Below are 276,682 nucleotides of genomic sequence, written 5' to 3' on the forward strand. Positions count from 1 at the left end.
GCAAGAGTTTCAGGATAGGCACAATAAGGAGAGCATTGAACCAAGTGTGGAACCTCAGTGACTGCCAACACTGTATGCCCAAGGAGCCATCCTTGTCCATCCCACTCCATGAATCCAACTCCCCTCATACAGAGTCCACTATGTAGCCCAGGCTGGCTTCAAGCTTGTGGCATGCAATCTTCCTGTGCGCACAACCAGTCCACTACGTAGCCCAGGCTGGCTTCAAGCTTGTGGCATGCAATCTTCCTGTGCGCACAACCAGTCCTAGGATTCCATGTGTACACTGCCCCACGGATTCTTGTTACCCTGGCCCTTGTCCGAAGTCTTCTTTTGACTTGGAACAATCTTTTGTTTTCTTCTCATGCTCCAGATTGCAAAGGTTAGCTCCCCGGAGAAGCCTTACCTGACTTCTCCAGCCTGAGAAGAGTGGCGTTTTTTGCTCACCTGGTCATCCTTCCTCCAGTACAACTGTCTCCTCTCAGTCTTCCACACAAATTCATAAGGTCCCATTGGATTCAGGACCTGTCCCCCTCCCCAGACTGTGGGGAGCAGGAGGACAGAAATCACATTTATTTACTGTCTTCCCCGACCCCATCTAGCACACAGTCAGCACTCAGGAAACATTTGTCAAATGTGACCTTTAAAATGTTTTTAATTATGTGTATCTGTGTACGGGTATGTGCACTTGCAGCGTTGAGTGTAAGCACACGCAACAGCCAGACCGGGCTTCAGGTCATGTGGAGCTGGACATACAGATGCTCGTGAGCCACCCAGGCCATAACGATTCTTGCTTAACCTCAGAGCCATCTCTCCAGCCCTTGAATGTGAGCTTTTTGAGACGGATACCATCATCCTTTACAAATAAGGAAGCTCAGAGAGAGGAAATGACTTGTCTGAGGTCACAGTGAGAAAGAGGATGGCCAGCACTCCAACCTGGGTTAGAATGGTGCTGACTCACCTCTGCCAGAACATTTACCCACTTCTTTTGGGTTAATTTTTTTATTGTGTTTTATTTATTTTTGCATGTGCATGTGTCATGCAGAAGGGTGTAGGGGTCAGAGGACACCTTGTGAGAGTCAGTTATCTCCTTCTGCCATGGGGTCCCAGGGAAGTGCCTTTTATCCACTGAGCTATCTTGAGGGCCCCACCTCTTTTTCAAGTAAATATCTATCAACACATCAAAGATACTGGACAGTACACCAAAATTCACCTCAAAGAGATTTCACAACAGAACATACCCAGGTCATCAGCACCAAAACTCAAAACCAAAGCATGTGAAATTTATATTGTATGAATTTCACTCGCATTTAAAAATAAATCTGGGATGGGGGCTGGAGACATTGCTCAGCAGTTAAGAGAACATACTCCTAAACCCACGTTTAGTTCTCAGCACTCATCCGGCAGCTAACAAAGAGCTGTGACTGCAGGAGAATCCAGTGCTTCTGGCCTCTGTGGATACCCTCTCACACAGACATATTCTACTCCCTACACACACACACACACACACACACACACACACACACACACACAGGGTGGGGGTGCCTTTTAATACTGATCACAGTGATTAATCCCAGCATTCAAGACACTGAAGCAGGAAGATCAAAGGTTCAAGGCCAACCTGGGCTACATAGGAGAACTTGTGTGGGAAAAAAAAGACATATAGGCTAAAAATATAGTCAGTTAATAGAGTGTTTGTCTAACAAATGAAACTCTGCGCTCGAGTGGGAGAATAAACCAAAGGAAACCAAACCAACAAATAAGAAGGCTGGATATCTAGTGCACACCTCTAATCCCAGCACCTGGGAGGCAGTGGCAGGAGGATCAGAAATTTAAGAACAGCCTTGTCTAATCAAGCTCAAGGCCAGCCTAGCATGACTGTCTAGGTCTCCTTTGACCCAGCATTTCTCCTGCTAGGAAAACATGCAATAGACATGTCCACCAAGACTGCAGCTGATAACTCCAAATAACCCGGGTGTTCACTGATGTCAGAACGAACACTTGGCGGCGTCTCCGGCTGAAGAGTATCACACAGCAAGGAAAATGAGGAAGTCCTTGAACTAACGCTGTCAGGAGGATCACAGTGCTGAACTAAAGCAAAAGCTAAAGAGTAGACATTGAGTGAGTCCATTCATTTAGAGTTCTAAACCTTGCTGGGAGTGGTGGCACACACTTAAAAACCTAGCACTTATGAATCCGAGGAGGAGATTTTCCATGAGTTCAAGGGCAGCCAGGGCTGTATTGCAAGACCCTGTTTCAAATAATAAAAAGGAAAGACAAGGAAAAGAAAAGTAAACAGTTCAGAACCAAGCAAATGAAGATACTACAAGTCGGGGAATTGGGGCTGGAGGGACGGCCCAGTAGTGAAGTGCGCACTGCTTTGGCAGAGGACCAGAACCTGTTCAGTTCCCAGAACCTGTGACAGCCACCTGTAACTCCTGATCCAAGGGATCACACGCTTCCTTGGGCATCTGTACCCACTTGCATGAGCACAAGTACCACACACACACACACACACACACACACACACACACGCACACACACACACACACACACACACACACACACACACACACACTTGCACAATTAAAACTTATAAAAATAAATCTTTTTATTCAGAGGGGCTAGTGACTGAGTAAAGACATAAAGGAGACTTTTGGAAGATGGCTTCCTTTGTTTTGTTTGAGATGGGTGTCTACTATGTCCTAGGCTGGCCTTGAACTTGGTGTGTAGACAAGGCTGGTCTTAAATTTCTGATCCTCCTGCCACTGCCTTTCAGGTGCTGGGATTAGAGGTGTGCACTAGATATCCAGCCTTTTTTATTTGTTTGTTTGGTTTCATTTGGTTTATTTCCCCACTTGAGCCCAGAGTTTCGTTATGTTAGACAAACACTGTGTAAGGACTGGAGGTATGACTCAGTGAGTGCTACAGCTGTGCTGAACATGCTTAGTCTTTGGTTCTACGGTAACACCGGAGTGGGAAGTGTCCAGCCAAGTCTTCAGACTCAAGAACCAAGAGTCTAAGTCTAGCCTGGGCTACACACGCAGTGAGCTCAAGGCCCAGTCTGTGCAAAAAATAAAAAATAAAAATAAAAAGGTTAGATGTGTGGCTCACTAGTAGAGCATAGGCCTTGCATCCTCAGGCCCTAGGGTCCACTCCCAGGGTGGAGGAGGATGGCAAATGGCTCAGGGGGCAGTGACACTTGCCATATAAGCCTGGGAACTTGAGTTCCATCCTGGGATCTCATTTAAACGTAGGACAGAACTAACTCCACACGGTTGTCCTCTGACCACCTCATGAGCACTGTGGCATCCACACACAATAATAATCAATGTTGATTCTTTTTTTTTTTTTTTTTTAAATCCATTCCAAGCTGGGCGGTGGTGGCGCACGCCTTTAATCCCAGCACTCAGGAGGCAGAGGCAGGCAGATCTCTGCGAGTTCGAGGCCAGCCTGGTCACACAGAGTGTTCCAGAACAGCGGAGCTGTTACACCGAGAAACACTGTTTCAGCAAACCCATCCACCCCCGAAATTAAATAAATAAATAAATAAATAATTCACTCATTCATTCCAATAAAATCGTGGCAGCTTCCTTACACAGGTGAATCCTTCCACAGGCTGGCCAGCAGATTTCCTGTATCCTTGCCAGGCAGCATTTATCTAGTGTGCTCCCATTTCGCAGAAGGCAATTGAAGCTCAAAGAGAGAAGCGCGCACTATCTCAAGCCCTTCTCGCCAGAAGCCAGTACTGCCACCTCTGTTCCACGCCCCACCTCCGCATCCTGCCCCCATCATGCCCTCCCAGCCTGACTGTAAAGGGGCGGCGGGGGGGGGGGGTGGAGGGGGCGGGGGGGGGAGAGGGGAAGAGACAGGCAGGGTCACGTGGAGCTAGGTTACGAAGAAGGAAGCTAGGCACAGTGCAGACGGCTTGCTGATTCTGGGACTGGGCAGGAAATCAAGGTAAGGGAGGGTGTGCGGCTGGCACCCTCAAAAGTACTCCTTGGAGGCAAAGCTGAGAAGAGACCGGGGAAGATGAAGACAGAATGTGGGCAGACAGTGCGCAGAACTGTCACCTTCTGGTCTCACAGCAGAGACTCCGCCATGGACCCACCGTTGCCGAGTGAAGCCACCCAAACGCTGCCCGCGCCGCCCTCTGCGCTGGCGTCCTACCGTTGGCACACTGCAGGCGGAGGGGAGAAGGCTGCTGGAGGGTTCCGCTGGGGCCGCTTCACCGGCTGGGGAAGGACCCTGAGCCATCAGGAGCCCATGGTGAGCAGCCAGCCAGCCCCTCGATCTCTATTTCGTCGGGTCCTCTCTGCACCCCCCAAGGAGTCAAGGCCCAGTCGCCTCCGGCTTTCCAAGACCCTGTGGGGGAGGCACAAGAACGTGGCACCGCTGGAGCCCAAGCCAAATCCCACGGCCCCAGGTATGTTCTCCCCCACCCGAGCTGGGACCAGGCTGGGTGGCCGGATGCCTGGGTGTTTGTCTGTCAACCTAACATCAGCCCTCTAGACACAGGAAGTTGTGGGGAGTATGAAAGCCCAGCAGGAAGTGGCTGGGGCCCCCAGCAGCCCTCATCTGTCTTTCCCCCTAAACTGGAGTAAGGGAGACTCACAGGACCTGTAGGCAGCGGGGCTTCAGCCGGAGAAAGGGGCATTGAACCGACGCACCTTAGTGCTATCTGGATGTTCAAAGGCTCTTGGCCCTGATGGTTGTCTCCTGTATCTAACCGACTGGCTCTGAATCTCAGCTGCCTTACAGCCTCTGCCTTACTTTGTTTGCTTGAGTCTGAAATTCCCCATCTCTGCCTTGAAGAGCACACTCCTTCAAACAGATGTTTACTCGTTCATCTGTATGTGTGTGCCTGAATGTGGGCATATCTCATCTCCCTTATCACAGCGCATGTGTTGAGGTCAGAGGACAACCTGCGTGTATCAGTTTACGTCGGGGGGTGGGGGGGGCAAGCCGCAGTTCCAGTGAGGAAGTCAAAAGACACCTTTCAGGAGTCAGTTCTCTCCTTCCATCATGCGGGTCCTGGGGTTCAAACTCAGACGCTTAGCCTTGGTGGCAAGCTTTCATGCTGGCCCAAGCAGACGGTTTTTGAGCATTGAATTGGTTCTAGTCCCTAACTGAGGCACCGAGGACAGCTGTGGGCAAAGCAGAAGACACCCCCTGCCCTGAAGAGTTCACAGAGTTGGGGTGGGTGGGGGGTTAGTTACACACACACACACACACACACACACACACACACGTCAATGTGAAGATGACAGATGCTGCCGAAGGAGAACTAGGAGACGAGCGGAGACTATGAAGCTCAGAGGCCAGGCGTAGTACGAGCCCAGGGCCTAGCATATACTAAGACATCCGTGAGTAAGGAAGAGTTGGGGCTGTGGATGTGGTTCAGTGGTAGAGCACTTGTTTAACGTGGGAGAAGCTATGGGATGGGGGTTTTATACCCATCACCAAGAAAGAAAGGAAGAAAGAAAGAAAGAAAGAAAGAAAGAAAGAAAGAAAGAAAGAAAGAAAGAAAGAAAGAAAGGTCATACGTATTGCCCCTAGTGGGGAAGAGCAGAGTAGAAAACAAACTGAGAAGATTCAGCCCTTATTTCCTGGAAGCCCAAGGTTAATTCAGCTCTTTCCTAGAAGTTCTCGAAACACCTTCCATTCCTTTCGGAGCTAGGAATATTAATGCACACCGATAATCCCAGCACTTGGAAGGCAGGAGCAGGGGGAGGATTGATCTGAACTGTGTAACAAGACTATCTCAAAACAAATGGGGCTCTGACAGGCAAAGGCGCCTGGTGGACAGCCTGAAGACCCACGGGGTGGAAGAGAGAATTGACTCCTGAAAGTTGTCCTTTGCCCTCCACATGAAGCATGGTGTACATTCCACTCCCCAAATAAACAAATTCGGGCTGTCCTCTGGCCTGCCCTTGTGCGAGAGACAAGAGAGTGTGTACACACACACTAAACAAACGTCATAAAAGGCAACTCAGTATATAGTATTATTTTAGAAAAAATGGTTTCATATTGTAGGGATTTTTTTTCTCCCCAAGATGGGGTCTTGCTCTGTAGATCTGGCTGGCCTCTGACTCACAGAGATCTGCCTGTCTCTGCCTCCCATTTGCTGGGATTAAAGGTGTACACCACCATGCCCAATTATTTCTTTTTGCTTTTAACAATTTAAGGGCTCACACAGGAAAGGCAAGTGCTCTGGTACTAAGCCCCCAGCCCTGCAGAATCATTCTTTGAGGCCCTCAGTGTCCACCATGTAGTTGTCCGCTACACAGGATCCAGACAGAGCTTTCTACCAAGCAGCCCTGCTCCTTCTTAGCTCTCCATGCCCCACGGCTCGCTACTGCTGCTCCCACGATTGGGGGTTGGGTGTAGCCAAGCCCAGGGCTCAATCCCCAGCACCACAAACCAACCAACCCTAGTTCCTAACTGGCTGCCAGTGCCTTCTCTCCAGCCTTGCTCGCCCTTCCCTTTATTTCCCTGGGCCTTCCCCCTCTGCCGGCCTTTGGTCAGACACTCCTGCTTCCGTCCCTTTCAGCTCGGCTGGGTGAAATTCAAACTTCAGTTCAAACCCTAGTGCAAATGCACTCTTTCTGGGTGGGGAGGGGAGTCTTCCCTGGCCCACTCTACACTAGCGCCACCTCCCCAAGAAAGAACACTCCCATATACTTCCCGTTTCTTGTCTACAGCTTTCTCAGATGGAATGCCCTCCACCTTAGAGAAGTTATTTTATCAGTGGGCATGTGCACAGCATGTGGAAGTCAGAGGATAACTGGAGAATTGTTTTTTTTTTCTCCTTCCACCTTTATGTGAGTTCTAGGGATTGAATTCACATCAGGCCCCCATGGCTGGCACCTTTACCTGTTCTGCCTCCTTGCTGGCCCCAGATTAGTTATTTACGTAAGAAGCCGAGGCTTCTGCCCCTTCATTCTCATATTCTCCCTCTCCCTCCCTCGTCCCCTTTTGGGATAAGGTCTCAATCGGTAGCCCAAACTGGCCTGGAACTCATCATCCTCCTAGCTCAATGTCCTACGGGGCTCAGCCTTGCCCACTCTCTTGGTTAAGAGAGGAATGGTCGTGTTAGAAGCCTGGCTTAACCACTCAAAAGCTGGTGATTCTGGGTAGGCCACTCAGCCTATCTGGGCCTCGGTTCTAATGCCCTTTAAATGGCTTTTGAAGGACTGAGTGAGGGAAGGCATGTAAAGTGGTCAACACAGTCCTGGGAGAGATTCGTCCGACGACACCCAGCCTGGCATGGTTCTGAACATGCAGGAGGGCATCAGAGGGAGAAAGGGGAGGCTCTGAATCAGCATCCCCTCCTCTTCCCAGAGCCAGAGCCGGAGTTGGAAGTACCCCCAGATCCACCTGCTGTTGCACAGATCCCTGAGCCTCCCACTCCTGACATGCCTGTTTGGGACATCGGGGGCTTCACCCTGCTTGAAGGAAGGCTGGTGCTGCTTGGTGAGGAGGAGGTAAGAAAGAGCGAGGCGAGGAAAGGGAACTGGACAGACGCAGTGGCAGAGGGGTAAACACCAGAAACATATGCGCCGCCCTCCTGTCTGTCTCCCCTTTCTGACTGCCAACTTCTATGGGAGGACAGGGTCCTCGCCAAATCCGGATGGGAAGCGCCAGCTCAGAAAGCAACATGCAGGCATCCATGGGGAACCTCCGGGATCCAGGTAAATTTGGGAGACTGGGGAGGCTGTAGAACTGGGGTGCTTTTCAAAGCGATCCGTAATCTACCATGGTCCTGCCCTTAACCTCCTACCTCTAACCACCCACAGATCGCACTCCTGGAAAAACTGAGCTGGAAGCCACTGGTTCCAACCAGGTCCACAATGTTCGGGTATGGCAGCCAGTGTGACAGGGTGGGGGTGAACAAGGTCTCCCAGACCTGGGCCTCACACATGCTGTACCATCTAATTAAATCTGGAGACCTGATATATATATATATTAGGGCCAGGTGTGGTAGTGCATGCCCATAATCCCAGTACACAGAGACAGGATTGCTCAGGCTCCATAGTGAGTTCCAGGCAAGCCAGGGATATATATTAGACGGCCTGAAAAATAAACACACACATACACACAAAACGACAACTATTTTACAATGTGTGATCTTCCTACCTCTGCCTCCTGCATAGCAGGAATTACAGTCCTGGGCCTGGAGGGCCAGGGCAAAAAAGGGATCATGGGTAAGGTCATGGCCAGCTCTGAGCCTCTTCATCTGTTGTTGGTTGAATAGAGCTAAGGAGAAAATTCCTCTGTTTTTATTTGGATATATATTGGGGGGGACGGGGGGGGTTGTGAGGTTTTTGTTGGTTTGCTTTTCAGACAGGGTCTCTCTATGTAGCCACTATGTAGTCCAGGCTGGCCTTGAATTCAGAGATCCAACTGCCTCTGCCTCCTAAGTTCTGAGATCAAAGGTGTGCACCGCTATGCCAAGCCCAATCCTAGCTGTCCTAGAACTCACTCTGTAGCCCAGGCTGGCCTCAAACTCTCAGAGATCCATCTGCCTCTTCTTCCTGAGTGCTGGAATCAAAGGGGTGTGCCACCACCACCGAGCTAGGTTTTATTTATTTATTTGTTTATTTATCTAGTTAGTAAGTTAGTTAGTTGTTGTTTTTCAAGACAGGGTTTCTCTGTGTAGTTTTGGTGCCTGTCCTGGATCTCACTCTGTAGACTAGGCCGGCCTCAAACTCACAAAGATCTACCTGGTTCTGCCTCCCGAGTGCTGGGATTAAAGTCGTGCACCACCACCGCCCTGCTCTAGGTTTTATGTTTTTAAAACAGTTTCATACTATAGTCCAGAATTTCCTGTAAATTGGTATGTAGTTCATGCTGGCCTCTAATTTTCAGCAGTCTCCTGCATCAGCATCCTAAATTCTGGGATTATAGATGTGAGGCACCACACCCTGTTCCCTCTTTATGAAGAGTCTCTAGAGAATTCTGGCTGCTGGGGCTGGGGAGATGACTCAGTGGCCAAGTAAACATGAGGATCAGAGTTTGGATCCTCTGCACCCATGCAAATACTAGGTAAGCATGGCAGCCGGCCTGTAAGTCTAGTACTTGGAAGGTGGAAAGGAAATCCCCAGAACAAACAAACCGGCATCTATCATATCAGTGCATTCTGGGTTCAGTGAGAGACCCTGCCTCCTGGTGGAGAGCCTGAGGAAGAATCTTTGTTTGTTTGTTTCAAGACAGGGTTTCTCTGCATAACAGCCCTGGCTGTCCTGTAACTTGCTTTGTAGACCAGGATGGTGTTCTTGTTTTTGTGTTTGTTTGTTTGTTTGTTTTTACTCTTTAATCTTTTTTGGGGGGGGGCTGCTACCCAGCTCCCAAATAAATCACACACAGAGGCTTATTCTTAATTGTGAATGCCTGGCCTTAGCTTGACTTGTTTCTTGCCAGTTTTCCTTAACTTATCCTGTCTACCTTTTGCCTCTGGGCTTTTCCCGTCTCTTACTTCTGTAAACTTATTGTCACTCTGTGGCTGGCTGTGTAGCTGGGTGGCTGGCCCCTGGAGTTCTCCTCCTTCTCTGGCTACTTCCTCTTTTTTTTTCTCTCTCCTCCCAGATTTCTCCTTCTATATATTCTCTCTGCCTGCCACCCCTGCCTGTCCTTTCTCCTGTCTTGCTATTGGCTGTTCAGTTCTTTATTAGACCATCGGGTGTTTTAGACAGGCACAGTAACACAGCTTCACAGATTTAAACAAATGCAACATAAACCAAAGTAACACACCTCAAAATAATATTCTACAACGGGCTGGCCTGAAACTCATAGGGATCCTCCTGCCTCTGCCTCCAGAGTGCTGGGAATAAAGGCATGCGCCACCATGCCTGGCTCTGAGGAAGACTCTTGATGTCAGCCTCAGGACCACACATACACATGTGCATACACACTCACTTACATATGCACACATACACATCACACACAAGGACACATGGGAAAATGTTGTAAGCATTAGAAATGGAAGCCTGCCTGCTTTACTGAGTTCTAACTCAAAAAGCATAACTTTGCCTTCTCCTTCTTTCTGTCACTGTTTTGAATATTGAACGAAAGCCTGCACATGCTTTCCCTGACACTGGGCTTTTTCAGCAGCCCCTGTCTCCCTGCACCATGCAGGTGCTTGCTAACCTCTATTATTGCACATGCTGACTTTCTTGGACACTAACTCAAAAGGCGTGGCTAAGGAAGGAAGAAAGGGAGGGGAGGTGGGAGACGGAAGAGAAAGAAATGCAAGTCATTGGGGAGGGGGAGAGAGCATCAAGATAGCTCTTGATTTAAGAGCGTTTGCCCCTCACGAGGTCCTGAGTCCGATCCCCAGTATTGCAAAACATAAATATAAGCATCATCTGCTGGTTATCGATATTAGTGCAGCCTGGACATGGGCTGGGTCCCTCAAGACTAGTAGATCCTGAAGGACACTCTGGGAGGACAGAGCTGAGGAGAGAGCACAGAGTTCTACCTGACTCACATACCTCTCTGCCCTCTTAGGGGTTACTCAAGAGGCTGAAGGAGAAGAAAAAGGCCAGGTCAGAGCTGGGAGCCCACGGCCCTCGAGATGGGTAAGAGTCTCCGGGAAGCTGGAAGCCTTGTAGCTCAACACTGCGCCAGTCTGCACCTCTGGGTTCCTTATCCTCACTTCCACCTGACCCCTCCCATGTTCTCTCTAGTCTGCCCCACACTGGGTGAACTTGGAGCTACACAGACTCCAGCCATTTTCTCATCTCTTGGTTGAAGGGTGGGAGTGGTCTCTGGAATAGAAGCTAACCGAACACCCTGGATCTGGGAGCTCCAAAGAATGCATGGAAATTAAGCCATAAAGGGCTGAGGGGGAGGAAACAGCAGGTCCAGCGCTAAGAGACCGAAAGGGACAGCAGCTAGGATGGCTAGAGATTAGAAAGCTAAGGTCTGAGTGAGCAAGGAATGACCACTTGTTCCCCTTCCCTGGCTCCAGACCCCCCAGTGCTCTGGGTTCTAGGGAATCACTGGCCACACTCTCTGAGCTGGACCTGGGTGCTGAGAGGGATGTGCGAGTCTGGCCATTGCATCCTAGCCTCCTGGGGGAGCCACACTGCTTCCAGGTAAATGAGGAACCTACCTTCGCCTCTACTAAACCTTGGCTCCATGTTAGCCTCTATTAAATCCTTGATTCCTGTACCCAATAGGTAACCTGGGCGGGCGGGAGTCGCTGTTTCTCTTGTCGCTCCAGCGCTGAGAGAGACCGTTGGATTGAAGACCTTCGTCGTCAGTTCCAGCCCAGCCAGGTCATGAGAGGGAAGGGACGGACACAGAAAGCCCTTCCACAAGCCAGGCCCTGGCCCTTACACGCCACCCAAACAGTTTGCCCCAAACCCTCCCGTGCAACACACCCACCTAGTCCACACCTGTGCAACCACCAGCCCCATGAATGTCAGACTTGCCCCCGCATCCAGTTCTGGATCTATTTGCTCCCCAAGTCCTGCCTACCAAGTAGTCGCCAAGTCCTCAGTCCGGGGCTACTCCTTTTATATCCTAAACCCCTATGTGTGCGACACTTCCCAAAGCTAGATGTGTTCTGCTTACGGCTCCCAGACATTCGTGGCCCCAGCCTCTTCCCCAAGGGGTCCTGCGACATGGGAGTCACAGTGCGCGTCTTGGAGGGCAGACACATCCGAAACACTCCTTCTATCCCATTCCTGCACGCAGGATAACGTGGAGAGGCAAGAGACTTGGCTGACCGTTTGGGTGCACGAGGCCAAGGGGCTGCCCCGAGCAGCGGCACCCGGAGTGCGCGCGGAGCTGTGGCTGGACGGGGCGCTACTGGCACGCACTGCTCCGCGGGCCGGCCCAGGTCAGCTCTTCTGGGCAGAGCGCTTCCACTTCGAAGCGCTGCCACCAGCCCGTCGCCTGTCACTGCGGCTGCGCGGAGCCCGCCCGGCAGGTGCAACCGTGGGCAGGGTGACGCTGGAACTGGACGAGGCGAGCATCCCCCGCGCGCCCGCCGCAGGCCTGGAACGCTGGTTCCCGGTGCTAGGGGCGCCGGCCGGCGCGGCGCTACGGGCGAGGATAAGGGTGCGACGTCTGCGCGTGCTGCCGTCGGAGCGCTACAAAGAACTGGCCGAGTTCCTCACCTTCCACTACGCGCGCCTGTGCGAGGCGCTGGAGTCAGCGCTGTCGGCTCAGGCCAAGGAGGAGCTGGCAGCAGCCATGGTGCGCGTGCTACGGGCCACTGGCCGGGCGCAGGTGAGCAGCCGTGGCTACGCAGAGAGAGAGGTGGCCCGGAGCGGACAGATAGCGCTTTCTGAATTATGCTGGGGAGGAAGGGCCTGGACAGTGTCCACCAGGGCAAGGCGCCGTGAGGGCCGGGGCCACACTTAACCAATGAGGGACGACTCCTGAAGTTCAACTCCTTGAGGCTAGTCTGGAATTTCAGCTGCTAGGGATGCGGCCTGAACTTGTACTGTGAGAGGCAGACCCTGAACTTCATCTGAGAGGGTTGAGGTCTGAACTTCAGCGAGAGGGGAGGAGCTAATCGGTTCCATTTCTGCTGTGAAAGGTGGAGATTGTGATCTCATCTAAAAGCTGAGCTCTGTGCCTGAATATCATCAGCAAGAAGGGACAAGGCCTGTGCCTAGGTATGAAAGCTGGGCCAATGGTTGGGATCCCCAAGTTCATTCCATGTGATCCCTGTCCTCCACAGGCATTAGTGACAGACCTTGGCACCTCAGAGCTGGCGCGCTGTGGAGGCCGTGAAGCGCTGCTATTTCGCGAAAATACCTTAGCTACCAAGGCCATTGATGAGTACATGAAACTGGTGGCACAGGAGTACCTCCAGGAGACCCTGGGTAAGCTGAGAGAGGGAGGGATTGGTGCCAGAGGTCCAGGAAGCCCCGAGTGACCTGTCTTCTTGGAATGAATGGTGCCTTCGGGTGGGAGTGGAGTGTTGCTATTTCCCCAAGATGTTAGGTGCTTCCAGAGTAAGTTGGAGATAGGGTTGGCGGCTGGCTGTGATGTGTCTGGGTTCATGACCTTAGACTGTCTGTTCCGGACCTCAGGGGAAGTTTTGCGGTGTCTCTGTGCCTCCACTGAGGACTGTGAAGTGGACCCTAGCAAATGCCCTACACCAGAGCTCTCCAAACACCAAGCCAGACTCCGAAACAGCTGTGAGGAGGTTTTTGAAGCTATCATCCACTCTTACAAGTGAGAACCAGGGACCCAGCACCCGAGTCCAGCCCTGCCTCTCAGCCACCGCGCTGCCCTGACCAACCAACAAAATGCAGGGCACTCAATTAAATTTGATTCAATATTGGAGATATGCTTATATCAAAGTCAAATTTAACCACCCGGGTTTTATTTGTTGAATCTGGAAAACCCTACATTCATGCCATACCACCTAACCCCAAGTAACCTAAAGACTCACTTCCTTTGCCTTTAACCACAAGTGATTCCGACCACTTAACCTTGGTCAACATACGATTTTAATTCCAAATGTTGCATATTCCTAATCCCATGACCCCTGTATCCCAAATCTCATGAAACTGGTTATAGGAAACATGAGCATCCAGTCCCTTAGCTTCTGACCCTAGGATAACTTGCATGCTTAATCCTGTGATTTATGATCCCAGGTAACATTGTAACCCTCACCTCATCTTAAGTCATATTATACTCAGGCACCTCACTCTCATGTGGAATTATAACTATACCCCAAACTCATGGCCTTTGTTCCCATGTGATCTTGTCTGCAAATCTAAGAGTAGACTCTAGAGGTTGCTACACTTGTGCTGTAAGTTCTTATAAGCCTCTGGGACCCAAGTCCCAAACACTGTTATCCAGATAATCCCAACCGTGCAACCCAAACAACAGGTTCAATGAAAAGAAAGCACACACAGGCTTCATGAATCACAGCTAAGCCGTGTAGTGCTTCCCATACACCTGACCTCTGGATTTATGACCTTGATCATCCACGATCTTTATGTCCCTATCCCCTGCCTCTAACCATTGCTTCTTCTGCCCCAGCTGGTTCCCAGCGGAGCTGGGCACTGTCTTCTCAAGCTGGCGAGAAGCATGCAAAGCCCGTGGCTCTGAGGCACTGGGACCCCGGCTGGTGTGTGCCTCCCTCTTCCTGAGGCTCCTATGCCCTGCCATCTTGGCACCCAGCCTCTTCGGCCTGGCACCAGAGCACCCGGCCCCAGGCCCAGCCAGAACCCTTACACTGATCGCCAAGGTTATCCAGAATCTTGCCAACCGTGCTCCGTAGGTGCTGGGAGAATGTGGGGCAATAATGGGATCGGGGAGTAGGGGGTTGGCAGGTGCCTGTCATGACTCAACCAGTTTGGCTCCAACTCAGGTTTGGTGAGAAGGAAGCCTACATGGCCTTTATGAATAGCTTCCTGGAAGATCACGGACCAGCCATGCAACACTTCTTGGACCAGGTGGCCGTGGTGGATGCAAATGCCACACCCAGGGGCTACCAGGGCAGTGGAGACCTGGCCCTCCAGTTGGCAGTTCTTCATGTCCAACTCTGCACAATCTTTGCTGAACTTGACCAGGTGTGGCCTGAACCCAGAACCCTGGATGCCGGGTAAAAAGGCAAGAAGGCTGGGAGGCATTGGTGCCAGAGAGTTCACAGGACATCTTCCTTGCCTGCCTTGACAGACAACCCAAGATAGCTTGGAACCACTGCCCACCATACTTCGAGCCATCGAAGAGGGCCGGCCTGTTCCAGTGTCTGTGCCAATGCGTCTTCCCCGCATCCCCACCCAGGTCCATTCCAGGTAACCTCAAGTCTGGCCTAGGTTCTCATGGGTGGCAGGAGGGGTCCCTATGTTAAGATGAATAATGCCAGGAGCAGGATCATGTTGGGGTCAGCGGTCAGAAGCTGGGGATGGCATCATTTAAAAAGGCAGGCAGAGGAATGGCCCACTGTGTGGTCAAAGGGTAAATATTCACAGAATCAGAGTCCAAGATTGGGACAGAGTCATGTCAGAGGTCAAGAAAGGGTCACCTCCAGGGTCAGGGAAGGTAGCTTTGTGGGGTTGTGGATGGGGTCAAATCAGGGGTCAGGTGGAGACAAGATGTTGCAAAGGTCAGAGGAGCAAAGGTCAAGCTTCGGGCTTAGGACAAATAGGACTAGTTATGGGGTTACAGGTTAGACACCATTTTCTATCAAAAAGCAAGAGCAGGGTCAGTTCAAGCCCAGAGGTTGGGAAGAAGATAGGGTCAACTGGGAAGAAAGTGGATACCCTTGTGAGCAGAGGTCGATGCCAGGGTCAGACTGGGATCAAAGTTATGGAAAGTCAGGTCAAGGTCAGAAGTTAGAGCCAAAACTGGAGAGGGAGAAAAGATTAGAGTGGGATGGTAGTCAGAAGTTAAAGACGGCGTATCATCAAAGTCACGGGTCAAAGTGTGGTCCTAAGAGATAGAGTTATACTGGTGTAAAAAGTGGGGTCATTTAGAGTTATCTCCGGGGCCAACTGAGGGTCTGAACTTCCGCATCCCACCTCCAGCTTCTCTTCAGGGGAGAAACCCGGTTTCCTGGCACCCCGAGACCTCCCCAAGCACACCCCTCTCATTTCCAAGAGCCAATCTCTGCGCAGCTTTCAAGGGGCAGGGAGCTGGGCCCGTCGGCGTCCAGATGAGGAACGGTCCCAGAGGCGGCCGCGGCCAGTGCAGCGCACACAGAGCGTCCCTGCCAGGCGGCCTGCCCGCCGCCGCCCTTCTGCAGGTCCCAGGCCGAGACTCAAAGACTCACTCCGCACTGGCCCAGCGCCATGCCGACGGGCCTGGACTGGAGCTTCTGCATCGCTGCCTCGGAAGCCATCGGTGCCATGGCAGCGCCAGCTGGACCAGCCCGGGGACCGATACCAAGCTTTGGGAACTCACCGACCAGTGGGCAAGGTGACATCCGGCCCAAATCTTAGCCTGGGAGTGGGGCGGGCCGCGGGTAGAAACGGAACTAAAAAAGGACCTTAGGACTCATCTAACCGACTCTGAGACTGTTTTCCCCGCCCAACAAACTCGCTAACAGAGTAGAAAGATGATAAAATGAGGATGGGACCCGAGGATGGGTCGGATTACAGCTGCTATCTTTCCGTAGCTAGCAGAGATACAGTGCGAGGTAGCTGCACTCCGCGAGGAACAGAAAGCTCTGTCCCGTCTGGTGGAGTCGCTGAGTACCCACATCCAGGCCTTGACGGGACAGCAGGAGCAGCTGAGCGGTCAGCTGCAGGACCTGGACTCCAGACTGGGAGCTGGGTGAGTCCCGCCCTTCCCCGTAGCTCAGATCCCTGCCTCTTTGACAGGGCCGCCCAGATCTCACCCAGAAAGTCCCTCCCCGCTTAAGCCGGCCCCCAGGTCCTAACAGCTCCATTCCGTGGATGAGCAACCTCCAAGTTACCACCCCAGGCCCCTGCAGCCCTCTCTCACATACTGCGGGACCTATCTCACACCTGTCTTTGGCTGGTCATTTTACTCACACCCCTTCAACCAGCCCCTCCTAACCAGATTGGACCATGTTGTCCAATTGGTCAGTCTCTGCCTTCAAATGGTGATTGATTAATCCTTCTATCTTTTTTTCCTCCTTCCTTTTTTTTCCTTCTGTGAAGCAGGATTTAGCTATGTAGCCCAAGCTAACCACGAACCCTCCATCCTCTTGCCTCAGCCCCCGAGTGCTGAAGTTACAGGGTTACACCACTACACTTGGCTAGTCTTTGCCAAGACCCTCCTTCAGATACCCCCTGTTCTCTAATCTGAACAAGCCCCAACCACTGGATCCCTGGCTGTCCACCCTGGATAGAAGGGAGTTTCTCAGCTTTTGACCTGCCCCCTCTCTTGCCTCTGACCTCCACAGGATCTTAAAGTTGGATTCTGAGGGTGGTCTTCCAAGCAACGGAAGCCACAGGCTAAAAAGTCTGGTGAGACTCTTGCCTGAGACTGGAGGGGAGTGGGGAGTCCATTTGGTGAACACCCCCACCTTGACTCCAAGCCCATTTCCACTGCCTTCCCAGGAGCACCGTCTGACTGAGATGGAATGTACTCAGGACCAGCTGAAGGATACCCTCCACAGTCTGCAGCTTCTTTCAAGGACACCAGGGTCCTGGAGCCAGCCCCTGCCTCTCAAAACGCCATGTGTCAATGGAGCCGAGCTGTCAATGGGCACTTGAGCTCTCATTCCACGCCACATGGTCTGGAAGCTAAGAGCCACTACAGAGGGTTGTATGCCTTTGCCTCAGCCTTCATGGCTGTTAGTGGGGGACAGGGGGAGGTGCCAATCACTCTGATACTGTGAGGTTGCCCAGTAAATCTCTATTTCAGTAAAATCACTGGCTTTTCTGCCCCTACAAATGATTAATCAGAGAGCACACCTAGTTCTCCATTTGGCTCTCCCAAATTCTTACCTAATTTAAAGTTCCCCAAAGATGGACGTAATAAACAGACTCTTTCCATTGCTGTGATCTAGGCTATCACTCCAGGAGATTCCATTCTCTCGTCTGTAAAATGTATCTAAAATTCTCTACGTAGTAGACAACTCTTTGTTAAAGGTGTTCAATAAAAGGTATTAATCGTTGTTATGGGAAATGCCTGCTTTTCAGTGAAGCACAGATCTCCTACCCTCCTATCCCACCTCATCCTCTATCAGTATCTCAGGCCCCAAGTGACAGAATCTTTCTAGATTTCAAATCACAGTCCAGGCAGGGAGGGCATGTGTCTGAGAGGCAAATGAAGTAAGAGAATGTAAGGGGAGAATACAGTTGCATTCTGTGGCTGGTTGAGTGAATGTACAGGTATTTGACTCATGGATAAAAGGGGAAGGTAGATGAAACAATAGGCAGATGACTAGGTTAGCATTCACTGAATGTTTGACTTGGTAGATGTTTAAGGCAGGTCACTAATCATAATGGATAGGTCTACTTAGAGAAGAATGATTCACAATAGGAAATTAATACTTGAACTAAGGAGTAATCAAATGTACATACACATACATATCTCACATTTATTGAGGTCTTTTGGGACTCCCAAATGAGCCATGGGAAGATAATAAAGTAAATAAACATGAACTCCTGTCTTCGTCACTTGGAGAAGATGAATATACAATTGATGGGTGAATATGGGTGGATTGTTGAATCCTTTTATTATATGGATAAATAGATACTTGGTTGCTGAAGCAATGACCCTGTACATGGGATATGGGTGGATAGGTTAAGTGAATTTTTGGATAGGTGATTTGTTCATTGGGCTGTTGAGTGGTTGATGGATTGAGCATGTGGATAAACGGGTGGACAAATGGTGATGGATGGGAGAAAGCTTGTGATGTGTATACAAGAGCTAGTCTGGAGGTTGAGATCTTAAGACTAGGTGAAGGAGAGCTTAGCATTCGTGACAGACATCAAGTAGTTCTAGGGTCTTGGAGATGTTGAAGTCCAATGTAAACAATGAAGAAAGACCAGTGACCATGTGATTGGAAGAGACTTGAAGCTAAGGACTGACTGGGTCGAGTCCTCAATGATCTAAGAATGACCCAAAGGAAAACTTGTCTGCTTCCTTCCCACTCATCTGGTGTTACTAACAAACCTAGTATAGGAAGAACCAGTGGGGTGCAGGAGGATGTTGTTATGGTAACAGAGCCCCTCCCTAGACGCTCAGGTCCTGCGGACCCTTTAAGGGTGGCCTGCTTGGCCACTCCCAATATGGCGGCGCGCCCGTTGGACCCCCCCCCCGGAGTGGCACAAGGGGGGGCAGACCTCCTCATCATGGCGGCGCGGCGGGGCTGTCGCGCTGAGGTCACGGCGGCGCGCCGGGGGGGCGGGGCGGCGGGGGGAGCGATTTAAAGGGACAATGTCCCCCGAGCAGTGGAGGCAGCGGCAGCTGCGGAGGCCGTGGCACCGGCACCAAGAGCGGCAGCAGCTGTAGCGGCAGCGACGGCCGCGCGAAGGAGGGGAGTTCCCAGCCGGCGGCGACGCCTCCCGGGTGAGGCCAGACCCAGCCTGGGAAGCCCGCGGGCGGGGCGGAGCTGGAGCGGGGAAGGGGTGGCCTGGGCCCGGCCGGGCCGGGCGGGACCCCCGGGGCGGGGGGCGGGGCGGGGCCTACAGGGGCGGGGCCTGGTCGGGGGCGGGGCCGTACAGGTGGGGGGAGGGGCGGGGGGTCTCAAGGCAGGTGTCTTCCCCCCCACACCTCGGCTCGTCCCGCGGGGTCTCCCGCCCCGAGGTGCACGGGCGAAGGGCGCATTCTCGGGACCCTAGCTCCCCCGCAGGGTGCGTCCGCGCAGCGCCACCCCTACCTCTGAGACCCCTGCGGCGGGTAGGGTGGGGAACGACCATCTGGACCGGAGCCCCCTCCCCAAGCTGCCAAAGTGCTCCGAAGTTGCGGTCCTGCCCGATCCCCGCCGGCAGTGCCCACCCCAGTGGGCACCCGCAGGTGCTTTCTCCAGGCCTGGGCAGGGACCCCTCCTGCCAGGACTGTCAACCCACCCCGTATAGGCCCCCCCGGGAGCACCCAGGCCCCCGAGGGCAACGCCTGCTACCAGGCCTGGAGACCCGGCCCCGCCCCGGTTGCCTGGGCCCGGCCTCACCACCGTCTCCCTGGGGAGAGCGCCTCATTCCTGCCCTTCACTTTCTGCTCTACCTTGAAGGTATTTATAGGTGGAGAGGACAGCCAGCCCCCCTCCCCCCAGGGTCCTTATTTCTGAAACAGGAGCCCCATCGGTCCCTTTCATTCTCCGGCCAGAGCAACCAATATCGGTGGAGGATGCAACCAATATTATTGGAAGGTGGCAGGGTGGAGGAGCCCAAGCTTGGTATGCATGAGAGATCATGCTGAGGAGAAGGGAAAGGGTTAATAGTGGGGCCACTTGAGACTGTGGAGAGGTTAAGGGGTGAACTCTGGATTACCCTGCTAGGGAGAAGGGTCCGAGTGTGGGAAAAGTGGAGGGGTAATTGGTATGGGGCAACAGAAGTGAGGAAAGTGTGAGGGCAAAGATGGGTTACTTGAGACAGTGCGTTCATGAGCTGGGAGCGTGGAAGTGGCTGGGATCCTGTAAACTGGAGGCATGGTTCTGTAGGTTGTGCGGCTCCAGGAAAGCCCGGAAGCGGCTGGAAAAGGTGAAGCTGTGAGTGAGCAGTGGGAGGAAGAGGGGAAGGTAGAAGGATTAATGAGGGAAGACCGAGGTGACTTGAGTGTGCATGTGCAAGTGAGATAAATGGAGGCTGTGAAGAAGCTGGGGAAAGAGAAAGGTTTGGTGTGCTGAAGCTTGCTGATAGTGGAGGTGATTGGGTTATGATAGATGTGAATGGGCCTCAACACCTCCCTCACTTCAACTGAGAGGTAAACTGAGGCAATAAGCCTCGAAGGTGAGGACTGTGGTGTTGAGAGAGGGGGAACCTGAGACACAATTCCTTTCTTACCTCTCCTAAGGTCTTCCCTTTCTTTGTCCCCAGGCCCACAATGTCCTGCTGAATCTGCCAGGTACTCAGTGAAGATCCGCAGCTAGCACCCATGGAGGGGTTACTGGCAGGTGGCCTTGCTGCCCCAGATCATCCTCGAGGCCCAGAGAGACTGCCTGGCCCAGCTCCAAGAGAGGACATCGAGGGTGGGGCTGAAGCTGCTGAGGGGGAAGGTGATATTTTTCGATCTACTCATTACCTACCAATCACGAAGGAAGGACCACGAGACATTCTGGATGGCCGAAGTGGCATTTCTGGTAAGAGGGCTCTGTGGCCCTAAGGAAGCATCCCACTTAGTCCCCAAGGCTCAGAGAAAGCCAGGTAACCTAGTTCAGAAAGGGCTGAGTTGGGATTCGAATTCTGCTTCATGTCCAGAGCCTTCTCTTGGTGCTCTGCTTAGATTTTTATTTTGCCCTTATGGAAACAGATGCCTCCGTGAGCCCTCACAATTGCCCTGAGGAACTGGGATCCATACTTGGAGTGGCCTGGCTCCCTCCTTCGGAGCTAGATAGACAACAGCTGTACCCAAATACCCATACCAGCGTCCCGAGCTCTTTGCACAAAGCCCACTTGTTCCTCGGTGGCAACCCATTCCCATCAGTGTAGCTCACTCAGCTCCTTCTTGCAATCTTGATGGGGTGTAGCTCCTGAGCCATGGGCCAAAACAGCTTGTGCCCTCTAGTGGTAAGGTAGAGACTAGGGAGTTAGAGATGCATGTCACCCCTTTCTGCCTTGGTCTACCAGTACAAGGGTAGCTCACACTGTCCCTACCTCATACATTGTTATTCATTCATTAAATACTGAGCACCGGCTGTGTGCCAGTTTCTGTTCTGGGTGCTGGGGAAAATAATCATGTCCTCTAGGGGTTGGTATTCTAGAAGGGAAGATGGACAGCAAACCATTGAACAAAGGTCATACGGGGAGGTGATGACTGAGGCTATGCAGATATTAAACAGAGTGTCAGGATCATGCCTGGGGGACCTGGGAAAAGACTCCTGAGGAAGTGCTATTTGAGGTAGAGCAGGAAATGAATGGTGGGAAATGCCCACCGGGTGGTGGGAGCAGTTGGTGCAAAGGCCTGTGGAGGGAAGGAGCCTGGCATGCTTAAGGACCTAACGGGAATCTGATGTGACTGGGGAATACTTCTCCCTTCATCTCCTTGGTTGTCCCCAAAAAACTCTGGCTCCCAAGAACTTCCAAGCACCTCTTTGGTGGTTCCTATATGCCGAATTCTTTGTGTGACCTTTGTAGAGATAGCCTCAGTTATTATCTCACACTAAAAATGGGGAATCCAAGACCCGAAGGCGTGAAGTCAGCATCCCAAAGTCACAGAGTCACAGGGTCAGGCAGTAATGTGGCCTCGCAACCCTCCTCCTTCTTTCTTTTTATTTTTGTTTTTTTTGTAGAACTGGGGGTTGCACCTAGGCCCTTGCACACTCTGCAAACGCTGTTCCACCCAGCTCCATCCCAGCCCTTCTTTAATTTTTAAATAACTTCTCTTTCATCCAGTTGTTCTTTCTTTCTCCTTGTGTTTTGTTTTGTGCAGTCTCCTTGTTAAGCAAGCACTCTACCATCAATCAACATTTTCAAGCCTCATCTTATTTTTTTATATTTTTTTAATGGTATGAAAGTATGCATGTGGATATGTGGTTCAGGATTGCTGGTGCCTGCAGAGGCCAGGGGCATTAGCTACCTGGAGCTGGAGTTACAGACACTTCTGAGCCAGTGGGCCTCTTCTTTTTAAGTTTTTGGTTTTTTCCATTATTGTTCTTTTATATGTATGTATGCTTTGTGTCTACGTGTATGTCTGTGCATCTCCTGCATGCAGTGCCTTCAGAGGCCAGAAGAGGGAGTCAGATCCCTTGGGATTGGAGTTAGAGGCAGTTGTGAATTGCCATGTGGATGCTGAGTCCTCTGGAAAAGCAAGCAGTGCTCTTAAATGTTGAGGCGTCTCTCCAGTCCCTCTTTTTTTTTTTTTTTTTTTTAGATTTGTTATTATTTTTGTTTTTGTTTCTTGAGACAGGCTTTCTCTGTACCCCTGGCTGTCCTGAACTCACTCTGTAGACCAGGCTGGCCTTGAACTGAGAAATCTGCCTGCTTCTGCCTCCCGAGTGCTGGCATTTTAGAGTTGTGTACCACCATGCCTGGCTTCTTTTTTAGTTTTTGAGTAATTTTTCTTCTTTTTTCTCCTTTCTGTTTTCTTTCTTGTGTTTTTTGTCCCAACAAGTTAGGGAACACTCTTCCACTCAGCCACATTCCCAGATCCCTTTATCCATAGCCCCCGTCTGTACTTTTGAAGCTCCTTGATCTGCCCAACAGTACTTCTTACGATGCTCAGGGATTTATGAACCTACCTTCATAGAGTCAAGTAGAGAGGGGTCTAGGCACATGCCATCCCTGCTGCCATGGACCCCTTTATCTGGGGCAGGGAAGATAAGCACAAACCAAGAAGCAGAATGAGGAGGAAGCAACCTGAGGAAGAGGCAGAAGTTATCTAGACAGAGAGCCCTGACTTGTAAAGGTTTGGAGGGGACTGCTGGCGCCTGCCAGTGGGAGGCAACAGGGGGATGGTGGGTAACAAATCCTGAGGGCAGAGGGTTATCCCTAAGCCGTCTCCTCCTCGGGACCCAGAGAGTAGCAGGACTTTATCCCAGGTCACACAGCTAGCCCAGGCGGGGCTGGGGTCTTGACTCTGTGGGAATTTAAGAAATCTATAGCTTCCAAGGGACTGGGCATTTATTCTCCATGTGGCATATGACCCAGGCTGCAGAGATGGGGAAGGTAGGTAGGTAGGTAGGTAGGTAAGTGTGTATCTTTACCACCCCATACTCCGACTGGAGAGCAACCAGGGATGCGTGTGTGTACCTATTTCACAGCCTAGGTAGGAGGAGAAAGAGGCCACCAAGGAGAACCAAACCCATCCTTAATGGGTTCCCTGAGCAAATGGGAGCATAGGTGGGGGTGGCCGCATTGAAGCAGGATCGTACATGTTAGATGAAGGCCTGGAGGTCTCTCCCACTGCCCTCTCAGCCTGCTTGACCCCTGCCCCCCACCTTCGTAGACTAGACGCTTGTCCTCTGGGAGTCTTGTGATGTCTATAAATAGGAGGAGCAGGCTGCTATTCCATCCTGAACCCTGGGCACTCCCTCATCCCCATGAAGCCCTCAGAGCCCCTCAAGGACTCCCAAGAATGGCACCCCAAACTTCTCTGCCTGGACAAGGATATGCCCACTTCCTGCTCTGTCATCCATTATGGCAATCAGTTGGGACCCTGCCCAAAGCCCCATTGCAGTCCCATGTACCTCTGAGGTGGGCTTCGCAGGTGCAGCAAAGTCTTGTGGGACTTACATGTTCCACTCAGATCAGTGAAGAGTCTGGTGCATGCCTGCCATTTGTTTGGGGGACAGGAGTCCTGGGAACCAAGAATGTGTCATTTCTGGATTCATGGAGGGAATGAATCAGAGCACGGAGAAAGCAAGCCTGAGGCTACAAGTCTAGCCTCCAGCTTCCACCCCAGGACATCATCAAGGCAACCTTGACACCACAGAACACACACCTCCTCCTTCCCCCATCGCTGTTTCTCTGGATGGAATTCTTCCTGTGATCTCATTGGCCCTCACCAGTGGCCCCTTGAAGCTGGGTTCGTGGCCGTTTGCATGGTACTGAGGAGGAAACCGAGGCTTGGAGCCTGGAAGGCAACTTCTGGTCGCGCGGCTGGGCCTTGCACTTGGAGCTGTCCGACGTCAAAGCATAGATTCTTGGCTACTCTGCCAAGCTGCAGGATGCCTGACCTAGAGTTTAAGTGGCTCATGGACACCTTTCCTCTGATTTGTAAGCTGTCTCGGGGACCCCACGTGGCAGGAGCCAGTAAGAGATTCTGGCACTGCCACTGACTCAGAGTTGCACCCCAGGTGGCCTCATATGACCCACAGGGACTTCTGGATCCCCTTCATTGTGGAGGTTCCTGGGCAAAGGCCTCACCTCCAAGGTGTCTCAGATATAGGTCCTACTTGGTCTCCTTCCTCCACAGTTGCTGCCACTAAAAATAGGAGCCTCGTTGGAGCTGCTCACACAAAGAGGCCACTGTGCCCCCCTGGCTCATGGAATTCTTAGACAACAGCCATTGCGCATAGCCATCAAATCTGGGACACTCAGAATTTCAGAAACAGGACACTTGGGACCCTCAGACCCACATCTCTAGACTGTGCTGGGGCTGGTTAACCACTAATTGGTCACCCTCTCCTGATTAGCTCTCATCTGTGACATGTCCAGGAAAGACCCTGTTTCTTATGGTTGTTTTCCTAGCCCCCACTCTCCTCTCTAGCACCCCATCATAACTTCAGCCCTTAAATCCAAGAATATCCTGCTCCCTGTGCGTCTACCTCCATGGTTCTCAAATGGGGACACTCAGGCCCCACAGGGGACACTTTAGGAATATGTGGAGACATTTTCAGATGACATGATTGCAGAATAGGTGGGTATTAGTGTATTGTGGGCAGGTAGAGGCCAAGGACATTGTTGATCATCCCACAGTGGTGCAGGACTGCCTCAGCCCAGAGAAGGACCCTGTCCAAGTGTCAAGACTAAAGCGTCTCTGCTCTTGATATGTAAATTTTTGTGCCCCTGCCCCACATTTGAGAGGCCATGCCATTGTTATGGCCCCTTTTGTCAGGCTCAGCAGACAGACCACACCTTCCTGACCACCCCCCTCATTTTCATTCTTTTATCCCCAGTAGTCAGCTTTCAATTCCCAGGGAAAATTGGATGGTGGGGGATTGGAAGAATCTGTGCCAGCCTCGCCCTTTCTGGACCATCCTCAAATTGAGGTGGATCCAGCAATTGCATCTGTCAGGCCCTGGCCAGGGCACAAGTTCCCCCAGCGTGTTAACCTTGGCCCAGGCAATTGGCTTCCTCCCTGCTTGGCATGCTTGCCATGTCAGGCAAGCGTGGCGGGTAGAAGCGCAGGCCAGGATTCCTGTGGTGGTTCCAGGCATTGGCTCTACAGGCGGATAATGGAGAGTTGGCTCTATCTGTGTTGTTGTGGGGTGGTGGGCATTCCCAAGGAGGGATTCCATTCTAGGATTTAGGCCTGGAAAAGGGTCCAGAAGGCAGGCATGGGCCACACGTGGCTCAGGGTGGCCAGGCTCCCCACTCAACTGGCATGTGTTTGTTTAGTACTTGCATGCCAGGTGCTGGAATGCTGCCATGAACAAGGCTGCAAATGTCCCAGTTTTCAGGGGGCTTAAATGCTTACAGGGGACCCAGAAATGCAGCTACCCACAGAGGGAACCTGGCAATACCTGGGAGAGCTGAAAAATAAATGAAGCAGATGCCAGGCATGGTGGCACAGGCCCGTAATCACAGTACACAGAAGGCAGAGACAGGAGGATGGACGGACATGAGGCTAGCTTGGGCTATAATCATGAGTTCTAGACTAACTGGAGCTTCATAGCAAGATTTGTCTCAAAAACAAAACAAAGCCACGTGTGGTGACTCATGCCTGTTATCCCAGCACTCAGAAGGCAGAGACAAGAGGATTGTAAGTTTTGAGGTTAACTGGTCCCAAGAAAGACCTTGTCTCAAAAGCAAAACTAAGACTAAGCATAGTGATACGCACCTCTAGTTCCAGCACTTAGAATGTAGAGGCAGATCGGGAGTTCAAGGTCATCCTCAGCTACATATTGAATTTAAGGCCAGCCTGAACTACATGAGACCATGTACACACACAAAAATAAACTAACTTAGCACAAAAATGAATGTTAGGTTAAAAGAGAGATAACCATAACATCTCATTTGAGTAAGTAGTCCAAGAAGGACCAAGTGCAGAAGTCCTGAGGCTGCTGGACATAGTGGTGCATGCCTTTAATCCCAGCACTCAAGAGACAGAGGCAGGAGGATCTCAGTGAGTTAGCGGGCAGCCTGGTCTATAGAGCGAGTTCCAGGACACCCAGGGCTACATAGAGAGACCCTGTCTTACACACTTACACACACACACACACACACACATACACACACACACACACACACACACACACACACACACACACACACACGGGAGGGAGGGTGGCTGAAGCCAGAGAGAGTTAGGACTCAAACCTTCATAGGGGTGGGAGTTGGGGGAGAATGCAATCAGGGCACAGCAGCAAGGGTCCAGGAAAGGCAAATGAAGTTGGAGAAACCAATAAAGATTCAGCCCTCATGTGTATGCCATTGTGGCAGGTAGGACTCTAGCGTCTTCCTGTAGCTAAAATGAGAAGCATATGAGTTTTCCCAGGGTATGACTTAAAAACAAACAAACACTACCCTGGTTGCTGAATGTGGGCAAGACTGGAAGGCAGCAAGTCCCTGGGGTCCTCCAGAAGACCTAAGGGGATTCCTTCAGAGAACCTCCTTTCAGGGAATGGTGATACAGAGGTCAAAAGCCTCTGAGGGATATGCTTGGGGGCCTATAGGGCCCTTCTGAGATATCCCACAAGGCTCTTGGAGCTGAAGTGTGGAGGGCCCTGGCCAGGGGAACCCCGGCCCTGGCCAGGGGGACCCCAGACCCTCAGGGTCTCCCCTCTCTGTTGCAGATGGGCAGCCCCATCCTGGCCTCAGCGAAGCCCTCCCCCGTGCCACCTCCGCCACCCATCGGATCAGCAGCTGGTGAGTGCCACGCTGGCCCTGACCTCAGGTAGGGTAGGGGGACAAGCAGGTGTGTCTAGGCTCCATTGAAGCCCTCTGGGGAATGAAAAGGGGACAAGAGGGAATCAAGAGGCCAGGCAGGAGGAGGTGGCTCCCCATAGACCAGCCCCTGGGTGTGTACTGGGGCAAGGGGGGAGGTCTGATAGCAACACAGAAGGTCAACTCTCATTACCCCTGCCAGGAGCCAGGTCAGAGAAGGACAAGTCTGTAGGTTGGACCCTTGGAGTCCAGTCTCTCTGTTAAGTGATGCTTAGATTGATGCTGTGCCTCTCTGAGCCTCAGTTTCCTCATCTGCAAAATGGAAAGTAAGCTGCCACAAGATATGTTTCACAAATTTGCCTTGGGAACTCAAGGAACTTCGGTAGAGAACAGGGATCAACCCAACGGCCACTACTCTGATTCTTTGTTTGTTTGTGGTGCTGGTGACAAACTCAAAGGAGGGAGGTCGCACAAGGTCAATGCAAGTGCTCTGCCATCTGTCCCCGAGTTACAGCCCCAGCCTCGCCACTCTTTATCAGTCTGCTGGGTCTAACGTATAACTACGATAACCTCAAGATCAGCAACAGGTCTAGAACTGAGTAATAACTGTTTCGTTCTGGCTCTCAGTTCAGCCCACTGACTCTTTGCTACTGCGCTGAGAGGATGGTCCTTTTAATATTGCATGACACCAATGGGGCTTAGAGAAGTGGCCCTATGGCCTCCACTTGGCCTGTCTGTACTACCTGCTTCCTCACCTGATCCACGGATGGGATCAGTCTCCCTCCACCCCACCTTGTGAAGGCAGGCTCTTAAAATGAAGGAAGCCATACATCAGTAATCCCAGCATCAGGAGGCAGATGCAAGAGAATCAGTTCAGGATCCTCCTCTGCTACAGAGTAAATTCAAGGCCAGAGTGGACCACTGAGACCCTGTCTCAAAGAAGAAAACATATATCTATATATATGTATGTGTGTGTATGTATGTATATTGTATATGTATATGTGGGCACAATGGCACATACTACTCTCCCAGAACCTGGGAGTTTAAAACAGGACAGTGTTGAGTCCAATACCAGCCTGGGGTACATAATGGGACCCTGTCTGAAATAAATAAATAAGCTAGCCCATCCTGGTAGTACAGACCTATAATCTGCAGCTACTCCAGAGGTTGAGAGAAGAGGATCTTGAGTTCAAAACCTGACTGAACTACAGAGTGAGTTCTAGCATAATTTAACAAGCTCCTGTCTCAAAATTGTAAAAAAGGGAGAGGGCCTAGGAATGTAGTTCTACAGTAGAGTGTTTGTCTGACATGAACTAGGCCCTAGGTTTAATTCCCAGCACTGGGGGGACAAGAAGAGAGAACCAATCAGGAATGCTTATATTAAAAAGTCCCAGGGTTGGGGATTTAGCTCAGTGGTAGAGCACTTGCCTAGCAAGCACAAGAACCTGGTATGGTGACTACACCTTTAATCCCAGCACTTGGGAGGCAGAGGCAGGCGAATCTCTGTGAGTTTGAGGCCAGCCTAGTCTACATAATGAGTTCTAGACTACATATAAGTTCCAGGGCTACATAGTGAGACATTGTGTCCCCCTGAAAAGAGTTCTATCAGTCCCAAGGCTTACCAGGCATCAGGTGAGGTAAAGTGTTCCCTGATTCCTAAGCACTTGAGTTATACCTATCTTTACACTATATCTTGTTGTACGGTCATTATCCCCATGGGAAAGGTTGGCAGGCTTTTAAATGAGCACCTGCCTTGTGTGGTCATTTTCATTTGGTGATAACTGTCGAAAAGTTCCTTAGATATTGTATAAGGAAGACCAGATTCCTGACTCTTGGAAATCATCTCCATTTTTAGGATTGGAAAACTGAGGCCCAGAGAACACTTTCCTCATCTACTCTGACCTCCCAGCCCTACATATCTCCCACCCAGGAAGGTCAGGGTCACTGGAACCATTAGTCACTCCTGACTCTGCCCCTCCAAGAGGGGAGGAGGTTCATCCTTTGAGCTGTCCTGCCACAAAGTTGACCTTCACCAAATTTGGGGGAGCGATGTGACTAAATCGCCACTGTTTGGGGAGGACCAAGACAGAAGCAGCCTGGAGCCCAGGTCAGAGCCTTGGACCCTCTCTGGGGAAAGGTGAGAGTTGACTGTACCACCAGATTTGGGGATGCTGTCTTGAGACTCTATCCCCCAACCTGTGGTCTCTGCACATTTCCCCAATGATGCAACAGGGCTGGGCTGTACGGACAGGTGCACCCTAAGAGTTGAATCTGGCTTTGATGCAGTACCTCTGGAAAGGTCCACGTGGACTTCCTCACCTTTACCCTATTACTCCCAGCCTCTCCACAGTCACCCTTAAGCTGGATTTCAAGGAACTGCTCCAGCCAGCCTAGGACGACTCCCTATCACTACTGCCCTAGGGAGGGAGGCTGAGGCTCGCGCTAACCTATCCCCATTGGCACTTCCTTGCAGCTACTGGGATGGAGACAGCCTGGAATTTCAGCCGGGCTCCCCACCACCCCATCTTCTGGGCCCCTTCCCTGCATCCCATGATGTTCAGGGGTCTTGGGAGCACCTCATGGTCCAGGAGGCCGGGGAGGGCATCCTGTCTGAGCAGAGGTTCGAGGACTCAGTTATTGTGAGAACTATGAAACCCCATGCCAAGCTCAAGGGCTCTAGAAAGTTCTTGCACCACCAGGGTGAACTGAAGTTCTTAGAGAAATACCCTCCAAGCCACCACAAGTTTGACTGGCTCCAGGATGCAGATGAGCAGGGGCCTTTGAAGGATGCAGGGTTACACCTGGACCTCCCTGCCCAGCCACCAACTGTCACTTCCTTCAGGAGGGTAATTGTGCCAGTGGATGACACTCCCAAGACACTGGACATGGAGGTTATGGGTACCAGAGAGGACCTAGAGGACTTTGGGGGACTGGCCCAGCCTTCTGAGTGGGGCCTCCACACATCAGCCTCAGAAGTGGCCACACAGACCTGGACAGTGAACTCTGAAGCATCTGTGGAGCGACTGCAACCCCTACTGTCCCCAGTCCAGACAGAGCCATACCTGTGTGAACTGTTGCAGGAAGTAGCTGATGGGGTGGACAGCCATGAGGAGGAGGAGGAGGAGGAAGAGCCAGCTGTGTTTCCATGCATTGAGTGCAGCATCTACTTCAAGCACAAGGAGCACCTCCTGGAACACATGAGCCAGCACCGCCGAGCACCAGGCCAGGAGCCCCCAGCTGACCTCGCTCCACTGGCCTGTAGCGAATGTGGCTGGGCCTTCACAGAGCCTACTGCCCTGGAGCAGCACTGGCAACTACACCAGGCTTCCCGGGAGAAGATTATTGAAGAAATCCAAAAACTGAAGCAATTTCCAGGTGATGAGGGCCGTGAGGCACGGCTGCAGTGCCCCAAGTGTGTCTTTGGCACCAATTCCTCTAAAGCCTTCATGCAACATGCCAAGCTGCATGTGCGTGAGATACTGCCGAGCCAGCAGGCCAAGGAACCTTTCAGGGGTGGCAGCCCAATCATAGATGTTAGCACCCTCGTCTGTCCCTCCTATGGAGACTCCTCAGGCCTCAGTACCTGCATCTACTGTGACTTCACAGCACCTAGCAAGAGTCTGCTCAGGGAGCACACAAGGCTCGTACATGCCCATGCCCACTGGGAGGAGGATGGCGAGACCTTTGAGTCAAACCTCACTAGCCAGCCAGGGACTAGCCAGGATACATACATCCACTTCCCTGATACTGCTACCATGGACTATTTTGGCAAATCTGAGCCTCTCTTGGCCTCTTTGTGGCAGGAGAACCCTGCTGGATATGACCAGGGCCTAGCCTTTGGCCTAGACCATCAGCAGCGAGGCGTGAGAGATTTCCCACTGTTAAACTCAGGCGAGCGGCCTCTTGGAAAGCTGGCCTTTCCTTCCCCTGTGGCATCTGCTTCCTACTCCATACAGCTCAATAGAAACAAAAGCACTGTCCACCTGCAGAGACTGGAAGATAAGAGTCGCCCTTGGAGTGAAGAGGAGGAGGAGGAGGAAGAGGAGGAGGAGGAGGAGGAAGATGAAGATGTAGTGCTAACTTCTGAAATGGATTTCACTTCTGATAATAGGGCTTTTCCACCCCCAGCCATCCCTAGCCTCATCCCTCAACCAGCCCTAGAGATGAAGCAGACTTTCCAAGATGCCCTGCAGGCAGTCGAGGCCTCACAGGATCAGCAGCAGCAGCTCCAAGGAATGGTGCCCATTGTTCTGGTGGCGAAGCTCAGGCCACAAGTCATGGCTGCAGCCAGCCGGGCATCCCCAAAGCTGCCCCCTGAGGAACTGGGGCTGGGAAGCACCCACCCTCTGGACTTCCTGCTCCTAGATACACCTTTGGGTGGATCACTGGGTCTGGACACACTCCTAGAAGGGGATACGGCCATGGCTCTAAAGCATGAGGAACGGAAATGCCCCTACTGTCCTGATCGTTTCCACAATGGCATCGGGCTGGCCAATCATGTCCGAGGCCACCTGAACCGTGTGGGTGTCAGCTACAATGTTCGGCATTTCATCTCTGCAGAGGAGGTGAAGGCCATTGAACGCAGGTTTTCCTTCCAGAAGAAAAAGAAAAAAGGTAGGGCACCGGCCTTGCTTTGGGAAAACCCATCTCCCTCTCTCCATGCCTGGGAGGCACAGAGCTGGACAGCAGAGTTCTAAACTTACTCACCCCCACTCTGAATCCTGCTTTAGCATCCTGAAGGGTGAAATTGGGGGCCTCCCCTCTTGAGAGACATGGGAGCCACGGGCAATGTCATCACCAAGTGTTGGTGGATGTTCAGGGATGCCCTGGTCACAGTGGCAGCTGGAGGAAGGAGTTTGGGCCCAGCAGTCAGCCCCAGGCAGATAACTCCATTGATCCTTTCATGCAGTAAATGAACTGGGTCATCTCTGTTCTGGAACGTGAGAGGCCCAGCAGTGAGCTAGACAACAGTTCTGCTCTCTTAGAACTCATGGCCCAAGCCAAGTAAAAGGACTCTTGTCGGGTTTCAGAACATAAGGGTCCTTGTGCATCGTGAAGATTTCCAGGAAAGGGTTCTGATTCCAGAGGGCTGCCTCTAGGGAGAACACCTGGGTAGTTCTGATACGGGGTAGTTCACAGCCCACTTGGGGAAGGTGCTAGAGTGGTGTTTGAGTGAATGAGAGTACACACACACACACACACACACACACACACACACACACACACAGGAGAGAGAGACGTGCTAGAGTGTTGGGTAGGTGGTAGACAGCTAAGAAACTAGGAGGTTATGACATCAAGTGACCAGGGCTTAGAATCAGAGAAGAAACCCTAACTCTACCTTAAGGGCTCAGAGAGGCTCCCATACACGGACATCCCATCCTCTACTTGTCTATTTCTTTGTACAACCTACATTTAAGGTATAATACTGGAGCAATGCCAAGCAAAAGTAGACATGGAAAAGGTATCTATCCAGTACTCTCATATTGCAAACCCAGAGAAGCCTCTTCTAGGAAGATGTCCCTAATGCTGCCTGATGTGCAAGCAGGGGGTCTGAGAAATCAGGCTTCCTGGAGGGTCTGGTTTGGGGAGGATCCATAAGCTGAAAGTTTCAGGTCAGGCAGAAGCATCAACAACAGAAGGGAAGGCAGGCATTCCAGGGTGATCTGTAGAGGGGAGAGAAGTCCTGGGAAAGAGGTTGAGGTTGGGATAGAGAGTGGCTCCCCTCACCACTACCCCAGCCCAGGAAATCTGTGTCTTTTTTCTGCAGTGGCTAACTTCGACCCGGGCACCTTTAGCCTGATGCGATGTGACTTCTGTGGGGCTGGTTTTGATACTCGGGCTGGCCTTTCCAGTCATGCCCGGGCCCACCTTCGTGACTTTGGCATCACCAACTGGGAGCTTACCATCTCACCCATCAACATCCTGCAGGAGCTGCTGGCCACCTCAGCAGCTGAGTTGCCCCCGAGTCCCCTGGGCCGTGAGCCTGGTGGGCCACCTGGAAGCTTCCTGACTTCACGACGGCCACGCTTCCCTCTCACCGTGCCCTTCCCATCCACCTGGGCTGAGGACCCTGGGCCAATCTACGGAGATGGTAAGGGGAGGGAACAGACCAGACTGGGGCCCCTACCCTTCCCCAGAGGTACAGAGGGATGGATGGGTGAGTTGAAGGGTATCCACTCTGCTTTCCTGGAAGCATTTCATCTGCCTGTAATTTTAGCCCTCAGGCTTAGGCAAGAGGATCGGGGCCAGCCTGAGCTGCATGGCAAATTCCAGGACTGAGCTAGGATACACAGACTTTTTTAAAAAGCATATTAACAAATTATTTCATTAGTATCTTGCCATATAGGGGTAATTTCGGTTTTATTCAAGGGCTGGTTCATGGCCCTTTCTGAATCAAATTTCTCAGTAAGTTCTTTCTAGAAGCAATGGCACTTTACAAGCACAAAGCCATTGAACTCCTTACAACAATCCTATTAAGGTGGGTGTTTTCATCATATCCATTTTACAGAGGAGGCATCTGAGGCACAGAGAACTTAATTTACCGTCCCTAAATTACATAGCAAGAGAGAACTAAGCTTTACAATCCAGGTAGTTGGAGAGCAAATTCTTTGTTCTGGAAAAAAAAAATCTCCTATGTTGAACACTATATCCAATAGAACTTTGTGAGATGTCAGAAATAGTCTTTAACAATTTGTGCTGGCCTGGAAAATCACTACTGGCTACATGTGGCTATTGAGCACTTAAAATATGGCTAGTACTGAGCCACTGGTGATCTTACTGTAGTGGGTGGTACAGATCTAGAATCTGGATTCTAGCTGGAGATGTGGCTTAGCATGGGCAAAACCCTAAGTTTGGTTCCAGGTACTCACTACAAACAAAGAGTAGAATCCGGTCTCTAGATTCAACTAGATTCAACCAGTTCTTTCCAGCAACTCTGACAAACCCCTCTCATACTCAAGCAATTGTGTGTACTAAGATTTCAACCCCTGTGATCTCAGATTTGTCAAAAAAACAAACTCGTAGGGCAAAGGATTATCTTATTTTGCTTTGATGTGCTGGACATAGAACCCTGGGCCTCATGCATGTTAGACAAATGTTCTCACCACTAAGCTATGCTCCTAGCCTTAGGATTGTTTGGTAGTCATCTTAGAAAGAAACTGTGGATTATTTGCTTTGTTCCAGGCATACATAGGCAGATCTGGACTCTGAATATCTTGTTTGGTAGTGTCTTGAAATCTAGAATCAATATTTGGTGTTAGATTGCTGAATGGACACAGAAGAACTAGAGGAAAAGTGAAGGACCTGATCTTGTAAAAAGTTGACTTTCTGGGAGCTTTTAAAAGGCAGAGAACTCAGCTGGCCATGGTGGTGCATACCTTTAATTCCAGCACTCCAGAGACAGAGGCAGATGGATCTCTATGAGTTCAAGGCCAGCCTGGTCTACATAGTGAGTTCTAGGTCAGCCAAGGCTACATGAAGAGCTCCTGTCTCAAGAAACAAAAATGAGGGTCAGAGAACTCAGCTGTAAGATGTAGTTGAATGAAATTCAAAGTCCTTGCCTTTGAGGAATGAAACACCTCTAAACTGGCAGAATTAATGCAGTTACTGGGACTGGGCTTTCTTCTATGGTTCCTCTACCAACAGCTTCCAGGCTCCTGCCTAAATGTGTATTTTGGGCTTGGCTGGACCCATCCCATCTGTAAGCCAAGTAAGGGCACTTGAGAATTGTGAAGGATGGGGTGGGAATGTCAAAAGTTCATCTCTTCCTTGAACAGGAAAGGAATTGAGGCACAGACGTACCTCAGAAAGAAAAGAGGAGTGGCACATGGGCCTTCTTGCCTTTGCAAAAGATTGCTCGCCAGGGATTCAGCTTTTCCACCTGATTTGGTTCATAATGTCTCTGGAGTGGCTGGAAGGTAGAGCCAGCTTTAAGGATGTCTGGATCTGTAGAAAGCAATCTATGAGAACTCTAGCTCTGACCCCTTTTTCTGTGTTATTCCAAAACAGGCCTGTATATCATGCTCACATTTATCTGGCATCTGGGCCAGACACTGCCAAGGATCAGACCAAGTACTTAACAGTCAAATTCACTTATGACCAAAATATTTCCACCAAAAAATCAGTGTGTCACTCCCCAAAGGAAGCTGGCCCAAACCCTGGGGTGTGAGGAAGTTGAGTCAGCTTTGCTTTGGCTGTCTAGAGGGAGGAGAGAGTTATGGCCTGTTCAGGGAACACATGGAGATGGGGGATGTTAAGAAGTGGCTGAAACGATCCTAAAAACTTTGCAAAGTAATGGTGTCCCAAATCAGAGCCAGGTTGGGGCAGTGGCCCTGCGTGGCAGTTCTTTTAGTAGGCTCTTCCCCTTTTGCCAAGTGAGCCAGAAGGGGAGGCTATCAGGCTGGGGGCGGGGCAGCAGTCAGATTCTGGCCCCGCCCATCTGTCAAGGAACAGATGGACGCTCCTGTTTGAAGTTGGGGCGGGAGGAGTGTGGGGTGCTAGAATCGTTGGTGAGGAGGGACCGAGTTTCTTGGATTGCAGGACAGCACTATCCGAGATCAGCTAGATAGATACCAGGGTGACGTGGGGATGGGAGGATCATCGTGGTCAAGGATCTAGTGTCTTTCAGGATTGTTCTGGAAGGTTAGCCTTGAATAAGACAAAAGAATGGGACAGGGTCTCAAGGCATGTGTTAGCACTGCTGTCAGGGTTCTAATTCTGCATGCTAATATTGGCTGAAGGGTTCCCCTTCTAGCCGTAGGGATGTGCGGATCCCGGTCTAGAGCAGCTGCTGGAGGCGGCTGGAAGCTTGGCCTGCGTACATGAGCCCTAGCGCTCCAGGCAGCTCCCAAGAGCTTGCAAGCCGGTTCCTCGGCGCCTAGAGCATTTCGCTCGAGGCGCTCGACGCTCATCAGGTTGCCCTGGGTGCGCCCGGAGGGGCGGAGCAGAGCACGCTCGGCGGTCGCGGCGCACGGCGCTCCGCTGCTTTCGCCTGGGGCGGCCGCCCCGCGTGCGCCGGAGCCAAGATGGCCGCCTCCACCGCCCAGTGCCGAGTGACAAAAGCGGAGAGCAAGGCGGCGGCGGGGCCGCGCGCGGGGGGCGCCCGGGAGCGCGCGACCACGGGGGCGCCCTCGCCAGGTCCCCCGAGTCCAGGCCCGGTGGTTCTCCCGGCGCCGCCGCCTCCGCCGCCGCCACCGCCGCCGTCGCGGGACGGGCCCAAGGCCGAGCCGGAGCCGGGACCCGGGCCCGTGCCCGCGCCCGCGCCGGGTAAGAGTTGGCGGAGGGGAGGGTTCCGGGAGGGGAAAGTCGGCGTCCCTCCCGCGTGTGCCGCCGCCTCCCGCAACATCCGCCGTCCGGTCTCTGTGGCCCCCCCACCTCAGGCGCTCGGGCCCTGGGCCTCCCTCAGGCTCCCGGAGGGTCCCAGGCTTCGGAAGCACTCTGCCGCCGCTCCTCAGGACTCTCGCCGGCTCTGACAGAAGTCCCCTGCCTCTCTTGGAGACTCAGAAGCTCCAGTTGTCACGGTTCCGATCCCCTCAGTGTGGAAAGCCACTTTTGGCCCTGCCCCATCTGACAGACGCGCCCACTTCTACCTGGAGACTTTGACAAAGTACTCGGTGTCATGATCTCCGTAGCCTCCTGACCTATCTTCTTGCCTCTGTGGGACTCAGGTTGAGCAGGGAGCGACCTTCCTAACCCCTGCCCTGTTGCATTCTACGGTCGTCTCCGCAGCCAATCTGACACACAGTCTTCATCCTCAGCTCTTGTTCAGAACTCGACTGCATCGCCTCCCAGTTTCCCCCATCCCTACCCTTTTTAATGAAAACTTAGATTAAGAAAACTACCCTTGATTCCTTCTCCCTACATACCTCTTACCCAAGGAGGCGCCTCGCTGGATGGAAGCTTAAGAAACTTCGTGCAAACTTGTGTCATTCCCATTCTTGCTGTCCCGGAGTTGGTCCAGGGTCCAGGTTCTTACCTTGTGCCCTTTGCAGTTCAGCTGATGATGAATAGATTACTGCTGGGACTTGCTATTGTGTTTGAAGCTCTAGCTCCCTTGTCTGGTGGAGATTTCCTCCTCCCTGTCCTCAGCTTCCTGCTTTTTCTGCCTTGCCTCTCTGGTCTCCGACTCTGATCTTTGTCTCTTTTGACTGTTCCCACCTTCACCCCCTTGTAAGTTCTACCCAGAGAGGCATTTTCTCTTAAGATGTCCTCAGGAGTCTCAGCTCAAAATATGTTCTCAGACCAGTGAACCTTCTGCTGGACTGAAACTGCTATTTGTCTTTCTTGTCATTGGACAGTCTCAGTGTCTCTGCATTGTGCTGCTGTGGGGATTTATGGGTACAGCCTCAGCTCTCATGGAATGAGTGGCTTCCAGAAGTGAGAGCAGATGCCGAGGATGAGGAAGAAGTACAGTTCTTTCGGTTCTCTGCTTGGGGTGGACAGCCCATTGAGTGGGCTGAGCCTGTCTCCTCCACCCCACAGGCCTTTGTTCTGAGGAGAACACAATGGTGGCCATGGACTTGGGGTCTCCCTTACTCCCAAAGAAGACCCTGCCTGTCTCTGGGACCCTGGAACAGGTGGCCAGTCGGCTGAGCAGCAAAGTGGCTGCAGAGGTTCCTCATGGCAGCAAACAGGAGCTGCCAGACCTCAAGGGTGAGTGGCCCAAGTGACAAGGCATGTGTGCTGGCCGGGATAGTCATGCTCACAGAAGCAGTCTCTGGCCTGGTCGCTTAATATGGGTTCCCAGATTGGCGCCCATCTTCCTTCCAGCACTAGAAGGCACCAAGGAGATAGAGACCCAGCTGTCTTCTACATTGACTTTCTATAGCTTTGGCCATATGTGTGGTCCTCGGCTACTACCTTACTGGGTGAAGAAGGAAGCAGTGGGCAAGGTGGGCAAGAGATCACACTCAAACCCAGGTCACTAACCAACCTTGTTAGTTCTGAACTTTCATATGATACATATTTGTTTTTCCTGTAGACTACAAGGTTGTTGAGAGTGATGATAAGCATCTTACTAGTTCCTAGGTATGTTAAGAGGAGCAAAACCAACCTCACCTTTGTATCATTGAAGTTGGGCAGGGAGGTCAAGAAGCAGATGGGGAGTGGGCAGGGGCCGAGGCTAGGACCTCTGACTTAGCATTTGAAGTATGTGTCCAGTTACAGAGAGTAGGTTAGGTCTTAGCTCCATATGTGATGTAAGGGTATGTGTACACGCATTTGTGTAAGTGTGCTGCCAGGGCATCCTGGTATGTTGCAGGTCTGAAAGACATCCCATCCCCACTGGCTGGACCACAGAGGATGCGGCCTTCTGCCATATGCCCTTGAACACAACTCTTGCCTTCTCTGAGCCTCAGTTTCCTTACTTCCAAACCAGAAATACCAACCCCCACCAAATTAGAACTGTTGTCAGGATTAAAGGGATTTAGCGGGAGCAGAACACTTACTTTGAACCTGGATGAGGAGAAGAGAATGGGTTGGTATACCTACAAGGCCTCATAGCCTTTCATCCTGGCCTCCATCTCACCCTCCAGCCCAGAGCCTGACCACCTGTGAGGTCTGCGGTGCCTGCTTTGAAACACGAAAGGGCCTGTCCAGCCACGCACGTTCACATCTGCGGCAGCTGGGGGTTGCAGAGTCAGAAAGCAGTGGTGCTCCCATCGACCTTCTCTATGAGCTGGTGAAGCAGAAGGGCCTGCCTGACGCTCCCCTTGGGCTGCCCCCTAACCTGACCAAGAAGTCCAACTCACCAAAGGAGTTGATTGCTGGGGCCTCCAGGCCTGGCCTGCTCGCCCTGGCCAAACCTATGGATGCCCCTGCTGTTAACAAAGCCATCAAGTCACCTCCAAGCTTCTCAGCCAAGGGCCTGGCCCACCCATCCAGCTCTCCACTCCTCAAGAAGGCCCCACTCACTCTGGCAGGATCTCCTACACCCAAGAATCCTGAAGACAAGAGCCCCCAGCTATCCCTGAGTCCCCGGCCGACCTCCCCAAAGGCACAATGGCCCCAGTCTGAGGATGAGGGGCCTCTGAATCTCAGTGAGTGTGGGTACTGGGAGCTGAGGGGGGTGCTGGGGTGTTACATGGTCCTCAGATGAGGAGGACCCAGGGTAGGAACTGAGGCCTGCAGCTCCCAGTTTCTGGGTCATCCAGGTCAGTACTGATTGAGGCACTCATTTTGTCTCCTGTTGGGCTGTCCTGAGATGATCGTTTTTCCCCCATTCTGCTGATCTTCCCCTAGAGGCCTGCTACAGGTCTGAGCCTGCTAGGGTCCTACTTGCCACTTGCCCTTCTCTGGACTGATGGTGGGGTGGTGAAGGTAACCAGGGTGCCTGTGGACCTGGACTAGTGGGAGTCTGCGATATTTTGAATCATACAAGTAGATGAGTAGTCTACCAGACGGGAAGTCCTTACACTGCCCCTTTTTTTCATGTCTCTTGGCCATCTGTGACAAGGCTTCTCCCTGTTTGTGCACAAAGGTAGAGACCCTCCACTATGGCTGTCTTAACACTTGGCAAGTTGTGTTTGGGAAGAAACCCTTCCAAGTTCAGCAGTCAGGTTTTGAGGTGTCCATCTTGTTTTCCCGTATGTTGGCAGGTTTTAGAGCCTGATGATACCTATGTTTTCTGGCAGCCACTTGCACTGAATCTGCTGTGGTTTTAGGGGTAGGGGTGCTTGGTAGTCTGGTGGTGCCCCCTGCTCTTCACCTTCTGACTTCTCCCATAGTTCCCCTAGCAGAAGACTCAAGGGAGAGGCCCTGGGGCATCAGGATTTGTCACAGAACTACATCCTTAAGCTCCCTACCTTCGCTTGATGCCAATGAGCTGGGCAGAGAACAGGCTGCCCTGCTACCTGAAACCTCTAAGAAACAAACAAAAACCTGTCTGCAGCATGAAACTTGGACCCCTAACCACCTGGGGCAGCCGAAAATCACACCAGACCCTCCTGCCTTCATCCCCTAGGGCCGACCAAGGTGGCGGCCGTGAACCCCCCCTGTGTTTTGTCTCCGCAGCTTTAGATAGTGACGGGGGCAGAGAGCTGGACTGCCAGCTGTGCGGTGCCTGGTTTGAGACCCGCAAGGGCCTGTCCAGCCACGCCCGTGCCCACCTGCGCCACCTGGGCGTCAGCGACCCGGATGCCAAGGGATCCCCCATAGACGTGCTCCACGGGCTCATCAGGAGGGACGGCATCCAGATCCGCCTCCCACCCGGGCGGGGAGCCCTGGCCCAGCTGGGGCGGCCTCCTTCTGCCTCCACGGCCCTCTCCTTGCTCCCTCCCCCACCGCCGGCCAAGAAGGCCAAGCTGAAGGCCTCGGGTATGGCCATCCCCTGGGGGAAGCAGGACCTCTCGGCCGCCGGCATTTTCTGGGCCTCTGATGTGGAGCCATCTCCTCTCAACCTCTGTAGGTTCTCGCTTCAGCTGCCCTTCCTCCCTGTGGGCCCTGGAGCCCCTCCCTGGGGGGTCATGGCCCCCTCCCTACTCCCTCCCTGTTGTCGTAGGGAGTAGACAGGGGCCCTTGGCAGTGGGCCTGCTCAACCCAGAGATTTTGTTGGCGGTGGGCTGCTGGTACTTCTCTCTTGGTCTTGACCTCTTATCACCATGACCCTGCCTGAGAATGAAGGCCAAGGGGAAGGTGCCCTGGGTCTGGACAGAGTGTGGCACCTAGGCTGGCTGTGTCCTGTCTCCTGCCCTGTCCTTGTTGGGACCCACAAAGCTGTGGAGTATTGGTACTGCCCTCTGCTAGGACAGAGGTCCTGTTAGTTCTCTAAAGCCGCCCCTCCCCTCCCTTGCCTCTGCCCCCACCCATCTGTCTGACCCCACCCATCAGCTCCCTCACTTGCACCTGCCTCCCACTACTACCCTAGCTTATGGACACATGGCTGCCCATGCCTAGCTGGACAGGATACTCCTGCAGGTAACTATCCTGACGATGCTCACAATTCTAACTGCCCCTTTTTCTTCCTGCTGCAGCTTCAGGCCCAGAGCCAACAAGAGACATCCGCTGTGAGTTCTGTGGTGAGTTCTTTGAGAACCGAAAGGGCCTGTCCAGCCATGCGCGCTCCCACCTGCGGCAGATGGGTGTGACTGAGTGGTATGTGAATGGCTCACCCATCGACACACTGCGGGAGATCTTGAAGAGACGGACCCAATCCAGGCCAGGTGGACACCTCCACCCACCAGGGCCTAGCCCAAAAGCCCTAGCCAAGGTGGTGGGTAGCGGAGGTCCTGGCAGCTCGCTAGAAGCCCGCAGTCCCTCGGATCTTCACATCTCACCCCTGGCCAAGAAGTTGCCACCGCCACCAGGCAGTCCTCTGGGCCACTCACCAACTGCTTCTCCTCCTCCCACGGCCCGGAAGATGTTCTCAGGCCTTGCTACTCCCTCCCTGCCCAAGAAACTGAAGCCTGAACAAATGAGAGTGGAAATCAAGCGGGAGATGCTGCCAGGGACCCTTCATGGGGAGCCACACCCATCTGAGGGTCCCTGGGGCACGCCTCGAGAAGATATGGCACCCTTGAACCTGTGTAAGTGTGACCCTATATCAGGGCAGGTAGACCAATTGGCTGGATCTCCTCCCTATACCTACCCCCTTAGGAGTATCCATAGATCACAGGACTGAAATGGAAGATACATAAGTCCAGAGAACACAGGACTTGCTGTTTAGACTCCTGTACCCAAGCTGACACTTGTTTCTGTTATTCGTGCAGAAGAGGCAGAATCATGTAATTATATCTAATGTCCTATATAGCCAATTGGTAGTGGCCTCCAACCAAATTCCCAGGGAGAATAGCTGCAAGGACCCATTAGTAATGTCTGCCGCTGGCAGGAGTAGAGGGATGGCCTAACATTCCTGGTAATCCAGTACTTGACATTTGGAGTCAAATTTGAGTCAAGATGTCTGTTTCATCATAATGTAGTAGTAAGTGAGTTGGGCAAGTTTCCTCATTTGGAAGATGGAAATCCGTATAATCCCCTGCCTTATGTCTATACAGTTTTCTTGAGAATTAAGTGTGATAAAGCACTTAGTGTGGTGCCTGGTTGCAAAAATCTCCCTGTATGTTGTAATTGCTGTCATGTTACTGTTACTTGCTTCCCTGGCACTCCGTCACACTATTTCATTCTTTGGTTGATTGTCTGCTATATAAGCAGGCAAGTGTGGCTGAGGCTCCATCTTAGAGTTCATATGCCAGCTCCCTCTGGAGCATATGCCACATGCTCTGAACCCTTCTGATTTTAGACCCTCCCAGCAACATTGGGAGATGAGGTTTTCATCTCCATCTTGCAGAGAAGGAAACAGGCTCAGAGAGAGGAAGTAGCTTGCCCAGCCTCACTCAGGGAGACCTGTGAAGCCAGCTAGAATTTGAGGTAATAAGACAAATAGAAGGGCTGGATGTATGAAGTGCCTCTGAAGGCCCAGATGAAATAGCAGTTCAATGGACTCTGAAGGCCTAGCTGAAGTAGCACTTCATTGGAGTCTGGAGGGAGGGGGCACATGGATAGGGACATCCAGAAGGCTGGCATTGCCTTGGGCTTTGAGCTTGGAGGCTTCCTGCCCATAGCCACTCCTTCCTTCTCTTCCCCCTACCCTGGACCCCTTGCAGCATCCAGGGCAGAGCCAGTACGTGACATCCGTTGCGAGTTCTGTGGTGAGTTCTTCGAGAACCGCAAAGGCCTGTCCAGCCACGCGCGCTCCCACCTGCGCCAGATGGGTGTGACTGAGTGGTCTGTCAATGGCTCGCCCATCGACACACTGCGGGAGATCCTGAAGAAGAAGTCCAAGCTGTGCCTCATCAAGAAAGAGCCTCCAGCTGGAGACCTGGCTCCTGCCCTGGCTGAGGAGGGCTCCCCTACAGCAGCTCCCGGGGCTATGCATTCCCCACTGCCTCTGTCACCCCTGGCTAGCCGGCCTGGAAAACCAGGAGCTGGGCCAACCCAGCTTCCCCGGGAGCTCAGCCTGTCACCCATCACAGGGGCCAAGCCCTCAGCTACCAGCTACCTGGGCCCAGTGGCAACTAAACGGCCCCTACAGGAGGACCGCTTCCTCCCAGCAGAGGTCAAGGCCAAGACCTACATCCAGACTGAACTGCCCTTCAAGGCAAAGACTCTGCATGAGAAGACCTCCCACTCCTGTAAGCAGTGGGTGGTAGGGTCTTGGGATGGTATTTGTCAGGGCAAGCAGGGCCCCTGAGGCAAGGTCCCTGTGGGAGGTGGGATTAGCTCCTGACCTTGCTTAGGCTACCTGGGTATGCCTGCACTCTTAGAACAGCAACCTCCTCTGTCTGTAGCCACCGAGGCCTGCTGTGAGCTCTGTGGCCTTTACTTTGAAAACCGCAAAGCCCTAGCCAGCCATGCGAGGGCGCACCTTCGTCAGTTCGGTGTGACAGAGTGGTGTGTCAACGGCTCTCCCATCGAGACGCTGAGTGAGTGGATCAAACACCGGCCCCAGAAAGTGGGCGCCTACCGAAGCTACATCCAGGGTGGCCGCCCCTTTACCAAGAAGTTCCGCAGCGCCGGCCACGGTCGTGACAGTGACAAGCGGCCACCCCTGGGGCTGGCACCTGGGGGCCTGTCCCTGGTTGGCCGAAGTGCTGGGGGGGAGCCGGGGCCTGAGGCTGGCAGGGCAGCCGACAGTGGTGAACGGCCTCTGGCAGCCAGCCCCCCTGGGACCGTGAAGTCAGAGGAGCACCAACGGCAGAATATCAATAGTGAGTGCTGCTGGAGGAGGGCGGGAGGGCAGTGGGCCGGCCCTTCTAGGGCTCACTCAGCCACTGTATCTCAGCTGCTTAATCCCCCCTTATCAGTATACCATTCTGCCTGTGCGTATGGTGGCCAGTCTTGAGTCCCAACAACCTCCACCCCCTTGTGCTCACAGAAAGCAGGGGTGTCTGCAGGGCCCTAGCCCTCCTGTTCATCACCTATCCCTCTCTGATTTAGAATTTGAACGCAGACAAGCCCGCCCCCCAGATGCCTCCGCAGCTAGGGGTGGTGAGGAGGCCAATGACCTGCAACAGAAGCTGGAAGAAGTGCGGCAGCCCCCACCCCGGGTCCGGCCAGTCCCCTCCCTGGTGCCTCGCCCCCCCCAAACATCACTGGTCAAGTTTGTGGGCAACATCTATACCCTCAAGTGCAGGTATGCTAAGACCTAGCTGGGCCTTGGCTATTTGAAGCCTGGAAATGTTGCAGTCTCTGTGCAGGTTGGGAGGTGGGGTCCTATGGGCTGTTTTGTGGTATGGCAGGGCACAGGTTAAGGGCTTCTTCTCACTGACAGTGGGACTTCAGAATATCACCCTGATACCCTGAGCTTTGTAGCCAGCCAGACTTGGGGTTCAGTCCTAACGCCCTCCACGGCTTGGTGACCTCAGACAAGAGCTTATTTGCTCCCTGCCTCCATTTTTCCACCTTTAAAAAGAGTCTAACCTGGTGTGGTGGTGCACACCTTTAATTCTAGCACTCAGGAAGCAGAGGCAGGCATATCTGTGAGTTCAAGGCCAGCCTGGTCTATGTAAGGAGTCCTGGCCAGCTAGGGCTACAAGATAAAACCCTTTCTTTAAATAAAACAGTTCATACAGACCTACTTAATAGAGTTGTAAGGACTGAATTTAATAGCAAAGCACTGAGAACCTTGCTGACACTTAGTTATGAACACACATACACACACACACACACACACACACACACACACACACACACACCAGACACCAGCAAATAGGGACTTTTGAGACCTGAGGTAATTCAACTCAGGCTATATAATATAGGCCAAGTCAAAAGTAGCATCCAAACTGAGCATGATGATTCAGGCCTATCAACCTAGCACTTGGGAAGCTGAGACAAGAAGATTGTCACCAGTATAAGTCCAGCTGGATTACATAATTTCTGGGCCAGCATGAGCTATAAACTTAGAGACCATGTCTCCCAAAGAAACAAAAGGGGGGAAAAAAAGGTAGAATTTCAACCCAACTCTCTGGAGCCACAGAGCTCAAGTTCATTGGAGGCCTAGCTGAAGGCTACCATAAGGAAGAGAAAGAACAGATCTCGTGAGAGCTAGACAGGTTTTGCTTCTCTCTACCCACCACCATCTCAGAGCATACACACACATCAGGTGCAGAAGCACTTGGAGAATCCCCTGCTTACCTGGCACTAAAGACTTCATGCCCAGCAGACCCTGCCATTATTCCACAGTAGAAGAGGTGACTGTCCATTGGGAGACACTTCTTCCCTTGAGTCCTGGTCTTGACATTCCTACACTGAGTAGTGGTAGATATGCCTAAGCACTTGCACTGAATTATACTTTCTGCCTTTCTTTGAAGCATTGGCCATTTGCTTTCTCTGTTTTCCTATGCAGGTTCTGTGAAGTGGAATTCCAGGGCCCACTTTCCATCCAGGAAGAGTGGGTGCGGCATTTACAGCGGCACATTCTGGAGATGAACTTCTCCAAAGCAGACCCTCCGCCTGAGGAGCCCCAGGCCCCGCAGGCACAGACAGCAGCTGTAGAGGCGCCCTAACATACAAGCATTCCAGATCCCCTCTTGTGCCACCTGTCCCCTCCTGTTTCTCCTCTGTGTCCTCTTCCCGTTTCCCTCTTTCTTTTCCGTTTCCAAAGGAGCAAGCCAAAACCTCAAACCGGCGCCCCTTGGGGGCCGGGCACACTACAACCTGGGCGCCGGGAGCCAGCTAGCCACCTTCCCCCAACCTGAGGACTCTGGGGCCACAAGGGTACCTCCTTGAGCCCACCTGGTTGGTCCAGCAGGGGCAGTAGCCAGGCCTTTGGTGGTGGCCAATCTGGTTACAGGGGAGAACAGCACTTTCCTGTGTCTAGCAACCAGACAGGGCTATGTCTGCCATCCGTGGCCATTTGCAAAGACCCCAAAGACCCCTGTTCCCTCTCGCCCCCATGAATATCTATTCTCACTCATGCACAGGCAAACATACACGCACGCGCACCTCGTGAGACCTGGGATCTGCCCTAGCCCCCACAGTTCCTACGTCAAACGACCACATCTCGCCACGGTGCTTGCTCAGGGGAATCCACGCTCCCTCTGCTAACCCACTAGGGCCTGGGAGCCCCCACTGAGCCCACAATGCCACGGAAATTCTTGTTGGCTGCCCCCCCAAAAGGGGCCTTCCTATTTTGGAAGAGCTCAGAGCTGACAGCTGCCTCCTGCCATGTCAGAGCCTGAGGGGCTCCAGGGCTGGGAGGGTAGAGTGAGGGGTGGGACTCCCCACCCCCACCACCCTCCCCTCTTCACTGTTGCTTTCTATGTATAGCTCCCTAGATCTTTCACTTTTTTAAAAAACGCGTTTTGTGTAGAGAATAAGGAACGTGGATTTTTTTTATTTTGCAATCCTGGGCCAGCTAGATACCGGGAGCTAATTGACCTTTTAACCTTTTTCAGTGGCCATCTTTTGGTTATCAATGTACCTAGAAATATGTAAATTAGATTAAATTTCTCTTCTGGAAACACCCCAGGGCAGGCAGCCAGTGTGTGTTTTTCTGTCGAGTGGACAGGCTGGCACTGGCTGACAGCAAGGGCTGGGGATCAGGTTTGTGCCTGGCCAGAGTCCCTGGGTTTCCCTGCTGGCCACCAAATTGACCAGACACAAGTGGGGATAAGTCCAAGTTCTCAGCTTTTGGCCCTTGGTACCGTGGGTGGTGGTGGAGCTCTGGTTGTCTGGGGAAGCGGCTCCCCTGAGCTGAGGAACCAGGGCTCTGGTTGGCTGGTCTGGGAAGGGAGCCAAGACAGAAGCATTGGTTGGGTTTAACCAGCAGCAATAACACGCCTGCAGGAGTGGTTCTGGCCTTTGTGCTATAACCAAGGGAAGGAGCTCCTTGTGGGTGTTGGGTAGAAGGGCATATCTGCTGGAAGCTTTGGGTGGGAATGAGGTTGCAGAGTTGGGACTCCGCTATCTTTAAGCTAGGACTTTAAATGCAATGCTGGGGACTTTATCCCAGGCCTTGAACATACCACACAAATGTACTGCCACTGAGCTATACCTCGCTAGATCCAAGGGAAATGTCAAGAAGAGACATAAGAACCCAGATAACAAGGGGGAAAGGAGTTTTGTTGTAATCATTTATTTGTTTTTTTCAAGGCAGGGTTTGTGTGGCCCTGGCTGTCCTGGAACTAGCTCTGTAGATAAGGCCAGCTTTGAACTCAGATTGGAATGCTGGGATTAAAGGCATACGCCACCACCACCTGCCTTGTTTTAACTTTTTATAATTTTTCTTTTTTTGTTTGTTTGTTTTTGGGTTTTTTTGGGGTTTTTTTTGTTTTGTTTTTGTTTTTTGTTTTTTGTTTTTTGAGACAGGGTTTCTCTGTGTAACAGCCCTGGCTGTCCTGGAACTCACTTTGTAATCCAGAATAGCCTTGAACTCAGTGATCTGCCTGCCTCTGCCTCCTGAGTGCTGGGGTTAAAGGCGTATGCCACCACCACCTGGCCAAAATCAATTTTTTAAAATATAAAAGCACTAGAGTGGATCTTTTTGTTTTGTTTTTCTAAACAGGGTTTCTCTGTGTAACCTTGCCTGTCCTAGAACTAGCCCTGTAGACTAGGCTGGCCTCAAACTCAGAGATCCACCTGCCTCTACCTCCCTAGGGCTGGGATTAAAGGCGTGGGCCACCACAGCCTAGCATTAGAGTGGATTTTGAAAGATCCAATGACAGTAACATGGGAAGGCCTTGCTACTCACTGATGGCTATGTCTTTGCTCACAGTTAACAGGAAAAGATTTTTTTTTAATATTTTAAAATTTATTTTTATTTCACGTACATTGATGTTTTGCCATGGGTGTTGGGTCTCAGGAACTGGAGTTACAGACAGTTGTAAGCTGCCATGTGGGTGCTGGGAATTGAACCAGGGTCCTCTGGAAGAGCAGTCAGTGCTCTTAACCAGTAAGCCATCTCTCCAGCCCCAGGAAGCCTCTACAAGGGTCACCTACCATTCTTACAACAGGGATCTTTTCCTAAAACTCCTGAGCATAACAAATCTCTGCGTAAACAACTCTATGGTCTCAAATGAAGTAGCCTTAACCTTTGACTGACTTGAGCTCAACCCCTGAGGACATCAGAAATTAAACAAAACTTTGGATGAAATGACTGCTGTGGCAAATGCCACAAATGGAACTACAGTATCTAGAGGAGATAATCATGGGGCCCTCCTTTATCTGGATGTCAGACAGCGGCACCCCAAAGCAGTAATGCACATAAAGCAGACCTCTGTTGCGTGTTCTGAATCAGATGCACAGAGTGCACTGCAAGTGGCTCTTGCATGGGGCAACAAGGTCTGCACAAGTGTGTTTGGGGAGGGAGTGTTATCCCGACATTTTTACCTGGATCAGTGGTAAAAATAAGCCCTTGTTAATCACAGCAACTATACTTCTCTACCTCTCTTTCCCCGTCTAAATTATGGAGAAGCCCATTTTGGGGGGGCTATCATATTAACTATTTCAGTACCTTTCTTTAAAGGATGTAGACTTTTAAAGAATGTCATTATTATTACCCCTAAAGAAACTGGTAACAAGGACTGAGAGATGGCTCAGTGGCAAAGAGCACATAGTGCTCTTGCAGAGGACCTGGGTTTGGTTCCCAGCACTCACACAGCAGCTCACAGCCAGTAACTCCAACCCAGGGTATCCAACACCCTCTTCTGACCACCTCGGGCGTTAAGGATGTGTGTGGCTGCACAGATATACATTCAAGCAAAACACATAAACCTAAAAAAATGGCCGGGCGGTGGCACGCCTTTAATCCCAGCACTTGGGAGGCAAAGGCAGGTGGATTTCTGTGAGTTCAAGGCCAGCCTGGGCTACAGAGTGAGTTCCAGGAAAGGCGCAAAGCTACACAGAGAAACCCTGTCTCGAAAAACCAAAAAAAAAAATCCTAAAAAAATGAACGGATAACCATTACTTAGTACTAATACAACACCCTACTTTAAAATGTCCCCAAACCACAAAAAGGTGCATAAATGATAGAAGCACAGCTTGATGTAGTTTCCCAAATGCTAAGTTTTATTTACAGTGTCCCTCCCGGGAATTATGAGATCTGTCTCATGATGAGTTTCCACACAGCCAGGCATGGTGCTTAGAGCAAGGCTGGTACTGAGCTGCGCTTTTTATTTTGTAGAACTGAGCATTGAGCACAGGTTCTCATGTGTGAAGATTTGCAATAATGCGTGATACAATCAGATATATTGCTTGCATAACAAATTCCATACACAAACATTTATCTAAAAAATAATTTTTTTATACATAGGTGACCCTGGCTAGCCATAAATTTGCTATGTAAACTAAGCTGTGCTTGAACTCAGAGATCTGCTTTCCACTGGGTGCTGGGATTAAAGCAGGTGCCACCAAGTCCAACTATTAATTTTTAAAACAAAGTCATATACTCACAGTGTCCTTCCAGGCTCAGTCTCCCAAGTGCTGAGATGACAGGTGTGAGCCACCATGACCAGGTTTTTTCTATTTTAAAATGCTTTTTTTTCCTGTTTTGCAGTGTTGGGATCTCACACATGCCTTCCATATATGCTAGGATAACGTTCTCTACCATCAAGCTACATCCTCAACCCTTACAAATACTATTGATTGTTATGTAATGGTTAATGAGAAAATAATATTTACTTCGTGAAACTGGCCCCAGCTGTTTTTCACCTCTTGAGACAGGGTCTCAGTGTAACCTGGAGTGCCTAAGAACTCATACAGCATAATCTGACCTCAAACTCAAGGCCATTCTTATGCCTCAGGCTCCTGTGTCTTAGAATTACAGGAGCCACCTACCACACGTGTCCAGGCTCATTTATTTAAACATTATCTCACGTAATGTTTGTCAGGACCTTGTTTGGCAGTTAGATCTTCATTTTCTCATTTCAGCGTAGCTTTACCATTCTAGTTTTGGAACTGAAAAGCCAGAGGAATACACGAACGAGTTTGGCTACCATTTCAAATGCCAAAGGAATACATGAATGGCTTTGGCTAGCATTTCAGTGGCGGAGCTTAGGACAATTGCCTGCGCTACCACCGGCAGGTGTCCAGCAAACAGACAACCGGCACCCGCCACGCGTGGGCTCCGGCCTCTGGGTTGCACGTAGCCCCGCCCCTTCGAACTCTACCTCCCCGTCGTCTCCATTTGGCCTATCAGCGCAGGCTTTGGTTAACAGGAGGCGGTGGTAGGGCGGGGCCATTAGGGGTTGGCAGTATCTCCAACCACTGTTGCGGAGAAGTATAGAAATAGACAGCTAACTGGTCCAATGGACGTGAAGTCCGAGGCTGGCCCGAGCCAATGAGATCAGGAGGTGGGGCTGGGCGTGTGTGGAAGGGCCCCCAAAGATTGTTGTGGCGTCAGACGCGCCTCAGAGTAGCGGTCGGTGTCCACGGCTCGGGTGTTCGCTGCCGTCATGAGCTACACAGGTAGGCCCAGCAGGGTGAAGGACGCGCTCCGGGCCGGGGAGGGACAAGACGGGCTGAGGCATGCCAGGCTCGCCCACGCCTCCCTTGGCGTCGCGGTCACTGCCCTCTGCGGTCACAAAATGGCGCCTCAGGCCCTTCGCTCCGGGGTCGCATCCCTCAAGTCTCGGCTCCCAGTGACCCCAGCCGGGCAGCCCGGACTCCTGGCTGCTCGAAGCCTGGCTTGTGTCTTCTGTGACCCTAGGCTCCGAGCCTCGGCGTTAGGTCCCAGCTTCCACGGCCCACGGCCCTGGCTAGTGCCCCACGGACCTCCACGTCCTAAGACGTCGGTTCTCAGGCCTGAGCATTTGAGATCAGTCCGTTGTCTCGGCTGCTGTCGCCATTGCCTCCCCCGCACAGTTTCAGTGCAAAACGTCGTGGATCCTTACTCTCGCCGCTCCCCTCTTCATCTGGTCCAAAGCTGGGAGGAGCGCCAGGCCCCAGGGGGGGAGATCGGTAAATATATGAAGGGTCTGAGCTATGCAGGGAGCTTTAGGGACCGAGCTTGAACCTTGGCAAGGAATGACTATTTTCCACATTAATTCATTCAACTCACCGAAAAGGTGATGAGTAGGCGCTGGGAATACTGACAAAAATTTCTTAAGCAGCTTATAGGCGAGGGCACTTATGAATAGGACAATAAATAAGTGCACACTGTATTCCTGGGCCCTGGGTAACCTGCAGGGATTCAGCCATTACACAGAGAGCTTCGAGGCCTCAGGGAAGAGGTGAGATTTAAGAAGAGATGTAAGCGGAATAAAAGAGAGTAAAGATAGCTGGCCCAATCACGTCCTGGACTGGAACTGCCTACCTCCTTAGATCTTGCTAGGGAGATCAGTGGTATTTGAGCAAAGAGGAAGGTGGGTGATGAGCAGGATGAGGGGGTGTGGAATATGTTTGAGTGACTGTAAATCATTCCTGGGTGAGTTGCCAAGGCTGCCTGGGTTTGCCTTGCCAGTGACCAATGAAACTTACCAGTTAGCGCCGTAGAGCCATAGACAGTGCCTCCTACTTCGCTGGAGGTATTTCAGGCTTGAACTTAATGTGGTTGCTGGGTAACCCACATTCTGCTAGGAATGTTCAAGGCTTTGAATGGAACCTAAGCTGCTGGCTTCTGTATAGGCCCTTTCTGCTAGTCCTTGGTTAAAAGCTTGCCAAGAACCTTGGGTTTTCTAACAACCATCCCCTAGGCCATTGGTTCTCAGTCAGGGTGATTCTGCCTGCCTCTCACCTCGGGGGTGGGGGTGGGCGGTGGGGGGAGGCAGTTGACAGTATCTCGAGTCCTGTTTTGTTGTCTCATCTTGGAGCGTGGAAGGGGCTGGTATGCAGTGCTACTGACATCTAGTGGATAAAGGGTAGGACTGCTGCTCTGCAGCCTGGAGTGCCTAGTATGGCTTCCACCGCAATTTTTTTTTTTTTTTAAATGCTAAACATCTGAGGTTAGGTAAGAGTGTTGGGAGGTTTTGCAGCAATATTAGTTGGAAAGGAAAATCGTTAAGTAGAACTAATGCTTAATGTCTCTAGAATTAAGATATAATTCTCTTCACCAGGTCTGACCAAGAATTGAAAACTGTTCTGCATTTAGAAACAGGGCTACTGAAGAAGAGGATGAATTTTATCTTATGAGATAGCTTGAGAATGGGGCATTTATATTTTCAGATGAGGAAACTGAATTAGTTTACTAATGGCCAAGTTTGAATTTCAGCTTCAGGTCTTATTAGGCTGTAATCCTGGGTTTTATGGGCACTGAAGTAGCCAAGCTAATGAGCTGATTAGTTTCCCTTTCCTCTTGTTAGACTAAAAGCCAGCAGTAACTTTTTTTTTTTTCTCGAGACAGGGTTTCTCTGTGTAGTTTTGGAGCCTGTCCTGGATCTGTAGACCAGGCTGGCCTTGAACTCACAGAGGTCCGCCTGCCTCTGCCTCCCAAGTGCTGGAACTAAAGGCGTGTGCCACCACCGCCCGGCCAGCATTAACTTTGTAGTATGGTTCTTTCCCTTTAAAGAAACTAACCAGAAAGCTGGGCTTTGTGGTACATTCCCCTCCCCACCCCACCCCCCACCCCAGACAGGGTTTCTCCATGTAGTTTTAGTGCCTGTCTTGGATCTCAGCTCTGTAGACCAGGCTGGCCTCAAACTCACAGAGATTTGCCTGGCTCTGCCTCCCGAGTGCTGGGATTAAAGGTGTGCGCCACTGCCACCCGGCCTTGTGGTACCTTCTTATAATCCCGGCACTTAAGAGACAGGAATGTAAGTTGAAGACCAGCCTAGGCTACATTAACTCTGTCTCAGAAAACAAAAACCCGTAAAAGATTACTTAAATTCAAAGACATTTTAAGACACTTTTGTTTGTTAAGAGTCTCACACTAGCTGGACGGTGGTGGCGCACACCTTTAATTCCAGCACATGGGAGGCAGAGTCATACATGCCTATATGTGGGTGTTTGCACATGTGTGTGGATGTCCATAGAAGCCAGAAGAGGATGTCGGTCCCCTGGAGTTGGAGTTACAGGTGGTAATGAGCCAACATGCTGGTGCTGGGAACCAAACTCAGTTCTGCAAGAGCAGCACATTCAGCTTTGGAACCCATCTCTAGTATGAAGTGGGGAGGGTGGGAACAGGAGAAAACAGCAGAAAAAAAATCTAGACTTAGGCCTTGGAACAAAGGTCTGACATGTACTGGTTTTTATAGAACACTTATCTCACAGCTTCGTTGTGTTCAAAATGCCACAAGTGCTAATAGCTGGTGGTTCTGGCCTAGATTACATTTAGGGTGACAGTTGTTATCTGAAAGCTTGTCTGGTTCTGGAGTCCCTACCTCCAACATGACTCAAGCTCCTGTATCTGGCAAATTAATTCTAGCTGTGGTTATGTGCCATATGGGTTGCTCTGTAGGGCCACCAGAAGAACTCTAACAATGTGGCAGCTGTTTTTCCTCAGACTAGAAAGATCCAAGAAAGAACAGTTTAGAAGGCTCAAAAGTCAGTCATTTCTACATGACTTAGTGATCACACCAGCTACCTCTGTTACTCTAGAGTGGGGTGGGGGAGACTGTCATCTCAGGAAGGCAGAATCTTGCAGTTCATATCAGAGGTTGGTTATCAGCATCTTTCTCCATCTCTGTATTTGCAGCACTGGGGATGGAACCTCAAGGTCTCCTGCATGCCCGACAAATACTCACTTGGTGTGTGTGTGTGTGTCTGTGTGTGTCTGTCTGTCTGTCTGTGTATCTGTGTCTGTGTCTGTCTGGGAGATACAGATTTGCCCCACCTGTCAGTCCCTATCTTTAGGTTTTTTTTGTTCACGGAGGAGCTAAGACTCTCTTATGAGTAAACATAAACCCTTTGCTCTGCAGTTTTCTTACTGAACTCAGAATGTGTGTCCGTCAAGATGTAGTGTTTCATTACAGTTGCAGTATACTCAGCCTTCTACATCTTCTAGTTCTGTTTTTGTGGGTTCAGCCAATAGAGGATTGAAAATATTTGTGGGGGGAAGTGTATCTCTACTAACCATGTACAGAGTTTTTGCCATTATACGATAAATAATACAGTATGACTTTATATGTAATTTACATCATGTTAAGTCTTATAAGTAATTAAAGATGATTTAAAATATACAGCGGGCATTTTATAAAAGGGACTTCAGCATTTGTGACTCTACCTTTCTTTGAATGGGAGAGCCTGTTCTGGAATAAGTCCCTAGCAGATAACTGACAGCTATCCGTAAATTGGACAGTATGTGCCAGGCCTGGTAGCACAGGCCTGTAATTCTAACATCCAAGGAGAGTCACAAGTTCAACACCGGCCAGGGTTACAGAGTGAAGTCGAGGCCTGTCTGGGCACCTAAGTGAATACATCTCAAAATGCAAAGTCAATAAAAAAGGAGGACTGGAGATACAGTGCAGTGATGGAGTGGTTTGCCTAATAAACTACCCACCACACCAGGGTGCATACTGTAACCCCAGCATTTGGGAGATGGAGACAGGAGAATTACAGATTTGAGGTTCTGTATCTAGACCCTGCTGAACAAACCAAATCAGGGCTAGAGATAGGGCTCAGTAGTGGAGTCCAGGTCCCTGAATTAGATCCTCACTTCTGGGGGGAAAGCAAAACCTGAAGAGAAGCCACATTACATAGCTGACTGTGATAATCCATGCCTTAGTTCCAGCTATTACAGCTTAAGCAGTGCAGTGAGACCTCAAGTTACCGTATTACATAAAGTCTGGGGGCGTTTTGGTGGCAGGGCTGTTAATGGATTTACTAAAAAAAAAAAAAAAAAAAAAAAGCAGTGGAAAAGGTTGGATTGGATACAATATCCTGATTATTCTCTACAGTTGAACTCCCCAGTGAATGTTTTTCATGTTTAGTGTTGTGTGTGCACATAATATGTGTACAGGTTTATGTATAAACCAGAGGTCAACTTTGGTGTCATTTTTCTGGTGCCAACTACCTTGGTTTTTTTTTAGCAGGGTCCCATTAGCCCAGAACTTGATTGCACTAAGTTGGCTGGTTAGCAAGCCCAAGGATCACGTGTGTCGTCTCCCCAGTTCTGGGAACTGTACACCACCCTTTATATGGGTCTAGGGATGAGACTCCCGTCTCGACGCTTGTGCAACAAGCACTTTACTTGCTGAGCTCTTTGCTCAGCCTTGCTTTCAGAGGCTTGCGGTTTTGTGTATTTAAGTTTGTATTTTGTTTATATGTGTCTCTGTGCATTTACATGTATGTGTTTGTGTGAGTGTATCAGACATGTGTATGAAGGTGCCCCTGGAGACCAGAAGAGGACACTAGACCCCTTGGAGCTGGAGTTAACAGGTGGCTGTGAGCTGCCTGATGTGGGTTTTGGGATCTGACTCTAGTTCGCACGATTGAGCAGTTTCTCTTTAACTCCAGAACCATCTGTCCAGCCCCTCTGTGGGTTGGTTTGTTTGTTTTTTAAATAAATTAGTTTATTTAATTTCATGCATATGAGTATTTTGCCTGAGTGCATATCTGTGCACCACTATGTTTTAGAGGTTTCTCAGCTGAAGGGAGCCCTGCCTGCTAGTTTCTATTGAAATGTCGTCTTAGTCACTTTCCTATGGCTGGTTTGGGGGAAATTAACCACCTTGTGCATATGTTTAGGTTTTGTCCAAGGATCCGAAACCACTTTGCAGTCGACATACTCTGACACTAGCGCCCAGCCCACCTGTGATTATGGTAAGTGTGGCCTGGTGGGAACCAGAGTGCTCTGCCTTCTGCTAGGTTGCTTCTAAGGCTTTGCTCTCACCGTGTCTTGCTTTATTAAACCCAAACTGAGGAATGGTACTGTGGCCCATTTGAATAGCTTGTGCTTCTTTGGGGCAGTCTGTAAGTGATAGCTGTGCTACTGAGTGAGCTGGCCTGTAAACCATTGATTCTTTTGACTTTTTCACATTTTGTGGAAGTAATATGGTTCTTGACCAAAGATAGAGCTTCAGTAAATCTCCCTTGAGGATTGGGAAGAAGCCTGTTAGAGTGTAGCAGATTTTGACTTTGGAACATATGACATTGTTATCTACAAAGTTTTTACTAGAGCTCATTACAATTGCGTTACAAAATAAAATTTGCAAAAAAAAATTAATAGTGTTTAGAGAAAGTTTATGATTTTGTATTGAGTACATTCAGAGCCATCTTCTGCTGAATGCAACTGGAAAAGGTTGATGGAGGAGAGACCAAGCTGTTCTTTCAACCCTCCCGCCCCCGAGTATCTAGCTGCATTTCAGGATTGCAGCTAGGCTGTCTAAGCCAGTGGACACACATTGAAGGGACTTTCAGGTGATAAATGGGAATAAACGGAAGTAGTCACCCAGTGAGCGCCACAGGTGCTGCTCTGCTGCCAGTGCAGCCCAGACCTGAGGAGAGCTGGTCCCGGGAGTTTGTTCTCTTCTTTCACCGTTTGGGTCCCATTGAGACATCTAGCTGGCCTGTTTGCGTCCTTCCCTTCCCTTTTCTTTCCATTTATTTATGTGTATGTGCCACCGCATGCATGTGAAGGTCAGAGGAGACAACTTAGGAATAGGTTCCCTCCTTCTACCCTTATGTGGCTTCCAGAATGAAACTCAGGTAGTTCTGTTGAGTTGCCTTTGTATCCATTGAAAATCAACTATCCATTACTATTTCTGAAGTCTCTGTTCTCTTTCCTTGGCCTAGCGTATGTTAATTATTGGATAATATAAGTCTTGAAATCTCTTAAGTCTTGAGTCCCATGGATTTGTCCTTTTATTTTAACTTTTTGCCAGTTTTCTTTTTTAGATTTATTTGTGTTTATTTTATGTGTGTGGGTGTATTGCCTACATGTATGTCTGTGCACCATATGTGTGCAGTGCCCTGCTGATCCTGTAGAAATGGACAGATAGTTACTAGTTACCATGTGGGTGCTGAAAGGATCCCATGCAAGAGCAGCAAGTGTTCTTATATGCTGAGCTATCACTTCAGCCCCTGGATTTATTCTTTCTTTTCTTTTCTCTGGTTTTGTTTGTTTGTTTTTTGAGGTAGGGGTTCAGGGGGGGTCTCACTGTGTAGCCTTGGCTGGCATGGAACTCACAGGATCTGACTGCCTCTGCCTCCTGAGTGCTTTCTTGTCTTTTTAATTATTCGTTTCTTTTGTTTTGTTTGGGGTTTTTCATGACAGGGTTTCTCTGTGTACCCCTGGCTGTCCTGGAACTCACTATGTAGACCAGGCTGGCTTCAAACTCACAGAGAACCACCTGCCTCTGTCTCCCAAGTGCTGAAATTAAAGGTATGTGCCACCACATCTGGCTTTTTTTACTCTTTGTAAAAAACTGTCTTACTTATAATTTGTTTGCTTTTGCACATAAAATTTTAAGGCCTTGCATCATATTTTATCAAAATAAATCCTGAAGAGATTTTTGTTTTGTTTTGAGACAAGTTCTCACTGTGTAACCCTATCTGGATTGGAACTTGCTACGTAGACCAGGCTTAAACTCACAGATTTGCCTGCTTCTGCTTAGTAAGACTAAAGGCATTTTGTACCACCATGTTTAGCCATACATTGACTTTTTAATTAATTTATTTTCATTTTTAAAATTTAATTTATACGAATGTTTTGCCTGCATGTGTATCTGTGCATTGTTTATGTGCATGGTGCCCTCAGCAGCCAGGAGAGGACATTGGCTCCCCTATACTGAAGTTACATCATAAATTCTGTGTTGAAGGTAAAGCCATGGAACACGTGGTGACATACAGATTAATAGAAATGGGCCAAGTTTAGTTATAAGAGCTAGCTAGCAAGAAAACTGAGCCATAGGCCATGGCCATGTTATTTGTAATTGGAAAAAAAAAAAAAACTAAACTGGTTCCCAACTCATAGAGATCTACCTGCCTCTACCGCCCAAGTGCATTATGAGTTTTTCCTCTAACTTTTCCACTAATTTTAGCTGGGCCTGGTTGTGCATGCCTTTAATCTCAGCACTGAGGAGGCAGAGGCAGGTAGATCTCTGAGTTTGAGGCCAACCTGGTCTACAGAGCAAGTTCCAGGACAGCCAGGGCTCCACAGAGAAACCCTGTCTCGAAAAAGCAATACATACATACATACATAAATTTCTTTTGTCAACCATGAATTCATTCCCTCTAGACAGAGTCAGTAGAGATGCCTTTTCTGAAGACGCAGGTCTCATGGACGCACATTCTAGATGTAGCTTCTTTCCGAAGGAACAGCTCCCTACCTCCACCTCCTGAGAGTTTCTCAGAGAGTTGCAGTCATTCCAGGTATAGCAAGTAGCATATAGTGAATGTTTGCCCAAAGGGACTCCTGTAGCTCATGTAGGCATTAAACTTGGGATCCTCCCAAGTAAGTGCGATTACAGGCCTGTGCTTAACATCTGGTGTCAATCCTGTCATAGGAGGCCATTTGTCTATCCTTGAAATGTATAGTCGTCCACTGGCTCACTCCCACTGCCTTCCCTTGTACTACCTTATTTGGTTCTAGGAGCTCCTTGGTAGCGAAAGCCTGGATGACACTTAGAGCCTGCCCCACAGAGTCCTAGTGTGTTTGTGCTTGACTCCCAGTCCTGTCTCCTGAAAGCTGGTGTCCACTGTTTGTGATACTGTCAACCTTGTGGCCAGGCTCTGAGCTCTGATTCTCCTTGTGACTCTGCTGACCTTCTTTCTTGCCTGTGGAAATGGCTCCTAGATCACTCTTCTCTTCTAAGGTCTTTCTCTTCCGTATGTTCTCTAAACAGCAAGCAGCATTCCAGTATGAACAGCATCTATGTGCTCGGTTGCTCTGAGATACTTGTTGCACAGACACATGGTTTGGATTTTCTCATCCTGAAAGGATGTTTGCTTTGTGAGTTCTCATGCCACAGTTTATTAAATGAAGTAGTCTTCTAGAATTTCTAACTGGTTTCCATCTTCCTCCCATTTTGTTGTGTGTAGCCCAAATGCAGATGGTCGCCACTTAGTTTCCCTGTTTCTGTCATTGACTGTGCTGTCTTCTCACTGCTGTTTGGTTTCCTGTCCAAGCATAAGTATGGTTTGTCTGTCAGTGGAGCAGAGATAGCATGCACTAGGAGGTGACTGGGTTCTCACCAGAGATACGAGCAAAGTGGGCATCTGTACTGTGTGTCCCTCTGGGGAATCCCATTGACTCAATTCTCAAGTGGCTTTTGCACCTTTGGACTTTATTCTCCTTTATGGTTATGCTTCCCCCAAACCAAAGTGTTTTGTTGTTGTTTGTTTTGTGTTTTGTTTGGGGGGGTTGTTTTGTTTTTTGGGTTTGTTGTTGTTGTTTTTGAGACAGTCTTAAAACATCCAAAACAGAATCTCATAACCTGGAACTTCCTGTGTAGACCACGATGGCCTTGAACTCACAGAGTTCTGCTTGCCTCTGCCCCCTGGGATTTTTTTAAGTAGGGTCTCTCTCTGTAGCCTAGGATGGCCTGGGACTTACTATGTAGCCTAAACTTGTTTGGAACTTGCACAGGTCCTTTTGCCTCTGAAGTGCTAGAGTTACAGATGTACATCACCATGCTTGGTTCTGAGAGCTCCTTATTGTCCTTCCCCTGATGAACTGTGCACCTAGATATAATGGCGTCATTCAAGGACTTCTTGGCCCTCCCTGTTAAGGTAGATGTTTAGGGTTCCTGGACCATTTGTGTCTCTGCTCCAGTTGGGTGATAGGGTGTGTTGCATGGCTTTCCTGGGGCACTGGGAACAAATGTCTGTACCTTAGGTATGACACCAATAGTTGACCAAAGGAAGAAAATCCAGTCCAGGTTAGCTTGGTAAACTTGATTTTAACTGAGGTTACTTACAGAAGATGGCTGAGGGGTTATTTCTAGGAACACGTACAACTTGCAGGCATCTACATCACAGAAGCGTTTTCCTCAAAGCAATCATTAACTGTTCATATGTCCTTAGGCAGGGAAGGAGCCTTGTGTGCTGTTCACCACTTTCATAAGTGAATTAAAGTAGACTCAATCTTGCAGGATAGCATGAGGGCAGTGACACCTGATCTGACTTTAAGACAGCAATGGCCATGTAATACTCAGAGGACAGAGTTCCACAGCAGGGTGATGATTTCATTGTGAATATGTACTTTTTGTACAGAGGTTTTTAATGTTTATTCAGTCAGTAAGTCAGTCACCAGTCAGTCATTCAGTCATTTGTTATTTTGTCATACAGGATAAAACTCTGAGTTTTATTCCTAGACCTCATAATTAGCTGTGTCCAGTATGTTTATATACAAGGCTTCTCAGGGTCTTGCACATGCTAGGCAGACACTGTAACCTGCAGTCTCTGAAGCACTGTGAGCTCTTTGCTTCCTCCAGATAGTGCTTATCCACAAGTGGGAAGGTCTTCTTCTAAGTCTGTAGGGAAGGAGTGTAGAAGCCAAGTTTATTACCTGAGAGTGTTAGAAACAGGAGGCTCCTTAACTACCACATTCCCAGAGCTGAGTATCAGGGCAGGGAGTGGCCAGGTATGTCTGTATGGTATTGTTCAGCCCCTTGGAAAGTTGAGTCAGGTACTGAGAGCAACTACTTTGGAATTAAATTGTATTAAGCTTAAGTTCATATTGTACTAGAAGCTATTGTAGGAATAATTGCCCTTTTTGCTTTCTGTAGGATATGGAACTTGGAACTCTGGGACAAATAGAGGCAAGTATCTGGCCATACTCCTCTCCTTTGGACAGTACCATTTGTATTTCTCTAACTGCCCATGTGGTCAAGCAGGGTTTAGGTGGGTGTCTCCGGGCTAGCACAATGAGAAGGCCTACCCAGCCTCGAGTGGCTAAGAGTTCCCCTAGCTTGTTTTTGACCAAAACCACTTTTTTTTCTGTTTGTGTCTGCTTCCTCCTCCCTTCTCCCCACCCCGGCTATCTCTACCCCCCGTCTCCCTATCTGCAGGCTACGAGAACTATGGCTATGGCTATGGCTATGGCCAGGAGAACACCACCAACTATGGGTATGGTATGGCCGCTTCACACTCGTGGGAAATGGCCAGCTCTGACACAAACGCAAACCCGAGTGCCTCGGGTAGCGCCAGTGCCGATTCCGTTCTATCCAGAGTTAACCAGCGCTTAGACATGATGCCGCACTTGGAGACAGACATGATACAAGGAGGTGTGTACGGCTCAGGTGGAGAAAGGTGAGTTGGGGTGCTGCTAGGGGCTAAGGTTCTTCAGGGTTAACACTCCTATCTGCTGGAATCTTTCCGGAACACTCCTTGGTGTCTGCTTTTCCTCTCCTTGCTCTGTGCTTCCCAGATGCTGAGCTCCTAATGAGGTCCACTGTGCTTCCCTTCTCTGACCTGTCTTCTTCCCTGCTAACTCCCCATGGCCAACTCCCCTGTGTGCAGGGGAACAAGCAGGCCCCAGTTGTCTTTACCAAACCCACAGAATGGCTCCTCAGGAGTAGAGTATCATGACAGTTAGTTATTCAGTCTAAATTTTAAATCTTGCATAGTGCCAGGGCAGGGCAAATTGGGTTTGCTGAGAAGGATGAGATAAGCCTTTGGGGCTAACCTCTGGGAGCCTAGTCATCTCCACCCAAGAGGTTAGGCAGATAAGAGTACTTAATGGCCACTTGCTGGTGTCTTATAAGTGTGTACTTGTTGAAAGCATCCCTGGGGCAAACTTTTGTCCTGGTTTTTGTAGATAGGGCTACTGAAGTGCAAGCAGGTCACAGCCTTTGCCTGAGTGTAAATAAATGGTAGGACTGCGCCTCACCCTCATCTGTCCCACTGCAGAGGATCCCCCATGTGTGTGGTCATTGGCTGAATTGGTTTCAGTTTGGTTCAGGAGTGCTTGTGCCATAGTAAGAAGGGCACATATATTTCTAGCATAGGATGAAGGGACACTGGATAGCTTCGAGTGATAGATGAGGGAGACCAGACAGTGAGGAGGGAGGTGCTGGGCTGGTCCCTGGGAGGACCAAATAAAGCCCCAGGGCTCCTGAGGAAGAGCAAGAGACTTGGCTTACATGGTCCACACTGCTGCAGGGCAGCTTGCTATACCGTGATGCCTTGGAAGTGGTGCCTGGGATAAATGTCAGATGCCTTATCTTTTACAAGTGTTGATGCTTCCCAGTGAGGCTTGGAGAAGAAAGTACAGAGAGGGCCCTGTACCTGTGAGGTGTGTGGGAAGTGAGCCTAAGCCTGGGCTATAGCTGAGGGTAAACCATCTCTATCCTAGGCAAGTGGTCCAGCCTCCTTCTTAGGTGCTGTGTTGAGTTTTTTGTTTGCCTGTTTTCAGTGCTAGAGCTAGAACCCCAGCCTTGAAGCTGGGCAAGTGCTCTACAGCTGAACTACAAACCCAGCCCTTTCTGACCCCTTGGTAAGCTCATTATATCTCCTGAGAAATGTTCCACATTTCGTATCACTTGTTCTGGGTAGTAAGAGCTTTACAGGATTTAAGGGTACCCCCAACCATCGAAGATGAAACTAGCCCAGTGTTCTCATAGGTATTGAAAAAGCATTCATTGTGCTTGGCTCTGCTCATAAGGAATAGCTTTGGCCATTGTAATAACCATAGATTAAATACTCTTGAAAGGCTGTGGAAGCAGCCTTGCCCCTCAGTTGGATAAGAGCTATCCTTCCATCTGTCACTCTTTAGGGTCCCCAAACAGGTGCATGGCTATGTTCAAGGTCCCCATGAGGAGCTCTTGCTGCCTCTGATCTACTTACTCAGTGGCTTTTCTGAACATCAGCAAGCCTATCTTACAGAATTTTCTTTCTGTTGGGCTAAGACTGGGAGTGACTGAGCAGGACAGGGCAAGAGCAATAGGCTAGGCCATTTGGAGTTGAGGAACTCCAAGGGCCTCTCCCTGATGCTTGCCATGTGTCTCCACAGATATGACTCCTATGAGGCCTGTGACTCAAGGGCCATCCTGAGTGAACGAGACCTCTACAGGTCTGGCTATGACTATGGCGAGCTTGACCCTGAGATGGAAATGGCCTATGAGGGCCAATATGATGCCTACCGTGACCAGTTTCGAATGCGTGGAGGAGATACATTTGGTCCAAGGGCTCAGGGCTGGGCCCGGGATGCCCGGAGTGGACGGCCAATGGCCTCGGGCTATGGGCGCATGTGGGAAGACCCCATGGGGGCCCGGGGCCAGTGCATGCCTGGTGCCTCCCGGCTGCCTTCCCTCTTCTCCCAGAACATCATCCCCGAGTATGGCATGTTCCAGGGCATGCGTGGTGGGGGTGCCTTCTCTGGTGGCTCCCGATTTGGCTTTGGATTTGGCAATGGCATGAAGCAGATGAGGCGGACCTGGAAGACCTGGACCACAGCTGACTTCCGGGTGAGTAAGCTGGCATACCTCTCCTGACCTTTGCTGGGGTATGGCTACCACTATGGCTACCACCTCTAACTTGGCTCATTCTTTCTGACCCAGACGAAAAAGAAGAAGAGAAAGCTGGGTGGCAGTCCTGATGAGCCAGACAGCAAAGCTACGAGAACAGACTGCTCAGACAACAGTGACTCCGACAATGGTAAGTGGGGCAGCCTGGGGTCCTGCTCCCTGCCCCCGGGGGGCTCCTGGACTGAGCTCGCCTATTCTCCCTTTGCAGATGAAGGCACTGAGGGGGAAGCTGCAGAGGGTACTGAAAGTGCTGAGGCTGTGGAGAAAGGCTCCCGAGCAGTAAGTAACCCTGGGCCCCAGGTTCCTGCTTTCTGCAGGGGGCCTAGGAGGCTTTGCTACGGGGTCACAGGCCATGCGATGTCACCCGTATGCATGGGTGGTGAGTGGCTAGCACACTAGCAATGTGTTTCCTTGGGAGAGATGGGGATGTGCAGGCCTCTGTGCAGCAGATGATGGGAAGGGGATGATGCTCCCGGTCCTGACCCTTAATCCTTTAGAGCCAGTATAAGTAACTGCCCTTTAAAAAGTGGAATTTTAAAATTGTGTGTTAGGAAGGAGAGGACGAGGAGGGAAAAGAGGATGGGAGAGAAGAAGGCAAAGAAGATTCAGAAAAAGGTGAGTTTTCCAGGGGTGCCTAGGTACTGGGGAGGCTCTTCCAGGTGCTTGTAGTGGGAGGGATCCAGCTGAGGGCAGGGTTGTGGCAGAAATATGGCTGGCTGGGGACCTCCTTACGGGACTGGGTATATGTAGGAACGGCCTCGTCTTATTTGTGCCCTGCCAGTCTGCCTGTTCTTCCTAAGAGGAGGTTATGGATGGTGTGGCCCCCAGCCTAGCACTTTGGTTTTGCCTTCAGGTGGGGGCAGCAAGCAAAAATGTGGGGAGCCCCAGGCACACCCCCTCCCCTTGGTCCCTCAGTAACACACAGTTCCGAGTCCTCAGTGGCTGGTGTCCGAGCTGGGACCCTTGGTGCAGTTTTTACGGCTCTGGTTTGCGTGTCCTCTCCCTTAGCGCCTCTCCAGCCCTTGTTGGGAGTCCGTGTCCCCCCACCCGAGTGATGAGCGCCAGCAGGTACCTAACAGTAAATCCAGCCTCAGCCCACTGTTACCGCGGTGCCCGGTGGGGGGTGGGCAGGGCCATGTGACCGGCCTCCCTGCATCCCGCCACCCAGTCCCTCTGAACACGCCTGTGTTCCCACCAAGACAGCCTGTCTTTGCCTTCTAGCTTCTCTGCACCCACTCTGCAGAGAGTGAGCGTGTTCCGGAAAATAGAGGGGTCAGCACGTGTACCCCCTCTCCTGGTGCCTAAGCCAAATCTACTTCATGCTCAGCCCAGGGCACCGAGCCCTGCTCATGGCCTGAGGCCTTATGTGTACAGCTGCTCTCAGATGGACCGTCTGGAGTGGACAGCGGGTGATTCAGCCACAGGCCACAGGGTCTAATCTAGTAGAGTCCTGCTCTAACTCTGCCTTTCTGTCACCACAGGGGCCCTGACCGCCCAGGATGAGAGCAGCCAGGCCAAGCGCAAGTTGCAGGCAAGCAAGAAAAGCCAAGACAAGCAGAAAAAACGACAGCGAGACCGTATGGTGGAAAGGTAACTGTCTTCCCTCCGTCCCCCTGACTCTGCCTCGCTCTGGGGCTGCTACCAGGAGAGCAGGGCCATAGCTCTGCCATCTCGCCGCCCTCTGGCCTCCCTTGGGAGCCGCCACCTGCTCTGCTGTGCATGGACCCTGCTTCCCGCCAGGCCCAGCTCCCAAGTCCAGACTCGTCCCCTGCCCCTCTGTGGCCACCTGGCGACCGCTGCCATCTGTGGCCTGAGACCTGGCACTGCTCAGCACGATTACCCAGAAGTTCCAGCGCTAGGTCACTCAGCGCACAAGCCCTGAGGTGCGCAGGGGGCCCGATGCCCCTGAGGGAGGGGGCCAGCTCATCAGAGACTCAAGGTCCAAGGCGCCTGTGCCACCCCAGCTAGCTGCCAAGAGGCCGCCGCCGTGCCCAGGAGAGATAACAGCACCAGTGGGCTATGGCAGCCTCTGGGTCTGCTGTTGGCCCTGCCCACCGGCCCCCTCTGGCCGGGCCTGTCTGTGGCTGAGCCCTTCACGCCCCTTGGTCGGGTCTGTCTGCCCTCAGGGCTCCCGCACTGGCGCTTGCCTCCTCCGCCTCAGACTCTTGCTCTTGCTGGACCTTCCACTCAGCCTCGCCGGCGCCCGGCCCCTGGGCTCTTCAGACAAAGCTGACCCCGTGGCCCAGATAAGGACGTCCGGCAGAGGTAGGGACCCGCCCCGAGGCCTCGGTGGCGGCTGGCCTCCTCCGCCCCTTGCCACGGCGGCCTGTTCCAGCCCAGGCCCTAGACCCCAGGCTTCTGCTGTGGACACGAGGCCCAGACAGAGCACCTCGCCCAGTGATTCCAGGCTGCCCTCTGGCAGGCCAGGCGGGCACCCTCCTTCCAGCTCAGACTGGTCTCTTCTTGGAAGAGGAAGATGAGGCAGCAGGTGCCCAGGCCTGCTGCCTCCCGTCCCTCCTGACACCACCCCCAGGCATTCTGAGCAGAGGATGGGCTGGGCCTTTGAGTCCCCCCGACCCCAGAAGGAAGATGCAGCACCTTTTCAGGCACTGCCTCGGGACTGCGTACTCCACTCTGCACCTCAGAGCCTCCTGGCTCTCGCCAGGGCATCCTTCCTTCTGGTCCCCATCTGGGCCAAATGTACAAGCTCCTGCCCAGCCTTGGTAGAGAGGCCCTCCGACAACCTTCCAGCGACTCTTGGCCTGTTGCAGCAGTAGCTGCCTCGGGTCCCAGCCTCCTGCCTGTGGGAAGGAAGAGTTCTTCCCCTAACCCCCACGTTGCTGTAACTGCAGCCTGCTCCTGACCCTGTCAGTCCCAGCCTACCCCTCTGCTGGGACTGCACTTCAGATGGAGGCCTGTTTCAAGGCCTGCAGCTGGGTTGGGTGAAGTAGCAGTGACATTTCCTGGGACCCTTGCAGCCTCATGTGCTTCTTTCCCTCCTGTGGCAGGATCCAGTTTGTGTGTTCTCTCTGCAAGTACCGGACCTTCTACGAGGATGAGATGGGTAGCCACCTTGATAGCAAGTTCCACAAGGAACACTTCAAATATGTAGGCACCAAGCTTCCCAAGCAGACTGCTGACTTCCTGCAGGTAAGCTTCTGAGTAGTGCATCTGCTGCTGATGTCTCCAGTCTCTGGCACCCCTGGGCAGCCGACACAAACATCTGTGTCTCTGATAGGAATATGTCACCAACAAGACCAAGAAGACAGAGGAGCTCCGAAAAACTGTGGAGGACCTCGATGGTCTGATCCAACAAATCTACAGAGACCAAGATCTGACCCAAGGTGAGGAGGTTCCATCCACCAGGATGGCTGCCACCAGGTAACCTGCCCTTCTCTGCTTCTCAGTGCAGTGATGTGATGTGCCTCTGGTCACTGAGTCTCAGGCTCCTGGAGAAGTGGCAGGGAAAGGAAAGTTAAGCGAGTCTGATGTCTTTGGCACTTGAGACCAAGATGGCTGCTTTCTTCTGCCCCTACAGAAATTGCTATGGAGCATTTTGTAAAGAAGGTGGAGGCAGCCCATTGTGCAGCCTGTGACCTCTTCATCCCGATGCAGTTTGGAATCATCCAAAAGCATCTCAAGACTATGGATCACAACCGGAACCGCAGGGTGAGTTGGGGCCCAGGTGTCCCCTTCTGGGGTTGTAGCCTCTGCTTACCCATGAAGGACTGTGAGGGAGGCAGGGGCAAGAAGGAAGGCCAAGGGGATACATGTAAACTGTTTGACAGATGTGACATTAAACTGAACTTTTGTCCTTTTTTGTTTGTTTGATTGTTTTGGGTTTGGTTTTTTTGTTTTGTTTTGGTTTGGTTTGGTTTTTTTTGAGACAGGGTTTCTCTGTGTAGCTTTGGAGCCTGTCCTAGAACTCAATCTGTAGACCAGGCTGGCCTCGAACTCACAGAAATCTGCCTGTCTCTGCCTCCCAAGTGCTGGGATTAAAGGTGTGCACCACCACCACCCGGCTGAACTGAACTTTTAAGGAGCACCTTGGGATATGGGTCCTTCATATACACAGGATCAACAGCTAAATTAGTTTCAGAAAACACAGGCCAACGAACAGTACTAATGTGGCTAAAGGAGAGAAGAAGGGAAGTAACTTCAGAGGCTTGCTTCTGTCATTGGCAGTGTTCAAGCAGTCGAGTAAAAGTACCAGTTAGTGGTGAACTAGAGACATCTGCCATAAAGGATATAGGGAGCTGGTCTGGGGCCATGTGGATAAGAATGACTTTGGGAATGAAGAGGAGAAATGCTGGCAAAATACAGGAACAAGACATTGGCCTGTGGGAGGGAACCAGGAGCCTTGGATGATTCCCACTCCCAGGAACTGAGTAGACGGTGATGCTCTTAGGGTTGTGGACAGAAGTATATGGTATGTGGTGCAGGGAAAGAAGCACACTTAGTAGGAAAATGGGTACATTGTACCTCCTTTTCCAGTGTGTTCCCAGGCCTGTCTGTCTGTCTTTGTTTTTAATTATGCCCCCCACCCGCTGCTAGGTTGGCCCACTAGAGGCCGGTGCCAAGTCCACTCCGCCCATGCCAGCTTGCCGCATCTACCACGCGGGTTTATATGTTCCTAGGCCTTTCTGAGGCCAAAGTAATGATGTTTGTTTGTTTTGGTGGTGTTTTGTTTTGTTTTGAGCTTATAATAGAATTACATCATTTTCTCCCTTTTTTCCTCCCTACAAATCTTCCATATGCCTCCTTTACTTTGTTCTCTTTCAAATTTATGGCCTCTTTTTCTTTAATTGTTGTTACATATGAGAACGTGTGTGTGTGTGTGTGTGTGTGTGTGTGTGTGTGTGTGTGTGTGTGTATTCCTAAGTAGATAAATGCAACCTTCTCAGTATGCATAATATTATTTGTATGTTTATGTCTTCAGAGCTGATCTAAAATTGGATAACCAAGTACTGCACTCTTCCCTGGGGAAGACTATTTCTCCCACTCTCAGCATGTTTTAGTTGCCTGTAGTTCTTGGTCTAGGTTGAGGCCTCTTGAGTTTTCCATTTCACATAAGCATTATCTATTGGTTTCATCCTGTCCTTTTCAAATAACGTTTAGGCAGCCATGTTATGAGACTTCATGGATGTAGCTTCTGATATTTCTAGAAGATACAATCTCAGCAAACTGCCTGTTCCTTTGGCTCTTACAGTCTTTTCACTCCTTCTTCCTCAATGATTCCTGAGCCTTAGACACAGAAGTTATGTAAATGTATACGCTGGGACTGGGCTCCACAATCTGCATTTTGATTGGTTGTAGTTTTCTGTAATAGTCCCTGACTTTTACAAAGAGAAGTTTCCTTGATGGGGAGTGGAGACTGCACTTAAGCAGTGGGGACAAGGACAAGGATTTAGAATGTAGTTCAGGATTATGCTGTAAGAGTCAAGTGGTGGATGTAGGTTCTCCTCCAAGATCCATGACCTCACCAGCCTTGGTAGTTGGCTGGGTTTCTAGTACCAGCATAATTTCCCTCCTGTTGAACAGACCTTAAGTCCCATTAGGGAGGGGAGGTTATTGAAGATGGAGAATACATGACATTAATAAAATGTAGGAAAAATTAGCAATAGCTAAGAAAATATAAAGTCAGAATTGACATAGAGATTTTGCCTTTGATGAAATTACAGGTGAGGCAATTTTAATGCAGTTTAAATGCTACATGTTTGAAAGTTTCAGACTAGCCAGATATGATGGTGGGTTCACACCTGTAATCCCAGCATGTGGGAAGAAGCTCAGACAGAAGGGTGTTAGCTCCAGGCCAGCCTGGGCTACAGAGTAAAGCTCTATTTAGGAAAGAAAAGTATGCTTCAGACTAGAGAAGGACTAGAAAAACTTCTATATACTAATATTTTGGTAACTGATTACTAAGTTGTAATTGAGGTACATCTATAATAATAATAATAACAACAACAACAACAGCATCACAATCTGTCCATTTTACAGTATACAGATTGTGGCAAGCTGGTGGCGCACGCCTTTAATCCCAGCACTTGGGAGGCAGAGGCAGGCAGATCTGAGTGAGTTTCAGGACAGCTAGGGCTATTACACAGAGAAACCCTGTCTCAGAAAAAAAACAAAAAACAAAAGTACAGTTTAATCTGGGTTGGTGGTACACACCTGTAATCCTAGCACTGGAGAAACTGAGAAGGATTGCAAGCTTAATTCAGCCTGAACTACATTAGACAATGTCAGGAAGAAAAAGAAGAAGAAAGGGAGGGAGGGAGACTGGGAAGGCAAGGGTAGAAGGGTAGCTCAGTTGATAAAGAGCCTGGTGTGCAAGGGTGCAGACCTGTGTTCTGATCACTGACTGTAGATGTTCCTTGGCTTACTTGGCTGGTGGCCATGTCTTCTGGGCATTTACAAAGCTTTCTTTTCTGTATGATTCTCCTGTGTGGCTTTGTTTGTTTGTTTGTTTGTTTGTTTGTTTGTTTTAGACAGGGTTTCTCTGTGTAGCCTTGGCTGTCCTGGAACTCACTCTGTAGACTAGGCTGGCCTTGCACTCACAGAGATCCTTCTGCATCTGCCTCCCGAGTGCTGGGATTAAAGGCTTATAGCACCACTACCTGGCTATTCTATGTAGCTTTTATAAGGACACTTGTCACTGGATTTAAGAACTACCTAGGTAATTAAATTAGTTACTTTTCTCATTGCTGTGACCACTTAAAGAAGGTAGAGTTTATTTTGGTTCACAGTCAAAGGGACAGTCCATCATGGTGGGGAAGCCATGGTTAGCAGGAGTTTGAGACAGCTAGTCACATTACATAAGACCGTGGAAACAGCCAGTCTTGGCTTCTTATAATCATCTCAGGTCCCAGGGACACAGAGACAGGTAGATTCCTAAAGCTCTTTGATCAGCCAGTCTAGATAAATTGATGAGCCTCAGGTTCAGTGAGGGATCCTGAATAAAAAAAACGGTGAAGAGTGATAAAGACAGATACACACACTACATACACATCCTATATAGACACAACTTTTTTTTTTTTTGAAATTAGAATTCAGTGGTTTTGAGTTGATCCCACAGACCACAGAGTTCTGCAACCACACCACAGCTGACTATAGAATATGTTAGCTGTCACCCCCCCCCCCCAAAGTTTCATCCAGCTCTGGTCCTAGGGAATTTCCAGTTTCCTGTGTATTTGCCTATTTCTAACATTGTCTGTAGATACTTATATAATGCATGGTCTGTAATTGCTTCTTTCTCTGTGAGCATGGCATTTTCAGGGATCTCTACATTGTAGCATGTACCAACTTCATTCTTTGTATGAATTAATGTATTCATTGTTTAAATATACTGGGTTTTTTGTTTTGTTTTGTTTTGTTTTTCTAAATCCACTCATCTTAGGCAGTGGTTCTCAACCTTCCTAATGCTGTAACCCTTTAATACAGTTTCTCTTGTTGTGGTGACCCCCAACCATAAAATTATTTTAGTTGCTACGTCATAATAATTTTGGTATTGTTATGAATTATAATGTAATTTTGCTATTGTTAAGACTTATAATGTAAATATTTGATATGTGACCTCTGCGAAAGGGTCATTCAGTATTCCCCAAGGGGTCATGACCCACAGGTTGAGAACCATTGTTCTTAGGCATTTGGGTTTCCACCTTTTAGCTATAATGAATAATGCTCTTGGGAACATTTGTTTACAGGTTAATGTGTGGACATGTTTTTTATTTTTCTTGGCTATATACCTAGGAATAGAATGCATTAAAGTGTAATTCTTAATTGCTTTAAGCAGCTATGAAATTGTTTTCCAAAGTTGCTGCACCATTTTATATACTCACAGGCATCATGGGAGTGTTCAAGCTTCTCTATAGTCTCACGAGTGTTATTAGTTTGAGACAGATCTCAATAGCCCAGACTCACCTCTCTAGGTAGCTGAACTCCTACTCCTCCTGTCTGGAATTATAGCCATGTGTCCCCATGCCAAGTTTACATAGTGTTGGAAATGGAACTATGGCTTTATGCACGCTAGGCAAGCAGTCTGCCAGCTGAGCTACATCCCCAGCCTTTTCAACCATGTTTACTACCTAACACTTGGTCTAGCCATCCTAGTGAGTAAAAAGTGCTATTCTTAGGTAAAAGTCTATTCAGACTCCTGGATCATTTAAAAATTGTGTTCTTTTCAGTTATTCGGGTTTTGTGTTGCTTTTAGATGTTTTTTTTATTTGCATTGCTGAGGATTGAATTTAGGACCTTGTTCATGCTAAGCTAGCACTCTACTAACTAAGCTATATCCCCAGTCCTATAATTCTTGGTATATTTGAGACACATATCTCTTATATGATAGGATTTGCAAATACTTTTCCCATTTTGTGGGTTTTTCCACTTTATTTTTTCCAGATAGGGTATCACTATATAGCTCTGGCTGTCCTGGAATTCACCATGTAGACTAGGCTGGCCTCAGAGAGATCCATCTGCCTCTTTCTCCCAAGTGCCTGGATTAAAGGCATGTACCACCATGCCCGGCTATTTTTTTCACCTTCTTAATATGTCTTTTACTTGACAAAAGGATTTGTTAATGTTTATTGTTGTTTTAAATTATTTAAATGTTATTTTTAAATGTGTGTGTGTGTGTGTGTGTGTGTGCGCGCGCGCATGCATATGCACATGTGAGTGCAGGTGTCTGTGGAAGCCAGAAGAGAGCATCAGATTTCCTGGAGCTAGAACTACAGGTGGTTGTAAACTACCTAAATGTGAATACTAGGAACACACTCGGGTCCTCTGAAAAACCAATTAACCCTTAACACTCGAGTCATCTCTCTAGCCCCTCACAAATGGTTTTTGTTTGTTGGTTTGCTTGCTTACTTGTCTGTTTTGCCATGCTGGAATTGAGCAAACCTACAACTTTGTACATATAGACAAGTATTTTACCACTGAGTGACATCCTCAGCTGTTTTATTTTGAGGCATGATCTTACAGTGTAGGTCAGGCTGGCCTGGAATTTGCTTGGCTGCCCCTAAATGGCCTAGAACTGAAAACCTTCCTGCTCCAGCCACCTGATTACTTGGATTACAGGCATGCACTGTCACGGCCAGCCAAAAGTCTAATTTTGATAAAATCCACTGTCTCTGTTTCTCCTTTTATTGTTTATGCTTAGGGTGTTATTGTCTAAAAATGCACTAAACTAAGGTCATGTAGGACCTCAAGTTGATTTATATCACTCTGTCTTCTAGACTTCTTTCTCCACATTCTCCATTGGCTTGAGAGAGCCCTTCATCTTGAACTTCATTCTTGGTGATGAAGTCCATTCCCTTTGGGAGATACTGAGAGTTCACTGCTCTAAGTGGGGGGGCTCTCCCACAGCAGAATTCGAGCCAAGGCTTGAAGGATGAAGACAGAGAAGCACTTCTCTCTGTGCTACTCCTTAACTTTTAGAGAGAGATGAAGGACATAAACTGGCTGATCCTCTCTCTTAGCTTCTTTCTCAGCCTGGGCCTTTCCCTTATGAACAAGCCAAGGATATATGGCCCTTAGATTCTTATCGTGCTGTGCCCTAAGCAAGCCTTGGCTGTTGTATGGCAACTACCCTATTATCTCTGCATCTAGAACTGAGCCTCAGTAACAGGTAGCAGAGGCAGAAAGAGAAATGTAATTATTGCTGTCACTGGTCAAAGTATTTTCTTTATTAAGCATTTCTTCATCTACTGTTTGTCCTTTAGAACATTTCCAGAGACTTCAAATGGTAGGTTTTGTTTTTAAGTTTTCATCACTTTCATTAGAGCTTGGAATCCACAGAGCCCTCAGGCTTCTGTGCTAGAAGTCTGTCAGCTTTAAGTAAAATTTTAGGCTTTCTGTTTGTTACTCTGTGTGTGTGTGTGTGTGTGTGTGTGTGTGTGTGTGTGTTAGGGAGGGTTGTGTAGGCATGAACAATACATGCTGGCACATATATTCCATGTGCTTTGGAGGCTACAAGATAACTGCAGGATGTCATTCCTTAGTCACCATGAACCCCTTCCTGCTGCCTGCCTTCTTTCCTTTCTTTTTGCTTTTGTCAGTCTCCTAACTGGCCTGGAACCCACCAAGTAGTCTTAAGTGAGATGGCTAGCAAGCTCCAGGGACCAGCTTGTCTGCACTTCCCTATGCTAGGAGTACAAACACATGCCACCACATCCCCTTTCTTAGATAGTGTCTTAGGATTGAACTCAGGTCCTCATGCGAGCCATCTCCCCAGCCACTGCTTACTTGTTTGTGTGTGTGTGTGTGTGTGTGTGTGTGTGTGTGTTTTGTTGTGTTTGAGATTGGCTCTCACTGTGTAGCCTAGGCTGGCCTTCAAGTCTCAGTGTCCTTGCCTCTACTTCCAAGTGCTGGGATTACAAGCACTTGCCTACTACACCCACCTATGAAGGCTTTTTAACTTTAATTCCAAAAATCATATCAAATAATACCAAGATGAAACTATAATTAGTTTGCTATTAAAGATGGGAAGGTATAAAGTTAAACACATAGTAAATTACAATTAGCCACTGGGCAGTGGTGGCGCACGCCTTTAATCCCAGCACTCAGGAGGCAGAGGCAAGTGGATCTCTGAGTTCCAGGCCAGCCTGGTTTATAAACAAAAGAAGTACCAGGACAGCCAGGTACACAGAGAAATCCTGTCTTGATGGTCTGGAGGGGTGGGGGTGCCGCATGCACATCTCTTACCTGGACTGCAAGGGTGACTCAGTAAGAATCTAGCAACATTCTTGAAATAAAATACTGGAAGGGAAAGTGTACACAATGTAACAGTAATCTCTTTTAAAAGTACAGTTATTCTTTTGTTTATTTGTGTATGGTGGCATGCATGTGTACTAATTCTACACACATGTGGAAATCTGAGGACAACTTTCTTGGGAGTTAGGTTTTCTCCCTCTATCCTGTTCATCCCAGAGATAGAACTCAAGTCCCTAGACTTGGCAGGCTGTACCTTCACTCACTGAAGCCATCTTACCAGCCCTGTGGTAACATTCTTAGAGAAGCCAAATGATTATAGCAAAGTGATCTTAAAGTTAGTAGAACATGGTAAGGGGTAAGAAGATGGGATTTTAAAAAAAAATGGCATGATTAACAGTGGCCAAAATACTGGACAAAGGACAGTTGTGAGTTCAGGAACTTGCTAAGCAGACTAAAACTTACTGCAAAGCCAATACAATTTAATATTTAAAAAGCTGACGTTGGCCGGCGGCAGTGGTGGTGCACGCCTTTAATCCCAGCACTCCGGAGGCAGAGCCAGGCGGATCTCTGTGAGTTCGAGCTAGCCTGGTCTACAAATCGAGTTTCAGGAAAGGCGCAAAGCTACACAGAGAAACCCTGTCTCGGAAAAAAAAAAAAAGCTGATGTTGGCCAGTGGTAAAAACTAGACAGAGTCTGACAAGAGCCCTGTGTGTCTCAGAACTCAGCATTTGCTTAACTCAATGTTATTTACATGCAAGTAGGACCAGAGGGGTCTGATGAATTTCTCTGAGTTTCAGAAAGCCAATCTGGTGTTATTCTAACCTCTCTCTGGATCTGGGAAAGAACCTTATAGTTGAATAACGAATAATTTGTCAAGGATAAGTAAAGGTGGAATAAAAACCTAAGGTTGGCTTATGTCTAGCCGCCAAATGACTAAGAAGAAAACTTGTTCTCTAGAGCCCTTATGGAGGTATGAGGGTATGTCTGTGTGTGTGTGAGATTGTGTGCTGAGATCAAGTCCAGGGTCTTACACATTCTATGCCATTGCTTCACCAAATTACATCCTTAGCTCTGGATTTTAAATTTATATTAAAGAAAAAAAAAGGATTTCTGGGCCATGGTTGTACGTACCTTTAATCCCAGCACTCGGAGGTAAAGGCAGGTGGATCTCTGAGTTCGAGATCAGCCTGGTCTACAGAGCAAGTTCCAGAACAGCCAGGGCTACACAGAGAAACAAAAAAACAAACCAAAAAAAGCCAAAACAAACAAACAAAAGTAGGATTATAGACCTGTATTTCAGTTTAGTAGGAAAATACTAATGTATTTTATAAACTTGTGGAAAAGAAAGCTGCACCCCTGCTTTGTACCATGTACTGAATTCTAGAGATTTTAAATGTGAAAAATAAAAAATCAGGAGATCAGAGAGAAAATCAGATCATGTGTTTACTTGGACTGTTCAAATAAATCTTCCCGAGCAGGCCAAGCAATCTAGAAGCTAAGGGGAGTTGACCTTATAGAAACTCTGGACGGTTATTTCAGTGTGCACATCAGAGCACTCAGGGTTGCTGGTACCAAGGTACCAGAAGAGGGAACATTCTTTTTATCTGACAGCAAAAATTTAACAACCAATGCTGAGAAGAGGCAGGTAAAAGGGGTCTGTGTAGCCTGATCTTTCTGCCTCTGCTTCTGCAGTAGCTGGTACACATGCATTCAGGCTGTTTTCTTCCTGAGTGCTGTACAGTGGGTTGTTTTAAGGCTACTGCAGTTAAGTGTGAGTCACTATTGGACTAGAGGCTGGAGGAGGCACTAGATAATCAATCAGGCACTATCACTTGGGATTTTTTTTTTGGGGGGGGGTTGGTTTTGGTTTTTTTCAAGACAGGGTTTCTCTGTGTTGTTTTGGTGCCTGTCCTGGATCTCACTCTGTAGACCAGGCTGGCCTCGAACTCACAGAGATCCACCTGGCTCTGCCTCCTGAAGGCATGTGCCACCACCACCCAGCCCTTGGGATACTTATTTGGTTAGAATTAAAAGCACCAACCTGAAAGTATATAAGTTGTACAGTACTTTTTAAGTATTTCTCATGTTTGGTCATTATGAACAAAACCTGGAAACAGCTGTGTTTCAGCTTCTAGACATAGAGGGGGGCAGGACAGGACAATGTATTGGCTAGTGAGAATTATTGTGGAACTACAGTAGTATTCTGATTGTATGACCTTAACCTGTTACTCAGTCTGTTAATAGATAAAATGTATAAAAAAAAAAAAAAAAAAAAAAAAACCTCAGAACACAGATGAGATGGCTAGTAGGTAAAGGCACTTGTTGCCAAGCCTGGCAGCCTGCATTTAAGCCCTGGTACTTACATGATGGAAAGAGAAAACCAACTCCCCTTCATTCTTTCTTTTGTTTAATAATTTAAATTTAAAAATTTAATGTTTGGGGCTGGAGAAATGGCTCAGAGGTTAAGAGCACTGACTGTTCTTCTAGAGGTCCTGAGGTCCTGAGTTCAATTCCCAGCAACCACATGGTGGCTCACAACCATCTGTAATGAGATCTGGTGCCCTCTTCTGGCCTGCAGACATATGTGCAGGCAGAATACTGTATACATAATAAATAAATAAATCTTTAAAAAAAAAAAAAAAAAAAAAATTTAATGTTTGTACTCCTACCTCTGAAGAAATGACCCAGCATGTTGATGTAAAGTCTTCCAGATACAGTGACTCAGATGTGATAGTGCAAATCTGCAATTCCAGCACTCAGGAGCCAATTTATAAACCAGGCATATTCAATTGTTCCTATAATCCCAACACTTGGGAGGTTGAGGCAGAAGAATTGCCACAAGTTTGAGAGACCAGCATGGACTACATAGTGAGCTCAGATGAGCTTGGCCTACAAAATGCCTCAAACAAAAAATAATCCCAAAGCAACCAAACAAGCCCCCCAAAACATGCTAAACTGCCACAAAAAGACCTTGTCTCAACAAAACAAAAGGTCCAGACTTCACACTGTGCCAGCAGGGCCTGATAGGAGGAGATGCAGGGTATTCTTTTAGATTGAATGGTTTGCCTACTTCTCCACTAAAGAACATAAATGCTTTCCAGTTCTCCTACAACTAGTAAATATACATATTTCTAGTTTTTTGTTTGTTTGTTTGTTTTTGAGACAGGGTTTCTCTGTGTAGCTTTGCAGCCTTTCCTGGAACTCACTCTGTAGCCCCAGGCTGGCCTCAAACTCACAGAGATCCGCCTGGTTTTGCCTCCCAAGTGCTGAGATTAAAGGCGTGTGCCACCGCCGCCCAGCTCATATTTCTAGTTCTTAAACTCAAGGATAGGAATTACTCAGGCAAATTTGTGCTTCTGGTGTATTCTCTCAAACAGCTTTCCAAAGTCTGTAACTAGCTGATACATCAGTAGAGAAGTGTCTCTCTTCAACCTTACCGTTATATGTTTCTTTATGTCCAGATCCTACAAGTTAAAAGGATGCACTTTTTTTTTTTTGGGGGGGGGGGGTTCGAGACAGGGCTTCACTGTGTAACAATCTTGGCTGTCCTGGAACTCAATTTGTAGACCAGGCTATCCTCAAACTCACTGAGATCCACCTGCCTCTGCCTCCTAAATGCTGGGATTAAAGGCGGGCACCACCACTGTCCAGTGATGCACAACATTTAAATAAAGTTTCATCTGTATTCCAGTTTTGTTTTAGTATTTTTGAGGCAGTCTTATGTAGCCCAAGGTGAACTGACCTGTAGGTCAGCCTGGCCTTGAACTGGCAGTGGTTCTCCTCGATGCCTCCTGAGTGTTGGGCTTATAGGTGTGCTTATAGACTCTAAACAACCTCCTTGGGCGTGGTGGTGCATGCCTTTTTAGTCCCAGCACTCAAGAGGCAGAAGAAGGTAGATCTCTGAATTTGAGGCCAGCCTGGTCTACAGAGCAAGTTCTGGGATGGCCAGGGCTACACAGAGAAACTCTGTCTCAAAATAACAAACAAAAAACAACAAAAAATAAATAAAACCACAGACAAAAAACCAACCTCCTTGTGTGCTAGGGCAATTTGCTCTTTGCAGGGGGTGTGTGTATTTTAAGTCAAAGGACAACTTTTGGGAGTTGGTTCTCCTTTACCCCTTTATGGTTTTTACATTTTACTTTTAATAGGTTTTATTACACCTGTTTGTGTGTGTGTGTGTGCATGTGTGTGTGCGTATCTGGGAATTGAACCTGAAGCTGCAGGAATACTAAGTAAGCAGTCTATCACTGACTATTACCTCCAGCTCCCCCCCCCCTTTTTTTTTAATTATTTTTTTGTTTTGTCTGCATATATGTATGCTCACCATGCAAGTGCCTGGTTGCCTGTGGTGGCCAGAAGGGGGTATCAGATCCCCTGGAACTGGAGTTAGAGATAGTTGTTACCCACGGTATGGGTGCTGGAAATCGAACCTGAGTCTTTGAAAGAGTAGCAAGTGCTTTTACCACGGAGCCATCTCTCCAGCCTCCAGCCATCTTTTTGTTTTCTGAGACATAGTCTAAGTTGCCCAGGTAGCCTTTGAACTCTGAAGTCCAGGTAGGCCTTGCATTTGGCTTTGGGTAGCTGGAGTTACAGCTTGTACTATAGTTTCTTTGTAAGCAAATCAGATTTCACATACAGTAAATGTGGTGTGGATAAATGGAGCATTTCAGCAAGATCGGACATTCCTAGTTACTTCCATGCTTGTAGAGTGACTGGACATTAGGTATAGTTATTGGTGAAATCTGAGCCTCAGCTGGGTTTGCTGGACTCCCAGAGCAGCCTCACCAGCCCTGTTTGCCCTACCCATAGCTCATGATGGAGCAGTCCAAGAAGTCCTCTCTCATGGTGGCCCGCAGTATTCTCAACAACAAGCTCATTAGCAAGAAGCTGGAGCGCTATCTAAAGGTGAGACAAAAAGGCCAAGGCGCTGTCCTAGCCCTTGATCTCTTCGTGGGCATGGTCCCAGTACTGCCCCGTCAATCCTTCCTCCTTTTAAGGTCTCCATCAATTTCTACAGGGTGAGAATCCTTTCACCGACAGCCCGGAGGAGGAGAAGGAGCAAGACGAGGTGGAGGGTGGCGCTCTGGATGAGGGAGCACCAGGCGAAGCTTCAGGGCTCGCAGAGGGCGTGCCGGCACAGCCCCCGGTTCCCCTGGAGCCCGCCCCGGAGACTGCAACACCGCCACCTCCACCGCCTCCAGAGGAGGAGGAGGGCGCAGTACCCCTGCTGGGCGGGGCGCTGCAGTGCCAGATCCGAGGGATCCCGGGTCTCGACGTGGAAGACGACGAGGAGGGCGGTGGGGGTGCTCCATAACCCGTTCCGAGAGCGGGCAGGGCTCGCGTGGCCGAGGCTGGAAGCCCAGCTTAATAAAGTGCTTTCCTACCCCAGGTCTTTATTTGTGTTGTTCCTGACTAGTGAGGGCGGGGCTCTGCAAAGTGTCCGGAGACTAAGTGCGCTTGCGCGCGGATGGACGCGCTAGAGCAGCTCACGCGTGCGCGAACCTGGAGGCTCTTGCGCACTAGCTTACCCTTGAAACCCAACTCCATAGCCTAGCAACCCGGAAGGCTAGGCGGGACGGCGGGGGCGGGCTCAGTTGGAGGCCAACCAATGGTAGTGCCCAGGAGGAGAGACGTACGTCCTTCGTTTTCAGTAGCAGACGGCACGTTGAACGCATGCGTTCTGAGGAAAGCTAAGAACAGGGTCTGCTGGCGGGTCGCGTCGAAGACATGGAGCAAGGCTACGGAGGTTAGTACGGGCTATTATGCACGCACGGAGGACTGCCGCGCGGTGGTACGCGGGCCTAGCCGGCGGGCGGGACGCACTTGCCGCAGCCCGGTCCTGCGGAGTGTCGGCAGGGACGCGCGCGCGCCGCGCTTATTGGGCCTCCACGCAATCGTTCCCGGGGCGCTGCGTGTGGATTGGCCGGTAGGACTCTGGGGGGCGGATGAGGCGCGGAGGCCGGTGCCGCGGCGGGTTTCTGGAGACGCCTTGGGCCGTTTTCGCCACGCAAACTTAGAGGAGCTAGTCGCGGCCCAGACGCGTTGACCCGGCGGCCTCAGTCCCGCCTTCTCTCCCGAAGACGCCACAAAATGGCGGCTCCGGGGCGGGGCTAAAGCGCGCCGGGGTCGAGGTCTGGCTGGGGTCGCTGGGGCCGCGGCAGCGGCGGCGGCGGCAGCCGGCGGGGTCTCGGGAATTCATCTACGGCAGGCCGTCGTTGAGAGCACGTCCGGCGATTGTTTTCCCGAAACCTTCCGGGCTGCGCGCGGTCAGCCCAGCGGTGCGACCCCTCGGGACAGCCTGGCTGGGTCTCTGCAGTGTGCGCGGTGTGCTGCCCTCGGGAGGTGGAGTCCTCCGAGAACCGGACACTGAGGGACAGATGCTGCGTGGTTTTGTGCAAAACCTGATGTTCTCCAGCCAGGACCACAGATTAATTGTCCTTCTCCAAGTGTCAGTTTACGGAGGGACTAGAACTCTGGACTGTAACGTTACGGTGGCCTGGAGGGACCAAGGGGACGGCGGGAACGTTGCCCTTCCTAATTTAAATTTCAGCATCTTTTTGCATCTAGACTTCATTTCTCGAGCTGTCTGCTTTTAACCTCTAGGATTCTAGAGAACCTCCTGGGAGGCCTTTACTCTGGGCCGAAATTTACCTGTAGGAGACAGTTGGAACACATGGAGTGGGGCTGGAAGTGGGCTTACGGAGTTGTTTGCGGCTTACAGCCGCTAGAGGAAGGTTCTTGAGATCCCTGGAAACTGGCCTTGGCAGAGGCCTGAGGTGTGATGAGCCCATGTGCTTGGGTATCTTCAGGGACAATCTAGCACTCTTGACCTTGCAGATCCTAGCTAGGTCTTCCATTCTTGGCTCTTCCCACCAGGTATCTGTCACAACCCTGCTTTATGTTCCTTAGATTAGAGAACTTCATGGTGACCCCCACTTTCTACCTGCCAAAAACTTTACAGCCTCACTTAAAGTACTTGCAGCCTCCCTGGTTTCTTTCTCTCAAGGACTGTTCGATGGCAGTTAGACTAGTGTCGAGCCCGGCGGCAGTGGTGGCGCACGCCTTCAAACCCAGCACTCGGGAGGCAGAGGCAGGCAGATCTCTGTGAGTTCGAGGCCTGCCTGGGCTACCAAGTGAGTCCCAGGAAAGGCGCAAAGCTACACAGAGAAACCCTGTCTCGAAAAACAAAACAAACCAAAAAAAAAAGAATAACTAATGACTAGTGTCTCAGAGGGACATGGTTTGTGCCCAGAGGTGGATCACTTACTGTTAAAAGGGCTGCTTGGTTAACAGGGTAGGGCAGGGACAGGAAGCCATAGCCTGCGGAGGTGAGAAGACAAACAGCTTCAGGACAGTTGATGAGTTCCCTAACTTTTGCTCTTGAAGTAGCAGTTGGGTTTGGCAGTACTTGCTGAGTGCCTGTTCAGTCAACCTATTGAAGGGACTTCGTTAATGGTGGGTGAGGGGTAGTCTGGATATCACTTCACTTTACCAAAGTTAGGTTGTTGACAGCTAGGGGCTGCGGAAAGCTGTATTCGAGGCTCCAGGAGCACAGATAAAGAGAATGTAATCCCCCTTCTGTTCAGACAGGTGTTGAGTGACTTGGTAGGCGAGGAACACTGGGGGTCAGGCTGAGGCTTGAAAGCCTGGGACATGGAGTAAGAAAACCCTTCGGTTTGTTTCTCAGTTAATGGGACATTTCTGGCAGCAATCTGAGCCGTTTTCCCACTTATGTGGTGGCTGGACCAGTAGGGTGGACACTATGGCTTAATGCTGCGTAGCTGGTCCTGTGTCCTCCCTGTTGTGGTTCCCTCATTTTCCCGCTTTACCTCAGCTCAGCCAGCTAAAGTGTGATGGTCCGCAGTTGCAGGGGTGGGTGAGGGCGATGCATTACGTTCCCTCGTTCTAAGTTGACAGTTTCTTAGGGCTTCTCTGTGTAGCTTTGGTGCCTGTCCTGGATCTCGCTCTGTAGACCAGGCTGGCCTCGAACTCACAGAGATCCGAACTCACAGAGATCCGCCTGCCTCTACCTCCCAGTGCTGGGATTAAAGGCGTGCGCCACCACCGCCCAGGCGACACTTACTTCTAAAAGGGGAAACATTTTCTTGGTGGTGGATAGAATCTTGACACATAATCTTTTCACAGGCTATGGAACATGGAGTGCTGGACCTGCCAACACTCAGGGTAAGTGGTCCTGCTTGGTGGGTTGACTCATAGGTCCCCCACACTGGATGCCCCTTTGTAGTAGAATCCAACATCTGCCTTCACCGGGTACAGTTGCCCACCTGACCTTCCTTCCTTTCTTTTTTTTTTTTTTTTTCTTCTTTCTAAAAAAGGAAGCTGGGCGGTGGTGGTGCACGCCTTTAATCCCAGCACTCAGGAGCCAGAGCCAGGCGGGTCTCTGTGAGTTCGAGGCCAGCCTGGGCTACAGAGTGAGATCCAGGACAGGTACCAAAACTACACAGAGAAACCCTGTCTCAGGGAAAAAAAAAAAAAAAACCTAAAAAAGGAAGAATGGTTTACTGCAAACGGGCAGAGGCTGGTTGGTAATAGAATACTGCTTGTATTGCTCCACCACCCTCCCACTACTCAGTTTTCTTTTAAAATCTGAAGGGACTCAGTAGATACTTAACATTGCAGTGGCCCCGGGTTTGGGCCCCAGTAGCACTCAATCACCCCTATTAGTCTGTGTGCACAAATTGTGCAGTTCCTTTTGTATTTGGTATGTCGTGGAGAGTTTTTTGTTTTGGTGGTACCTTTCCTGTGACCAGTTTGAGAAATAACCTATTATTTTTGTTTTGTTTTTCGAGACAAGGTTTCTCTGTGTAGTTTTGGTGCCGGTCCTGGATCTCACTCTCTAGCCCAGGCTGGCCTCGAACTCACAGAGACCCGCCTGGCTCTGCCTCCCAGTGCTGGAATTAAAGGCGTGTGCCACTGCCGCCCCGGCAATAAAACCTATTTTTAACTCAAGAACTCTGCAAAAACAGTGAGCGGATATGGCCTTGGCGTTTGTTCACCCCTGTTTTCCCAGTGCTGGGACATGACATGTCCCTAGCACCATTGGAGACAAGCCACTTTTCTTTTTTCTTTTTTTTTTTTTTCTTTTTTCTTTCTCGAGACAGGGTTTCTCTGTGTAGCTTTGCACTTTTCCTGGACCTCACTTGGTAGCCCAGGCTGGCCTTGAACTCACGGAGATCCACCTGGCTCTGCCTCCCGAGTGCTGGGATTAAAGACGTGTGCCACCACCGCCCGGCTGCCACTTTTCTTTATATCAACTTGTGTCCCAGGAGGTGATCTCTGAGGACACCCATGCCACATAATATGGTCTTGTTCAGTTGAGAGTGTGATTTTCCACTGATGCCCTGTTGGTATGATTGGCAGTCGCTATGTTTGGGCTCCTGGTGAGAACTGAGCCTATGTAGGGGAATCCCTCTAAGGTCCAGGCCAGACTGTCCTCTCAGTTGACATTGTAGTGTAGGTCAGCATCCTGGGGACTACTGTTTACTTTCTTTCCCTAGCTTTCAGGGGAGGAGTCAGGCTTGCCTGGGAGAGAAATCATTGATAATGCTTTGTGCTCATTCTGTAAAACATGAGCATGCCAAGGACCACTGCCGCCACTGTCACATCCTGTCGTCTTCTGGTGCCCTGAAGTGCAGCTGTCCTTAGAGGAGTTGTAGTTCTGACATTGAAGCTCCTCTGTGTTGTTTCTCCTAAGGTACATATGGAAGCGGTGTGGCCAGCTGGCAAGGTAAGAGGTGCTGAAGGGAAACTGAGCAGCCACCCAGAGGGGCTCAGCTACAGGTTCCCATTCCCCGTCCTGGCTGTGTACACAGCTCTGTTGATGGCTAAGAGTTGCTAGGACACTGGGTGCTGAGGAGTACTAGGGCTAGGCTGTGCTGAGGCGGAGTCTGAACCTGTTGGAGAGGGATCGTGGATGCAGTGCAAAAACAGCAGCATGCAAATGTCTTTGTCAGTACCCTGAATTGCATTCCAAGGCTCTTAGCCACCTCTGGCTTTGATAAGGGAACAAATCCTACTGTCTTTAAAGAAAGCCTGCTATCACAACCTGTGGCCACCTGTCTAGTCTTGACCGTTTGTATGTTGTGGTATGATGTTGGTGAACTTTTCCCCTCCTGGCAGGCAGAGTGCTCCTGCACACAGTGATGTCATGGGCGGCCTCGTGTACTAAGGTCTGACGTTGTTCCTCTTTCTTCTGATAGGTTATGAGAGCTACAACTACTACAGTGCCCAGAACACCAGTGTCCCTGCAGGAGCACCTTATAGTTATGGCCCAGCCTCATGGGAGGCCGCCAAGGCCAGTGACAGTGGCCTGGCAGCTGGGAGCCCTGCCATGCATATGGCCTCTTTTGCCCCAGAGCCGTGTACTGACAATTCTGACTCGCTCATTGCCAAGATCAACCAACGTTTGGACATGTTGTCCAAGGAAGGAGGCAGGGGTGGGACCAGCAGCACTGGGGAGGGCGTGCAGGACCGAGACAGGTGATTATCGCCTTGCACCTCCCTGGTGGAATCGCTTTCTGGCATCATGAGGTGGGAGTGGGTACCGATGCTTAGAAAGACCTCTTCCCTGCTCCTGTGTGTTAGACAGTTGTTGGACCCTGACGGGAGAGGGGTGCTGCAATAGGACTCAATCCCATACTCCATCTTCATCTGGCAAGGGCTTCATGCTCCTTCTTGTTAGCAGTGTTTGAAGGTCTTGGGCTGTTTTGCCTTCTGGGTTGGTTTGGTTTCTTGTTCTGAATGGAAGGGGATCAGCTTAATGTAAACTTAAGCTGAGGGCTGATGATTGGGTAGCCTGGGTAAATTAGCAAATCTTCCTGCTGCTCCTAATGGGTTGTATACTTTCTTTGCAGCTCCTTCCGCTTCCAGCCGTATGAGCCCTATGACTCCAGGCCCTGTTTGCCGGAGCATAATCCCTATCGCCCTAGCTACAGCTATGATTATGACTTTGACTTGGGGGCTGACCGAAATGGTAGCTTTGGTGGGACATTCAATGACTGTCGGGACCCAACACCAGAACGGTGCTCCCTTGATGGCTTCATGAGGGGCCGGGGCCAGGGCCAGGGCCAGGGCCGCTTCCAGGACCGGAGCAACTCCAGCACCTTCATACGTAGTGACCCCTTCATGCCACCCTCAGCCTCCTCAGAGCCCCTACCCACTACCTGGAATGAGCTGAACTACATGGGTGGACGTGGTCTAGGTGGGCCCTCCACCAATAGGCCACCTCCTTCCCTCTTCTCCCAGTCCATGGCCCCTGACTACAGCATGATGGGCATGCAGGGGGTGGGCGCTTTTGGTAGCACCATGCCTTATGGATGTGGCCGGTCCCAGACCCGGATACGAGATTGGGTAAGTTTGCCAAGTTCTGTCAGGCCTTCTTGCTTTTTCTTCCCAGCAGCTTTATTGAGGTAAAAGCTGTGTGCTTTCCTGTACTTGTAAGATGCTACTACTCCCCAGTGTGCCTTTCCACTCGTTTTTAGATCACCCCATCGGCCCATCTGTTCTCTGTCCCTGGGTTGGCCTGGTGTGGATATTTCATAGCCGTAGAATCACACATGTGGCTTCATGTGTCTGGCTTCTTTAGGCATGACACTGGCATTGAACTCCAAATGTCGTATTTCTTGCTTTTTGAGGACTTTTCCCTGCCTTTGTTCTCTGTTCTTACAAACCCTGATCTTCATCTGTGGGGCATCTTACTGGCCCAGGTTAGCGGTAAATGGCATGTGCTTATATCTGTAGCCCAGAAGGAGGGGGTTTGATCGCTTTGGACCAGACAACATGGGCAGGAAGCGGAAGCAGTTTCCATTGTATGAAGAACCTGACGCCAAACTGGCCCGTGCTGACAGTGAAGGAGATTTATCTGAAAACGGTATGCTCTGGGGACCACTACACCAGGTGGGTGTAAGATGAGTCAGTTGCCTGCTCAGGACTTGAGGACATTGTTTGACTGATGCAGCTTCAGACCCTGTTGTCAGTGGACAGTGAGCTTGGGAGCACGAACATGCTCTGGGGCCCACCCATCTAGGAGCTAACACTTGTGTTTCCTGTGTCTGGCAGATGATGGAGCTGGTGACCTACGGTCAGGAGATGAAGAATTCAAGGGGGTAAGTTCACCTGCACAGATTCTTTGTCTCTGGGGTTTCTTCTGTTCTTTATCTTCTTCCTCACAGAGGTGAAAATAGCTGTCTTGGTGGATTCAACCACACAAGTACAGGAAGCATCCTGTCTATAAAAACTGTGTCTGTCTGTGTCTCTCTCCCTCCCTCCCCCTCTCTCTCTCTCTCTCTCTCTCTCTCTCTCTCTCTCTCTCTCTCTCATTTATTCTTCTCTCGTATGTTACATCCCGACCACAGTTTCTCCTCCCTCCACTCATCCCAGTCGTTGTGTCCCGTCCCCCATCCCCCATCTCCCCCCCACACACACACACAAAAGCTCCCAAACCCTTTCCCTTGCCTTACAGGGTTGAGTCTAGCCATCAGCCTCCTAATTGTGGGACTCTGTAGGGTGCTGCTGACCCTGTCTGTGGCCTGTTGTCCTGGGGTGGCAGCAAAGGCCAGTTCTCGGCCACACTGCATTTCTGAAGAGGGCACTTTTCTTATTCCCTGTGTGTGGTGTTAGAACATTCCTTGTAGGTACTTATGGTGATCAGGTGGAGAGAAGGGGTGAGGGTGGGCTAACGGGGTCTCCAATAGCTTTTCTCTTTTGGGTGGTAGGAGGTAGAATCCAGGGTGTAAACAGGGCCCTTCAAGTGCTCTGCCAGTCCCCACCTGGTACTACCAACAACTTTGAAGCTTTTCTAAGAATCTTGCTTGTTCCCCATTCAGTTGACTTAGCTCTTGATGCAGGAAGTCTCTGCAGCTGTTTTGGTTTTTTGAGACAAGGTTTCTCTGTGTAGTTTTGGTGCCTGTCCTGGCTATCACTCTGTAGAGCAGGCTGGCCTCGAACTCACAGAGATCCGCCTAGCTCTGCCTCTGCGTGCTGGGATTAAGGGCGTGCGCCACTGCCGCTGGCCTCTGCAGCTCTCTTAGACCTGGCTCTCCTTAGAGAACCCTAGGATCCGTGTTTATCCTAAGTTGTTAGAACACACACTTGGAAGTTTGGGAAAGCCTGTTTCCAATCAGTGCTGGAATTTGAATACTATAGACTGGAGCTGCTTCTCTTACCAATGGATGAACTCTTGTTCTGTGGTACAGAACAGTATGGGATTTGCCGCTGCCACCACCCTACCCCACCCCCACTCCCCAAGGTAGGTTCTGTCACTTTGGAGAAAACCAAGTTGGTGACTGTAGACAGAAGTTACCTTTGTAGCCTTTTAATGGTAGTGAATCATGACAGGACACTTGGGCTCTGTGCTATGGCTCTGAGGTTTCCCTTACACTGCCTCATTTCCCAGCACCATAGTAGGCCAAGGTCTATGGTGAAACCACACACTAGGTATGAGGAACCTGGGCTGGTTGTAGAGAATTCTGGAACTTCCACCTCACTGCCTGACATTGCATGTATCTTTTTTCAGGAGGATGAATTCTCTGACTCCAGGAAGCAGAGAGGTAGGCATCACCCAGTAGCCATTGCAGCCTTCCTCTGTCTGACCCACACTCCTTGCCAAGCTGGATGGCTCATGGCCAAGGAGCCGCAGGTGTGCAGTGGGCCTACACTGTGGGAACCACCCCCAAAACTTGGCTCCAATGTTTGGGGCAAGATTTGCTTGAAAGGAGTTCATTTGCCTCAGTGGATACAGATACAGGTAGTAGGAGTTGGGGAGCCCATCTCTGGGTATCTGTGATACCCGTGGTAGGAAAGTGTGTTTCCAAAATCTGAAGAGAAAGAGGCTCCTTTTTTATTCCCGTCTTCTTCTCATATTCTAGCCCATCTTCAGTATTGCCACCATCTAGGTTTTTGGGTTTTTGTTTGTTTTATTTTGTTTTTTTTGTTCTTCTCAGTTGTGAGCCTCAGACTGTGCCCTGGCCTCTGTCAGAAATACTGGCAACTTCAGTACGTGTGGACAGAGAGCATATACCTGCTGTGATTGGCCTATAAGGTGCTCTTAGGCCCAGATTTCAAAAGCAGTTACCACTGAACAGGTCTTGTCAGTGCTAGGCCAGGGGACCAAGAGCCCAACAAGGTTGTTCACTAGGGTGAGTTGGAGGAGCAGCCAGTGCTGCGAGTTCTTAGGTTCACCCTGCAGCCGCTTGGTCTTCCTCCCTGTTTGGTGGGCCTGTCCTAGTCTGTTCCCCTCAAGGACCACAGGCTAACCCTCACCCCCCAGGATGTGAAGACCCTTGGCTCCTTTAAGGTTCTCAGGTTAGCTAACCCTCAGATGTCCCCCCCTCCCCCCAGCATTCAGCAGCTCGTGCGGCCGGGTAAATGCTAAAGCAAAGGTGACATGTTTGTTGCGCACAGGTCCTGCTACCCAACCGGGATGACTTTGCTATTAAACAGCAGTCATAGTTTCAGGCAGTGACCTCTTGCCAAAAGTCCCACACGTCCTTTTGAGAGGCTTCTGAGCAGCGCACGCCGGTCGCCATCTTCGTGGGACAGTCTCGGGACTGGCATCAGGGGTAGGGGTTACAGTTCAGATGCTTATCCAACCTTTTTTCAGCATCCAGCCCTGGCCCTGAGCCTGGGGATCTGACGTGGTCTCATGCTGAGATGCTGGCCACAGGGAATGGATGGGAGGACCAATTGGTCTCTTCCCATTTTTGTTTCTAGGATTGTTTCCCACTCAGCCTTGGGAAAGTCCAAGGTTCTTTGTTTTGTGAGTGGAAGATAGATTTCGGGCCAGCGAGGACTGTCAGACCTGCTGAGTCCTTAGTTCAGGTGAGGCCAACTGGACGGTCACCACAGCCCACCTAAAGGTGGGATGGAGGGCGGCAGTGCAGCTTGCTTTATTTCCTGAGGCCTTCCAACGGCTGCCTCTGTGGGGATATTTGCTGCTCTTTGAGTGACGTGGGAGAAGACCCAACAACAGAGTGCTATATTGGACCAGTAGGCTGGGACAGAACAGAGTAGGTGGCCATGAGTGGGATGGGCCTCTGCCCATCAGGCCATGGGAGGAGTGAGGCAACTCCTCTGGGTTCTCATCAAAGGTCCTGGTACATCAGGAGCCTCTAATAGCTCCTCAGTGCCTTGGGGTATCCTGGCTCTGCCACAAAAGAAATGGAAGATGGGGGGCACAAGGTGTGGCTGCCAAGCTGCAGCATCCAACTTGGCCCTGGAGCTGACCTTGCCTGCAGGCTCCTCAGTGTCTCGAGGGGACTTTTCCGTTACAGGAGAAAAGGAGGATGAGGACGAGGATGTGAAGAAGAGACGGGAGAAGCAAAGGAGGAGAGACAGGATGCGGGACCGAGCAGCTGACAGGTAAGGGACCACTGAGGCAGGTTGACAGGCTAGGTAAAGATCCCCCACTGAAGGTAGTCGAATCTGGGCACTGGCGACCCCTCCAAGCTCACCTGTCCTTCTGTTATGCACAGGAGTTTAGTTTGATGTAACTCCAACTATCAAGAAATCTTAGCCAGTTACCAAGAGGTACAGCTTAGAGAAGTGTGTGAAAGATGGGTGTAGTTAACTTTGCTTGGAGAATCCACCTCTGAGACCACTGTCTTTCCTCACCTTTGGAATTAGGGCCCTGATGCTAGAACTGTGGAGGTCAAACATGCCCATCAGGGGATCTCTTGCCTCCTCAGCAGGCTAAAGGGGTGCCCAATCCTGTCTGCTTACTTGTGTGTGTGATTCTGCTGGTCAAATTTTTTCTCAAAATAGAAGAAAGGTAAAAATGCCAGGCCCACAGGGTGCTGCTCTAATACACCATAGGTCTGTCCCTCCTGATTCACTGGTTAAGCAGCTGCTGGCTAGACGTCAGTCACTGGTGGCTGTATCGGTGTCTTTACATAACAGATGCTCTTACCTGCAAAGCCATCTCTCCAGACCAAATAAACTTCTTAGTTTTTTTATTTATTGTGGAATAGGGCATGTTTATGCTGAGGTGGTTTTGTGTGTGTGTGTGTGTGTGTGTGTGTGTGTGTGTGTGTGTGTTTGCCACAGCATGCTTACGAAGATCAAAGGACACTTTGTAGGAGTTGGTTCTTTTTCCATCATGTGCTTTCCTACAGATCCACGCAAGTTTTTAAACTTGGTGTCAAGTGCCTTTACTCATTGAGCAATTTCTCCAGATTATAACCCCTGGTCTTAAAGCTCAGGTACTACCATAATTTTCCTCTGCAGAGAAATCCTTAGCAAAAGACTTAACAGTAGAAGCTAGGAATCCAAGAACAAAACACAAAGTTACCTTTTCCTAGAAGCTCATCGACTCTTGATTTGGGCTGGTGCGAGGACTCAGTGGGTAAAGACAGTTGTTGCACACCTGTTGGCCTGAGTTTGATTGCTGGGATCCACATGGTAGGAGAGAACCAGCTCTCACAGATTGTCCTCTGACCTCTGCACAAACACTTGCCCCACTCCCCAACAAATGAAGATTTTAAAGAAGCCATTTTGGTCTGGGGTGAGCATTGGTTCTGTAGATGAGCGTGTAAGCGTGAGGACCTAAATTCAGATCCCCAGCACCTACACAGGAAAAACCCAACATAGCCGTATATATCTGTAACCTCAGCACCGGGGGATGAGACAGAAGGATCACAGGGGTTTGCTGGCTGATAGCCTAGCTCCAGGTTCAGTGAGAGACCCTGTCTCAAAGGAATAAGGTGGAGAAGGATAGAACAGGACATCTGACCTCTAGCCTCCTGATAGGTGTGTATACCCACACACATAAGCAGGCAGACGTACACACCCCTTATTTCAAAATGATGAAAGGGTTTGGGTCTGTTGTCATGCCAGTGAGAGGTGAGGTGACACTTATTTTTGTGATGTTGGGGATGTAACCCAATGTATGCCAAGTAAATGCTATAATAACTGAATTCCATCTGTGGCCCTGTGCCTTTTTTGGTTAGTCGGTTGTTTTTTTTGTTTCCTTTTGTTCTATTTTTAATCTTCAGTCTCAGCACTAATGACCTAGGATTTCAAAGGAATTTAAGATTGTCAGAGAGATCTGGGCATGGTGGTGCAGGCCTTTAATCCCAGCATTTGGGAAGCAGAGGCAGGGAAGGCCAGCCAAGGCTACACAGAGGGAAACCTTATCTTTTTTTAAAGATTTATTTATTTATTCTGTATACAGCATTCTATCTGCATGTATGCCTGCAGGCCAGAAGAGAGCACCAGATCTCATTACAGATAGTTGTGAGCCACCGTGTGGTTGCTGGGAATTGAACTCAGGTCCTCTGGAAGAGCAACCAGTGCTCTTAACCGCTGAGCCATCGCTCCAGCCCCAGGAAACCTTGTCTTGGGGAAAGGAGAGGAAAAAAAAAATTGTCAGAGAGGAGAATAGAATTGCAACAGAAAATGTCAGCCCGTACAATTCTTTAATCATCAGCTCTGCTCAAAGAGCCTATGAATGTCTCCTTTTCATTCATCACTTTAGAGAATTCTTTTTGGCCCAGAACAGTTGGTATGCTACTAATAGAATAGTTTTCAGGAAATGTTTATGAGTCTCTATCTCACTCTTCAGACAAGGACGTTTAGTAAATTCTGTTTCCTAGCTGGGCTTAGTGGCTCAACACCTGAGAGGCTGAGACTGGGAGACGCTCTCCTTGACTCCGTTAAGGACAAAAAGAACCCTGTTTCCTTTTGCATTTCTGTACCCAGAGATGAGCTGGTGATCCCTTGTTCCCTCTCTAGGATTCAGTTTGCCTGTTCTGTATGCAAGTTTCGTAGCTTTGAAGATGAAGAAATTCAAAAGCATCTACAAAGCAAATTTCACAAAGAGACTTTGCGGTTTATAAGTACCAAACTGCCCGACAAGACAGTGGAGTTCCTCCAGGTAAAGGATGCTGCAGTGTGTTTGTGGAAAGCCCTGCAAGTGTTAGGAGCCTTCAGAGGGTTAAGGGGAATGAGAGACCCAAACATGATTCAATTTCTTTTCCCAAATTGAAATTATTGTGTCTGTACCTGTGTCACAGAGTGATAATAAGTTCTAACCACAACAGATTTTGCCCATGAAGCTGCCACATTAGCATCTTCTCGGCCTTTGTGTAGTTGAGAAATGCCCAGCATAGTGTGTTCTCATTTCGTTTGGTGGCATCTCTCCATCCTTCCAGGAGTACATCATAAACAGGAATAAGAAAATTGAGAAGCGGCGTCAGGAATTGTTGGAAAAGGAAAGCCCTAAACCTAAACCAGATCCATTCAAAGGTCAGTTGTGATCCAGTGTCCAGGTTATTCTGGACTCAGTGTGGGCTGGCTGCTCTTTTTGGAGGACTCAGGTTTGATTCCAGTTACCACAGCTCACAACCATGTGTGGCTCCAGTCCCCGGATCTAATGCCCTCTTTTGGCTTCTGTGCACATAGGCATAGGTATAGATAGAATACCTGTACACATAAAATAAATAGATTGAAGAAGAAGGAAAAAAGATGGTACAGAATCCCTACCATATTAAATAAATAAATAAATAATCCCAAAGGTCCTGGATTTGATGCCCAGCACCAGCATGGCAGTTTACAACTATCTGTAACTCCAGTTCTAAGAGATCCAATGTCCTCTTCTGGCCTCCTTGGGTACCAGGCACACATGTGGTGAAAAGACATATGTGCAAGTGAAATGCAAGTCTTTTTTTTTTTTTTTTTGTTTTTTTTTTTTTTGGTTTTTTTTTGGTTTTTTTTTGGTTTTTGGTTTTTCGAGACAGGGTTTCCCTGTGTAGCTTTGCGCCTTTCCTGGAACTCACTTGGTAGCCCAGGCTGGCCTCGAACTCACAGAGATCCGCCTGGCTCTGCCTCCCAAGTGCTGGGATTAAAGGCGTGCGCCACCACCGCCCGGCCAAGTCTTTTTTAAAAATTAAAAAACAAAAAACAATGCAGTGCTACCCCAGGACTGCCAAGAATGTGAAGCCGAGTCCTGTGAGGAAAGCACTTAGTGGAGAGAAGCCCTAGGTGCAGTGAAACACACATAACAGCTCATCAGAGTGATGTGAAACAACCTGATGGTCCTCTTCTTGGTATAGACACAGCTGGAAAGATGAGATGTAGACACAGCACCGCACAATGGGGACAGGTCTCCTACAGGAGCATATAGTAGAATGAGCTCTACCCTCTTACCCTGTCCTAATGATGTCCTTAGAGGGTGGCCCAGGGAGATACTGTGTGCTGGAAAGGAGGAAGAGAACTGCTTGTTTGGGTTCCATTCCAGGAATTGGCCAGGAGCATTTCTTTAAGAAGATTGAAGCCGCACACTGCCTGGCCTGTGACATGCTAATTCCTGCACAGCACCAGCTCCTCCAGCGGCATCTGCACTCTGTGGACCATAACCATAACCGAAGGGTAAGCCTTCCTTTGATGCGGGCTGGCTCCTGGAGTGACCATTCCTCTGCTGCCAGTTGGGTGAGATTAGACCCTTGATGTTGTACCAGGAATGCTCATATCACTAGCAGGTTTTGCAGTGAGCCTGATAACCATCACCCCGATTCTATTAAAATGCAGGTTGGATTTGGTGGAATGAACCTGTTATTCCCACCTACTTGGAGACTAATTTGAGAGGCAAGCTTTCATTCTCTTGTGTTCGTTCTCTCTCTCTCTCTCTCTCTCTCTCTCTCTCTCTCTCTCTCTCTCTCTCTCTCTCATTGCAGACAGGTTCACTGTGTAGCCCCAGCTGACCTGGAGCTTAAAGATCCACCTGCCTCTGCCTCCCAGGGATTAATGGTATATGCCTCCACACATACCTGGCTCTGTCTCTTGGTGGGGTGGGCACAGAAATTTGGTGCATGGATTGGTTGTATATAGTAGCTGACATTCTGAATTGAAACTGGGTTTCTGTAAGGTGAGGCCAAGGGCGATTCAGAGCTCAGTGGCCTGGGGGACCAACCTGGGTTTTAGTGCTGCTGGTTTGGTTTTTCCTTGATGATGAAGCTGATGCTATGGGCTTAACCAAGGGGTTAGCAAGGTTTTGTTGTTGCTGTTGTTTCTTTCATAAAATGTTTTATCATAAATACAGTTTGCCTTCATCGATCATAGATTGACCCAACAGAGGATTGAAAACATTTGGTAGAGGAATTGCAGCTGTACTGGACACACTGCAATACTTCAGTGTTCCCCAGCCAATACCTTAGAGCTGTTTGCACAGCCTTAGTTATGTTAGGCTTATAAGTCATCAAAAATACAGGGAGGAGCCGGGCGGTGGTGGTGCACACCTTTAATCCCAGCACTCGGGAGGCAGAGCCAGGCGGATCTCTGTGAGTTCGAGGCCAGCCTGGGCTACCAAGTGAGTTCCAGGAAAGGCGCAAAGCTACACAGAGAAACCCTGTCTCGAAAAACCAAAAAAAAAAATACAGGGAGGATATGCATAGATTCTATGCAAACATCTGGGCCATTGTATAGGACATTTGGATATCCTTGAAGTTTGTTATCTGAAGGGACCACAAAGTCAGTTCCCTGCAGTTAGGATGGCTCTTCCAGTACAGAGCATCTGATCTGTGCTGTGTGGTAACTGCTGTAGATATGTGGGAGCAACTACAGTTGACAGTGGATATGGCTACATTGCTGGCCACTGGGTTAGCATCTCAATCAAGATAGAGTACCAGTGACCGACTACCCATCTCTTAGTGCTTGGGGGTGGTTTTGGTTTGCTTTGGTTTGGTTTTTCAAGACAGGGTTTCTCGGTGTAACAGCTCTTACTATCGTAGAACTCTCTTTGTCGATCAGGCTTGCCTCTGTCTCTCAAATGCTAAGATTAAAGGCATGCACCACTACTGCCCGATGATTTATTTTTTTATTTTCTGTGTACACTTGTTTTACCTGTTTGTGTACCTGATGCATCATATGAATATCTGGTCTTGTGGATGTCCAAAAAGATCCAGATCCCCTGGAACTGTAGAGGCTCCACTTGTAAGCTGCGTGTGGTGCTAGGAACCAACTCTGGGTCCCCTACAAGTGCAACAAGTGTTCTTAACCACTGAGACATCTCTCCAGTTCCTCTTAGGACTTTTAGAGATCAGCAGAAGAGCAGTCTACATGAAGTGATAAGCCAAAGCAGTCAAGTAGCCGGGCGGCAGTGGTGGTGCACACTTTTAATCCCAGCACTCAGGAGGCAGAGCCAGGTGGATCTCTGTAAGTTCGAAGCCAGCCTGGTCTACAGAACAACATCCAGGACAGGCACCAGAATTACACAGAGAAACCCTGTCTGGGGGTGGGGAGGACACACAAAAACAAAAAAACAAAGCAGTCAAGTGGTCCATGAACTGTTTTTTGAGATCTCACTTTGTGGAGGCTGGGCTCAAAGGTGTACATCACCATGCTTGGCACAGTCAAGTTTTGACTAGTGCTGCTGGGATTTACTATGAGGACAATATAACATTCCCCCTACCTCACCCCACCCACCCCCCAAAAAAAAGAAAGAAAAAAGATTTGCCCTTTTCTTCTATTTAGTCCACACAACTTACCTTTTCGTGGTTTTTTGAGACAGGGTCTCACTAAGTAGCCTTGGCTGTCCTGGAACTTGGTATGTGTCCAGACTGTCCTTGAACTCAGGAAAGTTAAAGGTGAGCACCACCATGCCTAAGTGCTCACTCTTTAGCCTTACCTCTGCATGGTCTTCAGGGTCACACCGGTTTTTGTCTTACAACTTTTCCACTTAGTTGCTCTGCTTTTATTTCAGGGGCTCTCTGGTACTTTCTTTCAAAAACATGTTGAGATTTTTCTCCAAAATGAAGAAAGATGGCAGTTACATGTCATGACAGCTTGGCAGAGTCCTAGTTTCATTTCTCACTGATAAAATACCCTAACCATGGGCACCATGAGAATCACCACTGCCCACAGAATCAGTTGACCAGGACTCATGGGAGCTCACAGAGATCAGGGAGCCTTGTATCTGAACCTAGGTCCTCTGCATGTATGTTACGGCTAAGTACCTTGGCGTTCTTGTGGTATTCCTGACAATGGGAGGAGGGGCAGCTGACGTTTTTTTCCTACTTCCTTCTACTGAGTTACCTTGGCCAGCCATGATGTGATGGTATGTGCTTGGTCTTAATGGAACATATTATGCCCTGTTTGATTGATAATCCCTGGGAGGCCTGCTCTTCTCTGAGGGAAAACAGAAGGGGTGTGGATCTAGGGGAGGGGATACAATGTTAAAATGAAAACCTTCATTTTTGACTAGACAGAAAGGGGTAAATGCTGTGGGGCGAGCTTTCTGTATGCTGTGAATATATGTTGCTCCCATTGGTTAATAAATCTGCTTTGGCCTATGGTAAGGCATGATAAGAGCCAAGTGGTAAATTCAGGGAGGATACAGGGAGAAGAAGGGCAGAGTCAGGGAGACGCCATACAGCTGCCCAAGGAACAAGATGCCAGCAGACCAGTAACACCATGGCTACGTGACAAAATATAGATTAATAGAAATGGGTTAATTTAAGGTATCAGAGCTAAATAGCAATAAGCCTGAGCCTTAGACCAAACAGTTTATAATTAATAATAAGCCTCTGTATTTATTTGGGACCGAGCTGTGGAACACAGGAAAACTTCAGCTACACTGACCAAAAGCAACTTGGTGTAAACCCTTTGATTTATAATTCCAGGTTATATCATTTCAAGGAAGTCAAGGTGGAACCTGCATCAACTGTGGCATTATAGTCCAGATCAGAGAGAATGCATGCATGCATGCTTAGTGCTTAGCATACTTCTCTCTCCTCTTACATAGTCCAGAGGCTGGTGCCACTCCCTGACTTCAGCCAGCCTGATCTAGACAGTAGAGCATTGAGACTCTTCCAGGCGATTGGGTTGTGTCAAGTTGACAGTTAAACTAACCATCACACACCCTGCCTAGTTGTCTGGCTGGCTATTTTAAAAAGCCTACTTTTGGTTGCCTTTTTTCTTTTTAAGAAGTTTTTTATTCACTTTACATTTTTGGTTGCCTTTTACAGTTGGCTGCTGAGCAGTTCAAGAAAACAAGTCTCCATGTGGCTAAGAGTGTTTTAAACAACAAACATATAGTGAAGATGCTGGAAAAATACCTCAAGGTTTGTATTTGTGAATCTAGTGAGCCAGAAAAGCCTTGGGGAATGGAAGATTTGTATGGAATGTAGACAGAATACTAAAGTGTTGAGCATTTCTGAATTTTTGTTTATTTGTTTAATTTTACTTGTTAAAGACAGGGTTTCTTTGTGTAACAGCCCTGGCTGTTCTGGAACTAGCTCTGTAGACCAGGCTGGCCTTGAATTCACAGAGATCCACCTGCCTCTGCTCCCCAAGTGCTGGGATTAAAGGCATGTGTCACCATACCCAGCTAGCATTTCTGGATTTTGGAATAACTGAAGGCATTGAAACACATGAGGGCTGGATCTATGGCAATGGGAGTTTCTAGAGACTTGGTTCTTGCCAGTCTGTGACTTTGGGTTATGGTGCTGTTTAGTAGATCACTGTACCATGCTACTCAGACGCACCACAAAAAGCCCTGTTTGTCTAGCTGTAAAGTACTGAGCAAATGTTGGTGCTGTGCTTTGTAGAAAGCATCCAAGCTGAGTGCAGTGGCATGTGCCTGTTAGTCCCAGCTACCCTGGAGCCGCGGGAGAATCTGTTCAGCCCAGAAAACATCACCATGGGAAAATAGGAAGACCTGGTCTCACAACAAAACAATGAAATAAACTATCAATGAAATGAAAAGTATTAAAGAAGGTTGTATGGTGGCACACACCTGTAACGCTAGCACTTGGGAGCCAGATGCCCAAGGATTACTGCCAGCGAGGGCCATAGTAACAACCAGGCTGAAAACAGTGCAAATAGAGTCTCTGGGTGGCGCTAGTGGTGGAGTGTTTATTTAGCATGTGTGATAACTTGGATTTAATTTCCGACATTCCCCTCCCAAAATGTGCATGGTAATTAACAAATAAGGGGCCATGAATTTGAGGAAAGGTGGATGGAAGGTGGGAAGAGTTGGAGCAAGGAGAGGGAAAATGGCGTACTTCTATACGTGTGAAATTCTCATAAATAACGATAATCAAACTGAATTTGTAAGCTTTGAGAACTGAAAGCTGCAGTCTACTACTGTCCTATGCTGCTTTGCAGACTCCATTCCTAAAAACAGGAGCTCCTCAGAAACTGGGCCTCTGTCTGGCTCTGGCACTGACTTGTGTTTCCTCTTTGTCCAGGGTGAGGATCCTTTTGCCAATGAAACAGTTGATCTTGAGACAGAAGGAGATGAGAATGTAGGAGGAGAGGAGAAGGAGGAGACACCAGAGGAGGTCGCTGCAGAAGTCTTAGCAGAGGTGATTACAGCAGCGGTGAGGGCTGTGGAGGGGGAAGGCGAGCCAGCTGCAGAGCGTGATGAAGTCCCGGCTGAAGTAGAGGGCTCTGTGGACACAGCGGAGAGCGGCAGTGACCCGCCGCACACTGAAAAGCTGCTGCAAGAGCAGACCTGCGAAACTTCTGGAAACGGGAACAGCGAAGACAAGGCCCGAAGTGAGGCCGCTCAGGCCGGAAATGAAGCGGTCATGGCAGCAGCAGAGAGCGCCATACCTGTTACAGCTATCCCAGGAATCCTGGACGATGAAGTGGGACAAATTGATGCGGATTCTAAAGATACTCCCACAGAATGACCTTTTCTTCCCTGTTTCAAGGGATGTGTTATCTCTTTGTTTTATAAGCAGTACTATAACAGGTGTGTGTTATTTGGTGGAAAGACTCAGCCATTTCCTTCCCAATGTACCTCAAGGGCTGATGCTATACAGTGGATGGCTTCCCACCTCTGTTAGAATACAACGAGGTAAACCATTTTCCCAAGTGGCCTTTGATGGCTCTCTGTGCGCTGCAGTTAGAATAATAAAAGTAGATCTTCCTAACACTTGGTAAATATGGCAACTGACAGAATGTGGGGTTTTGTTTTCTATTGCTTGGTTGGTTGGTTTTTGCTTGGGAAGCAGCTTGATAGGACTATAACTTGCTCAAGTTTTTTAATTATTTAAGAGGATTCCCTTATTCACCCTCATGGCATGCAGTGTGGGACATACAGTTCAACCATCCATGTGGGTGAGAGTAAGATTGTACCCCCATCCCCATCTGTCGTCCTCCTAAGATGTCCTGCCTAAGATCAGACAAAAAAAATTTTATTTGGGTCTTTTTTTAGCTTTGGCATTGAGATAGCATATTGCTTGGCCCACACTGGCCTTCAAACTCAATCCTCCTGTCTCAGACTCTGGAGAACTGGGACCATGTGTATACAGCCGTGCTCAGCTGGGCTTTGGGTGTTTTTTTATAATCCACTGTAATTCTGTGTTCCTCACCAGAGACAGCAGCATCCTGTTAGCATTGGTATCTGCCATGTCACAGCGATAACCTTGGCCTGTGCGTGCGGTCTGAGTAAGTCCCTCGAGCTGTTCCCTAGGAAGCTTCCACACCTGAGCCTCTAGGAGGACACTGCCAAGGGTATTGGTTCTCGCTGTTCAGTGCTTGCTAGTCAGTTTCATGTCTTGCCTCTTTGTGTTCCACCTCTCCATTGCAGCATTTTTGTGTTTCTTAACTCCGTTATTCCCACCAAAAAGTAAACACATGAAATTATTTCATTGATGGAAAACAAATATTAATTTCCATAGATGGGATCTATCTGTAAAAAGCTAATACAATTAGTGAATATATTTTCAATTTAAGCAAATAGTATTTCTTTGGCAGTTCTGAATCTGAGAAAGGAAGCATTAGCATGTCTTTAAGGTAGCATGTACCAGGTTTTATAGAATCAGAATGATGATTTTTGTTTTCCCTTTTGAAATAACAATACTGTGTTCATCCTTGACTATACACAGCTCACATCTTGGAAACAGCCAGGGGGGAATTATTAATTACAAAAGAGGCAATAAAATACTGCAGCAATTCCATCAGCACTTCTGTCAAGGAGCATTACTGGGATATGAGATGAACTTTAATGGGAATATCAATGTCAAAACTTAATAAGCAATAAAGTGATACCACTGAAACATTGCTGTTCATCATTGCTGCTGGGTAGATGTGGTCTGAAGAGTGTGTGTGTGTTCTGTGAATGGAACCTAGGGCCTCCTGGCAAGCATCATTTTTTTTTTTTCTTTTTACGTTTACTTATTTAGTATGTGCACATGAGTGTGCCATGGTGTGTATATGGAGTTCAGAGGACAACTTGTGGGAGACCTCCCTTCCACTGTGTGGTGGATCCCAGGGATCCAGTTCAGGTCATCGGGTTTGTTTGGCAGCCGCACCCTCACCTGATGAGCCATCTCTCCAGCTTTGTTTTGATAGTCTCCCTATGCAGCTCTCCTGCCTCAGCCTCTAGAGTATTGGGATTACCAAAAAAAAAAAAAAAAAAAGTTGACAATTGAGCTCTGTAAACCAGGCTGGCCTCAAATCAAGAGGTCCACCTGCCTCTGCCTCCATCACCTCCTGGCTTGAGACTTAAGAATTTTTTTTTATATGTAGAAAAGTTGTTCTTATTTACTTTTATTTTCTGTTTACACGAGTTTTGTCTGCATTTATGTCCATGGACCACTTGCAAGCCTGATGCCTGAGGAGGCCAGAAGAGAGTACTGGGTCCCCTGAAACTGGAACCACAGATGGTTGTGAGCTTTCATGTTAGAGCATTTCTAAAGGTGAACTTTCTGACTGTGAGACTAAGAATTTAAGTAAGCGTGCCATTGAGAAACATCTAATTTTCTGTGTGTGTATATTCCCAAACTCGGTGTTAGACTACATGGATTGTTTTATTCTTGTGCATGGAGATAAGTAAACTCATTCTCCAAGATGAGGAATAATTATTTGGGTTGAAAAATGGGGGGTGAGGGGCACAGCACACCTTTAATCCCAGCACTTGGGAGGCAGAGGCAAACAGATAATCTATGAGTTGGAGGTCAGCCTGGTCTACAAAGTGATTTCCAGGATGGCCAAGTCTACACAGATAACTGCCCCCCATCTCAAAAAACTAAAATTAGGGGGCTAGAGAGGTGGCTCAGCAGTTAAGAATATTGGCCATTAGGGCTGGAGCAATGGCTTAGCAATACTGGCTGTTTTTCCAGAGGACCTGGGTTCAATTCCCAGCACCCACATGGCAGCTCACAACTGTCTAACTCCAGTTCTAGGGAATCCAACATCCTCGCATAGGCATACATGCAGGTAAACAATAACCTCTCTACTCATAAAAATAAATTATTAAAAGTATATTGGGTATCTTCTCATGGGGTTGACAGGATAAACTAGGCTGTCTCATTAAGGGTGATGAGTTAGTATTACTCCTATCGGCAACAAAAGTTGAGAAACGTAGTGATTTGTTGTATGTGAACTCATGAGTCTTAAGGACATCAATAACCATAAACGTGTACACAGGGCTTTGTTACTTAAAAATGAGTTTTATTTTGTTTTGGGTCTCACTGTAACTCCAGCTGGCCTTGAATTCAAAGAGATCTGCCTGCCTCTGCCTCTGCCTCCCCAGCACGGGATTAAAGACGTGGGCTACCTTACCCAATTATAAATACAAGTTTTAAAGTTTGACCTGTAATCCTAGCTACTTCAGAGAGAGGGTGATGTCTGGTCAATTTAGCAATATCCTATCTTAAATTTTAAAAGGACTGTGCCCAGACGATGGCACAGGCCTTTAATCCCAACACTATGGAGGCAGAGGCAGGCGGTTCTCTGTGAGTTCAAGTCCAATCTGGTCTACAAAGTGAGTAAGACGGCCAGAGTACAGAGAAACCCTGTTTGAAAATAGACGGGTGGGTAGGTAGGTAGGAAAGTAGGAAGACAGACAGACAGGACAGACAGATTGTTCAGCACTTCACCTACAAGGGTTATTGGTTTTTCAGCCACTCAGACTTTTTTTTTTTTTTTTTTTTCCAGAGCTGAGGACCGAACCCAGGGCCTTGCGCTTGCTAGGCAAGTGCTCTACCACTGAGCTTTTTGTTGTTGTTGTTTTTGGTTTTTTTTTTATGTTTTATAAAATCTTTATTGACAAGTAATTCACATAGTATACAATTTGCCTGTTTGCACGATTTGATAGTCCAGCATCCTTATAGGCCCAGGACACCATCACCACTTTCTATTTTAGAACATTGCTGTCTTCAGTTTCATACACATATATAATGTATGGTGATTACATTCCACCTTATTTTTTTAATGAACATAATATTTGCAATTGTAACCATTTTTAAGTTTACAATTCAGTGGCATGAATTACATTCAAGATATTAATTACACTCATGATATTAATTACATTTGTGGTATTCATTGATTATATTCGCAGTATTCATTCAATCAATAACTATGGTATTCATTAATTACATTCATGATATGTCCTGATACTACTGTCCGTTTGTGGGGCTTTACCATCACACAAAACAGAAACTCTGTACTTAGGAAATCATTGCTCTATATTCCTTTCTTCTCCAGCTTGAGATAACGTCTAATCTTTCTGTCTCTATGAATTTGTATATTCTATATATTTCTTGTAATACAATTCTATACTATTTGTCCTTTTTTTAATGTAAAAACATTTTATGTACAACTGCAGGTGAAATAATACACAGATAACTTAAACATAAAAACAGGTTATAGGGGCTGGAGAGATGGCTCAAAGGTTAAGGGCACTGGCTGCTCTTCCAGAGGTCCTGAGTTCAATTCCCAGCAACCACATGGTGCCCTCTTCTGTCCTGCTCGCACCCAGGCGGACAGAACACTGTAGCTGTATATATGATAAATAAATAAATCTTTTTTTAAAAAAAGGTTATAATTCAAAAGTCCAGTGTTATTTGAAACTGGAAAATATTTTCTCTGTAGAAAATAGTAAAAATGATAACATTTCCCAATAAGCCCTTTTAAGCCAAATAATAGCTGAATTATTGATCAGATTCTGGGATACAGAGGAGACCTATCTTCATCTGTTCAGAGAGCTATGGTTTACTTACGTTGTGTAAGTGAGATTCCTATTCATCTTCCCCTTCACTGTTTGATTTACGGCAGACATTTTTCTATAGGCTAATCCATAATCTAAAAAGATTTTAGCCTCCCCTCCTGAAAGTACAGCCAGTATATCTTTTCATCAGCTTGATACAGTACAAATTCTTATTCTAATAGCAAAATGTTTCACTACAGCATGCCCAGTGATTGGGCAAAACCGAAATTTATTATAAGCCACAGTCATCCTAGGGTCCTCCCTGCTAGGTAGCCTCCCTGGATCTGTGGGTTGCGGTCTGATTGTCCTTTTCAGCACTCAGACTTACAAATACTTCCTATCACAACACTGCTTGTTAGCCAAGTTTGAGCATGCCTAATGCCAGCACTTGGGGGAAAAAAATTCAATACCACATTGAGTACATACAGTAAAGAAAATTCACCCTCAGCTGGGCAGTGGTGGCGCACGCCTTTAATCCCAGCACTAGGGAGGCAGAGCCAGGCATATCTCTGTGAGTTCGAGGCCAGCCTGGTCTACAGAGTGAGATCCAGGACAGGCACCAAAACTACACAGAAAAACCCGTCTCAAAAAAACAAAAAAAAGAAAGAAAGAAAATCCACCAAATCAGTTTCTTATTAAGCCATTTGGCACCACTGAAAGGTGGCTCACAGATTTGGGATTGCAGCTGGAGGACAGAGTGTGTATTTAGTACAGTTCCTTACTCCCTGCACTCTGAGTTAAAACCTCACAGTACCACTTTTTGGCCTATTAACTGTTTTAAACTGGGCAGTGGCATTGGGCATGATCACAGTGTTGCACATCCATCAGCTTTATCCAGTTCCAAGACATTCTCATCCTTAAACCCTTCATTCTCATTAAGGTGACTCCCACTTAGGTGCAGTGGCCCACCCTTGAATTCTCAAGCTGACCCAGAAGGGTTTCAGCCTGAATTACAGAGGGAAACCCTATCCAAAGCCTGATGCCAGACATGATTATGCACGCCTTTAATCCCAGCACTCATCAAGCAGAGTCAGGCAGACCTGTAAATTCAAGGCCAGCCCAGTTGATCTACATAGCCAATTCCAAATAGGGCTACGTACTAAGAACCTGTCCCAAAAAACAACAAATCCAAGCCTGGCGTGGTAGTTCCAGCTCTCAGGAGGCTGAGGCAAGCAGATTTCCATGAGTTTGAGGCTACTTTTGGTTACAGAGTGAGAACCTGTCTCAAAAAAAAACAAAAACAAACTATGACCAGAGAGATGCAGAGGGCCCGAGTTCAGGTGGCAGCATCCATGTCAAGTGGCAGGATCTGAAACTGTCTTGTAGTCTCCATGGGAACCTGCAATGTCCACAACCCATACACACATAGACACAATTTCTTTTTTTTTTAAAGATTGGATTTCTCTGTGTAGCCCTGGCTTTCCAGGAACTTCCTTTGTAGATCAGGCTGGCCTTGAATGCTGGAATCTGCCTGGAATCTGCCTGCCCCTGCTTCCTGAGTGCTGAGATTAAAGGAATGTTCCACCACATCTAGCTTTTTTTTTTTTTTTTCTTTTTCTTTCTTTTCTTTTTTTTTTTTTTTTTATTAAAACAAACCTAAACAAGATAAGCCCAAATCAACAAAATAAAGCTGAACATACCCATTGTGCCTTGCCCTCAGCCTCTGATAACCAATAATTTGCTACCTTTGGATCATCAGTCTTGTTTATCTCATATGAAGAGAATCATGGATATATGATGTTATAGGCTCAGCTATTAAGAGTATTGGTACAGGGGCTGGAGAGGGCTCAACAGTTAAGAGCACAGACTACTCTTCCAGAGGATCCGGGTTCAGTTCCCAGCACTCACCTGTCTGTAACTCCAGTTCCAGAAAATTCAACACCCTTACACAGACATATATTCAGACAAAACACCAATGCTCATAAAATAAAAAAATTAATTAATTAAAAACAAAAGAGTACTGGTACAATCAGGTAGTGGTCATGCAAACAACTTTAATCCCCGCACTTGGGAGGCAGAGGTAGATAGATCTCTGAGTTCAAGGCCAGCCTGCACTACAGAGCAAGTTCCAGGACAGCCAGGGCTACACAGCTACACAGCTACACAGAGAAACCCTGTGTGTGTGTGTGTGTGTGTGTGTGTGTGTGTGTGTGTGTGTGTGTGTTTGGGGGGGAGGGGTTCTGGCACACACAGGTCTTGAACTGCTCTGTCATGTTCAAGTGATTCTCACCCTACTCCACTCTCTGGAGTAGTGGCCCCACCTTTCCTGACTTCCGCTTCCACTTTGATTCTATCATTTCTGTTCCTTTAGAGAACCCTAATACATGAGCTATGACACACAAATACTGTTAGTTTTCCTTTACTGTTTGACAAACTGTGCTTTTCTTCCTTCCTTTCTTCCTTCCTTCCTTCCTTCCTTCCTTCCTTTTCTTTCTTTCTTTCTCTCTTTCTGTCTCTCTCTCTCTCTGTCTTTCTTCCCTCCCTCCTTCCCTCCCTCCCCCCCTCTTTCTTTCTTTCTTTCTTCTTTTTTCTTTCTGTGTGTCTTTCCCTGGCTGTTCTGGAACTCCATCTGTAGACCAGGCTGACCTCGAACTCAGAGATCCACCTGCCTCTGCATCCTGAGTGCTGTAATTAAAAACATAGGTAGGCCGGGCGGTGGTGGCGCACGCCTTTAATCCCAGCACTAGGGAGGCAGAGCTAGGCAGGTCTCTGTGAGTTCGAGGCCAGCCTGGTTTACAGAGTGAGATCTAGGACAGGCTCCAAAACTACACAGAGAAACCCTGTGGGGGGGGGGGGGGAGCATAGGCAAAAAGTCGAGAGCTTAACATACAATATTCCACTCTTTCTGTGGGTAAAGAATCTGGGTTCAGCTTAGCTAGGTCCTTAGCTTTAATTCAAGGCTGCAACCAAAGTGTTGATCAAGGTCGTAGAAAAATTTTTTCTTTTCTTTTTGCTTTTTTTTTTTTTCTGGACAGGGTTTCTCTGGATAGTCTGAGCTGTCCTGGAGCTCACTCTGTAGACCAGGCTGGCCTTGAACTCAGAAATCCTCTTGCCTTTGCCTCCCAGTGCTGGGATTAAAGGTGTGTGCCACCACTGCCCCTAAGGGTTGTAGAGGACTTTTAAATTTTTAAAAATCAGCCAAGCAGCTGATAATAGAAAAAAATTAATTAATTAATTAATTAATTTTTAAAAAAGTCAGCCAGTCTACAAAGTGAGTTCCTGGAAAGGCTCCAAAGCTATACAGAGAAACCCTGACTTGAAAAAAAAATTTTTTTTTTAAATCAGCCTGGTATGCTTGTCATACCTTTAATTCCAGCACTTGGAAGGCAAGTTAGACACTTCTGAGTTTAAGGACAGCCTTGTCTATGAGTTCCAAGCCAGTCAGAGTTACCTAGTGAGACCCTATCTCAACAAAACAAATTTAAATTTTGTATGTGTGTCTGTGTGCTTGACTGCTATGCACAAGCTTGTCCGCTTCATCCTTAGCTTTGTGTGCTTCTCTTGCTCTGTGACCCCATTCTTATTATTCATTTGTTTTGTTTTCTGGGCCCTGAACCAAAGTCCCAAAGCACTGGGATTGCAGCTTGTCATGCTTATCTTGGTAATATCCTGTGAGTTGGTGAGGTGGTTTCAGGAGTGAAGACATTTACCACCCATGCCTGGTGGCCTCAGCTCCATCCCTAGGACACCTGTGGTGGAAGCAGAGAACTGACTCCTAAAGCTGTCCTTTTGACTGCCACACATGTGCCTCAGCATGTGTGTCCCTCACCCTGCGACACATAAACAAAATGTAATTTTTTCTTTTTCCTGTCTTTTTTTTTTTTTAGTTTCTCTGTGTAACCGCCATGGCTGTCCTGGAACTCACTTTGTAGACCAGGCTGCCCTCAATTCACAGAGATCTGCCTGCTTCTGTCTCCCAAGCACTAGGATTAAAGGCGTGCGCCACCACCGCCCAGTACAAAATGTAATTTTTTTCTTTTATTCATTTATTTATTTATTTAAATTTCTCACGGACTCAGAAGTCTGTCTTTATTCTTCTCCCTCCATCCTTTCCTGTCCTTTTTTTTTTTTTTTTGAGAGGAGGGGGGGAATGTTTATTTGGCTTACACTTCCAATGACAGTCCATCATTGAGGGAAGTCAGGGAAGGAACTCAAGCAGGACAGGAACCTGGAGACAGGAGCTGATGCAGAGGCCATGGAGGGGTGCTGCTTGCTGGCTTGCTCCTCATGCCTTGTTCAGCCTGCTTTCCTTCTTTCTTTCTTTTTTTTTTTTAATTTTTAAATTTTTAAACAATAAAAGAAATGTGGTTGGCATGGTAGTACATGCCTAGAAGAACACCATATTCAAAGCTAACCTGGGCAACGTGGGGAGACCTTGTTCCAACAAACTAGAAGGTTGAAGTATGACACAGAAAACAGGCCTGCAGAACAAGTGTAGAAAGGATCCCTACAAAGTAAAGAGATGATCTTACAAAGTTCAATTCCCAACATCCATACAGCAGCTCACAAACACCTGCAATTCCAGGGGATCTGACACTCTCATCTGGCCTTTGTGGGCACTGCACACATGTGATGAGCAAACACACATTCAGGCAAAACACTCATAACACATAAAATAAAAGAATAAAATCAGCAACACCTTGCTGGGGCTGTGGGCCTACAGGTCTGTAATCTTAGTTACTCAAGAGTCCTGATTGAGGGGCTGGAGAAACGGCTCAGTGGTTAAGAGTACTGGCTGCTCTTCCAGAGGTCTTGAGTTCAATTCCCAGTAACCACATGGTGGCTCACAACTATCTATAATGGGACTTGATACCCTCTTCTGGTATGCAAGTGTACATGCAGATATAGCACTTATACATAAAATAAATTTTTTTGTTTGTTTGTTTTTTTGTTTTTCGAGACAGGGTTTCTCTGTGTAGTTTTGGTTCCTGTCCTAGATCTTGCTTTGTAGACCAGGCTAGCCTCAAACTAACAGAGATCCGCCTGGCTCTGGCTCAGAGTGCTGAGATTAAAGGTGTGCACCACCGCCCGGTTATAAATAAAAAAAGAGTCCTAATATCTCACTAATTAAGAACACTGGCTGCTCTATCTGCTCTACCATGAGGACCAGAGTTGGGTTCCCAGCAACCACATCAAATGGCTCACAAAAGCCTGTAACTCCAGCCAACTGATTTCAAGTCTTCTGGTCTCACTGGGCACTCACACACAAACATGCACACACACTCGTACACACACATAAAATTAAAATGAATCCTTAAAAAGAAAAAAAAAAACAGCCATGGTGGCACACACCTTTATTTTTATTTTTATTTATTTATTTATTTTTGGTTTTTCGAGACAGGGTTTCTCTGTGTAGCTTTGTGCCTTTCCTGGAACTCACTTGGTAGCCCAGGCTGGCTTCGAACTCACAGAGATCCGCCTGGCTCTGCCTCCCGAGTGCTGGGATTAAAGGCGTGCGCCGCCGCCGCCGCCGCCGCCGCCGCCGCCGCCGCCGCCGCCGCCGCCGCCGCCGCCGCCGCCGCCGCCGCCGCCGCCGCCGCCGCCGCCACCACCACCTGGCGGCACACACCTTTAATTCCAGCACTCAGAAGGCAGAGACAGGTGGATCTCTGTGAGTTCCAGGCCAGCCTAGTACACAGCAAGCTCTAGGCTAGACAAGGATACATAGTGAGAACTGTTGTCTCAAAATCAATCAATCAATCAATCAATCAATCTATAGGAAGGGAGGAAGGAAGGAAAAAAATTTTAAAAAGAAAACAATAAAAACACTAAGTAGCTGGGCGGTGGTGGCACACGCCTGTAATCCCAGCACCCGGGAGGCAGAGCCAAGCAGATCTCTGTGAGTTCGAGGCCAGCCTGGTCTACAGAGTGAGATCCAGGAAAGGCACAAGCTACAGAGAAACCCTGTCTCGGAAAAAAAAAAAAAAAAAAAACCACTAAGTAATTACCACAGATGACCAAGATGATCAGAAAAGGTGTGGATGGTGTGTTTCTGAGGTACACCAATGTTTAGTTTCTTCTCCTTTTCTTTAAGTCAACAACTCAGCATAAGCCAAATGTGGTGGCACATGCTTGTATTCACAGCATTTGACGTATTGGGGTAACAGGGTGAGATCAAGGCCATTCTGAGCTATATAGTAAGATTCTATATCCACCCCCAAAGAAAACACTCCAGTAATAGCCCCACTGATTTACTTTTGTTGTTTGGGTTTGGTTTGGTTGTTTTTGGTTTTTGGTTTTGGCTTTTTTGAGACAGAATTTCCCTATGTAGCCATTTGAGCTCAGAGATTGCCAGCCTGCTGGGATTAACCAGCTTGTTTCTTTTTCTTTAATTAAAATTTGCCAGGCTTTCTCAGCCTCTTTTGTTGCTGTTGTTGTTGTTTAAATTTATTTTATGTATATAGTGTTTGCACGTGTGTCTGTGCACCACATGTGTGCCTGGTGCCCACAGAAGCCAGAAGAAGGCATCAAGTCCCCTTGAACTGCAGTTACAGACGGTTGTGAACTGCCATGTGGGTGCTGGGAACAAAATTTGGGTCCTGTGAAAGAGCAGCAAGTGTTCAACTGTTGAGTCACATCTGTAGCCCACTTGGTGTTTTGAGACGGGGGGGGGGGGGGGGGGGGGGCGGGGGGGGGCGGTGTCTCAATCTAGTCCAGGTATTATGATTTATTACTAAGGGTCCCCCAAGGGTATCCCATGCATGCAAGGAAACATGTTGGGCAGATGCAGAGGTGGGCTGGGTGGATGCACACCATGTGGGCATGGAAGCAGTGGAGGTTGTCAGTAATACACAACGCCGCCAAGCTGCATCCACATGGAGAGTTTATTATAACAGAGAGATAAAGAGGCAGAGAGACAGAAAGAGGGAGACAGAGAGACAGAGAAGGGAGACAGAGAGGGGCGCACATCTCATGGGAGGAAAAGCAAAAGGAGAGAGAGAGAGGAAGGGGCAGAGTTTTTCCTTAAAGAGAGACTTTTATGTCAGGTGGTGATAGTGCACACCTTTAATCCCAGCACTAGGGACGCGCAGTCAGGCGGATCTCTATGAGTTCGAGGCCAGGCTGGTCTACAGAGCAAGATCCAGGACAGGCACCAAAATTACACAGAGAAACCTTGTCTTAAAAATCCAAGAGAGAGAGAGACAGAGAGACAGAGAGAGAGATATTTTTATATCAGGACACAGTGGCAAGGGGCAGGTCAGAATATTAACATTCTTCTGTTTTGATTATTATAAAAAGTGAGTTATGGGAGCAAGTGGGGGAACAAGGGTGAAGACACATTGTTAGCTGTCATTGTGGAAATCTCTGGTGTGGAGATCTTAGGCATTGTAACAGTAACGCCCGCGTTACTGTCACCCGTTCACCATGTCCGAGCGAGGGGCTGTGGATTAAAAAATAAGGGACAAGAGACAGCGGGTTATTTGCCTCAGCAGAATGCCAAATGCCAAATGCCGTTTATTGAAAGAGGGAGGAAACCTTAAATACAGGCTTACAGCACAATGGTGGATCCCCGGAGGGCAGAAGTTTGCTACTGAATGTTCTACATTCTTGCATCTAAGCTGTTAACGCCCAATATGCAGGATACACAAACAAGGAACTTCCCTAAAGCCTTCAGGAGGGTGGATACCAGCAGGGAATTAGCATAGGAAGGACATATGGTCAAGGTCGGCAAGCAAGGCAACGGCTTTACTCAATATGGGAGGAGACCAGGGCCCTACAGGTCCCCCCTTTTTACTAAAAAATGAGCTTCTGACTTAGGTTGCGTGGGACGTCAGCAGGTCACCTTACCCGTCATGGAGACACCTGCCCAGGCCCCACAAGTGCTCTGTCTTAGGTTGGTGAGCGCCCCCCAAGCATTACCCGTCTCTGAATACTCATTATCTATCATACAGGCTCAACCACGTGAGCTATAGAGTAAACTGTTGCCATAGATCTCAAAGTGGCACTGGGCTTGCAATCTGTGCGACCCAGAAAAGACCAACAGTAGTCCTAACCCACCCATAGCCAGGAGGCTAAAGGCGATTGAGCCATTCCCTTCTTAAACGAGCCTTACTGTAAATTGGAGTCCTTGTAAGGTGGTATCCCATACACAAATGGGATCGGGTGTAAATCTCTAACTTTCCTGTTCTTGGTGTAACTAGGAGGGCACAATGGAATTCCTTGTTCCATGGTGGTGGCGATGTTTTTCAAAGAATTATTTTGTTTAGAGAGGCTACCATCGTACACATTTTTATTCTTTTACCAAAGCCCACACAAAATTTCTCAATATTGAGAATCATTAAACATGAAAGTAAAAGGCCGGCGGCGGCGGCGGCGGCGGCGGCGGCGGCGGCGGCGGCGGCGGTGGCGCACGCCTCTAATCCCAGTACTTGGAGGCAGAGGCAGGTGGATCTCTGTGAGTTCAAGTTCAGCCTGGGAGCTAGTTCCAGGACAGCTAGTTACTCAGCAAAACCTGGGGAGGGGGGAGAGGGGTGCTGGAGAAGTGTGGTCTTCAATATGGAAATGCTGGAATTTTGTCAAATAGCAATGGTCACCATTAGGTCCATGCCACACCACCATTTAAGTAACCATTGGGAACATCTGGGCTGATTCCAGGGTAGGTTTTCATGACCACCACTAGTGTGACCCTTCCTCGAACCTTAAGTGCGTGTGCAGCTGTGCAATCGATTGGAATTCCAGGGTCACAGAACCTCAATATTGTTCTGGTGGAAGCCCCACCTCTCTCCAGACACCTCCCTCCCCTAGCCAGGAAGCCCACCAAAATCCAGCCCCTCCTTGGGGCTGCTCAAGACCATGCCTACAGGTTACTTAAGGCCTGGTAGCCATATTTGCCATGTGACTCTTCCCCTGCTTTTCCAAGGCTCACCCAGGATTGCTTTGCTCTGTTCATTAAACCTGGATTTATTAATTTGGCTTGATTGGCTGATTATGAGGAAGCCAGCAACTGGAGATTTAAAACGTATCAAATATCCTCAGGATAAAGCTAACCTTTATTGTAACAAATAAATAGCAGTGTATGATAATGTCCTGTGACCCTTCCTCCGTTGACCCTCAGGCTTCTTCCAAAGTGATTCATTTTAGTTTTTAAACTTGAAAACCACTTTCTTCATTTTACTTTATTTAGGGATGCTGAGACTGAAATCCAGAGGGGAACTTTTTCTTTCTTTTTTGAGACAGGTTCTTTTTTTTTTTTAAGATTTATTTATTATGTATACAGAAAAGGTGCCAAATCTCATTACAGATGGTTGTAAGCCACCATGTGGGTGCTGGGAACTGAACTCAGGACCTCTGGAAGAGCAGTCGGTGCTCTTAACCTCTGAGCCATCTCTCCAGCCCTTGAGACAGGTTCTTATTATGTAGTCGTGACTGTCCTGGAACTCTTGGCTGGCTTCCAGTTCATAGAGATCTACCTGCTTCTGCCTCCTGAGTGCTGAAATTAAAGGTGTGTGCCATTAAGACCAACTAAAACTTTTTTTTTTTTTTTTTTTTTTTTGGTTTTTCGAGACAGGGTTTCTCTGTGTAGCTTTGAGCCTTTCCTGGAACTCACTTGGTAGCCCAGGCTGGCCTCGAACTCACAGAGATCCGCCTGGCTCTGCCTCCCGAGTGCTGGGATTAAAGGCGTGCGCCACCACCGCCTGGCGTAACTAAAACTTTTTAAAAAGACATTTATGTATGTGCATGTATATGATGTCACAAGTGCTGGTGCCTATGGAGGCCAGAATCCTCAGAAACCCTGGAATAGGAGACACAAGTAAGTGACCTGACATGCTTGCTGGGGACCAAAAATACTTAAAATACGTTTTTTAAAAAATTTATTTTTTAGCTGGGCGGTGGTGGCGCACACCTTTAATCCCAGCACTTGGGAGGCAGAGCCAGGCGGATCTCTATGAGTTCGAGGCCAGCTTGGGCTACCAAGTGAGTTCTAGGAAAGGTGCAAAGCTACACAGAGAAACTCTGTCTCGAAAAACCAAAAAAAAAAAAAAAATTTATTTTTTGTACATTGGTGTGAAGGTGTCAGATCCTCTGGAACTGGAGTTACAGACAGTTGTGAGCTGCCGTGTGGGTGCTGGGAATTGAACCCAGGTCCTCTGGAAGAGCAGCCAGTGTTCTTAACCACAGAGCCATCTCTCCAGTCCTACTTAAAATATTTTTATTTATTTATTTTTAATTTTTATTTTATGTGCATTGGTGTTCTGTGTGCATGCATGTCTCTGTGAGGGTGTTGGGTCCCCTGGAACTGGAGTTATAGACAATTTGTGAGCTGCCATGTGGGTGCTGGGAATTGAACCACGGTTGTTTGGAAGAGCACTCAGTGCTCTTAAGTGCTGATCCATCCCCCACATCAGAATGCTTCTTGCTCTGTGATTTTTTTTTTTTTACAGACTTACTGTGCACAGTGGGTCACAGCTTTATTCTAGGAAGAAGACACTGTGTGTGCTCATCTTTGCAAGAGCTGTGTGTTAGTTTTTAATTGCCACTGAACAAGAACAATTTGAGTTACTTAAATGGTAACCTGTAACAGACCATGACACCCCCAACATCAGGAGAGTTCCTGCAGCTAGTGATCTCCCCTGTCCCCATCTTCCCTCTTATGTCAGGCCCTCCAGGGTCTCATCTTTTTTTTTTTTTTTTTTTTTTTTAATGCCGTTTATTGAAGGAGGGAGGAGGTCTTGAATACAGGCTTACAACACAATGGGAAAACCCTGGAGGGCAGAAGTTCGATACAGATGTTTTACAATCTTGCATCTAAGCTGTTAATGCCCATTATGCAGGATACACAAACAAGGAACTTCCCTTAAGCATTCAGGAGGGTGGAACCCGGGAGGGAATTAGCAAAGGGAGGATATCAAGGTCAAGGTCAGCAAGCAAGGCAACACTTACCCAAAATGGGGGAGGGGGCGGGCTTGGGTCCTACAGGTCCCCCTTTTACTAATAATAAGCTTCTGACTTAGGTTGCATGGGACGTCAGCAGGTCACCTTACCCGTCATGGAGACGCCTGCCCAGGCCACACAGGCGCTTTGTCTTAGGTTGGTGAGGCCCCCCCAGGCATTACCCATCTCTGAATACTCATTATCATATAGGCTCAATCGCGTGTGAGCTGCAGAGTTAACTGCTGCCAAGGATCTCAAAGTGGAGCTGGGCTTGCAATCTGTGTGTTCGACACAGCAAAGACCAACAGAAGTCCTAACCCACCCATAGCCAGTAGGTTAAAGGCAACTGTTGCTCTGTGATTTTAAACAGCATTACCACTAAGAATTGTTTCACGACTTTAAAAACTGTTGAGAAACTGACAGTTGTGGTGATGTGCTTGAGAGGCACAGACAGATCTCTGTGAGTTCAAGGCCAGCTTGGTCTACACAGTGAGATCCTATTTCAAAAGAAGGGGAAAAATGTTGAGAGGCAGAGCTCAATCAGTAAACTGCTTGTCTTATAAGGATGGGACCCTGAATTCAATCATGAGAAGGTGAATGAAAACTGAAGTTTACTCTCTGTCCTCTACTGCTCACATGGACATGAGTGCCTGTATATCCCAACACAAGTACACCAACATACATATGAACATGTCCACGTATGCACGTACAAAACAAGTTGAAAAGAATAAAATATACTGGGCAGTGGTGGCACACACCTTTAATCCCAGCACTCAGGAGGCAGAGCCAGGCGGATCTCTGTGAGTTCGAGGCCAGCCTGGTCTACAGAGCGAGATCCAGGACAGGCACCAAAACTACACAGAGAAACCCTGTCTTGAATAAAACAAACAAACAAAAAAAAAAAAAAGAAATAGACTAAAAATACTTCCTGACTCATGTATTTATGATGTTCTATTTATTACTAATATTATTATTATTGTGCAGGTGGTGTTGAGACAAGGTTTCTCTCTGTAGTCCTGACTGTCCTGGAGTTCATGATATAGGCCAGGCTGGCTTCGAACTCACAATGATCTTCATGCCTCTGTCTCCCAAGTGCTGGGAATAAGGGTGTGTGCCACTATGTCCTGTTAATTTTTATTTTTTGAGGTCTCACTTTGTAGCCCTGACTGACCTGGAACTTGCTACATGGACCAGGCTGGACCTAAACTCCCCAAGATCTGCCTACCTGTGCCTACTAAATGTGGGATCAAAGATATGTGCCACAATGCCTTGTCCTGGCATCCCAATTTACCTATCCATATAACTTCATTAGAACACAGCCACACTTATTGTCTAGGTGTTGTGTATGGCTGCCATTATGCTAAAGCTGGTTTACAAGGGTGGCAGTATTTTAGAGATCTTATTGCCTACTGTAGGTCGAATCCTCACTGGGCTTGACTGGTGTGATGGCTGTTCTTGGTTGTATACTTAACTTTATCTGAAATAAACTACAATCCAGAAATGGAGGGCACACTTGTGATCTGGATCTTGAAGTAGGAAGACATACGATTTTTTTTTTTTTTTTTTTTGGTTTTTCGAGACAGGGTTTCTCTGTGTAGCTTTGTGCCTTTCCTGGGACTCACTTGGTAGCCCAGGCTGGCCTCGAACTCACAGAGATCCACCTGGCTCTGCCTCCCGAGTGCTGGGATTAAAGGCGTGCGCCACCACCGCCCGGCCGACATACGATTTTGATTCACATCTTGAGGCAGGATGATACATGCTTTTAATCCAGATCTTGAGGCTGGAAGCACACCTTTAATCTGGGCCACACCTTCTTCTGGAAGCCTGTTTAAGGACAAGGGAAGAAGGAAAGGGGTGTGTTCATCCTTTACCTCCTTGTCTTCACCTTATCAGCACATCCTTTCCTTCATTGGCTTTGAAGCCTGCTTCAGGATCCCAGCATATACAGAAAACCAGCTGAGACACCCAGCTTTGTGGGACTGAGCAACTACTAGATTCTTGGACTTTTCATTCACAGGTAGCCACTGTTGGATTAATTGGACTGCAGCCTGTAAGCCATTTCAATAAATTCCCTTTATATATATATTCATATAATATTATTCATATAATACATTATATAATATATTCTGTAAGTTCTGTGACTCTAGAAAACCCTGGCTAATACAACTGGTTTTAGCGTCACTGTGGAAACATACCTCTGGATATGTTTGCATGGATGCTTCCAGAAAGGTCTGGTTGAGGAGGGGAAGACACGCCTTAAGGTTAGTAGCACCGTTCCCATAGACTCAGGTCAGGTGCTGAGTAAGAAAAATGTGGGATGAACACCAGCATTCAGCTTCATTTTTCTCTATTGTGATGTGATGTGATCAGCCAAAACTGTTGAGAACACTGGCCTATGATAACAGGTTTCCATCAAAGCAGCTGGACCACTTGCAAATGATTCTCAAGATCAGGAAAACTGAAGTTCCTTCATAGAAAAAGGAAGTAAGGAAGGGCTGAGGGCTGGATCAAAGGTTCAGTGGTTAAGAGTACTTGCTGGGGGACAGGTGGTGGTTGTACATGCCTTTAATCCCAGCACTTGGGAAGCAGAAGCAGGCGAATCTTTTTTTTTTTCTTTTTAAAGATTTATTTATTTATTATGTATACAGCATGTATGACTGCAGACCAGAAGAGGGCACCAGATCTCATTACAGATTGTTGTGAGCCACCACGTCCTGGAACTCACTTGGTAGCCCAGGCTGGCCTCAAACTCACAGAGATCCGCCTGGCTCTGCCTCCCGAGTGCTGGGATTAAAGGTGTGCGCCACCACCGTCCGGCTTTTTTTGTTTTTTCGAGACAGGGTTTCTCTGTAGCTTTGTGCCTTTCCTGGATCTCCCTCTGTAGACCAGGCTGGCCTCGAACTCACAGAGATCCGCCTGCCTCTGCCTCCTGAGTGCTGGGATTAAAAGTATACACCACCACCGCCTGGCCTGAATCTATTTTCAATAAAAGGGGAAAAAGATTTATTTATTTATTTATGTATTTTATGTATATGTGTATTTTGTCTGCATGTATACACACCAGAAGAAGGCATAGGATCCCATGGGACTACAGTTATAGATGGTTATAAGTTGCCATGTGGGTAATTGAACTCAAAGACCTCTGCCGGGGGGGGGGGGGGGGGGGGGGGGGGGGGGCTCTTAACCACTGAGCCTTCCCTCCATCCATAACAAGACTTTTGTTTATGGATGGAGAGAAGGTTATTATACCAGCACATACTATACCATCATGCCCCCCCAACTCCTTTCTACACACCACCAGCTGTAATTCTCCCGAGCTTCACGTGGTCTTGGGACTTGATAGAGTACATGGAATTTGGAAAGCTAGCTGATGAGTCTCCTGGGGTAAGAGTCTTCAGTGAGCAGCTTCCTCGGGGTTTGCTAAGCTGGACTTTGGGATCATTACTTTGTTCTGTCACTGGTGCCCTATCTGGGGTGAGGTGTTTACTTACATCTCCCCAGGAAAAGTCCATGACACAAACTGCAAGCCAAAATAAACTGTTCTTTCCCGGGAGGGGGGTGGTGGTTTTTGGTTTTTGTTTGTTTGTTTGTTTGTTTGTTTGTTTTTGTCACAGCAAAGCTAAAGAAAGTAACTCATGTCACCCCCTGTGCTCTATCAGTTTTTAAGGAATTAGGAGATCTGGGTTCTTAGTGTGAGTGTGAAAATTCTGGTGTGAAAACATTGTGGTCAGGTTCTAATTGCAAACGGGCATAGATAGAATCAGACTTAAGTTTTCCCAAAGTGACCAAGCTATATGTAGGTATCCTTGATTTCAGGAAATCATTACTAAATATTACATGTATATTCTCTCTCTCTTTGTTGATGATGGGGCTCAAACATACGGCCTGGGATAAGCTAAGCAAGTTCTCTATTGCTGAGCTATATCCATAGCCTGATAATTTAAAAAAAAGACATGTATGAATGGGTTTTTTTTTTTTTTGAGGGGGGCGAGACAGGGTCTCTCTACACATTCCTAGTTGTCCTGGAAATCACTCTCAAACTCTTAGAGATCCTCCTGTCTCTCCCTCCAGAGTGCTGGAACTGAAGGTGTACACCACCATACCCAGTCCCAGTTAAACTGAAAACCAGGTATGGTGGCATAAACCTGTAATCCCAGCACTTGGACAATAGAGGCAGGAAGACCAGGAGTTTCAGGTCAGCCTCAGTTACAGAGGGTTTTGGAGGCAAACCTGGGCTAAAAGTAACCCTGACTCAGCAAAACAACAATAACAACAACAACAACAACAACAACAAAACATTCCTCCCACTCCAGTCCAAAAGCAAGAAAATACTTGAAAGTGTGTAAAGAACATGATTGGTAAAGTGTTCGTCTAGCATCCACGAAGCATTGGGTTCCATCCCCAGCATCTCATGCCTATGAGCACAAAGCCTTGGCTGGAGCAGGACAGTGGTGGCACATACCTTTAATTCCAGCACTCGGGAGGCACAGGCAAGTGGGTCTCTGAGTTTGAGGTCAGCCTGGTCTATGTAGTGAGTTCCAGGACAGCCAGGGCTATAAAAAGATGCTGTCTCAAAAGAAAACTGAAGATACTATATTAGGGGGCACTGGAGGGATGGTTCAAGCATTTAAGAGAACTTGCTGCTCTTCCAGACCTGGTTCAGTTCCCAACACCCACCTATGGTGTTTAGGTCCCAGTACCCATCTCACAGTCACCTGTTATCTCCAGCTCCAGGGGATCCAATGCCCCTCTTAGCTTCTTTGAGTACCTGCACTCATATGCACACAACACACAAACACAAATAATAAAAAACCTAGGCCTAGCTTGGTGGTAGTGGCAGTGGTACACACTTTAATCACAGCATGTGGGAGGCAGAGGCAGAGAGATCTCTGAGTTCGAGGCCAGCCTGGTCTACAGAGCAAGTTCCAGGACAGCCAGGGCTACACAGAGAAACTCAGTCTTGAGAAACAAAAACACAACTAGGCCTGGGGAGATGACTCAGTGGGTAAAGTGCTTGATTTAAGGTGGAGAGTAAATGAAGATACATTAACCTATTACCTTCACCCTCCCTTTGCTCTCACAGGCTAACACACCTGTGTGTGTCCACACAGGTACATACACACATGCAACACACACACACACACACACACACACACACACACACACACACCCCTAGACCAGCGTTCTTCAGTGGAAATAAAATGAAAGAGGCTGGAGCTAAGTTTAGCAGTAACGTGTGAGGTCCTTGGAAAAAGAAGTATAATGTGAGCAATGTAAGCAATATACATAAATTTCTATTTCCTAGTAGCTACATTAAACAAAGTACAATTCTTTATTTTTTTACATTTATTAAGTATGCACATGTGAATACAGAGATTATTGGACAGCTTGCAGGAGATCTTTGCTCTTTTCACCAAGTGCCTAGATTTGAAATCAGGTGTTCTATTACAATTTCCCTAGGACTAGATACATTCTATCCTTCAGGGAAGCATCTCAAGTAATGGTGGTCCTTAATGTCTTTAATCCTAGCACTCAGGAAGCAAAGGCAAGCAGATCTCTGAGTTGGAGGGCAGCCTGGTCTACATAGTGGGTTCCAGGACAGCTTGGGCTATGTAGACAAAACAAAACAAAGCAAAATTCAGGGTGTTCTAAAGGGTGGCCCTTTAGACTGGGGAAATTAACAACTCAAAAGTTTCAGGAAGTTCCTGAACCTGACCAGATGCACTAGACTCCTCCCTTCCCAAGCTCATATTAAGCAGTGAGGAATAGTAAGACACTTTTAGACCATACTAGCTGATTCTACTACACTCTCTGACCTATCAGTCTACCTATAAGTCATATACAAGCTCCATTTTTCCAGCTGTCTGTGAGCTATCACCCATGCTGGGGTGGGGGGCGGGGATTTGGTGAGGCAGCTGTCTGAGTCATTTCTACTCCTGTGAATAACCTTTTACCCATACTCTTGTAAGTAACCCTGATAAAACTCATTGGTTTACGAAGTTGGACTTTGGTTTGTCTTTGGTTCCCTATCTGAGACTAGTGCACATTGTTCATGTCTCATACTGTCAAAGATCAGATCAAGCTCAGTGGAAAGTACCTTTACCAACTGAGCAATCTCACAGCCTTTTAAATATTGTATTTTGAATAACCTATTATATATAAACATTATTTTAACATGTAATCAATAAGTGAATGATGCATGTTACATTTTTTTTTTTAAATTTTATTTATTATGTATACAGTGTTCTGCCTGCATGTGTCTTTGCAGGCCAGAAGAGGGCACCAGATCTAATTGCACGTGGTTGTGAGCCACCATGTGGTTGCTGGGAATTGAACTCAGGACCTCTGGAAGAGCAGTCAGTGCTCTTAACCACTGAGCCATCTCTCCAGCCCACATGTTACATTTTTATACCTGAAATTAAGACATTAATTTTAAAGTTCATTAAAAAATCATAAAGGGGCTGGAGAGATGGCTCAGAGGTTAAGAGCATCGACTGCTCTTCCAGAGGTCCTGAGTTCAATTCCCAGCGCCCACATGGTGGCTCACAACCATCTGTAATGAAATCTGGTGCCCTCTTCTGTACACATAATAAATAAATCTTAAAAAAAAAATCATAAAGATTTATTTATGAGTGTTTTGCTTGTATGTATGTGTACTACATGTGTGACTGGTGCTCATGGAAGTCACAATGTATTGGATTCTCTGGAACTAGAGTTACAGATGGTTATGAACCACAATGTGGGTGCTAGGAACTGAACCCCAGGTCATCTGCAAAAACAACAAATGCTGTTAACTACTGAGCCATCTCTCCTGCCCCAATCTGAAATTTTTTATTTTATTTTTCATCTATTTATTTATTTATTTTTTGGTTTTTTGAGACAGGGTTTCTCTGTGTAGTTCTGGTGCCTGTCCTGGATCTTGCTCTGTAGACCAGGCTGGCCTCAAACTCAGAGATCCTCCTGGCTCTGCCTCCTGAATGCTGGGATTAAAAAGGTGTGGGCCACCACTGCCCGGCAATTTTTTGTTGTTGTTGTTTTTTGTTTTTCAAGATGGGGTTTCTTTGTGTAGCCCTGGCTGTCCTGAAACTCACTCTGTAGATCAGGCTGGCCTTGAACTCAGAGATCCATCTGCCTCTGCCTCCCAAGCACTGGGATTAAAGGCGTGCACCACCACCACCCGGCTCTGAAAAAATTTTTTTTTAATTTATTTATTTATTATGTATACAGTGTTCTGCCTATATGTATGCCTGCAGGCCAGAAGAGGGCACCAGATCTCATTATAGATGGTTGTGAGCCACCATGTTGTTGCTGGGAATTGAACTTAGAACCTCTGGAAGAACAAACAGTGCTCTTAACCTCTGAGCCATCTCTCCAGCCCAGAGTCAGGGCTCTTAAACTCTGAATCATCTTCCCAGCCCCCGGCTCTGAAATTTTTTAAATGAAACATGCACTTTACATTTACAACAACTCTTAATTCAGGGCAGCCTCATTTTAAGCACTTGATTGACATATGGGATTAGTGGCCTTAGATACAGCACAGGACTAAAAGTAAACATCAGTGCAGAAACATTGGGGGTTGAAAATATAATGCTCAATGGCTAAGAGCACTGGCTGCTTTTATAGGGAACCTGGGTTCACTTCCCAGCACCCATGGCAGCTCACAACCATCTACAACTCTAGTCTCAGGGGATCCAACACACTCTCTGGCCACTGGGCACAGCATGTATGTGGTGTACACACATAATATGCAGGCAAAATACCCATACACATAAAACAAAATAATTAAAAAGAAACTAAAATAATTTTTAAAAAGTAAGGGAACAGGGAACGAGACACAAGGGACACTTATCTTTCCTTTATTTTTTTATTTTTTTTAATATTTATTTATTATGTATACAGTGTTCTGTCTGCATGTATGCCTGTAGGCCAGAAGAGGGCACCAGATCTCATTACAGATGGTTGTGAGCCACCATGTGGTTGCTGGGAATTGAACTTGGGACCTCTGGAAGAGCAGTCAGTGCTCTTAACCTCTGAGCCATCTCTCCAGCCCTATTTTTACTTTTTAAAAGATTCATTTATTTACTATGTATACAGTGTTCTGCCTACATGCATGCTTGCAGGCCAGAAAAGGGCACCAGAACTCATTAGGAATGGTTGTGAGCCACCATGTGGTTGCTGGGAATTGAACTCGGAACCTCCGGAAGAACAGCCAGTGCTCTTAACCACTGAGCCATCTCTCCACCATTTTTTTGGTTTTTCGAGACAGTTTCTCTGTAGCTTTGGAGCCTGTCCTGGACTAGCTCTGTAGACCAGGCTGGCCTCGAATTCCTGCCTCTGCCTTCCGAGTGCTGGAATTACAGGCTTGCACCACCACCGCCCGGCCCTTTATATTCTTTTGTATTGTTCAATTTAAATGGCTTTATTACATTTACTAAAGATGAATATTTAAAATCAGTCATTAAAAATGTTCGTGTGGGGCTTGGTTCACAGAATGCTTGCCTACTGTGTATGGAAGTCCTCCTCCATTTGATCCCCAACACTTCACATGACTAGATATGTTGGCACACACTTGTAATCTCAGAACTGGTGAAGTGGAGGCAGGGGGATAAGAAATTCAAGTTTTAATCCCAGCACTTGGGAGGCAGAGGAAAGCAGAACTCCAAGTTTGAGGCCAGCCTGATCTACAGAACAAGTTCAAAGACAGCCAAGGATACACAGAGAAACTCTGTTTCAAAGAACCAAAACCCAACCTCCCTCCACCCCCCCCCCAAAAAAAAAAGCTCAAGGTCATCCTCACGTGTAGTTCAAGTTTAAAGCCATTTAAGACTAGTCTAGGCCAGCTGGTGGTGGTGGTGGTGCACGCCTTTAATCCCAGCACTCGGGAGGCAGAGGCAGGCGGATCTTTGTGAGTTGGAGGCCAGCCTGGTCTACAGAAAGAGATCTAGGAAAGGCACAAAACTATACAGAAAGAAACCCTGTCTCGAAAAACCAAAAAAAAAAAAAAAAAAAAAAAAAAAAAAAAGACTAGTCTGGGCTAGATGTAGTTCATTTCTTAATATTTTTTTTCTTGCCGGGCAGTGGTGTCGCACACCATTAATCCCAGCACTTGGGAGGCAGAGGAGGGCAGACCTCTGAGTTCCAGGCCAGCCTAGTCTACAGAGCGAGATCCAGGACAGGCACCAAAATTAGAGAAACCCTGTCTTGAAAAACAAACAAACAAACAAACAAAGAAAACCAAAACAGTTTATGGGCTGGAGAGATGGCTCAGTTCAATTCCCAGCAACCACATGGTGGCTCACAATTTAAAAGGAGTTGTTCCACAGCATTAGAGAGAGCAAAAAGAATGGGGCATTGTTTCCCAAATGAGTTTAGAGATACTACCTCAATAACAACTGTAGTCTCTGCAGGCTGGACTGAATTTCTAGAAAAGGGCAAAAGCCATTCAGCTGGGTCTCTAGACTATGGAGTTACATTCTTTTGTCTAAGATGAAGTGTGACTAATGAAACTAAACTGCATCCAATTTCATCTAGGACTTGCTACATTCCTTTACTTTGTAAATTGCCTTTTTCGAGACAGAGTTTCTCTGTGTAGCCCTGGCTGGCTTGGAACTTGCTCTGTAGACCAGGACGGTCTCAAACTCACAGAGATCTGCCTGTCTCAGCCTCCCCAGTGCTGGGATTAAAGTGCCTCTACAGCTCAGCAACCTTGAATTTCTTATCCTCCAGTTTCCACCTCACCAGTTCCGGGATTACAAGTGTTTGCCAACATATCTAGTCATGTGAAGTGTTGGGGATCAAATGGAAGGCTTCCATACACAGTAGGCAAGCATTTTGTGAACTGAGCCCCCACACAATTTTAATGACTGATTTTTTTTTCTTTTTTTTTTTTAATTCTCAATTTTTCTGTACACTTGAGTGCATGGTTGCAGTCAACAACCCTGAATTTCTTTCTTTCTTTTTTTTAAGATTTATTTATTTATTATGTATACAGTGTTCTGCTTGCATGTATCCCCTGCAGGCCATACAGATGGTTGTGAGCCACCATGTGGGTGCTGGGAATTGAACTCGGGACCTCTGGAAGAGCAGCCAGTGCTCTTAACACCTGAGCCATCTCTCCAGCCCCTAATGACTGATTTTTAATGTTACTATTTTTTTATTTTTTTATTTTTATTTTATTTTATTTTTTTTTAAAGATTTATTTATTATGTATACAGTGCTCTGTCTGTATGTATGTCTGCAGGCCAGAAGAGGGCACCAGATCGCATTACAGATGGCTGTGAGCCACCATGTGGTTACTGGGAATTGAACTCAGGACCTCTGGAAGAACAATCACTGCTCTTAACGGCTGAGCCATCTCTCCAGCCCCTATTTATTTATTTATTTATTTTTTATTTTTTATTTTTTGGTTTTTCAAGACAGGGTTTCTCTGTGTAGTTTTGCACCTTTCCTGGAACTCACTTTGTAGACCAGGTTGGCCTCGAACTCACAGAGATCCGCCTGCCTCTGCCTCCAGAGTGCTGGGATTAAAGGCGTGCACCACCACCGCCCGGCTACTTATTTTTAATAAGAATAGTAAAGTCATTTAAATTGAACAATACAAAGACTGTAAAGATAAGTGTCCCTTGTGTCTTGTTCCATTACAATGAACTCAGAGCTCCACCTGGCTCTTAAGTGGTGGGATTAAAGGCGTTGGCCAACACTTCCTGGGTATAAATTGCCATTTTTATATTTCTCAATGGCATTCTGCTTTACCCTAGTAATTTATTTATTTTTGGAAACAAGGTTTCTTTGAGTAGCCCTGGCTGTTCTGGAACTCACTCTGAAGACCAGGCTGACCTTGAACTCTGAGATCCACCTGCCTGGCTACCCAAGGAATTAAAACAAAACAAAACACACCAGATTTTATTATGACTTTCAAACTGGCAGCTCCAAATTATTTTCAAAAGCATTTATTGCCTGTAACACTAATAAATTAAATTAGTAACACAAAAGAACTGTGAATGGGGGCAGTATAGCTTAAATTTGATACAATTTAGTTTCTTTAACCGTAACACACCAAGTTTGTCCCCCTGATACAACTTCCTTTTATCTCAGAACTGGAGAGGCAGAGGCAGGCAGATCTCTGTGAGTTTAAGGCCAGCCTGGTCTACACAGAAAGTTCCAGGATAGCCAATGCTACACGTAGAAAGCCTGTCTCAGAAAAAAAAAATTAGTATTCCTATTAAAGGCAAATATGGGCTTATGTTCTGAGATACAAGAACTATTAATCATATGGGTCTCTTTTCAAGCTATTCTCTAGATTTTCTTTTTTTTTTTTTTTTTTTTTTTGAGACAGGGTTTCTCTGTGTAGCTTTCCTCCTTTCCTGGAACTCACTCTGTAGCCCAGGCTGGCCTCAAACTCACAGAGATCCGCCTGCCTCTGCCTCCTGAGTGCTGGGATTAAAGGCACGCACCATCCCACGGCCTGGCTGTTTGTTTGGAGACAAGGTTTCTCTGTGTAACAGTCCTGGCTATTGTGGAACTCACTCTGTAGACCAGGCTGGCCTTAAACTCACAGGGATCCGCCTGCCTCTGCCTCCCAAGTGCTGGGATTAAAGGTGTGCACCACCACTTTCAGCTAATATTGTGTATTTTTGTGATTGGTACAAGTTAGATTTAGGCTACTAGCAGCTTCTGTGAAATTGTTCAAACCTGGACAGACACATAACCACATCATCTTTCTTTTACCCTTAGTATTTTTCCTCTTATAAAAAGGCAAGCAAGGGGTTGGGGATTTAGCTCAGTGGTAGAGTGCTTGCCTAGCAAGCACAAGGCCCTGGGTTCGGTCCTCAGCTCTGGAAAAAAAAAAAAAAAGAAAAAAAAAGGCAAGCAAGCAAGCAAGCAAGCAGGGGAGGGATGTGATTCTGTGTTGACTATCCAGGGCTTTTATACAGAGAAACCCTGTCTTGAAAAACCTTAAAGATCTTCTGTATTTCAGGCTGGGATCCCTTGGAAGCTCCAAGGGATCAAATACCCAGTTTAAGAGCATGCTGGGAGCTGACTTAGTCTTTGAGTATTAAAGTTAGTATGGAGGACCAGAAGGAGAGTGCCCTAGGCTTGGAGATCAGTACTAATCAATCTTGAGTTCTACCCAGGCCAGCCAAGAAAGGTCTGGTTGTGGTAGTGAACACATGTGATCTCATCATTTGGAAGGCTGAGACAGGAAGAGTAAGACTTTTTTTTTTCTCTCCAGACAGGGTTTCTCTGTGTAGCTTTGCACCTTTCCTGGAACTCACTCTGTAGCCCAGGCTGGCCTCAAACTCACAGAGATCCACCTGCCTCTGCCTCCCAAGTGCTGGGATTAAAAGCATGCTCCACCACCACCCAGCTGAAGTGTAAGAATTCTTAAGACACTTCTCTGATAAAAGATTCCCTGATGGCTTATTCTCTTATTTCAGAACCTCTCTCTCTCTGTGTATATATTATATATAGATAGAATATTATGTGTATGAATGTTTGCTTGCATGTATGTAAGTGTACCAAATGTATGCCTGTAGCCCACAGAGACCAGAAGAGGGCATCAGATCCTCCGGAACTGGACTTATAGTTATGAGCTGCCAAGTGGGAGCCGGGAACAGAACTCACGACATCAGAAGAGCAGTAAAGGCTCTTAACCACTGAGCCATCTCTCCAGCTCCTATTTGAGAATGTATTGATGCAATGATACAAGGAAGAAAATTCCATAATTAGGTGTAGTGAAACGTGTCTGTATTTTCAGCAGTTGTCAGGTGACAGCCTTCTACACCCCAGCATGCCTAACCACAACACTCTGGCCTTAATGTCCCTCTACCACCTGTCTTTGAGGTCTCTCTTCACCACCTGCCTCTTTTTGAGTTTGTCATCTGACCACTATTAAATATTTGAAGGTCTGTCTTAGCCTTAAAATTTTTTTCTCAGCCGGGTGGTGGTGGCACACACCTTTAATCCCAGCACTCCCGGAGGCAGAGGCAGGCGGATCTCTTGTGAGTTCAAGGCCAGCCTGGTCTACATAGTGAGATCCTGGGCAGGCAACAAAACTACACAGAGAAATCCTGTCTCGAAAAAAAAAAATTTTTTTTTTTCTCGTCGCCTTTTCGTGTGATGATCCTCACTTATCTACAAGGTTCCTTCCCTGGGTCTTCGCGTCGACTTCTTCCGAAAAATCTCTTTTAGTTTTCTGGTTGCCCTGAAGTCTTCTGCCTGTGGGGTCCTCTTTGATGTTAGGTTAGCCCCTCAGTTTGCGGGGTGCACAGCCTCCTCCCTCGGTCGGTGGAGTCCCTTGACTGTCTTTTTTTTTTTTTTTTCCGAGACAGGGTTTCTCTGTGTAGCTTTGCGCCTGTCCTGGAACTCACTTGGTAGCCCAGGCTGGCCTCGAACTCAGAGATCCGCCTGGCTCTGCCTCCCGAGTGCTGGGATTAAAGGCGTGCGCCACCACCGCCCGGCTCCCTTGACTGTCTTTTAAGAGTCCCCCGGCTCGGGCAGATCGCAGCCTCCGACCCTCATCATCTGTCAACTTGCCGCCCGCTGCTGCGAAGCTCTCTGCAACTGGGAGGACGGGCGGGACGCGCACGCCGGGCGCGGCAGCGGCGGCGGCGGCGGCGGCGGCGACGCGGGGCCGCGCGCGCAGCGTGCGTGGTGACGTCAGTGCGCTGGCGGCGGCGGCAGGGCTGTTTGTTCTGCTCCCGCAGCCGAGGAACCGAAGCAGTGGCGGCGGCTGCGGCGGCGGCGGCGGCTGCCGGCGGTGTCCGCAGGCGAGCGGGGCCTGTGTGCGCAGCGGCGCAGCGGGCGCGGCGGACGGGCCCCGGCTCGGCGCAGGTGGCCCGGACAGCGGGAGGAGGCGTGCGGCCTAGCGTCTCAGGTGAGGAGCGGTGTCCTTCGCGGCCGCGAGGCGGGCTGCCGGGCCCCACGGCGCGGCCCGCGTAACCTGCATTGCGTAATGGAGCCGGTGCGCCACCACCTACGCCATCGGCGCGGCGCGGGGGCGGGGAGGCCGGAGTTTCGTGGGCCCGGAGCCTGCTTGCTGCTTTTGGTCTGTCGGGGCCTCCCGCACCGTTGGTGCGGCGGCGGCGGCGGCCGGGCGGGCTCGCGGGCTTCGCAGTGGAGCGGTTGTGGCCGCCGCTGTCCCCCTCGGCGCGGGTGGCAGCGGGGACCGGGCACTCGGGCGCTCTGGGCGGCGGGACGGGCGGCCGGGGGCGGGCGGGGGGCGGGCCAAGCGCCCGGCACTTCCTGCCGCCGCCATTTTGTCAAGTGAGGAGGAGGAGGAGGAGGAGGAAGAGGAGGAGGAGGAGGAGGAGGAGGAGGAAGCGGCTACCGCGGGATCCGCGGTGCGCGCCCGGCCCGGGTAAGTCCGGGCCCGGCATGCTGGCCGCGGGTACTCCTGGCCCCCTTGGCTGCGGTTCCCCATCGGTACTGGCTGCTCCTGCGCGCTGTGCCCCGGCGCGCTCTCCTTCCGTCACCTGGGTCCTCCTGCCGGTGCTGGGATAGTGAGTTCCCGCTTCCATAGCCTCACCTTTCTGGCTGTCCCTGGAGCTCTGCCTAGAAAGAGGTAGAAGATCCTGTCCAGAGGGAGAGGGTTGCCACCGCACTCTTGCCCCAGGCGGGACCCAGGAGACAGGAGAGGTGACGAAAGACCAGGAGTCTCTCGACCCACCCACTCCCAGCCTGGAAGCCCCCTCTTTGGGTGCTTTGTTTTGCCAGGTCTTTGCTCGCTTGCGTTCCTTGCAATGGTCTTTTTTATTTGCGGATGTGTGTTGGTTTAGGGTGGGGATGTGGGGGAGTTGTGATTCAGCAAAATAAGATGACCCCCCCCCCCAAACACGGAAATAGCACAACTTCAAGGAGATGCCCCCAAGGCCGGGCCTTGATTGGGGATGGGAAATCCCAGGTTAGTGTAGTGGACAGTGTGAATACTTGTGCTCAGGCCGGTGGATGAGTCATGTGCTTCTGCTAAGTGGCTGACCTCCCTTTTACTCATGACAAGGATTTTTTTAAAAAGTATTTTGGCCTGCTTGTTTACTTGTTTATGCTTTTTGCAACCTGGTGAAATTATCTTTGTGTGTATGTATGTATGTTGGATGCCAGTGATCTCTTGTTGCAGGTCTCTTGAGAATTGAAATGTCTTTGCTTACCATCGAAGGCGCATTAATAGGCCCTGGTTACAAAAATCCAATACATAGTGTACATCTAAGCTCATGTGCTCTTTAGTGCTATAATGAATGGCTGGAAAATTTTTATGAATGGAGATGTCAACTTTCATAAATAGTCCTTGGAATTGGTATGCCTTGGAAATTGTAAAGAAAGTCATGTACAAAAATTAAAAGGATTTGTGAATGTGTTTTCAATTCCAAGAAGGCTTTGGATGGCACTGTGTTTTATGGTCTTTACAATAAATATTTATTTGGTCTTTCGAGATAAGATTTTTCTGTGTGACTGCCTTGGCTATCCTGGAACTCAGAGATGCGCCTGCCTTTGCCTCCCCAAGTGCTGGGATTAAGGGCATGAGCTGCCGTTTTTTTGGCCGACACTGTTTTATGGGCTTTCCAATAATTGCAAAAAACATTCTTTTCATTTTAATTTGGATGAGGATGATCTTCCTCCGGTGGGCATTTAAAGATAACCAACTCCTTCCTACCCAAAAGCTTCAGCCAGGAAAGTTGGAGAAGATAAAACTGTCAAATACTTGGAGTTGATCAAATCAAGAAGGAAAGCACCTAATCTATTACAAAATATATTTCTGCCCTGTTGTCCACCATATATTTGGTAGACAATGGAGTGTTTAAGGACTCAAGCTAAAATGATGTTAGTTGGTTTTAACTGGAAATAACCCTCTCCCCCTATTATCTTGCTAGCATTCTGCTCATGCAAATTGCCAAAGATAAGGGATTTTGCCTACTGATGAAAGCTAGGATGCAGAAGTGGCTAGATAGTTTGGGTGTTCTGAAAGTCTGTATCTGCTGGAGAACCTTAGACCACTTAGTAAAATTTGCACTAAATTATTGTTTAAAGGAATTTAGACTTTGTTTCCAAGAGATAATCTTCTTGAGCCAGTTTTTGTGATCTTTGTACTAAATCGTACTTTCACTGCTGGAAATAGGGAATAATTGTAATATTTTCAAGTTACACAATTCAGGTTGTTGATTTGAGTTGAGAATTAGAAATTCTGTAGATTGGAGGTTATTTTAATTAATTTTTGTGCAACACATGCATTCTTCCCTTGGAGGCCAGAAGAGGGCCTCAGATCCCCCAGAATTGGAGTTATAGATGGTTGTGAGCAGCCATGAGGGTGCTGGGACCAGAACCTGGGTCCCCAGCAAGAACAGCAGTTACAGATGAGTGATCTCTTCCAGTCCCTGAATGTTAATTGTTTTTTTAGACAAGGTTTCATTCTGTAGTTCAGGCTGTTGTCAAACTTGACAGTCCTCCTGTCTCAGCTTCCCAAGGGCTCATATATGAGCCACAACATCCTGCTTGGAATTTTTTTTTAATTAATTGATTTTTTTTTTTTTTCTAGACAGGGTTTCTCTGTGTAGCTTTGCGCCTTTCCTAGAACTCACTCTGTAGAGCAGGCTGGCCTTGAACTCACAGAGACCCGCCTGGCTCTACCTCCCCAGTGCTGGGATTAAAGGCCTGCCGCCGGGCTTTGGAATTGTTTTTAAAGAAAAGCCATTTTGGGCACTTTGCTTCTGACAACCCACTGTCATCATCTGTGTGGATATAAAGTATTTTGATGTCTAGAGTCTGCAGAGATGGCTCAGCTCTTCTTGTGTAGGACCCACAGTGCCCAGTTTACAATGTTCTATATAGCTTCAGCTCTTGGGGAGCCGACCCTGTCATATGGCTTCCTGGGGCCCCTGTATGCACTGCACACACACACCCAAAATAAAAATTAAAATTGTGATGTCTAAGTTTGATTAATTTTGTGGGATTGGCGACATGGGTTGGAAAGAAGATGGGCACAGTGTCACAGCCTTGTAATCTCAGCATTCAGCAGAAGAGAGACAGGAGAATCCCCAGTTATAGGGTACTCTGGGCCACATGCTGATTCTGTGATCAAGAAATATTTGTCATTGAAAATTGCTAATGGAACTGGGAGTGGTGGCATTCCAGAGGCAGAGTCAGGTGGATCTCTTGAGTTTGAGGCCATCCTAGTCTACAGAGAGAGTTGCTGGATAGCCAGGCCTACTCAGAGAGACCCTGAATTAAAAAAACCAACCTACCAAACAAAAAACCCTGTTAATAGTATCTGATAAGTCTTTGTGGTTTTTATTGTTCTAGTAAGAAAATACTGGACATTTGCAAAGTGAGAATTCTGAGAAAATACTTGCTGCTGCTACTTAATTTAATACATGTGGCATGCACATGTAACAGATTTTCCTTTAAGTTACTTTTTTTTTCTTTCATCAGAATTAAGTTCCACAGGAAAGGGGTTTGTTTGGCTTTGCTTTTCTTATTCTCCATTGTATCGTTAGTGCCTAAAAGAGCATCTTAAAAATTGGATAGGAGGCCGGGCGGTGGTGGAGCACGCCTTTAATCCCAGCACTCGGGAGGCAGAGCCAGGCGGATCTCTGTGAGTTCAAGGCCAGCCTGGGCTACTAAGTGAGTTCCAGGAAAGGCGCAAAGCTACACAGAGAAACCCTGTCTCGAAAAAACAAAAACAAAAACAAAACAAAAAATTGGATAGGAATTTGCTGTACATGATACTAAATGTAAATTCATTTGAAAAAATACTGTGCCTTAGAAGGAGTGTGAGTTTTAACTAAGGTGACATTGAAGTCCCCAGTAATTGTGGTAAACTTACTGAGTCTGAGCAATGGTGGTATACAGTTGCTTAAGTGCACTGTGTGTTCTGAGTTTCCTACTTAGCAGCTTGCAATGTAGATGAGTGGGTTTGACCTGTAATTCAACCTGACATGCAGAAATTATTTTAAAAGGGAGATGAACTGGGTAATAAAGTGTATGGGTAGCATTTCTTAACTTTCATGTTGTCAGTAAAATATTGGTTACTTTAAAAAAAAAAGTTGAACATAATGTTTTTATCATTGATTCATGTATAAATATCAGTATCTATAGTTCATTCCTCAGCTCTTAGTATATACAAGAGAAAAAAATGTTTTCTACAATGACTTTGTTTTGGTATTCCAAATGTTTGAGTATCAATTTTGTGTAATCTGTGGTTGACATTGTTGTGAAATTTTATCAAACTTTTTTTGTTTGCTGTTTTTTACATTTTTAAGAACAGCTTTGAGATACACAATTCAAACAGCAAAATTTACTGAATTTTAGCATGGTTACGGAATTGTGCATCCATCACTATAATCAATTGTAGGACATTTTTCCACGTCCTCACAAAGAACCCATGATTCTGGTAGCAGTTACTTCCATCCTCCTGTAATCCTAGAAACTGTAATCTACTCTGTATGTACATTTGCCTCTTCCAGATACTTTAACCTTTAGTGGTTGACTTCTTTCATTAAGTGTGCTTTTAGATGGTTCATTCAGCATGAATCAGTACTTCATTCTCTTTCATGATAGAATGACAGATGTGTCACATTTTATTTACTCAGTTTTAATGGATAAAATGGTGGGCTTGAGTAGTTTTTACTTTTTGGTAAGAGGGAATAGTGCTGCTTATAAACACTGCTATACAATTTCAGGAGTGGTGGCTCTGGGGAGTCAGGCAGGAGGATAGAGAGTTGGTGAGCCCCTGGGCTACATTTTAAGGCCCTGTTGATAAGAAAAAAAGTTTGTGTATTTATGTGGACATGCATTGATTTTTATGGGCCAGATATATAGGAGTAATTTGATAAGTCAGATGGTAATTATAGTTAACATTTTGAAGATGGACAGACTGTTGGTGTTTTTTTTTTTCCCTTTCAGTGGAGGGGTTGGTTTGAGACTGGGTCTCATAACCAAGGTTGACCTTGAATTTAGGGTCCTCTTGTTTACACTTGAGTGTTGGAATTACAGTGTGTGTCACCATTCTCCATTTATGTAGTGCTGGGGATCATACACTGGGCTTGCACTTTAGGCAAGCACCTTACCAGCTGAACTGCAGCTGAACTGTGCTGTGTGTCGTGCCCCCCCCCCCCAGCTGAACTGTGTCGTGTGTCGTGTCCGGGGCCCCCCCCCCCCCCAAAAAAAAAACCTAACTGCATTGCCTTTCTAGGGCTTACCATAGGGTCAAAAGAAAAGGCCTAGTAAAATACATTAAGAGTGAATGGAGATATGACAGCCCAAGAATGGAAGTGTATATACACAACAGTTTGATACAAGTATATAGGAGAAAGTCTAGAACAGGGTAGCCAGAATTTACATTTTATTTTATTTTATTTATTTTTTTTTGGAGACAAGGTAATTCTGGCTGTCCTAAAATTCATTGTTTAGACCAGGCTAGCTTCAAGTCACAGACATCTGCCTGTTTCTGCTTCTGTGTGCTGGGATTAAAGGCGAATGCCAACATGCCCAGCCCTAAAATTTTGTATTTCTTTTGGGTGTGTGAGTGTCTGCCATGAAGTAGTAGTCATTAACTTTTGTGGGAATTGGTTCTCTCTTTAACTATTGAATTAAGGTCTTCAGGTTTTGCTGCAAATATCTTTACTTGTTGAGCCATCTCAAAGGCCTTATACTTCTCTCTTTTGACTTTTCTTTTTTCTTTTCTTTTCTTTGAGATTCCTGGATATCCTAGAACTCACTCTGAAGACCAGGTTACCCTTGAACTCTGAGATCCACCTGCCTCCGCCTCCCAAACTCTGGGATTAAAGGGCGTGTGCCACTACTTTGGCATGCTTCTTTGTTTTAAAGGCTTGTTTCATGTGTTTGCATGTTTAACCTGCGTATACGTGTGTGTGGCCTGCAGGCCTGGTGCTATTGGAGCCAGAAGAGGTTGTAGGCTGCTCTGGAACTAGATGGCTGTATGGATGCTGGGAACCAAGTCTAGGTCTCTGTTAAGATCAGAAAGTGCTCTTAACTGCCGAGCCATCTCTTCAGCCCCTTATTTTTATTTTAAAAGACACCCCCCCCCCACTCTAAACAGCCTGCCAGTCTTAATACAGCTGTCCACATTTCCCAGGATAAATCACAGAATGTCTTCTGAATAAATTGAGTGTCCAGAGTCAGGTTTAGAACAGAGTAGACATGTACCTCTCCTAATTCCCACACACCCAAGGGATGGAATTCAGGGGCCTCACACAAGCGAGGCAAGTGCTTACTACTGGGCTATGTCTGCTGCAGTCTTGTTTTACCCCGTTCTTGTCCCTTTAATTTAGGACTGTGTCTCACTATATAGAACTGGCTGGCCTCTTAACAGAGATCTACTTGCCTCTGCCTCTTAAGTGCTGGGATTAAAGGTGTGCATTACCACATCACATCGTTTTTATTTTATCCGAACAATTGTGCTGTGTGGTCATTTAAAGAATTTGAAAGTAAAGTTTAAATTTTTTTTTTTTTTGAAATTGAAAGCTGTCTTTTAATCCTATCATTTTATTTTTTCCCCTATATATACTTTTGTAACAAAATTGGGTTGGACCCTCTTTAGGATTTGGTCCTGGAAATTATACCTAGATCCTTGTACTAGCTAGGCAGGTACTCTATCTCCCTAACTCTGTGGGGTTTATATTATTGTGACAGAGTGTGTGAGTGAGTGTTGGTGCAAGTGTGGAAGTCAGGACAACTTCTTAGACTTAGTTCTCCATTCTCCTTTATGTAGATTCTGACAATCTCTTGTCAAGCTTGCACATCAAAAGCTCTTTGATTTACTGAGCAGTCTCACTTGCCCTGGTTGGGGTTTTGTTTTTTGAGACAAGTGCCCTCTGTAACCCTGGCTGGTCTTGAAATTCGTCAGCCTGCTTTTGCCATTCACTTAATGGGATTACGGATGTTCACCAGCAAAGCCTGGCTAATTTCCTTTGTTTTACCAAATTACTACATGGGTAAACATATCTAAAAGTACTCAAACTATCATTCAATTCTACCATAATTTCTATTTTTGGATGTGGTTTTCAGATTTTCTCTTCTATCTCTAGGAACAAGTCCACTATATCAAAAGGTGTATATTTTTGAAATTTTTCGATTACATCATTTCCATTTCTTTTGTCAGAATTTAGCAGTGTCTTGTTTATATAAGTGAGGTCCTTAACATTTTCTCTCCATAAATGACAGTTGTGGAGTACAAAATGTCTTTTCTTAGATGCATTCTCAGGGCTTCTGAGAAAAGAAAATGTTCCTGGCACTTGATCTTTGACCTTTTCTCCCCTCTCTTGCCTAGAGTAGGACCTCCCCCACTTCCCGAAAATCAGGCTCCTGTCCTGCTGTCAGAGCCCTATCATCTCATTGTTTTTTTTTTTTTTTTTCGAGACAGGGTTTCTCTGTGTAGCTTTGCGCCTTTTCGTGGAACTCACTTGGTAGCCCAGGCTGGCCTTGAACTCACAGAGATCCGCCTGGCTCTGCCTCCCGAGTGCTGGGATTAAAGGCGTGCGCCACCAACGCCCGGCCATCTCATTGTTTTAAGGAAGGTGACTAGGGATCTGAGCAGCTTCTGGGCTTCCAGTCACAACTCAGTTTTGTTGTTCTGCTCCTAAGACTATAGCATGGCTTTAAGTCATTTGTCCTGCCCTTCAGAAACCTGTCTTTCCTTGCCTATTTTGCATTAAAATGAGTGTCTTGCATGACACTCATTTTAATCTTGTTACCAATCCAGTGTCCTCTTAAGGTATTTACAATCTGCTTGCCTTTTGTAGGATAAAGGTGGGAAGAAGGTACTAGGCACAGAGTATATCCACAAGTAGGAATAACTTAACCTTGACCCTGATAAGCAGGGCTTGGTTTTCTAGGCAAGTCACCCTATCAATCTATCAGGTGCCTTCCGAGGGTGCTGTGTCTAGGCAAATTTCAGTGGAGACTAATGTAGGAGATGATATAAGGGGGAGAATTGCCCATCTTACCCGATAAAGAGATACTGGGATTAGTTGAAATGTACTAGTTATGAAGGTACCTGTCTTGAGATGTTGGTTGCAGTTTGGAGAAATGATTCAGCAGGAGCAGGCCTGATGATGTGACTTTATGAAGGAGCCGGAACATGGTGGTGGAACACAGACACATCTCTCCATACCTTCACTGCTTCCCTTGGCTCCCTTTGGAATTGTATTGATGTCCAGGTTTGATGGAAGTTTTCTGTTCTTCAGCAAGTGATTGGTAGGTTGAAACTGGCAGTTGGATAGCTGAACAGGTGTAGTTCCTGAGTGTTAGGCTGAGGTCTTGCTATTGGATTTTGGGTCTTGACAACAAGAACCAGTTCCTGAGGGAATACCATTTTGTTAGTTTGTGTGAAACTCAAAGGTGTATTTCTTTTACTTGTTTTATTTTGAGACAGGGTTTCTCTGTATATCCCTGGCTGTCCTGGATCTCACTCCAGGCTGGTCTGCCTGCCTCAGCCTCCCGAGTGCTGCGATTAAAAAGTGCTGGCATCAAAGGCATGCACCACCACTGCCCAGCTGTATTTCTTTTACAAATAGGTCAGGTAATTTAAACATTAACTCCAAAATAAGAGAAATTGCTGGGTGGTGCATACCTTTAATCCCAACACTGAGGTAGCAAAGGCAGACAGATCTCTTGAGTTCAAGGCCATCCTGCTCTGAAGCCTAACCAAGGCTGCATCATGATACCCTGTCTCCAAAACAAAACTAAACCAAGAAGGAGAAATTGAGTAAATTTGGCATCTTCTGAATGCTGGGATTAATGGTGTATGCTTGGCTGCCCCCCCCCCCCCCTCTTTTAAAGAAAATCATGTTAGACTTTCCAGTGTGGGCGGCTCTAGAACTTTGCTGCAGCAGGCAGTGGTCTTGGGTAGCATTGTATACTGGAAAGATAGCTGTGGAGCTCACTGTCAGTTCAGACTCAGGGCCATAGTTCTGAACTTTGTAAAATGGGATCAGTATTCTAAGCTTTGTGGACAAGGGTGGCACTGTGTGTGTGGCTGAGTTGGAGTGAGGGCACATCTTACTGTACTATTATGCTGTGCTGTTATTCATTGGGTAGGAAAAGTGGAAACCAGTAGCATTTGTTTTGTTGAAAGGACTGAGAATATTTGTCCAGGTCTTTTCTACTTTGTTTGCAGTGGCCACTCTACTTTTCTTGGTTTCCATTCAAGGCCGAAATTGCTTATTTGTTTCTAGCTGCTGTTACATCAAGAGACTTGGGCACATTGTGGAGACAGTGCCTGGGGAGAGGTTGGACTTGGTATTATGCAATTTCCAGAAATACCAATTAGTAATTCCTGTGTCCTTGAGTGTAGTTAATATCCCCAGTTGTCCTACCTCAGGTAATAAGGCACACATGATTACATGTTTGGTCGTTTGGCCTTTGAGGTTGTGTTAAAAAAAAAAAACAAACCAGGAAGAAGACTAAAGGGGACTTAAATTTGAAGACTTTACATCTGAAATAGCTGGCATTCACTCTGAGGAAGCATCTGTTTTATGGGACTGACCATTATTGTAGGGTTAAAATGAGAACCACATGTAGTATAGAACCTGCCAGTGTGGGTGGGCAGTGGTCATACTTGGCAGCTGCCCTTGGGCTACTGTGATTTTCCAGGACTCAGTTTCTTGTTTATAAAATGGTGTAAAAGGTTTAGGTTCCAGTCTGGAGTTTGAGGGAAATATTGTTGCTGTTTGTTTGTTTGAGGTGTGATCTCTGTACCCTAGGTTGGCATCTAACTCAGCAATCCTTCCGTCAATAGCCTTCTGAGTGAAGGGATTACAGGTGTTGCATCACCTCACCCAGTAGTAATTCATCTCTGTTCCAAACAATAGCTCATGGTGGGTTAAGATAAGACACAGGATATCACACATTTCAAGGCTACTTCATAAAACCTTTGCCTGATTTTATGTGTTGAAATGTCTTTTTTTCCCTTCCTCTTCCTCCTCCTTTTTATTTTATTATTATTATTATTTCTTTTTTTTTGGTTTTTCAAGACAGGGTTTCTCTGTGTAGCTTTGCGTTTTTCCTGGAACTCACTTGGTAGCCCAGGCTGGCCTCCCAAACTCACAGAGATCTGCCTGGCTCTGCCTCCCGAGTGCTGGGATTAAAGGCGTGCTCCACCACCACCTGGCTCCTCCTCCTCTTTAGACAGTGATTTTCTACATAGCCCTCACTGGCTGGTGTGGAACTCACAGAGATCTACCTACCTCTGCCTCTCAAGTGCTGAGAATTAAAGGTTCGAACTACCTCGCCTAACTTGAAGTGTTTTTGGTTTTTCGAGACAGGGTTTCTCTGTAGCTTTGTGCCTTTCCTGGATCTCGCTCTGTAGACCAGGCTGGCCTTGAACTCACAGAGATCCACCTGCCTCTGCCTCCCGAGTGCTGGGATTACAGGCGTACGCAACCACTGCCTGGCCTTTTTTTTTTTTTCTTCTTCGAGACAGGGTTTCTCTGTGTAGCTTTGTTTGGAGCCTGTCCTGGAACTGGCTTTGTAAACCAGGCTGGCCTTGAACTCAGAGATTGACCTGCCTCTGCCTCTCGAGTGCCGGGATTAAAGGAGTGAGCCACCACTGCCCGGTTTAAGTGTGTTCTTAATCTGGGTGATATCAGAGAAGTTAAGAATGGTTTATATAATAACTTGATGGTAATTATGAGTTTTTTTTTTTAATTTAACTAATTTTTTTTTTTTTTTTGAGACAGTTTCTCTGTATAGCACTGGCTGCCCTGGAACTCTGTTCTGTAAACCAGACTAGTCTCAAACTCAGATCCACCTGCCCCTCCTCCTGAGTGCTGGGTTTAAAGGCATGTGTCACCACTGTCCAGGTTTTTTGTTTTACTTTTTGATTACTTTTTGCTGCTTAGTGGTTTTTGTTTTCTTCATGTAACCAGGAGTGATCCTGAATATGCTTTCTAGTAGAAGGTAAAATCCTTAGATCTTTGGTTTCTGTTCTATTCTTTGTACTTAGTGCTCCGTAGAAGTTTGGGTATGGTGAAGGTTGAGGAAGTAAGTAGTGAAGGTTCTGTCAGTTTTGGGAAACAAGAATTTTTTTTTTTTTTTTTTTTTTTTTTTGGTTTTTCGAGACAGGGTTTCTCTGTGTAGCTTTGCGCCTTTCCTAGGACTCACTTGGTAGCCCAGGTTGGCCTCGAACTCACAGAGATCCACCTGGCTCTGCCTCCCGAGTGCTGGGATTAAAGGCGTGCACCACCACCGCCCAGCTGGAAACAAGAATTATTTAGAGATGGTCATTTGTGTATTCTATGCATGCTGTGCTGTGTTGTATGATAAGGTGCTTGTCTTCTATTTTCAGGTACTTTCCTCATGTGTTTTTTAGAAATAATTTATTTAGCTTTTATGTGTATTGGTGTGAAGGTGTCAGATCCCCTTGAACTGACATTATAGACAGTTGTGAGCTCTCATGTGGGTGCTGAGAATTGAACCCGGGTCCTCTGGAGGAGGAGCCATTGCTCTTAACCACTGAGCTATCTCTCCAGCCTGCTCCTCATGACTTTTTAATATTTATTTATTTATATTGTATGTATGTGTGTTCCTGAGTAAGTATGTGCACCATGTACGTCTGGTAGTCTTTGGAATTCAGAAGAGGACATTGTATCTGTGAAACTAGAGTTGCAGACAGTTGTGAGCCACCATGTGGGTACTGATAATCAAGCCCATTTCTCCAACCCATATCTTTCGTTAAGGTAACTTTCTTAAGGAAATGTTAGGTTTCTTTGGGGTATAAGTAACAAATTCTCAAACTTGGGCTGGGCATACAGTTCAGTGGTAGAACACTGATCTGACATGGGTGAGACCCAAGTTTCAGGTCCCAGTACCATAAAAACAGACTTTAAGTATGGCCAGATTATTTACATACAATAAAAGGAAATTTGTTAATCATTAGCCAGCTGTGGTAGTACATACCTATATTTCCAGTACTAGGGAGACTGAGACTGATTGTAAAGTTCAGCCTGAGCTACATGATGAGACTTTGCCCATAAAAGTAAAAATAAGCAAACAAACAAAAAGATGCTGTTTAGTCATGATGCCAAAGGCTCAGATAATGACTTCAGAGCCTATTTTACATTTCGATATTCTGACCTCAAGGTCAAGAAATGTTTACTTCCAGTAGAGAACCCTGGGTTGAATCTTTGTCCATCCTTGAACTACCTTACCTTAGGCATCTTTAGCTGGTTTCTGTGCTCCAAGCATCCCAAGTAACAGCTCTTATCAGTGCCTTGATAGTTGTTGAACAGACTCCTAAATTGCAAGGAGAGTGTACTAATAACATGAGGAATAAATTTTGAGTGGCTGAACAAAGGGAAGGTTTTTTTTCCTTTGTAGGTCCCAAGCCAGAAGTGGTTGAAATCAGTGTGGAATGAGTTATTCATAAAAAGAGTAAAAGTGAAACTAGGCACTGTGGTGTGCATGTAATCCCATAATACTTAAGCTAAATAGCAAGTCATTGTCTCCCCACCCCCAACCTCCCCCACTAGAAAAACAAAAAGGCTTAAAATGAAGATGATAATGGATTTTTATTTTTTTTTTTTTAATCAGAGGAAAATCTGTTAGTAACAGAAGTAAAAGACATAGTTTATACCTTACTTTATGTCAGGTACAGAGGTACTGGCAATGCTCTATGCAGAAATACTGCTCTGGGGACTCAGCTTTAAAGGAGGAGTTATTGGGTGGGCAGGAGGATTCAGGCTGCTGCTGCTAATACAGGGTTCTCTGTGTGGTAGAAAATAAATAACACTCAGGAAACACAAGGATGAAAGGTTTACACCATAAAGGAATTGCAAGGAAGCCTTGGTTTAGAAGCCAGGTAGGTTAAGTTTCAGCAGGCTTACATGAATGACACTGTGCTGGAAGTTGTTTTAGATCTGTCTTCCAAGTTTAGAGAAGCAACTGTTATAGATTCATGCTTTGCTAAACTGTTTTTATACCCAGCCTTTTGTAAAATCTGCTGCTTAGCATTCCTCTAGTATTACAAGGGGCCTACTCAGATTTCCATAATCAAAATTAGCTTGACTAGAATAATCATTTTCCTATGGTTCTTGCTGTTGAAAACAGTTGTCGAAGTTGACTGAAGGAGGACAAGCAAACAGGAGGCAGAACTTTCCTTTGCATCACCTTTTATCACCAACATTGGCTTTGGATGGAGGCCTTTAAGCATAGCACCCCCTCCCCCCCCCAAATTCATGAACACTGCACTGGGGCTTTAGGCCATGCTTCCCAGTGGAAGTCAGTGGTCAAGAATTAGACCAGTCATACTTTTTTTGCTGGAGCATCAGTTGTTAGCTCTAGGCAAGGTAGGAGAGCCTACTAGAATTCAAAGATCTCTTTAAAAAATGCATACATACATAAACTGAATTTACTGTTTTACTTCTGTAGCAATAAATTCTATGGTATGGAGACTTTCACATACATCCTGCTCTTGTAGAGATTCACAGACTTTTGACCCCAAATCAATCTGGAGCATTCATTATGTCTGTCCTTGTAAACATCCATAGAGGGTTTTCTAGAGTCCCCAGGTTGCCTCTGCATCAGTAGTGCTGCCATACTGCTGGGGTGCCTTTAGCCTCTCTCACCTTATTACTTGTGCTCTTTAATGGGAGGAGAAATTTCGAATGGTATTAAAGATGTGCTCCCCCACCCCGAATTCTACCCTAGCTTCTGCTTTTCACATCTCTTATGTGGCTTAGTGTCTCCTTTCAGTTATGGGACAATTGTTCAGCCATGTACTTGAACTTGTAGACTGAAGAAGACAGTTTATGGGAAAGTACCATTCTTCTGCACATCAGGTATAAGGACACATTATACTAGACTGTATTTGGGACTTCAAACCTTTGATTCTCAGCACTTGAAAGGCAGAGGTAGGCAGATCTTTGTGAGTTCCAGGCCAGCAAGTCAGGGCTACATAGAAAATCCCTATCTAAAAAGGAGGAGGAAGAGGAGGGGGAAAAAGACATTTCACTCTACTCTCCCTTCCCACTTCACTGCCTGATGGAAGAAATAGGAAATACAACACCATAAACTTAAATAATTCATACTTTTGTAATTGGGGCAGAATTGAGTCAGGATGGAAAAGAACTCATTACTACTAAGAACAGTGCAGTGTTTAGTATAAAGTCCTTCATCCTTCCCTAAACTCTTAAGGTTTGAAATTTCTCTATATACACTAATGGCTATTTTCCTGCATTCATTTACTATTGCTAGCTTTTAATTATTCCCATTTCTTAGTTTAATTTCACTCTTAGTATAAAGGCATAGCTTTTATCAACTCAAACACTTTTACTTTTCTGTTCTGTAAGAGAAGTAAGAGTTTTAAGTTTTGTTTGTTTTTTGATGTGGGTGTATGGGATTGGAGAGGTGGCTCACTGGTTAAGAGCATGTGTTGCTCTTCCAGAGGATCTGCTTTCCATTCCCACTACTCAGCCAATCACAAATGGTCTTTAACTCCAGCCAAGGATACACACAAGATCTTCCCTGTCTCACAAACAAAACAATACACAGAAAATGAGAAGACTGGAGAAATGAATGAGTGTGTTAGTGAATAAGTGATTTGAGCAGGTCCACTGTGAAGTCCAAACTGGTTCCCAGGAAGATTGGAGAGTATGGCTAGAGGAAGTTAAGGCAGCACAGACACGGAGTATGATAGTAGCCTGTCCCAGAAGCCAGGGTGCAGTAAGAAGGGGGATAGCTTTTCTCTTCTACCATGTGGATTCCTGGGACTGAACTCTGCAAGTGCCTTTACCTGTTGAGTAAGGAATCTTGATGGCTCCTTTACATTGTAAAGATAAATTGACTTTAATTTGTTAACTATTAAGGTTGTCCTATTACCACATCATGACATTTACACTTTTACTTACTGTTTCTATGAATTATACCACATTGTTGTTATCTAAATTGTGTCAGTGGTTTTTTTTGTTTTTGTTTTGTGACTAGCTTACAGCTGAGATAATGTTTACCAGGTGTGTCCACATAATAGCTTAAAAATATCTCATTGACTAAAAAATATCCCACCATGTGCTTATGACACTTTTTTTTTTAATTTTTAAAATATTTATTTTGTTTTATTTGTGTGGGTGTCTTGTCTGCATGTATGTCTGTGCATCACCTGCATGTCTGGTGCCTTCAGAGGCCAGAAGAATGGGTTAGATCTTCTGAAACTGGAATTACAGATGGTTGTAAACCACCACCAAGTGGGTGCTGGGAATTGAACCTGAGTCTTCTGGAAGAGCAGCCAATGAATGCTTTTAACCACTGAGCCATCTCACTTAATTTTCCTTTTCTTTTCTTTTCTTTTCTTTTCTTTTCTTTTCTTTTCTTTTTTTTTGAGATGGAGTCTCACTTTATATTCCTACTGGCTAGAACTCACTAGAGCAGGCCAACCTTAAACTCACAGAGATGCACCTGCTTTTTCTTCAGTGTATCGCCACGGGTTACCACCTCTCTGCTTTCTGAGCACAGGCTAGGACTCCAGCTTTGCTATAGAAGCCTACTGGTAGCTACAGTTCTCATACCCTGCCTACATATTAACAGTACCTTGGGAGATGCTGTTAGGCAGCTGAGATAAATGTGCCCAAGGGACAAGGAAATACTTGAGTCAGGTATCTTTCATAGCAGCCATAAGAAAATCAGCAGCTGGCATCAGATGTGATGGCACACTTGTAATCCCAACACATGGGAGGCTGAGGCAAGAGGATCTCAAATTTGAGGCTAGCCTAAGGTTCATAGTGAAACAAACTGTCTCAAAAAAAAAAAAGTCAGGGATCAAGGGCTGGATAATGGCTTAGAGGAAAAGGATTTGTTTTCTACAAAAAATAGAAGGCAACTGGTTAAATGGGCACATTAAGAGAGCAGTGTTGAGCATTTTACATGTATGATATGTGTAAGTTTCTCAGCAAATGCTAAGGAATGGAATATCTGGCTTAGCAGGGATGCTGTTGTAAATTGACCAAGTATTTTCTTTTAAAAATGATTTATTTTTATCTCATATGTATTGGTGTTTTGCCTGAATGCATGTCTGTACAAGGGCATCAGATTGCCCGGAACTGGAGTTAGAAACAGTTGTGAACTGCCATGTAAGTGCTGGGAATTAAACCCTTTGGAAGAGCAGTGCTCTTAACTGCTGAGCCATCTTTCCAGCCCCCGACCAAGTGTTTTCAAAAACAATTGTTAGCAGTTTACCTTGCCAAGTTGTTGTTGTTGTTGTTGTTTTTTTAAGATTTACTTATTTGTAGGCTGGGCAGTGGTGGCGCACGCCTTTAATCCCAGCACTCGGGAGGCAGAGCCAGGCGGATCTCTGTGAGTTCGAGGCCAGCCTAGACTACCAAGTGAGTTACAGGAAAGGCACAAAGCTACACAGAGAAACCCTGTCTCAAAAAAAAAAAAAAAAAGATTTACTTATTTGTTACGTATACAGAAGAAGGTGCCAGATCTCATTATAGATGGTTGTGAGCCACCATGTGGGTGCTGGGAATTGAACTCAGAGTAGTCGGTGCTCTTAACTTCTGAGCCATCTCTCCAGCCCTATCTCGCCAAGTGAATTCACATTTTCACTATTAATAGGTTAATGGACTTAATTTTTTTTGCCAATTTTGATGGCTGTAAAATGTCATTGTGATTTTAATTATAAACATCTTGGTAGGATCTGAGCACTACATCTTTGTCGGTAGAGTTTGGTGTCCTCTGCACGTTTTAGAGTATCTTTTGATAAAGATCAGAGGATCTTAATTTTAATGTATGTGAATTTATTAACTTCTCCTTTGCTTGGCAAGAACATTGCTCTGACACTAGCTACACTCTATGTTGATAAAGTTATAAAGGGCCAGCTGTAAAGGTGCTTTACCATCAAGCCTGATGACTTGTGTTTGATTCTTGGGACCCACATAGTAGGAGAGAAATGATCCCCGAAAGTTGTCCTGACCTCCACAGATATGGAGCATATGCATTCCCCACCCATATAAATTTGATAAGAATACTTTTCTTAAAAGTTGTAAGTTTTGCCTTTCCAGTTTGTGCCAGTTTGAGGGGTCATGCAGATTCCAGATTGACTTTTTTTTATTCTAGCTAATGAGCGTATCTGGTTCTAAACCCAAGGTCCTATACTATATATACTCTTTTTGTATTCATGATCCTCATGAGGTTGGAATACAATTGTGAGCCCTATGCTTTGGTGTAGACGGTCAGTAATTACTTCTTGGTCTGGGTACAGGTTAATTTTTTTTTTTTTTTTTTTTTTTTTTTTTTTTTTTTTTTTTTTTGTGCGAGGGTGTTTCTAGACAGAGTTTCTCTGTGTAGTCCTGGAACTCACTCTGTAGGCCAGGGTGGCCTCAAACTCAGAGATCTGCCTGCCTCTGCCCCCTCCCCCATTAAAGCATACCACTACTACCTGGCAAGGTTCATTCTTTAGGCATGTGAATATTCAGGGAAAGTTGGCACCTCCTAACTAGGAAAATCACTACTAAATGCGTTGCTTACCAATTTCACTTGTGGCAGCTAGGCTCAGCAAATCCCCTAGTGGGGGTACTATTGGCTTGCAGGTACATGTGCTTAGTCAGTCTTAGTTTATGTCATAGTTATGCATTCTAGAAGTGAAGGAAGGCACAAGATTGTCTTCTGGGAAGCTAGGGAGACAAGTCATGGAAGTCTTGTTTTGCAGTCATGAAGACCTGAGAACCCGGGAGGCGGCGGTGGTGCACGCCTTTGATCCCAGCACTCCAGAGGCAGAGCCAGGCGGATCTCTGTGAATTCGAGGCCAGTCTGATCTACAGAGCGAGATCTAGGACAAGGCACCAAAACTGCACAGAGAAACCAAACCAAAAAAAAAAAAAAAAAAAAAAATCAGATGTGGTGACATTTACTTGTAAGTTCAGTATTGGGAGGTGGTGGCAGGTGGATCCTCTTCGACTTGCTGGCCAGGTAGCCTAGCCCACTTGGCAAGCTTTAGGTCAGTGAGAGATCCTGTCTCAAAAAAAAAAAAAGTGGGTTGCTCCTAAAGGAAGACATGGTGATTATCTTTTAGCTAGCATACATATTCTCTCTCTCTCTCTCTCTCTCTCTCTCTCTCTCTCTCTCTCTCTCTCTCTCTCTCACTCACACACACACACACACACACACACACACACTCTGGATTCTGTTTCCGGTATCCCTGCTTGGTCACAACACTATGCCCAAGGCCCTAGTTCCCACTTACAATTGTGGTAGGAAGCCCAAAGGCATTGAGCTGAGCTGAGCCTTCTGGGGCAGAAATGCTTGTTTAGAGACTGTTGGGACCATGTGTGCCCAAACACAATGTGTGTTCCTGTGGGCAAACAAACAGATGGCAGGGGATCTGGTGGCTTTTGGCATTTGTGCCACAACATATCTTCTCTGAATGATTTGTGACGGGCTAGAATGGATTGTAATTGCATGGTAGGTTTAAAGTTGTAGGCAGTGAGAGCAGCTTTGAGTGTTCTTCTGGAGGAAGGTAGGTAGTGACTATGAAGGATCAGTGGACATTTATTTCTTTTAAATTTTATTCTAAGGAGTCAGATGCCAGAATGACAGTATTCAAAGGTCATTGAATCTGTGCATGGCTTACTAATGTGGTCTCAGTTGTGTTCGGAGTTTTTGATAGATTTAGTTTATGGGACAGTTTTGTTATGTTGCCAAGGTTGGCCTTATATTGATCTCCTTCAGCCTTCTGAGTAGTGAGACACATGCCACTGTGCCTGGCCTTGCTGTATGTTGGTCAGGGTCTTTGTCCTATGTCTTTCACAGTGACGGCTGTTGTAACAGGAAGTGTAATAATTAGCCATCAGATACTTATTGATCCCTTTCTTCACTTTACTGAACATACTTTGAAAAATGGAAACATTCAGGCAGATAATAGTTTGGGAGTAGGTAAGTGAGACTGGCCTATAATGATGGGAAAACAACTAATCTGTTCACACTACAGTTAAAGGTTACAACTAAGGTGTGTGTACAATTTTGATTCTAAGTACTACTATGGCTTGCCTTGGAAATATAAAAATAGGTGTTATATACTAGATGGCCTTTTCACTAGCTTTTTTCATTCTATTGTAATGATAGTTGTATGTTTTAATCACAGGGTCCCACAGAAAGATTTGTCCTTTTTAGTGCTGCTTTTTTCCTCTGAACATAAAGATGTTCTGTAGCAGGTCACCTCCTAATTTTGACTCTTCAGAACTTTTCTGCCTAGGATTTTTTATCATCTCCTTATCCCTGAAGACACAAGTATCTTTGCTAGAGATTTAATCAATACTTTAAAATTGGGCTAAGATCTTTCAGAAAGTATTAATATGAAAAAATATTCTGTAGCAGCTTTGCTCTTAATCAGCAAAGTTGAGTTACCCAAAAGGTTAACTATGTATTAGGCACTTTGAATTGCTGTGTATTGATTTTCTCTTCTTCTGAACTAGGAATGCTTCATTTTCTACAATGAGTATGAATGCAGGGATCATACAGCCTGTAGTTTTCCTTTTTTCTTACATTTTTGGTCCTAAGTAGCAGAGGCTTGACCTCCATTTTCCTAGTGCTGGGATCACTGGTCTGCCCTACCTGACCCTGCCCACCCGTCCACCCTCTCTCTTTTTCCTTCTTTCTCCATTTAAAAAATATGGAACACTTCATAAATTTGCATGTCATCCTTGCACAAAGCGCCATGATAATCTTCTCTGTATTGTTCCAGTTTTAGTATATGTGCTGTTGAAGCAAATACTTTATTATTCTTTCAAGATTGTGGTATTGGAGCTGGAAAGATGATTTTCCAGAGGACCCACATGGCCAGCCACAACTGTCCAGTTCCAAGGGATCTGACACCCTCTTCTGGCCTCTGAGGGTACAAGGCCAGGTATAGAAGCATGTAGACAAAACACCTAACATACATTGTCTTTATTACTGCTTTGTATTATCAATCCACGTTAGTCTATTAAATGGGTAACAGAGTTTATTAAGATATAAATTGAGGAAATACACTCACAAATACAGAATGGAGTAGACAGCAGAAATCATCCTCTGATTTGACTGGGAGTGAATCCACCTCTAGACAGGAGCAGGGAGAAGGGCATGTAACCCTTCTCCGACCCCATATAAGAGGTCACGTACAACAGCAGGAAGCAGTACCTCCTTTGGGCCGTATAGCCCAAGGTCATGGGCGAGCAAATACCACTACAGATTTGCCTTTTCTTTTGTCTTTTTTAAATGGGGGGGGGGGTCTTACTCTGTGACCTTGGCTGGCCTAGAGTTCCCCTTGTAGACCAGGATGACTTTAAATCCATAGGCATTCTCCTGCCTCTGTCGCTTCGCTTTTGTAAATGTTAAGCACAGGTAGTAAAGTCACCAGCACCATTGCTTTATATAGAGACTTCTATCAGAAACATATTTTGTAATTAAGATTTTCAGCTTCCACTTGCTTTTGTTTTAGAGAAGTTTCTAGCCCGAGAAGAGTAAATAAGTCTAATTTGGAGGTTTGGTTTTTGTTGTTGTTGTTGGTTTTTTTTTTTGTTGTTGTTGTTGTTGTTTTCTCGAGACAAGGTTTCTCTGTGTAGTTTTTGGTTTTTCGAGACAGGGTTTCTCTGTGTAGCTTTGCACCTTTCCTGGGACTCACTTGGTAGCCCAGGCTGGCCTCGAACTCACAGAGATCCGCCTGGCTCTGCCTCCTGAGTGCTGGGATTAAAGGTGTGCGCCACCACCGCCCGGCTCTCTGTGTGTAGTTTTGGTGCCTGTCCTGGATCTCACTCTGTAGACCAGGCTGGCTTCGAACTCAGAGAGATCCTCCTGGCTCTGCCTCCTGAGTGCTGGGATTAAAGATGTGCGTCACCACCGCCCGGCTGGATGTTTGTTTTTGCTGATGATGTTCTCTCAGTCTCTGTGATTAAACATATGTGGATCACTTCGCACAGGTACTCTTTGTAAGTTGTGAGCTTGAAAATTGTTCCTGAATTTTTAAAAATATTCATGTATATATGTATGTATTGTGTGTGTGTGTGTGTGTGTGTGTGTGTGTGTGTGTGTGTATGTATGTATGTATGTATGTATGTATGTATGTGCATGGCTGGTGCCCTCACAGCTCTGAAGGAGGCATTGGATCCTCTGGAACTGTCATCACAGCCTGTTGTGAGCCACCATGTCGGTATTGGTAATGGAGCCCAGGTCCTCTGTAGAGCAAGTGCTCTTAACATTGAACCATCTCTCCAGCCCCTATGTGTGCATCTTCTTGTCTGCAGGTGATAACTACTCTCCCATATTTGGATGTGTGTTTGTTTTGATTTTGAGACGGGATATCTGGTATCGTAGGCTGGCCTCAAATTTACCTTCCACCTGCGCCTGTGTGTGGGGAGTGGGATTTTATGTTTGTTTGCCAGGCAACTTTTCTATCCACTGAGCTACATCCCTAGCCAAGCCACGGTGCCCCCCCCTCCCGCCCCATTTGTTTCTAAAAGATTAATTTTTTTAAAATTTTCTGTGTATGAGGGTTTTGTCTTCGTATCTGTGTGTGCACTGTATGCCTGGCTGGTGCCTGTGGAGACCAGAAGAAGGTATGTGGATCCTCTAGAACTGGAGTTAACAATGTGAGCTGTGACGTGGATGCTGGGAATTGAACTCAGATCTTCAGGAAGAACAGCCAGTGCTCTTAACTACTGAACCATTTCTCCAACCTCAACTTTTTTCTTCTTTTTGAGACAGTGTCTGTTATGTATGTATCCTTGGCTGTTCTGGGACTTATATAAACCATGCTGGCTTTGAACTCATCTGTCATATTATGCCTCTTGAGTACTGGATTAAAGGTGTGTGCTGGCACTCTCAGAATTCCCACATTCTTTTCTTTTTTCTTTTTTCTTTTTTGGTTTTTTGAGGCAGGGTTTCTCTGTAGTTTTTGGTGCCTGTCCTGGATCTTGCTCTGTAAACCAGGCTGGCCTCAAACTCAGAGATCCGCCTGGCTCTGCCTCCTGAGTACTGGGATTAAAGGTGTGCTCTACCACTGCCCAGCTGGGCTGATTCCCACATTGTTTTACGCATGCTTTTTAATCCCAGCACTCTGGAGGCAGAGACAGGCAGATCTCTGTGAGTTCAAGGCTATCCTTGTCTGCAGAGGGGGTTCCAGGACAGCCTGAGTTGTTACACAGAGTTTCAGCTCCTCCCTCCCCCACAATTATTTATGTATAGGGGTGTTTTGCTTGCATTTATGTCTACACCATGAGTATGCAGTACCCTAGAAGGTCATAAGAGGGTTCAGATCTCTTGGGACTATAGTTATAGTTACAGACATTTGTGAAGCACCTTGTGGGTGCTGATAATCAAATACAGAGTCTCTGGAAGAGCTGCCAGTTCTCCTGACCACTGAGCCATCCCTCCAGCTCCAAAACATGGGTTTTAAAAACAATCTCCCAACTCATTCATCAGATCTAGAGGTACCATTTTACAAGCTTTCTCCAGAGCAGCAATGTTTTTAGTAATATTTGTAGTTTTTCTTTTTTTAAAGATTTTTTAAAAATTATCTCTGTATGGGTATATGAATGTATCTGAGTGCAGTGCCCTTGGAGGCCAGAAGGTGTCAGATTCCCTGGCTGTGAAGTTGGCCATATAGTTAAAGGCAGTTGTAAGTTATCTGATGTTGGTACTGAGAACTGAACTTGATTCTCTGAAAGTAATGCACAGACATAGAAATTCAAACACTCATACACCTAAAATAAAATTAAAAAAGAAAAGAATCGTTGACTTTCTATAGAAGTGGCAGAACTTGGGGGGGGGGGCTTAAAGAGATGGCTCCGTGGTTAAGAATGCTTGCTGCTCTTGCACAGGACCCAGGTTTGGTTCCCAGCACCCACAAGGTAGCTCATAACCAGCTGCAACTACTATTCCAAGGGACCGGACACCTTCTGACCTCCATGGGCACCAGGCACACACATAGCACACATACATATGTGCACGTAAAACACTCATAAACATGAAAGTTTAGAAAAAAGAAGTGACAGACTTTGAGTGAGCATTAGTCTAAATTAGGGAATTCTTTTTTTTTTTTTAAGATTTAATTATTTATTACACATACAGTGTTCTGTCTGCAGGCCAGAAGAGGTCATCAGATCTCATTATAGATGGTTGTGAGCCACCATGTGGTTGCTGGGAATTGAACTGAGGACCTGGAAGAGCAGCCAGTGCTCTTAACCTCTGAGCCTCTAGCCCCAAGAATTCTTTTTAAAATGTAAAGAGGGGGCTGTATCCATTTATTGTATAGTGATCATCTTACTATTAGAATGATAGATAGGGCCTTCTATCTTAAGACAAATGATTGACCACAAATAGCACTTGACGAGAAGGGCCTCTCTCCCGCCTAGAATGGGAGAGCCTTACCTAATTTCTGTGAAGTGTGGATGTCTGACACTCAGGCTAGCAGTCACCACATCAAGTGTGTTTGTGTGCCTCAGATGTTCATTTCTGCAGTACTGTTGTATTACTGTAACTGAGGAAGGACTTTGTGTCAGAAGTAGGCTGTTTCTGTAGTACTTTAAAGGGTATAGACAAAGAGACATCAGGATGTACCAGCAATTACCCAAGTGCTGGGATTCTAGGAATTTTTTATTTATTTTTTTATTTTTTTATTTTTTTATTTTTTGGTTTTTCGAGATAGGGTTTCTCTGTGTAGCTTTGCGCCTTTTCCTGGAACTCACTTGGTAGCCCAGGCTGGCCTTGAACTCACAGAGATCCTCCTGGCTCTGCCTCCCGAGTGTTGGGATTAAAGGCGTGTGCCACCACCGCCCGGCAGATTCTAGGAAATTTTTAAAAAAATAAAGACCTATTTTTCTTTTATGAGTATTTTGCCTCCATGTATATATGTCTCTGTACCCCATGTATATATGTATGTCTGGTGTCTGCGGAGGTAAGAGGGTGCTGGATCCCCTTGAACAGGAGTTAGAGATTTGAGCTGACATGTGGGTACTGGGAACCCAGGTCTTCTGGAAGAGCAGCCAGTGTTCTTAACCTCTGAGCCATCTTGAGCCCATCCCAGGAAATTTTTGGACAGGGTCTTATGTAGCTAGTATAGCCTCAAACTTAACTTCCTGCCTCCATATCCCTAGTGCTGAGATCACAGATAACATATATGGCCCACCCCAAGCTCTTTTTTTTCTCCCAGCTTCAGGTAACTGTTGGGTTATTTTACAATGGATAAATGATTGTCATTCTTCCCATGGATCTGATTTCCTAGCAATAGTATGTATATTATGACAATGGTTTAGTTAACAAGTTGTTAGAGAAACTGTTTTAAGTTTGTAGTTACGTATCTTCTTTCCTGCACCCATCTGAAAAAAGATGAAATTCAGTTCTGTGCTTGTCAGCAAGAGTAATTCCCCCACTCAACCATCTCTCCACCTTCCCTTCTTGACATTTGAGGGTGTGATAAAGAGACCAAACCAGACACTACCATGGTATTCTCTTGTCAAAATGGTAAAAATGTTAAGTGGAGGACTATTAACTTTTATAGTTAGAGAATTACAAGTTTATGTATTAGAAAGGGGGAAAGACTTACTACAATAGCTAGTTTTACACACTATCTTGTTTAATTCTTGTTTTAATTCTCTGTGTACCCCTAGCTATCTTGGAACTGACTCTGTAGACCAGACCACCTGCCTTTGCCTCCTGAGTGCTGGGATTAAAGGCGTATTCCACCACCTACCTGGCTTGTTTAATTCTTATATAAGGTTAATGGGCTTGGGGAGGTGGCTAAATGGTTAAGAGTACTTGCTGTTCTTGCAGAGGACCTGGATTCAGTTCTGAGTACTCTAATGACCTCACAACTGTCAGTAGCTCCAATCCAGGGGGTCTGATGCCCTCTTCTGACCCCATAGGCATCAGACATGCAAGCAAGCAAAAAACTCATACATATAAAATAAATTTAAAAAAAAAGAAAAATGTAAGGCTGGTGAAAAAAAATTCTCTTCTTGTACCAAAATAACTTCTCAGGACCACAAAAGGTCATGGTCTGTACAAAGGTCTTGTTAATTTAGGAGCATTTCATCTGTGGGGGCAGCCGCTGTCAAGAGTGCACAGATGCAACAATGGTTATTCATTTAGACAGCCAGAGAAGCAGGTGGATCTTAGAATGGAGCAGTCTTTGTCATTAGCTTCTCAGAGCTAGAAAAAAATGGTTTGTTTCTTTTTATGTCACATTAAACTCATAGTCAGGTGGCAGGTGCGTTAGAAACTGATTGGGAGGTCAGGGAGACTGCTTTAGGTGCTTCCACATACCTGCATTGGTTCTCAGGGCTCCACTTGAATCAGCTATGATAAACTGTTTTTTGCTGTCTTATCTAGACATTCTGTACCTACGTGTGCATATGTGGGGCCTGACCTTTTGTGATTAATTTAAGCTTCAAACACGTTGGGGACTTCCAACCTGCCAGGCCCCCCCTTAATATTGTCACTTCCATATCAGCTAGGAGAAGGGGTTACAAAGACAATCACAGTAGCACAGTATGGAAGATAGAGTTGAGTGCTTGTAATTCAAAATTTCAGTTTGTTGTTGGTCTCTAAGAAAGCAGTTATTTTCACATGTTAACCTTGCACTGCAACTTTGCTTTTAGTTCTAGAACTGTTTTTGTTGATTTTTTTTTTTTATCCTCTAAGGAGGTAATTATGGCATCTGCAAAGAAAGTTTTTTAGTTATTCCCTCCCATTTGTGTCTCTTTTGTTTCCTTTTGTTATTAGATTAGTTAGGACTTCAACACAATTTATAGGACATCCTTGATTGTTCCAGATCATAAAGGGCAAAAGCGTGTGTAGTTCCTCAGTATTAAGAATCTGTGAATGCGATACATCAATCTGTCCACTTGCAGAACATTGAGGAAGATCACAAGGAGGGCAGATGCAGGGTTGTAGAAGATGGGGTAAGCTAGTGTATTCAAAGAAATCTTAGGTGGAATGTCTCAGCAAGAGAGATAGGGAAACTTAGTGTCCCTGATCCTACCACATGCTGGATACGCTGAGGTGTTAGGCATACGGTCTACAGGCCCCAGACTTACACTGGCCTCCCTGGACAGTGAAATGTTGTCTGAGGTTGACAGGTGCTACCAAAGTTCAGCTTTAACTGTGTGCTTAATTCTTTGGATTGTTGCCCCCTTTCTTGGAACTTCTAATTGGTAGCAGAGTAGGAAAACAAAACAGCAGAGGTGAAAGTATGATGTTGAGTGTTTGTGGAGTTAGACATGCTGGTTTGTTTACTGAATGGCCTTTCTGGCATGGAGCCTCCTTGCCTGCCTGTCTCTGTTCTTGACTGCCATACCACTTCACCACTCAGGGAACAGGGTCCCACAGTCTGCCAGTGGCTAAGTCTGTCCATGGAGCTTGGATATCAGCCAGGCCCTAGAGCCCTGGGCTCTGAGGGGATCAGTGATTTTGTTCATTTTGGATTAGTCCTGGCATCCAGCCGTCATTGCTGCATTCTTCCCTGGGAACCTGGCAGAGGAGTCTCAAAAAATGGGCTCAGTCTGCCCTGTGGAAACACAAGCCTGCTCTAGGTTGTTAATTGTTTCTGGTATATTGAGAAGGCTTCTACAAAAACAGTAGGAGAAAGGGTGGGGGTGATCATCACTAGATTTCCAGGCCAGTCCTATCATCCTGCCCCCTTTCTAGTCTCCTCATCTTCCAGCCAACAAGATAGCTGTGTTCCAGTTTTGTTCAAAACTGGTAGTGAAAAAGCCCTCCTCTCTTCTCATTCCTATGTTTGCTTTTGGACTGGACAAAACAGTGGCTCTAAGAAAATCTGCATGCCAGGGTTTATCCACTGAATTGCATTGGGGTTCTCCAGTCTAGAGACTTGATCTTTCCTCATTGAACTATAGTCAGGCCTTTATCAGTTACAGCTGCAGATATGTGGGGAAAGAGAACATTACACTTAGTCGTATCCACCCTGTTTTGCTGAATACAGAAATGTTTAGCTTTGGGTTATGAGGAAATTGTTGCCAAGTTAAATTGTGAAAACTCACAGATTTCTGGTGCGTCTGGCATCGCTCTCTTATTTCTTGATTGTGCAGTAGTTCAGAATCATGGCTTGAAGGTTAGAGTCATCAGGAAAGGTTTTTTGAAAAATACGCTTGTGCCGAGTGATGGCAGCACAGGCCTTTAAACCCAGAATTCGGGAGGCCAAGGCAGGTGGATCTCTGTGAGTTTGAGACCAGCCTGGTGTACAAAGCTAGTTCCCAGACAGACAGGGCTTTTACACAGAGAAACCCTGTCTTGAAAAATAAACAAAAAAGGTGGGGGGAATACAACACTTGGTACTTGCTAGGGACCCCTTTATTTTATTGAAATATCTGGAGAGGAACCCAAGCATCAAAAACTGTAAAGGTATTCTAGATGCTGCTGGCTGTGTAGTTATGCACACTACTGCTTTCTAGTCTTACCCTGGGTCAGGAACTGAGTCATAAATCCAAACCCACAGTCTTTTGAGGCAAGATACATATTGGGGTCGGGCAGTGGTGGCGCACACCTTTAATCCCAGCACTCGGGGGGCAGAGGCAGGTGAATCTCTGTGAGTTCGAGGCCAGCCTGGTCTCCAAAGCTAGTTCCAGGAAAGACGCAAAACTACACAGAGAAACCCTGTCTCGAACTCCACCTCCTCCCCCAAAAAAGATACATATTGGGCAAGTTGTACTTCTCTGGACTTGCTTGTCTTTTTTAATTCTTGCTACCACATTTCTCTTGTTGAGCATCATTGTTAGTTTGAAGATAGAGATAATGAATGGTAGTTTGGTTTGTTATGGCCTACTTGACTGTTTTGACTGTACTTAAACTGATGAAATCGGAGAAATTGAATTGTTACCACCTTCAGTGTTGAACCTATTTCTATTGGTCATGAATGGACACTTTATTTATTTATTTATTTATTTATTTGTTTGTTTATTTATTTATTTATTTATTTACTCATCCATTTATTTATTCACTTATTTATTTATTTGTATCTTGTATCATTGCCTCTTGTATCATTGCCTCTTGTATCATTGCCACCTCAACAATACTATTTACAGTAGTCATGGAGGTTCAAAAGTTTTAGGTTAGCTTGGGCTTCATAGTGAGGGCCTATTAACAGAATTAAACAGCAGAAACAACCTTAACTGTCCATCTTTAGGAAAGGTGAAGAAATATGCAAAATGCATTTATACCCATACAGCGCAGTATTATTATTCAGACTTGGAGATTGGCACATGTTATATAAGATGAGTGGATCCTGAACACATTATACCAGGTGGAAACAGCCAGATACAAGTAGACAAATAATGATGCTCTTCTACATATACATATATTTCTAAATATGCAAAGAGGATATTTGTGCAGTCATATAGACAAAAAGTAGAACACTAGTTTCCAGGACAGAAGAAGTGAGGAGTTACTGTTTAGTGCGCAGACTTTGTGTTGGATGATGGATCAGTTTTGAGGAAGGATAGGAATGATGACTGTATAGCAGTGTAAATATCCTTACCACTACTGAGTCTCATGCTCTCACTGTGTAGCCTAGCCTAGCCTGGCCATAGAGATCTGCCTGCCTCTGTCTCCTGAGTGCTTTAATGAAAGTGTGCATGGCACTCCTCCCCAAACCATATATTTAAAAATTGGTGTTCTGAATTGGTCAATGACTATATTTATCAAAGATTATAGGCTTTTGTACTCTTCTGTGACAGTTAAATTTTGCCTGAATTTTCTTTTTGTGAAACAGCATAGCTGGTATTGAATTGTTGCTTACTGATACCTTTGACTGTTCCTCTCCCCTATCATTTGGCTGTGTTTATTTATAATCTGGTGTCCTGAGAACTGAGGTAAGCATGCCTTCTCTGTTTCTGGACATTGTAGTGTTTTTACCAAGTACCACCTTCCTATGGCCTCTAGTTTTGGGGCAATGTTGTGAGGTGCAAATGATCTGGGATTCTTAAACTGTCCACCCTGGTGAAATTAATAAGTTAAGCTCTGTGTTTTAGGTCTGCTTTTTAGTTCTTGTTCTTCCACGGGTACCTAAGGGTTAAGCTAACTTTGTTTTGAGGTAAAGGTATTTGTTGTTTGCTTTTTTGTTTGAGACAGGGCCCAAGGTAGTCCAAAAAGCAGGAGGGAAGGGTAAGCTCCCAAGTATTAGAGACTGCAGGCTTGTATCAGTGTAAACAGCTTGGGTTTTTTTTGGTCTGAATGTCTTATTTTGCACAGTGCTTCCAGCAGCCTCCTTGAGTTGTTGGTATTGGCAATGGACAGCTGTTGATCACAGCTTCCCAGGTGTCCATGCAGCAAGATGATCTTGGCCAGATGCACCCTTTTAAGGCTCCTTGGAGGGGTACATGTCATATCTACCTAGCTGTGAACAGAGAGTTGTCTTCCTGGAGTCCTTTTAAGTCCCAAATTGTGTGATACCACACCAGAAACAATTCAGTTTTGGGGATATTTGTGCTTCTTAAACTGCAGAGAAATATTTTATTTGCCCATAGTGCCTTCCTTAGTCAAGCCATTTTCTCTGTAGTATACTAGTTTATTGACTGGCTTCTCAGTTTCATCATTTCCAGCAGTAAAGAGGCCTTTCAGGGTATAGATAAGACACCTGAGTCTTGCAGCCCCAGATGGTTATGAAATGGAAACGCTTGATTTTTGTTTCTAGGTGTTTCCTTGAGTACTGCCTAGGTGATTCTAGCTGAATTCTTACCCCACCCTGCTCTGCTTTGTTGCAATTGGGGGCTGAGTACTGGGTGTCAAACGACCCTTTCACAGGGGTCACATCAGATTTTTATGTTACGATTCATGACAGCAAAATTACAGTTACCAAGTAGCAACAAAAATAATTTTATAGTAGGGGGTCATCACAACATAAGGAACCGTTTTAAAGGGTTGAAGCATTAGGAAGGTTGAGAACCACTAGCCTATGTGATTAAGCCTTTCCTTGAACTCTTGTCTTCTTGCCTCAGCCAGCAGTTCTCAACCTGTGGTGTCGCAACCCATTGAGAGTTGTCAATGACTCTTTCATGGGAGTTGCATATCAGATATCCTACATATCAGATATTTACATCACAATTCATAAATTACAGTTATGAAGTAGTAATGAAAAAATTTTATGGTGGGGGGTCCACCACAACGTGAAGAAAATTTAAAGGGTTTCAGCATTAGAAAGGTTGAGAACTACTGACGTAAACCTTCCTTAATCTTTGTGGGACAGGGTGTCTGTAGTTTAGAAATTCCTCTTCAGTAGGCTCTAACTGAAACTGGTTGGGTTTAAAATGGCTGTCAGAATGACTGCCAGACAGTTTAACTTCCTTAATTCTATCTCCGTGTTAACTGATACACCTACCCCAAGTATCAGTTGATGAATGCCATGGCCTCTGTTGAGATGGAGGAAAGTGATGATAGCACCTGAATTCCTAGAGAATTTCCAGCTTTCCCCGGAAGATGTGAAGAGTTTTTTCCCTTTATTAGGGTGCCCTTCCTCATTTATTTTATTCTACACCTGTAACTTTGCAATCCCTTGAGGTTGAGAATGAGTTTCCCTTTTGTTATTGGCAGAAATAAAAGTTCCACTGTTGGGTCCATAGTTTTCAAAGAGAAAAAAGGATTCAGTTTGGGGGTTAAAAAATAAGAGTAAACTGGATGAGATCAATTTATTCATAGTGGCTTCTTTCTTTGTCTTTCCTTCCTAATTAAAGATAGAACATACTGGTGAGATGAAAATTCTGACTAGTTAGTTGAGTAGCAATCATTCAGCAGTGCTTAGGATTGCAGTGTTTATTTAGGGGATACCCCTATCCCCACAAGGGATTACCTCTGGGTTCTGTCATTGTAACCTGCTTTTGAGAGGGTGGGATTCAGGTGGAATCAGATCAGATCACACACTTAACTCTTCCAGAGGATTCAGTAGGTAAAATAGCAAGCACAGCATGTACAGCACCAAAGTCGTAATGTAGGTTTGGCTTAATGAATTGTCTTATGCAAAGTAATAGATGCACTTCTTTTTCCTTAGCTTTACAAGTGGTAGTGTCTCTGTTGAAGAATGAAAGCTGGGGTTAAGACTTCGTAGTCAAAACGGGTAGTTAATCTGGGAAGCCAGCTTTAGATAAATCTGTATGTAAATGGGATATTCCAGTGGAGAAAGTTAGATTGATTATGTCATTTCATTTATTGTATTATATGGAGGAAATGAGAAAAGATTAAGAACCACAGAGCCTCAGCAGAGAAAGCCATAACGAAAACTCCCATTTTACCTGACCAGGCTCTCTTATTTCTTTGCTCCCTATCTATCTCAAAAGTTTTGTAGTGCAACAAAGTATGTAATAAGTTATTTTGTTGAGTGGCTGAGTGAGAAATCCAGTTTTCAACCTAATCTATTAGTAAACAGTTCAAAAGACAGAGATGAGGTGACTGAAGTCATCTCCAGGCCTGCTATTGCTCCTTGACCAGCCTTAACCAAGAGTTAATATGCAGCCCATTCTTTACCTTTCAAACAACTTTTTTTGTGTGGAGGAGGCAAAGTCAGAAGCAATCTTTATGTTTGTTAGTGATTAGGTAGCTGTAAACAGTGGACAGATCGCAGGAGCAGCTTGCACCCTTACTCATTGATTGGGGCTTTTATGGTGTTCATTGTGCCATGGTGCTTGTTTTCCATCTAGGTCCTACTGGAGTAGTCAGATATATATCCTCTACTTCTGTAACTGAAGATTTCTTCCCCTCTTTTGGTGGTACTGGGAATGGAACCTGGTGCTTTGTAAGGTACCAGTACTCTGCCATCTGTTTATACCTCAATACCAAGAACACCCTCTCCCCTTCCTCTGCTTCCCAAGTGCTGGAATTAAAAAAAGTATGCACCACCACAAGAATACTTTTTAAAGCCTCAAGATTGGTCTTTGGTTTGAAATCAAGTCTTTAGTAGATACATCTAACAAACAGTAGCCAATAATAGACAGTGAGCCAACTCCAGGAGGGAACTTGTGTGTGGGAGTGTTGGGGGGGGGGGATATTTTTATAAATATGTCTTAGAACAAAAAAGAAACAATAGAAACATGGAAAGTATTGTATGGAGAGGGAAGGAGATGTGTGGGTTCTGGTAATTCAGACTCTAGGACAGAGCTAAAGCCTGGTGGTACAGAATATGGTGCCCTAGAGGGGAAGGCAACCCACTTGAGTCAGATTTGCCTAGATTCTTCCATGAGCATTCTTTGGGGGGAGGTATTCTGGGTTGTACTGCACCCATTTATTATTAAAAGGGTGTACGTTTGTACTGGATTTAATAAGGCTTTTCTTCAGCACCCATAGTACGTTTCTTCACCTGAAAGTCTAATGGATTTCAATGCCATTTCTATGGCAACTAGTGAACTCCAAGGGAGCAGATTCTATTTTTGTGTCTAGCATGATAACAGGATTAGTGAAGGCACATCTAAAATTCTGTTGTAAGCCAGTGCTGACTTTTTTTAAAGAGAATTGAGCTTACACACTACGAGTTTTTAAAAATTAGCTATTTCTTTATCACTGTATAGCCCAACTGGCCCTGAGACTCGCCATGTAGAGCAGGCTGGCCTTGAACTCAGAGATTCCCCTGCCTCTGCCTTTTGGGTGCTGGGATTAAAGGCATGTGTTACCAGGCCTGGCTAGCACAGATTTTTTTATTTTGACCAACATTTTTATATCCTTTTTAGTTTTGTTTTTGCATATTTGAGACAGGGTTTCTCTGTGTATCCCTGGCCATCCTGGAACTTGCTCTATAGACCATGAGCATAGTGGTTCCCCTGCCTCTCCCTCTTGAGTGCTGGGTTTAAAGGTATGCACCACCTCTTTGGCTGTAAATCCTTTAATAATCTTCATGTTCCTCTACTTAGTTTGCTATTAGAATTTCAGGTTGAAGGCCTTGATAGGTGTGTCTGTGCACCACAGGAGGAGGGCATCAGATCCCCCAGGAACTGGAATTAACAGACAGTTGTGACCACCTGATAAGGGTGCTGGGAACTGAACCTGGTATCTGGGAAAGCAGCCAGTTCTCTTAACCTCAGAGCCGTTTTCCAACCATAGTTTATTTTATTTACTCATTTATTTATTTACTAGTTTATTTTAATCCCAAATAGATCTTCAGTAAAATCATTAATGATTTTATTCTCTGGGTATACAAATTTGTATATAGAGTATATAAATCTTGGTGCACTGGGTGTGGTGGTACACCCCTTTCTCAAAAAACTATAAGGGTTGGGAGTATAGCACAGCAACAAAGCACTTGTCTTGCTTCCTCAGGGCCCGGAGTCCCATCTGTAATACAGCAGGGGATGAAAGGAGGAGAAAACACACTTAGCTTTCCAAATGTTGGGATTATAGATTTGTGCACTATGGCCAACTCAAAAGGGCATCTGTTTTTAACTTGTTTGTATTGCTTCAAAAACCAAATTTCTCCAAGAACTGAAAATTGCGACTGCTTTTTCCCCTTCACCTACTGTCTCATGAATCTTGTCTTGACCCAAGCCCCTTGCTGTGAGGTACCTATGGCACCCCAAGAGGTAGCCCTCTGTCTGGAACCAGTTAGAAGTAGTACTCCATGGGCATACAAGTCCAGTGTCCCCATAAGGCACATCTTAGCTCTTGTTCTTGTCAGGTTTAGCTACATGGAACAGTTTAGATTCAGGAAAAATGCTTCTTATTTTCAGATTTGGGGCATGAAAACAAATGCACCCAATCTTGGAGTTTATTCTTTTGAGACAGGATCTCATGTAGCTGAGGCTACTCTTGAACTCTATATCTTCCTACTTCAACAAGTGTGCACCATCAGCTAAAAAACCCTACTCTTTTAGAGTGTTGTGCACCAGAGGGATTTATTGGGGCTGGGAGTGTGTGCCTATTGGAGTTGCTTTGACAAAGATGGGCAATCTCATCAGTCTGTCTGTGGAGGGCCCAGTAGTCTATTCCTATAACCTTTCTGTTCCCTAAGCAGATGATTCTGTAAGCATGTTTCACAGCAATAAAAACTCGTTCAAGCATTCACAGAGCAGTATACTTAGAGGTCTGCCTTCTTCCATCTGCTACAGAAGGTACCTTAATTACCCTTGCCCTTGGTACTGTCCTGAGGGGTCCTGAATGCCCCCTTACTTATGACAAAGCACTGGCTTATGTATACCCAGCTGCTCAGCTGTTGTGGCAAGAACAGGGAACGCTATAAAGCTCATACATTTGTGTACCCTTTGGAGAAGCTATCTAATGGTGCGAAGAGCTCAGTATATATGTTTGTTAGACTCTGGAAACTTCTTAGTGTATTTTCCTTGTTCTAAGATTTTCCTTTAGTTTCTGCTATGGGTGGGAGCCTTTTATGTACCTCACTTTAGTATTTTAAGAGTGGCTTCTGCTTCTCCCTTTGCATGTACTGTGTGACTCTTGGAGATCAAACTTGTTTTTCTCCTATTTTAATTAAGCTGACAATACCCTAAGACCATGTGACCCTACATGCCACTTCTAACCTGCTGTGCTGTGTTCCCTTTGGTCTTGATGCTTGAGAATCCAGTCTGTTCCAAGCTCTTAAATTATTTTAAAAATTGTAGGGTGTGTACGCTAGGGATTGAAACTGGAGCTTTGTACATAAGAAACATGTGCTCTACACTGATCTATGTCCTTAGCACCTCCTTCCCCTTTGTGGTTTTGTTCTGTTCCTCTAGTAACCTCTCTGCCAAACTTGTTCCTGTTCCCATCCCCTCAACAAAGATCTCAGAGGGTTTGTGTGATGTAGACTCCTAAGTAAGATGACTAGTAGACAGATTGCCATCCCTGTGGGAGCATGGTCTTCTCTTTTTAGTGCCCTCAGTTCCTCTCACTTTTGAGAAGAATCTCATTAGACATAGGAAATCAAATGCAGGCTCAGCCTTAGACCAGAAGCCATGGCCACTTTTTTTTTTTTAAGATTTATTTATTACATATACAGTATACAGTGTTCTGCCTGCATGTGTCTCTTCAGGCCAGAAGAGGGCACCAGATCTCATTACAGATGGTTGTGAGCCACCATGTGGTTGCTGGGAATTGAACTCGGTACCTCTGGAAGAACAGCCAGTGCTCTTAACCGCTGAGCCATCTCTCCAGCCCCGCCATGGCCACTTTCATTGTGGTTATTTTTTCTGTTCTAGCACCTAATGCTGGATTTTAAGTTAGGGACTTTTAAAAGTTTTGTTTTTTCTGAGAGGGTCTCACATGTAGCCAAGGCTGGCTTCAAATCCAGGAACTTCATACCTCAGCCTGTAGGGTAGTAAGATTACATGTACACACCAAAATGCTTTTTGGGAGCCTTCAAATCCTTTAGAAAGACTCATCATCAGTTAGAATTGTGATATATTTACAAGAAGTCTTTGTTCTCCTTGGGAGGTCTCACTATGTTGCCCAGGCTGGCCTTAATTCCCGGCTTTAGAGATCTTTCTCTTACCTCAGCCTTTAGAGTAGTTCAGACTACTCCCATGTGTCACCACCCCTCTTGTAATTCACACGCTCCCCCAAGGGAAGCTTCAGATGTGATATTTTACTTCTTCTGTAATTTCACAGACATCTTTTTAAGAATGAGGGCATGAGGCTGTGGAGACGGCTCAGTGGATAAAGCACTTGCTGTGCAAACATGAGGAACCTTTGTAAAAGCTGTGGAGGTATGGCTGCCATCTGTTATCTTAGCACTGAGGAAGGAGGGGTAGGACCACCAGGATAAGCTGGCTGGTTAGACTGGGTGATCACCAAGTTCTGAGTTCAGTAGAGAGATCCTGTCTTAATAAAGTAGAGTTAAATCAAGGAAGATACCTAGTATCAGTTTCAGGCCTACAGGCACATATCACACACACAAACACACACACACACCTGTATGCCTGCTAAAATGAAATAATGAGGGCATTCTTGTTGAGTGTGGTGGTGCATACTTGTAATCTAGGTACTTAGAAGTCAGATCAGGAGGATCATGAGTTCAAGGCCAGCCTAAGCTATCTTGTCTCAGCAGACAAACAGGACATTCTCTTATAATCAGGGATGTAAATGGATATTTGTACACCTATACCTATATAGCAACATGATTTACAATAACCACACAAATTTTAAAAAAAAAAAAGTGGGAAGGGGAGGAGGATTGGGAAAATGACCCAGTGGTTAAGAGCACTGGCTGTTCTTTTTTTTTTGAGCACTGGCTGTTCTAACAGAGGACTCTGGTTTGGTTCCCAGCACCCATGCAGTGACTCACAATCATCTGTGACTCCCAATTCCTCCTTCTGACCTCTTCTAGCACCAGGCACACGTGTGGTGCACTTGCATACATGTACACAAGACACACATTAAAAAAAAGAAAGAAATCGAAGTGTCCAGGAACTGATGAATATGTAAATAAAGTATGGTTTATGTGTACAGTCAACCTTAAAGCTGGCAAGGGACTTCTGACATGCTGTAATGTAGATCCTGTTAAATGAAATAATCCATGAAGTTGTAGCTGAAGTTTTCCCCAGTCCTGCCTGGCCCACGGTCAGGACAAATCTCTCTCACCCACCAGTCCCGCAGCCGCTCAGACCCAATCAAGTAAACACACAGAGACTTATATTGCTTACAAACTGTATGGCCGTAGCAGGCTTACCAGTACTTTACACCCTGCTCCTCATCATGGTAGCTGGCAGCATCTTCTCCACTCCACCTTCCTGTTCTCCCAATTCTCTCTGCTAGTCCCGCCTATACTTCCTACCTGGCTACTGGCCAGTCAGTGTTTTATTTATCAATAAATCATAGCAATATATATTCACAACATACAGGATATCCCACAGCATTAAGTTCCACTCAAGTGAGGCTTCTAGAGATAGAAAGGTAGTTAGTTGCCAGGGACTGAAATCAGAGAAGCAGGGAATTTGTGTTTAATGGATGCAGGATGGAAAAAGTTAGAGATGTGGTGTGGGTGGTGGTTATATAGTAATGTAAATGTACATAAAGGTTTTAGTATTTGTTTATTTGGTTTTTCAAGACAGGGTTTCTCTATGTAACTTTGGTGCCTATCCTGGGTCTTGCTTTGTAGACCAGACTGGCCTTGAACTCACAGAGATCCATCCACCTGACTGCCTCCGGAGTGCATGCACCACCACCGCCAGGGATTAGTCTTTGTTTAAAATGGAGAGGTGGGTAGCATAATGACTATGCCTGTAATTCTAGTGCACTGGGGAGGCTCAGGCAGGAGGATCATGATTTAGAGGCCAGATTGGGGTACCCTTTGTCAATAACCTCCATAAAGGGTAAGGAGGGCTGGCTTGGTGCCTCACCTTTAATTCTAGTGCTGAGGACCTCTGAGTTTGAGGCCAGCCAGGGCTATGAAGTGAGGCCATGTCTTTTTAACACCACAGCAGCCTTATCTATCTATCTATCTATCTATCTATCTATCTATCTATCTATCTATCTATCTATTTGCTTATTTACTTTGTCTGTCTGTCTATCTTGTTCCTTTGCTTGTTTTTCAAAGACAGGGTTTCTTTCTCTGTGTCACCCTGGCTGTTTTCTTTCTCTGTGTCACCCTGGCTGTTCTGGAACTTGCTCTGTAGACCAGGCTGGCCTCAAACTCACGAGATCACCTGCTTGTGTCTCCCAAGTGCTGGGGATTAAAGGCATGTGCTACCACCGCCTGAGCTCTAGTAAGCAGTTGGTTGTTTTTTGGTTTCTCAAGACAGGATTTCTTTCTCTGTGTAGCCTTGGCTGTCCTAGAACTAGCTCTGTAGACTAGGCTGGCCTCGAACTCAACAGAGATCCACCTGCCTCTGCCTCCCGAGAGCTGGGATTAAAGGCATGCACCACCACCACCTGGCTAGAAGGAGTTTTGTAACAGGAAAATCAACAACGATTTTTCCCCCCCCATATCGAGATACTCCTGTGTTTTCAAAAATGTCTTCTCCCATTTACACTTACTACATAGTTTTCTTTTAAATAAGCATTCTGAATTAACAGACATGCACTGCTAGTGTTCAGTGTGTGCGGTGCTGGGACTTGAACTTGAAGGCTTCATGCATCTAAGCAACTACTACCAACTGATCTACATGCTCATTCTTGACCATATATTTTTGAGTGAAAAATTTTTCTCCAGTTTGAGTTGTACAGTGTGGAGTGCCAAGATTAAGTATGGAATATTAAACTTTTTTTTTTAATTGTTTTTGGGGTTTGTGAAAGAATGCAGATAATTATGTGAAAGTCAGAGGATAACTTTTGGGAGTTGGTTTTCCTCCTGTGGGTTATGGGGATCAAACTTAGGTTGTCAGGCTTGTACAGTAAACCCTTTACCCATTGAGCTATTTCACTTCCTCCAACCCTGCCTCTTTTGTTGTTTGTTTCTGAAGACCAGGCTGGCCTAAAACTTGAAGTTTGCCTCTAGACCTAGCCAATAATTTACGTTGTTTTTATAAATAGTGATAGCATATTGAAATGTTTTGGACATAAGAGATTCAGCAAGCCAACTATTGACTTTACCTCTTTTTATGTTAATGTGCCATATGAGTTACCATTTCTGTAGATATACATAGATACAGTGTCATTGATGGAATTTCCATCTCTGAGGTACTTCACTCTTACTTTCCTTTCTCTGTGATGCTGGAGTCTCTTAGCCTTTGTCTTGGTGAATTCTTGGCTGGTATCACATTTGTCCTAATGAGATCTCAGGCTGCGAGTACCCCAGTGCCTGCTCAGTCTCTGCCTTGTGTTGGTGTAGCATTGTGTTGGTTCCATGTGTTAAGCTAATGAAAGGCAGAGACTCTGCCACATCTCTTACTTACCTTATGGCAGAGAGGGCAGGTTATTGTGACAAGAGTGCCTCCACCCCTAAGTGAGACATGCAGAAAGTTGGAGAGTGAGGAAGGCTGTAGTGTGTGGATTCTTCTCTCTCCATATATGTTTCCATACCAAGGTGGGCTTCATTCTAACAAAGTAGGGTACTTCTCATGTGCCTCTACTCAAACCTGGGTATTTAAGATCTCTTTACTTCAACTTCAACAACTTCTCCTCCTCTTCTTCTTCCTCCTCTTCCCCCTTTTTTTTTTCCTTCTTTTTTCCCCTAGACTGGAAACTATATTTTACCAGCCAGGAAGATGGGAAATAGAAAATAAAATGAAGCAAAGACAGATTATTTTTCTATTTTTTTTCCTCCTGTGGAGTATGCATATGCCCCTGGATTTTTGGTTTTTTTTTTTGTTGTTGTTTTTGTTTTTGTTTTTTGTTGTTGTTGTTTTGTTTTGTTTTGTTTTGTTTTTTGAGATGTGGTTTCTCTTTGTAACAGTCCTGGCTGTCCTGGAACTCACTTTGTAGATCATACTGGCCTCAGACTCACTGAGATCTGCCTGCCTCTGCCTCCCAAGTGCTGTTGTAAAAGGCATGCACCACCACCCCTGTGTGTTTTAATGTGTTGTTCTGTATTTTAAAATTATTACGTGGGGCCTGGAGAGATGGCTCAGAGCTTAAGAGTACTGGCAGCTCTTCCAGAGGTCATGAGTTAATTTCCAGCAACCACATGGTGGCTCCCAACCATCTATAATGAGATCTGGTTCCATCTTGTGGTGCTCAGGCATACATGCAGGCAGAACACTGTCTATATAATAAGTAAATAAATCTTAAAAAATTATTACATGAATATTAGTTCCATCTTTTTAGTTCTTAATACAGAAGCAACAGGGTTGTCTATGGAGTACATTGTCATCCGTAGTGTGATAGATGTGATAGTCTGTGCCCGGTTTTTGGTTTGCTTTGGTTTAAAAGTTCCTATCTGTGAATGACATTTTTCCTCTTTGTTTTTTGTTTTATTTTATTTGGGGTTTTGGAGTTGGAGCTCATATATCCCCAGATAGGCCTCAAACTTTCTGAAGCCAAGAACAACCTTGAACTTCTGATCTCCTCTTGACTCTACCCACCCCTGTCCTGGGGTTATAGGTACAGGCACGTGCTACCATGCCCAGATTATGTGACTCTATCCAACTGAGCTATGTTCCCAGCCTAACTCTTTGTTAGTAATTAGACCCAGAAGACAAAGTAGTCTGCAAAGGAGTCTTCATTATGGGTTCTGCCAACCTGGGTGCTCCTGAGGTTCCTCTGGATACCTAGATACACCAGGGAGGGGCTGATTATCATTGCCCTTTCACAGAGACAAGGGCAATTGGGAAAGCCCCAAGAGGAAATGAGACATACCTTATGTTACTTGCTTTTTCCCTGTACCACTTCCATCCTCCCTCTTACTAGTTTCTGGGTTGGGATACTTGATTTCTGTGGGTTACAAATAGGAACATTATTTCTTGCAAGGTCATAGCTTTTGTTTAGGGTTTTTTCTTTTTTTCTTTTTGAGGGAGGGGCTGCTCTTAACTGTTCTCATTTAAAATGGTATAGGGTTTATTTCCATTCAGCTCCTAGTCATACTGGAAGTTATTGAGAAGGTGTCAGTTTAAGTGCAAGCATCCCCCTCAAACTGACTTGGTTAGATTTTCTGCACAGTGAAAAAATGGAACAGTGGCTGAGGACTCCCTGGTAATACATGAAGATGGCTAACTGAGTGGCTTATTTAAGTAAGTGGTATGTGGAAGCCAAAACCCCTTGACCTGTTTACCTAGGAGCCTCACTGACTGTCAAATGCATCTATGAAGGTATAGAACTTAATTTTTTTTATACCGTCTGGGTTTGTATTGGTTGTGAATATCACTTTGGATTTTCAAGACAGGATTTCTAGTGTAACAGATTTGGCTGTCCAAGAATTCACTTTGTAGATCTGCCTGCTTCTGCCTCCCCAGTGCTGGACTAAAAGTGAGTGCCACCGCTGCCTGGCATAAACAACATTTTAGACACTGTCAGCTATCACTGACTGTGATCTTCTGGTCTTGGGTTATTCTTTACTTCCTGCTTTGTAAGTAGAGACCTCAGTCTTTATATATAAGCCTGACATTAATTTTGTGTTACTTCCTGTGTTACTTTTACTTCGTTCCCCATCCTGTATAGTTGGAGTTCGTGAGGCAAGGAGAGAAGAAAGGTTACCTTTCCTGGAGCCACTTAAAAGTGCCTAGAAATCAGGGGCTGGAGAGATTGCCTTGGCAGTTAAGATCACTTGCTGTTCTTCCAAAGGATCAGTTAGTTCCCAGCACCCACATTGTGGCTCACAAACATTTATAACTAGTTCCATAGGATCTGATGCCCTCTTTGCTCCTTTAAAGGCACCAGCACACATATACCCAGATGCAGACAAAACATACACATAAGTGCCTAGAAATCAGCCCATGTAACATGTTTTTAAAATCAGCTTCACGCCAGGCATAGTGACACATATTTTTAATCCTAGCATTCAGGAGGCAGAGGCAGGTGGATCTCTGTGATTACATAGTGAGTTCCAGGACAGCCAGAGCTACATAGTGAGACCCTGTGTCTCCCCCCCCCCTCCCAATTATCTTCATAACAAAGAACTCATGGTAGTAGTGTTGACAGGCAGACAGACTTTATGGAGTCCAAAATGGGTGTTTGTGAAAGGAAATGGATGACAAAGAAACTAGACTGTTTTTATATATGTGGTGGGTTGTTGGATGGGTGGCTTTTTAGTGTAAATAAGCATAGTCATTCACAGACCTGCCACTGCAGCTACCTTTTTCCCTGTAGTCCATGCATGTGTCTATGTGTACATCTGAACCTAACATCATCTGAGTTTTTATTATTTTAAAAAACTATTTTATTATGTAACATTTCCCTTTCCCCTTTTTTTCAGAAAGTCTAGAATTCTGTGGAACAGGGCTTACAAACTAGCCCTCAGGCCAGTTGGAGCTTATTCTACTGTGGCCGGACTTACCTTTTTGCCAGTTTGTGGTTTCTTTCATATTGTGGTAACAGAAGAAAGGATTATATTGAAAGACCTATGTCTGTCAGCTGACAGTATTTATCTACTCTGTGCTCCTTTACAGGAGTAGAGTTAGCTCAGCAATCTTGTGTCCATAGCAGTGCTTGGTTTGATTTTCATCGCATGTTCCTTATAGAAACATTTTAAATTCATGAATCTTTCTGTCCAGATTGAGCTTTCAGCACCATGATGGAACCTGTATGTGACAGTACAGCTGCTGCTGCTGCTGCTTCCTTCTCCTTCTTCTTCTCCTCCTCCTCCTCCTTTTTTTAAACTGTACACAAGCTGTTTTCTATCCAGCTTGTTGGCAACCTTTACAGAGAAGAGGAAAAAATTCAGCTCTCTCATACTCCCAGTGTAGCTGTCCTGCCTGCCTATTGCTTTCTTCTAAAGGAAAGGCACTAGAATTCTATTGGTGTGGTTGTAGCCAGCCCCGGCCTGGCCTCTGGTCTTCCTGGCTGTAAGAAAGATCCTTGTTGGCCCATGTCCCTTCCAGTGGGGGACACAGAACTTGAGTATATCTCACATTCAATCCTTAGCAAAAATGCTGACTTATCTTCACCTTCTGGTTCAAGAGAAGATTCAGGGTATACAATACTGTAGCGTCTGAAGTAATGGGCCCCAACCTGGCAAGTCCAAGACAGGAGGGGTAGGGTATGTACAAACTGAGCAAAAAAAGGATTAAGGCTTCTAAGAGCTGCCTCGGCACATAGCCACTGGCCTGGCTCCAGGCAGTGCAGTCTGGCTCATGATATAAGTGCTGTTCTCACCAGCTGCAAGAGCTAGTCAGATGGAAAAGTAATCCTGTTTGTACTTCCCCACTGACACAGATCACACAATTAAACAGTGCTGTCGTCATGAATGTGAAGTAGCCACTGCTCTAGGACCAGGAGAGGAATGGGCCTTCTCATACTCGTGTTGTGTAACCAGTATTTCAGCAAAGATATTCCTAGAACAGGGTAAAATGTGCTGCAACATGACTAGTAATGAGAATATGTGTGTGTTTAATTTTTTTCTTTTCTTTTGAGATTGTAATATGATTACATCATTTCTCCCTCTACTCTCTCCTATAAGCCCCTCCTTGCTCTCTTTCAAATTCATGGCCTTTTAAAATTGATTGTGTACACGCATATATGTATATACATATGTATTTTTAAAAATAAATAAAACCTGCTCAGTATATGTAAAGTTACTTTTATGTTTTCAAGGCTGACCATTTGGTATTAGATTAACCAATTGGTGTACTTTTTTTCCCCTGACAAATAATACTATTTCTCCCACCCTCAGCATTCCTTAGTACTTACAGTTCTTTGTGTGGGGGTTGAGGCTTTGTGACCCCCTCCCCTCATCCACTTTAGCATGTCTATTGTTGTCCTTGTTCGTCTCTTGTTTAGGCTGTTTTGTTGGTGAGACATAATGGGTGTAGCTTCTGACATTACTAGGAGACAGTCTCACATCAAGCTCTCTGATCATCTAGCTCTTACAACCTTTCTGCCACCTCTTCAGCAGGGTTCCATGTGCTTTAAGAAAGTACAGGAGTGTTTTTAGATGTATTCATTGGAACTGGTCTCCATAGTCTGCATTTTGATTGGTTGTGGTTTTCTGTAATGGTCTCTGTTGCAAAGAGAAGTTTCCTTCATGAGAAGCAAGGACTGTAGTCACCTGTGGGAATAAGGACAAGGATTTAGAATGTAGTTAGGGATTATGCAGGTTTAGTTAAAGTGGTGGCTGTAGGTTCTCTCAGATGTATGACTTCACTAGCCCTTGGTAGTTGGCTAGGTTTCTAGTACCAAGAATAATTTCCCTCCCGTTGAACAGGTCTTCAGTGCAATTAGTGAGCTGTTGGCTACCACCAGGTATTTGTGCTGTGCCTGCTGATCATCGTTGTGTTTTGTAGGAGTCAGACCTAGGTAGGGCTGTTGGTGCCTTCTGGTACCATGAAAAGCTAGTTCTCAGTGAAGGTGGCATTCAGGTCAGTTCCTGTTCAGGAGGCTCTGTGCTTTGTGTCTGAAGTGCATGATGTCTTCAGCAATAGGGACTTTCTTCCATCTCTCCAGAACAGCCTAGGCATAGCAATAGCATGCATGTTGGGGAGTCTCTTAAACTACCCCAACAAACAACTCAAAAGAGGGCTTCTCATGCCTAGTGTTAGCTTTTGCTAGGTTGTCTTTGGCTCTAGGAGAGAGCCCAAATGAGAAAATATCGTTTGTATTTATACATAAACATAATAAACGTTAGTTTTTTAGTGAATAAATTAATACTATGATTCGTTATGACTTTTTCATTCTTACTGTTACTTTACGCTCCTTCTGTATTTTTCTTTGTCCTCTCTCCCTAAGCACTCCCTACATACAAGATTACTTATACCCTGCTATTCACCTCTCTATTGTCCCCCTCCCCCCCCCCCCCCCCCCCCGCCTCTTACCCTGGCGGTCCCTTTCTTACTTTTCTGATTTTTGCAGTTACTCCAGGATATGTGAGTACATCTGAAGATTTGGGCTAAGAGCCTCCAATGAGAGAGAAGATGAAACATTTGTCTTTCTGGATCTGGGTTACCTCACTTTATGATCTTTCGTAGTTCCATCCATTTATCTGCAAAGTTCTTGTTTCATTTTTTTAAATTTATTTTTGCCAGCTTCAGTGCCCCATACCTCTTTGTTTTGGTCTGTGGTAGACTCTGTCGTCCCAAATGCTTTATGCAAGTACCATGTACTCATAGAAAGCTGTTCTCCCATGTTTTAAGGATATGTGTGAATCTGAATGTATTTTTCCTATGGGCCTGGGGCCAACCACATTGGCCAGTAGGAAATAAGTTTAAGCTATATCCTTTCAGGCCTCTTCTTGTACCCTAAGCTTCAGCAGGGAATTGTGCTTCACGTTTTGCCTATATGATGTCCAATTCTCCTTGCAAACAGATGGCCAATTACCGCAAGGTGTCTCAGTTCTGATTTATTTATTGGGGTTGAAAATATTTGGAAATAGCACTACTAGAAATCTGGCTTGAGCCTCAGCTCGTGAAGCATGTGATATTTATACCTCTGTAGTGAGGGCAGGCCTTCTGAGGTATAAAGTGCTGTCAGCCAAGGCAGAAGCTCATGGTTATTGCTCCTATGCTTGTTGTGGTAACTAAATCAAAGCACACTAAGTACACACCTCCACGTGACCTCCATTTGCTGTGTTGTCATGGGAATCACAGTGAAGATGATGATGCCACTGTTTGACTTGTAAGGTTTCTGAGGATTAAACTAATATAGCTCAAGTCTGTAATCTACAGATACAGTGACTGCTTTCAGTTTACTAGCACTCACCTTAATACTGTTTCTTACCTCCCTGGCATTTTGCTGCCTATGTGATATAACTTCAGGAAGAAGGTGAGTCTGACAGGACAGGGCAGAATTAAGGACTTACTGAGGTTTCAGTGGACTGGGAGACTGGAACCAGAGAAACAAAATGGGTCTGGTCATACCCACTCAGTTTACTAAACTTCTCGGCAATGGGTATACACACATTCTGCATCAGCTGTTCTCTCTCTTTTTTCTTCCTTTCCTTTTCCCTTTCCTTTTCTTCTTAACAGGGTTTCACTGTGTAGCCCTGGCTGTCCTAGAACTCAGAGGTTCCCTTGCCTCTTCCTCCTGATTGCTGAGATGAAAGGCATGTACCACCACCTCTGAGCTATCAGCTGTTCTTAAAAAATCTTATCACAATGATAAGAGGGGAGATGGGTTCTTCGGTCCTCAGCTATGGAAAAACAAACAAACAAACAAACAAACAAAGCCACACCTCCTAATAGTGCCACTCCCTGCCAGTCTATGGGGGCCATTTAAAAAAAAAGAGGGGAGATGGTATCAAAGAATGTCCTTGAGGGGGCTGGAGAGATGGCTTAGAGGTGAAGAGCACTGGCTGCTCTTCATGAGGTCCTTAGTTCAATTCTCAGCAACCACATGGTGGCTCACAATCATCTATAATGAGATCTGGTGCCCTCTTCTGGCCTGCAGGCACAACACTGCATGCACATAATAAATAAATCTCTCCCCCTTTTTTTTGAGGTGTCCTTAAGAAGAAGACATACTTAATCAGAAGTTGCTAAACTTTGGGAATACACATACATACATACACTTTGTGTTAATGGGTGTATATATATATATCCATTAATATATATACATATATATTATCCATATCCATTAATTTAGAGGTTCCCAAACTTTTCACAGCATCCTTAAAAATCTCAAGATTGGGCCTGTGGAGATGGCTCAGAGGTTAAGTACTTGCTACCCAAGCATGAGGACCAGCGTTCAGATACCCAGAAACCCACATAAATGCAAAATGGGCACAGTGGCTACAGGGACAAGTTGGCTAGCAAGACCAGCATTATCAGTGAGCCCTGTGCTTGAATGAAAGATCTTGTCTCAATGAAGTAAGATGGAAGAACAGTTAAAATGATAATTCTCAAAGTCAGCCAAGGGCCTACACACATTCAAACACATGGACATACCCAGCACAAACATACCTGTATGTGTAAAACAGGTAAGGGTACTTTCTGCCTTTTAAGAAACACTCAGTTTTGTTTATTCCGTAGGTACAAACAACTGAAACTGCTAATGCCCCAACAGCTGTGTTGCTGTTGAAACAAATGAGATTTTTTGGAAAGAGAATTCTTTATTTGTGTATATAGTTACTTACAAATGACAGTCTGTTGTAGCCGAATTTCTAAGCGCTCTTATTAAATAAAAAACATGGAGCCGCAATCTGGAGAGATGGCTCAGTGGTTAAGAGCTCTGGCTGCTCTTCTAAAGGTCTTGAGTTCAATTCCCAGCGCCCGCATTATGATTGTGCACCATCCATCTATAGTTAGATCTGATGTTCTCTTCTGACATAAAGGTGTACATGCGGAAAGAGTATTCATATACATAAATAAATGTTTTTAAAAAAAACATGGGGCCAAATATAGGGGTGAAAGCCTTAGAGATCAGGGAAATAGTGAGAGCCACCAACCAACCTTACCTCACCAGCTCTGCAGCTTTCAAATGCCATGACTTCCTTTCTACCCAGGCTTTTATTGCCTTGCTGTTCTGCCCTCTTACTGACTCTTAGCCCAGCTACCTCACCTCCTTGTCACTGCCTGTCTGTACCGACCTCCAGGTCTCTATGGTTGGTACTGGCATTAAAGGCGTGTGTCACCGCGCTTGGCTGTGTTCCCTAGTATGGCCTTGAACACACAGAGATGCTGCCTGCCAGGTGATCGGATTTAGGGCATGTGTTAAAACAGCTTGCTATTTCCTCTGATCTCCAGGCAAACTTTATTTATTAACATAAAATCACCACAGTCTGTCTCTCTTAAGCGCTATACAGTAAATACAACCTCTCAGAACCAGTGTGGACACCACCTGCTTCCTCCTTCTATATGGATTTTTTTCTGTGATTCTTGCTTCTTATTACAATAATAGAAAGCTTTGGAAATTACAGCCCCATTGAAAGGAATATACTAGAGCCTAACATGATCAATTTCTTTGTGTTAATAGTGCTTACAGTGCCCCTCTCACTTTAACAAGGTGCCCCTCCTAGGGCACCTTGGCATTAGCACCCCACTGTCCACCCTTGCTTCATCTGTTCACCCTTATTATTCACCACTGTTCACCCTTATTATGTCTCTAGACTCAAAACAAGTTATTACAGGATTTCTTCTGGAACAGATTCAGAATCAGGGCAAGCATTTAGGATTGAAAATAAGTGAAATTCTCTCACTATTCCTTGACAGCAACTTTTTTTTTTGACCCCCTAGATGGAAAAGTTGGCTTGAAAACAGTTGACTTAACTATCAAAATTCTCAGCTACCCTTCTGTTTGATCCTCATAGATGCTGCTGTGTCTCTTGTCTAGATCACTTCCTCTGTTGTCACTGTACTGATAAGACCCGTCTCTGCAGACCTCATAGGAACACATGTGGTGTGCCTTGCCATAGTACAGTATCTTCTCTCCCAGTCCATGGTAGGAGTAGCAGCCCAGACTTTTTTTTTTCCTTTCTTTTTTTTCCCATGGTATTGACTGAAATGTTACTTTGTCATGTCAATTGCTAAATACCCCAGGCTGCCATGGAGCTCCAGTGAGACTCACTGGCTAAGTAAGTGACTCAGTCTGATAGTTACCACATTGTCCACATGAGTGCTGCTTTTCCAGAGCCATGAGACTGAGCCAGAAGCCCCACAGTAACAGTCTTCTGTGTAATAGAAAGAGAGTGACTTCGAAACAGGCTTTAAGACTCGTTTGTGTGTGTCCACCCACTGGAAGTAACAGGTGAAGATCAAGGAAGCATCAGGTGCTGGGTAGGAGGTTGGGACCTGTCTCTCTGTGTGTGTTTTTAGCAGAGATAGCAAATAAAAGATGTGAAGGTGACAGGGATGGTGGTAGTCATGTTGTGGAGCCTAGATGATTTAGACCCAGTGAGGATGACATTAAAGGGGGAATTTACCAAGGGAGGCTGAATAGGTCACCTCTGTGCTATAGGGGAGTCATTTCCTTGCCCCAGGGGTGGATAAGAGGTTCTGGTTGGCTTTCATCATGCTTGTTTTGTTTTTATTTGGGGGCAGGGCTCACTGCAGTAGGAGTGGGTTCTTGAAATTCCCAGAGCTTTTCATTTCCAACAGTTGTATACAGGGATGGTATTTATTAACAGTGTTGTGGTGGGTGAGGATGAGAGAGTCCTGGACTGTTAACCTGTCCCTCTGCTCTGTGGCCCCTCTGCCCTTGCTCACTTGGCTCATGCTCAATACACAGCATCAGGAGAGGGAGGGTGTGTGTGCTTGTTTATGTATGTTTTGTTTGCTTGAGACAGTTGTGTGTTTCAGGTTGGCCTCAGCCTCTCCAATTTTGGGATTACAGGCATATCCTAAGCTTTCTAGGAGAAACCTGATTGTGGCAAACTTGAGGTCTGTCTTTTAGCTTCATTGGAGTGTCTGTCTGTCTGTCTGTCTGTCTCTCTGCGCGCCTCCCCCCCCCTCCCCTCCCCCCCCCCCCTCTCTCTCTCTCTCTCTCTCTCTCTCTCTCTCTCTCTCTCTCTCTCTCTCTCTCTGCCTCTGTCTGTCTGTCTGTCTCTCTCTCTGCCTCCTCCCCCCCTCTCTGTCTGTCTCTCTCTCTCTGTCCCCCATCCCTCTCTCCCTCTCTCCCTCCCCCCCTCTCTCTCTGCCCCTCCCTCCTTCCCTCCTAAAATATTTTAAAGGAAAGAAACCACTGTAGTCCATGATGCTTGGCCTCCAATGAAGTTGTTCCAGGGAATTACCACATTTTGGTCCTGAACCCATCACTCACTTTTTGGGGTGCTTTTCACAGGCTGTTTTGCTGGTCTTTATCATCAGCCCCATCAGACTTGAGGCAGCTACACATTTAGTTTCAGCAGTTGGTACCCTTTCACCATCTCTGATGCTGTGTCAGAGATACCAGGACAAGGTTTTATATCCACGAAGCACCCTCCCTCTTCCCACTTCCTAAAAATATTTGTGAACGAGGGATCAGAAGAGGAACTTTCTAGTCCTTTAGCTGTGGTTCATTTATTTATAAGCCTTAGTTTATTTCATTGGGGTAGTTAGACAGACAACTGTGAACTTTTTAAAAAAATGAGCAGTAACCTTTTATGAGATTTCTTTTCTCAGTAACATGCATTATTTGAGTTACCCAGAAAATGTTCTTAGTAACTGTGAAGCTGTCCAAAACCAGGTGAATAGGCCTTATCTTGCTGCTCTTTCCCCTTTGTAGCCCTGGTCTAAATAGAAGTATTGATTTGACGTTGTGCTTCATAAGCCACAGTTATAAACAAGGGCTTACATATCTTATCCTGTCATACAACCAGCATCCTCCAAAGGTCTTCAAGTGAGGACAGGGTCATGCAGGTTTATGAAACATAGCGTTATTATGCTTTCTCCCTGTGAACTCGGTGGTTTCACCTGTTTCTGATCAGCCCTTCCTGAGTGCTCTGCTTGTAGCTGGAGTTTTCTCTAGTCCTGCCTGGCCCACGGTCAGGACAAATCTCTCACCCACCAGTCCTGCAGCCGCTTAGACCCAACCGAGTAAACACACAGAGACTTATATTGCTTACAAACTGTATGGCCGTGGCAGGCTTCTTGCTATCTAGTTCTTCTATCTAACCTATTTTTATTAATCTATAAGTTGCCACATGGCTTGTGGCTTACCGGTATCTTTACATATTGCTTGTCATGGTGGCGGCTGGCAGTGTCTCCTTGCCACTTCCCACAATTCTCTTTTGTTTGTCCCACCTATATACTTCCTGCCTGGCTACTGGCCAGTCAACATGGTCAGTATTTTTGTGGTGCTGGGATTGTGTATGCTAGGCGTGTACTCTTACCACTGAACTATATCCACCCGGTCTCCTTTTTATTTTTTGTTTTGAGAAAGAATCTGACTGAGTTGTCCAGATAGATCTTAAACCTGGCAAACCACCTTCCTCAGCCTCCAGAGTAACTAGTATTACAGGCCCTTATCACTAAGCCCACTTAGATGGCCAGTCTTAGAAGAGACAGGCACTCGGGCCCTTTTAGTTGGGTCATGGAGTAGCTTTCCCAGCCATTCTGATCAGTTGGTGCCAGTGGAGCACAATCTTTGGAGTCTGTAGCCAGGGTCATTTGTCATTTCTAGTGTGGTCCATGTGCTGTCTGGTCTCTGATGGGACTTTTTTTCTTTCTGTGTAGAGTGCCTGGTGAAGAATGTGATGGGATCATTAGCATGTCTACGGAGAGCGGCCCTGGGACAAGATTGAGAAATCTGCCAGTAATGGGGGATGGACTAGAAACCTCCCAAATGTCTACAACGCAGGCCCAGGCCCAACCCCAGCCAGCAAATGCAGCCAGCACCAATCCTCCACCCCCAGAGACTTCCAACCCTAATAAGCCCAAGAGGCAGACCAATCAACTGCAATATCTGCTCAGAGTGGTGCTCAAGACACTATGGAAACACCAGTTTGCGTGGCCTTTCCAGCAGCCTGTGGATGCCGTCAAGCTGAACCTCCCTGTGAGTAGCTGGGCAGGGCCTGTTCTACCACCACCCTCAGTCTCCCAGTGAAGGCAGATTCTACAGAAGGGTGGAAGTAGGTTTGGAGTCATGGTAAGAACTCTGAACACCAGTGGCCTTTCAGTATATGGTTGCAGCCATCCTGAAAATCAAATAGGAAAAGGAAAAGGAGAAGCTAACTGGCTTAGACATACAGTGATTTCTTAGTTAATTGGGATCCCATGGAAAGTTGTATATAAAGAGTTGAAGTCAGAGCCTCAACTAATAGTCCAAGCCCCTTTCGCCCCTAAGCTATGGTTGGTCAGCCTGTGTAGAAAGGGGACTGATTTACTGAGCAGCAGTTACTTCCATCACCACCAAAGCACTTCAAAGGTGGTACATCTCCTAGGGGGCATGATTGGAAGGGGACTGTGCTACATGTCCCCTGGAGATATTATACTCCCTATCTCTCACCACAACATACTTGATCTTGTGTTCTTCTCTTACTTGGAGAGTATCCCATTTGTGCACATCCCTAGCAGACAGCTCTATAAACTGAACTACCTCACTGAACCTCAGGGAGTGGTTGGAACAAATGCTTTCATATTTCTCCTTCAAAAAACCAGTGCTTGGTCTCTGAGTTGCTCTCTGGAGTGTGTTAAGTTCCATGCCCTCTTGTCAGATGTGTTATGTGGTGGTAGTCATTATCCAAGTTGGGTCTATGAGAGTTAGAACTCCTCATGGGGAGTTGGTAGCCTTAGTCGCTGCCAGGTGTTCAAATTCTCCAAAATGTGATACCCAGGGTTGGGGATTTAGCTCAGTGGTAGAGCACTTGCTAGGCCCTGGGTTCGGTCCTCAGCTCTGGCGGAGGTGGGGGGGAGAGGGGGAGAGAGAAAATAACAATGTGATAACCTCCTCTGACCTGTCTTGAAAACCACAGCTGTGATAAGTGCTCATGTGTGTCCACCAAATATGTCTTCTGGCATCAGGAGAAGAGATAAGACATACGGGTCATAAACTTGCTATGCTAGAAAGGAGATGTGGGGGGAGGGGGGAGTGCCCACCATTGACTAAGAAGCAATACAAGCAGCTGGCAGTGATGGCCTGCAGGTCACTCAGGAGGCTCTTTGGGGAACTTAATGGGTCTGTAGCAGGGATATGCAGGATCCACAGGTAAAAAAGTTACTGTTGTTCTGCTGTGAAGAGACACCATGACCAAGGTAGCTCATAAAAGAAAGTGTTTAATTGGGGACTTGCTTACAGTTTCAGAGGGTTAGGTTAGTCTATGGCCGTCGTGGTTGGGAGTGTGGCGGCAGGTAGGCATGTTATTGGAACAGGAGCTAAGAACTTATAATATCCCAAGAGTGATCTCAAAACCCTAACTCTAAGTAGACCTGGGAGCTGACCAGCTGGTGTCCTAAGAGCTCATACTTTTCTGGAGCTATTAAAGAGCCACCTTACAGGTCCCCCTTTTGTATTTTCTGGGGCCTTATGCCTTCACATGCATTTTGACCTCTGGTCCTACCTTAAAGCCACTGCCTTAGCTCTCAGTCCCTTTCCCCAACTTTTCTTTTATCCCACTGCTCTTCTGTTTGCCCTTTACTGTTGTCCTTTTGCCCTGGAGCGACTTGTCAACAGTCTGCAATGCAGGTCACAGTAAAATCTGTCTAGATTTTCACAGGGGTTAATATTTTTGTCATTAGTTTTCTTTGGAAGGGAGCTTGATACAGGTTTGAAAGTCAGATTTTGAGTTGCCTTTTGGTTTGGGTGTGCACATGCAGCCCTTACCAGAGCAAAGCACCTCTGTGTCCCTCCTCTACATGGGTAATAGTGGCTTTTTCTTTCTTTATGGGTGTCAGCACAACTCAAAACTTTATTGCCCACTTTGATGCTGTACCTTGATGCCGTCCTTTGTCCCTCAATCCCCAAGAACTACTTTTTAAAAGATGGTGATTTCCCTGATACTTATTTAGAATGGAAGGCTATTTTAACACCCTTCTAAAAGAAAAGGGGAGCCTATAAAGCCCTTCCCCTACCTGAGGAGCTAATGACAATTGATGGTTTCTGGGGAAGGAGAGTCAGTTTTCTTTGGGGATATGTCCATTGGGAAGTTGCTGATGTTCCTAACGGTCCTACCCATGTGCACACCGGTAGCACTAATTTGATTTAGAGGAATATTTAAAAAGGGCAAGGAGGAGGCCTGGGTGAGGGGGCTGGAGGATGAGTGAGGGCAAATATCAAATATATTGTGTATACAAAATTCCCCCCCCCTTTTTTTTTCTTTTTTCTTTTTCTTTTTTTTTTTTTTTAAAGAAAGTATTTGCATTTGTTTTTCCTATGAAGACAACCTGTTAGCTTGTACATTTGCCATCTAGTGTTTAGGAATCTGTTCTTTACCCACCTTTGCCCTCAGTTCCTTACTGACAACCATTGAGAAAATATTTGATTGACTGGAGAGAGAGGGACTCAAGCACAGGCAGCTAGTCCAGCATGACTTCTCAGGTGACTCTGGCCTTCTTTGATCTCTCTGCTCCTCAGGATTACTATAAGATCATTAAAACACCCATGGATATGGGAACAATAAAGAAGCGCTTGGAAAACAACTATTACTGGAATGCTCAGGAATGTATCCAGGACTTCAACACTATGTTTACAAATTGTTATATCTACAACAAGGTGAGATGTGGGGGGCAGGGGTCCAGTCCTGCTTGGGAAGGAGAGGAAGTAAAAATGGGGTGCTTGTCAGGAGCCTAGGGTCAGGGTTGCTGGGAGCAGCTGGGCTGTAAGCATGATAGTAAGAGACTTCCAGAGGTAGGGTGATGGGACCTGTAATTGTGCCTGGGGCTGAGGGTTTCTTTTGTGGGGAGGAGGGTACTGTCCTTGTTAGCCTGTAGCACCTGCCTCTAGTACTCTGGGAATTTTATTTTAGTTCTTGAGCATGTCTGGTAGAGAACATATGAGGACAGATGACACCAGATGGTCCATCGGGATTGTGTAAATTGTTAGGTGAAAGAACCTGTGCAACTAGAGTCTTGCAGAGGTGTGCTCAGGCACAAACTTTGAAGTGAGAGGGTACAGTGGGGCTAGTTGCAGACTCCACTGTTCTGTGGGTCACAGTCTGGAACTGTGGACATGGCCATAAAATCGAGTGTCCCCCTCGTCTTACATACAGACCCAAGGGTCACTTCCTAACCCCGTAGCCAAACCTTTCGGCTCGGCTGTGCCATGAAGCCAGATCATTTGTTTACAGTTCAGACCACAGATGTGATTAAAACCAACCCTTTCAAATAGAACGACTCTGGAGGGAGACACTATACAGAACTCAGCTTTTGACCTCTGCTCGTGTAGTGGGTAAAATTGCCCAGAAGAGATGGGTAGGTGAGTTTCTTGAAGTTTACTGTGTTTTGTAAAGCCTTAGTTCTCACCACTTAGGTGAAAGCAAAATGTACAGACTAGGCCCTCAGTTTAGAGCTGAGTGGGGACAGCATGTTCTGGACGTGGTGATAGAGTGGGGATCAATAAGGCGTTGTGATAAGGGCTTCATCCAGACCCCACTGAACTACCTCTGGGGTATATTGGGGAGCACTGTTGGAGCCCTAAAATATTCATCACAAGAAATGCTGCATAATTTGAGTATTTCTGGTGAGTTCATTTGAGTTGTATTTGAAGAAACCCCAAAGTAAAGGAGGGCTTCCAGTTAGAGATTGACCGAGTTGGTAGGCACATTAGGCACAAGGATGGTTTCTTGGAGCTTAAAACTGAAAGGGAGATACAGGTGGACAAGTTTTGTTAGGGATACCTAGTAGCATAACCATTGTGGCCCCTTGGAGTCCAGATCACGGAAGGAGCCTGGATACAATGCTCCAAGTATTGGGGCATGGGGGTGGCCTTGGTGTCCTGTCCACAAAGATGGGAAGAGAGGGCCTTCCAGCTCTACCCCACCTGTTTCCTCATCCAGCCTGGAGATGACATCGTCTTAATGGCAGAAGCTCTGGAGAAGCTCTTCTTGCAAAAAATCAATGAACTGCCCACAGAAGAAACTGAGATCATGATAGTCCAGACAAAAGGAAGAGGACGAGGGAGGAAAGAAACAGGTAGAGTATTTGAAACAGCAAGTAAGTCAGCTGTGTTTCCCCCTTATCTTTGTTTTTCAAGTTTAGAAGAGTACCAGCGATTATAGGGACATTAAGTGGTGACAGTAAATATTACAGTGCTGTCGTTTATACAGGATGGGATTAGGTTCAGTATTGCAGAAGTAATTGGGCTGTAGGTGGTTCATGGATTTAGGTTTAAAAAAAAAAACAAAACAACTTTTTAGTGATACGTATATGTATATGTATATTGCTTTTCTATCTTAATTTCATTATTTTATTTTGTGGTTCTAAGACTCAAATCAGCACTACCCACATTGTTAGACAAGCACTTAACTATTGAATTTCATTTCTAGCCCTGCTTTTCCATTTTAGAATAAGGAAATTAATCTGACCAGAAGCTATTGTAACTCGTGTCTCAATCCTAAAACCTTAAGGTTTATTATCTGAATTGCTTTAATGAACTGTGCTAGTCATGTTCACCTCTGATGCTGGTCATCTGAAGCCAATATCTTGTTCCTTGTTTCTATCTGCACATTCTGCCTCTCTGTTTATGTCGTTTATGGCTCTGAGCTGCAAAAGGTGACAGTTTTCAGGTAGCTCCTGGATGTGAGTTTGTTTCTTTGTAGAGATGCTTTTAGCCTGGCCTCCCACCCTGCAAAGACACAGGGGACCATTAAATCCATTTTAGCTCTTGGAATAACCAAAGAAAACTAGTTACTCCCCTGCTCTTTTCTCCTTCTTTCCCTCCCCATCCTTTTAGACAGGGTCTCTGTGTTAACTCAGGCTCAAGTTCTTGAGTATTGGTGTTACAGATGTGCACTACTACTCAAAACCAGGTCACTTTTTTGGCATATTAAGTCACATCCCTTATCCATGCATTCAGAGTCTACTCACTTTCCAGGACCAACAGTTAGGATTATTTATAGGGCAAGCATGGAAATGTCTTCTCTACAAGTCCTAGATGAGGTCCAGGCTTGGTAACTAGATAAAGAAAATTGGAAAACTCAATAGAACTTCTCCCTTGCTCTTCATATGGTACTGGACACTGCTCTAAGACAGCCTATGGCTGCAGAGTACTTTTTCTTCCTTCTTTCCTGTCCCTTTCTCCACTTCTTCCCTTTCTTCTAAGACAGGGTCTGTATCTGTATATCCCAGGCTGTCCCAAACCCTCAATCCTTGTACCTTGGCCTCCTCACTGCTGTGATTACAGGCTTTGAAGACTTGCGTTTATAGGGTGTTGGGTCTGTTCTCTTTGCATGGCATCCAGCGTATGTGCAAAGGATATGGCAGTATGGGCTATAGTTCCTGGTCCCGTCAGCTCATCTTTGAGCTGAGGTTGTAATCCTTTGTAATACTGATTTGGTGTGCCATGTGTATTTTTTTGTGTTGGGACTTATGTGTGGTACAACTACAGGGAAACAACGAGAGGCAGCAATTGTGTACTAGTCCCCAGTAGCTCTGAGAGTTGAGCTCATGCTAGTTTTCAGAAACCTTGCAAGGATGGCTGCTGCTGGATTCTGCCAAAAGCACTCTGAAGGGAACACTTCTGGGAATGAAGAAAGCTTTATTTGGATTCTCAAGGAACATTTTTCTGATTTCCATGTGCAGCCCTGGTGCTAACACTCAGTATATAGGTTTTCTACTTTTTTAGCCTGGGTTTCCCTTCTTAGGAAAGTCTGTGTCTGAGGAGTTGCCTCCAGGACACCTCAGGAAATGAGGTTTCTGAGGTGCTGCTGCCTTCTCAACCCTGGGGACACAAGGATATGTTTGGCATACAGCGGTGTCTGGAATGTTCAGGATGGTCTTCTCACTAAAGCAGATGTACCACACAAATCTGTATGGGTATTTTGTCAGAGTCAGCCAATGTATGCCAGTGTACTGTTTTAACCTCCTATCCTTTTCACGATTGGTAGGGACAGCAAAGCCTGGTGTATCGACGGTACCAAACACAACTCAAGCATCAACTCCTCCGCAGACCCAGACACCTCAGCCGAACCCTCCTCCATCTGTGCAGGCCACAACTCACCCCTTTCCTGCTGTCACCCCAGACCTCATTGTCCAGCCTCCTATCGTGACAGTGGTGCCCCCCCAGCCACTTCAGACGCCTCCACCAGTACCCCCCCAGCCACAGCCCCCACCTGTTCCAGCTCCACAGCCTGTTCAGAGTCACCCTCCCATCATTGCAGCCACCCCACAGCCTGTGAAGGTAAGCACCCTGGGTACTGGTGGACTGCTGTCACCAGGGATGGGCTTGGAGGGCAGGGGTGTCTTCTTTTTTGGTTGTTCCTTCTATGGCCTCTATGGTCAAGGCCCTGGTATTAAACAGGAAACCTCTTCAGTAGCTTCTCTGGCCTCTAAGGGAGCAAATATTCAGTTTTGTGCTTTTCTGTTGCTGGCTGGTTCTATCCCAGCTGTGATAAACAGTGGTATGTCAGGGTCTCCATTTTGGGCCTGTTTTGAGATCCTAGTCAGGGCTTGGTTTCTGAGGTGCTCCTGAAGAGCAGCTGTACCGGCCTGAGCCTCTGACTGAGCCTTTTGTATCTGTGCTCATGGCAGACAAAGAAAGGGGTGAAGAGGAAAGCAGATACCACCACCCCCACCACCATTGACCCCATTCATGAGCCGCCCTCACTGGCCCCAGAGCCTAAGACCGCCAAGCTGGGTCCTCGGCGGGAGAGTAGCAGACCTGTGAAGCCCCCAAAGAAGGATGTACCGGACTCACAGCAACACCCAGCACCAGAGAAGAGCAGCAAGATCTCTGAGCAGCTAAAGTGCTGCAGTGGCATCCTCAAGGAGATGTTCGCCAAGAAACACGCTGCCTATGCCTGGCCCTTCTACAAGCCTGTGGATGTGGAGGCACTGGGCCTGCACGACTACTGTGACATCATTAAACATCCCATGGACATGAGCACAATCAAGGTTAGCCACAGGCCCCTGGGATTGTGGGCAGAGACAAGATTTCTCCTAGACCAACCCGTTAAATCCGTGGGTGCCCTCTGCAGGGCATTGTTGAAACACACACTAACCTAGGTTACTTGGCTGTTTTGATTTAGGTAATGGTTCTGCCTCTTTTCTTTGTGTGAGGAGATGTAAGATGCCCTTGTGCACCTTGCACCTGGCAGATACACTTAGGAGACTGTGGGTGCTCTGGGTTCAGTGTGATGGGAAAGGCTTTACTGTCTTCTATAGGAGACACAGCACTATCCACCAAAGTACTTTAAGGCCTTTTTCTTTTCTTTTTTAATAAATTGTGATTTTTCTCCTGGAAGTAGCATAACATTGCTCAAACAGGAGACAGTGCTGTGTTCCTTGAGCAAACTTCTATTCTGTACCCTCAATATAAGTACATGCAAACTCAGAACTGGATCCAGTCTTCTTTTTTTTTTAATCTTCTCATCAGCTCTGGCACAATCTCTTCTGGAGTTCTGTGTGTTCAGTTTCCCTTTAGACTTTAGTGACCTTAGTAGGTAAGCTTGGTGCTAACAGGTCATTTCCCAGCCCTGAGGCTTGGCAGTCTCCTTGTCTCATGCTGAGAACTGGATTGATGACCTATTTATTGTTTTCTGTGTCCCCCACTCCATACCCTAGCCTGGATTAAACTGAGAGCCACTAAGAGACCATCTTGATTCACAAACATCACTGTGCATGCGCGCGCACGCGCACACACACACACACACACACACACACACACACACCCCAGAACACAAACACACATGGCTAACTAGGGCCTGTCTTGTATTTCCAGTCTAAACTAGAGTCCCGTGAATACAGAGATGCCCAGGATTTTGGTGCTGATGTCCGATTGATGTTCTCCAACTGCTACAAGTACAACCCCCCTGACCATGAAGTGGTAGCCATGGCTCGAAAACTCCAGGTGAGGCTCCAAGAAGGGTAGGGCATACCGTGTATGGGCCTAGGAAGTTGTTATTCTGTTACTTCACTCATAGTAATGCTGTGGGACTTGGGAAGAGGTTTGTTTGTTGTTTCCTTTGTTGGTTTTTGTTTGTTGTTTTTCTTTTTGTTGTTGTTTTTTAGAGACAGGGTCTCTCTTATGTAGGCCTGGCTGTCCTAGAACCCGGCATAGACTAGACTGACACTGTCCAGCTCCTCCCAACAGCATATGTAACATTTTAAGTAATGCATACACAATTTAAAGTCAGAGTTGTTAAAACTATAGGGTAGATGGTTTTGTGTCCCACTGAAAGTCTTCTCTCCCTTCTCCTTTACCTATATTCTGTTGCTCTTGTTCAAAAAGTATGTGTGTTGTACCTGGCCCCAGTCTCTTCAAAATAGAAGGGGTTTACCTGTCATAAGTAGACAGGAACACTCCACCAGCTGTAGACAGCATGCTATGGTTGTATTCATATGTGAGCCAGAGTAGTGGTATGTTTTCCCACCAGCTTTGGAAGCCTTCATTTGCCTTTTAGTTGGGAAGTGGCTGTTGATGTGTTGGTCTGTGTGATCATGGATCCTAGTGGATGTAGTACCCAGGCTCTGTCTGTCCTTGAGGATCCTGCAGAGTACACAAGTGGGACAGCATGAGTGTGTGAACTGTCACTCTACTTTTCAGTAATCCTCTTGTGTCAGCCTCTCCTGTGCTGGGGCTACCACAGCTGGCTTTTCCTTCTCTCTCTCTTTCCTCAGCAGCCTGGAGAAGGCTTTAAGTGGGTTAGTGGTGGTTAAAATCGGAGAATAAAGGTAATACTTAATACCTTTATGATCTGCCTTTTATCATTTTTAATTTTATTTTTATTTATGTGTCTGTGTGTGCTATGTGTATGGGTACCCACAGAGGCCAGAAGAGGACACCAGATGCCTTGGATTCGGAGTTAAAGGGAGTTGTGAACAGCCTGACATGGGTGCTGGGAACTGAACTTGAGACCTGTAAGGTGCAAGTGCTCTAACCACCTAGCCATTTCTCCAGTCCCCAGACCTGCCTTTTAAAGGAAACATAAGATTATAATTCCCAGCCATTTCTTCCTTTGTGTATGGGTTGCTATTGCTCTCAGTTTGGTGGTCTATAGGCTGAGCAACCTGCTGTTAAGAGGCACAGATACATTGATTGTGGATTCCAAGGCTTCCTTACCTAGTAGTCTCTAGGTCCTTAACCAGAGTGAAGACACTTGTGTCATTTGACCTCTGATGATGGGTTGCCTTCGGTTCAGAGAACTTGTCAGACTCAAGAGTAGCGTGATAGGATTGTTCAGTGCTGACCTGCCTCTCAAGTTCAAATGCGTGCTCAGGCTAGAAGGATTTTTGTTTGTTTTGGTTTGACTTGTTTTACATTTATGTGTATGGGTGTTTTGACTTTATGTCTCTGCCTGGTCCTTGTGCAGGGCAGAAGAGGTTAGCAGATCCACTAGACTGGACTTGTGAGCTGTCAGTCACCTTGTGGGTGCTGGGAACCAAATGAAATCCTCTGCAAGAACATCCAGTGCTCATAACTATTGAGCCATCTTGCCAGCACCTGGGAAGTTTTTGTCTTCTGACTTGCACCGGGGTCTAGTGTTCCCTTTCCAGTTTGGTGTTAATCCATCCTTTACCAGTCCTTATGGAATTCAGGCTTCTTTTTTTTTTTTTTTTTTTCCGAGACAGGGTTTCTCTGTGTAGCTTTGCGCCTGTCCTGGAACTTACTTGGTAGCCCAGGCTGGCCTTGAACTCACAGAGATCCGCCTGGCTCTGCCTCCCGAGTGCTGGGATTAAAGGCGTGCGCCACCGCCCAGCTGGAATTCAGGCTTCTTAGTTGTACTACAGTTCTTTTAAAAATGCTTTATTTATTAGAGATAATCTTACTGTGTATCTCTGGCTAGCCCTACCTCGTCCTTCTTGAGTGCTGGGATTAAAGATATGCGCCATCCTATCCAGCTGACTGCAGTGTAGCTGTTTTTCGTTTTGCTTTGTTTTGTTTTGTTTTTGTCTTTTTTTTTTTTTTTGTCCCACCTGGTCCACTGCCACTCAGACCCAAGTAAACACACAGAGGCTTATATTAATTAAAACTGTTAGACCACTAGCTCAAGCCTACCACTGACTAGCTCTTACACTTAAAACTCAGCCCATTTTTTGTTAATCTATATGTTGCCATGTGTTCTGTGGCTTTACCTGCGTGCCATTACATACTGCTCCTTGGACAGCAGGCTGGCATCTCCTGACTCATCCTTTCTTCTCCCAGAATTCTCCTTGTCTGCTTATCCCGCCTATACTTCCTGCCTGACTACTAGTCAATCAGCGTTTTATTAAACCAGTGTACAAAAGCATTATTAGACAGCATTTTTGTAACTGAAGTTTTTTTGTGTCCTGCCTGATCTGCAGCTGCTCAGACCCAAGTAGGTCCTAAGTTCAATTCCCAGCAACCACATAGTGGCTGACAACCATCTGAATGCTGCAGTTCTTTCACAGGTCCACCAAGTGGCATCGTGCTTTCAGACTTGGACCTTAAGATCCGCCTGCTCTGACTCCCTAGTGCTGGGATTAAAGGCGTGCGCCACCACTGCCCGGTGTGCTTTGTATTCTTTTTCTCTCAGTGTTCCCATATTAGAAGGTTGTAAGTAGTTAGAAAGGGGACACAAAGCTTTCTCCTGATCACCTCTTTAAGAGATACTCAGGGACTGGAGAAGTGACTCTGTGTTTTCTGTGCCTCATGAGGAAGGACTAGAAGTGGATCTCAGAACCCACATAATAAACGAGGCATCCTGCACATGCTTAGAACCCCAATTCTGAGGGGAACAAAGACAGCAAGATAACTAGTCCTTGCTAGCTTCTTGCCTAACTAAGAAAACATGAGACTCCTTCTCAAGGAAATAGGTGAATGATAAAGGAAGACTGCTGATGTTCTCTTCTGGTATCCAAGTGTGCATACAGATGTGCACACCCACTCCCTCCCCACAGGCATATACTCACACAGGCATATACACAAAAACAATTTTTAAAAAGCTATATTGAGACCAACTTAGATTTCTTAATTAGGCTGTGCTCAGGAGTGGAATTTACTTGGAAAAGTTATATAGAAAAGGAGCCACTTTTATTTTCCCTTCTACTGTACAAAATTTTGGGTGTTTAGGAAACTTGTGTCCCATAGCCTGGCAAGCATGGTCTTAGTAATACCAACCTACTCTAGTCTTGGAGTGGTTCCAGGGCTGCTGGGTATCCTTCATTTTATTCCCTGCTCTGTTCAAAGTCATTGAGAAAATGTGTAGTAACTGCAGCTTGTGTGTCTATTGGGCTTTAATTTGTCAAGATAGTCACAAATATGGAGTGGTATATAATTGTTTACATAGGGAGAATTGTTTACATGGTGAGTACATTAGGTCCCAAAGACAGGCAGTTTTGTTATTCGTGAATGTTAAAGCTTCATCCCAAGCTTTCAGTTTCTGTACCCTGCATCTTCCGTGGGTTTCTAGCTATACAACTCGGGCTTCTGGACTGGTTCATCTGAGATAGTTTGGACAGACAACCTAGCATCTGAATTTGTACTGAAAGGACTTCTATGCTTTCTTTTTGTTTGTTTGAGATGGTTTGTCTTTGTAGCCCTGGCTGTCCTGGAACTTGCTCTATAGACAGGCTGACCACGAACTCAGAGAGATCCACCTGCCTCCTTTTGTGTTTTCTTTATGCATCATGTACAGCCTGGGCTAGGTGAGGCTGCTTAATATTCTGACACAAAAAATACTTGCTCTACAACCATTGGGCTGTGATGATCAGAGGAGAATGTCATATCCTCCACCCTAGCCATAGAGTTTTAGGACAGGTTGTAGCTGAACCTACCTTGAGATGCTGTCACCCCAGTAAGAGATCTGATTGTTACATTTCCCTGAGTGCTACTGTTGCTGTTCCTGATATCTCCTCTCTTCCTGTCACCATCCCATAACAGCCATCTGTGTTCTCTCCTTGACCCAGGTGTTTTCCTGAGGTTCTACACACCCTTTCCAGTCCTTCCTAGTTCTTTCTGCTCCCTTGCTATTTCCCCTTAGTACAGCTTTGTGTTCACTGATGGTCTTGCTTCCCACTGGTCTCTTGGTTCCTTTAAGGTAAGAAGCCCTCAGCAAGTTTGTCTTCCCACAGCCCTGGGTTTTCCTGATGCCTCTGCCTTTGGTAGAGCAGGATTCCTGGTTCCCACAAAAAGAAAAGAATGGGTCAGATAGCTGAACACAAAAGCCAGTAGCTCTATCTTTGCTTGATGATACTTCACCTTGACCAGCTTCCTGTCTTGTATTACTTGCCTCTTGGGCAAGGCAGAGCACTTAGAGAATGAATGGAAGGAGCCTCAGAGTGCAGTCCATCCCACTCATGTCCATAACAGCTAATTTTGAAAAGAATGGAAATTTCTGGTAAAAAGTATTTAAAAGCTAGCCCAGGAAGGGGTGGACATAGATATAGGGCCTGAAACAGCTTCCCCTGTGCCTTCCCTGTGTTCTGGGAAAGAGAATTGGTCATTTCCCTTACAAAGTCCTAGCGCTTCTCATTATATTGCTCTGTTCTGCTTGCTCCTAGGCCTGGTTTTAACAGACAGCCATGGCTCTGGCTGCCTTTTGTGGGGGAGAGGGGATTGGCTTTTCAAGACAAAGTTTTTATGTACCCCTGGCTGTTCTGGAACTCACTCTGTAGACCAAACTGGCCTCAAACTCAGAGGTCTGCCTGGCTCTGCCTCCCAAGTGCTGGGATTAAAGTCTTGTGCCACTGCTACTGCCTAACTCTCTGGCTGCTTTTGAGGGGCTCTAGCCTATCCACCTCAAAGACGCTGAGTAGTAGATTGAGCTTCTGCCACATAGCAAGTGTTAATGGGAGTCTTAGTTGTTTCAATAGGTGTAGCTAGAGTTTTCCTGCCTGGCCCACAGTCAGGGCAAATCTCTCTCACCCGCCAGTCCCACAGCTGCTCAGACCCAACCAAGTAAACACAGAGACTTATATTGCTTATAAACTGTATGGCCATGGCAGGCTTCTTGCTAACTGTTCTTATAGCTTAAATTAATCCATTTCTATAAATCTATACCTTGCCACGTGGCTCGTGGCTTACCGGCATCTTCACATGCTGTTTCTCATCGTGGCGGCTGGCAGTGTCTCTGACTCAGCCTTCCACCTCCCAGCTTTATTCTCCTCCTTGTCCCGCCTATACTTCCTGCCTAGCCACTGGCCAATCAGTGTTTTATTTATTGACCAATCAGAGCAACACATTTGTTATACAGAACATCCCACAGCAAATAGGGACCTCCACTTTGGTGTGAAGCCACTGTGTTTCCTAGTCTTCTCTCTAATCAAGTGCTAGTCACCTTCTGTTGTGTATGTTTGTCCAGGGCTCTGCTCTGATTTCTACATAAATTAAGAAATTAGTGCCTGTCTAGTACTTGATCAGCTACACTTACACAGAACAGAATGTCAGATAATACCTTACTCTGGGAGAAGTAAGCTAAGCTTTGCAGAATGGTATTGCAAATGTGGGAAACAGTACCATAGTTACACGGATACTTGCTGTAGAGGGCATCTTCTCCTAGATGCCTGTTCATGGAGCCTTCAGGCCAGGCTTCTGGAAGAAAGTCCAGTGTGTCCTAAGTTAAAAGAGCAGCTTTAGTACTTAGCCACCACATCCCTCAGCAGCAAATATACAGATGCGCACGCACACGCATGCTATGGAATAATCTTTCTGTACACTGCGTGAATATATGTCGCTGCTGGCTGGCCAATAGCTGAAGAGGATAAAGTTAAGCAGGAAAGCCAAACTAAGAATGATGGGATGAGGAAGGGCAGAGTCAGAGGAATTGCCAACCAGATAGAGAATGAATTGAACACACAAAATGGGATTGAGATAAAAGCTATGAGCCTTGGGGCAGCATATAGATGAATAGAAATGGGTTAAGTTGTAAGAGCTAGTTAGTAACAAGTCTGAGCTATTGGCCAAGCATTTGTAACTAATATAAGCCTCTGATTATTTGAGAGCAGCTACAAGACAGGAAAACTCCAACTACATACACATCTCTTGGAAGCAGGGGCACACAAAAAGGAATGTCCCTTTCTTCAGTGTATGAATTACTACACGATCATTTTATTTTATTATTTTATTAAATCCTTGAAATTTTCATACAATGTATTTTGATCATATATGTGTCTTCTTCCTCCCCTTAATTTCTCCTAGATCTACCCTTCATTTTATTCCATTCTTAAAGCAGGCATAAAAAAATCTTTCTGGAAAGCCAGCCTTATTCCTTACATGTTCTGCAAATCATCATTGGATTGACTGTGGAGTCCCCACCATCGGGGGTGTCTGCTAGTTGGTTTGCTGCATGTGACTTGATCCCTAGGAGCACAGGCAGGGGCTACTGTTCCGTGAGTTCTGTTACTCCATGTGACTCTCAGTTGGTCTCGAGGGTCTCTTGAAGTGGTTGCTGTGCCCAGAATCACTGGCTGCTTTTCTGCTTGATTAGACCTCACAAGATACTCCTACCTTACACCTGTCATAGACATATCCCCTACCACTACCCAGTATTGCTGGAGATACCTGAACCAAGGACTTTCATCTGCTCGGTTAAGTGTTGATAGAGCACCCTGAATGTAGGGAGGCAGGCACATGGGTTTCTGCCACAAATGTTCAACTCAGAGCCTTTGCCAGTACTGTTTTCTCTCTTTGGAAGGCCAGCAAACCCCTCCTGTCAGAGACCTACACAGACCTGGTAGGAGACTTACAGGCATGTTTTCTGGGTGGTCTTGGTTGTGGCCTGCTGCTTTCTGAGCACCCTCAAACTAATTTTCTCAGAAAGCTAGTCTTCCACCTGGGTCCTCTAGCTAAATACCTGGTCAGATTAGGACTTGGTTGTTGAAGAAGCTCCAAAAGCTGAGCATTCTCATAGGCATGGCTTTTCCTCCCCAGGATGTGTTTGAAATGCGCTTTGCCAAGATGCCTGACGAGCCTGAAGAGCCAGTAGTTATGGTGTCCTCCCCTGCAGTGCCACCCCCTACAAAGGTGGTGGCCCCACCCTCATCTAGTGACAGCAGCAGCGATAGTTCCTCTGACAGTGACAGTTCCACTGACGACTCCGAGGAAGAGCGAGCCCAGCGGCTGGCTGAGCTCCAGGAGCAGGTGAGGGAACCTGTGGCTCTGTGCCCAAAGGCCAGGGTAGTCTCTCAGAGGTTTCCAAGAAATGTTCTTGAGTCTACCTCTCCAAAGATCCCCTTGTGGCATTTCCTCTTTATTTAGTTAATGGAATGTTAATCCTGTAGAAGTATATGCTATGTGTTTTGAGTAGGAGTGAGGTATTGGACATTTTCTGGGCACATAGGCTTCAGGATCCTAGAGTAATCCTGTTGGTCATCAAGCCCTTTAGAAACCTTCCTGGGACTAAGATAGCCAGGTGATTTAGTATCTGTCAGCATGTGCAGCTCCTGTTGTGGAGATTGTAGCAATCCTTGGAGACCCAGTAGTGGGTGGGCACTTTAGAGATCTCATTAATTTGGCAGGTCCATGGCTGGAAGCCAGCCCATCCTCTGATTCTCCCATACCCACAGCCTGATACTCGAGTGTTAACTGTTCACATGACATAGAGCTGTCCTCCAGGGTTTAGGTGGTTAGAAGAACTTCTTAGTCCCAGTTGTGGGTGGTTAGTTTGCTTTTGTGACAGGTTCCCACTGTGCAGCTCTGGCTGGCCTGGATGGAACTCACAGAGTTCTGTCTGTCTTTGTCTCCCGAATGTGGGAAGGGGATTTTAATGGATTTTAGACTTGGCCTGATTGTGATGTTGGGTTGTTTTGTTTTGTGTTTTGCCTGTTTGTTCCATAGCTCAAAGCAGTACATGAGCAGCTTGCAGCCCTCTCACAGCCCCAGCAGAACAAACCAAAGAAAAAGGAGAAGGACAAGAAGGAAAAGAAAAAGGAAAAGCACAAAAAGAAAGAGGAAGTAGAGGAAAATAAGAAAAGCAAAGCCAAGGAACTTCCTCCGAAAAAGACAAAGAAAAATAACAGTAGCAACAGCAATGTGAGGTCTGTGCTTCCCAGTTTTTCCATCTTTGGTAGTGGTGATTTGAGAAACCCATGGTAGGGGAAGACCATTCTCTTGCTGCAGCCTCTAGTCTAGGTTGGTGTCCTGTCATAAGCACTTAGCCTGTTCCTTCTCCCTCTGCTCTTTTCCCTGAATGAGCTTTGGTAGCTCACTGTGTTTGAGGAAAGAGAGTGCAGGTGGCCGGCCATCCTGCAGCCACAGCAGAGTTTCAGCTGCTGGTCTTTCTGATTGCTAGCAGCTTTAAATCCTATTTCCAGTTAGGTGTGGGCAGGCAGCCACCACCCATTCACACGCCCCCCCCCTCCACCCCACCCCCACCCCACATGCACACTTCAACCACATACATTCAGAGGGATGTGTGCACAGCTTCCTCAGGAGACCTATTCTTAACTGTCTGCGTCATCCCTTCATAGCAAGAAGGAACCAGCACCCATGAAGAACAAGCCCCCTCCCACATACGAATCAGAGGAAGAAGACAAGTGTAAGCCCATGTCCTATGAGGAGAAGAGGCAGCTAAGTCTAGACATCAACAAACTTCCTGGTGAGAAGCTGGGCCGTGTAGTACACATTATCCAGTCGAGGGAGCCGTCACTCAAGAACTCCAACCCCGATGAGATTGAGATTGACTTTGAGACTCTGAAACCGTCCACACTGCGAGAGTTGGAACGCTATGTCACCTCTTGTTTGCGGAAGAAAAGGAAACCTCAAGGTACACTTGATAACTCTTTTGGAGGTCCTTCCCGTGGAAACCTTTGGTTAGCCCTCTCCCAACTTAGCACTCCACACTTGAAACCCCACTCACCCCACCCCCACAGTAATGAATTCCATACCTTTGCTATAGACACCCCAAGTATGACACCGCCCTGGACTCTGGGTTGTCATTTCCTTTCTGGATGTCTTTGGTGGTTTGCTGAAGCCTTCCTGAACCTGCCCTTTGAGCCTTGCTCTAAACAGCAGCTGTTTTCATCTCTGGTTGCTAGCCATACAGTCTTTCCCAAAGGTGATCTCCCACCTCTCTTGAGGTGAGACCAGGAGGAAAGAAAGGGGTGCCTGCATGTCCCAGGGATATGTGTACTGGTATTAGTTCAGTACTGAGCCCCACTTTTGCTAGTAGGGGTGATACTCACCCCATCCCTGCCACCAGCCTTCCAGACATCTCTTCCATTTTATATATGCTTCACATTGGCTTGTAACTTTCCACTTTAGTACTAGAGGGTTTTAGCTTAGGATATATATCAAAGTATTTTTTTATATACTGCTTTCTTAGCCATACTAACTTCTCGGTCCTTAGAACTTTGCTTTGGGTCTGCTGTTTAGTAACATTATTTGGGTTTCACTATTAAATCTAAATAGGAAGGTTGGCAAGAACCCTTGAGCTCTTTGCATGTTTTGCTGTGCTCTGGACATAATATCCTGTACGAAGAATACCTCTTTACCCAAGGCTAGCCAGTATATCATAGGAAGAGATTACTGTTCTGCCTGGTCTCCTAAATCCATGAGAAACCATTCAGAGGTTATTATAAGAGATTGATGAGGAATTGAAATTGCAGCACATGGCAAATTTCAGCTAGTGTGTAGTAGGCTACCACAGTGTGACTACTCAGGGCCTGGATTGGTAGTAGCTGACAGGAGGAGTCTATAAGCCTATGGGTACATGCTTCCCACTGGTCCTTCCTCTGGGCCGTCGGGAGTCTACTGTGGCTAGCAGCAGCTGCCTAGGTTGGTTGGTGACCTTTCTGATACAGGTCTGTTATTTGGGTTACAGCTGAAAAAGTTGATGTGATTGCTGGTTCTTCCAAGATGAAGGGCTTTTCATCCTCTGAGTCAGAGAGCACCAGCGAATCTAGCTCCTCTGACAGTGAAGACTCCGAAACAGGTTAGTTGACTCCTATCTAAGCATCTTGTCAAACTACCCTACTCATCTCTGGTAGTAGCTCAGTCCTTTGTCCAGGCTATTCAAGAACCCAGAGTTGGTGGTCACTGAGAACTACCTGGGCCCTACTGTCTACCCATTCACCATGTTTAACTTTCTCCCTGCAGGGTGGCAAGACACCTTGTGTAGCAGCACTCTATTTTTTCCATGAGGGTAGAGGGCAGACCTTGAGGACTGTAGGTGTTGGGGTCCCAATCAACCTTGATGTGGAATGTTGCCCCTCCCTCCCCTTCCAATATTCTGGCATCACAGTTGGCATTGAAGCAATTTTGGCCACATTATAGCAGAGCCAACCTACCTGCGTCTGGCAGCCTGCATGATCTGTCAACTTTGAGCCCTGGGCTAAACTCTGGGAATTGCCATTTTCTTCTCCACAGTGTGCTCACTGCTGTTTTATGTTGGCTGTTCCCAGCTCTGCTCTATGTGCACCTTAGGACAGGTATATCCTGCTCTTCTCCTGGTCCCTTCTTGTGCTCTGTGGGCCTATATAATAGTGTTCCCTTCCTGTGTTCTTATTCAACAGCAGCTGCAGAGCTGGAAGTGAGAGCAGGTGGTAATGATGGGAACCAATTGTGTTCCCAGAGGTGCACTTTTTTCATTGTTCCCAGAGGAGCAGATGCTTACATAGGCCTCAAGGGAAAAATAGGGAAGGAAGGCATGGTGTACCTGGGTTGCCTGAAACATGGCTCATGTGAGTGGGGTTACTACTAGGCAGGTCAGGTTCGATCAGCTGAGCAGATAAGTTACAGTCCACCTTGGAGCCAGCCCTAGGGTCTTAAATGTGCTCTTCTAAATGGGCTGCGGTATGTGAGGTCTATAGTGGGAAATGGGTCTGTGGACAAAAAGGCTCCTGTAGTAGTAGTCTATGGATCTCTCACTTGTGGAATAATAACCTGATTGTGTCAAGGAAGGTCAAGGCTCCCTTACAGCAGTTAGGATGAACTTTGTTGCTTCAAGTTGTGTACACAGGTCTACCTCTGCCCAAAGAAACTGGGAGTTATGAGGAAGAGGCATTTTTGTGGGCCATGGACTAGACTGGGGCCTTTCCAGGACAGTTCTCTGTACTGCCTTGTTTTTTTATGAGCAGTGTAATTACAAAGGAAATGTAATCCGTTAAATTTTGTGTTCTGCATTTGTTCCATATAGACTGCAGAAGTTGCCATGTGCAAAGTGGCTGACCTCAGCCTCTCCTATCATTTATTCTTTCTCCTTGCATTCTAACCTAAACATTTGTCTTGCCTTCCCACGAACCAGCAGGGGGAGCTGCATCCTAGCCTGCTGGAAAGGTCTGGCTGTGAGCCACTTTCCCTTTGAACTGGGGCCACCGCCTTCAGCAGGGTGAATGGGTAAATGGATGTATTCTTGGGGCTCTATTAGCATTCTTGGTGGCCACTGACTTTTCACTTTCATTGCCAGCCAAGCTTCAGATTTGCCTTTCCTCTGGGTTTTTTGTGCCTCCTGTGTTTTCTAGATTATTCCTCCTAAGATTTTGTAACCTTCTTTTCTAAGAATCAAAGTGATCAAAAGACAATGCCAGAGACTGACCCTGACATGATGCTAAACAACGTGGCTTACCTTTGGGATCTTAGGGAACCCTTGACCCCTCCTCCCCCCACACACTTTGAGCCACTGCCCCCAGAGCCCTCTTGTTCTTCAGGTGGTAGTTCTCCTGTGGGACCTTCAGGTGGTAGTTCTCCTGTGGTCCCACATGAGTGCTCCTGTCTTTCCTGATGACTGCCATGGTAACATTTCCAGGAGCTTTTCTGCTACTGTTACCGAGTGAAGACATTTTTTTCTAACCCCCCTCCTCCCTCAAGTAAAAAGCTTGTGCAACAAGTAATCTGAGAGTCCTGGGAACAGCTGTCCTGGCGGGAAGGAGGGTGAGATTTAAAGTGGAACTGCTAATCAGCAGACTTGTAGACCTTGGCTCTCTAGCCCTGACCGTTTGCTTGGCTGCCTGGGCTAAGCCTCTCCCTCGTTCCAGATGATGCCCTTCCCATTTTTGTTTTGCTGGCTCCCTTTTGTCTTCATTCACTGGTATTGCCAATGGAGCAGTAGGTTTTTATTTCCTGCTGTGTACAGAGTACTATGTTGTGAGGTTATTGATGCCACTGCTTAGAAAGATTCTGCTGAGTTTTTTTTTGCAGATCGATCCCCAGATAGGACACAAAAACACACAGAAGGACACACTAGACATGAATGGGCACGTGTATACACCAATAAATGTCGCACCAGTGAAGCATAGCTTTTGTCTCCTCATGCCACACAGACACTGCACTTTGTGGGATGTGGAGTGTGCGGATGGGCAGATCCTCTAGCAGTTGGTCTCATGGGTCCAGGAAGCGCAGCAGCCCCAACCTCTATAACAAGTTACTGGTAATTTTTTCTACCTTGGCAGGAGAGTGGGGCAGAGGTGGGGTAGACACTGAAGGTGTTTTCCTTTGGTCTTTTGGGCCTAGTTTGTGTCTTCCTTGATTCTTACATTTCTATTTGAAATGAAGCTAAAATTTCTCAAAGGACCTATTTTTGTCACTTAACACTAGGGTCAGTTCTACTGGCATGGCCCAGCGATATGAATCACCTAAAGAAACTGAAGAGAAGCATTCAGTAGAGGCTGGAAGGGTGTACAGGGTGCCGTGACAAGGGTGCACAGGGTTAGACCACACTGCAGATGAGTGGGTGGGATGCTTTGCTGGATGGATTCCATTCACTATGTATGCCCTTATTTTCTGCAGCATCACCAGTGGCCATCTTGACACTTCCTTGAACCCAGCTATTTGTTGTAGGGTTGGTGTTTTTTGATTGTTGTTGTTGTTTTGTTTTTTTGTTTTTTCTCATTGAGCTTTGATTCTAGCTTGAGTCTGTAACTGCTCAGGGGTTAGTGTTAGAACAAGCAGAATAAGGTCCAGATACTACCTCCCTCCAACTTCTAGGAAGTCATCAGACCTGGGCTGGGCAAGCCAGAACAAGACACTGTGGCACTCCTTTCCCATTAATCTCCCAGCTGTGACCATGAGGTCACCAGCATAGGATCAGATCAGCTGTCATATGGGGTAAAGGATGTCCTAAGACTCTTTCCGTTCTCTCATCATATGCTAATATCTGGGTTTTCTCACATATCTTCCTAGGTCTTTGTGGGCATGGGTGGCTGTATACCTTATGTATCCCCTCTCTGGAGCCATTCCTAGCATGCACCTTAGTTGCCTGGGCTGGAATGGGTTTGGATAGGTACAGTGAAAAGGCTGAGACTCTGGCCTGATCATGGAAGAGCACAGGCCAGCTATTTTAGTCTTACTTCCTTTTCCCAGGATTGGAACATGTGGGTGTTCCTTAATAGCTCCAGGGTAAAGAGGAATGCATGGTGTTTTGGAAAGGCTGGAGCTGGGAAGTGCAGACAGAGGCCATGAGACACTCTTGAGGCTCTGATCAGGAAGCCAGCCGCAGCTCCCTGGCCCCAGGATCTTTGAGGGATATATGGTGGTCCTGCTGCCAGAATGTGGCAATTGCTTCCTTCAGAAAGGGGTAAGGCCCCTCAAGAGTGGGAAATGTGCAGAGCCAGGTGGCACATCCAGAAGCCCAGGAGTTATAGTTTGGAGGGATTGGGGCTTCCCTGGGGGTGAGGGCCAGCCTTGTGGAATGTGGCCTACAGTAAGAGGTTGAGTGGGCGGGTTTTTCCCAGGCATGTTCTGGGACTGGGGATTGTTACATCCATAATTCCAGCAGAGGCGCCACTCTGCTACATGTGGGAACCAGTCCAGGCCCCTCTCTGGACCAGAAGCCATATTGGATGTCCTGAAAAAGGATGGAAAGGACAAAGCCTTTTTTCTCTTTGGCCTCTCCCTGTGCTCAACAATTGTTTTGTCACCAGTTCCTCTTTTTATAGTTTCTGCTTTTGTTTTGGGAATGTGGAGATAACAGAGATGACTCCGCTCTTTGCCTTCCTCAGTGGGAACTGTTATAATGCTGTACTGCCTCCTCTCTTGGGACCTTTTTCTTCCCTGAGCACACTGTGAGGAAGGGTTGGTTAGCTGACGCCTGGTGACTTTGATACACCTGACTGATGAGAGACAACTCAGGGGGCACCTCTTACATTCTTACGGGACTTTAGAGTTAAAAAAAAAAAAAAAAAAAGTATGCTCAGGCATGGCACATATGGAACTCATTAACAGAAACAGTTGTTCTGTTTAGAAGTGCAGACAGGCTTCGGGCAATTTTAGAGACTTGTACACATACTGTGGCCTTTCTATGTGTAGATTTACCCATCCCTGCTGAAGCAGGCCACGCAGGGATGGGGCTCTTGGTTTCCAACAAGGTTCTCTTGTGCCCTTTCCGTCACTAGGGCACAGAAGCTGCCTCAGTCTGCAGTTCTTCTGTTCTTGTAACTTGAACGGTACATTCCACACCATTCTCTCATACTGGTTTCTTTCTCCCTCTACGTAGGTCCTGCCTAATCATTGGACACGGACTCTTAATAAAACGGTCTTCAGTTCCAGATTCCTTCCCAGCAAGCTATAGCTTAAGTCCATTTTCTTCTGTGAAAGGGACAGGACTCCATCAAGTTATGGAATTGCTCAGAGCCCTGGGCCTGTCCCACCCGCCCCCGGGGTGGATTAGTCATGGTCAGCAGCACACACCTAGTCTCACCTTCAGGAAGGCTGCCTGCCTGGCCTGCTGCCTGGGCCTCTCTGTACAAAGACTGCCTGGCTGTTCTGCCCAGCCTCCCTGGTCATCTGGGGTCCTCTGGGTGGGTGGCATCTCCTTGAGGATGATAATAATCCCCTTCTATGCATACATGTGGTGCTGCTCTATGTGCGAAGCCTGGTCACAGTGTGTTTCCTCTCTTCGTCCCTCCCTCTTTTTTTCTGAGACTCTAGACCTTGCAGTGACTTTATTTAGCCCAGGAAAGATCTAATTCACCCTGAGGATGGATATTTTGACCTGGTCTCCTAAAGGCTATATAGGGCCACCCTGGTTGGCTTGATCAGGTGGAGACTGACCAGCTTTAGCTTGCCCATAGCCTCCTGAATTTTCCTTAAGTCTCCGTTGTTCCCATAGAGTACTAAAAGTTCAAGTGGTCTGGTGTCTTTGGTCTTTTCTCCTCAAGTCACCTAAGAAAAACACCTTAAGGCTGCTGGTAAGGGCATGCAAGACCCATCAGGCTCCTCTCCCAAGCCCAGTCAGGATCTGGGAAGTGGGACGAAGGGTATCATGGCTACTTGTGAGCTGCCTACAGTGCCTCTCCAAGTTCCATTGCCATCATGACCATCTTCATCTTCAGCGTCCTATAATGACATCATTGGGGTTAGAGCAGGCCAGAGTGGGCCACACCATCTAAACCTTTCCAGAGACAAACAAAAGGAGGCTGGTTTGGGGTTTGTTTATTTGTTTTGTTTTTCTCCCTAAAAACAAGTGTTGACCCTGACCATTTTTTTGCTCATAAATCTGGCACCTCACCAGAAAACTGCCTAACATTAAAAGACTTCAAAGGAATTGCATTTGCATTTTAGTGGGCTCTTTCTGTCCTTTGCTCTTTTAAAATGTGCTTTTATGACTTCTGAGAGGACTGCCTGTCTCCTGACAATGTTGGAGCCTGCCTTCTTCTAGGGCTTAAAGCAGGCTGAGGTGGTGCTGTGCCCTGCCCAGATTCCAGAGTCCTTGGGTTGCTTGCTGCCCTGTACCTGATAATGGCCTTTGGGCCTCAGACTTCCTAGAACATCCAGTGGCCCCTCAGTGATGCTGCTGAGTTCCTAGGCCATTTCAAGTCCTCTGTGTCTAGCTTCAAGTTAGCTCCTTTTGCCAAACAGACTATTTTGAGCTGCCCTTTGGCCCGTGCCTGACGTGTTCCCAGTGAACTTGGCTTGACTGGGATGGGGGGAGGGGAGGCTTCTTGCCCAGAGATTCCCACAGGACAGTTGGGAAGCTGTTGGCATTATCTTTCTGGGAAGATTTTGCTGTCTTGGACCAAATGGCGGCCTACATTCCCACAATGTCTTGGCCATGTGTTGCCCCTGCCCTTCCCCACACCCTCTCTACATATGTGCATACACACAGGGCAGCTTGTCCTGTAGAGTACTTTACTGTCAGAAGCCCTGGCTGTGTGGTGGGCCTTCTGTGTGTCAGGAACTCTGTTGAACTTGAAAGATCTTTAGACTTAAACTATCAATTGTACTTGGTGCCCTGAGAACACAGCCAGAAAGGACAGTGTCTCACCTATTCTTCCTTTTTGGTAGTTTTCTATTCCTGGGCAGTGGGAGGTACCATTGGAGGGCCTTAGCATACCAGCTGGCTGTGGGGTCCTGTTGGGGAGCCATCCAGGACAGTGAAGGCTCTTCTCTGCCCCACACTGCCCTGCCCTGCCCTGCCCTTAAACCTCTGTCTCCCTTATTCAAGTGGGGCTGGGCTGGGGTGGAAGAAATCAGTGTTTAAATCAGATTTTACAAAAACATTTTACTTTGTACTATACCATCCTGTGTAAAGATGAAATTTGTGTTGGAGTTTAAGATTGTTATGGAATAAAGATCACACAGTATTTGAGGCCATCTCCATGTAACCCTTTCTAGAGAGTTTTGTGTGGGGGTGTCTGGGGCTGGTGTGTCATTAAGCTGTGCATTTACTGTCTTGTCTTCTTACTGGTAACCCAACACAAGGCTTGGGCCACAGGAGCTGCACAGGGCTGCCTCACAACACATGTCATTTCCACTAGTCTCGCCTAGGCCCAGGGGCTGCCTTGTGCTTCCACTTCTACTCTGAAGATGAGCTCCAGAACACTACTGTGACCTTTCCAGTGCAGCTGAGATACTTCCTAGAACCTAAGCCTGGTCTTGTGGACCTCTACTCCTAACTTGAGGCAGGTGGTGAGGGGTTGGAGCCATTGTCCCTTATTTATATAAGTGGGAAAACAATACTTTGTTCAATGTTACTAGACAACAGGCATCCCCTCTCCTTCCTAGACATCTCACATTCAGTTCCGCATCTGGGTAGCACCCCCAAGGCTTTCCCAGGTCATACTTGACACAGTGGTTCAGCTTTATCTCCCATCTTCTATATGCTGAGATCCCCTCAAGAGTATAATCAGTATTTGTTTTGAGCAGCCTTCCCCAAGTCCCTGTCTCTCCTCCCCCTGCCCACTCCACCTTCTTACACTGGAAGTGCTAACAGAGGAGCCTGTCCACTGGCCCTCCCAGCCTCTCTCCCACTACTGAATTGTTGGCTGTCTAGCCCTTGTGTGTCCCCTGCCGTACAAATCCTTCTGGTGTGAGGTGTCCAGCTGGTTCTGCTTCTACACGCAAAACAGCCAAATGCCCTGATTCCACAAATCTTCCCAGCAACCCCCTTTTGAATGTGGTCTCTGTAAGGGTTTCTTATCAAGATTCTTTTGCTGACCCAAGGAGTTGTGGGAGCCCTGCTTCCTAGCATCCAAATTTGGGGCTCAGCCTTGGGTCTCCATGTGTTAGGTGTCCTCACTTGCTGCTGTTTGCCATTTGTGTGAGGACATGTTTGTGCCTGCTGGGGTCCGTGTCTTGTCAGTCCTGCATGGAGTGGCAAACTCTTGCAGGGCACAAGGTCCAGTCTTACTCCTGCTGGTAGCATACTGCACCACAGGGGCCATGCATTGCATAGTAGCTTGCCACAGCTATGAGCAGAGAGAGAGGTGGCCTTGACACTAGCAGCAAGAACTGGTGTTCTGACAAGGTGCTTGGGGGAAGCCATAGCAAAGACACAAATGACTCTCAGTGACAGGAATCTGAAAGTCTCTGTACCATGGGCCCAGCCTCCAACCTGGTGATTGACAGTTGTATTGTTTGTCAGCCCAGGAGCACTGGCCAAGGCGTTGTCCCTCTCCTGGAGTATTCAGTTGGTAAAAGTTCCTTATTATAAAGTCTAAGGTTTGCACCTAGGTTTTAATCCGCCTCAGAGACAGCACATTTACGCACCTGAAGCACCAGGCTTCGGCTTCTTGAGGAGCCAAGGCATACGCTGCTTTCATTATGTAGCACATTAACTGTTCCAGAGAAGAGACATCACTGATAATTCCTTTCACCCAAAGAGGTCGGTCAAAGCCATCTTTTTGGCAGTGAGCACCTATTCTGTTTATTCTTGGTCATTCTTCCCAAAAGGTGACCCTTTCTGGGTTCTCACTATACAGCACTTTCCTTGTGCACCCTGTGGCTCTGGTGAGGTCATGCCCCGTGCCAATATCACTCATCTTTCTCAGTCCCAGCCTGACCTACTCTGAGGCAGGGACCTCAATAAACCATTCAACAAGAGTCTCTAAATTGTTTCAGCTGTGTGGCCTTGAATGGTTGTCCTCACTTTTGGAGTGTTGTTCTCAACTGTCCAATACATGGGGTCATTGCAAACGTCCTGAGTTATCCATAGCAGGTTATAATCCAGAGTGTGCTGACACTTGCCCGAAGTATGACTCATGAAATAGGGAAGTATAAGGTAAGGTCTCCATAGCTCAGATTCTGACATAGCCAGGGCCTTGACCAGTACTGGTGCCTGTGGTCCGAAACTTATTGAGGCATTTTTCAGGCACAGTTCCTTGGGAAAGCTACAGGCAGATGGATAGGTGACACTCCACATGTCTTTTTCTTCCCTGTGATGGCCCAATTCAGTTGCTTTTTCAGTGTAATTCAACCCTTGTCCTGAATGCCCTGTTCTTGTCCTCTTCTGCATCCAAGGCCAATCCATGATCACATCCCCAGAGTCTCACTACCTTGTCTTTTCTCTGCAGAGATGGCTCCCAAGTCAAAAAAGAAGGGACACCCTGGGAGGGACCAAAAAAAGGTATGTACTTAGGGTTGTCTCCTTCTTAGGTGGTAGCCAGCTCCTCAGCTGAGAGGGTGCTGTGGATCTGCCCCTGCTGGTTTCTCCAGTCTGACATTAGCCTGTGTGTCTTTGTGTGTGCCTGCAGCATCACCACCATCACCATCCACAGATGCAGACAGCCCCAGCTCCTGTGCCCCAGCAGCCACCCCCGCCTCCCCAGCAGCCTCCTCCACCCCCACCTCCGCAGCAGCAGCAGCAGCAGCAGCAGCAGCCCCCACCCCCCCCACCGCCGCCCTCCATGCCACCGCAGACTGCCCCAGCGATCAAGTCCTCGCCCCCACCCTTCATCACTGCCCAGGTACCCGTCCTGGAACCACAGCTACCAGGCAGTGTATTTGACCCTATTGGCCACTTCACCCAGCCCATCTTGCACCTGCCGCAGCCGGAGCTGCCACCTCATCTGCCCCAGCCGCCTGAGCACAGCACTCCACCCCATCTCAACCAGCATGCTGTGGTTTCTCCTCCAGGTGAGCCATGGCTATCTCTCCCTTTTGCCACCTTGGTTCTACCACATCATGACCAGGTACTCTAGGCACCCTATTAGCTTTAGTAATTAAGTTAGTTGCTTGTCTGGGACATGACTGGCATGTCAGAAGATTGTAGTTTAATTCTTTGGGGCCAGGCATTATGTCAGAAAAGATTGGATTTGTCTGCAGCTCTTGGTTTAGGGTATGGAGGAGACATTCATAGTTAATCCCATGGAACTTGGACAACATAAAAGGAGGGTGGAGAGATTTGCTCAACATCTTGGCAGGCTGGTAAGTCTGTGAGTAGTTGTCAAAGACCTACAGTGAGGCCTGAAGGTCTGTGCAGGAAACTAGAGGAAGCGTCAGGGACACAGAATATAGGGCAGGATGACTATAAGGAACTTACTCCAGTAGGTTTTTCTGAATGCCATCTTTATTGTGCTATTTGTGGGAGCTTGTGGAGAGTGCAGGAGGAGCTAAAAGAGATCACTGTAGTGTAAACAAGGTTAGGACAGAGCAGAAAAAACAGTCCAGAATCTTAGGTAGGTAACTAAGGTCTCACTTCCATATTTTTTGTCATTCCAGCTTTGCACAATGCGCTGCCCCAGCAACCATCTCGGCCTAGCAACCGAGCTGCTGCTCTGCCTCCAAAACCTTCCCGACCCCCAGCTGTGTCCCCTGCCCTGGCCCAGCCCCCGCTACTCCCACAACCACCCATGGCTCAGCCCCCACAAGTGCTGCTGGAGGATGAAGAGCCACCTGCCCCACCCCTCACCTCCATGCAGATGCAGTTATACCTACAGCAGCTGCAGAAGGTGCAGCCCCCCACACCACTACTCCCTTCCGTGAAGGTGCAGTCTCAACCCCCACCCCCTTTGCCACCTCCACCCCATCCTTCTGTTCAGCAGCAGCAGCTCCAGCAGCAACCTCCACCACCCCCACCTCCTCAGCCCCAACCACCACCCCAGCAACAACACCAGCCCCCACCACGGCCAGTTCACTTGCCATCCATGCCCTTTTCTCATATTCAGCAGCCCCCACCACCTCCAGGCCAGCAGCCTACTCACCCACCCCCAGGCCAGCAGCCACCCCCACCACAGCCTGCCAAGCCCCAGCAAGTCATCCAGCATCACCCTTCCCCCCGACACCACAAGTCGGACCCCTACTCAGCTGGTAAGTGGTTCCAGTTCTTGAACTCAAGGGAGTCTGGAGCTGGGCCTGGTGACTTACGCTGTCTGACAATGCAGTATTAGTTATATGTCAGGCTTCAGTAAGTTCAGAGGCAAACCCTGTCGGCATTGAGTGGGAGTATCGCTGCCCCTGCTTTGTGTTTATCAGCCTGTCATGCTCACAAGCAGAGATAGCCCAGACAAAGACCTCCCTCGACCTTAATCCTGCTAGGTGGAAACCAGGATCTACCCATTCAAGGTTAGGGTAGGTTTCTTGGCGTTGACTGTGGTAAGCAGGAGAACAAGTTGGGAATCAGAGACTGTTGAGAATCAGGCTCTGTACTAAGCCCTAAAGACCCAGGTGGCATTGCATGGACCGTGTTAGTAAATATGACTGGGACTCAGAAGCAGAATCCACTCAGGAACCCTGCCTGTCTCCAGCCTAGTGCAGACTTCCCATTCCCAACAGTGTTGTTTAGGGCATACTCTTTCACCTTTGTTGTTGTTGTTTGTTTGTTTGTTTGCGTTTTTGAGACAGGGTTTCTCTGGAGCCCTGTCTGCCTTGGAACTTGCTCTGTAGACCAGGCTGGCCTTGAACTCACAGAGATCCACCTGTTCTGCCTCCTGAATGCTGGGATTAAAGGCATGTGTTACCACTGCTAGGCTTCCCATTCTTCCATACTTGACAAATATTGGTAACCAAAATGCTCTGGCAATCTCTGGCTAGAAAGTGTTCCAGTCAAAGCTTACAGTAGCATCTTTACAGTAACATTGGAGGGCTAGAGTGGGATGCCTGGGCTTAGCACTGTACATTGACAATGCAGTCTGCCTTAGGGTGGAACTACTAAAATTGAGTAGCAAAGTAGGACTGTGAGTAGTGCTCCTAGATTCAACACAAGCTGCCAGGTGACAAGTGAATTGTTGCATGCCCTGAGCTGAGAGCAGCTGTTGATTCTCTGGGAAAAACTAGCGTTGGACATGGTCACCCATGCAGCTGTGCTGTCATCAGCCTGTGCAAGGAAGGTGGTAAACAGGTGGCAGCAGAGTCAGCTCTGGGCAGCCGAGGCCAGCAGCCAAAGACCTCTACTTTTTCTTCGAGTCCTCAGAGCCCGAACCCAAGCTGCTGTAACCTAAGGACATATGGAACCATATGGGTTGGAACCTAGCTGACAGCTCTGGGCTAAAAACCAAGTGTCACCAGGCGGTGGTGGCACACACCTTTGATCCCAGCACTCAGGAGGCAGAGGCAGACGGATCTCTTGAGTTCGAGGCTAGTCTGGGCTACAGAGTGAGTTCCAGGAAAGGTGCCAAAGCTACACAGAGAAACCCTGTCTTGAAAAACCAAAAAACAAAACAAAAAAAAAAAAAAACAAAAAAAACCCAAAAAAACAACAACCAAAAAAAAACAAAAAAACAAAAACAAAAACAAAAAAAAAACACCCAGATTGTTAAGAGACACTCAGTTGGACACTCAGCCAATTTCCCAGCACCATCCCTGAACTGCTAAGCCAGTTCTCCAAAGCCACCAGAAAAACCATAGGCCACAGTCTTTTGTTGCCCATGTCAGCCTTACCAGGTGTTCTTGGTGACACTGCCACAGATGACAGGCAGTCACAGACACGAACCTGTGATCTACAGACAAGTGGAGCCAGGGTGCTAGCTTTTAAGGAGTTCCGACAAGCTGGAATGGAAGACAAGTCAAAAGGTGTCAGAAACTCACCCTATTGGATTTTGGTACTGGCCCAACAATGGAGCCAAGAGTCTGCCACATACACAATTTTATGGTCTGTTTCAGGTCTGCCAAAATAGACACCTTAGACTGGAGGGGAGGGGATGGGATGTTATCAAATGACCTAAGGGTTCCTGTGCTAGTATATAATGGCTTAGAGGTAGAACCTGGAGGACTAGTCTGGGCTCTAGCTAGCTGAGCTATAACAGATGGCAAGGTCCCATTCTAGCTGGTATTTAAGTAGACAGCAAGCTATGTGGGAATGGATGTGATTCAACTTCTCCAGTTCCCTAGACCAGAGGCTCTGGCTAACTCTACTCGGAGCTCAGTTTCTGCATTGGTACAGCTGAGTGTCAGAACTAAACGTTCTGTATTTCCTTTGCTAGTGTAGAGCTCCCTGGCACTCCTCTAACCTGTGCCAGGTGCTTAGGTAGCCACGTGGCTTTCTTATACCTGTTGCTTAGATAGATGCAGGTAGTAGACTGACCATGAGCTCTGGACCCTGTTGTACTTGCTTTGCTCAGGTAGAGGTCATTCCCAGATTCTCCTCCGTTCTGTAGGATGAACAGACTCAGCTAGGAAACAGCATTAATTAGGGCAGACCACATTCACCCCAGGGCCTGGGCTTCATTAACTCTGTGACCACCCAGACTACAGGGTGGCAAAGTAGATAGATGATCAGGTTGAGTCTTCAGAATTTATTTGATCTCCCTTGTATAACCCAAGTTAACTTTATAGAGCCTTCTTGGGGGGCGGGGAGGGGACTTTTAAAATGCTCTGGAATGCAGACCTTACATGAGATCTAATATGCTAGAAATGTGTGTTTAACAAAGCTTCCTGGGTAATACTGAGGTGCAGAAGAGTCAAACTTTGGGACTTAGCACCTCAGGACTACAGAAAAGCTTTGGCATCCAGCTCAGGGGCATGACTAAATAGGCCTAGAGGGTCCTCAGTCCTTCAGGGTAGGGCAGTCATGTCCTTGGCAGGTATAATGGATACTGTGAGTCTCCAAGCTTGTTTGGGCTACAAGGTAGTCTATGAATAGCCTGACCTTTCTTTGATTACCGTTTTCTCAAGGCCCAAATGGCTCAGGGCTAGTGGCCTATATACCAGTTCTTATCTTGTTTCCTAGGTCACCTTCGTGAAGCCCCCTCTCCGCTTATGATACATTCCCCTCAGATGCCACAGTTCCAGAGCCTGACTCATCAATCTCCACCCCAGCAAAATGTCCAGCCTAAGAAGCAGGTAAAGGGCAGGGCTGAGCCACAGCCCCCAGGTCCAGTCATGGGCCGAGGCCAGGGATGCCCACCTGCCTCACCGGCTGCCGTACCTATGCTGTCCCAGGAGCTGCGTCCACCCTCAGTTGTCCAGCCCCAGCCCCTGGTGGTAGTAAAGGAGGAGAAGATCCACTCACCAATCATCCGCAGCGAGCCTTTCAGCACCTCACTGCGACCAGAGCCCCCTAAGCACCCAGAGAGCATCAAGGCCCCAGTCCACCTGCCCCAGCGTGAGTGTCCTCCCTGCCTGCATCTGGGACTTGGGCCCCAGGCCTGTGCTGGCGATGACCGTGAGCCACGCCTTTCAGGTGGCCCAGACCCACATATCATTTGTCAATTCTAGGGCCTGAGATGAAACCTGTAGATGTAGGGAGGCCTGTGATCCGGCCCCCCGAGCAGAATGCACCCCCATCAGGGGCCTCTGACAAAGACAAACAGAAACAGGAGCCAAAAACGCCAGTGGCACCCAAAAAGGTAAGGACAGTAGGTGACCAAGGACTCTGAGGCATTCATCTCATTGAGATGGTTTTGGTGGGCATAAGCTCCCTGCCATATCCTGTGTAGCAGGTCCTTACCTGGCACCTGATTTCTGCCTCTGTAGGACCTGAAAATCAAGAACATGGGCTCCTGGGCCAGTCTGGTACAGAAGCATCCGACCACCCCATCCTCCACAGCCAAGTCCTCAAGTGATAGCTTCGAGCATTTCCGTCGTGCCGCTCGGGAGAAGGAAGAGCGGGAAAAGGCCCTGAAGGCCCAGGCTGAGCATGCAGAGAAGGAGAAGGAGCGGCTGAGGCAGGAGCGTATGAGGTGGGCTGGGGTCCATGCAGGGCACTGGGGCTCCCAGGGCCATACTGGGCTCCAGGCTGACCTGGGGCCCCGCTCTGCCCAGGAGCCGAGAGGATGAGGATGCGCTGGAACAGGCACGTCGAGCCCATGAGGAGGCACGACGGCGCCAGGAGCAGCAGCAGCAGCAGCAGAGGCAGGAGCAGCAGCAGCAGCAGCAGCAACAGCAGCAGCAGCAGCAGCAGGCAGCTGCTGTGGCCGCTGCCACCGCCCCCCAAGCCCAGAGCTCTCAGCCCCAGTCTATGCTGGACCAGCAGAGGGAATTGGCCCGAAAACGAGAGCAGGAGCGGAGGCGCAGGGAGGCAGTGAGTAGGGGTACCTGGTGGGAACTTTGGGGCAGGAGTCCACCTTGAAGATCCTGGGATAAAGAAGGTCCTAGGACCTAGGGAAGGATGGGCAGTAGCTCAGGCTATTGCACTACACCAAGCTGGTCTGATGGGTTCACTCGCACCTGGCTTTGAACAAAAGGGTCCGAGTGGGTATGAGGGGGCAGCACCTGGGAGCTATGCACAAACAGTATGGGAAACAGGTGGAACAGTGCACTCCAAACTCACTTCTACTTCCTTCTTCCCCTCCAGATGGCAGCTACGATTGACATGAATTTCCAGAGTGATCTTTTGTCAATATTTGAAGAAAATCTTTTTTGAGAGCACCTAGGTGACTTCTGCCTTTTTCTGGCAAAAATACTGACTCTCCATAGTGTTAGGGGCGGCAGTGGAGGCAGTAGCAGTGGCCAGGGTGTCTCTGGGCCTGGCTCTCCTGCATGCTATGCCCGGGGCAGGCCTGACGGGCAGCTGAGGATCACAGAGCCCATCTGCCTTACAGCCAGTCGGACAGACGTCCTACCACATGCCACCCCCTCAGAGGATGTCAGTTCAGAGCACGCCTCAATGTGAGTCAAGTGCCGGCTGGACCCAAGGCCTGCGTCCCCGCGTGCGGGGCAGAGGCCCTTCTCTGCGCCAAATGTCTACACAGTATACACAGGACATTGTTGCTGCCGCCACCGTGACTGACTGGTTTTCTGTCCCTGAGAACATGACGTTTGTGACGTCCTACCCATTGGGAGTCCTTCACACCCCAGCCATCGCTGCCCACTCCCAGGAGACCAGGGCAAGCCTGTGTGGACTGGAATGGCAAGGCACTGGCCCACCCCCTTGCTGGCACTGACTTTGCCTTGAACAGACCCTCTCCCCTCCCCCCACAAGCCTTTAATTGAGAGCCGCTCTCTATAAGTGTTCGCTTGTGCAAAAGGGAATAGTGCCATGGAAGTGTGTGTATGTCCATGGCAATTCGGATAGAGGTAACTGTTCATATGTATGGACAGGCCTCACCTGGGGAGTAAGGCCACCAACCAAAGTCAGTTCCTTCCCACCTGTGTTTCTAATTTTGTTTTGTTTTGTTTTTTCCTATATATATATATTTTTTGTTGAATTCTATTTTATTTTTAACTCTTCTCCTTCAGACACAGTGGCACTGCTTATCTCCGAAATGGTGTGATTGTCTCCTCATTGAGTGGCGGCTCCCACCGCGCTGTGGGTAGTGTGTGACCGTGGCTGTACTGTATAGTGAACATAGTTGGCATATCTTTGTTTGAAGTTTGTTGGTGACTCCACCAAACTGGTGTTAAAAAAAAATCCACAAAAAAACCCCGCACAAAACAAAAAAATCCTGCTTGTATTCTGTTTCAAACTTTATTAATCTTATTTTTAATTATAAAACCAGAAAGCTGCAATTTTTTCCCCTCTCCTCGTATTTGTTGGCTTCTGTGTTTTTTAATGTCAAATCTGTTTGTTTTTACCAAGAAAGGGAGAGCCTGGGGATGAGGTGGGCCCAGGCACTGGGGGGCTGCAGACTAAGGTAGAAGCTCCCCGTCCAGCACCTGGTTCAGACCAGCGGGCTGCACCTTCCTTCCCTTTTCTTTTTCTTTTTTTTTTTTTTTTAATTGGAGCCCCTGGTGAGGTTACACGTGCCATGAGAGCCCACTCTACACCACAGTGCTGGTGCCTCGGTGTTGGCCAAACTCTGGAGTCACTGACTGGCTTGACTTTCATATGGTGAATATGCATTTGGTCTGTACTGATCATGGAATAAACACATCTCTCTTTTTTAATGCTGGTGTCTCCCTGACATTTCTTTGTGAACCAACTAGGTTTTCTAGTTTGCTTAGGTTAGGCCCAGGTCCCTAGGTACCTTTGCATAAGATTTACCAACAGTGGCCACTGAACCTCTCTCCACTGGCGGGTCCTGCTTTTCCTGGGCAGGAGCTCCTTGGGCTCAGAGTTCCCCCCAAGTTGAAGCTGTAACAGGGAGCTAGAAACTCTGTAAATACCTGGACGGGGTGGTAATGGGCCTCAGTTAAACCTTGGCCAATATCCAGATCACACTAAACGATGGCCTCCTCCATTCTGGTCTCCTCTTCACACAAGGCTCTGGGCCACTTTTCCCACCATGTTTGCCTCTACCTAACTCCTAATTTGATTTAAGCTCAGGGTTAACCAGATAGTCTTAGGTAAGTGTACATTCCCTCCAAATAGGGTCTCTGTATTCCCACATATGAACACATTTCTGATGAGAAAGCCCCCAGATGGCTTTCCTGCCCACCTGTTCACACATGCCACAGCTACAAGGCGTGGGTGGCGCCCAAGAACAGTCGTCCCTAAGATGTAAGGTAAATAATTATATGTATGCAGAGACAAGACTGAAATATTTCTAGCACTGTTAACCTGTATCTCCTACCCCTCAACCAGAAAGGCCAAACCTCACAGTTAGGGTACCCAGCCAGTGTTCACCTCCCTGTTCTTAAGGTCCTGTCCCCCTCCAGGCATTTCATATACTACTATGTGGGAATGATGGCATTTTGGTCCTCTGAGGTTTTTTCTACCACTCTTGTTCAGATTATTTCCCCATGCTGGGCCCCACTTTTGAGCTGGGGAAATGATTTCATCTGTACCTTCTTGCTCAAGTTTTAAATGGCCTCCACACCTTCTGATGGGTGTTCCTCTAACTGGGTTGTAATTAGAACTGGGATCTATTTAATTTCTGACCATTTTCAAGTCCTTCCCGCAGTACTAGACATCTTAGTCCTATACAAGAATAAGAGGTGTGTACAAGCCCCCACTGTACTGTATGCACGGGTCGCTTGGCCAATAATTATGTCAGTGAATCTGAGACTTGTATTAAAATACTTTAGACATTTGTAGAAGGGAATTCGTAGACTTTTCACTTATATACTAAAGGGTTTTTTTTGTGCAGTTCTCATTGCAAAAATAAACATTTGTACTGAATATAAAGTTACCCTCCTGTGATTACTGATGTCTTTCTGAGTGTAGAGTTGGAAAATGGAGGTTAATTGGGGTGTAGAGACAAAATTGTATAGTGGAGTTCAATAAAGGGAAGTTCTTAGATGCCTATTGGCCAAAGATCCACGTTGGAGGCTCAGTAGAAATCCTGGGAACACCATGTTAGATAATTAATTTTATGGAATATTAAAGCAACCAAAGTTAGCCTGGTGTGGTGGTGATTCACACTTATAATCACAACACTCAGGAGGGTTGGAGGCAGGAAAAATGTGAGTAGGTGGCCAGCACCCCTTCCCACCCCGAAAAAAGCAGTACAGGTTAATCATGCAAGAAAAGAGATGGTAAAGTCAGAACAATAAAGACAGTGTCATTCTACTCAAGTGGATTTTTTACTGAGGTTGAACAGTGAATGGCCATTCTCCAAGGGTTTAATTACCGTCCTTGTGCAGAATAAATACACTGTTTAGTGTCCTGTTTGATAATAAAAAGGCATATAACAGTGGCAAGTGGAGCAAGAGATGAGTAGGGTGTAGAAGTGAGGGAGCCATGTGCAGTAAGTGGTGATAGGAGTGACTTGAGAGGTAATGCTCCAAGATGGTAAATGTATAACTAGCCACTTAGAAAGGCCCAGCTGGCCTGGCGGTGCTGGCCTGGCGGTGGTGGCGCACGCCTTTAATCCCAGCACTCGGGAGGCAGAGCCAGGCGGATCTCTGTGAGTTCGAGGCCAGCCTGGGCTACCAAGTGAGTTCCAGGAGAGGCGCAAAGCTACACAGAGAAACCCTGTCTCGAAAAACCAAAAAAAAAAAAAAAAAAAAAAAAAAAGGCCCAGCTGGTAGCATGCTTGGCTAGCATGCAAGAGGTTCTGGGTTTAATTGCAGCATTACACAAACCAGATGTGGTGATGCATCCCTGTAATTATAATACTCGGGAGCGAAGCAGGTGGATCAGAAGTTCTTGGTCATTCGCTACATAGAGGGTTTGAAGCCAGCTGTAGGGTACACGGAGCCCTGTCTCAGAGCTAGCCACTCAGGCATCAGGGGCTTCTCAGAAGGCTGAAACACAAGAGGATCCTAAGCAGTTTATAAGATCTTGTCTCAAGAATTTGGGTACAGATGGCCTATGTCTGTAATCCCATCAAGCCGGAAGGGGAGGCCAGTCACAGGCCAACCTAAGCTACATGGCTGCAAGAGTCAGCATGAAAACAAAAACCAATAAATAGTAATAATTGTTCCCCCCCCTTTATTGAAAATGTTATTTTTCAATAAAAGGGGGAGTTCCTGATTATAGTTTTCCCTCCCTCTACTAATCCCAGTTTCATCCTACCTGCCCTCTCTGGATCCACTTCATTTCTGTCTCATTAGAGAAGAACAAGCTTCTAAAAGATTGAGTCTGGACAAAGCAAGTCAACAGAAGGAAAAGAGCCCCAGGAGTGGGCACAAGAATCAGAGACCCAGCTGGGCTGTGGTGGTACATGTCTTTAATCCCAGCACTTGAGAGGCAGAGGCAGGTGAATCTGTTAGTTCAAGGCCAACCTGGTCTGCAAAGGAAGTTCTGGGACAGCCAAGGCTACTCAGGCTCAAAAAACAAACAAAAAAAGTCCACTTCTTCACACAATCAGAAGTCCCAATAAAATACTGAGCTGAATGAAAGCTATATACCCAGAGGACCTGGTCTGTGCTTGCTGCTTCCTTCTCTGTGAATTCATATGAGCCTTGCTTAGTTGATTCAGAGGGCCTTGTTCTCCTGGTGCCTTCCATTCTCTCTGGCTCTTCCACTCCACCTCCTCTTCCTTGGGGTTCTCGGAGCTCTGAGGGGAAAGATTTGATGGAGACCTCCCACTTAGTGCTAAATGTTCCAAGGACTCTCTCTGGCTGTGGGTCTCTGTATCTGCTCCCATGAGCTGCAGGAGGAAGCTTCTCTGATGATGACTAATTAAGGCATTGATCTATGAGTAGAACAGAAGATCATTAAGAGTCAATCCATTGATACTTTCTTTTTTTTTTTTTTTTTTTTTTTTGACCAATAGTATTTGTTTTTACCCTAGGTCTCTAGGCTATCTAGCCTCTGGTTCTTTGTTACCTAAGCAGTGTTGGGTGTGGGTTCTGTCTCATGGAGTGGGCTTAAGTCAAACCAGACCACAAGTTCGGTGCCACCATTTGCCCTAGCCTATCTTGCAGACAGGACAAATTGTAGGTCAAAAGTTTTGTATCTAGGTTGGTGTTTACGTTTCTCTTTTGGTAGCCTGCAGAGTACCTTTCCGAACCAAAGACACTAGAACATAGGGGTATAGGTACCAGCTCCACTTCTCCATGTTCAGTGAGTTGTGTGGGTATTGTCCTCTGCAATACTCACTGCCAGTTTGCAGAGAGCAACCCATTGTTTTAGCAACAGCCTGGGTTGTTTGGGAATTCCCATGGGACCCCATTGGCCAATAGCTTGCAACCCAGTCCTGGTACTGGAAGCCTCATTTGGTGACAAGAGATGGTCAGTTGAGACTCTGTCTCCCCTATTAGGAGACCTCATTAGGATCACCCTCATATATTTTAAGATGTTTCCACTGCACTAGGTTTCCATACCATCCTTCAAATGCCTCTCTATTCCAGCTGTCTCTCCTCTATTCCCTCTCTCAACCCTATTTCTCCTCCCTACCTGATCCTCTTGTTCCAATCCCCACATGTCCCCACATAAAATCTATTCTAAAATCCCTCCCAGGGAGATCCATGTTCCTTCCTCTATACCTAACCTCTCTGGGTCTATGGACTGTAGGTTGGTTATCATTTATTTAATGGCTGATTCCCACATTTAAGTGAATTCATACCATATTTATCTTTCTAGGGCTAGGTTACCTCAGGATGATTTTTTTTTTCCTGGTTCCATTCATTTGCCTACAAGTTTCATGTTTGCAAAAAAATTTTTAGCAGCTGAGTAATACTCAGTAATCAATTTTTTTTAAGGCTAAGAGTGAAGCTCACTGCTGAAGTGCTTACCCTGCATGTGCAGAGCTCTAGGCTCAGTCGATACTACCACAATGATAGAAGCAGCCACAGAAGTGCTTCTCTCTAAATACCTAATATTTCTCTAGATAACCGCCAGAAGAAATTTGAAAGCTTGCCAGTGGCCTCAGTGTTGGATGAAACACAGGTTGCTGCTTCCATGTTGTCCTGGATTGCTGCTAAGGCAGATAGATGATAGATAACTTCAGGCAAAATGACCTCATCCCGGAATTTCAGGTTCATAATCTGTAATGTGAGGATATGATAATGCTACCTACATGTACCAGGGTTGCTACAAGGGTTAAATAATGGGTGTCCCTAAAATAGTAAAGGATCTTGGGAAAGGTTGCAAAAGGAGCTAGCTTCTTGCTGAGACACGACTCGACGCAATGCCCCATCATACCGGGCGCTGCCCTGTTTCCTCTTTCAACCAGAGCCGCAGTGACCCAGTCTGCCCAGGCTAGCTCCAGCTTCCAAGTCGGGCCTGTTCTCTGGGAGGCAGGCAGAGTTTGCCCAGGGTTAGCTGCCACCTACAGAGCCTGGACCTCAACAGGAGCTACTTAGCACCTAGGCCCCACCCTTCGTTTAGAAATCCATGGCCACTGCTGTCCAATCACAGTCGTGTAGGGGTGGATCGACGGACTTTCTAAACCAACGAGAGGAGAGGACACGGCGGGGTTGGAACCAGGTAAAGGCGGTGATGGGTCCCATCCAGACCAGGAGAAGGTCGAGGTCAAGGGGAATGTCGCGCCCTCTAGCTTAGGAAGTACACGGTGAGACTCCTACTGCCCACATCTGCCTACTACTCCCAGCTGTCTATATAGGGCTGTCCGGCCTTCCGCATCTGGGTTTGCTCCACTCTCATGTCAGTTTCCGGCCTCTCTGCAGCTTCAGAACAAACTCCAGTTCTTGCGTCTAGCCTTTACCAGGCCAACAAGCCCAGCCTTTGTCTTTCTCATCTAAATACAGACTCCCCCTAATTCCCCTTCCACCTTCATAAAGCGCGCCCCACACCCTTGCACAGCATCTGGGCTAAACTGGGTCCACCCACCCTGAGTATGCCAGGCCCCTTCGCTCAAAGCTCCACCCATCTCACAGAGCGCTTCCCTCTTACTCCAGGCTTCGGCTGGCCTTCCTTAGAGCCTTGCCAGTTGCTGTTTATTTTTTGTATGTAGCCCTGACTGGTCTAGAACTTGCTGAATAAATCAGCCGGCCTTGAACTCAGAGATCTGCCTGCTTCTGCTGAGGTTAAAGCGCCGAGGGGGTGCACGTGCTGCAGCGTGAGTGTGGTCAGAGGACAACTTGTGAGAGTCAGTTCTCTCCTACCACTGTGGTTCCCAGGGATCAGACTTAGGTGGCCAGGCGTGGCGCCAAGTGCCCTCAGCTGCTGAGCCATCTCTAGGCCCTGAACACCGCCGCCTGCTTGCTACAGGAATCATTTTAATCCCCTGTCCCTGTCTTAAGCTCCATCCAAGATGACCTAGGGCGCTGCCTACGGTCCCTCTTTCCCCCAAAGTTCCTCCCCAACCACAGAAACCCGATCCTCTCAGGCTCCACCCCCCTCATCTTTAAGTGTCTCATCCAGCCCAGGTCGTTTACCTGCCACTTTGGAGTGAGTCATGTGCGGTGGCAGTCTCTGCCCGAGCCGTTCACCTGTCTCCTCAGGGGGTTCCGCAGCGCCCGACAGCACAGTGGGATCCCCAAACAAAGGCGGTGGGCTCCCGGAGCCGGCACCGCCGGTTCAGTCCTCCGACCACGGCTCTGTCGTTGTCCCAGAGCGCGAGGACATGCCGGAGTTTGTGGTGACGGCGCTGCTGGCGCCCTCACGCCTCTCGCTGAAGCTGCTGCGCGCCTTGGTGATGAGCCTGGTGTATCTGGCTGCCTTGGTGGCCGCTGCTGTCTACAGCTGCAGCGCGCTCACCACCGTGCTGTGCCGCCCCCGCCGGGGCTGCTGCGGCCGCCAGCGGCTGTCGGCGCCAGACTGCCTGAGAGACCCCACGCTGGGCGAGCACTGCTTTCTGACCCTTAGGGTGAGTGCCCCTTGGAGGCAGGTTTCGTGGGTGGGGTGGATGGAGAATGAAGAAAGGGGGTTGAAATGTGGAGTCCAAATGGCTCTGGGCCCATCGAGGAAGGAAGCTCCCTTACCTGCCTCAGCTCTTACTTAGATTGGGCTTTCCCTCAGAGTTCCGGCCTACGTCTTCACTATGTCTCTGCTGGTCGTGGCAATGGGCCCCTCATGCTATTTCTGCATGGCTTCCCAGAGAACTGGTGAGTCTGGGTCCCTGGGTCCTGGTGCTCACTGGACTGGGGAAAAGTAGAGCTCTGACCATGAGAAAATGGGAACTAACAGGGTTGAGTAGTCCTGGGGTTACAGAGCATAAAAAGCCCAGAAGGTGGGCAAAGGGGCAGAGATACCGCCCCAAAGGGTGGGTTATCCCTCTGAAGAGACTGGACAAGGGGGCTATTGAAGGTGAGGTGGCCTTGGGCCTCTCTGCCTGGAAGTCCCCCATTTCCTTTCTAAGAAGTCCAGAGCAGAAAGGCGGGGTGGCCTAAGGTATTTGCTGGGTATAGGAGGTACCATCCTGCAGACGGCTGACTCAACTCCCAACTCCCTCACCGGGCAGGTTCTCCTGGCGCTACCAGCTGCGGGAGTTCCAGAGCCGTTTCCATGTGGTAGCTGTGGACCTGCGTGGTTATGGCCCCTCAGATGCTCCAAAGGATGTGGACTGTTATACAGTTGACCTGCTGTTGACTGATATCAAGGATATCATTCTAGGCCTGGGTATGATTCAGTACCCAACTCAGGACAGGCCTCTCCCATCCTGTACACTCATCCCATCTTTGCTCCTTTTGGGACCCACTCCCACAATTCTACCTCACCCCTACTACATCTTACACCATCATCTTTGCCCCCGCCCCAGGGTACTCCAAGTGCATCCTTGTGAGCCATGACTGGGGGGCTATCCTTGCCTGGAATTTCTCCATCTACTTCCCATCCCTAGTGGAGCGGATGGTCGTGGTCAGTGGACCTCCTATGTCAGTGTTCCAAGGTGCGTGGGGAGTGCTGGGATGTGCCTAAATGCCAGGGTGTATGTCTGTGACCTGTCACTGTGTCAGGGACAGAAATCAATGAGAATGTACTTAGGAATAACCTGAGTATAACAAAATGCTTTGGACTAGGGCTGGGATACAGCTAAGTGGTTGAACATTTGTTTAGTATATTAGAGGGCCTGGATATAATCTCCAACATTAAGAGAGAGAGAAGGAGTGAGGGGGGGAGAGGGAGAGAGAAAGAGAGAGGAGAGGAAGGTCCCGGTTGGGGGGGGGGAGAGGGAGAGAGAGAGAGAGAGAGAGAGAGAGAGAGAGAGAGAGAGAGAGAGAAGAGGAAGGTCCTGGTTCAGAGAGAGAGAGAGAGAGAGGAGGGAGAGGAAGGTCCCAGTCAGGAATGTTTCTGATTTTGTATTTTGTTTTATTTTAGAGCATTTAAACGTATAAAAAGATAACTTGTTGCTAGAGCCTAAATCTAAGTATGAAATTAATTTAATCTTCTTATAAGGCCTGTACACGCAGACTGAAAGTAATGAATACAATAATTTTGGTAATTTTGTGTATGAAGGAAAGTTTGTGGAGTTGGCTATACTAGCATATCCCTATTAATCTCAGCACTTGGGGCGGGCCGGGGCTGGAGCGACGGCTCAGCAGTGAACACTTGCCAGTCGAAGAACTCTTGGATTCCTAGTGCCCACATGGTGGCTCACGGTCACCTGGAACTCCAGTTCCAAGGGATCTAATGTCCTCATGTGGCCTCTGTGAATATCAGGCACATACACTGTACACATACATACATGTAGACAAAATACCCACACATACATAAAAATAATAAGTCTAAAAAGAAGCCAGTCATAGTGGTGCGCACCTTTAATGCCAAAACTCAGGAGGCAGAGACAGATTTCTGTGAGTTAGTTCCAGGACAGCCAGAGCTGCACAGTGAGATCCTGTCTCAAAAAAACTGATCCAAAACAAAAGAAACATAAGTCTAAAAGAAAAATCAGTATTTGGGAAACTGAGTCAGGAGGATCATGAGTTAGAGGCCAGCCTGGGCTATACAACAAGATCCTATTTGTAACAAACATGACACACCATAACACACACACACACACACACACACACACACACACACACACACACGAGTGTACATCAGAGGTCAGCTGTGGAATTTCCCACGTGTAGTACCATTTAACACTGAAAAGTTTCATCAAGGCGTGGTCTCATATGCTTTTAATCCCGGCACTCGGGAGGCAGAGGCAGGTAGATCTCTGTGAGTTCGAGGTCAGGTCTAAAGACCTAGTTTCAAGACTATACAAAAATACCCAGTCTCAAAAAACCAAAAAAAAAAAAAAAATTTTTTTTTATTGAGGGTGGTCAACCTCGGCCTGCCAGTTGCCTATGGTAAACTTACATAGCATCACTTTACAAGGCTCTTGGGTTTTACGAAAGTGTTATTAGCTTTTTGTTCCAGCTGAGGGAAACTGAGGCAAAGGAAACAATGTTGTCTCTTTCTTTCTTTCCCGGCCTGGAGCTTGCTACATCTCCCAGGCTGGCCTTGGACTCCTCGAGATACATCTGCCTCTGCCTCCTGAATGCTGGGATCAAAGGCGTGCGCCTCTATCCCCAGCCCTGATGTCTTTCTTTTGACAGTGGAAGACAGAGACAACTCGCCAACCACACCACAATGAGTCAGATGCCCTCTCTGGTCACCTAATGTCTTTTGTCACTGACCTCCATTTATTGGTTAGTTAGTGTGGGGGTAGAGGAGGAGATAATGGAATCTAGAGCCTCAAGACTGCTAACCACATACTCTGCACGGAACTGCACCCCATGTCTTACCTGGATAGCACTGTAATCTTTACTGTTTGGTATCTGTCTTCTTCTACTCCTTTCTGCAGGACCCTGGTACACAGTAGGTGCTCAATAAATGTTTATTGGGTGAAGCAGGGGAACTATGTCCAGGCCTAAGCAAAGGAAGCCTGCTGGTATCTCTGGGGGCACCCAGGAGCTACAGAGGAAGGCATCCCCATTTTTCTGTTTGTTTGATTGTTTTTTTGAGACAGGATTTCTCTGTGGAGCCCTGGCTCTCCTGGATCTTGCTCTGTAGATCAGGCTGGACTCGAACTCACAAAGATACACCTGGCTCTGCCTCCCAAGTGCTGGGATTAAAGGTGTGAGCCACCATCACCCGGCCCATTCTTTTTTTTTTTTTAAGAGTTATTTTTGTTATATGTTTCTCTCTCTCTCTCTCTCTCTCTCGTGTGTGTGTGTGTGTGTGTGTGTGTGTGTGTGTGTGTATGTGTGTACGACTGCCATGGAGGCCAAAAGAGGGCATTAGATCCCATGGAGCCGGAGTTACAGGCCATTGTATGCCACCCAATATGAGTACGAGGAAGCAAACTTCGGGCCGCGGAAAAGCAGCAAGCCCTTCTAAACACTGAGCCATCTCTCTAGCTTCGCCTGTTCTGCAGCTCTAAAGAAAACTTGGCAGGCCAGTACTCAGCCACAGTGGGGTCAGTGTCTTCACAGACAGGCCAGCAGTAGCGGTGTTCTAGAGGCCCGTGTGCCTGAGCTGGGTGTGTAGGAATATAGGAGCACAGGGCCATCTCAAGCCCAGACCTCACATCCTTTACCCTCTTCCTAGAATACTCAATCCGCCACATTGGCCAGTTATTCCGATCGAACTACGTGTTCCTGTTCCAGCTTCCCTGGCTGCCAGAGACGCTCCTGTCTTTGTCGGACTTCCAGGTGCAGTGTGGGCTGAGGTCCAGGAAGAGGGGAAGAGCAGATTGGGGCTGAGCAGGCTGGACACTGAAACCAACGCTCTGCTGTTTACACCCAGATTCTGAAAGCCGTTTTCACCCACCGCAAGAAGGGCATCCCGCGTCTGACCCCCTGTGAACTTGAAGCTTTCCTTTATCACTTCTCGCAACCTGGAGGCCTCACGGGGCCCATCAACTACTATCGGAACCTGTTCAAGTAAGGCTACACCCAGGAGAGAAGCTCAGGAGCGTGCCAGCTCCCCCCACCCCACCCCCCAAAAATGAAGGTAGCCATTCTTCTGTCTAACTGTCTGTCTTGGCCGTAGGAACTTCCCCCTGGAGCCCCAAGAACTGTCCACACCCACACTGCTGCTGTGGGGGGAGAAAGACCACACCTTACAGCAGGGGCTTGTGGGAGCCATTGGTAGTCATTTTGTGCCGGGTCGGCTGGAAAGCCACATCCTGCCAGGCAGTGGGCACTGGATTCCACAGACCCATCCTCAGGAGATGCATCAGTACATGTGGGCCTTCTTGCAAGACCTACTGGACTAGTGGCCCCTGCTCGCCAGCCCAACAGGTACATAATATGCAGGAGCACACACCCTCCGTCCTTGTGGACCTGAGAGTCTGTGCAGTGTGTGCACACAGGATGGACTCCCAGCTCACCCACAGCAAATGACTCCGCTGTTGCACACAAAAGCATCCGTGGGTGCCCTGCCTCACACATAGCGTGGCTGTTTGACTTTGGTAGCCAAGAATGCTTCTCCCTTGTGGAGTCAGAAGACGAGACTGTCTTACCTCTCTTTTCCAAAGCGTTCCTGCCCCAGTGGCTACATAAACCACAAATTCTAACCTTTCTGTCTTGTTCTCTACCTCCAGTCTGCAGCTTAGGTCTTCTCCAATATTGCGAGCAATATATTTCTTTTTTGTTTTTTTTTTTTTTTTTTGAGACAAGGTTTCTCCGTGTAGCCCTGACTCTCCTGGAACTCACTCTGTAGACCAGGCTGGCCTCAAACTCACAGAGATCCGCCTGCCTCTGCCTCCAGAGTACTGGGATTAAAGGCGTGCGCCACCATCACCAGCTGCATCCAATTTATTTCTAACCCACAAGGATACTTCAATTTACATGTTAATTAGCTAAAATGAAATTTCATTTTACTGTGAAAAATACAGTGCCTCCAGAGCTGGGAAGGTGGCTCAGTGGTAAAGAGCATTTATTGCTCTTATAGAGCAATAAAAATTTTTTTCAAGACAGGGTTTCTCTGTGAAGCTTTGGCTGTCATGGAACTCTCTCTGGAGACTAGGCTGACCTGCCTGCCTCTGCCTCCACAGTGCTGGGATTAAAGGCATGTGCCACCACCGCCCAGCAAGAAGTACATATGTGTGTTTTTTTTTGTTTGTTTGTTTGTTTTTTTTTAAATACAGTGCCTTGGTCACAATAGCTGTGTTTTAACTGCTAAATCACATAAGTATAGAAAGTTGTATCAAACTCTTTCTTTTTGAATTTGAATATCAAATTCAAAGATGATATTACCAGCTTAAGAAAGATGGTTTGGTGGGTGGTGGTGGTGGCGGCGCACGCTTTTAATCCCAGCGATGGGGAGGCAGAGGCAGGGGGATCTCTGTGAGTTCAAGGCCAGCCTGGTCTACAGAGCGAGTTCCAGGACAGTCAAGGCTACACAGAGAAACCCTGTCTAAAAATCTCCCCCAAAAAAAGATGGCTCTGCAGGTGAGGGTACCTGCTACCAAGCCTGACAGCCCGAGTCCAGTTGAATGGGCACACAACCACACACATACAAAATAAGTAAATCAACTTTTAAAAAGAAAGGGGGGCTTGCTGGACACAATGGTGCACCCCTGCAATCTCAACACTTGAAGAGCTGAGGTGGGAATATTGCTGAGTTCAAGAGGTGCTGAAGACCGCCCTCATCCACAATGGCCTTTCACTTGGCATCCATGAAGCTGGCAAAGCCTTAGACAAGCGCCAAGCCCATCTCTGTGTGCTTGCATCCAGCTGTGATGAGCCTATGGACATCAAGTCGGTGAAGGCACTTTGTGCTGAGTGCCAAATCAACCTAATTAAGGTTGATGACACCAAGAAATTAGGGGAATGGGTAAGCCTGGAAACTGAGGAGCGGGGAAGCCTGGTAAAGTGGTTGGCTGCAGTTGGGTAATGGTTAAGGACTATGGCAAAGAATCTCAGGCCAAGGATGTCATCGAAGAGTACTTCAAATGCAAGAAATGAATGAATAAAAGTTTCCGCTTATTTTCTCAAAAATAAATAAACAAATAAGAACAACAAAGAGTGACCTGCTTCCCTGCCAGCGTGTAATCACCTAACCAAGAACGGACCCTCACAAGAAAAGAGGTGAGTGTGCCCACCCCTCCCCAGTTAAACCCAGGGCGGCTCCCAATGATCCCCCTCTCCATCATGACCAAATCCAAGTCAGCTTAAATTCTCTCTTCTCAGCCTGTCTCAGATCCCCAGGGAAGTAGCTCTGGGCTCTGTTAGGAAGCCTGGGATGCTAGACTCAGGACAAGAAGGGACCAGCTCCCCGAGTGGACATCTGGGAGCATGCAAGATGGCTCAGCAGGTGAAGGCACTTGCCACTAAGCCTGAAACCTGGTGACTTCAATCCTTGAGGCTCACATGATAGAAGGTGAGAGCTGACTCTCACAACTTGTCCTCTGACCTCCACATGTACACAGTGACACATGTGCATGCACACACGCGTACACACATACACTGCATGTGGAATAAATGGCCACCGTCTGGGATTTGAGGCCTCCAGCTCTTATTATCTCCTGCTCTAAATTGCCATTTTTTGTTCTTAGTAGCTGAAGCCGGTGTTGAACTGGAGATCTTCTTGCCAAAGCCTCCTGAGTACTGGGGTTACAGGCATGCGCTACCATATCTGACTTGGCCGAAATTCTGCTGAGTGTCTACAGGCCTCCACATGATGAGGTTACAAATGGAGGGCGAAAGCTGGGCATGGTAGGTGGTGAAAGCTTGTAAGCTCAGTACAGTGGAGGCTGTGGAAAATGATCACAGGTTCGAGGCCAGCTTGAGCTATGGAGTGAGAGTGAAACTAGCTTAGGCTACAGAGCAAAACGCAGTCTTAGAAAACCAAAACAATTATAAAACAAGTGTGAGCCGGGCGGTGGTGGCGCACGCCTTTAATCCCAGCACTCGGGAGGCAGAGCCAGGCGGATCTCTGTGAGTTCGAAGCCAGCCTGGACTACAGAGTGAATTCCAGGAAAGGCGCAAAGCTACACAAAGAAACCCTGTCTCAAAAAACCAAAAAAAACCAAAACAAACAAACAAAAAAAAACAAGTGTGAGGTGGCCCACCAGCTCCCGACTGGTCATAATAATCATAATATTATTTCTGTTGCCTAGTCTTTTACAATTAACTAATTAACTGATTATTTATTTATTTTGAGACAGGGTCTCGCTGTACAGCCTAGAATTTGCTATGTAGACCAGGCTGACTTGGTTCACCAGGATTAAAGGCATATGCTACTGAGTCTGTCTATTGTGTTGCCGTTGTTTTTAATTTTTATTTATTTATTTTGAGACAGGATCTCACCCTGTAGCCCTGGCTGACCTCAAACTCACAGAGATCCACCTGTCACTGCCTTCTAAGTGCTGGGATTAAAGAAATGAGCCATCATGCCTAACTATTATTATTATTATTATTATTATTATTATTATTATTATCATTATTACTACTGTTGTTATTTTTTGTTTTTGTTTTTTTGAGACAGGGTTTCTCTTTGTGTATAGTTCTGGCTGTCCTAGAACTCGCTCTGTAGACCAGGCTGGCCTTGAACTCACAGAGATCCCCCTGCCTCTGCCTCCCTAGTGCTGGGATTAAAGATGATGCGCCACCCCTGCCTGGCAGCCTAACTATTTTTTTTTTTTTAATATGTATGAGTGTAGCTTGAGTTTTCCTGCCTGGCCCACAGTCAGGACAAATCTCTCTCACCTGCCAGTCCCACAGCCGCTCAGACCCGACCAAGTAAACACAGAGACTTATATTGCTTTCAAACTGTATGGCCGTGGCAGGCTTCTTGCTAACTGTTCTTATAGCTTAAATTAATCCATTTTTATAAATCTATACCTTGCCACGTGGCTCGTGGCTTACCGGCATCTTCATATGCTGTTTGTCATCTTGGCGGCTGGCAGTGTCTCTCTGACTCAGCCTTCCACTTCCCAGCTTTATTCTCCTCCTTGTCCCGCCTACACTTCCTGCCTAGGCAATGGCCAATCAGTGTTTTATTTATTGACTAATCAGCAACACATTTGCCATACAAAACATCCCACAGCATATGAGTGTTTGCCTGTACGTATGCATACCTGGTGCCCATGGAGCCCAGAAGAGGATGTCGGATGCCGGGGAACTGGAGTTACAGAAGGTTGTGAGCCTCTGTGGGTGCTAGGGATTTAGGCTCTCTGCAGGAGGGACAAGTGCTCTTACACACGCTCCTAACTCCCAGCGTCTCTCTAGCCTCCCTTTCCCCTTTCCTCCTCCTCCTCCTCCTCCTCCTCCTCCTCCTCCTCCTCCTCCTCCTCCTCCTTCTTCTTCTAGGCAGAGTCTTGCTAGAATGTGTGGTCCTCCTGCCCCAGCCTCCTAAGTGCTGGGTTTGGGTTTACAGGTGTGCACTTCCATTGACTTGGTGTTCTTTTCTATTTTACCTTTTTTTTTTTTTTTTTTTTTTTAAATCTTTCCACTCTGCCTATTCTGTGGGTCTTGGGGATTGAACTCAGGCTGCCAATTTTGGCACGGAGCAGCTTTACCCACCGAGCCATCTCACTAGACCCCCCTCCCCCACCCCGTTTTGTTTGTTTTCAAGACAGGGTTTCTCTGTGTAGCCCTGGCTATCCTGGAACTAACTCTGTAGACCAGGCTGGCCTGGAACTCCGAGATCTGTCTGTCTGTCTCCTGAGTGCAGGGATCAAAGTGAGCCACCTCTCTCTTTTTTAAAATTACATTTAATTAATTAATTTCATGTGCATTTGTGTGTGTCTGTGTGTGTGTGTGTGTAGGGGGATATGCACACACGAGATGTCAGAGGATATCTTGAAGGAGTTGGTCTTTCTGTCCACTGTGTGGGTCCTGGGATCAGAACGCAGACCATCAGGCTTGGTGACAGGCATCTTTATCCACTGAATCATCTCACCTACCCTCATTATTATTATTATTATTATTATTATTATTATTATTGCATTTATTTAGTTTTTACTTACGTATTGTGTGTGTGCCTAGTGCTACAATGCTTGTTGAGGATGTCAGAAGTCAGCTTGCAAAAGTTCCTCCTCTCCTTCTACTATGTGGGTCCCGGGGATCAAAGTCAGGACATGAGGCTTGGCAGCAAGCACCTTCTCCAGATGAGCCATCCTGCTGCCTCCCACTGCCCTGGCTTTTGCTCATCCTCTGGAAACAATATCACCTGGAGCATGAGGGCTTGGGAAACCTGAAAAATGCTTCCTGTTTTGGAAATGCCTAACCAGAGACCTTTGTGCTGCCCCCACCCCCTCTTACCCCTAAAGAGACGTGCTTTTTACTGATCATATCATTGCTTTACTCAACTGCCATTGTTGTAAGTTCTGGGGATAGAATGTGAGGGGGAGGGCATCTTGGAATTCTGAGTTCGCAGACAGGGAGGGAATAGGAGACTATGCCAGTGAGTGACAGAACTCAGATAAGGCTTCCCTGAGGAACCACAGTCCTCGAGGGGGCGGCCGGGATGCACTTCTCCCAGGAATGGGAAACATCTACTGGGAAGGTCAAAAGAGGGAGTGAGCTCTGGGCATTGGAATAACATGGAGTCTAGTCACTGCTCCCAGACCATCAGGGGCTGCAAGCAGACTGATTGTCAAAGGGATCTGGGGAGAGTTTTTTTTTTTTTAAACAGAGGAGAGACATGGCTTGCATTTTGAAGAGCTGCCTGGGGCGGCTGGACAGTTCATGCAAGAATGCATGCGGGGAGACAGGAAAGAACTTTCTCAGACTGCAGACTGGGGACCCCTAGGGCCCGGCCTACTTGCACTATAGGGCGGAACCAAGGCCTGCCTTCCTGCAGATCAGGAGGAGGGACTCTCAGAGCCTAGCGTGGAGGTCTGGGACGAGAAAATCTGTAGCCCGGATGAGGATCGACACCTAGGTGGTGGGTCCACTGATGGTTGCCAGGGTGACGGGAGAAGCGTTGATGGTTGACCAGAACGAGGTAGCGGTTGTCTGGGTGACTAGAGAGGCCCCAGACAAAGGCTGACCGGAGGCCTTGGACAGTTGCTGGGACGGTTGCCAGGGTGACTAGAAGGCTCTGCCTTCCGTCAGTCCATCCCAGTCAGTCTCCCCACCCCCACCCCATCCCACCTCACCCCGCGCGCGCGCGCGCGCAATTCCAGAGAGGGAGTGGGAGCCAGCGGAGGAAGGGTCTTCTAAAGGAGGGGTCATATCCACTGGGCAGAGTCCTCTGACCAAGGCTGCCTTTCCCCAGCCTGAGCCAATCAATCAGGGAGTCATTTCCTTCTGACCTGGGGACCTAGCATAAGCATCACTTTGGGCGGGAGTGGAGGGCTGGGTTCCAAACCAAGTTCTCTAAGTCCTTGCCTTCAACCCCCTTTCCATCATTCATTCACTCATTCATTCACCCACTTACTCGCCCATTCATTCATTCATTCATTCATTCATTCATTCATTCGTTGGTTCGTTCGTTCTCATGCCACTGATAGAACACCGTCAGTCCTGCTCCAGAGAAAGGGACAGCGGAGACAAAGCCCGACAGGAACAGAGACACAGCAAGAATGTGGTCAGGCCCCAGTGGAGTAAGGAACCGGGCAGGGGCAGTGACCTGGTAGGAGGAAGGGAAGGAAGGCTGCCTGGAAGAGGCCGTCTCCGATGTGTGCTCCACCTTAGGGAAGCCCTCACCCACGCTGATTTATGATTTCCTCTACACTGGAGGCCAGGGGGCTAAAATGACGTGGGGTTGTAAAAGAACTTCAAAATACTAGCAAGGGAGGAGCCCGGATAAATCTGTGTGTGGAACCTCATTTGGGGGTGAGTGAGGGGGTCAAACAGAGTGGAGGTGGAGACAGAGAGAGGGTGGGGGAGGCTGAACTGGGATGACTGGCTGAGTCCAGGCAAAGGGAGACACGGATGCACAGGGAAGACACTGAGACGCAGGTTAGAGGCATGTCTAATCTAAGAGGTCTGGATTCTTGGGACAGGGATCTAGAAACATGGGTTCAAGGACAGAGATACCCTTTGTATGCACTGGGGGACAGGATGAGGAGGTGAAATACCGAAGCTGGGACGTCTCCCCAGAGCAAAGAAGCCAATTGAGCTAGTATACACTTCCCCTCCCCAGCTATGGATGGGGCAAAAGTGTCAAAAGAAGCCTGGGATAGACCAGTTTCAAAAGATGCTGAGCAACTGAGGGTGAGGACCAAGCATGCAGACTCCTGTGGATCCCAGAGAGCTGTTTCCACCGACACTGAGAATGAGGAAAGCTGGACAGAGCTGGATACCCCGAGGGAGGCTAAGCAGGGGCTGGCCAGAGGCCTAGGGACCTTCCCGCACCTAGTGGGTGGGCAGAGCAGGGGGGGAACCTCGGCGCCTAGCTCTGACTAGGCATGGGAAAGAAAAGATGCCAGCAGAGCCCAGAGACAGACATTTATGTACACAGGCTCTTCAGTTAAGGGTCACAGGCAGCTGAAGTGACCCCCATTGGAAAGGACCCAAGAACTAGTGTCTTTCTGTCTTCTAAAATCATCTTTGGTTGGTGCCTGCATTTGTCTAATTCTGTGGAAAGGGTAGATAAGGGAAGAAAGGAGATGTGATAGGTGGAGACGGGCAGGTCTGGCAGTTGAGAGATGAGCATGGGCTGTGCAAAAGGAGATTCAGCCCGTGCCTAAGGAGGAGGGAGTAATTTATTCTATAGCCTTTTTCTGTCTATTTTATTTTCATTATGTGGTGTGTGTGTGTGTGTGTGTGTGTGTGTGTGTGTGTGTGTGCCATGATGTGAATATGAAGGTCAGTGGACAGCTTTGTAAAATGAGTTCTCTCTGTCTACCTTTATGTGAGCTCTGGGGATTGAACCCATACAGTCAGGCTTGTGCAGGAAGCGTCTTTACCTGCTGAGTCCTTCACTTCTTAATTTTGCCTTTATTTATTTATTTATTTGTTTGTTTGTTTGTTTGTTTGTTTCTATGTAGCTAGTTCAGAGTGCTCTTGAATTTTCTATGTAGCTTACCTGGCCTCAGACTCACAGCCTCAACTTCCCAAACTTAGGGATCACGAGCATACACACCATGCCCAGCTAGCTCCTCTAGGCTTTTTGAGGAACAAATATTTATTTTATTTTTATTTATGTGTATGTTTGAGTTTATGCACAGCTGTGTTCGTTTATGTGCACTTCATGTATGCAGGCTTTTAAGAATTGTATTTTTTCTTTGAGTTTGAGGCCAGCCTGGTCCACAGCCAGGGCCACACAGGGAAACCCTGTCTCAAAAAGCAAACAAACAAACAAACAAAAACCAAAACAAAACAAAAATTGTATCCTTTAGTGGTTGGAGAGATGACTCAGTGGTTAAGAGTATGCATTGCTCTTGCAGAGGACCTGAGTTTGATTCCTAGTACCCATACAGGGGCCTCCCAAACTACTTCTAACTCCAGCTCCAGAGAATCTGACACCCTCTTCTATCCTCTGTGGGCACCTGTAGACACATGTATGCAAAACCACATGCATGCTTACATGTGCATACACACACACACACACACACAATTAAAAATAAAATAAATATTTTAGATGTACCTTTTAAGCTTTTTGCTTGTTTGTTTGTTTTAATGTTTGTTTTTTGAGATGAGATTTCTCTGTGTAACAGTCCTGGCTGTCCTGGAACTTGCTCTGTAGACCAAGCTGGACTCAGACTCACAGAGATCCGCCTGGCTCTGCCTCCTGAGTGCTGGGATTAAAGGCGTGCGCCACCGCTCGCCGGCTCCTTTTAAACTTTTTATAGTGATAGGAATCAAATCAAGAGCCACACAGGCAAGCACTCTACCACTGAGCTACTGCATACACCTCTGCTCAGAGAAGCAACCTCCCTTTTCCGAAGCAGGGACAAAGTGTGGAAGGTCACAGGTGCTTGGAAGCATCAGGGGTGACAATCCATCTTGCCCTTGCCAAAGCTGCTACAGCAGGAGGTTAGCTCAAGTGATGTGAGCCCCTCCTCTCCACTCACTTCCCATCCCTTCCCTCCAAAAGCCCCATCAGCCATCATTTCTTCCTGAGCTGAGGGCAACTGGAGTGTCTGATTCCAGACATGGGACTATCAGGGAGTGCCTTAGTTAGGGTTTCTATTGCTGAGAGAGACAGCATGACCATGGCAGCTCTTATAAAGGAAAACATTTAATTGGGGCTGGCTTACAGTTCAGAGGTTCAGTCCATTATCATCATGGTGGGACATGGAGGCGTGCAGGCAGACATGGTGCTGGAGAAGTCGCTGAGAGTCTTACATCTTGCAGGCAACAGGAAGTGGTCTTGACACTGGCAATAGCTTGATCTTAGGAGACCTCAAAGCCCACTCCCACAGCGACACACTTCCTCCTACAAGGCCACACCTACTAACAGTGCCACTCCCTTTGGGGGGCCATTTTCTTTCAAACCACCACAGGGAGTGGGCTGGTCTGGGGGTGTACACATTTCAAGTTCCACCTTCTGACTGGTTCAACTGACAGTTTATTAGGACTGGGGGGCGGTTAGGTAGTGGCGGAGCACTTGCCAAGTGTATGTGCAGACCTAGGTTCTAGCTCTAACACCCCACTAAATAAGACAGTTATTTTACCTCCTGTGCCCCAGGCTGTATGGGAACCAGTGGGGCTTCAGCACTGAGCAAGGCAGGGAACTCACAGAGCCGGAGGTCTGATGGAGGAGCTGAGCAGGATCCCATGGAAGATCTGGAATTCTGATGGAGAAGGCTGGGGCAGCAAGGGGATGGGTGTCCCCCAAGAGACAAGAAGATGGGATTTTTCAGAATGATCTGTTTACAATGTCATCAGATCAGCCTCTCAACAGAATTCTCCAGTGGCTTCCACTGTACTTTGTATAGAATCCCAGACCCTTGACCTCCCGGAACTCAGCCCTCTAGTTCCCCTGCTGAGTCTACCCCAGAGCCCTTCTTCCACCTAGAATGCCTACTTACTGTCCCCTCTGCCTGGGACACCCTTCCCCAGGCAGTGGCCTCCTCAGGTCACTTGCTCTTTACAAATTTCCTGTAATTCTCCCTCTTCAGCAAGTCCCTTCCTGACTCCTCTTCACATCATGGCCACATTTAAGCATCACATCTCAAAAGGGTTTTGTTTTGTGTTTTCATTTTTCCTCTAGGCACTAGGAATTGAACCTAAGGCCTCACACATGCCAGGCAGATCTTCTACTACTGAGCTGTATGCTCAGACCCTTTAATTTTGAAACAGGGTCTTAATTAGCTGTCCAGGTTAGCTTTCCCAATGCTGAGATTTCAGGGATGCATCACTACATCTGGCTCCAATAGCTTTTAATGTCTTATTTTATTTATATTTATTTATTTTTGCTTTTTCCCAAGACAGGGGTTCTCTGTGTAGCCCTGGCTGTCCTGCACTCACTCTGTAGACCAGGCTGGCTTTGAACTCACCAAGATCTGCCTGCCTCTGCCTCCTTTGTGATGGGATTAAAGATGTGTATTACCACCTGGCTTATTTATTTTTAATTATTTTAAATTGTTATGCATGTGTTTTGCCTGCCTGTCTGTATGTGCACTACATGCATGTAGGTGCCCTCCGATGATGATAGATCCCCTGGAACTGGAGTTATAGGCAAATGTGAGCTATGTGAACTCAGGTTCTCTGCAGGAGTAACATGTGCTATTAACTGCTGAGCCATTTTTCCCAGGCTCTTTCTGCCCTTTTTTTTTTTTTTTTTTTTTTTTGAGTTAGGATCACTTAGCTGTCCTGGAACTCTGTGTAGACCAGGATGACCTTGAACTCACAGAGATCACCCTGCTTCTGCCTCCTAAGTGCTGGAACTAAAGGTATGCACCATCATGTGAGGCTCCTTTTTTGTTTATATTTGTATTTTGGGGGTCAAACCCAAGGCCACGTCATGCTAGGCAATGCTGTACCACAGCACCACATTTCTGGCTGTTTGTTTGTTTGCTTGGTTGTCTGGGTTAGTTGTCGACTTTACACAAACTAGGGTTTATCTTGGAAGGGGGAACTGCAATTGAGAAAATGCCTCCATCAGATTGACCTATGAGCAAGTCTGTGAGGCATTTTCTTGGTTAATGATTGACATGAGATGGGAGGGCTCAGCCCACTATGGGAGATGCCATGCCTGGGCAGGTGGTCTTGAGTTGTATCAGAAAGCAGGCTGAGCAAGCCCTGAGGAGCAAGGCAGTAAGCTGCACTCCTCCATGGTTTCTGCTTCAGTTCCTGCCCCCAGGTTCCTGCCTTGAGTTCCTGCCCTGGCTTCCTTGATTGATGGACTGTACTGCGAGATGAAATAAACCTTTTCCTCCCATGTTGCTTTTGGTTTTGGTATTTTATCACATCAATAGAAAGCAAATTGAGATAGGATTTTTGTTGTTGTTTTTGAGACAGGGTGTCACCCTGGAGGCCAGGCTGCTCTTGAATTCACAATCCTCCTGCCTCACCTGAGTGCTGCATCCACCACTATGCCTAGCATTCTTTTTTATTTTTCTGTCTATCATCTTTCATCAGAGAACTGGCTCTGACTTGGGCCACCTCCGTCTACAAGAGGGCCTGGCAACAAGTAGATATTTGTCAGACTGGGTGTGTTACTTCTTATCCTGCTACTTGGAAGGCTGAGGGAAGGAGGATTTAGTGTTCAAATTCAGCTTAGGTTACCTATCAAGACTTTGTATCAAAAAATAGAGGGCAGGCCTGTCAGTGGTGGCACAGATCTTTAATCCTAGCACTCAGAAGGCAGAGGCAGGCAAATATCTGTAAGTAGAGGCCAGCCTGGGTTATAGAGTGAGTTCCAGGACAGCCAGAGTTGTTACACAGAGAAACCTTGTCTCTAAAAACTAAACCCAAAACAAACAAACAACAACAACAACAACAACAACAAAACAGGGCTTCCTGTGTAGCTCAGTTGATACAGTGTTTGCTTAGCATATACAAAGCCTTGGATTTGATCCTCAACACTGCACGAAATATTGCATATCTATAATCCCAGCACTTGGGAGGTAGGGGCAGGAGGACCAGGAAATCAAGGTCATCTTTGGCTATACAGTGAGTTAGTGAGTAACTTCAAGGCCAGCCTAGAATACTTGAGAACCTGTCTCAAAAATAAATAAATGAATAGGGCTGGTAGGATTGCTCAACAGGTAGCTGTGCTTGCCACCAGCCCCAGGACCTGGTTCTATCCTTAGCTACAAGTCAGGAGAGAACCAGTTTGTACAAGGTGTCCTTTGACTTCCACAAACACGTGGTACACGTGCTGTACAGGCATGCACACCCACGTACACATCAATAAATAAAGCTTTAAAATGTAATTAAGGAGGCCAAAGAGATGGTTCAGTAGAGCACTGGCTGCTCCTCTAGAGGACCCAGGTTCAATTCCCAGCACTCCTGTGGCATCTCACTGGCTCCAGTTCCAGGTCCTTTTGTGGTTTCTGGAGGCATGTGGCATGCAAGTGGTGCACAGACGTACATGTAGGCAAAACATGTGTGATAAATAGAAAAAAAAAAAGGTAAAAAGTTTAAGTATAATTTCTAAGAAAACATAGACAAATGAGTAAACAAATAGTTTAGTGAATGAATGAAGAAAATGAGCCGCCAGGTGAAGAGCTGTCCTGGGCATGAGCCTGGTGTTTCTGGCCCTGGAAACAGCCTGTGGAAGGCTCAGAAGGCTGAGAGGCAGGGAGTAGAAGTTGCTAAGAAGAGTGACCACGCCACTCTAGGCAGTTTGGTAGTTCAGGCATCAGAGGATTCCAGGGAGGCTGTGTCAGCAGGTCTGGCTGGGTCCCCAGCCCACATGTCCTGGAGCTTTTAGCTTTGCCACATATGTCCAGGGAGCCCTTACCTCTCTACATCACACTGAGCTCTTATGGTACCCTTCCGGGGTGTGAGGACAGAGCCGCAGATTCTGCACAGAGGGCGGTCCTGGGAGGAAAAGCTAAGGGCATGTTCTCAGGTTCCTAGTTAGCGTGCCTACAGCTGTGTCTTGGCCTGGTCCCAGGTCCCAAGTCCCCAGGGACTGAGCTCATGGAGGAGAAATGTAGTCCCTTAGCCAAGGCGGCCAGCAGGGTCAAGGGAGGAGGCGCTTGCCCATCCACACCACACAGGTCTGAGCAGCCAAAGGCTGCAAAGCTGTGGGAACGGCCACAGCGCCAGTCCTGTGTCCTTGAGACCTTAGAACCTTGGGCAATGCTTCCACCATAGCTAGAGAAGGGCAGCAGGGATCTGAAGCAGATGGAGACTCCTCTTTCCGACCAGTTCCTGTTTTGTAGGAGCGTCTTCTGTTAGTCTCCACTCCCCCATGTCATCTTCGCTGCTGTGTTCACAATTTCCTGTCTAACAGGGGCCGCTGGATCAACAGATTCCTTTAGAGCATCCATTCTGAGAGAAAGTTTCCATTCAGATGTCTCAGGAGAGAACATGGCCCACCCGAGGGCTCTAGCTTTCTCTGCCGGGCCGCAGACCTTTCTCGGGACCCCATGAGTACCTGAACGGATCTGAAGCGGGTGGTTTGGAACCACCTTGATGACTTTTACAGGCATCCTAACCCCTCTGATCGCTTCCTGGGTTACCAAATCCTGCCCTATAACCCGCCTGTGCACTCATTCCCTGTCGGGGGCTCTTGGGACACTCATCTTTCCTGTGAACCTCAAGAAACCCTCCATTTCCTGTGGGAAGGCTGTCACCACCGAGGGAGATAGAGACACCTCCAGCCTCTTGTGAACAAGGCTGAATCACGGGGACAGCCCAGGGGTGGGGAGCAGACCTTAGTTCGAGGGGAGGAAGGGCTTCCTGGAGAGGAATTCTTTTCTTTCTTTCTTTTTTTAATCTTTAAAATGTGTATTCATCATGTAGGGAGAGAGGCATGAGTTTGGAGGTCAGAGCATTACTTTCTGGAGTCAGCTTTTTCCTAGCACATGGGTCCCTGAATTCAGGTTAGCAGGCTTGGTGTCGAGCACCTTTTACCCACTGAACTGTCTCTCGTCATGTATTTATTCATTTCAATTTTGAGACATGGTCTTACCGTGTAGCCTTGGGCTGGCCAGGAATTTGAATATGTACACTAACTAGGCTGTGCTCGAACTCACAGAGATCCATCTACTTCTACCTCCCAAGTGCTGGGATTAAAGGCGTGTGCCACCATGCCCAGCTTCAATTTCTTTTTAAATTAAATGTATTTATTTATTTGTGTGTGCATGCATGAGTCATTTTATGACGTAGAAACCAGTCTGTTTTCTCCTTTATCATGCGGTCCCTGGGGGACAATTCTTGTTGCCAAATTTGGTGGCAAGTGATTTTACCCACTGAGCGGTCTCTCTCATCCTGTTTCAGTTGGAGGTGGGGATAGGGTTGAGACATGTCTCATGCACCCCAGGCTGAGGATGACCTTGAACTTCCGGATCACCCTGCCTCCACTTTCTGAGATTGGGCTGACATAACAGGCAATGCCACCATGCCTACTTTAAGTAGCAGGGATTCAACCCAGGGCCTTTGTGTGCTGGACAAGCACTCTACCACCGAGTTACATTTCTGGCACTGGAATGGGATTTTTAAAATTAATTTATGTTTTATGTACGAGTGTTCTGCATGCATACCTGCATGCCAGAAGAGGGCATCAGATCCTATTACAGATGGTTGGGAGCTACCATGGGGTTGCTGGGAATTGAACTCATGACCTTTGGAAGAGCAGCCAGTGCTCTTAACTGCTGAGCCATCTCTCCAGCTTCACATTTCGTAGTTGTCAGGAATGGTTTGTTATTTCCCACACACGCACCTATGCCCATGGTGGACCCTCGCTGACATTTCTTCCTTTTCTCCATTCCTGTACCTGGTGTCCTTAGTTCCATGCGGCCAGCAGCCAGGTTGGCGTGCACGGTCCGTGCTGCCGCCAGGAAGCTTCTGTTGCGGTGGTATTGGTGACAGACACCGGAGGCTTCTGTGACAACCTCCCCACCTCCAAAAAGAAAGAAAGAAACAGTCCAGACAGGAAGCTACTGAAGAGAGTCCTTAAAAATCGTGAGGAAGATTCTGAAGTGTAGCCCTTCAGAGCTGACAGCTTCTGGCAGGGGCGTGGGGAAGGACTCGGTGTTCTGTAGGGGGCTGGCCACTGGGAGTTGGACCACACTCCAGTGAGTGTGTGGGCCACACAGACTGGACTTGATGCTTCCATTTGGAGGGGAGAATGGCACAGGAAGGGGAGGTGAGTGTGATCGGGGTGCATTGTACAAAATTCCCAGATAATTAGTAAAAATATGTGTGTGGGGGGAAATTTTTAAAAATTGTTGTCAGCCCCTGCTTGGAGAAGAAGCCAAAGGAGCCCCCCCATCCCTGACAGAGAGAAAAGTCTGGGTCAGGGCCAGGAAAGTACAGGTCTGCTCATTGAAGAAAGACTCTGAAAAGATTTTTTAAGAGTTATGGCTTAGTGCCAGACCTAGTGACCTGAGTTTGATGCCCAGAACCCACATAGTAGAGAGAGAATTGACTTGAAGGTTGTTCTTTGACACACACACACACACACACACACATGCGTGCACACACACACACACACACACACACATACACACACAGACACACGGCAAATGCATGTGCACCACATTTCACATACACAAAATAAATAAAATGCAAGCCAGGCCCTGCTGGCACACGCCTTTAGTCCCAGCACTCGGGAGGCAGAGGCCAGCCTGGTCTACAGAGTGAGTTCCAGGACAACCAGGGCTACACAGAGAAACCCCTCTCAAAAAACAAAAACAAAACAAAACAAAAAAAAACAGACAAAAAATACATTTTAAGATTTATTTTTTATTAGTGTTGATCTCGTGTGTGTCTGTGTTCAGATTTATGCACGTGACTGCAACTGTCTTTAGAGCCAAAAGGAGTCAGATCTCTTAGAGTTAGAGTTACAGGCAGTAGTGAGCAGTCCAACACGGGTTCTGAGAATCCAACTCAGGTCTTCCGCAAGAACAGTAGTGCTCTTAACCCCTGAACCATCTCTCTGGTGCCAATACGATGTAACAAAAATCGTTTTAAAGTGGGGAGGGGTGGCGAGAGAGGAATGAACAACAGGATGGGGCGGGGGGGCAGGGCTGGGATTTCCTCCTGGGCCCATAGAGAGGAGGGACTTGAGCCGCACCTGCCCAGCCTGGGTACAGTGAAAAGGCTGAGTCAGCTGACAGACAGCTTACTCAGCACCCTGCAGTGAATCAGCCTGCCCTCCTTCTTATGCAACATTCTCTTTTTTTGTCCAACCTTTACTCCTTCCTTCCCCTTCCCCTCCAATCCACATGGTCCGGGGTCCCTTAGACCTCAGATCAGATCTGAGCGCTTAGTGCTGGGGATGTAGCTCCTTGCTACAACTGGTTGCCTGGTAATGCACCGGGTCCTGGGTCCCATCTTCTGAACCGCAAAACAGAAACCAATGACAAGGCAGGCATGGTGGTGCACGCCTTTAATCCCAGCACTCGGGAGGCAGAGGCAGATGCGTCTCTGTGAGTTCGAGGCCAGCCTGGTCTACAGAGGTAAATTCCAGGACAGCCAGGACTACACAGAGAAACCCAGTCTCAAAAAACCAAAACCTAGCGAACAAAAACCTAGTGGAAGAGCAAACCAGGGCTGGTGAGATGGCTCAGTGGGTAAAGGCACTTGCCAGGCAAACTGGTGACATGATTTCCCACCTCAGAACCCACACAAAGGAAGGGGAGAACCTATGGCACTAAGCTGTCCTCTGACTTCACACTCAAGCCATGGAATACACGAACACACACACACACACACACACACACACACACACACACCAACAACAACAACAAATTCAGCTCTTTTATGGAGCACCCATGAAATCATGGTTGTTGTCGAAGTTACTCTGCTTCACCCAAAGCTAGGCAGGTAGCTCTTCTCCCTCACAAGGGATACATCCGTGAGGGGGCATGGAAGCATCCTGGAGCTCAGCTCTGACACCAGCTCTGAATGCTTTCCTTTCTCACTAACATTCTCTCTCAGTCTCCCTCACCTCCTCCTACTGCAGTCTTTAAAAGTCGTCTAAAGGGGACTGAAGCCAGTGGCATAGTAAAGCTCTTGCCTAGCTCATGTGAGGCCTTGAGTTGAATTCCTAGCAAATAGATAAAAAAGTAAACCTTATCTAAGGGGATCTGGGCTGTGTGCTCATGGGAAACTGAAGCAGGAAGATCATTCAATCTTAAAAAATATTTTTAATGTTTGATCTGTGTGTGTGTGTGTGTGTGTGTGTGTATTCATATAGGTATGTGGTGGTTGGAATAGGTGTGGCCCTCATAGACTCATGTGTCTGAATGCTTGACTCACAGAGTGACACTATTAGAAGGTGTGGCCTTGTTGGAGGAAGTGAGTCACTAAGGGGTGGGGTTTGAGGTCTCATATGCTCAAGCTATGCCCAGTGTGGGACACACAGTTCACTCCCTGTTGCCTACAGATCAAGATGGAGAACTCTCAGCTCCTTCTCCAGCACCACGTCTGTCTGCATGCTGCCATGCTTCCTGCCATGATGATAATGGACTAAACCTTTGTGTGGAGTCAGAGGACAGCTTAGTGCCATAGGTTCTCCCCTTCCTTTGTGTGGGTTCTAAGGACAGAAACTGTAAGCAAGCCCCAATTCAATGTTTTTAACAAGAGTTACCGTGGTCATGGTGTCCCTTCACAGCAACCGAAACTCTAAGACAGGGTATATAAGTGAGTATTTGTATGGGTGCATTTGTAGAGGACAATTTACAGGAGTCGGTCTCTCCTTCCACCATGTGGCTCCCAGGGATCCAGTTCAGGTCTGGAAATAGGTACCTGTACCTGACAAGCCATCTTACTAGGCCACTTTTTTTGAGACAGCAACTCAGGGAGCCTAAGCTGGCCTGGGACTCCCTCTACAGCTGCTGCTGACCTTGAATGTCTGGTCCCCCACTGGCACCTCTAATGTGCTTTGATTACAGGCATGCGCTACATGTTTTTAAACTGTGGTGTTGGGGATCCAGCTGAGGGCTCTGTGCACAATAAGCAAGTGCTGCTCGGGTTAAGCTACATTCCTGGCCTTGGAAGAGCATTTAAGCGCAGCAGCTCAAGTCCAGCCTGGCAATGTAGTAAGTCCTTCTCCCCATCTCAGAACAGAATCAACACACACACACACACACACACACACACACACACACACACACACACACGTGTCTTTTGATAGATTCCCCCAGCACTTCCAAATTTTAAGTAAAAAAGAAAAGCCATGGTGTGGTGTGATGATGCATGCCTTTAATCCCAGCAGTGAGGAAGCAAAAGGCAGCAGCCCTCTATGAGTTCTAGGTCAGCTGCCTCATACAGTGAGTTCCAGGCTACTCAGGGGTACATATCAAGACCTTGTCTCATTTCACACCCTCAAAAAAAAAAAAAAAAAAAAAGCTGGCGAGAAAGTTCAGGATTTTATTTATATGGATAACTGGGGGCCAAGAGAGATGGCTCAGAGACAAAGCTGATGACCTGCGATTGATAAATAAGATAAAATTATAGAAAATAAATATCCAGAGCAAGCAAAGCCAGAGGTAAAGACAGCAGATTCACAGTTGTCAGTAGCTGGCGGCAGGGGGAGGAGGATTGGCTGCTGTTGGGAAAAGATCCTTTCTCCAGGACAACGGAATGTCGTGGAGCCAGAGAGGTGAAAATTAACTCAAAACTGTGAACATATTAAGTGACACTGAATAGTAAACATCAAAATAGCAAACAGATAAATTTACATAATGTACATTATACCTCAACGTAGCTAGAGTTTTCCTTCCTGGCCCACAGTCAGGACAAATCTCTGTCACCTGCCAGTCCCACAGCCTCTCAGACCCGACCAAGTAAACACAGAGACTTATATTGCTTACAAACTGTATGGCCGTGGCAGGCTTCTTGCTAACTGTTCTTGCAGCTTAAATTAATCCATTTCCATTCATCTATACCTTGCCACATGGCTCGTGGCTTACCGGCATCTTCACATGCTGTTTCTCATCGTGGCGGCTGGCAGTGTCTCTCTGACTCAGCCTTCCACTTCCCAGCTTTATTCTCCTCCTTGTCCCGCCTACACTTCCTGCCTAGCCAATGGCCAACAGGGTTTTATTTATTGACTAATCAGCAACACATTTGCCATACAGAACATCCCACAGCACCTCAACTTAAAAAAAAAATCAAGAATCAGATGTGGTGGCGCACGCCTTTAATCTCAGCACTTGGGAAGCAGAGGCAGGCAGATCTATGTGAGTTTGAGGCCAGCCTGGTCTACAGAAGAGTTCCAGGACAGCCAGGGCTATACAGAGAAACCCTGTCTCAAAACAAACAAAATAAAACAAAACAAAGCAAAACTACAAAAAGCATCAACATAACCACCACCACCAACAACAAAAAAATCAACAGAAATCATAAATGCAAAAATCCAGTGGGCAATATTTATTTATAGATTCAGAATATCTCCTTATAAAATAACTGTTATTGTGGAAGATATCATGCTTGCTGGCACATGCCTACAATCTTAGCACTAAGTATTTGTAGGCAGATTCAAAAGTTCAAGGTCAGCCTTGGCTACACTGTGAGTTCAAGGATAGCCTGAGCTGTGTAGAAAGACCCTATCTCAAAACACTAAGGCCTGGGGGATGTAGCTCAGCGGTGGAGCATTTGGTCAGCATGTTCAAGGCCTCAGGAGCCACCTCAGCATTGCAAAATAAATTAATAAACAAATTAAGTATTGCAACAAGAAGAAGACAACTGCTGGGCGGTGGTGGCACACGCCTTTAATCCCAGCACTCGGGAGGCAGAGCCAGGCAGATCTCTGTGAGTTTGAGGCCAGCCTGGGCTACCAAGTGAGTTCCAGGAAAGGCGCAAAGCTACACAGAGAAACCCTGTCTCAAAAAAAAAAAAAAAAAAAAAAAAAGACAACTTTTGCCAACTTTGCTTAACCATCAAAGTTGGTTTTGTGTGTGTGTGTGTTTGTTTTTGTTTTTGTTTGGGAGGGTTTTTAGAGACAGGGTTTCTCTGTGTAGCCTTGGCTGTCCTGGAAACTAGCTCTGTGGACCAGGCTGGCCTCAAACTCACACACGTCCACCTGCCTCTGTCTCCTGAGTGCTGGGATAAAAGGGGTGCAGAACTACTACCAGGCAAGCCATCAAAGTTTAATGCCACCAATTTTGGGGACAGAGGCTAGGTACCATGATAATATATACCATAGGGAGAATCCAGGGGTCCTACCAAAGATGCACAGTTAGTCCTGAGGGACTTGCAGGCCACTCATCTGAGAGGCATCCTTTCAAACCACTGACCTCAACTTTCTGAAAACAGCAGCCACAAAACACAAAGTCAGAGGAATTACTTTAGTATCTGGGATCCAATCCTGGATCAGCGAGGAAGCTATAAGGGATGTTACTGGGAACAACCAGAGAACTTTTAATATAAACTTTGGGTGAGGGCTGGGGACGTGGTTAGGTGGTAGAGTGTCCACCTAGCACACTGGAAACCCTGGGTCCCATCCCCAGCATCCCATAGACCAAGCATGGACACACACACCTGTAATCCCAGCACTGGGGAGACAGAGGCAGAAAAAGCGGGACTTCAGGTCATTCTGGTCACACAGTAAGTTCAAGGCCAGTCTGAGCTGCATGAGACTCTGCCCAAAAAGGAGACACAGGAAAAGCAGGACAACAACGAAGTGGTCCTGAAAGATGATTCAACTGTTACCAGAGCTTGCTGCATCATCATGAGGATCAGATTTCAGATCCCAGCATTCACTTAACAAGCTGGGTATTTCACAAATGTCCATAACTCCTGCTTTGATAGATCCAATGCTCTTTCCTGGTCTCTGCATGTACACACACACACACACACACACACACACACACACACACACACACACACGCTGTGGATGATTGGTTGAAAAATAAAATGCTGATTGGCCAGTAGCCAGGCAGGTAGTATAGGCAGGACAAGCAGAGAAGAGAATTCTGGGAACAGGAAGGCTGAGTCAGGAGTCACCAGCCAGACACAGAGGAAACGAGATGTAAAAGTACCAGTAAGCCACAAGCCATGTGGCAACTTATAGATTAATAGAAATGGGTTAGTTTAAGATGTAAGAGTTAGTCAATAGTTAGCCTAAGCTAATGGCCAAGCAGTTTTAAATAATATTAGTCTGTTTGTGTTTATTTGGGTCTGAGCGACTTTGGAAACGCAAGGATGCAGGAGACCGGTGGACACAGGAAAACTTCAACTACAAATGACATCCAACAGCTGGAGTTTCCACCTAGAAAGCTTAAAAAATGGAGCTAAAACAGCTTCCTAGTTGTCTCTCTCAAGTTAGCCGCAGCCTGCATGCTTGACCTACTCATGGCAGGAATGAGGTATCTGCAAGCCACACGTTACGTTGCTGCTGTGTGGTGGATTTAGCCTTTGCTAGTATAGACAAAACAAAAAAAAAAAAAAAAGAGGTTTCTGGGGTGCATGCTGCTGGATGGAAGCATAGAACCACTGCTTCCCAGAGCTGGTGGTGAGCATGGTTCCCAAAGCTGCCTGTAAACGTAGTTCCACCATATTGGGAAGCTGAGGTGGGCAGAGAATGCTACAGTTTAAAGCAATAGATTCGCAATATGACAGATTCAGATGGGATAAACCTCTAAACAGTTTACAATGTGTGTAAAAATGTACATAGGCTTGGAAGAGAAAAAAAATGCAGTTATATAAAGGAATAGATAGTTTTAAAAAATAAAATCTTTAAAGAGAAAATAAAAGTAATATAAAAAATAAGTTACATAAAGATTGATATCACACAGAGAATCTGGACTGTGTTGTCTTTGATATTTTTAACTGCAGAGAGATATTTGATTGTAAAGGCAGATGAGTTAAACCAATATGTATATTTTAAAGGTAACTTGACTTCAAAATTTGGATCAAAAGATGTGTTGCTTTGGAAAGGAGTCTCTGCTTTTGTTTCCACAGAAAGCAAGAGGCTATGGATTTGTTCCAGATTAAGATACATCAGGTTTGACCAGCCAAGACCCCCTGAAAGGTGACACCATGGCCCAGATGATCCAACATCCAGAATGGTTTCAAGGCAAATGGCTCAGACAATACAGCCTCACGGACTACTTCATAATCCTAAAAATTTCTTTATGTCCCCATAAGAACACAGCGCCCTCATTCAGCAAGAAGCAATATGAGAAGTTACACCCAAATTCCCAAAATATTGTTTATGAATGTTTATTTTTATCTAAAACAGGTTGATTATAAATGCAATCTCTTTCTAAAGAAGAAAGGGGGGTAGTTTAGATATGATAGGATGAACTTAATGAACCTACTTTTAAAGAGCAACAACTTGTTTAGAAATGTTTTACATTGCTATGGAATTTAGTTTATTGATACAAGTTTAAACTTAATTTTGTTATACTGTATATATATTTTTACGCTTGTTTGAGGTATTATGTTTATGTAACTCATTTAGATTGTAATGGATAATTAAAAAATACAGATTAATAACTAGTCTTCTATGATAGTCAAACTTATAGCCATGTTAAGTTTTCTAGATATATATAGATATATTTCAGATAGTTAGGTAATCTTCAAACACTTCAAAGACCTACAGAATATGGCATTTAAAATGTTTTAAAAATTTAGACTTTCTGGACAGTGAGACATGTCTACTCCTGGCAACACCAATTTACTTCAGAGAGGATGATGGGCATCGAAGACACTCCATATGGAGTTTATCTTCTTCTTGGCAAAAATAGCCATTTGGGTAAGAAACTGTTCTTGCCTGGACTACTTGATTGACTGGACATGCAGGACCTATAGGAAGGTGACCACTGAACTTTGCTTGGCAAAAATGGTCCTTCAGGTTCCTGCTTTGCAGAGGAAACTGCCAGACATTCTACAGGACACAGAGAAAAATGACTGAGAGACCCTAGGCCTGTGGGCTGAAGACAGATGCCCCAACTTTACAGAGGAACTTTGGATGACTGTCCAGGATGCCAACTGTCTCTGTCTACTCTGCAAGACTCCGGAAAGTTGCTTGTGTCCTCCCATTTCTCAGGTAATAGTATATCCTTCTGGGGTCGTTGATGTAGTTGAAGATTAGATAGTTATAATTTCCTTAGTTATGATAAAAGATAAGTTAGATATGAAACCTTAGACTCACAAATACAGGATAGATAGGATATCTTCTTTAATTTTTCCAAATACAAATAGACTAGATATTATAACTGTAATTCTTGCTTGATAATTGTTTTGTTATGTGTAATTTTACTATGTGAAAGTTAAAAACCTTCCTTTTTGAAAAAAAAAGGGGGGGAAAGTGCTGTGGATGATTGATTGATAAATAAAATGCTGATTGGCCAGTAGCCAGACAGGAAATATAGGTGAGACAAGCAGAGAAGAGAATTCTGGGAACAGGAAGGCTGAGTCAGGAGTTACCAGCCAGACACAGAGGAAGCGAGATGTAAAAGTACCAGTAAGCCACAAGCCACATGGCAACTTATAGATTAATAGAAATGGGTTAATTTAAGACGTAAGAGCTAGTCAAGCTGGGTGGTGGTGGCGCACACCTTTAATCCCAGCACTCTGGAGGCAGAGCCAGGCGGATCTCTGTGAGTTCAAGGCTAGCCTGGTCTACAGAGTGAGTTCCAGGAAAGGTGCAAAGCTACACAGAGAAACCCTGTCTCGAACCCCCCCCCCCCAAAAAAAAAAGCTAGTCAATATTTAGTCTGAGCTAATGGCCATGCAGTTTTAAAGAATATCAGCCTGTGTGTGTTTATTTGGGTCTGAGTGGCTGCAGAAATGCAAGGATACAGGAGCTGGGTGGACACAGGAAAACTTCAACTACACACACACACACACACACACACACACACACACACACACATTTAAAGACAGGGTCTCACTATGTAGCCTGGCTGTCCTGGAACTTGCTATGTAGACCATGCTGGTCTCAAATCCACAGAGATCCTCCTGCCTCTGCCTTGAGAGAAGGTTTACACTATGAAACCCTGCCCAAACACAGTAGAGCTGGCCCTGAAGGTGTAGATCTAGGAGAACCAAGCCTGAGGACATGGAAGCAGGAGAACTGGCCCCACCCCTTCTTATCCCTAGCCAGGACAATACAGGAGTGCTCACCCTGGTGATGAGGACAAGGAAGAGCTGGTGGGCTGACCAACCCAGGCCTAGAACCAGGGTTATGAGCTGGCCCACCCCAGCATCCACTCCATCTGTGATCTGCTAGAGCACATGAAGGGACCGGTCCTACAGACCCAAAGCTTCAGGAAAATCAAGAGGAGTCCCAGTGAGGGCCCAGCACTGATAGTGTAGTAGAAGCCAGAGGCCTCGGACCAGACCAAGGACTCTTTGCAATGAGCACTTGAAGTAAAGATATATGGACAAAACGGTTTACTGTGTGACTCACTGTGTCACACTACAGCTTCCACGATGAGACTGATTTTTCTTTTTTTCTTTCTCTTAAATTTTATTTTATTTTATTTTGTGGGGAGGTTGCAAGGGCAGAGGGTGGATACAAAGGGATGGGAAAATGAATGGGATGGAGATGCATGATGTGAAAGACACAAAGAATAAATTAAAAAGAACATTAAAAAAATAAAAATTTAATAAAAGAAACCCTGCCCAATAAAAAAAATACATTTATTTATTGTTATCTGGTGGTGATGGGGGGATGTGTTCTACTTGTGGAGGTCAGAGGACTTGTGGGAGTTGGTTTTCTCCTTCTGCCACGTGGGTGTGGTGTACGTCCTTCCAGGATTCTATGGGTCCTCTAGCCCAGCCTGTGGTCTCTCAGTGTCACTTCCCCCTCCCACTCTTTTTTTTTAAAGATTTATTTATTATTATGTATACAGAAGAGGGCGCCAGATCTCATTACAGATGGTTGTGAGCCACCATGTGGTTGCTGGGAATTGAACTCAGGACCTCTGGAAAAGCAGTCGGTGCTCTTAACCTCTGAGCCATCTCTCCAGCCCCCCCCCCCCCCACTCTTGAGACTCTCCCGGGACAGGGCTTAGGACCTCTAGAGTTCCCATTCTCAGCCTTAAACAGAGGGGCTGGCAGAAGCCTTAGCAGGTCAACTGGTACTGTAAAACTCAGTTAATGGCAATGGAAAGACAGGCCTCCCCAGGCATGGTGGTGCACGCCTTTAATCTCAGCACTGGGGAGGCTGAGGTAAGCGGATCTCTGTGAGTTCAAGGCCAGCCTGGTTTACAAAACAAGTTCCAGGTCAGCCATGGCTACATAGAGAAACCTTGTCTCAAAAACTAAAAGAATAAAAAAGGAAAGAAAAAAATGGGCCTCATGGTGAAACCATGTAGGATGCGGGTGTGCTAGGGGCTGGTGTGGACATTTAAAGTGCTTTATATATTACTTATTTCTCGTGAGTGTGTGTGTGTGTGTGTGTGTGCGCGCGCGCGCGCGCGCGCGCGTGCGCGTGTGCACAGTGTGTGTTTAGGGTGCATGTGCCACAGGGTGCACGTGCCGTCGGAAGACAATTTGTGTGTGTTCGTCCTTTCATTCTAGCACGGGAGTCCCAGGAATTGAACTCAGGTCTTCAGGACTGGCACCTTTCCCCCTTCGGTAGATCTTTGTGATCAGCACACGTGGGGGAAAGGAGGCTGCTTCCTGGGAGAGCTGACCACAGGCACATGAGACTCACGTGCATGCGACTCCTGGCAAGATTGTAAATGCCGCCCTGGTTTATGGCATAGCTGGGCACGAGTTTTGAGCTGGTTTAGTGTCCCTATGAAACTTCTGCACGGGCTTGGTTGGGTCCGGCGGAGGATACGTGTTCATTAGCCTCTCTGGACCTAGGTTGGGAAGGTTTGGAGCCGAGGGTGTCCTGGCTGTGTATGTGTGCCCTGGCTTTGGTTGTGTACTGGAGGATGGGGATGGGTATGCTCATGAGCTGCATGCCTGTCCTGTCACGCCGGTTAGGCCCGCGTCTCTCTTGGCCGACTTGAGCGTACAAGGTCCGCTGCTCCCAGGCTCGGCGGGTTGAGGGTCGGACCCCAGGAGGCCGGGCAGGGGGCGGGGGCGGTCAGGGCCAGCCCCGGGGCGGGGCGAGCCGCCCAGGGTTGGGGGCGGGGCGGCCTGGCAGCCTCACTTCGGCGAAGTTGGCGGCGCGGAGGCTGGCCGGGGACGCGCCCGGAGCCCTGGGAAAGAGGGAGGAGGGAGGAGGGAGGAGGGAGGGTCGCGGCCGCCATGGGGCCGGGGGCCCGGGGCCGCCGCCGCCGTCGTCGCTTGATGGCCCTGCCACCGCCACCACCGCCCATGCGGGCGCTGCCCCTGCTGTTGCTGCTAGCGGGGCCGGGGGCTGCAGGTGAGGGATCAGGGACATGGAGGGTGGGACTGGGGCTGCAGGGGCGGGGAAGCACAAAACCCCCTAAGTTTGGGACTTAGGGGACCTGTAAGCCCAGCACTAGAGCTGGGGCAGAGGTGCAGGAGCTGGAGGCTGTATGCCCGTCATGGGGCGCACAGGGATTCGTGATGGGAAGGCAAGGTCTTAGAGGCCCGAGGAATCGAGATCCTTGAATGAGCCAGGAGTCCGAGACCGGGGACTCGGATGTGGGAATCTGGGGCTGAAATTTGGAGGCGAGGTGTATCAAAAGTTCCAGGCTCACCCCATCCTACTTCTGCCTGGAGTCCTGGGAAGGTTACGGTGGGGGCTCAAAGACCCCCAAGGCCTAAGACCCCTTGCACAAAAGGCTCCCCCCATCCCGGGCGGGCGGGGAGTGGTGGTGGGGGGGGGGCGAAGAGGGGGCGCGAAGTTCTCGGAGCTCTGAACTGGGAGAAAACTTCTCAGGCCGGAGAGCTGCAAGACCTGGGGCTGGAGCGCGAGGAGCCGGAGCTGAAGCCCCAGCGGCGCCCGCGCCCCCTCCCCCCTCGTGCCGCCCGCTCCCTCTTCTGGCTGCTAGGATCCCACAGCCTCGGTACCCCGCCTCTGCGCCGGGAGGAGAAGGGGCGAAGCCCACGTGCTCCTCTCCGGCTTCTGGGCCCCCCTCCCTGTGGCCGGAGCCCCTCCCCAGCCGGCCCAGGGGCCCCCTCCCCTTCTCCTCCAGTCCTTACTCCCCTCCCCCGCTTGGGACAATGGCTGCGCCGTCTAGACACCCCCTCCCCCCGGCCGGCCTCGCGCTTTCTTTGCCAGACAAAGCGGGACCCACGGAGGGCCAGAGCGGGGACTGAGGGGGCGCCCCCATCCCTGCCCCGGGAGGCCTGATCAGCGGGGGAGGGGCATAAAACGGTGGCCTGGGCCGGGAGTTCTAGGGAGCCCACGGTGGGACTTGGGCCCGGTGAGAGTTGCAGAGAGGGCCCTGCATCCCCAGCGTAGCCTTTGGGCTCATCTAGGCAGGACCAGGCAGGAGCCACCGCCCCCGCGGGGCCAGCGCAGACTCATGGCCTGTCACACATAGAGAGATGCAAATGTGCATGTACGCAGGTTCATGACACCCACAGATGCACACTTGGCACATACAAGACACACCTACGTGTTCACTGTTCATATGCTAATGTGCATTCATACAAGGTCAAATATGGTCACACATGCATAGATATACCAAGACTTGGTATGCATTCATAGTCAAGGTCATACTCAGAGGTGCCAATACATGACCCATACAGACACACCCGTGGCCACACAGTTGTATGCTTGAATACTGCTGTTCATATAGGTGGATGCACAGCACATGCAGCTTGTGTGCTTGTGTGCTTGTGTGCACATGGAGTGCTTGGCTATGCTGTTCACAGGTATCAGCACGGTAACATGCACATGCATTTTCACTATTAGCCACACAGTGGCCTAATACTCTCAAGTCTTCACAGACTGTCACACAAACTCACAAGCATGTGTGCACAACACACACACACACACACACACACACACACACACACACACACAGGGCTCACATAGTCATGTCTCCCATCACACAGTTTCCAGTGCGACGTCACAGAAATGAATAGGTCGCTCGTTCTTAACTCATTCTCTTATTGTGTCTCTGAATCTCTCTCCTTTCAGTGACTGTCTGTCCCTGTTTCTCAGTTCCCTTCTCACTCCTGCTCTCAACAAGGAACACACGTCTACAGAGCCCCACACCTGCCTGAGCACATAATTCTCCACTAGCTCAGACCTGGCCACACCTCTCACCCTGCTGGCAAGACTGACACCACCCAAGAGGGACACAGCCCTGAGGGATGGGGACACTGGACAGGGTAGCACATGTCTTGCACCAGGTGCCTCTCCCTTCTACTACACACCCTACCCATCTAGTACCCACAGCCATGTCTCTATTGCTGTCACGAGTTGGTCCTGGGTGCATGCTTTGCCTACTCTTTCAAGAGCCAGCAGGCTTGCCTGGCTGGAGTAGATACGTTAATGGAAGGTAGACCCAGAGGCCCACCATTCCTCACCTCGTCCCTTATCCCAGGACATGGGCTTGGAGATGCAGACTCTCTTTCACACTCAGCATGTTCATTTCCTACTCTGTATCCCTTCTCCAGTATGGACATGTTAGTTTGGGCAACTTCCTGAGCCCCCACATCTGGCACAAGTCAACTCCTCCTCCTTCCCACCCCTGCCTTGTGGTTCCCAGGGCTTGAGCTGGCAGGGACAGCTGCGGCCCCAACAGCTGGGACTGGGGCGGGGGGCCATGGGAACTGTAGATAGGGGGCCTCTCAGTACCCACAGAGACGCCCTCCAGCCCTGTGCAGCTGTTGCCTGGCAGACAGGAGAGGAGAGTCTGTCCTTCCAGTTTGGGGTTCTGGGTGCCTGTCTGACCTCCCCACCTTCTTTTGCCCCTACACAGCTCCCCCTTGCCTGGACGGAAGCCCATGTGCAAATGGAGGTCGGTGCACCCAGCAGCCCTCCCGGGAGGCTGCCTGCCTGTGAGTGTCTGGCCCAGTGCCATCAGTGGGCCCTGCATGGGGATGGAATCTGTCCTCTTCCCCTGCCTCCAAGTCTCCTGGGGGATGCTGGTATCACTTCCTCCATGTGTGTGGCTTGGGTAACCTCTTGTGTTTCCCTGTTGGGAATCAGACAGAGTTAAGAGCGGAGGCTCTGAAGTCTGTCTGGCCTGGGTTCAAATCCCACATCATGTTGCTAAGTGGCTGAGACTTAAACCCATTAAATCACAGTGTTCTGGAACGGAAAATTGATTCCCAAGGCCAATGACAGTAGCTTCACAACGATGAGGACATCCATACCCTCCCATATCCGAGGATTTAGGAGGCACGCCGGCTGCCTACGCTAGAGTCCCGTTTTATTGTTTTCTGGTTTGTGTGACCTTAGGTCAGTCACTTCTCTTTTCTGTGCCCCACTGCATCTGTGAACTAGGAATGCCTTCCCTGGCATATGGCTGCGAAGGAGTTCAATAATTATTTGTTCAATAATACAAGGAAATGCAGAGGGTCGGGGAAGAAGAGCAGGGGTTGGGAGAGAGCTGAGTAGAGGCAGACAGATGAGCTCTGAGCTCTGGACATCTGTAGCCAGTGCTGAGAATCTTCTGAGCCACTTTGGATCTGTAACGGCATTGTGAAGATTTGAAAAGAACCTTTAACGGGGTGGTTTACACTTGTCTTTCCCAGCAGAAGCAGGAGGATTGCCTTTAGTTGGAGGTCAGCTGGCACTACATATTGAGTTCCATGCCTGCTTATGCCACAGTGAGGCTGTCTCGACCATGTTTTGTTTTGGTGTTTAAAGGTAGGGCGCCCAGCAAGATAGCTCAAGTAGGCAAAGGGGCTGGCTGCCAAACTTTGGTAACCTGAGTTAAATCCTGGGGAACCTACAAGGTGGAAGGAGAGAACTAACTTCTACAATTTGTTCTGACCTCCACGTGCACACATACACACAGAATTAATGTAATAAAAATATATTTAAAAATGAGAGAGACTATTGAAACTCTTTGAGGGCTGGAGGTGTTCAGTGGTGAGTGCTTGCCTAGCCTGGGTTAGCGGGGATGGACCTCGAGGTTTGTGGCCTTACTGGGCTTGTTTTCTCCTTAATAGCGACAGCAGTCCATCCAGCAACTATTAATTAGTTCATAAATGTTCATTTACTCAGTACCATGTGGGCTAGCCAGTGGGTCAGCCTCAAGCTAGGTGGGACCAGGATGACTTTCGATATTGAAGAACCCCCTTTGAGGTTATAGTGGCGGATGAACTCAAGTGGCTGGAACCCCATTTAGCTTCATTTAGGGGCTACTGGCCGAAGGGCATCCTGAGGGTGGGGGTTTAAGTTGGAGGAGCTGGGAGTGTGTCCTTACTTGGAAGGAGTCACTTGGAAGGAAGGCTGAGACACCGGGCCGGGCGCCTGCGCAGTGGAACTACATGCCTGGACTACTGCCGACAGGTGAATACGCCCGAGGCCGCCCCGCCCCTCGACAGGTGAATCACCGGCTCACTCGGCCTCCGGGAGCCCGGATCGCGCGGAGTGGAGCCCGCTCAGGCTCCCGAGTAGATCCCTTGGGGGAACCTCACCCTATGTCCCCTTCATCCCCCCCAGCCTCTCCTTCAATTTCTCAAATCCTCCTGTCTGCTTAGGGGTGACCCCCCAAATGTCACTTTCTTCCACCGATTACGCCCCCCATCTTCCCACCCCCCAAGTAGGCTCCGAAACTCTCCTTCACTTGGTCCTTGTCTGCCTTGCCGGTCGGTCAGTTTCCTCCTTGGAAGCCGCGCTCCCCCCCCCCCCACGTCTCCCCCAAAGCTCAGGCCGCGGGGCGGGGCGCGGGGCCGGGGCTGGAACCGGCCCGACCGGTCGGCGGGGGCGCGGGGCGCAGAGCGTGGGAACCCGCCCGCGGCGCAGGGAGGGGGCCGCGCCCAGCCTGGCCGTGGTACCCGCAGTCCCCGGCGCCCTGCACGCAGCGCCCCCTCCTGGGGCGCCGCCGCCGCCGCTGTGCTGGTCTTAGGCGAAGGGGGGCTGAGAGCATCGCCACCCACACCCCTGCAGGGGTTTAGCTGGAATTGGGTGTGTGTGTGGGGATATTGTAAGGTGACGCTAAGAACTGAGTCATCTGCTTTGAGTTCTGCCCTGGCGTTTGGGACCAGACTGAGCTAGGGAATCCGCTCAGGGAGCGGGAAGGGTAGGGTAAAGGAGAGGAGGGTCGGGTTAGGGGTGACGGAGGTTGTGTCGTAGCAGAGCCAGGACCTTTTGACTCCTCCATCCACCCTCCTTAGCCTTCCTCACCCCTGTCCCTGGGAAGGTTGAAAGCTTAAAGTCTTCAATTCTTACTTTCTTACACTCCGGACTACCTTGGTGGGTTTGGGGAGGGGGTTGCAGGCTGCAGGCCCCCCTTCCCGCATGAGGGCTGAGGTGTCTATGAGAAGCCCCGCCCGATCCATGGGAGGAGGGTTGTGTGCGCTCGGGAGAAAGGAGTTTAGGGTTTGTGGCTATCTTCCGCCTGCCCATGTGAGTGAGTTTCCTACATACGCGTGGGAGGCTGTGGCTTGGTGTCTGTGTTTGCCAGGCCAGTATGGCCAGTTGTATGGATCTGTGTGGTTTCTGGGCCCTTCTGGGTGTGCCTGTCTCCGGGAGTCTTAGGCTTTTCGTTTGTTGTTCCCACTACCTGGAATGCCCTTCCCCACATCACCCTTTGGCTCACCCTTTTTACCTTCTTCAGTGTGTGAAAATGTAACACCCACTCATTCCATTACCCTTGGGCTGCCTGTGAATTTCCTGTGGTTGCTGTAGCAGATTACCACAAACAGGGTGGCTTAAAACAACAAAAATGTACTCTGGAAAAATCTTGGAGGCCGGAAGTCAGAAATGAAGGCGTTGCCAGCACAGGCTTTCCCTACAGGCGCCGAGGGGAGAATCCCTTACTGTCTCTTCCAGCTTCTGGTTGGCTCAGGCAGTCCTTGGCTTATGGCTGCCTCACCGTATCCACTGCCTTTCTCTGTACATGACCTTTCTCTCTCTCTCTCTCTCTCTCTCTCTCTCTCTCTCTCTCTCTCTCTCTCTCTCTCTCTCTCTCACTCTCTCTCCTAAATCCATCTCAATCTCCATCTCCATCTCAGCCTCTCTCCTTCTCTTCTCTTGCTGCCCCGACTTCTTTCTCTTGTGTCCGGGAAATGGAACCCAGGGCTCTGCACATGCCAGCAAGAGCTCTACCATTGAGCCCCATTCCAACCTTTCTCCTCTAAAGATACTGTATGTCCAGGCTGGTGAAATAACTCAGTGGTTTAGAGCACATACTCTGCTTTTGCAGAGACCCCAAATTTGATTTCCTGTGCTCGGATGGTTACCCACCTATAACTCCAGCCTCAGGGGTTCCGATGACCTCTTCTGGCCTCTGAGGACACTGCACTCAAGTGCACACATGCCCACATGCAGCCACACATGTATACACATCATTAAAAATATGGGGCTGGAAAAATGGATCTGCAGTTAAGAGCACTTATTGCTCTTTCAGAGGACCTGGGTTCGGTTCCTGGAACCCATGTGGTGGCTCACAACTATCCTCAATGTCACTGTCCTCTTCAGACCTCCAAGGGCAGCAGGCATGCACATTATACACATACATACATGCAGGAAAAAAACTCATCCATACAAAAGTAAAATAAATAAATCCTTTTTAAAAAGACATTTGGAATGGCTTGGATAATCCAGAGTGAATTCATCTTGAAATCCTTCTTCATATTGGCAACAATTCTTTTTCCTTCCTTCTTTTTTCTTGTGCTGGGGACTGAACCCAGAGCTTTGTGTATCCTAGGCAAGTGCAGTACCACTGAGCTATCTTCCCAGCCCTCTCAGTATTTGTTTAAAAATATATGTATTTGTTTTGAGACAGGGTCTCATGTCGTCAAGACTGGCTTCAAACTTGCTATGTGGCTAAGGCTGCTTTGAACTCCTGATCCCACCTGCTGAGTGCCAGGTTTACAAGTGTGAGCCACCTTGCCTGGACTATCTCTTAAAAAAAAAAAAAAAAAGATGATAGTCACAACTTCTGGGACATGGGCACGTCTTCGGGCGGGGGGTACCACGTCCTTCACAAGCCCTTGTGGCTTATACAAACTGTTGCTGGCATGTTTCATATTAATTTGTTACTTGTTCTCTTTGCCTGACCTAGCTATGAGGACCGAGAGGGTAAGAATCATTTTCATTTTGTTTGCTGCCGTGTTTTAGTTTGTAGTAGGCAATATTTGGTAGTATTTGTTGTCAGAATAAAAGGGTATGGCTGAGACTGGTGGAACTCACCTTTAAACCTAGCGATCTAGAGGTAGAGGCAGAGGCAAGTAAATTCCTGTGGGCTCCAGGCTAGCCAGGAGGATGTAGCGAAACCCTATGTAAAAAAAGAAGAAAGACCAAATGGATGTGTTTGACAGTTTGTTTGGCAAGTGTGCTGTTGGATGAGTGTGTCTTGTGTTATGTCGGGGATTGCCATGCTTTATGTTGTGCCCACCACACGCCTCTTCCCACAGGTGCCTGCCAGGCTGGGTGGGTGAGCGGTGCCAGCTGGAAGATCCTTGCCACTCAGGCCCCTGTGCTGGGCGCGGTGTCTGCCAGAGTTCGGTGGTGGCGGGCACTGCCCGGTTCTCCTGTCGGTGTCCCCGTGGCTTCCGAGGTGAAGGGGTGGGCTTGGATGAGAGCCCGAGTTAGGTTAAGATGTGGTCAGTCCCAAGCTCACCCTCTCCTGGTTCTTCCAGGCCCAGACTGCTCCCTGCCAGACCCCTGCCTCAGCAGCCCTTGTGCTCATGGTGCCCGCTGCTCAGTGGGGTCGGACGGCCGCTTCGTCTGTTCCTGTCCACCTGGTTACCAGGGTCGCAGCTGCCGGAGTGACATAGATGAGTGCCGAGCGGGTGGGCCCTGCCGCCACGGCGGTACCTGCCTCAACACTCCTGGCTCCTTCCGCTGCCAGTGCCCACTTGGCTACACAGGGCTGCTGTGTGAGAACCCTGTGGTGCCCTGTGCCCCTTCCCCATGTCGGAATGGTGGCACCTGTAGGCAGAGTAGTGATACCACCTATGACTGTGCTTGCCTTCCTGGTGAGTAAGTGGTACCCAGGGGAGGCAGCTGGGGACAGTAGGCTAGCCTCCTAGTGACGGTCCTTACCTTGTCCTTCCTCACTAGGCTTCGAGGGCCAGAACTGCGAAGTCAACGTGGATGACTGTCCTGGACATCGGTGCCTCAATGGGGGAACGTGCGTGGACGGTGTCAACACTTACAACTGCCAGTGCCCTCCGGAGTGGACAGGTGGGCACCAGGGCTGCCAGGAGCTGGGGGCTGACGTCGGGTGGGCACACAGGAGAAACCTAGACCAGTACATCTTTGTGCCCTAGGCCAGTTCTGCACAGAGGACGTGGATGAGTGTCAGCTGCAGCCCAATGCCTGCCACAATGGGGGCACCTGCTTCAACCTGCTGGGTGGCCACAGCTGTGTGTGTGTCAACGGCTGGACGGGCGAGAGCTGCAGTCAGAACATCGATGACTGTGCCACAGCCGTGTGCTTCCACGGGGCTACCTGCCATGATCGTGTAGCCTCTTTCTACTGCGCCTGCCCCATGGGCAAGACAGGTGAGTGGCCATTTTCTTTGTGGGCAACAGGACTCCATTGACGGCTTCAGAATGGAAGGGGAAGACAGATTCTGATTTGAGTGTTAGAAAGATTGTGATGGGGCTGGAGTGTCACTTACCAGTAGAGCATGTGCTTAGTGTGCACCAGGCCCTGGGTTCAATCCTTAGCATGAAGAAAGGCAGCAGAGATGAGGGAGAGGAGGAAGGAGGAAGGAAGCAGGGAGGGAGGGGATGATGGAGACTGGATTTGGGAGGAAGGTTGAGCCTCTGTCCTGTGAGGATGCTGGTACACAGCCCAAGGCAGACGCTATTGGAATGGGAGAACTCCTGAGAGGTCTGACTGGGAAAGAGGCAGGACCTAGAGAAGTTAGAAGGGTCAGAGAACGTGTTAAGAGGGGCACTTGGATAGCTGGGAATGGTGGCACACACCTTTAATCCCAGCGGCAGATCTCTGTGAGTTCGAGGCCAGCCTGGTCTACAAAGTGAGTTCCAGGATAGCCAAGGCTGTTACACAGAGAAACCCTGTCTCAACGCGCCCCCCCCTCCCCCCAAAGTGTATTTTGTGTTTTGGCTGCATGTATGTCTGGTCCCACATGCGTGACTGGTATGCTTAGAGGCCAGAAGACTTAACCAGATCCCCTGGCACTGGAGTTACAGATGGTTGTGAGCTGCTGTGTGGGTGCTGGGAATCAAAACTAGGTCCTCTGGAAGAGCAGCCAGTGCTCTTGCTGCTGAGCCGTCTCTCCAGCCCTTAGTGACTCGTTTGTAAAACATTTCCAAGTCATTTTCAAATAGTTTAGAAGAAACAGCTTGACAGATAAATAGTAGTGAACCAAGTGCTCCCGTGTGAAACATATTCTGTGTATTTCAGTTTTTTTCATAATAAATGGCTTAAAAAGAACAGATACTAAGTACACTGATGGTGAATATAAGCAAGAAATAGGAGGCATCCAGGCGGTGGTGGGGCACGCCTTTAATCCCAGCACTCGGGAGGCAGAGGCAGGCGGATCTCTGTGAGTTCCAGGCCAGCCTGGACTACAAATTGAGTTCCAGGATAGCCAGGGCTATACAGAGAAACCCTGTCTCAAAAAACAAATAAACAAACAAAACAGTAACAAAAAGAGGAAGCAATCGAGATGGGCCAGATGGACAGTCAGTGGGTTAAAGGTGCTTGCTGAATAAGCCTAGTGATCTAAATTCCATCATTGCGATCCACAGGGTAGAAGGGGAGTATCAACTCCCCCAGGTTGTCCTCTGACCTCTATACATGCACTATGACATTTGCAACCCCCCCCCCAGATAAGTAAATTAATTTAAAAAGTAATAATACAAACAAAAAGCAAGGATCTGGGAGTGTAGCTCAGTGGCATCATTCATGCTTTGTGTGCACAGGGTTCTGGAGTTCCATCAACCTTCTTCCTCAAATGCTAGGTATGTGGGGACTTTGGGTAGACCTGGGGACCAGCTCTTGATCTTGGCTTACCTTTTCTCAGGCCTCTTGTGTCATCTGGATGATGCCTGTGTCAGCAATCCCTGCCATGAGGATGCTATCTGTGACACAAACCCTGTGAGTGGGCGGGCCATCTGCACCTGTCCACCCGGCTTCACCGGAGGGGCGTGTGACCAGGATGTGGACGAGTGCTCCATTGGTGAGAGGGGTACCTTCTGGAAATGAGTCTGGAGACAGGGGAAAGGTGGAGCTGTGGTTGGCCATGCCCATCCTGGCTGTACCCTCATTCCGCAGGTGCCAACCCCTGCGAACATTTGGGTCGGTGTGTGAACACACAGGGCTCATTCCTGTGTCAGTGTGGCCGTGGCTACACTGGACCGCGATGTGAGACGGATGTCAATGAGTGTCTGTCTGGGCCCTGTCGCAACCAGGCCACATGTCTTGACCGGATTGGCCAGTTCACCTGCATCTGCATGGCAGGTGGGTGATGGGTGTGGCTTGGGTAGTTCCTGAAGGCTGGAGCCTGGGCAAGAAAAGCCAAGGGTGAAACTGGGTTCATTTTTATTAATTTAAAAAAAAAAAAAATATGCTGAGCATGGAGACACTTGCCTGTAATCCCAACACTTGTGAGGCAGAGGTAGCCTGGTCCACATGGTAAGTTCTGGGATGGCTAGGATAGTGACGTGAGACCCTGTCCCAAATAAAATAAAATAAAAAGGGGCTAGAGAGGTAGTTTAGTGATTAAGAGTAATTCCTGGGGGGTTGGGGGTTTAGCTCAGTGGTAGAGCGCTTGCCTAGCAAGTGCAAGGCCCTGGGTTCGGTCCTTAGCTCCGGGGTGGGGGGGAGTAATTCCTGGTTTTCTAGAGGACCGAGTTTGGTTCCCAGCACCCATATGGGGCAGTTCACAACTGTCTGTAGTTCTTTTTTTTTTTTTTTTTTTTTTTTTTAAGATTTTTTTTATTTATTTATTATGTATACAGCATGTATGACCAGAAGAGGGAGCCAGATCTCATTAGGTGGCTGTGAGCCACCATGTGGTTGCTGGGAATTGAACTCAGGACCTCTGGAAGAGCAGTCAGTGCTCTTAACCTCTGAGCCATCTCTCCAGCCCTACTGTCTGTAGTTCTAGCTCCAGGGGATATACCACCCTCTTCTGGCCTCTGAGGATACCCATGTGTGTCACACACACACACACACACACACACACACACACACACACACAAACAAAACCAACCAAACAAACAAACAAAAAAAAAACATTTCAAGCCAGCTGTAGTGACACACACTTTCAGTACATAGAGAATTGCAGGCCAGCCAGGGCTACATAGTGAGACCCTGTCTGGAACTCACCAGGCTGGCCTTGAACTCACAGAGGTCCACCTGCCTCTGCTTCCCAAATATTGGATTTAAAGGCATGTGCCACTGTGCCTGGTAACAATATTTCTTTAAAAGTTACCTTTATTTGTGTGTGTGTGTGTGTGTGTGTGTGTGTGTGTGTGTGTGTGTGTGTGCATATGGATGCGTGCACTGATGAGTTCATGGCGTGGTGTGAGTGTGGAGATTGGAGAGCAACTTTCAAGAATCAGTTCTCCTTCCTCCATGAGGGTTCCACGCCGTGTGGCCTGGCAGCAAGTGTCCTTCTCTGTTGAATCATCTTGCTGGCCCCAAACCGGGTTTAAAGCTTCCTGGCTGGAGAGAGAGAGGGAGAGTTCTGTGTCTTTAGGGCGAAACCTTGTGACTCTGGATAAGGCAGGTGCAGGGCCAGAGCAGAATTTTGCCAGATGTTATTGAAGGGGGAGCTTCATCAACCTTGTCCGTGTGAAACCACAGCTGGGTGAGGGCTCAGCTTGTTTGAAACTAAATCTAAGTCTGAATGTGGTCGTGCGTGCCTGTAATCCCAGCATTTGGGCAGCTGAAGCAGGAGGATCATCAGTTTGAGGCCAGCTCACGGTACATAGCAGGAACCTAGCTCAACAAAAACAACCACAAAACCAAAGCCCTGAAACTAAGGTGAAAAAGAGCCCCTGAGCTCAGGGAACTTCCAGTGCCCCATCCCGTCCCCTTCCAGGCTTCACGGGGACCTACTGTGAGGTGGACATCGATGAATGTCAGAGCAGCCCGTGTGTCAATGGTGGTGTCTGCAAGGATCGAGTCAATGGCTTCAGCTGCACCTGCCCCTCAGGTGAGGACCTGGCACAGAGAGCCTGGCATGTCAGGTTATGACAACACTGAAATTTAAAAAGAAAGTAATTACTTCATTAATTGCTTTTTTTTGTGTATGTGGGTTCTCTCCTTCCAGTATTCTTGCGGATTGAACTCAGGTGGTCAGGCTTGGCTGGCAAGCACTCTTCTCCTCCGAGATGTGTCCCTGGCCTTGACTGCCTTGAAATTAATTTAAAACAAAGCAAAGGGGTGTTTCCCACTCAAATAAGTCCGGGCGCCTGCTTTGATGATGAATGTCGCCTTTCGTCCACTACTTACCCCCAGGATTCAGTGGGTCCATGTGTCAGCTGGACGTGGATGAGTGTGCGAGCACTCCCTGCCGGAATGGTGCCAAGTGTGTGGACCAGCCCGATGGCTATGAGTGTCGCTGTGCAGAGGGTGAGGGTGGACCGTGAGACTGTGGCAAGAACCTCAAGGTGGGCTGGTGGGCCGACGGGCGTCAAGGACCGATAGCAGAATTGGGGACAGCCTCAGAGGAGGGTTTCAGCGGGGCCAGGGCAGGGCCAGGGCAGGGCCAGTGACAGCTGGGGTGTGGCGCCGATGATGGAGGTAGGCAGGGTTCTTGGCCGGATTCAGGGTGCGGCTGGAAGTGGGATTAAAGTGAAAGGGGCGGAGCTTGGAGGGTGGAATGCAAGGGAGAAGGGGTGGGACCTGAGAGCTGAGCTAGAATTGGGCCGAGATGAGCCATGGAGTGAGAGGGCGGACCCTAACCTCTTGTTCTTGCAGGATTTGAGGGCACTCTCTGTGAGCGAAATGTGGACGACTGCTCTCCGGACCCCTGCCACCATGGGCGCTGTGTCGATGGCATTGCTAGCTTCTCATGTGCGTGTGCCCCGGGCTACACGGGCACACGCTGCGAGAGCCAGGTGGATGAGTGCCGCAGCCAGCCCTGCCGCTACGGCGGCAAGTGTCTAGACTTGGTGGACAAATACCTCTGCCGCTGTCCTCCCGGGACCACAGGTGGGGTCTGGGGCTGGGCTGTGACAGGCATAGTGCACGGGTGGGTGTGGGTGTCCGTGAGGGGTCTGGGAGTAGTACTTGCCGATAGCGGCTCCTCCCTGCCGTATTCCCCTCCCTGCAGGTGTGAACTGCGAAGTCAACATTGATGATTGCGCCAGCAACCCCTGTACCTTTGGAGTCTGCCGTGACGGCATCAACCGCTACGACTGCATCTGTCAGCCTGGCTTCACAGGTGGGCAGGGGGCTGCCATGGAGCGGGGAGGGCCTTGAAGGATAGGGATTAAGCTCCAAGTCTCTTTTGGGTGGGTTCCCCCCACCACCACCTTTATTTTTTAAAAATTACATTTTACTTATTTTGTGTATGTGTGAAGTTCAGTTCTCTCCTACCATGTAGGTCCCAGGGATCCAACTCAGGCCGTCAGTCTTGATGGCAAGCATTCCCCCCCCCCCCACCCCGCCCCCAATGAGCCATTCCTCCTTTTATTTACACACACACACACACACACACACACACACACACACACACAAGATTATCCAAGGCCAGACATGGTGATGTGTGCCTGTAACCTCAGTACTCGGGATTGATACAGGTTCGAGGCTAGCCTGAGCATCAGTGAGCACTAGGCCAGCCAGGGCTACATGGAAAAATCATGTTTCACAATAAAACAACACAGAGTGCTGGAGAGCTGGCTCTGCAGTTTCTGCTCTTGCAGAGAACTGGGGTTCAGTTTCCGGCGCCCACATGCCAGCTCATAACTGCTTGGTTTTTGTTTTTGTTTTTTAAATATAAAATAAAATAAGATAAAACAAAAACCAACACATTAGAATTGGACAAAACAGAACCAGAAGGAAAAGAGCTCAAGAGAAGACACAAGAATCAGAGACCCACCTGGTAGTGGTGGTGCATGCCTTTAATCCCAGCAGGAGGAGCTCCGTGTGTTCAAGGCCAGCCTGGTCTATAGAGCTAATTCCAGGACAGCCAGGGCTACACAGAGAAACCCTGTCTCAAAAAAACCAAAACAACAACCACAACAATAAAAAGAATCAGAGCCGGGTGGTGGTGACGCATGCCTTTAATCTCAGCACTGGAGAGGCAGAGCCAGGCGGATCTCTGTGAGTTCAAGGCCAGCCTGGTCTACAGAGCAAAATCCAGGACAGTCTGGCACCAAAACTACACAGAGAAACCCTGTCTCAAAAAACAAAAAAACAAAAAAACAAAAAAAAAAAGAACCAGAGACCCACTCATCCACACACTCAGGAATCCCACAGAAACATCAGACTGGAAACTATAACATATATGCAGAAGACTTGGTGCAGACCTGTGCAGGCCCTATGCCCACTGCCCAGTCTCGGTGAGTTCACAGGAGCTTTGACGTTGATTTAGAGGGCCTTGTTTTCTTGGTGTCCTCCATCCCCTCTGGTTCCCACTCTCCTTCTGCCTCCTCTTCCTCAGGGATCCCTGAGCCCTGAGGGGAGGGATTTGAGGGAGACACCCCATCCATCCAGGCCTTTCACTCTCTGCACAATGTCTGGCTGTGGGTCTCTGTATTTGTTCCTATCTGCTGCTGGGGGAAGCTCCTCTAATGATGGCTGAGCAAGGCAGTGATCTATGAGGATAGCAGAATGTTATTAGGAGGCGTTTTGTCACTATTTTTTTTTATCCTTAAGACTAGTAGTATTTGGTTTTATCTTAGGCCCCAGGGCTATCTAGCCTCAGGTTCTTGGCTACTGAAGCAAATGTCGGGTATGGGCTTCGTCTTGAGTGGTCCTCCAGTCAAATCAGATATTGGTTGGTATATTGGTTGGTTACCTCCATGTGCTTCACACCACCATTGCACTAGCCTGTCTTGGAGGCAGGACACCATTTGTAGATCAAAGGGTTCGTGGCTGGGTTGGTGTTCACGTTTCTCCTTTGGTAGCATGCAGGAGTACCTTCCTGTAGCAAATACCCTAGAACGTAGAAGGCTCCATGGAGGCACCAGTTTTATCTCTCTGTGTTCAGTGTGTTTCACAACTGCTTGTAACCCCCAGTTCCAGGAATCCAACCCCTCTGCTGGTTTTCATGGGCACGGGGCACACACCATGCTGCACTAACATAACATATAAGCACTCACATTAGAGATGGAGAGAGGGAGGGAGGAAGAGAGGCTGAGAGAGAGAGAGACAGAGAGACAGAGACAGAGAGAGACAGAGAGACAGAGAGAGAGAGAGAGAGAGAGAGAGAGAGAGAGAGAGAGAACACTGCCTTGTGGTATCCTGAGCTTGCTCACTCACTGGTTTGGGGTTGTCACCCCGTCAGCAGAATGAGGGCCTCACGTGGGGTCACAGCTGTGTGGTGTAGAACAAGGTGTTCCCTTTCCCTCAGTTGGCACTTCTCTCTTTGTTCTGGAACGAAGTTGCCTGTGTGCTTCCCAGGGCCCCTCTGTAATGTGGAGATCAACGAGTGTGCGTCCAGCCCATGTGGAGAGGGTGGCTCCTGTGTGGATGGGGAAAATGGCTTCCGTTGCCTCTGTCCACCTGGCTCCCTGCCTCCTCTCTGCCTGCCTGCGAATCATCCTTGTGCCCACAAGCCCTGCAGCCACGGAGTCTGCCATGACGCCTCTGGCGGGTGAGGCCCTTCCCCAACTCCTGACCCCTCTTCTGCTGTCTCTGGTCACCTGCCACCCCTGACTGCCTCCCCCACCAGGTTCCGCTGTGTGTGTGAGCCCGGCTGGAGTGGCCCCCGCTGCAGCCAGAGCCTGGCTCCAGATGCCTGTGAGTCCCAGCCCTGCCAGGCTGGTGGTACCTGCACCAGTGATGGACTAGGCTTCCACTGCACCTGTCCCCCTGGATTCCAGGGTGTGTGTCATCACCTTCCTCCTCAGGGTCCCTGATACCCTTGTTGCTCACGTTTCTTTTCTACTCTTTTAAAAGCTTTGTTTAGTACCCTCCCTCCCCCCAATGTGTCTCTGTGCGCACATGCCTGTGCGTGGAGGCCAGAACCAGAAGAGGGTGTAAGGGTCATCCTCTACCACCTATTCCTCTGAGGCACAGTCTCTCCCTGAACCTGGAGTTTGTGCTTTCTTGGATAGGCTGGAAGCCAGTGAGCCCCTGTGATCCTCTGACTTGCAGCTGGGGTTAGAGTTTGTTATATGGATGCTGGGGTCTGAGCTCTGGTCCTCATGACTGGGCATCAGGTGCTCTTAACTACTGAGCCATCCCTCCAGCCCCTTCTGCATTTTCTTTTCTTCTTTTCTTTCTCTCTTTTTTTGCCTTTCTGGATATCAGGGTGGGACTCCATGGCTGGGGGAGGTGGGAGCAGTGAGTCTTTCAAGACGATCTAAACCCTGCTGGTTCCCTGCAGGCCGTCAGTGTGAGGTGCTGTCCCCCTGCACTCCAAGCCTCTGTGAGCATGGAGGCCACTGTGAGTCTGACCCTGGCCAGCCAACTGTCTGTTCCTGTCCCCCCGGCTGGCAAGGTACACCAATGTACCCCTTCTCTCCTTTTTCTCCTCCTCCCCTCCCACCTTCTCTCTTCTTCTTCCTCCTCTCTCTCTACCTTCTTTTCCTGCTCCTCACTTCATGTCGGGTGGTGCTGGGAAGCCCAAAGGAGACCCGCCCCTGCTCTGCCTTTGAAGGGCCTTCATTCTGGGAAAAGACAGCTGGATCTAGACATTCACAGCCCATGTGAGTCAGCTCAGGATAAGAGGGAGCCCCGTAGGGCTGAGGATGCTGGGATGCTTGAGGTTTGATGACAAGTCTTTGAAGGGTGTACGTTCACCAGCTACAGAGATAAGGCAGAACATAATTCAGGAGTGGCATGTGCCAAACACCCAGGGGCAATTGCTTGCCTTTGCCTCTTCCTGCCTCAGCCTGCAGGTTTGTGAGCTGCAGGCACCCTCACACCCCACTTTACTCCTCTAACCTTAACTACCTCCCTTCTCCCCTCCAGGCTCACGATGCCAGCAGGATGTGGATGAGTGTGCCAATGCCTCACCCTGCGGCCCCCATGGTACCTGCACTAACCTTCCTGGGAGCTTCAGGTGCATCTGCCATGGGGGATACGCTGGCCCTTTCTGTGATCAGGACATTGACGACTGTGCCCCCAGTAAGTGCAGGGAGCTATGGGGGGTGCTTCCCCAGGGAACCCACCCATCAAGCCATACATGTGCCTGGCACTGTGATGCTGTGTCCTCACAGCTCTGTCACCCTCCTCACACACGAGGGCCTTGGTTCCATCTGCAGCACTGCTAAGTGAATAAGCAATGGGCTGCTAAGATGACTGCGGGTAAAGGGGCTTGCCTCCAAACCTGATGACCCAAGTTCAGTCCTACGAGTTGTCCTCTGCTCTCTACACAAATACCACATGTACACACACACACACACACACACACACAGAGTAATGATAAAAAAAAAATCACATGGCCAGGCGGTGGTGGTGCACGCCTTTAATCCCAGCACTCGGGAGGCAGAGGCAGGCGGATCTCTGAGTTTGAGGCCAGCCTGGTCTACAGAGTGAGTTCCAGGATAGCCAGGGCTACACAGAGAAACCAAAAAACAAAGCAAAGCAAAACAAAAAACAAACAAACAAAAGTAGGAAAATATTTTCGTTTCCACATATAGGCTTTCGAAAATTTGAACTCTGCTAAATGTATTTTACATTTGCAGCTTTTTTTATTTGGACTAGCAGTAATGTCAAAAGCCCATTAGTCTCCTGTGGCTAGTAGTGGCTGCACTAGTCACCAAGGTCTGTGATGAGCTCACCAATCTGAGCAGGCATAACAGTACACGTGTCCCTTGGTGCTTTGAGACTGGACCCAGAGCCTCCGTGGATACCAGACTCCACGGGTGCTCAAGTCTCTTGTTTTAAAATGGCTTAATGTTTGCAGATAGCCTCTGCATATCCTCCCAGAGACTTTAAATCATCTCTGGATGACTTAATTTTTATTTAAAAATTTTTACATTTAGTTATTGTGTGTATGTGTGCCACACGTAGAGGTCTGGGGACAGTTTTTGAGGATTCTATCCTTCCGCCTCCAGGGACCTAGGACTACGACTCAGGATGTCAGCCTTGGTGGCAGGTGTCTTGCCCATGCTGAGCCATCTTACTAACTTAGGCTTAATTTTTTTTTATTATTTATTTATTATGTATGCAGTGTTCTGCCTGCATGTATGCCTGCATGCCAGAAGAGGGCACCAGATCTCATTACAGATGGTTGATGGTTGTGAGCCACCATGTGGTTGCTGGGAATTGAACTCAGGACCTTTGGAAGAACAGCCAGTGCTCTTAACCTCTGAGCCATCTCTGCAGCCCAAAACACAGTCTTTTTTTTTTTTTTGGTTTTTCGAGACAGGGTTTCTCTGTGTAGCTTTGCGACTTTCCTGGAACTTGCTTTGGAGACCAGGCTGGCCTCAAACTCACAGAGATCCGCCTGGCTCTGCCTTCTGAGTGCTGGGATTAAAGGCATGCACCACCACCACCCCCTTAAGCTTAATTTTTAATTTAAATTTTATTATTGTGTGTATGGCGTGTGTGTGTTCGTGCACACACATGCTACATTGCATGTGTTGAGGCCAGAGGACAACTTGGAGGGGTTGGTTATCTCCTTCCACCATGTGAATTTCAGGAATTGAACTCAGGTAGTCAGTCATGTGTGGCAGGCACCTTCACCTGCTGAACCATCTTCCCAGACCCTCTACACAGCTTAAAGTAGCAAGCACAGTGTAGATGCCATGTACGTGTTTGTTACACTCTGTTGCTTAGGGAATAGGGAGAAGAAGGTGCGTGTGCAGTCCTCATGTGAGCTCTGATTTTCACTCTTTTTCATCTGCTGGTTGAACCTGCAGATTCTTTTTTTTTTTTTCGAGACAGATTTCTCTGTGTAGTTTTGGTGCCTGTCGTGGATCTCCCTCTGTAGACCAGGCTGGCCTCGAACTCACAGAGATCCTCCTGGCTCTGCCTCCCGAGTGCTGGGATTAAAGGCGTGAACCACCACCGCCCGGCAAACCTGCAGATTCTTGTATATGGATTTTTCTTTGGGCTACCACTCACAAAAAGTGACATGGAGACTTATTAATTACGAAAGATTGACCTTAGCTTAGGCTTGTTCCTAACTAGTTCTTATAACTTAAATTAACCCAGATCTATTAATTTAAGTTCTTTTACATGGCTCAGTTACCTTTACTCTGTACTGCCCATGCTGCTTCCTCTGTGCCTGGCTGGCAACCTCTCCTTTCTTCTTCCCAGAGCTCTCTGTCCCCAGAAGTCCCACCTAACCTCATCCTGCCTAGCTAGTGGCCATTTAGCTCTTTATTAAACCAGTCACAGTGACACATCTCCATACACTGTAAGGAAATATTCCATAACAGATTCTGAATTTCAGGATAGGTAGGGCCAGCTTTATAGCTCAAAGGGGAGTTTTTAAATTTTATTTTTATTAATTAATTTTTTTTCCAGCCCCTGCCCTCCCTTCTGTCTTCACAGCCCCTACCCCCCACCTCTCCTCTTCCCCCTCCCCACCTACTCCTCCTCCAAAGGGGATTTAACATTTTGCTTTTACATTTATTTATTTATTTGTGTGTATGTTGCACATGTGTGCTATAGTGTTCATGTGGGGGTCAGAGAACAACTTGTAGGAAGAGGCTTTAACCACAAAAGGGGCAAACTTTGATCTCTGATCAGGAGTGCCCCTCTGGACTATGTGTGGTGGTGGTGCACGCCTTTAATTTCAACACTCAGGAGGCAGAATGTAGGCTCATCTCTGGGTTCGAGGCCAGCCTGTTCTACATATTGAACTCCAGACTTGTCACGGCTTCGTAGTAAGACCCTGGTTCAAAGACAAGCAAACAAACAAAGGAGCGTCCCCTCTAGATTGAATCTGGCTTCTTCCTGTGTGAAGTGTGGTTAGGTCAGGCCAGGCTGATGTGGGCATAGGGAATGACCAGGCTTCCTTCCTGCTCACTGCAGACCCGTGCCTCAATGGCGGTTCCTGCCAGGATGGCGTGGGCTCCTTTTCCTGCTCCTGCCTCACTGGCTTTGCTGGCCCCACCTGTGCTCTGGACGTGGATGAGTGTCTGAGCAGCCCCTGTGGCCCTGGCACCTGTACTGACCACGTGGCCTCCTTCACCTGTGCCTGTCCACCTGGCTACGGAGGCGTCCACTGTGAGAATGACCTGCCGGACTGCAGCCCCAGGTGGGTGGGGCGTGGGCTGGACACTCAGGGCCCTGTGACAGAATGGGGACCAGGGAGGGCTCCCTGGGCCTGGCATCTGTCTGAGGGCTCTGGTGATGATGTCCGAGAAAGGGCAAGGCTGGATGGAAGTCACAGACTCCAGCCCTTGCGAGGCCCAGACTGGAGCAGGATCCGTAGGTGAAGGGACCAGGTGGGATCTCTACAGAGCTATAGCTTGTTGAGGACAGTGAGGATCAGACATTGGGAAGCCCTTAATTCTAGGAGGGTCAGGGTGGCCTTCAAGGTGGTGGAACTCGATCCCCTTGTCCTGCTCTCTAGTTCCTGCTTCAATGGAGGGACCTGTGTGGACGGCGTGAACACTTTCAGCTGTCTATGTCGCCCGGGCTACAAAGGCACCCACTGCCAATATGAGGCTGACCCCTGCCTCTCCCGGCCCTGTCTGCATGGGGGCATCTGCAACCCCACTCACCCGGGGTTTCAATGCACCTGCCGGGAGGGCTTCACTGGGAGTCACTGTCAGGTGGGTGGTGTCTGAGGTCCTTGGGAAGAGTCCGGAACCCAGGTGGGGCCTGTGGGGCATCCTGGAGGGAGAAGCCCATCTTGTTTCTAGGGTCCCTCCCAGCACTGACCTTGAGGGGTTCTTTTGCAGAATCTGGTGGACTGGTGCAGCCAGTCACCCTGCCAGAATGGGGGTCGCTGTGTCCAGGCTGGGGCCTACTGCATTTGTCCCCCTGGATGGAGTGGCCGCCTGTGTGATATACAGAATCTACCCTGCAAGGAGGCTGCAGCCCAGATGGGTGAGGGGCAGCACGTGGTGGGTGTGTGGGGCTCAAGGGAATGACGGTGCCACATAGCATGCGGATCTAATGAGGTGTGTGGCTCGGTATGTGTGTGACTGTGGAATTGCTGGCCAGGATGGTGATTGTATCTGTCATGGGAGACAAGCTGGGATGCTGTGTGTGTGTGTGTGTGTGACTGACTGAGCCTGTAGGGGTAACAAAGTTGGGCATTATGGAAAGAGACCAGGCCATTTGACAAGTTGCCGGACCGCCCTCTGGATTGGGAGTGAGACTCTAGGGATTGATGCTGGCAGGGATGCTGGATGTATGTGTGATGTGGCCCGGAAGAGGGAAGGGTGCATGGCCTGAGGCCACTCTCCGCTTCTCAGGGGTGCCGTCGGAGCAACTGTGTCAGGCAGGTGGACAGTGTGTAGACAAGGACCACTCCCACTACTGTGTGTGTCCAGAGGGCCGCACCGGTAGTCACTGTGAACAGGAAGTGGACCCCTGCACAGCCCAGCCCTGCCACCACGGGGGCACCTGCCGTGGTTACATGGGGGGCTATGTGTGCGAGGTAAGTGTGCATCCCAGGGAGAGGGAAGAGAAGCTAATCGTGCTTGGGTGTGTTTCTTTTCCCTGGTGTGGGCATGTCTCTTTCTGAGGTGGGGGAACAGGGGTGCTTCATGTATGTAAGTCATCTATACTCTGGCTCCTAGAGATTCATCTGCCTCTGGCTCTCGAGTGCTGGATTAAAGGCATTCACCACCACACCTGGCTGCATGTCTTATCTCCTCCTTTTCCTCCTCCTCCTCCTCGTCTTCTTCAACAGTCTTGCTATGTAGCTCTGGCTGGCCTTGAACTATTAGAGATCTACCTGCCTCTGCCTCATGAGTACTGAGACTAGAGAAGTGTGCAACCAGACTTAGCAGTCTTTTTTTTCCTTCTTATGGGTGTGTGTCTGTGTGTGTGCACTGGGTGCACACGGGAGTGTGCTCGGAGGCAGAAGAAGACACCAGGTGTCCCCTCTACCACTACTTTATTCCTTGAGTTTCTCTCCCTGAACCTGAAGTTAGGCTGGTAGCTTTTTAAGTGGGTGCTGGGGATTTGAACTCAAGTCCCCATGGTTGTGCAGCACGTGCTCTTGCTCACTGAGCCATCTCTTCAGCTCCTAACCCCCATGTCTTTGTGGATGGGTTTGGGCACATTTGTGTGAGTTTCTGTCTCTCTGTGGGTCTGAGTGACTTGCCAGTGTCTGTGTGTAGATGGGTGTTTCCCTTGTGTGTTTCTGTGAGCGTATGTCCCTGTGTACCGGGTGTGCTGGTGGCCTTCCCAGGCTCACTCTGACCCAAAGCGACCCGAGGGAGGGAGGGTTTACTTCAACTCATAGGCTACAGTCCGTCACTGAGGGAAGCCGGGGCGGGAGCCTAAGGCAGGAGACTGCAGAGACCAGGAGGAATGCTGCTTACTGGCTAGCTTCCTTTGGATTGCTCAGCTACCTTTCTTAGATAGCTCAGGCCCACCTGCCTGGGGATGGGATCACCCAGAGTGGGCTGGGTCCCTCCACATCAAACAGTCAAGAAAATACCCCACAGCTATTCTGCAGGCCAGTCTGAAGGAGGCAATTTCTCAAGGGAGATTCCCTCTTCCCAGATAGGTCTAGGTTTAGTTCAAGTTGAGAAAAAAAAATAACAAGGACAGTGTGTTTCCTTGTACTGGGTAGGTCTGTCCTCTATATTGGCTGCATATTGGATGTCTATGTGTGTCCTTTTGTGCTGGGATTCCGTGTTCACAGGTGTGCCTGGGCATGTCTGTGTCCCCAGGGCCTGAGAGAATTCCTTTCTTGCCCCACTCCAGTGTCCTGCTGGCTATTCTGGTGACAGCTGTGAGGACGATGTGGATGAGTGTGCCTCCCAGCCCTGCCAGCATGGAGGCTCCTGTATTGACCTTGTGGCCCGATATCTCTGTTCCTGTCCCCCTGGCACACTCGGTATGTCAAGGCCAGGGTTGGGGGACAGGATAAGAGGCAGTCTCCAGACTTGACTGACCACTGTTCCCATCCCCCAGGAGTGCTCTGTGAGATCAATGAGGATGACTGTGGCCCAGGCCCATCCTTGGACTCGGGCCTCCGGTGCCTACACAATGGTACCTGTGTGGACCTGGTGGGTGGCTTCCGCTGTAACTGTCCCCCGGGATACACGGGTCTGCACTGTGAGGCAGACATCAATGAGTGTCGCCCAGGTGCCTGCCACGCAGCACACACCCGGGACTGCCTACAAGATCCAGGTGGGCACTTCCGCTGCCTCTGCCATCCCGGCTTCACAGGTAAGTATGACAGGTAGACCGGCCAGGAACCTGACTGCGGGTCTGCCATTGTGGTTGAACCTCCCGCATCTGCTTGTCTAGGGCCTCGATGTCAGACTGCCCTGTCCCCTTGTGAGTCCCAGCCATGTCAGCATGGAGGCCAGTGCCGCCCCAGCTCAGGCCCTGGAGGTGGGCTGACCTTCACCTGTCACTGTGTCCAGGTAGGTGTGAGTGGCAGGGATGGAGGCCCTTGGGGAAGGAGAAAGGGGCGTGGCCTCAGGGAAGGGTATGTCTACAAGGGAAACGGGGAAGGCAAAGGGGTTCTGAGAGATGCTGAGTTATGGTTTGGAGTGTAAATTAGTGAAGCTGTGGCTTGGCCATGTAGTCTCCTGGGGAAGGCATGGCTTATCTTCAACGTCAGGTCTTTAGAGGAAAGGGGAGGTCGCTGGATTGGGGTGGGGTGTCATCATTTCTCAAGTCTCGCCCTTCACTCTTCTCTCTTTTCCACCTCCTGTTTCTTTTCTTCTCACTACCAATTTTTCTCCTTTGGTTCTCTCACCCCATCACTAGCCGTTCTGGGGTCTGCGTTGTGAGAGGGTGGCGCGTTCCTGCCGAGAGCTGAAGTGCCCGGTGGGTATCCCATGCCAGCAGACCGCTCGCGGGCCGCGCTGCGCTTGTCCTCCCGGGCTGTCCGGGCCCTTCTGCCGGGTCTCTAGGGTGTCACCCTCAGGAGCTACTAACGCCAGCTGCGCAGCTGCCCCGTGTCTGCATGGGGGCTCATGCCTGCCTGTCCAGATCGTCCCTTTCTTCCGCTGTGTATGCGCGCCGGGCTGGGCTGGCCCGCGTTGCGAGACCCCTTCCACAGCCCCTGAGGTCCCCGAGGAGCCACGGTGCCCGAGAGCCGCCTGTCAGGCCAAGAGAGGGGACCAGAACTGCGATCGCGAATGCAACAGCCCGGGCTGTGGCTGGGACGGCGGCGACTGCTCGCTGAACGTGGACGACCCCTGGCGGCAGTGTGAGGCGCTGCAGTGCTGGCGCCTCTTCAACAACAGTCGTTGTGACCCAGCCTGCAGCTCTCCAGCCTGCCTCTATGACAACTTTGACTGCTACGCTGGTGGCCGTGAACGCACCTGCAAGTGAGCCCCCGACTCTGTCCGTCTATACGCTGCACTGTCTGTCAGTGAGCCACATCTGGCCCAGTTTCCCTGAAAGTCCATCTCTGGACTGTCTGATGGGGCTGGTCCTTCGTTTCTCATACCTGACGCCACCTGTGTGCCTCATCCTTGTCCGTTTGTATTTTCCTGTCTTTCCCATTTGCTTCTGTCTGCCTGCAGCTACACAGCCCATCTGCCTATTCTTATGACTTGTTCTTCTGTCTTCCTTAAAATTTTAAAAATTAAGCTGGGTATAGTGGCTCACATCTTGGGACTTGGGAAGCAGAGGCAGGCAGATCGCTATATGAGTTCAAGGCCAGCTTGGTCTATGTAGTGAGTTCCAGGCCAGCTAGGGCTACATGGTGAGAGCCTGTCTTTAAACAAAACCAAAACATTGCACTTAACCTATTTAGTGTGTGTGCTTGTGGAGGTCAGAGGACCAGCTTGCAGGAATCTGCCCTCCCCTTTCCCCCTGTGGGTCCCGGGGCTGTCTGTATGCCCAGCTGTCTGTACTTTTGCTGGTCCATCCATCTGTCCGTCTGCTAGTCTGTTCTGTTGTGCCATCTGTCTGCCCATCTTTGGGTCCCACTTGTTCATCCAGAGGCCTCTAATGGCCATCCTGCCATCCCAGGGGTCCTCTGTCTCCCTCTGTGTGCCTTCCGTCTCCTGTTCCCTGTCTGCCGGGTCTCCTTGCTTGTCCCTCTCTGTCCCATACATTCTGTATCTCTGCATCCTTTTGTGTGCCCCTCTATTTGTCTGGAGCCCTCTCCTACCTTTGTCTCCTCATGATCTTCCATTCCAACCTTCCCCAGCACCCCAGTCACCCTGACCTCCTCAGATGTCCCATACCTGCTCTTACCTGGGGACGCTCTGCTTACTCCCACTGGCTGAATTGTTCTTCCCCGAAGTTCCTCCCACCTCCTTCAAGCCTTTGCTTAGATGGTGTTATCTATATTGTAGATTACTCCTAGGTGCCCCCAGCACGTCCCTTGCAAGTAGTACCACATGCACGTTTATATTTACCATTTATTGCCACCTAATTAGAATGTTGAATATTCTCCTCACTTGTCTCCTATGACATCTCTCTCCACCCACAGGGATGCCAGTTCTTCTGGGGCAAGGATTTGTGTGTGGGATCTTGGTATTTAGAGCAGCACGCAGCAGGTGCTCAGTTAATAATTGATGTTGAGCATCCCTAATCCCAAACCCGAAACCCTGAACTGTGTGGAGCATGGGCATGATGCCACAGTGGAAAATCCCATCCTTTACTTCATTGACAGGTTGCAGTCAAAGTTCAGGCACAGGCTGGGATGTAGCTCAGTGGCAGAGGACTGCCGAGATGGCATGAGGCCCTTGGTTCAATCCCCAGCATGGAAATAAAACAACCCCCAAACTCAGGCACACTAAAGATATATAGCTACTTTTGGGCTATGTGTCCCTTTGTGTTTAGACTTGGGCCTCGTCCCTGAGGTGCCTTACATAAATCATGTACAGAGGGCTGGGGATGAAGCTCAGGTGGTGGAGCGCTTGCCTAGCATGCACAAAGTCCTGGGTTTTGCCTCAAGCACCACCTGACGTGTGAGTGGCGTTGCATGCTTGTGATCCCAGCACTCAGCAGGTGAAGGCAGGAGGACAGTTCATGATCACTCTTAGCTACATAGTTTTGTTTTTTTTTTTTGTGGGGGGGTTTAAATAGGGCTAGGGTTTCACTATGTAGCCCTGGCTGGCCTGGAATTGACTATGTAGCCCAGGATGGCCCCAAACTCACAGAAACACCCCACTGCCTCTGCCGGGAGTACTGGGATTAGAGGTGTAGGCCAGCACGTCTTGCTGACATAGGGAGTTTGAGGCCAGCCCGAGATACATGAGATCTTATCTTAAAACAACACAATAGAAAGATATTTCATTGCATATATAATATTTAAGCAAATAGGCAAATATTCTAAGACTCAAATTAATTTGAACTCTGAAATAGTTTTCGTCCCAAGTATTTCTAATTACGGACACAGAACCTGTGGTTATGCAGCCAACCGCTGCGTTTACAGAAAGCTTGACATATGCAAGGACATTCTAGCCGTCTGTGCAAGCACACTGTGCAGTACTGCTGTTTGCCACGTGTGCATTTAGGTGGCTGGGGGATCCCTCACCATGCATTCTCTGCCTCCAGCCCGGTGTATGAGAAGTACTGCGCCGACCACTTTGCAGATGGCCGCTGTGACCAGGGCTGCAACACTGAGGAGTGTGGCTGGGATGGGCTGGACTGTGCCAGCGAGGTCCCGGCCCTTCTGGCCCGAGGGGTTCTGGTCCTCACGGTTCTTCTGCCCCCTGAAGAGCTGCTGCGTTCCAGCGCCGATTTCCTGCAGCGACTCAGCGCTATCCTGCGTACCTCGCTGCGCTTCCGCCTGGATGCGCGGGGCCAGGCCATGGTCTTCCCCTACCACCGGCCGAGTCCTGGCTCTGAATCCCGGGTCCGGCGTGAGCTGGGTCCCGAGGTGATCGGGTGAGTGACTATGGCCCAAGGCTGGGTATAGTGGACAGGGCGCCGATGATCCAGACCTTGGGTTTCACGCTTCTTAACTGAGAGCGCTCCTTGGCAATGCATCTTCCACAGGTTTTTCAGTGGGGTTGGATCCCAGCTGAGAGTTGGGTGGGTGGTGTGGTGATGGGGGTGGCTTTCTGAGGTTTTCTAGGATGCTGTAGACAGCTGATGAGTCTTTGGGTCCCTTTGCTCTGTTCCCACAGCTCTGTAGTGATGCTGG

General features: G+C 47.7%; 7 protein-coding genes, 3 long non-coding RNA genes, 1 other non-coding gene and 1 pseudogene across 23 annotated transcripts in view; 8 read left to right on the plus strand and 4 right to left on the minus strand.

Moving 5' to 3' along the window:
• The first annotated feature begins 3,878 nt into the window (after positions 1–3,878).
• Positions 3,879–17,959, plus strand: Rasal3 (RAS protein activator like 3). Its single transcript, XM_059251960.1, has 17 exons — positions 3,879–4,423; positions 7,342–7,484; positions 7,613–7,691; positions 7,797–7,858; positions 10,507–10,577; positions 10,970–11,096; positions 11,181–11,279; positions 11,701–12,237; positions 12,695–12,839; positions 13,050–13,194; positions 14,011–14,247; positions 14,342–14,543; positions 14,650–14,768; positions 15,501–15,891; positions 16,091–16,248; positions 16,844–16,907; positions 17,001–17,959. Exons 1-17 carry the CDS (start codon positions 4,030–4,032, stop codon positions 17,154–17,156), a joined length of 3,129 nt encoding a protein of 1,042 aa, XP_059107943.1. The 5' UTR covers positions 3,879–4,029; the 3' UTR covers positions 17,157–17,959.
• Positions 17,960–18,834: 875 nt separating this feature from the next.
• On the plus strand, positions 18,835–46,556 carry Wiz (WIZ zinc finger). 8 transcript variants are annotated; one of them, XM_059251696.1, is made up of 13 exons: positions 18,835–18,960; positions 20,427–20,689; positions 27,005–27,077; positions 29,569–31,709; positions 32,863–33,186; positions 37,575–37,745; positions 38,627–39,130; positions 40,104–40,493; positions 41,063–41,614; positions 42,692–43,219; positions 43,376–43,795; positions 44,025–44,220; positions 45,433–46,556. In XM_059251696.1, exons 2-13 carry the CDS (start codon positions 20,485–20,487, stop codon positions 45,590–45,592), a joined length of 5,664 nt encoding a protein of 1,887 aa, XP_059107679.1. In that variant the 5' UTR covers positions 18,835–18,960; positions 20,427–20,484; the 3' UTR covers positions 45,593–46,556. The 8 variants fall into 8 exon arrangements, with proteins under 8 accessions (XP_059107679.1, XP_059107672.1, XP_059107676.1 ...); XM_059251689.1 differs by lacking the exons at positions 27,005–27,077; positions 29,569–31,709; positions 37,575–37,745; XM_059251690.1 differs by lacking the exons at positions 18,835–18,960; positions 27,005–27,077; positions 29,569–31,709; positions 37,575–37,745 and adding an exon at positions 19,159–19,621.
• A 3,308-nt stretch (positions 46,557–49,864) lies between these two features.
• Positions 49,865–51,561, minus strand: LOC131900533 (uncharacterized). Its single transcript, XR_009376248.1, has 2 exons — positions 51,504–51,561; positions 49,865–50,949 (listed from the first exon to the last, which is right to left on the minus strand). It is a non-coding gene; the product is annotated as an uncharacterized LOC131900533 (long non-coding RNA).
• Positions 50,240–79,465, plus strand: Akap8l (A-kinase anchoring protein 8 like). 4 transcript variants are annotated; one of them, XM_059251792.1, is made up of 15 exons: positions 50,240–50,492; positions 55,647–55,721; positions 60,629–60,661; positions 60,911–60,968; positions 61,071–61,151; positions 62,854–63,307; positions 63,401–63,497; positions 63,576–63,646; positions 63,919–63,982; positions 64,849–64,957; positions 66,376–66,517; positions 66,606–66,711; positions 66,906–67,036; positions 78,887–78,982; positions 79,095–79,465. In XM_059251792.1, the coding sequence occupies exons 1-15, from the start codon at positions 50,480–50,482 to the stop codon at positions 79,389–79,391; spliced, it is 1,827 nt and encodes a 608-aa protein (XP_059107775.1). In that variant the 5' UTR covers positions 50,240–50,479; the 3' UTR covers positions 79,392–79,465. The 4 variants fall into 4 exon arrangements, with proteins under 4 accessions (XP_059107775.1, XP_059107774.1, XP_059107776.1 ...); XM_059251791.1 differs by having other exon boundaries at positions 60,911–61,151; XM_059251793.1 differs by lacking the exon at positions 50,240–50,492 and adding an exon at positions 51,618–51,738 and having other exon boundaries at positions 60,911–61,151.
• On the minus strand, positions 70,187–80,239 carry LOC131900534 (uncharacterized). The gene is made up of 3 exons (XR_009376249.1): positions 78,402–80,239; positions 74,066–74,119; positions 70,187–70,319 (listed from the first exon to the last, which is right to left on the minus strand). It is a non-coding gene; the product is annotated as an uncharacterized LOC131900534 (long non-coding RNA).
• On the plus strand, positions 79,641–100,095 carry Akap8 (A-kinase anchoring protein 8). Its single transcript, XM_059251790.1, has 14 exons — positions 79,641–79,823; positions 82,223–82,261; positions 83,793–83,825; positions 84,298–84,577; positions 84,952–85,447; positions 85,838–85,967; positions 86,156–86,202; positions 87,612–87,645; positions 89,368–89,455; positions 91,826–91,967; positions 92,245–92,338; positions 93,330–93,460; positions 97,054–97,149; positions 98,278–100,095. Exons 1-14 carry the CDS (start codon positions 79,805–79,807, stop codon positions 98,722–98,724), a joined length of 2,076 nt encoding a protein of 691 aa, XP_059107773.1. The 5' UTR covers positions 79,641–79,804; the 3' UTR covers positions 98,725–100,095.
• A 27,568-nt stretch (positions 100,096–127,663) lies between these two features.
• Positions 127,664–213,137, plus strand: Brd4 (bromodomain containing 4). 3 transcript variants are annotated; one of them, XM_059252088.1, is made up of 20 exons: positions 127,664–127,776; positions 178,406–178,724; positions 181,242–181,379; positions 182,662–182,797; positions 184,711–185,003; positions 185,354–185,716; positions 186,543–186,671; positions 193,653–193,862; positions 194,559–194,758; positions 195,191–195,486; positions 196,543–196,653; positions 205,448–205,500; positions 205,628–206,009; positions 206,595–207,182; positions 210,040–210,152; positions 210,252–210,414; positions 210,528–210,658; positions 210,786–210,991; positions 211,074–211,332; positions 211,606–213,137. In XM_059252088.1, exons 2-20 carry the CDS (start codon positions 178,440–178,442, stop codon positions 211,672–211,674), a joined length of 4,125 nt encoding a protein of 1,374 aa, XP_059108071.1. In that variant the 5' UTR covers positions 127,664–127,776; positions 178,406–178,439; the 3' UTR covers positions 211,675–213,137. The 3 variants fall into 3 exon arrangements, with proteins under 3 accessions (XP_059108071.1, XP_059108070.1, XP_059108072.1); XM_059252087.1 differs by having other exon boundaries at positions 210,040–210,414; XM_059252089.1 differs by lacking the exons at positions 127,664–127,776; positions 178,406–178,724 and adding an exon at positions 181,954–182,081 and having other exon boundaries at positions 181,277–181,379; positions 210,040–210,414.
• Positions 147,505–147,608, minus strand: LOC131900845 (U6 spliceosomal RNA). Its single transcript, XR_009376291.1, has one exon. It is a non-coding gene; the product is annotated as a U6 spliceosomal RNA (small nuclear RNA).
• Positions 213,138–215,369: 2,232 nt separating the features above from the next.
• Positions 215,370–219,150, minus strand: LOC131900653 (uncharacterized). The gene is made up of 3 exons (XR_009376259.1): positions 218,919–219,150; positions 217,314–217,565; positions 215,370–216,271 (listed from the first exon to the last, which is right to left on the minus strand). It is a non-coding gene; the product is annotated as an uncharacterized LOC131900653 (long non-coding RNA).
• On the plus strand, positions 218,939–223,981 carry Ephx3 (epoxide hydrolase 3). Its single transcript, XM_059251956.1, has 7 exons — positions 218,939–219,370; positions 219,502–219,587; positions 219,944–220,101; positions 220,241–220,369; positions 223,012–223,115; positions 223,210–223,346; positions 223,456–223,981. Exons 1-7 carry the CDS (start codon positions 218,939–218,941, stop codon positions 223,679–223,681), a joined length of 1,272 nt encoding a protein of 423 aa, XP_059107939.1. The 3' UTR covers positions 223,682–223,981.
• A 994-nt stretch (positions 223,982–224,975) lies between these two features.
• Positions 224,976–225,385, plus strand: LOC131900427 (small ribosomal subunit protein eS12-like; annotated as a pseudogene).
• A 31,028-nt stretch (positions 225,386–256,413) lies between these two features.
• Notch3 (notch receptor 3) overlaps positions 256,414–276,682 on the plus strand; it is a 38,966-nt gene continuing 18,697 nt past the window's right edge. The window contains 23 exon segments of the mRNA XM_059252018.1: positions 256,414–256,936; positions 257,019–257,357; positions 257,443–257,565; positions 257,652–257,885; positions 259,379–259,534; positions 259,630–259,815; positions 261,404–261,517; positions 261,823–261,936; positions 262,285–262,518; positions 262,640–262,750; positions 264,934–265,126; positions 265,205–265,356; positions 265,862–265,975; positions 266,449–266,604; positions 269,464–269,689; positions 270,008–270,209; positions 270,339–270,486; positions 270,858–271,042; positions 272,323–272,455; positions 272,533–272,790; positions 272,872–272,990; positions 273,340–273,905; positions 276,091–276,448. Of these exon segments, the coding sequence (XP_059108001.1) occupies positions 256,762–256,936; positions 257,019–257,357; positions 257,443–257,565; positions 257,652–257,885; positions 259,379–259,534; positions 259,630–259,815; positions 261,404–261,517; positions 261,823–261,936; positions 262,285–262,518; positions 262,640–262,750; positions 264,934–265,126; positions 265,205–265,356; positions 265,862–265,975; positions 266,449–266,604; positions 269,464–269,689; positions 270,008–270,209; positions 270,339–270,486; positions 270,858–271,042; positions 272,323–272,455; positions 272,533–272,790; positions 272,872–272,990; positions 273,340–273,905; positions 276,091–276,448 (4,596 nt within the window). The 5' untranslated portion in view covers positions 256,414–256,761.

The sequence above is a fragment of the Peromyscus eremicus genome, unplaced genomic scaffold (genome assembly GCF_949786415.1).
Source record: "Peromyscus eremicus unplaced genomic scaffold, PerEre_H2_v1 PerEre#2#chr22_unloc_1, whole genome shotgun sequence".
In the NCBI taxonomy this organism is placed as follows: Eukaryota; Metazoa; Chordata; class Mammalia; order Rodentia; family Cricetidae; genus Peromyscus; species Peromyscus eremicus.

What these genes read in the sequence shown, in the direction of transcription:
- Rasal3 (XM_059251960.1), top strand. Translation starts at nt 4,030, where the DNA reads ATGAAGACAGAATGTGGGCAGACAGTGCGCAGAACTGTCACCTTCTGG. An exon ending in GCCCACGGCCCTCGAGATGG is followed by an intron (nt 10,578 to 10,969) that starts GTAAGAGTCTCC and finishes CCCTGGCTCCAG; the next exon opens with ACCCCCCAGTGCTCTGGGTT. An exon ending in GACTCCAGACTGGGAGCTGG is followed by an intron (nt 16,249 to 16,843) that starts GTGAGTCCCGCC and finishes TGACCTCCACAG; the next exon opens with GATCTTAAAGTTGGATTCTG.
- Wiz (XM_059251696.1), top strand. Translation starts at nt 20,485, where the DNA reads ATGGAGGGGTTACTGGCAGGTGGCCTTGCTGCCCCAGATCATCCTCGA. An exon ending in TGGCCGAAGTGGCATTTCTG is followed by an intron (nt 20,690 to 27,004) that starts GTAAGAGGGCTC and finishes TCTCTGTTGCAG; the next exon opens with ATGGGCAGCCCCATCCTGGC. An exon ending in GGAGCTGCCAGACCTCAAGG is followed by an intron (nt 37,746 to 38,626) that starts GTGAGTGGCCCA and finishes CTCACCCTCCAG; the next exon opens with CCCAGAGCCTGACCACCTGT.
- Akap8l (XM_059251791.1), top strand. An exon ending in AGACTGCTGACTTCCTGCAG is followed by an intron (nt 66,518 to 66,605) that starts GTAAGCTTCTGA and finishes TGTCTCTGATAG; the next exon opens with GAATATGTCACCAACAAGAC. An exon ending in AGACCAAGATCTGACCCAAG is followed by an intron (nt 66,712 to 66,905) that starts GTGAGGAGGTTC and finishes CTGCCCCTACAG; the next exon opens with AAATTGCTATGGAGCATTTT.
- Akap8 (XM_059251790.1), top strand. An exon ending in CGGGACCGAGCAGCTGACAG is followed by an intron (nt 89,456 to 91,825) that starts GTAAGGGACCAC and finishes TTCCCTCTCTAG; the next exon opens with GATTCAGTTTGCCTGTTCTG. An exon ending in TGCTGGAAAAATACCTCAAG is followed by an intron (nt 97,150 to 98,277) that starts GTTTGTATTTGT and finishes CTCTTTGTCCAG; the next exon opens with GGTGAGGATCCTTTTGCCAA.
- Brd4 (XM_059252087.1), top strand. Translation starts at nt 178,440, where the DNA reads ATGTCTACGGAGAGCGGCCCTGGGACAAGATTGAGAAATCTGCCAGTA. An exon ending in TGGACATGAGCACAATCAAG is followed by an intron (nt 185,717 to 186,542) that starts GTTAGCCACAGG and finishes TTGTATTTCCAG; the next exon opens with TCTAAACTAGAGTCCCGTGA. An exon ending in AGTAGCAACAGCAATGTGAG is followed by an intron (nt 194,759 to 195,190) that starts GTCTGTGCTTCC and finishes ATCCCTTCATAG; the next exon opens with CAAGAAGGAACCAGCACCCA.
- Ephx3 (XM_059251956.1), top strand. Translation starts at nt 218,939, where the DNA reads ATGTGCGGTGGCAGTCTCTGCCCGAGCCGTTCACCTGTCTCCTCAGGG. An exon ending in GGATATCATTCTAGGCCTGG is followed by an intron (nt 220,102 to 220,240) that starts GTATGATTCAGT and finishes CCCCCGCCCCAG; the next exon opens with GGTACTCCAAGTGCATCCTT. An exon ending in TACTATCGGAACCTGTTCAA is followed by an intron (nt 223,347 to 223,455) that starts GTAAGGCTACAC and finishes TCTTGGCCGTAG; the next exon opens with GAACTTCCCCCTGGAGCCCC.